General features: G+C 42.3%; 4 protein-coding genes, 1 long non-coding RNA gene, 2 other non-coding genes and 1 pseudogene across 10 annotated transcripts; 7 read left to right on the top strand and 1 right to left on the bottom strand.

The window, feature by feature from the left end:
- Window positions 1–43,066: 43,066 nt before the first annotated feature.
- On the top strand, window positions 43,067–71,522 carry GPNMB (glycoprotein nmb). 4 transcript variants are annotated; one of them, XM_054494853.2, is made up of 11 exons: window positions 43,067–43,342; window positions 49,715–49,867; window positions 50,574–50,717; window positions 53,314–53,487; window positions 56,440–56,598; window positions 56,908–57,225; window positions 62,959–63,057; window positions 64,329–64,431; window positions 66,366–66,574; window positions 69,934–70,027; window positions 70,478–71,522. In XM_054494853.2, exons 1-11 carry the CDS (start codon window positions 43,273–43,275, stop codon window positions 70,635–70,637), a joined length of 1,683 nt encoding a protein of 560 aa, XP_054350828.1. In that variant the 5' UTR covers window positions 43,067–43,272; the 3' UTR covers window positions 70,638–71,522. The 4 variants fall into 4 exon arrangements, with proteins under 4 accessions (XP_054350828.1, XP_054350827.1, XP_054350830.1 ...); XM_054494852.2 differs by having other exon boundaries at window positions 62,923–63,057; XM_054494855.2 differs by having other exon boundaries at window positions 43,069–43,342; window positions 70,467–71,522.
- Window positions 71,523–82,471: 10,949 nt separating this feature from the next.
- On the top strand, window positions 82,472–91,105 carry LOC134739933 (uncharacterized). The gene is made up of 2 exons (XR_010127102.1): window positions 82,472–82,546; window positions 90,002–91,105. It is a non-coding gene; the product is annotated as an uncharacterized LOC134739933 (long non-coding RNA).
- Window positions 91,106–92,841: 1,736 nt separating this feature from the next.
- Window positions 92,842–103,674, top strand: MALSU1 (mitochondrial assembly of ribosomal large subunit 1). Its single transcript, XM_054494851.2, has 4 exons — window positions 92,842–93,686; window positions 94,919–95,097; window positions 101,975–102,056; window positions 103,457–103,674. Exons 1-4 carry the CDS (start codon window positions 93,431–93,433, stop codon window positions 103,642–103,644), a joined length of 705 nt encoding a protein of 234 aa, XP_054350826.1. The 5' UTR covers window positions 92,842–93,430; the 3' UTR covers window positions 103,645–103,674.
- Window positions 103,675–104,306: 632 nt separating this feature from the next.
- On the bottom strand, window positions 104,307–260,176 carry IGF2BP3 (insulin like growth factor 2 mRNA binding protein 3). The gene is made up of 15 exons (XM_054494847.2): window positions 259,262–260,176; window positions 257,808–257,868; window positions 209,745–209,793; window positions 149,706–149,757; window positions 149,550–149,613; window positions 139,376–139,657; window positions 135,637–135,771; window positions 133,963–134,085; window positions 131,743–131,878; window positions 130,093–130,218; window positions 113,231–113,347; window positions 111,730–111,804; window positions 107,613–107,744; window positions 106,828–106,941; window positions 104,307–106,554 (listed from the first exon to the last, which is right to left on the bottom strand). The coding sequence occupies exons 1-15, from the start codon at window positions 259,434–259,436 to the stop codon at window positions 106,456–106,458; spliced, it is 1,740 nt and encodes a 579-aa protein (XP_054350822.1). The 5' UTR covers window positions 259,437–260,176; the 3' UTR covers window positions 104,307–106,455.
- LOC129041841 (small nucleolar RNA SNORD65) lies at window positions 184,522–184,592 on the top strand. Its single transcript, XR_008503974.1, has one exon. It is a non-coding gene; the product is annotated as a small nucleolar RNA SNORD65 (small nucleolar RNA).
- Window positions 240,146–240,210, top strand: LOC129041810 (U7 small nuclear RNA). The gene has a single exon (XR_008503950.1). It is a non-coding gene; the product is annotated as a U7 small nuclear RNA (small nuclear RNA).
- Window positions 260,177–269,945: 9,769 nt separating the features above from the next.
- LOC129040382 (neuronal regeneration-related protein-like) lies at window positions 269,946–271,328 on the top strand. The gene has a single exon (XM_054494845.2). The coding sequence runs from the start codon at window positions 270,100–270,102 to the stop codon at window positions 270,304–270,306; it is 207 nt and encodes a 68-aa protein (XP_054350820.1). The 5' UTR covers window positions 269,946–270,099; the 3' UTR covers window positions 270,307–271,328.
- Window positions 271,329–280,079: 8,751 nt separating this feature from the next.
- On the top strand, window positions 280,080–281,381 carry LOC129040381 (small ribosomal subunit protein uS5-like; annotated as a pseudogene).
- The last annotated feature ends 6,977 nt before the right edge of the window (window positions 281,382–288,358 follow it).

The following is a 288,358-nucleotide window of genomic DNA, read 5'->3' as shown; positions in this document are numbered from 1 at the left end:
CTCTATCTACCTACCACCTGTGGAAGCCAGATCTTGTCCCCAGCCTCCCTTGCAGCTACAGCACAGGCATGTGACCTACACGTTGCCAACCAGATACAATGGCAGATGGTGGATCTGGAAGCTGGTGGCCCAATGAAGGAGGCGAGCTGCAGAATCCATCCTGGCAACTGTGAGGGAAATGGGCCAGGCCCCTGCTGACCACGTGTGAACAGTGGCAAGAAAGAAGACTTGGACTTGGCTTAAGTTACTTTCAATTCACTTCACTTCCAAATCAGAAAGCAAGCCATAAAGAAGGACATGAGTTGGTGGACATGGCTCCCCATGGCTGCATTAGTTTATTATGAAATTGTACCCAAAGTCTTTAAGTACAGGAGCCCATGAGAAATGAGGAATCTTCTAGGGCAGAGATGTTCAGAACCAGGGCTCACTGCCTTTTATGCTATTTTGGTGGAGGGAGAGGAGAGAACCACATCAGCACTTAAGTGTCTCCTGCAGAGCCACTGTGTCATGTGATCCCAGGGGCACAATAATACTGTGGTCTGTGGAGCCCCTGGAAATTGTGCTAAGTGGCAACTCTGTTCTACCCTATCCTTATGCAAGGAAACTCTTGTTGCCCCAGTTACAGATGTCTGTGTTCTTCTTATTATGACATCGTTGACCTACTCAAGGCTTTAAGTACCACAGGCCTAGCCATGCCCACCGCAGAGGGCAGCTTCAGCCATCTCCAAGCTGGGAGGAGCAGCAGTACCTGCCGTACAGCTCATGTCCAAAGGTGGTGGGGTCAGCTCACGCCCAGGCCAGCAGCAGCAGTGGCACTTCCACCAGACCAGCTCTGTGAGGACGTGGGTGTTGTTCATTGTTGAGGTATAGTTTACAAGATCTAGTTCCTGGTTCTCCCGGAGAGTCTGTCTGAGAAATCAACATTCTCTAAACTGTTCCTTTTGGGTTATCTAGCAAAAGGCGAATTCCATTGTCGCATCTAAGAACCGCACCTGCTAGACCCTCTTTTATATATATATTTCTTGAATTATCTCCTTTTATGTTATTTTTCTCAGGTGAATAGACCCTCCTTCTTGAGGCACTCTCTTCTGTTGACTCCTGTGACTCTGCCCCCTCCTGGTTCTCTGTCCCCTCTTTGGACACTCCTTCCTGGCCTCTTTTGCCAAACCCTCCTCCCCTCCCTGGCCACTTTAAGACTGGAATCATTCAGGGCTCTGCCCGGGTGGTTTTCTCTTTATAATTCCTCCACAAGGACCCACTTTCACCCACTCACCTGAGTAAACTTCTCCTTCAAGTCTTAGCTCAAATATCACTTCAGAGAGGTTATCCCTTCAACTTCAATCTGAATGTGGTCCCCTGTTCCAGTCTCTGGACTCACTATTTTCCCTTACAGCATTTGTACTGAAGTGACCAATGCTAGTTGGCCCTGCGCGGGCAGCCTGGACACAGCATTGTGTTCTAGGAAACACACTTGAGTTCAAAGCCACTCTGATCTCTTAAAGAACTCTTTCTTTTACTTGCCCCTTCTCTCCTTCCTTCTCTTCCTCCATTCTCTTCACTAACTTTTAACACTTTATTGACTTCAGGGCCAAACACTTGGTCAGTTAGGGAAGCCACCTTGTTGAAGAGTAATGTGTCACAGTACTGCCAAGTGACCCCAGCCACAAGATGTGGGGAAGGGAGAGCATGTCTTTGCACTGCTGCTGAGTAGGATAGGATACTTGCTTACTTACGAACAAGGGTCTCTTCCTTCCCATGCTGAATGGAAGCAGGCTGGGGCACAGGTTGCCATCTTGGCCAGATGGATGCTGTGGGCTTGTCCCACAAGAGCCAATAGACTGGCAAAGTCAGAGGCAAGAAGGCAGGGCATGCTGGGCACAGTGGCTCATGCATGTAATTCCAGCACTTTGGAAGGCCGAGGTGGGTGGATCACCTGAAGTCCGGAGTTTGAGACCAGCCTGGTTAACATGGTGAAACCCCATCTCTACTAAAAATACAAAAATCAGCTGGGCTTGGTGGCAGGCACCTGTAATCCCAGCTACCCGGGAGGCTGAGTCAGGAGAATTGCTTGAACCAGGGAGGCAGAGGTTGTGGTGAGCCGAGATTGATGGAGCCATTGCACTCCAGCCTGGGCAACAAGAGCGAAACTCTGTCTCCAAAAAAAAAAAAAAAAAAGAAGAAGGCAGAGCGAGAGCGAGGCCATTCTCACCATGAGTTTCATTAAACTTGATTTGGCCACGATTGCCACAAATATGCTCTGTGTCTCTTCCAAACACAAGGATAGTATTTTTTTGATTATGTTGTAAGGAGAATCAAAGTCAACAAACCCATTCCATTCTGAGCTACAGAAGAGACAAGAGTACAGTTCCATCTCTTGCTTTTTGGGTAGGTTCTCGAGCAGAACTGGGTTTTTTAGAAATAATAGTCTCTTCCTATTCCTATCCCTACCAACACTCTCCACTAACAGTACTTTTTTTTTTTTTTTTTTCTGAGACAGAGTTTCACTCTTGTCACCCAGGCTGGAGTGCAATGGTACAATCTCAGCTCACTGCAACCTCTGCCTCCCAGGTTCAAGTGATTCTCCTGCCTCAGCCTCCCGAGTAGCTGGGATTATAGATGCGTGCACCACGTCCGACTAATTTTTGTATTTTTAGTAGAGACAGGGTTTCACCATGTTGGGCAGGCTGGTCTCGAACTCCTGACCTCAAGTGATCCACCTGCCTTGGCCTCCCAAAGTGCTGGGATTACAGATGTGAGCCACTGCGCCCGGCAACAGTGCCTATTTTTAAATTAAATTCCCCCCACAGACTCTGTTCTTTAAATAAACTTGACTGAGATATAATTTACATACAGTAAATTGTAATGTGTACAGTTTGGAGGAATTGGTGGATTGTGAAAGCCCCACCAACCTCAAGATCCAGGATATCCAGCTCCCAAAGTTTCCTCAGGACCCCTGCAGCCAAGGCTCCTTCCCTCCATCCCTGGGCAGTCACTGACCTGCCTTTCTGTTACTATAGATTAGATTGCATTTTCTAGAACTTTCATAAGAAAGGAATCATGTACCATGGAGTCTTTTGGCCTGGCTGCTTTCACTGGAAATAACTGTTTTGAAAGTCATTCATTTGGTTCTTTGTGTCAGTTGTTTGCTGTTTCTTTTTTATTGTTAGTAGTGCGCCATTTTATGGATTTACTCTAATCTGTTTATCCATCCATTTGCTGATGAGCCTGCGTTGTTCCAGTTTTTGGTACTTGTGAATAAAGCTGCTATAAACATTTGTGTGCAATTCTTTGTGTAGACGCTTACTCTTTTACAAACTTGCACCTAAGTGAAAAAAGACTTGTCCTTACAATTCTTCTGCTTTGCCCTGGACATCTTGGGTGCCCCACACAGGCCCTTCCTCTCCTCTTGTCCTTGCCCCGTGCCTCCCACCTAAGCAGAAACCCACTATTGGGGCTGGGAATCAGGGCTATGGTCTCACTAGCCTTCAGTAATAGGGAAAATGTCACTAGTATGCTGGCAAATACCAAGCTGGGCCTAAGTGCAGCCCCATTTGCTGTGGATGCCACCAACAGGGGGGCCTGGGTGAGAGCAGCACATTTTAAAGACCTCTTGCCCCATTTCCCTCGTTTTTCAGTATTTCTTACATCTTGAGGCTGTCCATGCCTTGCCTCCGACCTCCCACCAAAAATCCCTCTCCTCACCCAACCCTTGACTCCTTCACGCCCCACCCAGACTTGAATCAGTTCTTTTCCTCTCTCACTACTCACTCTCGTCTCTAGGCCTTCTCCCATTTCACCTCCCCACAACCATCAAGAACTTCAATTTACAGTGTAAGGCTCACCAGCCAGACCGGGCGCGGTGGCTCACACCTGTAATCCCAGCACTTTCGGAGGCGGAGGCGGGCGGATCACGAGGTCAGGAAATCGAGACCGTCCTGGCTAACACGGTGAAACCCCGTCTCTACTAAAAATACAAAAAATTAGCTGGGCATGGTGGCGGGATCATGCCACTGCACTCCAGCCTGGGTGACAGAGCAAGACTCTGTCTCAAAAAAAAAAAAAGACTCACCAGCCAAACAGATAGACCCGAACCCCTCTGCATCAGTTAGGCTTGGCTGAACGTAATAATGAGACCCAAAATAACAGAAGCTCAAGCTACAGAGTTTTTTTCTCTCTCCCATCATGGGTTCCATAGGTGAGTGGTCCAGAACCAGAACGATGGCAGCTTTTGAACACCAGAAACCCAGACTCCCTCTGTCTTCTGCTCTGCCATCTTTGCACATGACATCCATCCTTAAGGATGCCACCTGATCCACGATGACAGCTGAAGCTCCAGGCCCTTTTTACCATCCACCTTCCAGGAGGAGGGAGAAAGAGCACAAGGGTTAAAAGGACACACTCCAGCAGCTTGAAACTACCTTGCTGAAAGTCACTTCTGCCCTCTCACCTGGGAGAACTGACAGGGGCTACCTCAAGCTGCAAGATAGGCTGGGGACTGTGTGAAAAGGCAGTCTCTGAGCTGTGGGTATGGCTGCCCCAAAGAAAGTTAGCAAGAGAGGAGTGAACAATGGTGACTCTCAGCTTTCACCCCCACAGATGAAGGTAGAAGTTGGCATGGCAGGGCCTGTGTGAGCTCTCCCTTAGGAGAGCAGGAGGAAGAATGAGGCACTCCAAAGTCTGGTAATGTAATGCTGTGTCATTTATGCCCATGACATTTACGTGTTTATTTGTTTAATGTCTGTCTCCCCCTCCCCACACTGCTCAGCCATCAGCCGCATGAATCGCCAGTAAATCTGACCGCAGCTTGGCGTGAAGCCCAGCCCAAAGAAGACAATTAATACATAGTTTGTGGACTGAAGGGAGATTTCTCATTGAACAAAGTGAGCCTTTCTTTGTTGGTATGGACAATTCTCAGTCAAATAAATTTAGTGGGATCTAGGCTATAAAACTATCAGCTCTGGACAAATGTGACAAAATCTGAAAGATGAAAGAAGAAGCATATCTTTATTCCGATTTATTAAACTAAATAACACTGCTGATTGTCAGATCCACTACCAAGCACATGCTGATTGGAGCTCTAAACGTACGCTACTAATTCACTGCTATTTGGTGCAAAATTTATGTCCGTATTCTTTGAATCCCTTATTGTTGAGGTATAATTTATGAGCAGTAAAATACACCTATTTCCAATGGGGTTCAGCGAGTTTTGACAACCTGCGTAAACACTGCCACCCTCGAGATATAGGACAATTCCATCACCCAAGAAAGTTCTCTCTTGCCTCTTTGCAAGCAATCCCCCAGCCTCTGGTCCACAGCACTCGCTGGTCTGCTTTCTCTCGCTATAGATTAATGTTGCCTGTTCTAGAAGCTCACAGTTTGAGTCTGGCTTTTTTCACTCAGCGGAATGTTTTTGAGAGTCCTGCATGTTATTACCATGTATCCATAGTTCATTAATTTTTATTGTCGAGTAGTACTCCTATGTTTGGGTGCCATAGTTTGTTCATCTACTCACCTGTTGACAGGCCATTCCTACTTTTGGGTTCTTATTAATAAAGCTGCTATAAACATTTGCATACAGATTTGGTGTAGACATATGTTTTCTGTTCTCTCTAGTAAACTCTTAGAAGTGGAATGGCTGGGTCACATGGTCCGTGTATGCTTAACATTTAAGTTGCCAGATTCAGCAAAAAACAAAAACAGAACATTCAGTTAAATTTGAATTTCAGATAAACAACGTATAATTTTAGTATAAGTCCTATGCAATATTCGAGACACACTGACACTAGAAAATTATTCACTGTTTATCTGACATTCACAATTAACTGAACGTTCTGTATTTTATCCGGCAACCCTATTTTAATTACTCCAGCAAAATCACCAAGTTTGGTTACAGCCTGGCTCTATCATATTTATTGAGTAATGAAGGCTTGTAACCATAGTTTTAAACAACACAGAAAAGTACGTAATTAAAAGTGAACGCTCTGGTGATAGTTGCAAAAGCCTATGAACATACTGAAAAAATTCTGTACTGCACACTTCACGTGGGTGAATGCTATCGTATTCAAATATATCCCGACAAAGCTGCTTAAAAATAAAGAAGTGGGCCGGGCGCGGTGGCTCACGCTTGTAATCCCAGCACTTTGGGAGGCCGAGGCGGGCGGATCAAGAGGTCAGGAGATCGAGACCACGGTGAAACCCCGTCTCTACTAAAAATACAAAAATTAGCCGGGCGTGGTGGCGGGCGCCTGTAGTCCCAGCTACTCGGGAGGCTGAGGCAGGGGAATGGCGTGAACCCAGAGGCGGAGCTTGCAGTGAGCCGAGATCGCGCCACTGCACTCCAGCCTGGGCGACAGAAGGAGACTCCGTCTCAAATAGAAACAAAGAAAGAAAGAAAGAGAGAGAGAAGTGAGAGAGAGAGAGGATAGCTCTCTCTCTTCATAGCCTCTTCTCCCTTCCCATTTGAAATCCCCCTCCCAAGAGGCCATCCCTGTGGAGTCTGGTGGGCATTCATCCCTTTTCCTCGCAGCACGCTCAGGCTGCACGGGCAGTCTGCAGTTAACTGTCCATCACCGGTGCCCATTCTGCGGGCTCCCAGGTGAGACGCCGGAACTACATTTCCCAGAGTCCCTTTCATCCCATGGTTCCGGGTTCAAGTTGGCCTGCAAAAGGTTCCTGCTCAATATCTGCAAGAAGGAAGGAGAGAGGCCATTCTCCTCTGGAGGCTGCTCCCTCTAGGCATGTGGGAGACATGAGGTTCCAGCGGCCCGCCACAACCTTGTGTGAGATGGAGCACGGACCCTCCCTTTTTTTTAGAGGCCTGTGGACCCTGAGCATGGAAATAAATCTTAAGTTCCTTCAGAGGAAATTGCAGGCGTCTAGCTATCCCTGAGAAGTAAATAAATAACTTGTTAAGCAAGAAGGTGATAGTAGCCTAAAACAATAGCTAAAGAAGTTGGAGTCCCAGAGATGTTTGCTTTCCCTATAGAAATTAAAGATAGTATCTTCACATATGTCCCTGAGTTGTCCTTCAGAGGCTTGGACCCCCAACTGAAGACCCCCCCAAATGGATCAGGGGCATGGCAGGTAGACCCCAGTTAAGGGGGAAATGAAGACTAAACTTTATTGTCCTTTGTTCTAAGTTTTTTTCCTGAAGGGCTTGGAGAAAGTCACTCCCCCTAACCAGTTAACTCTACTGGCTTCACATTTTTAAACAAAGTTTCTCTTCCTTAGCCAATTGCAAACCAGAAGATGTTTAAATCTACCTATGACGTGTAAACCCCTTGCTTCAATATATCTCACCCTTTTCGGCCAAAACCAATGTGGAGCCTCCATGTATTGATTTATGATTTGCCTGTAGCTTCAGTTTTCCTGACATTTACCCCTGCCCTTAAAAACCTTACCTGCAAGCCATCAAGGAGTATAGAGACTTAAGCATAAGCTGACGATTTCCCTTGCTTGGCACCCTGCAGTAAATGCCTTCTTTTCTATCACTGCAAAAACCTCAGTGTTAGTATCTGGTTTTACTGCACTGGATGAGCAGGCCCCAGTTCACTTCTATAACCTGTGTGAACTTCTCACATTGGTCCTTCAGGCTGAGGTCACCAGCAGCAGCTTCCCTGACCTCCACTCTTTCAGCCTTTCCAATAACTCCCTACAGTAAAAGCCTCCTAAATGGAATACAGAGAGGCTTTTCTGATATCCTGATCCAACTGTGATACAGAGATCTACCTTGGTCGTTTTAACAGCTGAATAGTATCCCAGTGCCTAACTGCCTTATAATGAATTTAACTTCTCCCTTAATGATGGACACTTGGGTTTTTCTAGCAATTTACTAACACAATGTCAGGATGAACTTTCTTTCTTGCATGCACATACACACATACAAATTCTTTATTTGCCACCCTCAAGCACATGACTGCTGAATTGTGCTTTAAGGAACTTTCCATCACATCACGAACATGTCACGTTGTTAGGTTCCTGTGATCACTATGAGGAAGAGGAGGGGGAGGGGACCATGGAGGCTGTAATGTCTAGACTCTTTCTTCCCTGTCTTCAGTTCACCAAATGTAGTTTAAGTGTGGACAGAGGGGCTCTTTGAAGCGTCCTCTAAATTTTTAAAATTTTGTTTTTAGAGATAGGATCTTGTTTTGTTGCCCAAGCTGGTCTTGAACTCCTAGCATCAAGCAATCCTGCCATTTCATCCTCCGAAAGTGCTGGGTTTACAGGCATGAGCCACCACACCAGGCCTATATTTATTTATTTATTAGTTTTTTGAGATAGAGTCTCAGTCTGTCACCCAGGCTGGAGTACAGTGGCATAATCTCAGCTCACTGCAACCTCCATCTCCCAGATTCAAGCCATTCTCCTGCCTCAACCTCCCGAGTAGCTGGGACTATAGGCGTATGCCACCACGCCCAGCTAATTTTTGTACTCTTAGTAGAGACGGGGTTTTGCCATGTTGGCCAGGCTGGTCCTGAACGCCTGACCTCAAGTGATCCGCCTATCTTAGCCTCCTAAAGTGCTGAGATTACCGGCGTGAGGGATTACCGGTGTGAGCCACCGTGCCCTGCCCCTAAATTTATTTTTTAATTGTCAAATTGTTACCAGCAGTGAATCCATACGGGTCTGCAACAACCTCAGTTCTTGCCTCCTCAGAAGAAAGAATTCAACCAAGGGGGCATAAGGTAGAGTGAGAGACCAAGGCAAGTTTTACAGCAGGAGTGAAAGTTTATTAAAAAGTTTTATGGCGGGAATGAAAGAAAGTACACTTGGAAGAGGGCCAAGCGGACAACTTGAGTCAAGTGTGCTGTTTGACCTTTGACTTGGGGTTTTATATGTTGGTATGCTTCTGGGGGTTGCAGCTCTTCTCCCCTGATCCTTCTCTTGGGTTGGGCTGTCCGCATGCGTGGTGGTCGGCCAGCACCTGGGAGGGGAAGCATGCGCAGTATGTTTACTGAGGTTGTACGCATGCTCACTTGAGGCGTTCTTCCCTTACCAGCGCAGTGCTCCTAGAGGAAGCTAAACCAGTTAAGCTACGCTATTTTGCCTCTTAGTGGGCATGCTTGAGTCCACTCACCCAACTCCTGATATCTTATTCGTAAGTTGCTAATCACCAATTTCAGATGTTTCTATCTATTGGGAGACAACCTTTCCTTGGTGCTGCGACCAATTATTATTTTAGAGAGAGAGCTTAACAACGGCTTGACCATCACCTGATGGTCCCCTGACATTCCTGGTGGGGGCAGAGGGCCTCTCCTGCCCTGCTCATATCTGCCTAACTACTGTAACAAAATTTCTGTGGAAGCCCCATTGCCTTCTAATCTCCCTTGGTCACCTGGGGCAGGCGCAGCTCTCTCTTAGCTCTACCCCGTAGCCCCTGCTTCCACCATAACAGTTCACAAAGAATTGGCAAATCCCTTGAAATTTCCAATTTCCCTTCTTTTGCCATTTTCTGTAGGCTGCTATGATTCAAGCCAGAGAAAGCTGCTGCCTCAGCCCCCACCTCCATCGCCAGGGGGGTGAGTCCTCAGATATCTGCCTGGCTTCTTCAGCCCTCGCCTTGGCTCCTGGCTTTGTGCTGAATGGTCCTGCCTTCCCACAATGCCCTTATCTCACCAAATCTTCACCCTGAAGCCATGAATTGGAACTTCTAGCTGACTAAATGCAGTATCTCTCAGAAATCTGTCATGTGTCCTTTCTGCTCATGCCCAATTAAATAATTAGCATCACTTTACAAACTTCTCTGGGCTAGCCCTAGAGCTCAGCTCTAACACCACCCAGGTCTCCAGGTAAAGCCTCCTATCCTTGTTTTGTTGCTGATAAATAAGCTTTTTATTGATCTTGCAGAAAAATTATTTTTCTAATTTTTTTTCTCTTTTCCCTTCGTATCTTGAGTTGTGCCATGACAAAACACCACCAACCCCATTTTCCAACCCTTACATAGAGGTCATCTTCCCCCTTCTCCCTGTGTGCCCAGTGTGGTGTGAAAACACAGCCTGAAAATATTCTCTCCAGCTTCTTTCTGTCAGGTTCCCCACCCTTCTCCATTAGCATTCTTAATGCCACAGGGATTCCTTCCAGCCCACTTTGGAGTACAGTTTCCCTCAGGCCACAACATTTGCTGTTATTTTATGAATAAAACTTTATTTTACTGGCAGTTGGTAAGCTGAACGAACAAGTACTATTTATAAAATAAATACAGAACATAATACAACAGCCAGCATTGTTTCTTTTTTCTTTTTCTTTTTCTTTTTTTTTTTTTTTTGAGATGGAGTTTTGCTCTTGTTGCCCAGGCTGGAGTGCAATGGCACAATCTCGGCTCACTGCAACCTCTGCCTCCTGGGTTCAAACGATTCTCCTGCCTCAGCCTCCCAGGTAGCTGGGATTACAGGCAGGTGCCACCATGCCCAGCTAATTTTTTGTATTTTTGGTAGAGACAGGGTTTCTCCACGTTGGTCAGGCTGGTCTCGAACTGCCGACCTCAGGTGACCACCCACCTCGGCCTCCCAAAGTGCCGGGATTACAGGCATGAGCCACTGCGCCCTGCCCACTGCCAGCATTGTTTCTAAAGGGCATTACAAACGTTGCTCTATTGGCGTTAGTAAACATACTTGTTTTAAAGGCTCAATTTTATCAGAAGAAACGTAGAAACAGAAACTGTAATGGTGTAAAAGTCTCTACCCTATGAGTATTTGGTTTTCCCAAACGTAATTTTTTTTTCTAGATCTACATACATTAGCTATTCTTTATTCTTTGAAAATAGCACTTTAACTTAGTGTAACTACCTAATCCCCATTTACTCATGAGATTTAGAAGAGAGGAGCTCAGAAGGAAAAGTTATTCAACTTAAAACAAAATCTCTAAGTAAATGATGCTTGAAGCAGATGAAAAACCGGCTGACCTACTTCCATTACTTAAGAAGGTGGAATCAATATACAAGTGTTTGCTGATTTTATTCACTTTTTTGGTCAATTACATTTATGATATTCAGTGATGTCTGTTTACAATAATGTATGTGTGTGTGCATATATATATATATATATATATATATATATATATATATATATATATGCAGACCCTTTTAAAGAACAGGTTCGGTAATTCACCAAATCCCAGTATGGCCAACAGCTTCCTGGGTCTATGAGACCCAGGATCAAGTTTCTCCTTTGATGTGTCTCAGAGTGTGGCCCATCTAGTAGTATGTGAGATGACATTAGGAGGTACTTGAACACATTTTAAAATTTGTAATAGGTAAATATTTATGATAGATTAGGAAAAAACATAGCTAGCATATAGAATTCCTGATTTCATGGGTACTGTTGCCTAGGGTGAGATTAAAGTATAGCTAGTAGATTCAAAGATAAATATTAAGTGGAAAATATAAGGGGTAAACAGGTATGACAAAAACCATGGGGATGGTGCAAGAATGTCTGAAATTGAGAAGGCCCTGCTCTCCCTTTCATGCTGCCTAACACATCATGATTAAATAATGTGATGCCTCATCCTCATCCATCCTTCCTGCATGGTTTTTTATTTTTTGGTTTTTTTTTTTTTGGTTTTTTTTTTTTTTTTTTGGAGACAGAGTCTCTCTCTGTTCCCCAGGCTGGAGTTCAGTGGCTCAATCTTGGCTCACTGCGACCTCTGCCTCCTGAATTCAAGCAATTCACCTGCCTTAGCCTCCCGAGTAGCTGGGACTATAGGGGTACACCACCATGCCTGGCCAATTTTTGTATTTTTAGTAGAGACAGGGTTCCCATGTTGGCCAGGCCAGTCTGGAACTCCTGACCTCAGACGATCCACCCACCTTGGTCTCCCAAAGTGCTGAGATTACAGGCATGAGCCACTGTGCCTAGCCCATCCTTTGTGCTTTGTGTCAAATGGTCAGCCACAGGTATAGCAAGTTAACTTCGTGGCTGGCTCACTGTGCCCCGCTCTTTCCTGCAGAGCTGGAGCAGTGAGGCAGAATCCACCTGCTAGACTAATTGCACTGTGTTTGGGTATCAGAAAAGGCCATGGAGCATTTATCTGTCCAGTGGCCAGTGAGTTGATTTGGGTTTGTTTTGCTTTTAAAAAAGAAGAAGAGGGTGGTAATGATTTCCTCTCCAAGAGCCCTGAGCAGCTGACTTCAGGGTGTCACGGGGTCTTGCTGGCCTGGAAGCATTTCAACACCAGGCTCAGGTCCCTGCAGAGCAAATCCCATGACTCCAGTCACTGTTGTGCCAGAATTCTGTTGTGGGCAATTCAGTTTAAGTGAGCAAGTTTTGAAACATCTTTTTATGTTATAGGGATTTTATGGGAAGAGAGGCTTAATTCTGCAGGATTTGATTTATTTTAGTATTAATTTTTTATTATTTTTTCTAGAAAGGGTGTGAGATGACTTATGAAAATATGTACAGGCTGGGTGTGGTGGTTCACACCTGTAATCCCAGCACTTTGGGAGGTCAAGGTAGGCAGATCACTTGAGCTCAAGAGTTTGAGACCAGCCTGGGCAACATAATAGCTGGGCATGGCAGTGTGCGCCTGTAGTCCCAGCTACTCAGGAGGCTGAGGTGGGAGGATCACTTGAGCCCAGGAGGTGGAGGTTGCAGTGAGCCAATATCATACCACTGCCCTCCAGCCTGGGCGACAGAGCAAGACTCTATGCAAAAAAAAAAAAAGAAAAGAAAATATACAGAATAAAATAAAACTTTAGACAAATGGATGAGAAAACAGAGGCAAAAGGGAAATGAGGACAGGAAAGAGAAAATGGAGCCACAAAATGTGTGCTCTGCGGGCTCTATGCTTGCTAGCAGTGCTGGCAGAGTTTGTTCTTAGCTTCCTAATAGCAAGATAATGAAGGCAACAGTGAGCTGTGTGGCTCACAGTGTCCCTAATTTCTTTCTTTCTTTCTTTCTTTTTTTTTTTTTTTTTTGAGACAGAGTTCTGCTCTGTCACCCAGTCTGGAGTGCAGTGACACGATCTCAGCTCACTGCAGCCTCGACCTCCCAGATTCAAGTGATTCTTGTGCCTCAGCCACCCAGTATCTGGGACTACAGGCATGCGCCACCATGCCCGGCTAATTTTTGTATTTTCAGTAGAGACGGGGGTTTCACCATGTTGCCCAGTCTGGTCTCGAACTCCTGGCTTCAAGTTATCCACCCACCTTGGCCTCCCAAAGTGCTGGGATTACAGCCGTGAGCCACCGTGCCCAGCCGCTAGTACTTTTTTTCTGAAAAGAGAATACAACTGCTCAGGAGAAGGCTAAGCATTCTGTGTGCTGAGATCAGAGAGAAATTTCTCGGGTGCATGTAATGCCTTCAAAAGGATCCTCAGTGAATTCCTTTGGATGGACCACAGTGACTTTTCAGGGCTATTTCATATGATGTCCTCTTGCAGAATAGGGCGCTTCAGGCCAAAGTGAGCATGGGAAATCAGTTCTACAGGGAGCCAAGATGATGCCCTTTGGGGACACATCTCAGCTTGTTAGCTGAGTGGGTTTTGGAGGGCCCGATGGGTGGTCAGACCTATTATTGCTGAGCAAGCTCTGCAAACTCTTCAGCATCAGTGAGTTCAGGAAAGCATATTAATAACTGTTCTGGGCTTCAGTGCTGTGTGCTTAAAGGTGCTGAGCAAGAGGCAGGGTCAGGACTGGCTGCATGAATTGTGAGATCCAGGACAAAATGAAAATACAGGGTTCCTTGTTCAAAAATTAGGAATATCAAGATGGTGACAACAGAGCATTAAACCAACTGAAGCTCCCTTCTAAGAGTGGAACCCTGTGGGACTGCACAAGTCACACCTCTATGAAGCTGGCTCTAGGCAGGAGAGATGTCCTCATGAAAAGTCGAAGAACCTGGTGAGGACACAGCCTGAAGAGAAGGTCAAGCCAACCTGCATTCTGCTGAGCCCCAGACTGCAAACAGGTTCCTAAAGTCTATGTCTCTCAAATCCCAAACTCGGGTGTGGAAGAAATACTACTTTATTTCTCATAACAAGTTAATTTTTGGCTCCACACCTCACATTACAAGGCTGACAGAAAAGTAAATGAGTAAACAAACCCCCACCACCAATCACATCCTAAAGCCCAGTACCCCCTGCAGTTTTTGCATAGGAAGCTTTATTATTTGAGTTATTCAGGGTGTTTCCCCATAACGATCTCCTGCAAGAAATATTAGGGAGAACAGGGACAGTGGCATGTAGCCCCACTTGGTCTAACAGAGTGTTTTAATGAAAGCTGGAGGAGGAAGGTCAGTCTCTGGGTGACAGGCAGCCACTGGTGGGGGGATCCTGCCCCATTAGATGCTTCTCTGCCACCTCAGACCCGGGTGGGCCCAGCTCCACCTCCCAGGCTAGATGTAGCCAGGCCTCAAAGCTCAGGACGTTTACAGGAGGTCTAGAGCAGGAACCACCAAAGAATCAGAACTGTTCGTTCATTCAATGCATGTTTATTGAATACCAACTAGGTCAAGCACTGCTCTTGGGGCTAGGGAGACAGTCAAGAATAAAACAGACCCAAATCCCTGCTCTTGTGGAGCTCATACACTACTTATGGAAGACAATCTGTTTTTAAATGAGTCAACCATCTTGTATCTAGGAAAATAATAAGTGCTATGTTAAAAAATAAACGTGAAAGGAAATAGGTTATACTAGGTGTGGATATTGCTATTACCAATAAGGGTGTCAATGACGATCTCACTGAAAAGGGACATTTGGGCAGAATACGAAGAAGTCAGGAAGCGAACCAGGCAAATTCCTGGGGGAATGGTGGCTAGTGCACAGGCCCTGAGGTCAGAGAGCCTGGTGGGCTTGAAGCATAGCAGGAGACTGTGGGGACCTTGAGCAGAGTGGGGTTGGTGCTAGGGGGTAAAGTCAGGGAGGGAGCAGTGGCTGCAGCAGGACTTGTGGAAGGATTAAGTGGCTTATTAGAGATAGCGAGGAATGAAAATTGAAGTTTAATTTTGGACACTTGATATTTGAGATGTTATTATACATCCACATAAGTTAAGGTTAGGTTACCCATATGGAAAAAATGGACATCAATCAGAAGTTAACTCTAATTGAATCATAGAACTGCATGGAACTGAATACAAAAGCTAAAATTACTATTAAAATTCTTGGAAGAAAACAGATGAAAGTCTTTGTGACTTGGTGGAAGGCAAGGATCTCCTATATAGAACAAATAAAAGCATGGAATTTTCATACTAACTTGATGAATTGGACTTTATTAACATTTAAAACTCTTGCTCATTGAAAGATACCATTACGAAAACAAAGCGATGGGCCAGATGCGGTGGCTCACGCCTGTAATCTTCACACTTTGGGAAGCTGAGGTGGGTGGATCGCCTGAAGTCGGGAGTTCAAGACCAGCCTGGCCGACATAGTGAAACTAAAAATACAAAATTAGCTGGGCATGGTGGTGCACACCTGTAATCCCAGCTACTCGGGAGACTGAGGTGGGAGAATTGCTTGAACCCAGGAGACAGAGGTTGCAGTGAGCCAAGATCGCACCACTGCACTCCAGCCTGGGTGACAGAGTGAGACTCTGTCTCAAAACAAAAAACAAAAAACACAAACAAACAAAACAAGAAAACAGACAAATCAGAAAATGGGAGAAAATATTCACAACATAGAAAACTGTTACATCTTCATAGTAAGACAAATAACCCATTGTTTTTAAATGGGCCATCTATTTGAACAGACACTCACACAAGGATGTATAAAAATGGCCAATAAACACATGAAAAAATGCCAATATTATTTGTCATCAGGTGTCTGTACTTAAAACCACAATGTGATACCATTACCCATTGATAAAAATGGCTAAAATTTTAAAATTTAGCAGTACCAAGTGTTGATGAGGACGTGGAATAACTAGACATCTAACCATTGCTTGTGGAAATGGTACGGCTGCTTTGTAAAAGTTTGGTGGTTTTGTAAAAAGTTAACCATGCACCTACCTCCAGTAAGACCCAGCCATTCCACTAGGTATTTATCCAAGAGAAATGAAAATATATGTTCACACAAAGACTTGTACACAAATATTTATAGCAGATTTATTTGTAATAGCCAAAGTCGGGGCGAGGGTGTGGACCCATCAACAGGTGAATAGATTAATAATTAGATATACCCACACAATGCAATACTATTCAGCAATATGAAAGAGCAAAGTTCTAATACACACAACAACATGGATCAATCTCAAAATGATGCTGAGTGGAAGAAGCCAGGCACACAAGCATACATATGGCATGACTTCATTTGTGTAAATGAAAACCAGTCTACAGTGACAAAAAGATCATTGGTCCCTGGGGCTGGGAGACCCTGTGCAAAGTGACACAAAGAATCTTTTGGAGGTAATAGAGATGTTTTCTATTTTGATTGTGGTTGTGGTTTCATAGGTGTGCAAAATTATCAAAATGGATTGAATGTATGTTTACTGTATGTAAAATAATCCACAATGGAGTCGATGAGAAAAATAGCCAATTCTATAGGCCCCTTCATGACCTCTCCCAGACATGCTTTTACGCTTTTCACTCCAGACCTTTTGCTAATAGGCTAACGGGATCATAGACAAAGGTCTCCCTTTGGATCCAAAAAGGAGTATAATAAGCTGGACAATGGCTCTCAAGTGGCTGGAGTTTTTTGTTTTATTTTGAGTACATCTAGGAACATTCTACTATGAGATCTGAGAAGGTTGTATCCTAGCCTAGAACACAGCTGGAGGCAAAAGCTTGCACGCTAATGTCTTACTGAAATATACAATCCAAGAGAGGCAGGAGTGATAGAAAAGGAGAGATGGGCAGGGAAGGAGGGAGAACAAAGAGCAGGGGAGGGACTGCTGAGCTTGTCACAGCTTGCAACAAACACAGCAGGTTGCTCATTCTCACAGGACGTCTCAAGAGAGGCCAGAGAAACCTACTGCATTTGAAACAGTCTGTTGTTGGGGAGGAAAGGCGAGTGACTTATCTGCTGACTTCTTTCCATCTTCTCTCAAAATCCCCATAGGGCGTCAGCTTCCCAGTACTGCTCCACGTTGTGGAAGCCGAAGCCTCTGTCAGTGGGCTGTGCACATAGGCACTCCTTGGTCTGTGGTGGCCGAGTCTGTGGCCAGGGCTTTGCCACAGTGGGAGGAATGGGAGCTTTCACTGAGACCACTCAGACTGGGAGGGAAGGTCACTAGGGTCAGCAGGTCTGGGAGGACGCCAGGCTGGTCTGGTAGAGTTGGGTGCCTGCAGTCTGTGCATAGAAAGCTCCCTATATCTGGGTAAGTGTGGAGTTTCCAAAAAGGGTGATGGAACCAGAGGGACACTGCTGTGGTGGGGTTTCCAGACCCAGCGAGACTGACAAGAGTAGGTGCACTAATTGGAAACAACTTTACCCTCTTTTGAGTATTACCAATTCTACTGGGTTGAATAGTGGCCCCCCAAAATTCATCTTCGCCCAGAAGCCTGTGAATGGGACCTTATTTGGAAATACGCCCTTTGCAGAGGTAATCAAGTCAAGATGAGGTCAAACTGGATTAGGGTGGCCCCTAAATCCAATGACTGGTGGTGTTACAAGAAAAGAGAAATTTTGGCCAGGCACGGTGACTCACATCTGTAATCCAGCACTTTGGGAGGCTGAGGTGGGTGGCATCACCTGAGCTCAGGAGTTCGAGACCAGGCTGGCCAACATAGTGAAACCCCCTCTCTACTAAAAATATAAAAATTAGCTGGGCGAGATGGTATACACCTGTAGTCCCAACTCTTTGAGAGGCTGAGGCACAAAAATCACTTGAACCCGGGAGGCAGAGAGAAATTTGGACAGAGACAGAGACACAGACACCCAGGGGAGAAGGCCATGCGAAGCCGGAGGCAGAGATTGGAGGCATACGTATACAAGCCAAGGAACACTACAGATTTCCAGGAGCCACAAGAAGCTGGAAGAGGCAAGGAAGAATTCTTTGCTAGGGCCTTCAGAAGGAGTGTGGCCCCGCCAGTGACTTGATTTCAGACTTCAAGCCTCCTTGAAGTCTCCTTGAACTAGGAGAGAATAAATTCCTCTTGTTTTAATTCACCAATTTGTGGTACTTTGTTATAGCAGCCCTAGAAAAACAACACATCTCCCACTACCATTATTGTTGCATCCCCAGTGTGCTGGCTTACATCATTGGACGGAAGCCGGAGGACATCCCACAGGCTTCAGTCTGCAGACTCTAGGAGGAGATGTAAAAAACTAAAGATGGATCATCTTTGCTTTGGGGATTCTTGTTAACCGAGGAAAGAGGTCTAAGGCGAAGTAGAGCTAGGTTGAAATGTTCTCCCTTCCTAAGGGTTCTGGATCTGGGCTAGAGAGGAAAGCAAAGGAGAGACAGTGGAGAGACAGAACCCTGGATGCCAGGAGGGCCCCTGTCCAAAGTCAAAGACTCAGGGGGAGTCCTTGACTCAGGAACACCTGAATACCTTACCAGAAACCTGCAGCTCAGAGGATGCACTCTGTAAGAAATCAGGGAACATTGGGATGTGTGGATTACAGGACCCTGAGCAAATGACTAAGATCGAGCATTGCACCCTGGCCAGAGAATGTGGATACCCAGTAGGGCCAGGAATGTACAAACTCAGAGCCTCGGAGTGAGTGCACACCACCAGGTGGTTTAGCAGAGAGGGAGAAGGAGAAAACAGCCCACCCCACTCCCCCACCCCGCCCCCACTCCCACTCCTACCCTGAGAGCTTTGCCAGGCCTAGAGGCTTCTTCAAGAGTGGACAGAGAAGAAGGCCTGGGGTGAAGATTATTCAAGGGTAATTTGGATAATAGAAGTGTTCAGGCCGGGTGTAGTGGTACATGCCTGTAATCCCAGCACTTTGGGAGGCCAAGGCAGGTGGATCACTTGAGGACAGGAGTTCGAGACCAGCCTGGCCAACATGGTGAAACCCCATCTCTACTAAAAATACAAAAATTAACTGGGCATGGTGGTGCAACCCTGTAGTCCCAGCTACTCAGGAGGCTGAGGCAGAAGAATCGCTTGAACCCAGGAGGCAGAGGTTGCAGTGAGCCAAGATCTTGCCACTGCACTCCAACCTGGGTAACGAGTGAAACTCCGTCTCAAAAAAAAAAAAAAAGAAGTGTTCAGGGAAACCTTGGATGTGCTCAGGAAGTGGACTTCTTAAAGGGTGCTTTCCCTTGAAGAGGGAAGCATAAATTCTGCTCATGTCAGGCAAATATATGGGGAAAATTTTCTTCCTGTGAACAGTGAGTGCAAAGCTAGAAAAGATTCCCACACTTGCCCACTGGCCCCATCCTGCCCACGTCTGAGAACACAAGCTATTTTCAGAGCTCAGTAATACTATAAAGATTTTGTCAATAAGTAAACCAGAAACTCTAAACCTCTCAGCAACTTGTCAAAAGTATCAGCCAGCACTGGAACACCGCCCCCACCCCACCGCCACCCCCCATCCTGCAGAGAGCAGCTGGGAACAGCCATGGACAGGGAGGACCAGGAGAGCCCCTAACTGCAGTGCATTACAGCCTCTGAGCTTAGGGCCCATGGCTTTGTCAAGGGTCGTCAAAAATATTCATATTTAGAACCCTGGAAAAATATAGAGAGAAGAGACAACTGGATAGAGGCAATTAATAAATGTTTGCTGAATTATTCCAACTTCATCACTGTTACATTTAGTATTTACAAAAATTCCCTTCTATTTAAGGTGAGTGGTAGGTGGGATGGAAGGAGCCCTACCTGGAGGTAGGGGTGGACATCTCCAGAGGCCCAGGTCCTTCCCAGGAAGAGTTCCCAGGAAGATCTAACTGATGGACAATGGTTCTGTGCACAGGGTCCTACAGGGACCCTCACTGGGCAGTGATAGGAGGTGATACTGGCTCAGGAACCATGCCCTGTGGGGCTGTGGGCATTGAGTGCTCACTGGAGAGGGAAGAAACAGCAACGCTAAGCATAGCTCAGTTTTTTCTGGTCCACGATGGCCCCAAGTGAAAGAGACATTTCTGCTGATATATTTAGCCAAAAACATTGCTCACTAAAACTACCTATTCAGAAATTACTCAGACAGGCATTCCCTCTGATTTAGAGTCCATTAATTATTTTGTCTTCTGGAATGAGCCATCCAGCCTAGGGCAGTGTTATGGCTGAATGGTGTCTCCCCAGAATTCACATATTGAAGTCCTGCCCTGCAGTGCCGCAGAATGTGACTGGGTTTGAAGATAGGATCTTTAAAGAAGTGATTGAGGTGAAATGAGGGCATATGGGCAGGCTGTAACCCAGGGTGATTGGTGTCCTTATAAGAAGAGACTAGGACACAGGCATTTGTGTACATAGCAAGAAGGCGGCCATATGAAAGCTAACAAAAGAAGTCTCAGAGCAAACAAACCCGCCAACACCTTGATCTCAGACATCAGCCTCCAAAACTGTGAGAAGTAAATTTCTGTGATTCAGGGTTCCCAGTCTGTGCTACTTTGTTATGGCAGCCCTAGCAAACTAGTACAGGAAGCATCCTGGTGGCAAGAGATCACTTTGTTGGGAGCATCAGACATGCCTCCGGCAGGATCAGAAGTTGCACAGAGGCTTAGGGCTTGGGAGTAAATGATTTTTAGTTTTCAGTTTCCCTGCTCAGGTCTATTAGCGGAAATGAAAACATCTAGGATCACTTCTTAGGGCTCCCAAGGACCCTCTCCCGGAGGGACTTAACAGAACAGAACCCAGGAGAGAAGAGGCAAAGGACAGCCAGGGGGCATATTATTGCACACTCATGGAGCTCAGGAACAGTGCCACCTATGGCACTTCCTATTGATTGATATTTGAGAAGCCCAGGCTGCCCTTTGACCTGTTTTTGGTCCAGAGAAAATGGATGCAGCTAGGAAGCCTTGCTCAGTGTGCAGCTAAATTGAGGACACATTCCAAGATGCTTATTGGCCAGTGGCCAAGGCCCCTCAGCCAAACCCCACATGCCAAAAAAAGGAGACCATGACTCAAGTAGTGTGCCCAGAGCAACAGCTGGGCAGTTGTGTCTGGCTGTGAAATTCGAGTCCCAGGTCAGCACTGGCCAACAGGCTGCTGCACTTAGATGTTATAGCCAGGGAGGAACCAAGTCAAAGTACTGTTACTTGGTGAGGGGAGCAGGAGCCAGAGCCTGAGTTACTCAGAGAACATATCCCCACAGCCTCTTACCAGCCAGGGAACTGGAGAATTGGTGGAATCCACCCAGCCTCCAGACAGGAACAGCCTCTATCAGAGAGCTGACAATGTTCCAAGTTTACCCCCACCGACTCACCCCTAACCTCTGCAAAGAGAAGGTTTGGGACAATTAGTGGGTGGAGAGCCCAGTGACCCCCAGTTTTAGCTAGGGGTGGATCCCCTTCCCATAGAGTATCAGGGGCAACCAACCTCCTCCCCTAGAATCCTCAGAGGGCTGACTTCGGGAAGAAGGCAGCAGGGCCGGGTCAGTGATGAGGCTAATGTTGTCATGGAAGGAGAAGGAAGTTTTCTGAGCAGAGAGGACCCCACTGCGCAAAGTGTAGGAGCCAGGGACAGCTCCTCACAATGTGTATCAGGAAACCATCTCATTGCAACTGACCTACGACTGGCTCAGTGCATTCCAGGAGACCACCTCTCACACAGCCCAGCAGGACCACCAGCTCTTCTCTATCACTAAACATGGGGGCAGGGTCAGCCCCACCCTTAAACAGTGGGGAGCTTGTGGCTAAAAGGAACTGCCTCTTTGCCCATTTTGTCCCTCTGCCTCCTCCTCTGTCTGCTGGTGGGATGAGAATATCTTTCAGGATAATAATCTATAGGAGGTAACCAGTATTAGAAAGAGAGAGATTTGTTGATGTTGAAGCTACTCCAGTCTGAAGAATGGGAATATCTGTGTGGTCACCAGCCTTGGACACAAGGGCACAGCATGAAGCCAGCACTGGATGAGACAGAAGATGGGGATTAGAGGAGGATCGAAGGGAAGGGATTACAAGCATTTGATGGACACAGACTCTCTCTCTATGAATTTGCCTCTTCTGGACAGTTCATATAAATGGAGTCATACAGTGTGGGTCACAATATGTGCCTAGCTTCTTTCATCCAGAGTAATGTGTTCTTTTTGTTTTTTGTTTTTTTGGATTTGTTGTTTTTTTTTTTTTTGAGACGGAGTCTCACTCTGTCACTCAGGTTAAAGTGCAGTGGCACGATCTTGGCTCACTGCAACCTCCACCTCCCAGGTTCAAGTGATTCTTCTGCCTCAGCCTCCCAAGTAGCTGGGGCTACAGGCGCCCGCCACAACACTCGGCTAATTTTTGTATTTTTAGTAGAGACGGCGTTTCTACTAAAAACCCATGTTGGCCAGGCTAGTCTCGAACTCCTGACCTCAGGTGATCCACCCACCTTGGCCTCCCAAATTGTTGGGATTATAGGCATGAGCCACCATGCCTGGCCTCACTCAGGGTAATGTTTTCAAGGTCCACCCTTGAAGCTCTTCATTCCTTTCTATGACTGGAAAATAGTCCATGGTGTGGATATGCCACATTTTGTTTATCTGTTCATCCGTTGATAGACATTTTGGTTGTTTCTACCTTTTGGCTATTGTGTGTAGTGCTGCTATGAACATTCATGTACAAGATTTTGTTTAAACTCCTGTTTTCAATTTATGGGGGTATAGGAGTGGAACTGCTGGGGCATGTGGTAATTTTATGTTTCACTTCTTTTTTTCGAGACAGAATCTCATTCTGTCACCCATTCTGGAGTGCAGTGGCACAATCCTGGCTCACTGCAACCTCTGCCTCTCAGGTTCAAGCATTTCTCCTACCTCAGCTTCCCGAGTAGCTGGGATTACAGGCATGCACCACCATGCCCAGCTAATTTTTGTATTTTTGGTAGAGACAGGGTTTTGCCACGTTGGCCAGGATGGTCTCAAACTCCTGACCTCAGGTGATCCGCCTGCCTTGGCCTCACAAAGTGCTGGGATTACAGGCATGAGCCACCGCGCCCAGCCATGTTTCACTTCTTTAGGAACCACCAAACTGTTTTCTATGGCAGCAGCACCATTTTATATTCCCACCAGCAATGTATGAGGCTTCCAATTTCTCTACATCCTCGCCAACGCTTGTTATTTTCCATTTTAAAAAGTTGTGGCCACCCTAGTGGCATGGAGTGGTATCTCAGTATCTCGTGGTGGTTTTGATTTACATATCCCGATGAATAGTGACGTTGAGCATCTTTTGTGTGCTCTTTGGCCATTTGTATATCTTCTTTAGAAATGTGTATTCCAGTCACAGGTAACGTTTGAAGAGAGCATTTTGATTATATACCCTCAGACTAAAGACAAAAAAGAACTGTAAGCAGATATCAAACTCTATTGGCAAGTTGGTTTTTCATACAGGGTTGAAAATTCTGAAACTACTTTCTTTATATTCTAGGGTTAAGCAAACAAGTGATTTTTTGTTGTTGTTGTTGTTGTTGTTGTTTGTTTTTGTTTTTGTTTCTGAGATAGTGTCTCACTCTGTCACCCAGGCTGGAGTGCAGTGTTGCGATATCAGCTCACTGCAACCTCTGCATCCTGGGTTCAAGCAATTCTCATGCCTCAGCCTTGTAAGTAACTGGGACTACAGGCACATCCCACCATGCCCAACTGATTTTTGTATTTTTAGTAGAGGGCTTTGCCATGTTGGCCAGGCTGGTCTCAAATTCCTGGCCTTAAGCAATCCTCCTGCCTCGGCCTCCCAAAGTGCTGGCATTATAGGCATGAGCCACTGCACCCAGCCACGAACAAGTATTATATTGAGGATAATGAGAGCCAGGTTTCTCACTTTTGGGCAGTGGATTTACAAGGATGAAAAGGGGTAAGATTTGAATGAGTCCTGTGATATTAGATTGGAATTGAAGGTATTGGTGTGAATGCAAGATTTTGAATATAGATAGAAAAATAGAATTACATGTGGTGAAGATACACAGACACACACACAAAGGAAGGACCTACAAGTAATAACACCAATAGCCATGAGCACACCTAGCACCAAGGTCACAATTTCTAAATATCACACTGCACTGAGAATTAGGGCTCTTTGGGGAAATATCTGACTCTTCGGCTGGGCCAGGGAAAATCCAAGATAAGCCTGGATCATGACAAAAAATAAGGGCTCAGTAAATCTTGGGGCCATTTCAAAAGAATGCAGGAGCTAGCTCAAAGAGACCCCACTGGCCAAATATAGAACAATTAAAATAAATAATTACAGTAATAAATTTTACCTCATCAAATAAGATAAGAATCTATCAGTCTAAAGAAAAACAAACTTGGAGGACTAACACTATCTGATTTCAAGTTGTATTATAGGCAGGGCCCAGTGGCTCATGTCTATAATCCCAGCATTTTGGGAGGCTGAGGCAGGAGGATCGATTGTGGCCAAGAGTTTCAGACCAGCCAGGGCAACATAGCAAGACCCCATCTTTACAAAAAATATAATAATATAAATTATAATATAAAAATATAATAAAATAAATTTTAAAATAAAGATGTATTATAAACCTACAGTAATCAAGACAGTGTAGCATTGGCAAAAAGACAAATAGCTCAGTGGAACAAAATAGACTCCAGAAATAGATCTATACATGTATGGACAACTGATTTTTTTTTTTTTGAGATAGGGTCTGGCTCTGTTGCCCAGGCTAGAGTGCAGTGGTGCAATCTTGGCTCATTGCAACCTTCACCTCCTGGGTTCAAGCCAACCTCCCGCCTCAGCCTCCCAAGTAGCTGGGACTACAGACACATATCACTACACCCAGCTAATTTTTGTATTTTTGCTAAAGACAGGGTTTCTCCCTGTTGCCCAGGTTGGTCTCAAATTCCTGAGCTCAGGTGATCTGCCTGCCTCAGCCTCCCAAAGTGCTGGGATTACAGGCATGAGCACCATGCCTGGCCTGACAACTGATTTTTTTACTAAGGTGTGAAGACAGTTTAGTGAAGAAAGGATGGTCTTTCCAACAAATTGTGCTAGAACAACTGGATATTTATATGTATAAACTGAACTTCGAGCTACACCTCACATTATATATAAAATCAACTCAAAATCAATTATATTTTAAATGGCTCTATTGAGGTATAAGAGACAATAATTCACACACATTTAAAGTGTACAGTTATATCCACACCCATGAAGAATGGCATTGTCACTCAGATAAGGAAGACTGCAAGCACCAGTCAAGTTTCAGTTGCAGAGAACAGAATCCAATCGAGCTACACTAAGCAGTAGGAGACATTTTTGAGTATAAAATGAATTACAAGATCATTAAGAGGGCCAACAATATAGCTGCTAGACTCAGTATCCAGGAACAACCCTTGGAGACACATCATAAAGCTTGTCGCCAAGGGAACTGCTGTCCCTGCCACAATCAGCAAGCTGCCTCTGCTAAATTGGGAAGCCATCACTCCTTCCGCCAGCCTCAGAGCTGTACCACTTCTGGTGGGGTTTTCACTAACAAAACAGATGCATATGTTTTGCCTCTCTTCCTCATTAAATCAGTTCCAAATTCAAGTCTCACGTCTGATTGTCAAAAGCTAAATGACAGGCCAGGAGTGGTGGCTCACACCTGTAATCCCAGCACTTTGGGAGGCCAAGGCGGGTGGATCACCAGGGGTCAGGAGTTCGAGACCAGCCTGGCCAACATAGTGAAAGCCCCGTCTCTACTAAAAATACAAAAATTAGCTGGGCATGGTGGCAGGTGCCTGTAATCCCAGCTACTCGGGAGGCTGAGGCAGGAGAATCGCTTGAACCCAGGAGGCAGAGGTTGCAGTGAGCCGAGATAGTGCCATTGCACTCCAGCCTGGGAGACACGAGCGAAACTCTGTCTCAAAAAAAAAAAAAAAGAAAAAAAAAAGCTAAATGACATCTGGAACCCTGGCATCAAGGAAGTCTGGAAAATGTGTTTTTTTTCTGGCCTCTGCAATATTGAAAGGCATTCTTTTTGTTTGTTTGTTTGTTTGTTTTTTGAGACAGAGTCTAACTCTGTTGCCCAGGCTGGAGGGCAGTGGCACTATCTTGGCTCACTGCAACCTCCACCTCCCGAGTTCAAGCGATTCTCCAGCTTCAGCCTCCCGAATAGTTGGGATTACAGGCATGCACCACCATGTCTGGATAATTTTTGTATTTTTAGTAGAGACAGGGTTTCACTGTGTTGGCCAGGCTGGTCTTGAACGCCTGACGTCAGGTGATCTGCCCACCTCAGCCTCAAAAAGTGCTGAGATTACAGGCATGAGCCACCACGCTCAGCTGTGGAAGGCACTCTTAGAGGGTGGTTGGGATAGATGTTGAGCGAGTCAGTCCACAATATCCATCACACTGTGGATGGAATCGATTTGGGAGAGAAAATCAGGAGTTCAGTTTTGAACACTATAAATTTAAGGTGTCATTTCGATATATGACTAGAGCTGAGTAGTAGGCAGGCAAATAAAATGCAGTGTAATGTAGTGGTAAGAGCACAGATTCTGGAACCAGTCTGCTTGGTTTCATATCATAGCTACCTCATTTATTAGCTGTGTGACATCGAGCAAGTATCTTAACCTCCCCGTGCCTCAGTTTTAGCAGCTCTAAAATGACAATAATAATGTTATTTAATAACCATTTATTTCAGTATCTTCCCGAGTGGTGGTGTTATGAGAAATTAAATGAGTTAATATTTGTAAAGCATTTAAAACACTGCCTGGCACAAAATAACCAATGTATATGTGTTTGCTATGATAATAATAATAATAATTTTAATTAATAATGGTTTGCTTAATTATTATTATTTTAATTAATAACCTAGCAAATACACATACACAATACACAAATGCACGGCTTATTTTATTGCTGTTACTATTATCTATATATCTGAAGTTTAGGAAGAAAGACTAGGCTGGAGATACACATTTTTGGGGTCACCAGCACACAGCAGGCTTTTAAAGCCATGATACTGAATGAGCTCACCTAAAGAGTACATGTAGCTAGAGCAGAGAAGAGATTGGAGCACTGTGACATCCAGAGGTCAAGGAGGTGAGAAGGAACTAGCAAGGTGACTGAGCAGGAGGGACAAGGAGAAGTGGGTTCAAGAATCCAGGAAAAAGGATTGCAAGGAAAAGGGTGACCAGCAGTGCCTGATGGTGCTCTTAGTCGAAACAAGATGAAGCCCAAGAATGGACCATCAGATTTGACACAATAAGAAGGTCATGGTGACAAGAGCTGTCCAATGGGAAGGTGGGAAAGAAACCCTGATTGCAATGGTTTCAAAAGGGAATCAGGGAGAGGGCGTGAAGGCAGCAAGTGTGGCCATTCTTTTGAGGAGCTGCACTGCAAAGAGGAGCAGAGAGCTGGGAGAGTAGCTGATCAGCAAGAAAATGGAAACCTCAGTCCTACAACCACCAGGAACTGAATTCTGCTAACTGCCATATGCGTTTGGAACAAGACCCTGGGATCTAGAATGAACACAGCCCAGCTGACACCTTAATCACAGCCTGTGTGATGCTGAGCAAAGGACCCAGTTGAGCTGTGCTCAGACTTCTAACCCATGGAGATTATGAGATAATGAATTTGTGCATTTCCAAGCTGCTAAATTTATGGTAATCTGTTATGTAGCCCCAGGTAACTAATACAATGACTAAGTATAATGCAATATTAAGGAATTATTATTAACACGTAACTGTTGTAATTTGGAGTTATTAAAAATGCTCTTTTTTTAGTGATGCATATGAAAGTGCTAAGGAAGTATCTGTGATTTGTTTAAAAATAAAGATAAAGAAGGCCGGGTATGGTGGCTCACATCTGTAAATCCCAGCACTTTGGGAGGCAGGCAGATTACCTGAGGTCAGGAGTTTGAGACCATGTTGGGTTTCACCCAACATGGTGAAACCCCATCTCTAATAAAAATACAAAAAAAATTAGCTGGGTGTGGTGGTGCAGGCCTGTAGTTCCAACTACACAGGAGGCTGAGGCACAAGAATCACTTGAACCTGGGAGACAGAGGCTGCAGTGAGCCAAGATCGCACCACTGCACTCTAACCTGGACGACAGAGCGAGACTCCATCTCAAAATAAATAAATAAAGATAAAGAAATAAGTAGGGTCAAGTGTGGTGGCTCACGCCTGTAATCTCAGCACTTTGGGAGGCCGAGGTGGGTGGATTACCTGAGGTCAGGAGTTCAAGGCCAGCCTGGCCAACATGGTGAAACCCCGTCTCTATTAAAAATACAAAAATTAGCCAGGTATGGTGGCGCACACCTGTAATCCCAGCTACTCAGGAAGCTGAGGCAGGAGAATCGCTTGAACCCAGGAGGCAGAGGTTGCAGTGAGGCAAGATCATGCCATTGCACTCCAGCCTGGGCGACAGAGCGAGACTCTAGAGAGTGAGAGAGAGAAATAAAGAAAGAAAATATGAAGAAATATGGTAAAATGTTAATAATTATTAATCCAGGTGATGGATATACAGGAATCATTATACTGTTTTATGTCTGAAATTTTCATAATAAAATGTAAATATATACATAATGATGTGTGGGTGTGGGTGGGTGTGTGTGTTAGAGAGAGAAAAAGTGAGGGCCTAGTCTTAAGGCCCCTTTCTCCTCCTCCTCCTCCTCCTCCTCCTTCTTTATGTTGTTTCCTGATTGCCCTTTTAATCCACCTCCCTTACAGGGCTGTCCCCTTTTGGCCTGCTGTCTTTCTGAAGATTGTACCTTCAAGAGCATATTTTCGTAATCCCCTCCTCATAGAAGTTGTATTGAGCCTTTAATCTCCCGCCCTGTGTGTCATGGAATCCGGTGTGAGCTGACCCAGAAGGCCAGCCACCTCCTCTCAGTAGGTCTGGGTGAGCCCCTGGGGGCTGAAGTGTCATTGTACAATGGCCCTTATTCACAGCAGGGCTGCCTTTCAGGGGGCCTGGTGTGCTCTCCTGGTGCCAACCCCAGCTGTCTTTCTCACCATTCTGAGCTTTCCTCTGCCACCTTGGCCCAGGCCTTAATTCTTTCTCAGAAACCCAATTCCTTCGGCAGAAGCCACGTGTTCCGCTCAGGCCCCATCTGACAGCTGTGGCCCCTGGCCCAGCCCCATAGACGTTCAGTGTTCCCTTTCACAGGCCCTGGTGTGTTCCTGCCAGAAAAGTCCACTTCCTTTACGATTCTCTTTTTCATGGTGTCACTTTTTTTGGCCTTGTGCATCATGCCAATTCCTTGCACACTTGATGAAAGGATTCAGGGGCAGAGAACTTGAATCAATGGGGTCTTTTTATTTTTGAACATCAGTAAACAGCACAAATCAATTCAATGAGTTCAGCCCCCTCGGTTATTTTCGTGCTTACTGCAGTCTATGCCCGGCATTAAATCCCACTGAAAATGCCTCTTGTTATTGCTAGCTAATGAAGAATGTCACTCTTTTTTCTGGGTTTGAACACACTCCAAAACATTGGCCTGAAAGATCAGTTTAACATTGGAAAGCCCTGAATGTAAAATCTTTAACTTTCCCTCTTAAACAGTTCATTGACATTATTCTAATCATTTTCTTTCCTCTGCGTTTTATTGTACTCACTGGCAGTATTTTGATCTGTTTGGTAGTGCAAAATGCAGTCATTTATTTTCGAGACTTAGGAAGATATGCCAAAATCTTTCCCACTGATTAAGTTACAAATTACGTAATTAGAGATTAAAAGGTACAGTTAACCTGTTGACTTGTCATGGTTGTACTTCCATCAAAGTGGCCCCTTTTCACCTTTTTTGGTCATTCTCAATATCCAGGCCCAGAAAGGACAGTTCACAGCGTGTTTAGTGGCACTAGCAAAGAACGTAGACTGGCTGGGTGTGGTGATCACCCAGTGATCACACCCTTGATCCCAGAAGTTTGGGAGTCTAAAGTGGGAGGATCTCTTAAGCCCAGGAGTTTGAGGCCAGGCTGGACAAAAAAATTTTAAATAGTGAGACCCTGTCTCTACAAAAAGTGAGCTCTGATTAATATGCCACTGACCATTTTTAGTCAGAAATGTGGAGGGGCATGTTCTTTTTTAAAAAAAATGCATATATATATGCAGATCATATATATATATGCATATATATATGATCTGTGCTGCCATGAGGACCTCTCATCTTCTCTTTTGACATCTGCCTGCGACCCCCTGGTGTGCATCCTTACATTTCACGCTCCCCATCCCCAGGTGACAGACACCCAGGTTGCCTCCAATCATCCCCTGCAACGAACCAGGGAAAAGAAGGATTTCTTGGAAGATGGTACCAGGAAATCTTGCTACTATGTGGATAAAAATACAGCTGGATCCCCACCTAACACTCCATATGAAGTGAACTCTAGGTCAGGTCGATTAAAGATCAAAATATAGGGCATGGTGGCTCACACCTGTAATCCCAGCACTTTGGGAGGCCGAGGTGGGTGGATCACCTGAGCTCAGGAGTTCGAGACCAGCCTGGCCAATATAGTGAAACCCCGTCTCTACTAAAAATACAAAAATTAACTGGGCAAGGTGGCATACACCTGTAGTCCCAGCTTCTTGGGAGTCTGAGGCACCAGAATCACTTGAACCTGGGAGGCGGAGTTTGCAGTGAGCCGAGATCATGCCACTCCACTCCCACCTGAGTGACAGAACAAGACTCCATCTTAAAAAAAAAAAAAAAAAAAAAAAAAAAGACCAAAATATGAAACAATGAGATTACTAGAAGGAAATGTAGGTGAATGAATATCTCAGTGACCTAGGGAAAGAACCTCTCAGGAAAAACTTCAGATACATACAATTCCTTGAACATTTCTTCCATTCAGATTGGTTTTCCAGTTCTCTCTCACCTCTTGGTCAGCCCTTCTCAATTGCTGAGAGATTGTCTTTTGTTTAAGGATAAAAGTGGAAGAAAACCAAAACCCTGAAGGCTGCATTTTCTTTACCTTCAGTTTTGTGTCTGTTTTTTGTTTGTTTGTTTGTTTGTTTTTTCTAGATTTCTCCTTTGCCCAGAACAGAGGTCAGCAAACTATGGCTGTGAGGCAAATCCAGCCCACCGCATATTTTTGTACAGCATACTAAGAAAGTCTTTTACATCTTAATTGGTTAAGTCAGAGAAAACAAAATAAGAATAATATTTTGTGACACATTAACATTATGTGAAATACAACTCTCACTATTCATGTGTTTCATTGGAACACAGACTGTGGATGGCTGCTTTCTCACAACTGCAGAGTTAAGTAGTTATGACAGAGACCGTATGGCCCACAAAGCCAAAAATATTTTCTACCTGGCCCTTTGCAGAAAAAAAAAAATGCCAACCCCTGAACTCTTGTGTGCCCCTTGAGGATGGAGATCATATCCAATATTTGTCTTGTTTCCCTGACTGCTCAGCACAGGGCCTGGCAGGTAATCGGTGCTAATTCTACCACTTTGGACTACTTTTAGTTTCAAGTAACAGAATACCCTACCGAAAGGGTTTTAGTTCTCACATAACAAGAATTCTAGAGAGAAAACCGGCACTGCTTCAAGCTCAGTGACGTTGCATCAGGGACTTGGGTCAACGCCTTCTCCCCCTGCCCTAATGGTTTCAAGATGGCCATAGCACCCACCTCCTTGGATCATTTCCTCGTACAACCTTTGTTGAAAGACAGAACATGCACAGCAACATATGCAAATGACTTGACCTAGTAAACAAGTCAAGGAGGAAAATAATCCCTGGAGCCCCAAAGCAGACTTCCCCTCATGGCATTAGCCAGGAGTGGATCACATGCTCCCTCACGCTAGGGTCTGGACCCCTTCCCTTGAGAACTAGAGATTTCCACCCAAAACTCCAGCAGCATCGGGGAATGAGGAATCAAGAAATGTCTTTGGAGTCGGCAAAGAAAAGTATCTGCCCCAAGGCTGATTAATAGGGAGGCTGATTTCTGACTTTTGAAAGACAACCCAGAAATTAGAACTATTTTTTATGTGCAGAACCAAATTTAATTCCAACCTTTCCTAAGATGGGTAACTCATTTTAAAATAAGATAATTTCTTGGTGGGGCACAGTGGCTCATGTCTGTCATCCCAGCACTTTGGGAGGCCGAGGTGGGCTAATCACTTGAGGTCAGGAGTTCAATACCAGCCTGGCAAACATGGCAAAACCCCGTCTCCACTAAAAATACAAAAGTTAGTGTGGGATTACAGGCGTGGTGGCACACACCTGTAATCCCAGCTACTTGGGGGGGATGAGGCAGGAGAATCATTTGAACCGGTAAGGTAGAGGTTGCAGTGAGATTGCACCACTGCACTCCAGCCTGGGCAACAGAAAAAGATAATTTCTTCAAGTGATTTCACATGGTTTTCAAACCACAGAAGCACAAAAGTTAGCTGAGTAGCTTTTATAAGTTCTGGGTGGCCTTTTTGAATCAAATTCAATGTTCCACAGTCAGTACTCTTCTGCTGCTGGACAGTCATGTGGTGCAAGGCTGTAAGTTGAAGAGTGTCCCATAGGCCTTGTGCAGTAAAAGCTCTACTCTTCATCATAATGGTTGGCTCATCAGGACCATCAGAGTGATCTCTTGGCAATAGTTAAGCAATCAAAAGGAGCTATAGTAATGGCTTATAACCAAAGTACACAATCAGTGTCGAAAAGAAAGACAGGGATGTGAACACACAGGTTCCCAGGAGACGCGGAGACAGAACTTAGCATGGGATCCCAGCCCTGGTGAGTCAGAGCCCACGAGCATGCCCTGGCAGGTGGCCCGTTTGATTCTCCCGGCTCACAGGTTGCATGCTCTGCCTGTGACCCTCTGCCTACAAGACTCAGCAGATGAGCAAATGAAGGCCCAATCAAACAAGAACTAACAAGAAACGCAATATAACTTTTAAAATTAGAAATCTCGAAATGCATCCCACCACTTTGGGAGGCCGAGGTAGGTAGATCACTTGAGACCAGGAGTTTGAGACCAGCCTGGCCAACATGGTGAAACTCCATCTCTACTAAAAATGCAAAAATTAGCCAGGTGTGGTGGTGGGCGCATGTAAAACTCAGGAGACTGAGGCAGGAGAATCACTTGAACCCGGGAGGCAGAGGTTACGGTGAGCCGAGATCGTGGCACTGCACTTAAGCCTGGGCGACAGAGCTGTCGAGAGAAAGAAAGAAAGAGAAAGAGAAAGAAATAAAAAGTGCCAACTTTACAGAGAGCTCTGAGATGATGGTTTTTTACACCTTTTTAAAATTTCCTTGCTTTGCTTGTTACTTATCAGCGTTTCTCAACTTTTTTTCAGTCTGTGACTTTGGTGGGATCTGTCTCCCCACTCTTTGCCTGTCCTGCTCTGACCATCCCGTCTGACCCAGGTGTGAACACAGAGTCCATCCACACAGTCCTCCCCAAGAGGAACTTGGAGGAAGTAGGGGCCATGGTAAGAAGTTACAGATGTCCGTGGGGCAAATAAAATACTGTTTGCACAAAGGCAATTGCTTTGGCCAATCAAGTGCAAAGTCCTAACTTTGTAGATGTTTCCTAATGTGAGAAGACTGCAAAGAATTGCTCAAAAGAGCAACAAAAACACATCTCAACTTTAAAACATCAACTACTGCTATGAACCAGAGTCTATCCATATATCCGGAAATTTAAATATAACCAAGAGGGTGCTCTCTGCATCAGTCAAATGTTGCACCTTTTGTGACCTCTTGTTACCTGCTGCCCAACACACACACTCACTCACTCAAAAATCTTAATAGCATTTCCATTTTGTGGAGAATGGGTGGAAAGGAAGGGAGTCAAGAGAGCTGTGTCAGCTTCCAGCCATAGCCCTTTCCACCCTATCTGCAGGTTCCTGTAAAGAATGACAGTGGGAAGCCCTGATGCTGGGCCCTAAATCTAACTCTGCTCAGAGGTTAGGCTCTGGAACGTCATCCTGTTTCATTTTATACAGCTGTGCACACTCTTTACTGCATTGTATTTCTTTTGCCTCTATTTCCATATTTAGCCTTTAGTTAGAGGTTCTGAGCAAAACTTCCATTTCATTTGCAGTCATTCCATTGTAAAGAATTAGTGAAAATATACCATTTAGCTATAAATATTTGAGCTTTCGAATTCACATGATTAATAAAAGGAAAGTAAGTAAATGTGCAAGAAAGTTATTGTCCAGGCCCAGTGAACTAAGAAAGCTCTGAAGGTAGAGGGCAAGATGGAAAACCTCTGGAATGTAGCCTCTTATAAAAAAGGATCTGCTATAATAAGAAAGAGTGTGTTTTTTATATATCTTTTTTTAAGAGTGTGTTTTTATATAGGTGAGCTGAGGTATATATCTCATTACATTTATGTGAATATTCTCTATGAAAGCATGTTCTAAACATTTTTCAGAATTTTCCCATATAGACTAAAATCAGAGAACTTTGCTGCTGTTTATGTGCATGAAACTTTAATTTGTTTTATAAATTTCTTGTGAGAATAGGAATAGCCTCCCTTACTGACATAAGGTCTCCAAGCCTCAATCAATTCATAAGAATGTTTCAAAGCCTACTCTATGCCTGGCCCTGTGGTAAGTCTGTAGATATTTCTGTTTAAATCATATCATCTTTAATTTAATGAATGGAAAGTTATTGGAAGATGTGATGCACGAAAAGGAAGTAACATTAGGTATGTGGTGTTCTTGTCCAAAACACATAACCTGAATCTACATCATACAACTCCAAAATGAGGGGCACTCTATTAAAAACTAGCCTATGTTCTTCAAAAATATTAATGTCATGAAAGACAAAGTTAGGAATGTTCCAGATTAAAGGAGACGAAAGAGACACGACAACAATATGTAAAGCATGATCCTCGATTGGATCCCGAATTAGAGGGGGAATTACTATAAAGGATGTTATTGGGATAATTGGCAAAATTGGGGGATTAGATAGTAGTATTGTATTGATGTTAAATTTCATGATTTTGATAACTGCACTGTACTTACATTAAGAGAATGCCACTGATCTCTGGAAATAGCAGCTGAAGAAAATAAGAGTAAAGGAGTATGATGTCTGCAACTTATACTTCATTATAAAACTAGTAAGTATATATGCTTACTACACACATGTATGTAAATTAGATATCATGCAAATGTGGCAAAATTTTAACATTGGTAAATCTGGGTAAAGGATACATGACAGTTCTTGTACTATTCTTTTTTTTTTTTTCGAGACAGAGTTTCGCTCTGTCGCCCAGGCTGGAGTGCAGCAGTGAACCTCAGCCTCCCGGGCTCAAGTGATTCTCCTACCTCAGCCTCTTGAGTAGCTGGGATTACAGGCGCCCACCACCATGCCAACTAATTTTTGTATTTTTAGTAGAGACAGAGTTTTACCATGTTGGTCAGGCTGGTCTCAAACTACTGACCTCGTGATCCTCCCACCTCAACCTCCCAAAGTGCTGGGATTACAGGCATGAGCCACCACTCGTGGCCCTCTTATACTATTTTTGTAACTCTTCTGTATGTTTGAAATTATTTCAAAATAAAATTAAATTTTATAAAATTGTTGGTACATACACTACACTTGTCCTGAAATTAGTTGCCTTGTGAGATTTTACTCTTGGCTAACACTTAAACATTATCTTGAGCAAGGTACTGATGACTAGGTTGAGATCAAGAAGTTTTACAACCAAGTTTTGCAAGATTTATTTCTTTGAAATAAATCTTTGAAAAGAAAGCTGGAGACGGACAGTCGGGTGTTGGGAGCGGTCGTTAAATCAATTACGTGTAATGGGAACTCAGCCTCTACATTTCCACTTCTTTATTGCCACTCCTGGGAAATCGGTCAGAGAAAAAAATACAAGATGCACATGCAAACATCTTCCCTGTGATACTCACTTTCCATAAAAATCAGGAACAACCCTGTACCCTTGCCCACTGGAGCTTGTCACCCTTAGGACTGGCAGGCCTCAGCACTCTCCTGGGCCAGGGCTCCCACGCCTTTCCCCTCTGAGAGAGGCCCAAGCTGTGGCTCCTCCAGAAGCCTTTTGTGTCCCTCCAGAACTGTGCCGTCCAATACAGTAGCCGCTGGCACATGTGGCTGCGAGCTCCTGCGATGAGCTGGTCTGAACTGACATGTGCTGTCAGTGCAAAACCCACACTGGGTTTCAAAGACTTTGCACACACACAAAAAAAAATCTCAATAATTTCATATAGTGATTACATATTGAAATTACAATGTTTTAAATATATTGAATTAAATAAAGTACATTATTTAAATAATTTCTACTGCTGCTTTTTACTTTTTATTTAATGTGGCTACCAGGAAATTTCATATGATTCACATTTCACTTCCACTATGAAATAGTAAAAAAAAAAAAAAAATCATATACGTGGTTCACCTTATGTTTGTATTAAGCAGCCCTACCCAGATGCAGATGAAACTGCACAGCCCCTTCCTCACGCCCTGGCTGCACACCCTGTCATGCTCTGAGAGCATCTCCCCCTGCTTCTCCAGCTGGCTGCTGCCTCCTACAGCACTACAGGCTCCACAAAGCCAGGAGCCTTGTTCTCCTTGGTCCCTCAGTTTCCAGCATTGTGCCTGCCATAGCTGATCAAGGGTGTTGCTTAGCCAATTTAACTCCTCATTTAAGAACTAGGCCAGGCATGGTGGCTCACAGCTGTAATCCCAGGGCTTTGGGAGGCTGAGGCAGGAAGATTGCTTGAGGCTAGGAGTTTGAGACCAGCTTGGGCAAGATAGTGAGGCCTCCTCTCTACAAAAAAGAAAAACTTAGCAAGGCATGTTGGCCTACACCTATAGACCCAGCTGCTCGGGAGGCTTGAGCCCAGGAGCTGGAGGCTGCAGTGAGCCATGATCATGCCACTGCACTCCAACCTGGGCAACAGAGCGAGACCTTGTCTCTAAAGCAAAAACAAAATAAACCATACATGTATATATGGTTTTATAGTAACTAAGTCAAGTTATACTTCTTCCATAAAGACCTCTCTGTATCCTCCATCTCTCTGCACTCCTGTAGTTCTGTCTTTATGACTTAGTTTGACTGCCACATGATGTTTAGGATTCATTTTTAAATACTCCAGTAGATAATGTTACTGCAGAAGGTGGACAAAACAAGATTGGCCATATATTGATGATCACTGAAGTAGGTGAGGAGTACATGGAAGTTCCTTATGTTAGTCCATTTTTGTGTATGTTTGGAAATTCCTATAATAAAAAATGTAAATAATGTCTCATACTATGCCTACTTTGAGGGTTAATGTCTCATCTTCACAATGAGCGCCTATGCTCCTAAGATTGTTGTTCATGACTTGTAGATGATGGCTACTGCAGAAAAGAGGACCTACGTCAGTACTTGCTGAATTAAACTCTATCTTAGGTGCCAAAAATTCCATTGAGAAAAGCTGGATTTAGATGTGAGAATAAAGATACAAGGTGCTATTCTAGCTTTTGTTTCCTGGCCTTTATTCTACAGTCAACCTCCTTTTTGATTTCTGCTCTAGCTTCTTCTCTCATGGGCTTATGATTAATCTTCAGTGAATGCCTGCAGTGCCCCTGCTCCAGTGTTCTGAGACATTTCTGGATAGCCCATAGTTATCATAAAACTAAGAACCATCTGGGTGTGGTGGCACATGCATCTAATGCCAGCTATAAGGGAGGCTGTAGCAGAGGATCGCTTGAGCCCAGGACTCCCAGGAGTTCAAGGCCAGGCTGGGCAGGGTAGCAACATCCCATCTCTAAGTTAGTTAACTAACTGGAAGCCAAGTTTGCATTCAGATTTCTATGTTGGCCCCTCCCTTTTTTCTTAATCCATGGATCCCATTCTGCTTCTCTCAGTATGTCTCCCTGTTCTATGGGTACTAAAGGTAGAAAAGAAAAGAGTTCATTTGCCATTGCTTTCACATCTGCACAATAAGTGTTCATGTCTTACTTTCCTATATTGTAATTCAGAGAAAGTGGTCTAAAAACAATACTAGGACGAAATATTGTGATCATCCACATTTTTCTTTTTCTTTCTTTCTTTTTTTTTTTTGAGATGGAGTCTCGCTTTGTTTCCCAGGCTGGAGTTCAGTGGCTCAATCTCGGCTCACTGCAACCTCTGCCTCCCAGCTTCAAGCACTCCTGCCGCAGCCTCCCGAGTATCTGGGATTACAGGTGCCTGCCACCACACCCGGCTAATTTTTGTATTTTTAATAGAGATGGGGTTTCACCATGTTGGCCAGGCTGGTCTCAAACTCCTGAACTCCGATCTGCTCGCCTTCGCCTTCCAAAGTGCTGGGATTACAAGTGTGAGCCACTGCGCCTGGGCGTTATCCACATTTTTCTATACGTACTGCTCTTTGCCATTTCAAATGGAGCCAGTAATTCCATGAGAAGAGTCCTTTTTTAAAAAAATGTTTGTAGCCAGCACTCCAAGAAGAAAACCCCTTTGTCTGCATCCAGTGTCAAATTCCTCCAGGTGAAAAAACAGGCTAAAAACACAGTAGCCATTGTCATTGCAAAGGTGACTGAAAAGGATGCACTAACCTTTGTGATTCTTTTTTTTTTTTTTTTTTTTTTTTTTTTTTTGAGACAGAGTCTCACTTTGTCACCCAGGCTGGAGTGCAGTGGCTCTATCACAGCTTACTGCAGCCCCGACCTCTGGGCTCCATTGATTCTCCCACCTCAGCCTCCTGAGTAGCTGGGACTATAGGCATCCATTACTATGCCTGGCTAATTTTCTTTTTTGTAGAGATGGGGTCTCACTATGTTACCCAGGCTGGTCTTGAACTCCTGAACTTAAGCAATCCTCCCGCCTCCACCTCTCAAAGTGCTGAAATTACAGGGATGAGCCACCGCACCTGGCCTGTGATTCACTTTCTTTTCTTTTTCCAAAAAGCCAGGGAAACACATTTTGGTGGGAGAGTAATTTGAAAGTTTAGTAAACCTAGAAACAAGGGATTTTGATTACCCATTCATGTAGAGAATACCCAGACAGGAGAGACCGAAGAACTATACACAAAGCAGAAGTCTCTGAGTCATTGGCTAATGCTTAAATCTGAAAACCATGACTCTGATTATGACATGTTAAAACACCCACATTGGGACAGGGCAGTCACATGAGCTGTCTCTCTCTTTGAACTGATTCCTCTACCTGTAGTTTGTTCTTGCCTTTCTGTTCTGCCAAATATCAAAGCTTTGTTTCAACAAGTCTGCAACCTGTGAGAGGTACTTTCCATCACTGCTTCCATCACATGCTTTCTTTAAAAATAGAATTTGTTGAGCTGGTGCAGTGGTGTGCACCTGAAATCCCAGGGACTTGAGAGGCTGAAGAGGGGGAATTGCTTGAGCCCAGGAATTCGAGTCCAGCCTGGGCAACATAGTGAGACCTCATCTCTAAAAATAAAAATTTAAAAAAAATTGTTTTTACCATGTCGTCTGCTGTATAACCGTGCTAGACAGAATAATGGTCCCCAAAGACTTCCACATCCTAACCCCCAGGACCTGTAAATATGTTATACGGCAAGGAGCAGATGAAGGTTGCTAATCAGCCGGACTTAAGGCAAGGAGATGATTTCAGATTATCTAGGTGGGCTCAGTATAATCACGAGGGTCCTTGTGAGTGGGAGAGGGAGACGTGGGAATCAGTGCCAGAGGGCTGCCAGAGACAGAGGGGCCAACCAGCCAGGAAATGTGGGCAGCCCCTAGAAGTTGGAAAGGCAAGGAAATCAATTCTGCCCTAGAGCCGCCCTGCCAACACTGTGGTGTTAGTTCAATGAGGCCATTTCACACTTCGGCTTCCAGAAATGTAAGATCATAAATTTGTGTTGTTTTCAGACTCCAAGTTTCTGACCATGTGTTGGGAAAAAAGGATCTTAACTAATTTTTATGATCTTGCTTACAAACACCAGTTTGAATTGAGCAATTCCTAAAATTAAAGATGTTAATTCCTTTTTTTCTTTCCCTGAAAAACTAAGGAAAAACATTTTGGTAGGAGAGTAATTTCAAAGCTTAGTAAACCTGGAGACAGTTCAAATACCATTTTAAACTGAGCAGTTCCTAAAATTAAAGATGTGAATTCCTTGGCAGCCTGCCGGGATTCCTGGGTGTGGCTGCTGCCTGCCATTTCGAAGGTCTCCTTTCCGGTGGCTGCCTCAGTCCTCACAGCCCAAGTATCGCTCCTCAAGTCGGGACTGTGGCCACCAGGAGGAGTGTCAGAAGCCAAGAGAAGGCAATTTGGGGCATTTCTCAAAAGTTGACTATTCTGGCCGGGCGCGGTGGCTCACGCCTGTAATCCCAGCACTTTGGGAGGCCGAGGCGGGCGGATCACGAGGTCAGGAGATCGAGACCATCCTGGCTAACACGGTGAAACCCCGTCTCTACTAAAAATACAAAAAATTAGCCAGGCGAGGTGGCGGGCGCCTGTAGTCCCAGCTACGCGGGAGGCTGAGGCAGGAGAATGGCGTGAACCCCGGGGGGCGGAGCCTGCAGTGAGCCGAGATCGCGCCACTGCACTCCAGCCTGGGCGACAGCGCCTCAAAAAAAAAAAAAAAAAAAAAAAAAAAAAGTTGACTATTCTTTGCTTTCCTCCACATCATTTCCGAACAGAGTAATTGTATCTGTAATTCCAGATAATTGAGATGTTTCCCTTTTCATTTCTCAATTGCCTTAAGGCGAGTTGATTAGCAACCTTCATCCCCCAGCCATATAATATATTTACCAGACCTGGCAATTAGGATCTGAAGGGAACAATATCTTTCTTTCTTTTCTTTTCTTTTCTTTTCTTTCTTTCCTTCTTTCTTTCTTCCTTTCTTTTCTTTCTTTCTCTTTCTTCTCTTTCTTTCTTTCCTTCTTTCTTTTCTTTCTTTCTTAAGAGATGAGGTCTCACTATGTTGCCCAGGCTGGACTCAAACTCCTGGGCTTAAGCAATCTTCCCGCTTCAGCCTCTCAAGTCACTGGGACTTCAGGTACACATCACTACACCAGCTCAAAAAATTATTTCAACAAAATATTTCAAACTTTCTTTACAGTATAATTTTATCTTTCCAAAACGAACAAACAAGCTTGAGAATATTCTTTACCCAAAATGGCCCTGTCTCTGAGTCCTACATAGAGTTAACTACTTTATATATTGTCAACCACTGATTATCAAGAGACAGATTATCCAACTTGTAGTTCTTTGGAATCAAGATCTTTCTCTTGTTCTCTTATTCACCTCTGTCCAGCTGCCTACATTTTGACTCTTGTCCTATCAGTGCCTCTTCTCCTTGATGGTGCAGGGAAGGAAAAAAGACATAAAAGTTGATTTGCTCATTGTGTCTCCCTAAACAAAACAAAGGTTTTGTTACAGAAGAGTTTAAAACTTCCAATTTATTTAGAGACGAGGTGGCTAATCTGGCTAGAAATATGAGCCAGAACTGTGTCTGCAACAAAGGACAATAATATCTTTAAAAATGTTAATAGTAGCTTTTCCTTAAATTGAAAAGGTGTTTTTTTTTAAATTGTAAAAGTTATGTGTTTGTCATAAAAAGCAAATAGTGCTGTAGGCAGCTGAGGTGGGAAGATCACTTGAGGCCAGGAGTTCAAGACCAGCCTGGGCAGCATAGTGAGATTTTTGTCTCTACAAAAAATAAAAAGCAAATAAAAAATTAGCCGAGCGTGGTGGTGTGTGCCTGTAGTCCTACCTACTTGGAAGGCTGAGGTGGGAGGATCACTTGAGCCTAGGAGTTCAAGGCTGCAATGAGCTATAATCATGCCACTGCACTCTGGCCTGGGCAACAGAGTGAAAGCCTGTCTCTAAAAAAAAAAAAAAAAAAAAAAAAAAAAAAAAAAAAATAGTTTTTAAGTAATTTGAAAACCAAATAACTATCTACATTATTTGCTTTACATTACATGAAACTAATAAGTATTTCCATTATTCCTTTATTCATCAATATTTGAAAATTTTTTCAGTCATGAATAATGTGTTCCCTTCGTTGTTTTCCCCTTCATATTTGCTGCAAAGGCTGTAAAAGGCACTCTACAGAGTTGTGTGCTGCCTTAAGGATGGAAGTCAGCCACTCCTGCTGTGTGGATTTTAGTTTCATAGGCTATTTCCAGTCCTCCTTGACACACTGAACCATAAATCAATACCCCAAGTTTTACCATAACCTGCAACCAAGGTTTCTACTGCACTGAAAACGGCCATGTGAATGTGAGTTTGAGAAAGGTCACATATGGTAAAGTTTTCATGTTGCCACATTTTCTGCATATTCTGTAACCAGGAATGATTTGACTGTATAAATTTATGTTACAGACACACTTGTTTGTACATTTAATGCCTGCTTTCTATAATATGAAAAAATACGCAGAACGTTTTATGCAATTGGCCCTGAGTAATGCAACACGTAAATGCTTTGAGAGCAGTTACCAAAAATTATGCAGGTTATTACAAAAGTTATATGGAATTGCACAGATATTCTAAATGTGCTTTTGAGTAAATTTCTCAGCTACCAGAGGCCTGGGCAGCTGTTTCCAGCACATCCTGGCACAACATTCATGTTATCATCCACTTATGTATTCCACAATTTCAAATGATTGATGAGACACCTCCCCCATCTTTGCTTCCTCTTGGAGGAAAAAAATATATACAAGCAATCACGAGCACAGGAGGAGGTGGACAGCTACATCATAGGAAAGGATGCATAACTGTGAACTCTAAACATGAGCTGGGTGCCTGATGCAGTATAGGAACCACAGTAAGTTGATAATCAGTGAGGCTGGAGGATTGAAATTTTATTTGGTAAAGAATATTGAGCCAAGCGTGGTGGCTCACGCCTGTAATCCCAGCACTTTGGGAGGCCGAGGCGGGCAGATCACGAGGTCAGGAGTTTGAGACCAGCCTGGCCAACATAGTGAAACCTGCCTCTACTAAAAATACAAAAAATTAGCAGGGCATGGTGGTGGGCACCTGTAATCCCAGCTACTCGGGAGGCTGCGGCAGGAGAATGGCTTGAACCTGGGAGGTGGAAGTTGCAGTGAGCTGAGATCATGCCATTGCACTCCAGCCTGGGCGACAGTGTCAGACTCCATCTCAAAAAAAAAAAAAAAAAAAAATATTGAAATAGAGTCTATAGGAAAAAAATCTCCTTGAATCTAGTAAATGTGGAATCACAAAATTGAAATAATGTGCATCTGAAAAGTGAATAAATAGATGCCAAGAAGGAGTGAGTCATAAGCACATGAGTTGTAAGAGGTTGAACTTGAGAGACCAGATCAGGCAATGCCGCTTAATACCATCACATGATCCTCCCCGAGGCCCTGTATTTAATTAAAATAGAGAGGGAGGCACCACAGATGCCAGAAGAACACTGTTGCTCTTGGTGGATGGGCCCAGAGGAATTCAGCGTTAAACCTTGAGTGCCTGCGTCCGTGAGAATTCAGCATGGAATGTCTCTACTATTTCCTGGGATTTCTGCTCCTGGCTGCAAGATTGCCACTTGATGCCGCCAAACGTGAGTAACCCTTAATTTCTATGTTTAACCCATTCTCTGGCCATTGACTGAAATGATGGCTAATAATATCCTCTGAACTAGAGGTTGGACTGAAGTTCTTCAGGAAGCATTCATCTCTGGCTCACTCATCTCTTCTGCAAACTGTTGGGAAGGGTGAAACTATAGCAAAATGCCTCCAGCTCCATTCTTTGCTTTCGGCTCATGGGAAGTAAAAACTATGCAGCCTTTCTCTTGTGAAGCTTTTTTTCCATTGCAATTGCAACCCATTCTTGCCAGACAGTGGTTGGGGGAGGGTTGGACAGCCTCCGGCCACAGAACAAACCAACTCCACCAACTAACTAAACTATGTCCAGCTTCCATCCAAAAGGGTGGAGACCTCACATGAAATGGAGTCTCCAATCTGGAGACAAACATACGAAACTCCACAGCGCAGAAGCTATTGCTCCTCCTGCGGGGCTTCCTCACAGACCTGCAGGAGCTTGCTGGGAGAGGAGCTGAAGCCCAGGCTCTCTACCCTGGTCAGGCAGGAGAGGCCAGGGCATTTTTAACAATACTGATACCCACGCAATGAAACTGGAATCTTTGGGAGTAGGGTCAGAGGATCCTTGTTTTAAAAGTTCCTCTTGGGATCTGCCTACGCGGCCAGGATCCAGACCACTGAAGCAGTGTGCAGATTCGCGAGAAGAAGAGAGCTGAGCCGCTGTAACCCTGGGCCTGGGATTGCGGGGACGGGATGGGTGGGAAGCGGCCAGAGGCGCAGCGACTTCTGGTCAGAGCAGCAGAGGCCTGAGACGTGGGCCGCGCCCCGGCCCAGGAGACCCCGCGGCCGCGCCCTAACCCTGGGTCTCCCGACTGCGACTGCGACCCTGGAAAACGCCTGCGTTTTTGGAAAGGAAGTCCCATCACGGGGAGCTGACCCAGTGTCAGCGCGTAGCACGTGCCGGGCCCGCAGTGCGCCGCGCGTCCTCCTAGCAGCCCGCGGAGCCCGGCGCTGTGATGGTCCCGCTTCCCACACGAGGACACGGGCCGCAGAGTGGGCAAGGAACTCGCCCCAAGCCACACAGCGGGTAAGCTGAGGAGGCAGCCTTCCATCCCGACCTCTGTCCTTCCTGCCCGGGTTTGGGGTTGGACAGGCTCGGGCTCCCCGCCAGCCTAGGGGCTGGGTCTCCAGTGGCTTTGCTCCATTTCCTCATTTCCTTCAAAACGAGGAGTTTTCGTTTCCTCATTTGCAAAACTGGGTAATTGTGTTCTTGTGAGATCAGCTGCTTGGCGTGAGAGACATGCATGGTGGGGATTGTTCCTACGGAGGCAGACCTGCACCCACCCTCAGGATACCTCCCAGGACAGGCTCCTTTAAAGACGAAGGAACACAGAATGGACCCGATGGGGGACACCTGCCCTTATTCCAGCCTCTTTCACCAGTCCACTTCGCTCTGCTCAATAAAACAGATTAGCAGGAGGCCGAATCCGCGCTGTCAGCTCGAGAGGAGTCCTCAGCCTCTTGGGCAGTGTAACAAAACCCAGCCATTCACCAGGTTCACCTTGTTCTGGACTAAATATTCTGCCCAGAAAAAATAAGGGCAGGCAGAATGTAGCAGTGTATCAAGCACTAAAGATTTCCTGCCATTTTCCATTCGTAGCTCTGAAGGAAGGAGAAGGTGTGGACAAGGTAGCTGGAGGCAGCCCAGCCACAACCTCTCCGCTGGTGGACACAGCAAGGAGGCCAAAGTGTGGAGGGAGAGTCAGCTGCAGCACTGGGTGCGACCTCAAATATACCTTCACATTTATTGCCCCCAAAACCCACCCCCACAGGCTTTTCTTTTTCTTTTAAAATCTGCTTACTATTGGGTTGTTTTTTTTTTTTTTATCAATTTTTTTAGAGACAGGGTCTTACTCTTACCCAGGCTGGAGTGCAGTGGTGTGATCACAGCTCACTGCAGCCTCCAACTCCTGGGCTAAAGGTGATCTTCCACCTCAGCCTCCTGAGCAGCTGGGACCACAGGCACATGCCACCACACCCAGCTAATTTTTGTATTTTTTGTAGAAATGGGATCTTACTACGTTGCCCAGGCTGGCCTCAAACTTCTGAGCTCAATCCTCCCTTGGCCTCCCAGAATGCCAGGACTACAGGCGGGAGCCACCTTATCCGGATGGGTTTATTTTATTTTTTTAATTTTTGTAGAGACAGGGTTTTGCCATGTTGCCCAGGCTGGTCTGGAACTCCTGGGCTCAGGCAATCGCCCACCCTCAGCCTTCCAAAGTGTTGGGATTATAGGCATGAGCCATTGCATCCGGCCTTTATTTTTAAATTCAACTTTTTATTGTGAGGTATTTATAGATTCACATACTGTTGTAAGAAATAATACAGAGAGATCCCCATGCACCCTTTACCCAGTTTGCCCCAGTGGTACCATCATGCAAAACACGACATCACAGCCCAGATATTGACATTGATACAGTCAAAACACAGCAGAGCTCCATCACCAAAGTATTCTCATGGCTATAGATGTATAGCCAAATCTACTTCCCTCTTTCCAATCCTCACCCAGTCCCTGGCAACCACTAATCTGGTTTCCATTTTTATCATTTTGTCATTTCCAAAATCCTATACAAATGGAATTATCCAGTATGTAACCTTTTGAGATTTGCTTTTTTTTTAAACCCAACATAATTTCCTGGAACTTTATTGATTTATTGGAGTAACTGCATCAATAGTTTGTTCCTCTTTGTCACAGAGCAGTATTCCATGGTATGGATGTACCACAGCTTGCTTAACCATTCACCGGTTAAAGGACATCTGGGTTATTTCAGTTTGGGCTATTATGAATAAAGCTGCTATAAACATTCATGTGCAGATCTCTGTGAGAATATCAGTTTTGTTTCTCTGGGATGCATGCCAAAGGGTATAATTTCTTGGTTGTATGATAGTTGCATGTTTAGTTTTGCAAGAAACTAATAGAGTGGCTGTACCATTTTACATTTCCACTAGCAATGTGTGAGCAATCCAGTTTCTCTACATCCTTGCAAGCATTTGATGTTGTCACTGCTTTTTAGTTAAGTCTTACTGATAGGGATATAGTGATATTTCACTACTGGCTAATGATGTTGAATATCTTCTTGTGTGTTTATTTGCCACGAGATGAATGAAATGGTGAAATATCATTTCATTAATTTTTACCAATTTTTCTAATTGAATCCCGTAGTTTTCTTATAGTGAGTTTTGAAAATTCTTTATATATTCTAAATACTAGTCCTTTATTGGAAGTGTAGTTTACAGATAATTTCTCCCAGTCTGTAGCTTGCCTTTTCATCCTCTTTCATGTCATGTTTCAGAGAGCAAAGGTTTTTTATTTTAATGAGTTCCAATTTCCTGTTATGGGTTGTGTTCGTGTCAAGTCTAAGAATTCTTGCCTAGTCCTAGATCCTGAAGATTTCACCTATGCTTTTTGCTTTTTTACACCACCATATGTTGAAAAGGCTATCTTCCCTCCATTGGATTGTTTTTGCATCTTTGTCCAAAATCAAGGTGGGCACTGTAGTGCTTGCCCGTGGTCCTAGCTAATTGGAAGTCTGGGGCAGGTAGATCACTTAAGCCCAGGAGTTTGAGTCCAGCCTGAGCAACATAGTGAGACCCCCATCTCTTAAAAAAAAAATTAGTAGAGCATGCTTGTGTGGGTCTGTTTCTGGATTCTCTCTTCTATTCCATTGACCTATGTGCCTATCCCTTGTAACTCTCCTTTTAAGTTTGTACTTTTCCTTGACTTCTGACATTTAAAATCAGAAGAGAAATCTGCGTTTTGATTATGTTCCTGGAAACAATAACTTTCTTTCAAGATCTAAGGAAGAGGAAGACTTTCTGGAACAGTGGAAAGAACTTGTCCTGGGAATCAAAAGATGTGAATCTTGATTTCTACTAAAGATGACCCTAGGTGAATCATATCATTTCACTAGGCCTGAATTTCTTCATATATAAAATGAAGGGATTTGAACTAAATAATCTTAGTTCTTTTCATATGACTCAAGTGAAGTTCCAATTACAAATATTTATTGATAAACACAAATGTCCTCCCCTCACTTAATGTCTATTTCCAAATAGGAGCAATCTCATAGAATCACAGGACATTTGGATTTTGTCAGATGTGAAGGCCCAGAGAAGACACATGGCCCGAAGTCACACAGCCTGTTTAATAACAGAACCAAGGCTAGAAAACATGTTCAATGACTCCGACTTCGCTGCTCTTTCCCATTCTCTCTGACTCCTGGAGAAGAAGGGAACGTGTTGCTCCCTTCTCCTACCAGAGAAGAGGAATAGAAGAAATAGGTCAGAGACATGCATCCAATATGGCTTCTCTGAGCACCCACTCAATACCACACCTCATGGAGGATCTCTCCCAGGATTTAAGAGAATAACAAGACAGAGTTTCTCTCCTCCAAGAGTCTATAGCCAGGCCAAGACATAGAACCATAGAAATTAATGGGAGAACAATTTAAGACCGTTGGCTGAGGAATACAGATAATTGAGCTTTGGGCTGTAACAAAATAGGCTAAGACATTTATTATCTTAGTCAGTCCCGAGGTAAGCAAGACTAGAGCAACAGCTCAACAGTTTCATTGAAGACTCCATTTCTTTTCATCTTTCCACTCTGACACCCTTAATGTGTTAGCTGTTTCCTCAGATTTGTGTCCTCATAGTTAAATATGGCTGTCATAGCTCTGGGCATCACATCATTACACTACCATCTCCAAAATCAATTCTGAGGAGGAAAAAATTGAGTTTGTTCTCACATATCTCTTGTTATAAAGGAGGAAAACCTTTCTCAGAAGTTCCCAGAAGACTGCTTCTCAGCTTTCATTGGCCAGGATCAAATCATCTATCTGCTCCTGCCCAAATTGTAAGGAAAGCTAGGAAGTGATCCTCTGGAATTTTGAACTGTTAGAGTAGAAACTCTGCCAGCAAGGGGAAAAAAGGAGGAGGGGTGCAGGCAGGTAACAGCTTCTTGGAGGCAACCAACCAGTCTGCTACAATTCTCAAAAGAGAGAGACCATGTGACCACCAGACTGGTCAGGCAAGGCAAAAAGGCAGACACTAACTCAAGATTAGAAAGATTTTTAAAAGAACTGTAATATTACAAACCTAGAGCAACCACTCAGAACAAAATAAGTGAAAGAGGTATCACTAACAAGCTAGTTGTAGAGATAAAATGGAATCCAAATATAACTCCAAAGAGTATAGGAAAAGAAGGAAAAAATAACAAGTGGAACAAATAGAAAACAAATAACAAGGTAGTACACTTAAATTTCATCATATTGATCATTACGTTAAATGTGAATTATCTAAACACTGCAACTAAAAGGCAGAGATTGCCAGACTGGATTTTTAAACATCCAATTATATGCTTTCTATGAGAAATTCACTTCAAATATAAAAATGCACACAGGTTTAAAATGTAAGGATGAGTAGAAACATACATCAATCTAAACATTTTTTAAAGTATAAGAATGGAAAAAGATATACCAGTTAAACACTAAGCATTCATATCAAAGTATTCTTTAGAACAAGGGATATTACCCCGGATAAAGAACATCAATTCTTATTGAGAAAAGGATCAGTTCATCAAGAAGCTGTAACAATTCTAAATGTATAGTATGCATCTGACAACAAAGCTTCAAAATACATACAGCAAAAACTGGAAGAAGAAACAGGCAATTGGAAAAACCACAATATAGTTGGAGATTTCAAGATTTCTCTCTCAGTAATTGAAATAACAAGTAGAAAATAAGTAGGAGCACAGAAAACTCAAAAAACACTATCAACTAGATTGACATAAATGACATTTAAAAAGAAAACACTCTACCCAACAAATGTAGACTACACAAAGTATATGGAACATTCACTAAGACAGACCATTAAAAAGCTGTTTATCAGTAAACTTCCTGGTACTAGTACGGGTCGCTTGGAATCCTAAAGGCATTCCTGAGCCTGGCATTCCTTTAGCCAAGTGAGTAGTTCAGAATGGGAACAAAAATGCAAAAATCTGAAGATTATTGGCATCAGTGTTTTCCTAATAATATTGTATCGAATTTAAATATTCAGAGGATGTGTATTGAGAAGCCAAGTGATGGCTAAAAAATGTTCACTTTCAAAATTTTTCTTTGATTCATTTAAAGTTCATAAAGACATAGGGTCTGAATGCTTGTAATCAAGGTATTTCCAGGAGACTTCCTTTAAAAAACAAAGCACCCTCTGTTTACTTGATGCACTGAATATATTATGTATGTGCTTTTCAACAGTAAGAAATAAAAAGTTTCTTTAACCACTGTGAGGTGATTACTAAATGAAGAATGGAATTTGTTTTTCGAATATTGATACAGGATTTCATGATGTGCTGGGCAATGAAAGACCTTCTGCTTACATGAGGGAGCACAATCAGTTAAATGGCTGGTCTTCTGACGAAAATGACTGGAATGAAAAACTCTACCCAGTGTGGAAGAGGGGAGACATGAGGTGGAAAAACTCCTGGAAGGGTAAGTCTAAATATTCAACCCAAACACCTGCAATTTCCTACTTCAGTAAGTCTTATAGATGGTAAAGCCTTTTAGATCACACGGCTCACGTCATTTCCACGAATGACAGTGCTCTCATTACCAAGTGGGGAGGCACCTGGATTTGGCAATATTTTTAGCCCAACACTATCACTTCCTAAGCCACAAGTAATCTCCTTAGAAATTTCCACACTGGTAGCTCTTGGAATGCTTTTGAAGAGTGAGCAGATTTAGCTTTAAACCTATTTAACCAACCTGGGAATGATCATCTTCAGAAACCCAGTCACCCCAAAGCCATTTTTACTGTCTCAAAGGTGTGGCTTATCAGAAATGGAAAATCTTTCTTTTTAGATGAAAGAATGCATCCTTCAGCCATTGGTTTTGAGATTTAAAAATATAAACTTCTAAAACTTGTCTCCTTAACCCAACTGAGCTGATTTGTTTTATTATCGTAGGTAAATGTTCTTGCTGTGATTAGAGAATTCTTAACTGGTCTGATTTATTTTTTAATTTATCTTCTAGAGTGTTGTACTCTGAAAGCTAAAGTGAGGAATACAAAATATAAATTTAATATATTATAAAGAGGCATATGGGTCCTCTGGTCCTTATTAATAAAGTTACCTCTAAATGTTTATGAATGAAAGGAGAAAGATGCTGGATCATTGAGCCCCACTTTTTTATACCCTAGGAGGCTGTGTGCAGGCGGTCCTGACCAGTGACTCACCAGCCCTCGTGGGCTCAAATATAACATTTGTGGTGAACCTGGTATTCCCTAGATGCCAAAAGGAAGATGCCAATGGCAACATTGTCTATGAGAAGAACTGCAGAAATGGTAAGAACACAGTATTCTCCTAAACTACTGGAGACCTAGTTTCTAAACCTTAATGGTCACAGGTACTTCTGTAAGTGCCAGATGCTGCTGTCATCCCTTGCCACTGGACTCCATGAGCTGGATGACAGAGACAGTGAGTGTGTGGTGCTACCCAGTGCCTTCATCAACATCAATGTCAGCCAGACCTACTGCAGCAAACTGGTGGCTCTCCCCTGCTTGGAGCCCTCTTCAAAAGCCACATCACCACCTGCTTTTCCTTAGTGTCCAGTTGATTGGACAGAGAATACCTTGTTGAGTCTCAGATTTTGCTTTTATTACTTGGAACTCTTTTGGCTACTCAAAAAATAGCCAATTTGACAGAATTTTGCTGATCAGTCTAATTTCGGCTGACAAGGATTTCTTAAGCAAATGCTGTGTACCTGGTGCAAATGCTAAAATGTGTATATTTTGGTTTTGCTTTGCTCTTAGTGAAAGAAATAAGCTCTCTGTCTATGTTAAAGAGGACCAAAGGCACAAATACAGCAAGGGAAATTATCTTGTCAGAATGGTACATGCTCAAAAAAACGGAGCTAATGGCTGGATGCCATGGCTCACGCCTGTAATCCCAGCACTCTGAGAGGCCGAGGCAGGTGGATCACCTGAGGTCAGGAGTTCAAGACCATTCTGGCCAACATGGTGAAACCCCATCTCTACTAAAAATATAAAAATTAGCCAGGTGTGGTGAGACAGAGTCTCGCCCTGTCACCCAGGCTGGAGTGCAATGGTGCGATCTTGGTTCACTGCAACCTTTGCCTCCCAGGTTCAAATGATTCTCCTGCCTCAGCCTCCCACGTAGCTAGGATTACAGGCCCCCACCACCATGCTCAGCTAATTTTTGTATTTTTAGTAGAGACGGGGTTTCCCCATGTTGGCCAGGTTGGTCTCAAACATTTGACCTCGTGATCCGCCTGCCTCGGTCTCCCAAAGTGCTGGGAATACAGGCGTGAGCCACCGTGTCCAGTCAGCATTTGTCTTTCTATGCCTGGCTTATTGCACTTAACATCATGGCCTCCAGTTCCATCCATGTTGCTGCACATGATGGGATTTAATTCTTTTTATGACTGAGTAATATTCCATCACATTTTCTTTATCCATTTATCTATTGATGGATACTTCATTTGGTTCCATATCCTGACTATTTTGAATAGTGCTGCAACACAGGAATACATACATCTCTTTGATAAATTGATTTCCTTTCTTTTGGATATATTCCCAGCAGTGAGATTGCTGGCTCATATGGTAGCTCCATTTTTAGTTTTTTGAGGAGCCTCCATACTGTTTTCCATAGTGGTTGTACTAATTTACATTCCCACCAACAATGATATACTGTTGGCGATTTGTATGACTTTTTTGAGAAATGTCTATTCAGATCTTTCACCCATTTTTTGATTAATTTTTTATTGGTACATGATAATCATACACATTTCTGGGCTATGCATGATATTTTGATACATGCATACAATTTATGGTGATCAAATCAGGGTGATTGGGATAGCCATCACCTCAAACATTTATCATTTCCTTGTGTTGAGAACATTCCAAATCTTTCTCCTTTTTTTTTTCTTTTCTTTTTTGAGACAGAGTTTCACTCTGTCACCCAGGCTGGAGTGCAGTGGTGCAATCTTGGCTTACTGCAACCTCCGCCTCCCAGGTTCAAGCAATTCTCCTGCCTCGGCGTCCCAAGTAGCTGGGATTATAGGCGCATGCAACACGCCTGGCTAATTTTTGCATTTTTAGTAGAAATGGGGTTTCACCATGTTGGCCAGGCTGGTCTCGAACTCCTGACCTCAAGCGATCTGCCCACCTCGGCCTCCCAAAGTGCTGGGATTACAGGTGTGAGCCACTGCACCCAGCTCAAATCCTTCTTCTAGCTGTTTTGAAATCTACAACAAATTGTTGTTAACTATAGTCACCTAGATTCAACAATTTTAGCACTTTGTCATAACTGCTTCTTTCCATATATCTATAGCCATATGTAGATATAAGGATAGCTATATCTATCTATGTACATCTAGAGAGAGAAAGAGGGATTTAAAAAATCATTTAAAGCATCAAAAACAGCCAAGTATAATATACAAACCTTGATTGGGGTTTGTATATTATAATGGCATCAGGGCTATGTAGGAAAATGATCTTATTCTTAGACATGTGTACTGGAGTCTTTATGAATAAACAGTCATGATGTCAAGTGGGTCAGGAAAAAAACCTACAGATAGAGTGTGTCAAAATAAAAAGATAAAGCATCTCTGTTTGATTTGAATAGGATTGTGATTTGAAAACCCAGTAGGAAGAAAAATACATTAAATGATATCTCTACATTGGACTTTTCTGAATAATTGCTTTGTATAAAATCTTCATTGAAATATAGCAAATTCAGAAAAGTGCACAAGTCATAAGCGTACTATTGGATGAATTCTACATATTAAGTGTTTAGTTGTCTAACTACATTTAAACTAGTTACGAAAAAAATACGAAAAAGTGTTTAATTCAGTGATGCATGCACATTGGGTTTTCTGAGCCCAGATAACACTCATGGCTGGTTTCTATCTCTGTTTAGAGGCTGGTTTATCTGCTGATCCGTATGTTTACAACTGGACAGCATGGTCAGAGGACAGTGACGGGGAAAATGGCACTGGCCAAAGCCATCATAACGTCTTCCCCGATGGGAAACCTTTTCCTCACCACCCCGGATGGAGAAGATGGAATTTCGTCTACGTCTTCCACACACTTGGTTGGCTTTTACAAACCCCTAAGCTTCTTCTTTACCTTTCCTTAAAATTTCAACCTTCTCTTTTCTTACTCTATAATTGAGAATGATAACACAGAGAGTTAATAACAGTCACCCTGCTAACTTTCCTTAGCATGGGTGAACAGTGAGAGATAAAAATGAAATATTGGTTAACCTTGCCAAATCTCTAGGACACCGAAGAGTTAAAAAGAGAGAAAAACAAAAAGATTAAGCCCTTTTTCAAAAAATAAAACCACTTAATTTTTTTCTACCTAAAACCATAACAAGAAAAAATGCTAACACTTATTTATTTGAATGGCACATGGAGGCCGGGCATGTGGCTCACACTTGTAATCCCAGCACCTTGGAAGGCGGAGGCTGGTGGATCACCTGAGGTCAGGAGTTCAAGACCAGCCTGGCCAACATGGTGAAGCCCCGTCCCTACTAAAAATACAAAAATTAGCCTGGTGTGGTGGTGCACACCTGTAATCCCAGCTACTCAGGAGACTGAGGCAGGAGAATCACTTGAACCCGAGAGGTGGAGGTTGCAGCGAGAGGAGATTGAGCCATTGCACTCCAGCCTGGGCAACAGAGTGAGACTCCATCTTGAAAAACAAACAAACAAACAAAAAACAGAATGGCACATGGATGAGCATTCATTTATTGATTCTTTAGTTTTTTTATGTTCTCTAAAGAATTTTTAAGATTTAAAGAAGCATGTGCTATTTATTTGTAGGAAATCCTCAGAAAAGGTACAAATAAAAAATAAAAATTATCCATAATTAACGCCAGAGATTATCATTGTTAATTATTATGGTGTTTTCTTTGCTAGTATTTATTAAGATCATTATTAAGATCACATACACATTTTTGCTTACTATCATGAGCATTTGATGATATGATTTTTTAAATTTTTATACATTGTTTTAATGGCTGCACAATATTTCATTGTGTAGAAATAAAATAACTACTGTTCTGCTTTGACCTAGCCCATTCTGTCTTTTTTTAAATTACAAATGGTATTCATTTTGCTTTATTATTGGGGAAATGATTACTTTTAAAAGGAGCAAATTTAGCTTATTATTAATTAGGCTGCTAAATTCTTAGTTTAAAATGTCACTAGGTGCCACCTGGCACTGAGTATTTGAAAACTGCTACCAATCGAGCAGCCTCCAGATTACTAAATGTTTCATCTTTCATCACAGATTAGAGAGAGCTCCTCTTCCTTCAATTAACTTATTTACAAATCAGGACAAAATATTAACAATACATACCCATCGAACAGAGTATAAGTTATGTCAAATATTATGCTCATCTATATAAATCAATTGCCTTAAAGCTAACTTATTTTTCACTGCCATTACGACCCCATTAGCCAACTCACCAAACATTTTTTTGACTTGTCACTCTCATGACAGAATTCTGACATTTTGCATGGAGTCACTTATGTTCACTAACACTCCCGGACTCTTTAGCCTAGTAAACATTCCAATAACTTAACCAGATCAAATGTCTGTATTTAAAATCAACTTTCAGCCTAGAACTTGTTCTGTTTGTCTAACAAGACTGCCTTGAATTTCTGTCTTCCACTGAGGTCTCAGAGTTAACTGATATTCTCCCTCAGCTAAGTATGGTCTCACCTCTCAGAGCTGAAACTAACATTTTCCTCATGAATAACCCTGAGAGACATCCCTTCCCCTTATAACTTCTGATGGAACTACCCCTGCATCTCAAAGTGAACGAGGATTCCAAATCACACATCCCTCGAGAGACCAGTGTGTTTTTCTCACACGTTTGACGGTGTGATAAACGGGGTCTTGAAACACCCAGTCTCGAAAGCATTCAACCTAAGATACCCAGTCAGTGACAGGTCTAAACCAGGCCCCCTGGCAGGATTAGAAAAGTTCTTGATTTGGGAATGATAGTAAGAGGAGTTACAGAGTTTTAAAATTTGTTTAAATGTCCTTGACCCCTGAAGGAGAGGAATTACTTCCACCTGTTAGCTAGCAGCAGGGAGGGTTGGAGAAAGAAAAGGAATGACTCGGGGTGTCCTAGGAAAGTGCCTGTAGAACCACTCCATTCTGTTTTATGTCTGCCATCCTCTATTTCATCACTTACTGGATTTTTATTTTTATTTTTTTGAGACAGAGTCTCGCTCTGTTGCCAGGCTGGAGCACAGTGGCACGATCTCAGCTCACTGCAATCTCTGCTCCGGGTTCAAGCAATTTGTCTGCCCCAGCCTCCTGAGTAGCTTGGATTACAGGCTCACACCACCACACCTAGCTAATTTTTTGTATTTTAGTAGAGACGGGGTTTCACCATGTTGGCCAGGATGGTCTCCATCTGCTGACCTCGTGATCCGCCTGCCTCGGCCTCCCAAAGTGCTGGAATTACAGGCATGAGCTACCACGCCTAGCCACTTGCTGTATTTTTATATACAAATACTATTAGGAGATGGAGGATTCCAGTCCCCTTTTAAAAATCCACTTAATAATATAGCGGAAATAGTAACAAAAATAAGGTAGGTTATTTGATAAATAATTTTTTTAACTCTTCTGGACACCTCATCATTATATTAAATGTATTTTCTATGGGGAAAACATGTATTTCAAGTGCCAAATTACTTAGCACAAAAAGCATTTATTTGTAAACTAAGGGCTAACTGTATTATGCCAGTTAGCCCTTAGTTTAACAGCTAAGGCTGTTAAAAAAAATTAAACAGCTTTTTTTATTTTAACCAACTATATACAATTACATGTATATAACTGCGGGTTTGTTTTATAAGATTTTACATTAAAATGAGCACCATCTCCCTTTCTGAAGCAGCACCATAGGCCCATCCTATTTTCCCTCCTCAGAGCAATCTATAAATGGTGGTAGCTAGTCTTTAAGGAACAGCTTCCTATAATGATAATGTAATGCAGCCAATAACTAAAAATTTCCGTCCTCCCGAAGGTCAGTATTTCCAGAAATTGGGACGATGTTCAGTGAGAGTCTCTGTGAACACAGCCAATGTGACACTTGGGCCTCAACTCATGGAAGTGACTGTCTACAGAAGACATGGACGGGCATATGTTCCCATCGCACAAGTGAAAGATGTGTACGTGGTAACAGGTGAGTGGTGTGAACTCTAACTGAGGATGAGGCACTTCATTCTGTTGACGTCAATGGGTTAAAAAAGAGTTAAGGCCAAGTGTTCGGGGTTAGGTTATGATTCATCTGGCCCACCTAACCTTAATTAGTTGTAGTTCAACTGTTTTCCAGAATAGCTTAGGGAAACCCCAGAAAACTTGCATGTGAAAAGGAAAATAATGCTAAATTATCCCTCATTTTAATATTTCAACCTAAAAGCATCATCGAAGCCCTCCACTTACAATCAAGCAGTCATGCATTCTTTCTTTCTTTGGGGGGTGTATCTTTTAGATCAGATTCCTGTATTTGTGACTATGTCCCAGAAGAACGATCGAAATTCATCCGATGAAACCTTCCTCAAAGATCTCCCCATTCTGTTTGATGTCCTGATTCATGATCCTAGCCACTTCCTCAATTATTCTACCATTAACTACAAGTGGAGCTTCGGGGATAATACTGGCCTGTTTGTTTCCACCAGTCACACTGTGAATCACACGTATGTGCTCAATGGAACCTTCAGCCTTAACCTCACTGTGAAAGCTGCAGCACCAGGACCTTGTCCACCACCGCCACCACCACCCAGACCTCCAAAACCCACCCCTTCTTTAGGTAAGGTTTCGCAGTGATCTTTGAGGGGGACTCCTTAATGGCTAACAAAATATTCACGTAGGTCATATTATTAAATCCCTCCTTAAGGGGATATTGTAAGGACTCTGCGGTGATTCCATTTTCTACCTGTTGATTTTTTAAAGCAAAGTTATCACCATTTTACACCTATAGAACACAGAAGAAGGAAGAATGTATTTAAAGTCACTTTGCAAATAGAATTCAGTGACTTGTAGAAAGCTCTTTGACCCTCCTCATTTGCACTGGCCCCTGCTATGTGTACACACTCCCCCCTCTTCTGTCACATTTTTGTTTATCTCCCATTTTTTATGGCTATGAGAAGGCACACTGGCTCCTTATAAACAATCAGGCCATTTCTATGTTCCTTCCTCTCCCCCACTAATTTCTTTCCCTACCCTGCCCACACCCACCCAGTGTCCATGAAAACACAGCTGTACTTGAAAGCAATTTCCAAATGGTCCAAGAAAGAATGCAGCTTGAGAGTATGTCTGGGTTAGCAAGCTGCAGTGACTCCTGACATTAAAATTGTGCTGCATCGTATGTTTATTGTGGCACTATTCCCAATAGCAAAGACTTGGAATGAACCCAAATGTCCATCAATGATAGACTGGATTACGAAAATGTGGCACATATACACCATAGAATACTATGCAGTCATAAAAAAGGATGAGCTTTTGTCCTTTATAGGGACATGGATGAAGCTGGAAACCATCATTCTGAGCAAACTATCACAAGGACAGAAAACCAAACACCGCACGTTCTCATTTATAGGTGGGAATTGAACAATGAGAACACTTGGACACAGGGTGGGGAACATCCATACCAGGGCCTGTCAGGGGGTAGAGGGAGGAAGGCGGGATGGCATTAAGAGAAATACCTATTGTAAATGACGAGTTAATGGGTGCAGCACACCAACATGGCACATGTATACATATGTAACAAACCTGCACATTGTGCACATGTACCCTAGAACTTAAAGTATAATTTTAAAAAAAGAGTAAAATAAAAATAAAACTGTGCTGCATATAAGGCATGATTAATTCAATACCACCCTGTATTAATAGTCTGGGGACATTCAAGAAGTCCTTAAGAGGCCACTTTGGGTAGCACTGGCTTCCATCTGATTCCCCACGCTACCCCATGCCATCACCACCCTTTCCCCACTGGGCCAGTTGCACTCAGCACCCCAGGATCCCGGGGATAGCAATAGGCCGACATCCTCTCACTGGTCACAAGAGGGCGCCATGGACCAAGCCCACGACGGTCCATCATGACGTCTGGGGCTTCTTTTCTTGTTTTTACAAAATCCTGTTTGTTATAAATTATAAAGTTTTACAATAAGATGTTAGTAATAAAATGAGAACTTGTTAAATCAAGCATATCTAAGTCAAGACAACACAAGTTATCACTGATTTTGATTATCTCAAAAATGTTTTAAATTACAAAGTTTATGCATGTTCCTTAGTAAAAATTAAAACAATATAGATGTCTAGAGTAAAAAGCAAAAGTCCCCACTCATACTCTCCTCCCAAGAGTTAAACCCTGTTAATAATTGGGAAGATTTCTTTCCAGATCTTTTTCTATGCATTTATAAACATATACTATATATACACATAAGGTTTGTTGTTTTGGTTGTGTAAATGGGTTCATTTACACAAGAGGGCTATTCATATTGTTTTACAATTTGCTCTTTTTCTAATTTAACAAACATTATAGACATCTTTCCATTGTTAATACATATAAATCTATCTCACTTTATCCAGTGGCTGCATGGTGTTCCATAGAACGTATCTACTGTCATTTATTTCACCATTCTCTTTTTTTTTGAGACAGGGTCTTGCTCTAACACCCAGGCTGGAGTGCAGTGGCACAATCTCGGCTCACTGCAACCTCCACCGCCTGGACTCAAGTGATCCTCCTGCCTCAACCTCCCAAGTGGCTGGGGCTACAGGCATGCACAACCACACCCAGCTAATTTTTTTATTTTTTAGTAGAGATGGGGTTTCGCCATGTTGCCCAGGCTGGTCTCCAACTCCTGAGCACAGGTGATCTGTCCACCCCAGCCTTCCACAGTGCTGGGATTATAAGCGTGAGGCACCGTGCCCAGCCCACCATTCTCTTATTGATGGATGATTAGATTAATCCTAATTCCAACTACAATTATAACTGTATTGAACAACTTTAAATATACAGCTTCATTCTAGTAATCCTTTAGGAGAAGGAATTCTTTTATCTACAAGTATTAATGATCTTCTTTACAAATAAGGGGACCAGGTATAAAATTCAAAATAAATTACAGATGCCTTTAATATTTAAGTTCCAGAATGGTAAAAGACTTAATGTTAGGTTATTTAATGTTAGTCTACTTTGAATTGCATTTTTATTAAACTAGCTTGTTTTTCTTATAAACTATTTATATCATAGCATGTTTTAAAAATATATTTGAAGCCAGTGAAAAGCTATTTAAAATTTCTGTTGTAATTTCTCCCTAGTTAAGACCATAAGATATAAACTAGTGGGCCAGGCGTGGTGGCTCACATCTGTAATCCCAGCACTTTGGGAGGCCGAGGCAGGTGGATCACCTGAGGTCAGGAGTTCGAGACCAGCCTGGTCAACATGGTGAAACCCCGTCTCTACTGAATATATAAAAATTAGCCGGGTGTGGTGGAGAGTGTCTGTAATCCCAGCTACTTGGGAGGCTGAGGCAGAAGAATCACTTGAACCTGGGAGGTGGAGGTTGCAGTGAGCTGAGATTGCGCCATTGCACTCCAGCCTGGGCGACAAGAGAGAAACTCTGTTTCAAAAAAAAAAAAAAAAAAAGATATAAACTAGCAACCCCTACAAGTTAGTTAAGTTTTATTGCGAAGGAAAGCTGCCTGGCTTTATCTAAAGATGTTAGATCAATCATAATCAACCCCAAAATGCCTTAAACCAGCATCTCTCTTAGGGAGAGCGAGGAGGGACGTTTCTAAAAGGAGTCTCTTCTAGGGAGCATTTCCAGCTGTACAGGCCATATTAAAGGGCTTGGATGACCGAGTATTATATTATTGTTTGGCCAAAAAAATATGTTCTCTCTACTTTGGTAAGTGGCTTCTTAATAATGCACAGCCGAAAATAGAAATCAAATGCAAATGCAGGAGTGAGGCAGAAGCCAGTTGAAGAGGTGACCCAGGTAGGTGGGTTTAAATCCGAGGGCAGATGCATGTGTGCTATTTTTAAGTCACAGAATTCTCTTCCCTTAGCTAACAGTGCTATTATTTGTTTTTCAGACTTGTGAACAAATCTGAAAAAAAAAAAAAAACAAACAAAAAAACCTTTTGTAAGATCGATGCTAATTACTGTAATACTCTCTCTCTCTATAAAATAACATCATATCATAGAGAACTTTCCCAGAGGATCAAGAGCTCTCACACCACTCTCTGGGCAACAGGGACATAAATACTGAATTAAGGATGAAGTTGACCTTCTTTCTCATCTGTCTTTTAAGGTGTGCGTTTCTCTCCATTAGCCCTTGAATCATACCTTGACTTTATAGACACAATGTTTGCGAAGCTCCATATGCTTTTTTATTTTTTTATTTTTTTGGAGACAGAGTCTTGCTCTGTTGCCCAGGCTGGAGTGCAGTAGTGCAGTCTCAGCTCACTGCAACCTCTGCCTTCCTGGTTCAAGTAATTCTCCTGCTTCAGCCTCCCTAGTAGCCAGGACTACAGACATGCGAACCACCATGCCCAGATAATTTTTCTTTATTTTTAATGGAGACTAGGTTCCACCATGTTGCCCAGGTTGGTCTCGAACTCCTGACCTCAAGTGATCCACCTACCTCAGCCTCCCAAAGTGCTGGGATTACAGGTGTGAGCCACCATGCTCGGCCTCCATATGCATTTTAAAAGCATTCTATCTAAGGTAGAACCACTGACTTTTATTATTTGGTCATTTTTTAAGAAAATAAGCTTTACTTCATTTTTAGCACTAAAGTATATGCAGAACAAGAGAAGTTTTATTTTTAAATATGCAGGGTTGTGATTCCATTCTCTAACTTGACAACTAAATTCTGCCTGTCAAGAGCTTTCAAAAGAAGAAATTTTATGGTTTTCTGGAGAAGAGCTACTGAACTCGAATGCCCTGCACAAACAATCCTATTGCTATAGAGTAGATCATTTGAATCTCAGGACAGACAGTACGACTGTCTTGTCATTTCCAGAGGACTAATATGAAACTCAAGGGACATTCCCAAGAGGCTGCCACAGCCCTTCCTGCTGGTAAACCACTGCATTCGATCTAACACAGTGTCCGGGCCTTTCTGGGCTTTACCTGAGCAGCATTTCCCAAAGTGTGTGCCATGGAGCAGTCATTTCTGGACCTGTTCTGAGAACTGCTCTGAGAAGCCTGCTCTGGGCACAGGAAAATCACAGGGATGTTCACCCGCTGACGGTTCTGAGAAGCCCTGGAGAAATCTCCCAGCCGGCTTCACTCACATGTCACTAAGTTAGAGATGCAGCTCTTATGAGGCTTTGATGTCCTTCCCCAAGACTGAGTCTACTTCACATGTCTTTTGAAATTAAAAAGAAGATTGTATTTTCAGTATCGTTATTTTCTTTCTAGACTTTTTATCTTGCTAAAGGAGCAGCAATGTCTTAATTAGAGCCTGTTAAATTGTAACTAATAGGGCATTAGATTCTTTGCTCTAATTATATTCAAGGCTTATTTTTCAAAAATGTCTTGTATTCCCTCCTTTCCTTCCTCACATCTCTGCTCATCACAGTAAGACTTTTAGAATTTAAGCTTTGGAGCTGTGAGACATCCAAACAGGGAGAGAATGATCTTTTCCCATATTACTGGAAGAAAGAAACTGTGATTTATTAAGTATTCCCTCTGCAGCAGTGATGAGCAGCAGGTTTTCTATACTTTATCTCATTTAAGTTTCATAGTTCAGCCTCCAGAGGACAGCAAGTATTGTTCTTATTTTACAGATGAGCAAATAGAGGCAAAAACAGATTAAATGATGTGCCTATGGTCTCAAGTAGCTAAAAACAAGGGGAGCTGGAATTTGGGCCCAGAATACCTGCTTCCAAAATTAAAATATAACTTCATCTACTATGGCCAGGTTCATTTCTTCATGACCATTGTATCACACATTTTAATACAGTTTCAACCTTTTTTTTTTGAGACGGAGTCTCGCTCTGTCGCCCAGGCGGGAGTGCAGTGGCGCCATCTCAGCTCACTGCAAGCTCCGCCTCCCAGGTTCACGCCATTCTCCTGCCTCAGCCTCCCGAGTAGCTGGGACTACAGGCACCTGCCACCATGGCTGGCTAATTTTTTGTATTTTTTAGTAGAGGCGGGGTTTCACCGTGTTAGTCAGGATGGGCTCGATCTCCTGACCTCATGATCTGCCCCCTCGGCCTCCCAAAGTGCTGGGATTACAGGCGTGAGCCACCGCACCCGGCCAGTTTCAACCTCTTATTTGCTTCTTGTGTTCACACAAAATGTGGGATTATGCTTCCTTACATAATTTAGCAATTATAATCTCTTATAGCTCTCACATCTGTGTAAAAATTATGACACATTTAGTTCAAATTTCTATAACAATTTCCTAATATAGCATTCCTGATATTTTTCTAGAAAGCAAATGGCAAATGTTTAGATTTTTTATTATATCACATGTATCTTTTATGTTCGTAGCAACTACTCTAAAATCTTATGATTCAAACACCCCAGGACCTGCTGGTGACAACCCCCTGGAGCTGAGTAAGATTCCTGATGAAAACTGCCAGATTAACAGATATGGCCACTTTCAAGCCACCATCACAATTGTAGGTAAGGCTGAAGATGAAGACCAGTGAGGAAGGATGCTAGACTCCACCTAGGGTCACCCACTCTCTTTGCTAACTCTGAAGGGGTAGAGGTAGGTGGTAAGGGCACCCCTCTGCTTGTCTAAGATGACACCACACATGCAAGAGCAAAGACCCTACTCATTTCTGGATTCCCACCTGCCTCCCCGGCCTTCCTTCCACATCCTGGTGGAAATAAACCTTCTGTGAAGGCCACATGCTAATGAGCCTGCCCTGGGCCTGTATCCCGCCTCTGCAGCCCAGCCATCTGAATGGGGTATGTAGGGTAAAAGAAGGCTAGCATCGAGTTCCTACAATTTCCACTGTCCTCCCCTAGTTAATTTTCACAAAGTCAGACTTGTATGTGAAAAGGGGAAAGAGCAGGCCACCACACATGGCTGTGCATTTGGGCACAGCCCTAAGGCATACAACAGAGAAGACAGAGGGGAACTGAAGCCCAACCTGTGCTCACCGGTTCTGGGAGTGAGGATGGAGGTGGAAGCCCAAGCAGTGTCCCCTGAGTCCAAGCCACTTGAGAAGCTGGCCAAGGCCTGAGCCTGGGGCTGCGTCTGCTCAGGATTACCTTTTCCTGAAACACCTTCCAAGATGGAGTGCTACTTTCTGATGCACACAAAGCCTCTAGAAACAAAAATCTAGGTTGGACTGAAAAACAGTTCAGTTTTACTTTGGAAATGCTGCATGGATATGTATCCTAAGCTATGGGGATAGATTGCCAGATCTGATGTGTTTCTGTATGGCAAGAGGGCTGTCTTCCTTTTTTAATTTTTTTCACTTTCTGATGTATTAAGTGCTGTACCTTAGTCCATTCTGTCTTCTATAACAGAATTCCATAGACTGGGTGGCTTATAAACCAACCGCAGGAATTTATTTCTCGTAGTTCTAGAGGCTGGGAAGTCCAAGTTCAAGGTACCAGCGCATTCGGTGGCTGGTGAGGGCTCACTTCCTGGTTCATAGATGGCAGATGGCAGTCTTCTTGCTGTGTCCTCATGTGGTGGAAGAGGCAAAAGGGCTCTCTGGGGTCACTTTCATAAGGGCATCAATCCCACACATGAAGGCTTCACCCTCATGACCTAACCACCTCCCAAAGGCCCCGGCTCCTAATGCTATCACCTTGGGAGTTTCAACATATGAATTTCGGAGGAACACAAACATTCAATCTATACCAGAGTGACTGTTTGGCTTTGTTTAATTTCTGTTGTATTTCGATGTGTTTTTCTCTGGCGGTTATTTTGTTAGAGGGAATCTTAGAGGTTAACATCATCCAGATGACAGACGTCCTGATGCCGGTGCCATGGCCTGACAGCTCCCTAATAGACTTTGTCGTGACCTGCCAAGGGAGGTGAGTATATTATCTCTGACAGAGGCATGGGTCAAGTGAGGACCTCAAGTCTGAACAAAGGCATTGACCACCAGTTACCCCTTTTAAGTTGATTTGAATTCCTATTTACTGGTAACCCTAGACATGAAGGGCCCTAGGAGGTGCTATCAAGCACACACATGTTTTGCTACAGTTGAGCAATTGAGAAACCTTTAACAATTAAGTGGGATAATAATTATGATAACTGTTGGAACACTTAACTGAATTTTTTAACACCTTATACCTGTTCTCATATTGAATCCTCACAACAATCCTATGAGCCTCCCCATTTTACAGATGAGGCAACTGAGGCCACCAGTGATCACAAAACTTGCCTACCAATGGAATGCTGGTAGCCAGCAGAGAGCAGCTCACAGGAGTGCTCTTAAGCTCCCAGGAAGTTGTCTATGCTAACATTAATAGCAACACCTGATAATCCTCTCTCTTTAGAATTTACAAAGCTCTTTCCAATGCATTATATAATTTGGTTTCCTATGATTTGGTCATGACCATATGTAATAAACTAAATATAAATGAATGAATATATAAATACTATATCGATTAACTAAATATACATTAGCAAATCATTTGCATATAATATATAAATTACCTGATTAAAATATATATGTGTGTAAATACATAAATTAATCAGGAGAATGAGGTGGTATGAAGATGTGGCCTTATTTGGTAGAGAAGAGCTAAGAAGCTCTCCACCCTGGGGAGAGGACCAGAATGAGGGTGAGGGTGGCAGAAAATAGAGTGAAAGCTGACCCAGGGAGTGAAGCTGCTGCGAGAGGCCTGGCTGGTGAGAAGAGGGACTGTCCCCATCCCAGGCCCCACCCCATGAGCCCAGCATCAGAGCCTGGTCTCTCCGTCCAAGAAGGCTGCCATGAGACAGTGGTCAGGACAGCAATGGCAGGTAGCCCAGCATCAAGGACAGATGAGTCAAACCTCTTCTGTTCAAGTCCCAGCTCCACCCCTGTCTGCTTGTATGACCTGGACTCGTTAATCTCTCTCCCTGAGCTGGTTCATCATCTGTTAAACTGGGGTAATGTTACTTTCTTCAAAAAGCTATTGAGAGAGGCCGGGCGCTGTGGCTCATGCCTGTAATTTCAGCCCTTTGGGAGGCCGAGGCGGTTGATCACCTGAGGTCAGGAGTTCGAGACCAGCCTGGCCAACATGGTGAAACCCCATCTCTACTAAAAATACAAAAATTAGCCAGGAGTGGTGGCAGGTGCCTATAACCCCAGCTACTCAGGAGGCTGAAGCAGGAAAATCTCTTGAACCCAGGAGGCGGAAGTTGCAGTGAGCCGAGATCATGCCATTGCACTCCAGCCTGGGCAACAAGAGCAAAACTCTGTCTCAAAAAAAAAAGCTATTGAGAAGAATAAGCAAGATCATGTTATATAGCTAAAACTCACTCAGAACAAAGGTCTCTGAGGAAAGATAAATAAATAAATAAAACTCAGTGCCAGGCACATAATAAGTCCTGCAAAAACAGCTGATGCTGTTGCTGTTACACTTCTACAGGAACCTAGGCAGGGCCAACTATGGCATTTAATAATATGTCTGCCTAACACCCAAGCTATCTGTATCTTCGAACATTCTAGGGATGTAGAAGGAATGTAGAGGGAGTGAGCTGGGCTTCACGTGGTTTCCGTCAGCCCCTTCCCCTGGGGGAGATCTTTTTTTTCTCCTCCACCCCAGGGCCTCACTTTCCTGAGGATGCTCAGCACACAGGCTTGCTTAAGAGCAAATTATAAGACTAACAATTCGGCATCTTATAGTTTGAGTAACAGTGAGGTGGAATTCAATTTCGTAGAAATGTAATGACTTTCCCTTTGTAAAATGGATCTGACCTTCCTCTCTCCCCCTCTCTGTGCCCTGTGCGTCCTCGCCCACCTCCGCTGTTACAGCATCCCCACGGAGGTCTGTACCATCATTTCCGACCCCACATGCGAGATCACCCAGAACACAGTCTGCAGCCCTGTGGATGTGGATGAGATGTGTCTGCTGACAGTGAGACGAACCTTCAATGGGTCTGGGACATACTGTGTGAACCTCACCCTGGGGGATGACACAAGCCTGGCTCTCACGAGCACCCTGATTTCTGTTCCTGACACAGGTGAGGTTTGTTTTATGGCCATATGAGCATTTCATACTGCAGGTAAAGTGTGTATCCCATACTAAAGCTATTTAGGCCTTTGTTTTCAATGTTTAATTTTATTTCAGTACAAAATTCATTGAACTCTTATTAATAAGGATCTGAGGACTGGCATTACAATCCAACAGCAAATCTACTTAGGGAAGTGATGAGACATCTGGTGAAATAGTGGCCAAAGAAAAGCCTTTTGATGAAAAAAATCAGCTGTGATCATGCACCAGTAACAATGGGATATGATCACTGCACGCTTGAATAGATTTGTATTTCAAGGAGAAAGTGTAAAGGCCAATATCAAAAAATAGCAATGTTCTCCAATGAAACAACAACAAAGGAGAGGCTGATATAACATTTTCATGAAAATCCACCTGAGCAAAGATATGAAGCCTGGAAGAAAAATGAGACACAAGCTGTTCTCCTTGGTCCCTTCTAACTTACCATGCATCCTCTCTTTCCCTTCCCAAACTCCACCAAGCATTGCAGAACACAGTAACAAACCAACTTATTATTCCTCACATCTTCACCAGAAAAACTACTCTCTTCCCTCTGAATGCTTGGAAAGGTACAATGTTAACAAAGAAGACAAAGGAATTTCATTTAGAAATTTGCATTTACTGGTGGCATCCAACTTCCCCCAACCTCCATATTAGGGCTCTACCCTAATGGCCCTAGCTGACTGTCACTGGTAATCAACTTTGTTGTAAGATATTACTTGTGGCTTAGAAGAAGTGCTACGTGGTAGGATGAAAGGGAAAGACTAAGTTGTGTACATATTACAGCAGCAGTCCCCAACCTTTCTGACATCAGGGACCTGTTTTGTGGAAGACAGTTTTTCCATGTAACGGGGATGGTGGGGGATGGTTTAGGGATGAAACTGTTCTACCTCAGATCATCAGGCATTAGTTAGAGTCTCATAAGGAGCATGCAGCCTAGCTCCCTCACATGTGCAGTTCACAGTAAGGTTTGCACTCCTATGAGAATGTAATGTTGCCACTGAGTTGACAGGAGGCAGAGCTTGGGAGATAATGCTCAGTTGTTTGCTGCTCACCTCCTGCTGTGTGGCCCAGTTCCTAACAGACTGAGGACCCGTACTGGTACTGGCCGTCGGTCTGGGGGTGGGGGACCGCTGCATTAAAGCACTTACTTCACTCCTTAATTTGAGTATTGTCAGGTACAATCTAATAGCTCATTCACTTATAACTCCTTTGAACTTGAAGCCTATCTCATAAGGTAATATGTTCTTAAACATATATTTCCAGCCACAAAAACAAACAAACAAAAACATATATTTCCAGCCGGGCGTGGTGGCTCACGCCTGTAATCCCAGCACTTTGGGAGGCCAAGGTGGGCAGATCACTTGAGATCAGGAGTTCCAGACCAGCCTGGCCAACATAGTGAAACCCCATCTCTACTAAAAATACAAAAATTAGCCAGGCATGGTGGTGGGCGCCTGTAGTCCCAGCTACTCGGGAGGCTGAGGTAGGAGAATAATTTGAACCCGGGAGGCAGAGGTTGCAGTGAGCTGAGATGAAGACACTGCACTCCAGCCTGGCCAACAGAGTGAGACTCCATCTCAAACAAACAAACACAACAAAAAAACTAAAAAAAAATTTCCTCATTAATAATATAAAGGGCAGTTTTAATCCCATTAAAAGAAGAGATTTAATCCCATTAAAAGAAAATAATCCTACATCTAATTATTTGTGTGAGGGCTTATTGTTGGTGATATCCTACCTGCAGATTTAAAAGCAAAACCAACGATACAAGGGTACCCTGCTTCCTGCCCGGGAAGGTGTATCAGGGCCTGGGTGGAGAGCCGGGGAGGGTGGGAACTGGAGAAGGGAGCCAAAACCTCTGCATCCAAGTGGCCATGGACTTTAAAGTCATCATCAGAAGCTGCTAATGTTATTCCTCCAGTGCTGCCACAGCTCAAAGGTTGTTTAGAATTACCTTTGGAGTCTTAATTCATTCTATTACGCTTCCTCTTCACTGGCAAACCACTGATCTCTTATGTGAATTAGATGTTTCAGACATTTGCTTTCCTTTAATTCTTCTTGTAGTGAGTGATAACTTTAGGTGGGACCTGAGTCATTTTCAAAAGCCAAATAAAGAAAGCTCAGAATGCCAGGCACAGTGGAACATACCTGTAGTCCCAGCTACTCAGGAGGCTGGGGTGGGAGGATCCCTTGAGCCCAGAAGTCCAGCCTGGGCAGCACAGCAAAACCCTGTCTGAAAGAGAGAGAGAGAGAGAGAAAGAGACAGAGAGAGAAAGAGAGAGAGAAAGAGAAAGAGAGAGAAAAAGAGAGAGAGTGCGAAAGAGAAAATGAGAGCTCAGAAGGAAAGGTTTTAATTCAGTGGGGATTATAGCTTAATAGCTTGGGTTTCAAAGGCAGAATTTCAGAAATAGATCATTCTTCAAAGGCAAACCTATACACTTTTAGCTGAAGTGAGTTTTATGTATCGATTCAATGGATATTCATGAAGCACCTGCAATTCTTTCAACAAATATCCCTAAGCATCTACTCCATGCTCAGCACAGTTCTAGGCAGAAGATACAGTTCTAGATAGAGTAGAAACCAAGACAACGAAGTCCCTGCTTCTGTGAGCAGTGACAGATATTACATGGAAAACTTTAAAGGTGGTGATTTTTTTTTTTTTTTTTTTTTGAGGCAGGGTCTTGCTCTGTCACCCAGGCTGCAGTGCAATAGGGTAATCATGGCTCACAGCAGCCTCAACCTCCCGGGCTCAAGCAATCCTCGACTTCTGCCTCCTGAGTAGCTGGCACCACAGGCATGCGCCACCATGCCAGGCTAATTTTTTAATTTTTTGTAGAGATGGGGTCTCACTATGTTGCCTCTGCCTCCCAAAGTGCTGGTATTACAGGCATGAGCCGGGGAAGGGCACTCCTGTAAGGGGGCACAGAGGTCTGAAAGAGCACGGGGAGTATGGCCAATTTTCAGGATTTTTAGCACAGCTAGAAGTAAGTGGTGAGAGAGGAAGCTGGAGGCACGGCCGCCTGATCACAGGAGCCGTTCCCCACGGTGGCGCTACTGGGTCACCCAAGACCTGAGCAGGTGTCTCCAGGACGTGACATCTCTCCCCCGAGCCCTTACCACAGTGTTCCAGACATGCTGACTCATTCTCTAAATAGAAGATAAGCTGACCCAAAGACTATGTATTATTTAATAGAAAAGATTACTGAAAGCCCAGAGGGAGCCATATATCTTCTGTGATGCTCCCTTCCTCATTTATTTAATGGCATTATAAGCGGCATGTCCTCTAGGTGGAAGACATAACTAATATGCTCTTGCTTCTGTTTTAAGACCCAGCCTCCCCTTTAAGGATGGCAAATAGTGCCCTGATCTCCGCTGGCTGCTTGGCCATATTTGTCACTGTGATCTCCCTGTTGGTGTACAAGTAAGTTTTTGGTTCCTACGCTTTATATCACTACAGTGTACTGTCAAAAGTGAATATATCTCTGTATAAATAGGCATTTTCCCCTTTTTTGCTTTTAAACATTTTGTGTGGGGGAGGAAAATATTCCATTGAATGGTGAATACCAAACTGGCCTGTTAATCTTGCTGTGGTTTGTTTTTAATCCTAAAAAATGCTACCAGATCTCAGTAACTTTACAAAATTATATCAACTTAATTTTAACATGATAATCTCAAATTATAGTAAGCAGGCACATTTCTTGCATGAACAAGAGTAAATAAATGTACTTTCATAAGACATCAGTGTCTTGCAAACTGTCGCTCATGTTAAATGGAATGAATCCTTTTATACCTGGCATGAAAAAGATTGTAGAAAGTAGTATATTTCAACTGAAGATCTTTTAAAAATAACTAACCAACAGATTGTTTTCAGAAAACATAAGGAATACAAACCAATAGAAAATAGTCCTGGCAATGTGGTCAGAAGCAAAGGCCTGAGTGTCTTTCTCAACCGTGCAAAAGCCGTGTTCTTCCCGGGAAACCAGGAAAAGGATCCGCTACTCAAAAACCAAGAATTTAAAGGAGTTTCTTAAATTTCGACCTTGTTTCTGAAGCTCACTTTTCAGTGCCATTGATGTGAGATGTGCTGGAGTGGCTATTAACCCTTTTTTTCCTAAAGATTATTGTAAAATAGATATTGTGGTTTGGGGAAGTTGAATTTTTTATAGGTTAAATGTCATTTTAGAGATGGGGAGAGGGATTATACTGCAGGCAGCTTCAGCCATATTGTGAAACTGATAAAAGCAACTTAGCAAGTCTTCCTTTCATTATTTGTTATGTTTCACTTATAAAGTCTTAGGTAACTAGTAGGATAGAAACACTGTGTCCCAAGAGTAAGGAGAGAAACTACTATTGATTAGAGCCTAACCCAGGTTAACTGCAAGGAGAGGCAGGGTACTTTCAGCTTTCCATGTAACTATATGCATAAAACCAATGTAGTCCAGTTTCTAAGATCATGTTCCAAGCTAACTGAATCTCACTTCAATACACACTCATGAGCTCCTGATGGAACAATAACAGGCCCAAGCCTTTGGTATGATGTGCACACTTGTTAGACTCACAAAAAACACTACTCTCATGAATGGGTGGGAGTATTTTGGTGACAACCTGCTTTGCTTGGCTGAGTGAAGAAATGATATTCATATATTCATTTAGTCCATGGACATTTAGTTAGTGCTTTTTATATACCAGGCATGATGCTGAGTGACACTCTTGTGTATATTTCCAAATTTTTGTACAATCGCTGCACATATTTGAAATCATACATTATGACTTTCCAAAGGATGGGGTCCCTGGTTTTTCATGGCAACTTGATCAGTAAGGATTTCACTCTGTTTGTAACTAAAACCATCTACTATATGTTAGACATGACATTCTTTTTCTCTCCTTCCTGAAAAATAAAGTGTGGGAAGACACAAGACCTGGTATTGTAATTATTTTTCTGATTCATCATTTGCTTTTCAATTTCACTTACAGTTGTTTCTTTTTTTTAGATGAGGGTCTCCCTATATTGTCCAAGCTGGTCTCAGACTCCTGGCCTCAAAGGATCCTCCTGCCTCAGCATCCCAAAGTGCTGAGATTATAGGAGTGAGCCACTGTACCCAGCCTCAATTTCATTTATAGTTTTTGACAAGTAAAAAGTTGTTTAACAATGTCTCACAGAGCATTGATAATCTCATAAATATTTTTTACCTAACTACATGTATATATATAGGGCTGAGCACAGTGGCTCACGCCTATAATCCCAGCACTTTGGGAGGCTGAGGCAGGCAGATTGCTTAAGTCAGCAGTTTGAGACCAGCCTGGGCAACATGATGAAACCCCGTCTCTACAAAAAATACAAAAATTAGCCGGGCCTGATGGTACATGCCTGTAGTCCCAGCTACTCAGGAGGCTGAGGTGGGACGATCAGTTGAGCCCAGGAGGTCGAGGCTGCAGTGAGCCGAGATGGTGCCACTGCACTCCAGCCTAGGGAACAGAGCCAGATTCTGTCTCAAAAAAAAAAAAAGATATATATATATGTGTGTGTGTGTATATATATAGATATCTGAAAGATATCTATATATATACACACAATCACATCATATGTGAAACTTCAAATAAAAGTTTAATGTGTAAATGTATATAATCAGATCAATCTAAAATAAGAGATTTTCATTAAGCAATTGTCCTGGACTCTTTGAGTAATCAGTATCATATTAAAAATAAAGGCAGGGGGTGGAATTCTAGGTCACAGTTTAGTAAACTTTTTCCATAAAGGGCTGGGTACTTAAATCTCTTAGGCTTTACGGGCCACACAGTCTCGATCGCAACTACTCAACTCTCTCATTGTAGTGTGAAAACAACCACAGACATTACGTAAATAAAAGAGCCTGGCTGTGTTCCAGCAAAAATGTATTTACAAAAACAGGTGGTAGGCCAGAGTTGGCCCATGGGACATAGTTTGCCTGTTTTACACTAATAGAGACAAAATAGACATAGCAACAAAATGCAATTTGAGAATCTACATTGGATCCTAGCTTGAGGAAAAAACAGCGATGAAAGATATTCCTGGGACAACTGGGGAAACTTGAGTATACATTGGATACCAGATGATATTATAGAATTGTTAATTTTCTTAAGGAATGGTAAAGGTATTGTGGGGATTAACATTTAGTCTAGGTTCTTCATTTCCTGGATGACCTAGAGGCCAAAAAAAAATACAGCTATTTGTTCTAAAATCGCTTCCAAAGAGTGTAAAATTTGCAGAACAAGAACTGAGATTTCTCCCCATTTACACGATGACTGTAGGGCCATGGTTCTCAACCAGGGGTGATTTTGCCCCCTAGAGGACATTTGGCAATGTTTGGAGACATTTGTGGTTGTCACAACTAGGGTGGGATACAACTGGCATCCCGTGGTTAGAGGCCAGTAATGTTGCCCAACATCCTACGATCTACAAGACAACCACCACAACAAAGAATTATCTGGCCCATGGAGGGCGCAGTGGATCCTGCCTGTAATCCCAGCACTCTGGAAGGCCGAGGAAGGTGAATCACCTGAGCTTAGAAGTTCGAGACCAGCCTGGTCAACACAGCAAAAACCCCGTCTGTACTAAAAATACAAAAATTAGTCAGGTGTGGTGGTGCACGCCGGTAATCCCAGCTACTCAGGAGGCTAAGGCATGAGAATCACTTGAACCCAGGAGGCAGAGGTTGCAGTGAGCTGAGATCGCACCACTGCATTCCAGCCTGGGAGACAGAGGGAGACTCCATCTCAAAAACAAAAAAAAACCAACAACAAAAAAACACAAACAATTATCTGGCCCTGAATGTAGAACCACCCTGCTTTGTAGTGACTACCGAAGCTCTGGGCATGGACATGAAGACGGAAGACTTTATTTGAATCCAGCCCTGCCACTGAAGTCTGAGTAACTCTGGGCAAGTTGTTTGCCCCTTCCTGAGCCTCTCGTTTCTCAGTCTCCTCATCTGTAAAGTGGGTATGTCTGCCCTCCTTGGCTACTTCACAGGGCTGCGGCACATCCATCTGCCTGAATGAGTGGGCATGGAAGCACCCTGTTTATGGCATCGTGGTATGTACTCCATGTGAGGCCTGAGGACGGAAGCAGTGTGGAGAGGCTGTATCATCTTTATAATGACTAGGAGGCCAAGACATTAGTACCTAAAGCAGAAAAGTAATTTCAAATTGCAGCAGAATCACCTGAAGTTTGGTTAAAACACATAATGCTGGGCCCACCCCCAGAGCTTCGAATTCACTTTTCTGGGGTGAGGCCCCTTAAGGCTTTCTAACAAGTTTCCAGATAATCCTGCTACTGCTGGGTGGAAGGAACTAACTTTGAGAAATTTGGTCTTGAAATCCGCTCTTCCCTTCCCTTATCAACAGGCGGTAGCAGAGAGCAGCAAACAGACAGTCATTAGTTGAGGAAGCAGGTCAAAATCCTCATCAAACCTCCCTCAGTTTCAATCTAACAAGTGGCAGAAGAGAGGGCTGAAATAGTGAATTATTTAGATTTATATTATCCCTATGACCCCAGCAACAAGTCATTTAACTTGTGCTGAATCACAATTTGTGAAACGGGGGAAACAACCTAAAAGATAGTGAGATGACTTGATTAATGTTTGTTGAGAGTTAGAACTTCCAAAGAAAATTGAAATGTGTAGGTAATAAATTATTCTGGGAATTTCTTATTCTTGGGACTTTTTCTAAATGTCTGCATTTTAAACACTTCTGACTCATTTATAGACATTGGTTGCCCTCATTGAATTTTCAATTGTTTAATAGTTTACAGGGCAATACGTTCAATGCACTCATTACATTCAGAATGTATAGCAACTTCAAACCAGAGTGACAGTGTAAGGGCAGATGAGAAGATGGTCATCCAGGGGTGATGGTGACCACATTCTGATGGGGCTTTTGGTGGGGGAAAATCCTTTAAGGTTTTTTAAAGAATGGTTCCAAAGCTGCCGGAATAGTTACCTTAAAAAATCAGAGTTCAGGCCGGGCGCAGTGGCTCACACCTGTAATCCCAGCACTTTGGGAGGCCAAGGTGGGCAGGTAACCTGAGGTCAGGAGTTCAAGACCAGCCTGACCAACATGGTGAAACCCCGTCTCTACTAAAATTACAAAAATTAGCTGGGTTTGGTGGCAGGTGGCTGTCACCCCAGCTACTCGGGAGACTTGAGAATCGCTTGAGCCCAGGAGAAGGAGGTTGCAATGAGCTGAGAGTGCACCATTGCATTCCAGCCTGGGTAACGGAGTGAGGCCCTGTCTCAAAAATAAATAAATAAATAAATAAATAAATAAATAAATAAATAAAATCAGAGTTCAGCTCCCAGGAATCACCCCTTGCAGACTGATTTCAATTACTCAGCTATCATTTACTAGGCACCAGTATGTCCCAAGCTCTTGTCTAGGAGAGGACTCAATAGTGACAAAAGACACAAGGACTCTGTTCTCATAGAGCTTGGATTCCAGACTAATGTAACATGTCACCACACAAGTGACACTGCAGGGAGAGCGCTAAGCTCTGACCCGGAGTCCCCCATCTTGGTCAACCCCACTGGCCTCAGCTTAATCTGCACGGACAATTCCTCTGCTGCTTAGAACTGAACAGCCATTCCTATTGTCCTTGAAATTCTGGAGTAAATTTTTTCTTTGGAGCTGTCCCATAGGCATTTTGGAATTTGGGTGCCTTAGTGGTATGTTAGTATTTAACCAATTTTCATTCTATGTATAACTTTCTCATAAATGTCATGTCATCTCACTAATCAAAATGTTTCTCCAGTTTACAATGTAATTGCCATTATTAATTTCACTGTATGGGTTTGTTGTTTTATTTTGGTTTTGAGACAGGGTCTCACTCTGTCACTCAGGCTGGAGTACAGCGGTACGATCTCAGCTCACTACAACTTCCGCCTCCTGGGCTCAAGCGATTCTCCCACCTCAGCACCCCAGAGTAGCTAGGACCACAGGTGTGCACCACCACACCAGACTAATTTTTGTATTTTTAGTAGAGATGGGATTTTGCCATGTTGGCCAGGCTGGTCTCAGACTCCTCAGCTTAAGTGATCCACCTGCCTCAGCCTCCCAAAGTGCTGGGATTACAGGGATGAGCCACCATGCCTGATCCATTGTACAGGTTTTGATACAAATTAAGTATCAAGATTTGGGTTTATTGAGTCCTTAATTTTAAAATGTTTATTTTTTATTTTATTTTTTGAGACAGGGTTTCGGTCTTGTCACCTAGGCTGGAGTGCAATGGCACAATCTCGGCTCACTGCAACCTCTGCCTCCTGGGTTCAAGTGATTCTCCTGCGTCAGCCTCCTGACTAGCTGGGATTACAGGTGCCTGCCACCACACCCAGCTAATTTTTGTATTTTTGGTAGAGGCGGGGTTCCACCATGTTGGCCAGGATGGTCTTGAACTCCTGACTTCAAGTGATCCACCTGCCTCGGCCTCCCAAAGTGTTGGGATTACAGGCATGAGCCACCACGCCCAGCTAAAATGTTTATTAAAATAAATTCCCTTAGAGCAAAAAAAGATTAGCTACTGATGAGAATGTGGCAGAAGGATTTTGTGGCTGTGGATATGGTTTCAAAATTTGATTTTTGGAATTGAGTAGAGGAAGATAACTAGCACTTACATTGAGAGACCTGAGCCGCAGCAAGATGTCTTAGCTAGGTGACCTGAAACCAGTCATTCTCCCTTTTCTCTACTGCAGCCTCCTCATCTGCAAATTGGAGGCAAGAAGGTGGAGAGGGAAATTAAACTGGATGAATTCTAAAGTCTCTCCAGTTTCTAATGTTCTACTGTGCAATATGGGGAGGATAATATTACCCAGTTTCCTTATAGAGATGTCAGGAGGATTATATTCTAAATCAAGGGTTGGCAAACTGCAGTTTACCGGCCAAAGCCAGCCCTCTCCCTATTTTTGTATGGCATACAAGCTAAATATAGTTTTCATATTTTTTAATGGTTTGGGGAAAAAATCAAAAGAAGGATACCGTTTTGTGACATAAAAATGACATAAAATTCAAATTTTGGTGTCCATAAATGAAGTGTTATTGGAACACAGCCATGTCCATTCATTACATAATATCTCAGCTCTGCTTCTGCATTGCAACAGCAGAGCTGAGTAGTGTGACAGAGACTGCATGGCCTGGGAGCCCTAAAAATATTTACTATCTGGCTCTTTACAGAATGAGTTTGCTCATCTGTGTTCTAAAGCATGCTGGACTCCACTTAGAACTGAATTGGGCAAACAAGATTTATTCAGAGAACTTCAATTATGTGAGACATAATTTCCTTTCTTTTTAGATTTCTTTAAAAAAAATTTTTTTTTAGGGGTTTCACCACATTGCCCAGGCTGCTCTTGAACTCCTGGGCTCAAGTGATCCATCCACTTTGGCCCTCCCAAAGTGCTGGGATTACAGGTGTGAGCCACTGCACCAGGCCAATTTTCATAATAGAGCACTTCGATCTCTTACCCTCAATTTCATGTCACATTCATTATTCTGAAGTGATGACAAATGTTGTATTATGTGCCATAGTAAGCTAAGTGTACATTGCTAATGAATTGCCATCCTGGGATGTCATAAAAGACCTTTCTGAAGAAAAAAAATTCTAAGAATCCTCTCAAGAGCTTATACAAATAGGAGAATCATAACACGAGGAAGCAAGTGATTTGGGGAGAATTTCACACATCCCCAGAAGCACCAACCATAAAGAAAAAGATTGATATATCTGATTATGTCATCATTTAAAAGTATACAAAGGGCCAGGCGCTGTGGCTCACACCTGTAATCCCAGCACTTTGGCAGGCCAAGGCGGGCAGATTGCCTGAGCTCAGGAGTTCGAGACCAGCCTGGCCAACATGGTGAAACCCTGTCTCTACTAAAATACCAAAAATTAGCCAGGTGTGGTGGTGCACGCCTGTAGTCCCAGCTAGTTGGGAGGCTGAGGCAGGAGAATGGTGTGAACCCGGGAGGCAGAGCTGGCAGTGAGCTGAGATCACGCCACTGCCCTCCAGCCTGGGCGACAGAGTGAGACTCCATCTCAAAAAAGAATAATAATAATAAATAAATAAAATAAAAGTATATGAAAAAGACATTACAAACTTCTTGTTTGAAGAAAAGAACCACAGAATTCTCATTCACTGCTGGTGGAAATGCAACACGGAACCACCACTTTGGAACAGTTCAGCAGTTTTTTATAAGGTTAAATATACACATACCATAACTCCTAGGTATTTGCCCAAGAGAAATAAGATATACGTTCATACAATGACTTGTACTCAAATGTTCACAATAGTGTTATTTCTAATAGCCACAAACTAGAAACAATCTTGAGTTTCCACCAACCGGAGAATAGATAAATAAATTGTGGTATATCCATGTGCTGAAATACAGTCATGCATTGCATAAGGACATTATATATATGCAACAGGGGTCCCATAAGATTATAATGGAACTGAAAAATTCCTATTGCCTAGTATTTACAATATTATACTTTGTATCATTTCTTTTAGAGTGTAGAGTGTATCATCTATTTTATAAGTAAAGTCCTTCTACTTATTAAAAAGAAAAAGTTAACTGTACACCAGCCTCAGGCAGGTCCTTCAGGAGGTATTTCAGAAGAAGGCATTGTTATTAAAACAGATGACAGTCCCATGGGTGTTATTGCCCCTGAAGACCACCCACTGGGACAAGATGTGGAGGTGGAAGACAGTGATACTGATGATCCTGACCCTGTGTAGGCCTAGGCTAATGTGTGTGTTTGTGTCTTAGTTTTTAATAAAAAGTATATTAAGGTCCCTTGGCATTGTGTTTTGTTTTTGTTTTTGAAATGCAGTCTCTGTTGCCCAGGCTGGAGCGCTGTGGCATGATCTTGGCTCACTGCAACCTCCACTTCCCAGGTTCAAGTGATTCTCCTGCCTCAGCCTCCCAAGTAACTGGGACTACAGGCATGGGCACCACACTCAGCTAATCTTTGTATTTTTAGTAGAGATGAGGTTTTGCCATGTTGGCCAGGCTGGTCTCAAACTCCTGGCCTAAAGTGATCTGCCCACCACGGCCTCCCAAAGTGCTGGGATTATAAGCGTGAGCACTGTGCCCAGCCACTTGATGTTGTTTTTAAGAAGTTTAAAAAGAAAAAAAAATAAAAATTTTTAAGTAGAAAAAAAACTTACAGAATAAGAATAGAATTTTATAATATTGTAATATTATTTTACAATACTTACAATATCGTAATAATGTTATTATTACAAGAGTCAAAAAGGGCCAGTTGTGGTGGCTCATGCCTATAATCCCAGCACTTTCGGAGGCTGAGACGGGCAGATTGTTTGAGCCCAGGAATTTGAGACAAACCTGGGCAACATGGTGAGACCACATCTGTACAAAAAATACAAAAATTAGCCAGGCATTGGTGACATGTGCTGTAGTCCCAGCTACTCAGGAGGCTGAGGTGGGAGGATTGATTGAGCCAAGGATGGAGAGGCTGTGTTGAGCTGTGATCACACCACTGCACTCCAGCCTGGACAACAGAGTGAGACTCTGTCTCAAAAAAAAAAGAAAAAAAAAAACTGTTAAGAACTGTTCTTTGGGAGGCCAAGGCAGTGGATCACGAGGTGAGGATTTCCAGACCAGCCTGGCCACGTTGGTGAAACCCCATCTCTACTAAAAATACAAAAATGAGTCACGTGTGGTGGTGGGCACCTGTAATCCCAGCTACTCGGAGGCTGAGGCAGAGAACTGATTGAACTCAGGAGGCAGAGGTTGCAGGGGGCCAGGCTCATGCCTGTAATCCCAGCACTCTGGAAGGCCGAGGCAGGTGGATCACCTGAGGTCAGGAGTTCGAAACAAGCCTGACCAACATGGTGAAATCCCGTCTCTACTAAAAATACAAAAATTAGCTGGGTGTGGTTGTGGACACCTGTAATCCCAGCTACTCGGGAGGCTGAGACAGGAGAATCACTTGAACCCGGGAGGGGAGTTTGCGGTGAGCCGAGATCATGCCACTGCACTCCAGCCTGGGTAACAGAGCGGGACTCTGTCTCAAAAAAAAAAAAAAGAACTGTTAGGGAAATGCAAACTACCATACAATGAGACATCATTTCACACCCACCAGATAGCCAAAGATGAAAAAATTATCTGACAAAATCAAGTGTTGAAAGAAAGTGCAACTTTGCTGTTGGGATTTTAAATGGAAACAATGGCTCTGGAAAACAATCTGGCATCACCTGGTGAAACTGAAGATGCACATGCCTAGGATCCAGCAATCTCACTCCTAGGTAGGTAATGCCCCAGAGAAACCCTTGCACATGTGTTCCAGGGGACACACATAAGAATACTCAGAGCAGTAGGAGGAATAACACAAATTCCATCAACAGCAGAATGGGTAAATCAGTTGTGATATGCAATGGAATATGTTTTGTTTTGTTTTGTTTTGAGACAGAGTCTCACTCTGTCACCCAGGGTAGAGTGCAGTGGCGCCATCTCAGCTCACTGCAGCCTCCACCTCCCGGGTTCAAGTGATTCTCCTGCCTCAGCCTCCCAAGTAGCTGGGACTACAGGCATGTACCACCACGCCTGGCTAATTTTTGTATTTTTAGTAGAGATGGGGTTTTACCATGTTGGCCAGGCTGGTCTCGAACTCCTGACCTCAAGTAATCTGCCTGCCTCAGCTCCCAAAGTGCTGGGATTACAGGCACCCGGGTGATATGCAATGGAATATGAAGCCATATTCTAGTAAAAATGAATGAGATGACAGCTATAAGCACCAGGAGAGAAGACACTCACCAACATAATGTACACAGAAAAAAGCAAGTTGCAAAAGAATGCATACAACGTGACACAATTTATATAAAGTTTTCAAACTCCAGGCTGGAGTGCAGTGGTATGATCTTGACTCACTGCAATCTCTGCCTCCTGGGTTCAAGTGATTCTCATGCCTCAGCCTCTAGAGCAGCTGGGATTACAGGTGCCCATCACGACACCCAGCTAATTTTTGTATTTTTAGTAGAGACGGAGTTTCACCACATTGATTACGCTGGTTTTGAACTCCTGACCTCAAGTGATCCACCCACCTCGGCCTCCCAAACTGCTGGGATTACAGGCATGAGCCACCGTGCCTGGCCTCTGTAACATTTTATTTCTAAAGGACAAAGTAATTAACATAAAATAAAAATTCGCTGGGCTGAATTTTTAATAATTTTTTAAAAGAACAAGTTAATGACTATCTTTTCATTCCTTGTGAGTCTGAACAACCTAATATGAATAAAATGTAAACAATTCCATTGAAGGCCGAGCACAGTGGCTCATGCCCATAATCCCTGCACTTTGGGCAGCCTAGGTGGGTGGATCACCTGAGGTCAGGAGTTCGAGACCAACCTGGCCAACATAGTGAAACCCCATCTTCACTAAAAATACAAAAATTAGCCTGGTGTGGCGGCACACGCCTGTAGTCCCAGCTACTCAGGAGGCTGAGGCAGGAGAATCGCTTGAACCTAAGAGGCAGAGGTTGCAGTGAGCCGAGATCGCACGACAAAGTGAGACTTCTCAAAAAAAAAAACAAAAGAAAGAAAAAAAACAGTTCCATTCAAGACTGTCTAGAGCTTCTTGGCCTTTTCCTGTAAAATCTACCTTCCAACTTAATGACGTTATTTCTGGTTGGTGACTGTTGGTGGCTGACTCAGAAAATTTACTTGGCCTCATCTTTAAAATGAGAAGACTGGACTTCTGCAACCCTGAAACCTCCTAACAAGAGGCAGCCAAGAACATTTCGCACTCATGGGCTCCTCGGAGGGCTACAGCAGCAAGCTTTGCTTTGGCAACAGAAGGCTGCTTCAGCAGGTGAGCTGTGTTTCAAAGCTCCCAGCTGCTGCCTTCCTTCATTTTAATGCTATATGAAAATAGCTGCTAACCCATTGGTCCTGGGCCCCATAGATATCAAACATGTCCTGAGGGGACACTTGGCTCAAAAGCCAGTGACATTTTGATTCCACTCCCAGCCTGAGTCTTCCCTAAGCAACTCATAAGGTTATGAGGAGAAAAATGCAAATATGTTCACCAATACCATTTCATCCCCTGAGGACTGGGTTAAAAATGCTCTTAAATCAAACTTGTCCAATCCATGGCCCACGGGCCACACGTGACCCAGGACAGCTTTGAATGCACGCCAACACAAATTTGTAAACTTTCTTAAAACATTTGACTTTTTTTGCGATTTTTTTAAAACTCATCAGCGATCATTACTGTTAGTGTATTTTATGTGTGGCCCAAGACAATTCTTTTTCGAATGTGGCCCAGGAAGTCAAAAGATTGGACACCCCTGTCTTAAATGATGGACTCTATAAGACCTTTAGGTAATAAGTCCTTGCATGTTGTGTTTTTCTTAACAAACAAAATCTCTTTTCTCGACATTCTTCCATAAGGCTATCAATCCAGATCTGGATTATATAGTAATGAAGCAGGAGAACAGGGAATTAGGGTAACCAAGGGTTAAGATATAAGCAAAAGACCACCAGGTGCAGCCAGTTCTAGGCAAGATTAGGCAGCAAACAGGCCACATCCTTACTCCTGTGATGAGACAGAAGTTTCCACTTCGGCCTCTGATTAAGCACGGACGAATCTCCATTTTAGCCTGTGATTGGTCACAGGCCAATCCTTCATAGAGTGTAACCAATTGGAGCCCTCTAATGGGCACCTAGGGGTGTTACCAAATACTTTTAGCTTAATAAAAACCCTTGAAGACCATCGTAACGGGAACTCTTCGGCCACTTGCTCTAGCCTGCTTCTGTTGTGTGAGTTGTACTTTTGCTCCAATAAGTCTGTGCTTTCCTGACTTTGTTGTTTTGTCTTTTGTTGCTTTGTGTGTTTTGTTCAACTCTGTCCAAGACACCAAGAACCTGGACCATTCACAGTCAAGACCTTCCATCCAGTAAAAGTAACGTTCTCTAAATGGTTTTCCCAACTCCCTCTCTCTCCACCCCCCTCCTTCCCCTCTCTCCCCCCACTCCTTCCCCTCCCCCTCCCCCTCCCCCCTCCCCCTCCTTCCCCTCCCCCTCCTCCCCCTCCCCCTCCCCCCTCCCCCTCCTTCCCCTCCCCCCTCCTTCCCCTCCCCTCCCCCTCCTTCCCCTCCCCCTCCTTCCCCTCCCCCTCCTTCCCCTCCCCCCTCCTTCCCCTCCCCCTCCCTCCTCCTTCCCCTCCCCCTCCCTCCTCCTTCCCCTCCCCCTCCCTCCTCCTTCCCCTCCCCCTCCCTCCTCCTTCCCCTCCCTCCTTCCTCTCTCCACCCCCCCTTCCGTCTCCTGATCATTGCTTTCAAGGCCATCTTTTTGTTGTTGTTGTTTTTAGAGAGAGAATCTCACTCTGTCGCCCAGACTGGAGTGCAGTGGCATGATCTCGGTTCACTGCAACCTCTGCCTCCCGGGTTCAAGTGATTCTCCTGCCTCAGCCTCTGAAGTAGCTGGGACTACAGGCACGCGCCACCACACCTGGCTAATTTTTATTTTTAAAAAGTATTTATTTTTAGTAGAGATGGGGTTTCGCCATGTTGCCCAGGCTAGTCTCGAACTCTTGAGCTCAGGCAATCTGCCCACCTTAGCCTCCTGAAGTGCTAGGATTATAGGCATGAGCCACCGTGCCCGGCCTCCAGGCCATCTTTTTTATTTTTATTTTTGAGACAGAGTCTCTCTCTGTCGCCCAGCCTGGAGTGCAATGGCGCGATCTCAGCTCACCGCAACCTCCGCCTCCCAGGTTCAAGTGATTCTCCTGTCTCAGCTCCCCGGGTAGCTGGAATTACAGGCGCACACTACCACGCCCGGCTACTTTTTGTATTTTTTTTAGTAGAGATGGGGTTTCACCATGTTAGCCAGGCTGCTCTTGAACCCCTGACCTAAGGTGATATGCCCACCTCGGACTTCCAAAGTGTTGGGATTACAGGCATGAAGCCACCGTGCCCTGCCAAGGCCATCTTTTAAAAGGTAACTTTGGAGGCCGGGCACGGTGGCTCACGCCTGTAATCTCAGCACTTTGGAAGACCGAGGCGGGCAGATCACGAGGTCAAATGTTCGAGGCCAGCCTGGCCAACATGGTGAAACCCCGTCTCTACTAAAAATACAAAAATTAGCTGGGCATGGTGGCGTGCGCCTGTAATCCCAGCTACTAATGAGGCTGAGGCAGGAGAATGGCGTGAACCTGGGAGGTGGATGTTGCAGTGAGCTGAGATCGTGCCACTGCACTCCAGCCTGGGCAACAGAGCGAGACCCCATCTCAAAAAAAAAAAAAAACCCCACACTTAAACCCTGTTGCTACTGGAGGATCTACTTTTGATGTGGTAACCTAGCAGAGAAGAGCAGAACCAGTGGCAAAACAATGGAGAGGTCAAGTCACATTTGTGTTCTAGCAAGGCAAAAGCCTCTGCATTGGCTTTTTTTTTTTTTTTTTTGAGACGGAGTCTCGCTTTTTGCCCAGGCTGGAGTGCAGTGGCACGATCGCAGCTCACTGCAAGCTCCGCCTCCCGGGTTCACGTCATTCTCCTGCCTCAGCCTCCTGAGTAGCTGGGACTACAGGCATCTGCCACCAGGCCCGGCTAATTTTTTGTAGTTTTAGTAGAGATGGGGTTTCACTGTGTTAGCCAGGATGGTCTTGATCTCCTCACCTCGTGATCCGCCCACCTCGGCCTCCCAAAGTGCTGGGATTACAGGCGTGAGCCACCGCACCCGGCCTGCACTGGCTTTTTAGTCAGCTGAAAACGTATTTTCTGGAATGTTTTCCCACCGTCATTACTTGTACAGCCTAGAGCCTGAACACTTCTGGGAACACAAATTCTAGACAGAGAAAATTTGAGGAAGGGAGTTGTCCTTGAAAGAAAACACTGGCTTAGAATTCTTCTCAATTGAGGATTTTAAGTACAGGATGGCCTTGAATTGAACGTCTTACAGTCAGTGCAGGCCACTCTGATTCGCTCCAAACTTGGAGGTCTCATTCACAGCAGTCTCTTGGTGGGGCACATTGCAAAAATGTTACAACAGCGGTTGTTGCTATAACATCCCCCCAGAGACTGTTTGGGTCTTAATTAGATCATAAGATATTATTTCCAAACTCTAAATAGAGAACAAATAGCTTTCCTCCACATCCTTGCCAACTTTCATCTTTTTGATATTAGACATTCTAACAGGATGAGGGGCCGTCCCATTGTGTGGTTGTGGGTTTTTTTTCCTAATTGACATAGTGTTCTGTCATTTTCCCCCCAATTGTTATTGTAGTTCTAATTTGCGTTTCCCTAATGATTAGTGATGCTGAGCAGTTTTGCATGAACCTGTTGGCCATTTGTATGTCCTTTGCCCATTTTAAAAATCAGGTTTTGTTGCTATTGAGTTGCATGAGTTCCTTAAAGTGTTAATATACAAAACATTTACCAGATGTGTGGTGTGCAAATATTTTTCCTACTCTGTGGAGTATCTTTTCACTTTGTTAATTATTTTGCTGTACAAAAGCTTTTTAGTTTTATACAACGCCATTTGCCTATTTTTGCTTTTGTTGTTTGAGCATTCAAGGTCATAGCCAAAAAAGAAGAAGAAGAAAAAAATCCTTGACTAGATCAGTGTTGTAGAGCAAGCTTATCCAACTTGTGGCCCACAGGTCACATGCGGCCCAGGATGGCTTTGAATGACGTTCAACACAAATATGTAAATGTTCTTAAAACATTACGAGATTTTTTAGGCCAGGCTTGGTGGCTCGTGTACTTTGGGAGGCCGAGGTAGGCAGATCACCTGAGGTCAGGAGTTTGAGACCAGTCTGGCCAACATGGCGAAACCCTGTGTCTACTAAAATACAAAAATTAGCCAGGTGTGGTGGTGCATGCATGTAGTCCCAAATAGTTGGTAGGGGTGAGATCACGCCACTGCACTCCAGCCTGGGCAACAGAGCAAGACTGTCTCAAAACAAATAAAAAAAACCTGAGGTTTCTTTTTTTTTTTTTTTCCTAGCTCATCAGCTATCATTGGTGTTAGTGTGTTGTATGTGTGGCCCAAGACAATTGTTCTTCCAATGTGGCCCTGAGAAGCCAAAAGATTGGACACCTTGTTGTAAGAGCTTTTCCACTAGGTTTTCTTCTAGCAGTTTTACAGTTTCAGGTCTTACTTTTTAAGTCTTTAACCTCTTTTAAGATTTTTTTTCCAAGGTATAAGATAAGGGAGCTGTAATTCTGATATTGTCACCTTGTTCCTAACAGTAGTAGCAGCTGTAAGCGCCAAATAATAACATAGCCCGACAGAAATGGAGTGTCCTGGCCGGGTGCAGTGGCTCACACCTGTAATCCCAGCACTTTGGGAGGCCGAGGTGGGTGGATCACGTGGTCAGGATTTTGAGACCAGCCTGGCCAAGATGGTGAAACCCCGTTTCTACTAAAAATACAAAAATTAGCCAGGCATGGTGGCAGGTGCCTGCAATCCCACCCTCTTGGGAGGCGGAGGCAGGAGAATCACTTGAACTTGGGAGGCGGAGGTTGCAGTGAGCCGAGATCACGCCACGGCATTCCAGCCTGGGCGACAGAGCAAGACTCTTTCTTGAAAGGAAAAAAAGGAACAGGAAAGAAAGGAAAAGGAAAGAAAAGAAAGAAAAAGGAAAGAAAGGAAAAGAAAGGCGTGTCCTTGGAAGCCACTCACGCCTCACTAGGACTCAGGCTCGGACCTTTTCCCAGGGAGCTAAGGCAGCCTCTTGATATTTTAATAAGGCTGAATATGGATCAGCCTGTAGTGTTCCTGAACTCATTAGCTACACTTCTTAGCATTTGTTTGCAGTTTCGATTTGTGACACCACCAGGCAGATAGGAGAATTGATTGGCTGCAACTGTTAGGGAATGAATGTCTATTGTTAGATGCTTTCCTGAGGTGTGACCAAAAAGCTTGGAGTAGTAAAAGTCCAGGGCCAAAGTTCCAGCTTGACCTGCTCTGTGAGGTGTTCCCTCACCCCCCTAGGTGGAATTAATCACTCTCACCTGCCTTCCCAGACCTTGGGGCTCCCTACTGTGGTGGAAGTGTTCCTTTAAGGGACTTGCCCCTAAACCACAAGCTCCCCAAAACGCACTGGCAGAGGAGGCAGGCTTTGTTTCTTTCACCCAGCCCTCCAGAGTTCAGCAGCCAGAGGGTCCCCTCACCTGTTAATCACAATGACTCAAATCTCACAATAATTCCAAAATGGAAGAACCTCATAAAACTGGGATAAGAAAATGAAAAGCAGAAGTTTTACTGGATTGTCAGCAGAGCTGATCAAAAGAAATCAGAGGCCCTTTAGAAATCAGGTTTTGGCAGAAAGAAAACAACCCAAGGTCTTGTCTTATGACATAGTGGGGAGTGAGGCTGTATCGCACCTGTGAATCAATATTTAATATCACAGTTCAGCTCTGGGGACAAAACACTTCACAGGCTGTGGTAGATATGGCAGTAAAAACCCATGGGCTTCTCCAGGGGTTGATACCGTCACTGGTATTCCCCTGGCCTGGAACATCACCCCACAGCACCTCCAAAGTTACATCCCTTTAGGGGTTTCCATTCCCCCCAAGTCCATTGTGAAAGGGGCCCCCTGAAGTTGGCTAATTTGGGGCCCTGTAGTCCACTGTCCTTACCTCTGCCTCAAGACCCAGGTCTGTTCAAATAGCACCTCCCTGCAGAGACTTTTCCAGCTCTGGGGGAGAATTGCTGCTGTATACTACAGCATGTGGGCTCTCCTCTTTCAAACACAATTACATGGTATTGATGACATTTAATCATTATCTCTCCTACTCTCTGGGAGCTCCCTGGGTACAGATACTATGTTTTGTTTTTTATTTATTTATTTGTTTATTTTGAGACAGAGTTTTGCTCTTGTTGCCCAGGCTGGAATGCAATGGTGCGATCTCAGCTCACTGCAACCTCCGCCTCCTGGGTTCAAGTGTTTCTCCTGCCTCAACCTCTTGAGTAGCTGGGATCACAGGCACCCGCCACCATGCCTGGCTAATTTTTTGTATTTTTAGTATTGGCCAGGCTGGTCTCGAACTCCTGACCTCAAGTGATCCACCCACCTCGGCCTCCCAAGGTGCTGGGATTATAGGCGTGAGCCACCATGCCCAGCTGAGACAATGTTTTATTCACCTTTCCTCTCTCTGGCCTTAGTCCAGCGCCTGGCACAGAATGTTCACTTGAACCTTGGTGAGGCTCCTTGGGAGGGTGAATCACAAGTCTACGCAGAGTGCCCCACAACCTGCAAAGCCCACCTACCAACATCGGGGTGACAAGAGGGGACCCCAATATCAATTCCTGAGGCTGTGGGAAAAACAGTCTGGCTCTGTGACAGGGCCCAGTAATCCAAGGGGCCAATGTGAGTGTTTAGAGGCACAGCTTCAGAACAAACAACGGTTGTGAAAGCTGAGGAAACAATGCTGCAAGGGATGGGAGTCACAGCCTGCACTTTGGTTCCACAAATAGACTGGACAAATGGTGGAGGAGGGGCCTCCTCACATGGGAACCTCCTATGGGAGAGGCTGCAAGCAGTGCTCTGGGATGCTCGCAAACCACAGGCTTGGTGCCCTGAGAAGCCAACAGCTCATCTCATCGCAGGCCTCGGTGCCCACCCCAGGCTGCACTCCCTGCCCTTACAAGCCTGGAAGACATGCCTGGCAAACCCACACAGAACATCTGAGTGCACAGACAATACGAACCCCACAGCCCCAGGAGAGTTTGGGGTGCAGAGAGCTAGTACCTTACTCCTAGGTTTATAAAATACAAAGTCCCTGTTTGTCTTCTCTTGAGAAGGATTTTGTCCTCCTTCCAATGAGGATATTTACAAAGTGGGGGACAAAATAATTTTAAAAATATAAATATACAAATCCATAGTATTTATAACATAAGACAGGTCATTTTAATCCTGGCCCTTCCTTCTGCAAGGTCTCCGGAGGGCAGAACCAGTACAAAGGCAGTGGAAATCCAGGAAAAAGGATTAAGTTTACATGAGGTGGGAATATTCACCAACAGCTACAGCTGCCTGGTGGTGGAATGAGCTGTCCTATGATGATGGGAAGGGTAAGCTGAGGCTGTAGGGTGAGCAGTGATTCCAACATTTTAGTTATAATGAACTTTTGTCATAAGATGTATGGCTCTTTAAATGTCTGTTATTGAGCTGGGCATAGTGCCTGTAATCTCAGTGATTTGGGAGGCCAAGGCAGGAGGATTCCTTGAGGACAGGAGTTTGAGACCAGCCTGGGCATATGGTGGCATATGCCTGTAGTCCCAGCTGCTCAGGAGGCTGAGGCAGGAGAATCACTTGAGCCCAGGAGTTCAAAGTTAAGTGAGCTATGATCATGTCACTGCCCTCCAGCCTGGGTGACAAAGAGATCCTGTCTCAAAAAAAAAAATTCATTCAGTACATGCATGACAAAGAGCTACTTGAAACTAAGCCACACTTTTAAATTTTTATTGAATTGCAATACCATCTACACCTATTTGCTGTGAGGGACATGTTTATTTGGCTCAAAGACAATGTTTGATGCACATGTGGATTTGAGGGTCCTCTGCTGTCAAAAGGGGGCTCATGGTCCACTGCTTAAGAAACATAGATGCATAATAAATTCATGCATGGAGTAAGCAGAGGTCGGAGTGATAAGCTTCCCAGTATCAAAACTATATAAATGTAGTCATTTATACACTATGTGCCAGTCCCGTAATGTGTGATGTTAAGGGCCCGATGGTCCAGTATGGGCACATCAGGAAGCTTGCGCAATCTCTCTCTAGTTTAGCCCTTGGGCCTTTGGCCCAACCTGCTCTGTACTTCTCTCTGAAGCAAGATCCTGAGGTCTGTGTGGTGTCATCTCCCAAAGTAGACCCCTACCTTCTCCCCAGCCCCTGGGGCTAGCTGCAGAGAAAATGTTTGTGACTGCAGCTTCTCACCTTCCCATGAAGCCCCAGGACACAAATTTGGGAACCTTTTGGCTCTGCTGCTAACACAGCAAACAGGAGGCTCCCAAATTACCACACCAGGGATGTAATTAGGGTCTGTAATCAGGAAGTCCTTGTACTAATGGAGTGTAGTTAATTTATAATTCCTGACTCTCAGGAAGTTGCTTTTGGCTTCAGTCCTCTGGCTCAGTACCCCAAAGGTAGTGATTATCAAACCACCCCCACTTCTGATTCTGCCTTTACTAAGTAACCAAGGTCTGAAAACAATGTCCAAGCCCATGAGTAGATGGCAGTTTTGGGGGAAAGAGGGGCATTTTGCATTTCTGAGAACCTCTCTAATTTTCCTCAGGTAGGAAATATGACCTGTAAAAATGGATTTTGGTAATTAACATTAAGGACATGCATAGTGCTGGCAAACCTTGTCTCTGAAATCACAGATGATGAGAAACTGTTGTTTGGAATCATTTCAGTGAGAATGGAACGTCCCGGTCTTGCCTGAAGACTCCGCATGGAGGTCATTTCACATCATTCCACACAAAGACACAGCTTCAGCATCGATCCTCCCCGAGGGCCAGCACTCCACATTTATCTTAACTTTTATAGTTCTAAGGAACAAGGACCCTGAGTCTGTTTCTCAGCCCTGCTGCTAATCAGAATGCGATGTTCCTAATGAAGCCTAAAATAATGTTTTTAAAAGGACATGATTCTCCCCAGACCACACGACTCTTGTGAGTGACTGACCAATGACATCTCCAGCCCCTGTGAACATTCTCCTGTCTCCTGAACATGATTACTGAGAAAAATTCCTAAACTTTCCTTGCTTCAGGACAGCACCCAATCCACAGCTGACACCACTTCCTCTGATCTCTCCTTAGACTCACTGAGCATAAGCACGAGCCCTAAACAAAGCCCCTTCTAGTCCCTCTTCCTGAGCTGCTCCTCTGTCCTCCATAGCATGCAGTCTCCCTTGCTACAGCAAGTTAATAAAACTAACTTTGGGCCAGGTGCGGTGGCTCACACCTGTAATCCCAGCACTTTGGGAGGCCGAGGTGGGAGGATCACGAGGTCAGGAGTTCGAGCCTAGCCTGGCCAACATGGTGAAACCCCGTCTCTATTAAAAATACAAAAAAATTAGCCAGGCGTGGTGGTGCATGCCTATAATCTTAGCTACTCAGGAGGCTGAGACAGAAGAATTGCTTGAACCCAGGAGGCAGAGGTTGCAGTGAGCTGAGATTGCACCACTGCACTCCAGCCTGGGTGACAGAGCGAGACTCTGTCTCAGGAAAAAAAAAAACAAAAAAACTTTGACCACATGTGTATTCCTGGTTGTCTTTTTCTGATGGGCTTTATCATAATAACTGGGTTCAAGCCATTTCCTCTCCATGAGGTCAATTTGTAAACAGATACTAATTTCCATATGATTACTACATGCCAAGCACTATGGTATATAATTTGCGCTGCATATTTTATTCAATTTTTCGAGAATCTGTGAAGAAGGTATCATTCCCTCATTTTACAGAGGAGGAAACTAAGGCTCAATAGTACACTGCTAATAAACAAGAGGTGGAATTAAATCTAAGTCTTTTCTAGTGGGGTATCATTCAATCAAACATAAATGTTAAAGACATTTATGAACAAAGGGATGAGGGGTTTCTGAGGGACCATCTGAGAGAGTAGGGGGAGATATCTTAATGCTTAAGGTATGTCTTACAGAGTGAATCTGAGTTTGTCATATGAAAAAATGGGAAAAGGGTGCTCTAAAAAGAGTAGTGGCCAAGTGCGGTGGCTCACACCTGTAATTCCAACACTTTGGGAGGCTGAGGCGGGTGGATCACTTGAGGTCAGGAGTTTGAGACCAGCCTGGCCAACATGGCGAAACCCCATCTCTACTAAAAATACAAAAATTAGTTGGGGGTGGTGGCACGTGCCTGTAATCCCAGCTATTCGGGAGGCCGAGGCAGGAGAATTGCTTGAACCCTGGAGGCAAAGGTTATGGTGAGCCGAGATGGTGCCACTGCACTCCAGTCTGGGTGACAGAGTGAGACTCCATCTCAAAAAAAAAGTATATGCAAAGCTTGGCATTGAAAGGATATGGTGAGGTTGCCAGGCATGGTGGCTTGTACCTGTACTCACAGCTACAGTGGGGTAGATTGCTTAAGGCCAGGAGTTTGAAACCAGCCTGGGCAACATAGTGAGATCCTGTCTTTAAGAAAATTAAAAACAAAAATTAGCTGGCCATGGTTCCACATGCCTGTAGTCCTAGCTAATTGGGAGGCTAAGGCAGGAGCACCGCTTGAGCCCAGGAGTTTGAGGATGTAGTTAGCTATGATTGTGTGACTGTACTCCAGTCTGGGTGACAAGAGTAAGACCCCATCTCTTTTAAAATAAAAAATAAAAAAGGGTATGGTGAGTTTGAAAAATAGCAAAAAGCAGATGAAGCAAAAATGATTCTAGTTGATAGAAGGGCAGTATGGAGGATGAAGAGTAGAAACAGACTGGAGACAGGAAAGCCAGGTAGGAGGCAGTCTCTGTAATTAGGCAAGAACTAATGAGGGTTTGGACTAAGGAAGAAACTGGAAATGAAGACAAGAAGCTGGACTCACAGAAACATTTTGGAGGTAACATAAGCAGGATTTTGACAACAGATTCATTGGTTGTATGAAGATCTTGGACTGAATGAAGTCCAGGGTTTGGGAGATTTGAAGGGATAATGACCCATTAAATGAGCTGGCAAATACAGGTGGTAAAGCAGGTCTGGGATGTTCAGAGAAGGGTGGGAACACGGAATGGATGCCAAAAGCTGGGAGAAAAGCCAAGTTCATGCCTATGGAAAAATGGAATTGAGGATGGGGCTAAAATTGGACAAAGGAAACTTTAATGTTTTTCTTTTCAAAAATAACTTGAAGTGATTGTACATATCTGGTGTGATATACACAAATGCTTAATTTCCGTATTTTAAAAAAATTTCCCAAAATTAGTGCTTGGAATTATTTAAAATAATGTAGCAAACATTTTTGGAGTGCCTGCTATGTGTCTGGCACTGTTTCAGGCATTTGAAATATTTGCGCTCTATGAAGCCTTCCTTTCAGCAGTTAGCAGGCCTGGAGTTCAGAAGCCAGAAACTGGCTTCTGATTCTGACGCGGTTAAGTGTATGACCTGGGCAAGTTGCTTCCCTACCTCGCCTCATGCCTCCCAACCCCCCAATCCCCCACCCGCGCCAGGGATCCATCGCAGTTCTCAAGTCCTGTGACTTAATACCGCAGCTGGCACCTCAGAATTCCTTATTCTTACAGAGCTGGTCCCCACAGTGCCGCCCCTGGGCGTAAACTCCTCCATACAGGGAGTGTAGATGATGGGCTGACCTAAGAACGGTTTCCAAATGGTCTTTTACACCTCTGCCTCCCACCGCACTTTAGCCCAGGATAACAGATTTTCCTCGTGCGATTTCAAATTTGCAAGGGAATCTTGAATATTTTTTAGTAATGAGAGAGGGTAGATTATATGTCCTAATCCCAGCCTAATCAGATTAACAGCAACTTCTGGACATTCAGTACCAGGAACTGTTTTAGGTGCTGTGGAGAGGAGTTAAAAATGAAACAAAAATTATTGCCTTCATGAGGCTTACATTAGTGGACAGAGTCCAAAAAAAAAAAGTGACAACGTAATGCGCCACTGCGACACAAAGCAAAGCAAGGTGGGCAAGCAACATCAGTTCTTTATTCCCGCACGCCCTAATCCCCAAGTTAGCTCTTCCGGGTCACTGCCGTCTTCACGGGCTCCAGACTCCGCCCATGGCCCGTCCTTCAGGCCTTGACTCCGCCCACGCATCGACGTAGAATTTCCCGGCCGGGCTCCGTGAAGTGCCACCCACCCGCGACGGCGACGCGAGGCTGCTGCTATGGGGCCGGGCGGCCGTGTGGCGCGGCTGCTCGCGCCACTAATGTGGCGCAGGGCGGTTTCCTCGATGGCGGGGTCCGCGGTTGGGGCCGAGCCCGGGCTTCGGCTGCTGGCCGTGCAGCGGCTTCCCGTAGGAGCAGCGTTCTGCCGGGCTTGCCAGACCCCAAACTTTGTCCGCGGCCTGCACAGCGAGCCTGGGCTGGAGGAGCTGGCGGAGGGGACGGTCAACGAGGGACGCCCAGAATCGGACGCGGCAGGTACGGGCGTGGGGGAGAACGAAGGCGACCCTCTCCGGGCAGTCTGGAGTCAGGTCCCAGCCAAGGTGGCTCTGGGTTCCCCTCTTTGTGCATTTCTCTTGGAGTCACAAAACTTCTGCACATCCAGAGCTGGAAGGGACTTCAGAGGTTGTTGGCGCCAACCTTCCCGTTTCACAGTGAAGAAACTGAGGGCAAGAGATGAACTGCAAAATCCCGGCCTCCCGGACGGCCACCTCCCACCCTTGGCATCACAGTCTCACCGTCCTCACTTCCTTTTACGCTCTTCCTAGGATCCTGGGAAATGGGTTTGTGGGGACTGTTGGGGCTTGAGGATTCTGAGGAGCCAGGGTCTGGGTGCGAAGGGGTGCGTAGGAAGCGCCAAGTAGGAGATGGATCCAAGTTAATATCCTCTAGTTATTGCTGATGTTTTTAGAAACTTAAGAATGGTAAACAGATCACATCTAAGAATGTAGAGTATGAGAGGGAGAGGCCTTAGTGGGCTTAGCTACTAGGTCCTTTGGAGTCGGCTTTAGAACTTGGGCGAGCTTTAAATTTACAGCCTGTAATACTCCAAGCTGAAGATCAGAATATCTAAATCTTTACGGGAAAAAAAATTAGATTTTCACAGGTAACAGTTGTTAATAAACCAGTGGTTTTATATGAAAACTTGAAGGTTCAAAATAATAATTACTTAAAAATGTAGCTCTTTCAGTGACTGATCGTAGGCCACAGTAATTCTGCTAGGCCTCAGTTTCTTCATCTCTCAGTTGAAGGTTGTGGACCAGATACTACCTAAGAGCCCTTCCAGCTCACAATTCTGTGACCCGTTATGACTGAGATTCAATTTAATATGCTCCAGGATATCACCTGCTACCCAACTTGTGGTGCTGTTTTTCTTTGTACAGCATTTCTGTGATTGTGGTGTATTGCTCCTTTTAAGTATTAGTCAATAGAAAGTCATTTGTCACTGATGTCTGGTTCTACTTGAGTATGGTTAATAGCGAAGGATGTATAGTGGCTCTGCGTAATCTGAGCACCCTGACCATAAAACTTGAGCGCTGCTATGATACTACTGCCCAGGTTCAGCTTCCAGGAGGCCTTTGCCCTGCTATCTGTAAAAACACTTTGGATCTAAACACCCTCATGGAGGAACAGTCAGCTGCCGGCATCTGGGTGCATACAGGTCTATCTGCTTGGCCGTCCTGATACAAACAACTATTTGTGCATTTCAGATCATACTGGTCCCAAGTTTGACATCGATATGATGGTTTCACTTCTGAGGCAAGAAAATGCAAGAGACATTTGTGTGATCCAGGTTCCTCCAGAAATGAGATATACAGATTACTTTGTGATTGGTAGCGGAACTTCTACCCGACACTTACATGCCATGGCCTTCTACATTGTGAAAATGGTAGGATGCTTTCTTTTCTCTTTTGGACCATCAACTGAGTGGAATAGTGACAGTGCATCAGGCCAAGGAGCAACACTTAGAGAGTAAACCCATCATAAAAAGTTACAGAAGAAGCCCAAATTTTCAGAATTTGCATGAATTCATGTTATGTTCTTTGATAGTGAAAGATATGGGAGCAAATATCTAGCCCTATTGAGTTAGGATAGTTCTAATTCTTTTCTCTTGTGACCGCAAGGAAGATTTTTTTTTTCTTCTTTTTTTTTTTAATTGAGATGGAGTTTTGCTCTTGTTGCCCAGGCTGGAGTGCAATGGCGCCATCTCGGCTCACTGCAACCTCCGCCTCCCGGGTTCAAGCGATTCTCCTGCCTCATCCTCCCGAGTAGCTGGGATTACAGGCATGCGCCACCACGCCCGGGTAATTTTGTATTTTTAGTAGAGATGGGTTTCTCCATGTTGATCAGGCTGGTCTCAAACTCCTGACCTCAGGGTATCCTCCTGCCTCAGCCTCCTAAAGTGCTAGGATTACTGGCATGAGCCATCACACTTGGCCGGAAGATAATATTTTATAACCTGAGGCAAGCTAGAAGACAGTATAACCAGAGGGATTTCTAGAGGCACTATCCATTGCGGTAGCCACTAGATACATGTGCCTATTTAATTATAAATTAAAATATAAATTCAGCCGGGCGTGGTGGCTTAAACCTGTAATCCCAGCACTTTGAGAGGCCAAGGTGGGTGGATCACAAGGTCAAAAGATCAAGACCGTCCTGGCCAACATGGTGAAATGCCGTCTCTACTAAAAATACAAAAATTAGCTGGGCATGGTGGCGTGTCCCTGTAATTCCAGCTACTCGGGGGGCTGAGGCAGAAGAATCAATTGAACCCGGGAGGCAGAGGTTGCAGTGAGCCGAGATCGTGCCACTGCACACCCGCCTGGTGACAGAGCCAGACTCTGTCTCAAAAATAAATAAATAAAATAAGATATAAATTCAGTTCTGCAGTTGTATGAGCTGTATTTCAAATGCTCAATAGCCACGTGTGGCTAATGGCTACCATATGGGACGGCCATAAAGCATTTTCATAATTGTAAAACGTTCTGTTGGACAGTGCTGGCCTGGAGTTTCATTCAAAGATTTGAGCATGCCCAGTGTTCCCAAGCACTGTACGGGGTATTGGGAAGGTAAGAACAAAAAAGATGTAGTCCTTGCCCTTACAGGTCTCGTTGAGGAAAGAAAGCGGGATTGTTTTCCAGTTGCACTGAATTTGAATCAGAATGAGGAAGAAAGTGTACTTGGAAGCCCCTTGCTGACTCTGGTACCATTCCACAGGGCCATCATGCCTTTCTTAGTCTTAGTCTGTTGAGAACTGGCCATAGGGGAGGCAGTGAAGACCACAAGAGTAGCCGAGATTGTATAGAGAAGGGTTGTAAAATAGAAAAAGGTGGGGCCTGTACACAAAACCCTGGTACAACATGACAGAGCAGAAGAAGAAGCCAAAAACGGGGTAATTGGAGAGATAGGAAGAGAACTAGGAAAGCATAAAGAAGAGAGATAAAGACAGCATACCAGGGTCTCTGTCACATGTAACAGTGGGATGAAGTAAGAAGACTTAGTGACCATTGGACTTGCAGATGTAAAAAGAATGGGAAGTTTTACAGAGAAGTTTCTGTGAAAGAATTAAAGAAATAGAAATTGCCTTTACAAAGATTTTAGATGAGGAGAGAAATGCAAAGGCAAGAAAGTTTTGTTGTTTGTGGTAAAATATATATAACGTAAAATCTACTGTTTAATCTTTTTTTCTTTTTTGAGACAGAGTCTCGCTCTGTCACCCAGGCTGGAGTGCAGTGGCTCGATCTCAGCTCACTGCAACCTCCGCCTCCCGGGTTCAAGTGATTCTCCGGCCTAAGCCTCCTGAGTAGGTGGGATTATAGGCACCCACCACCACACTTGGCTGATTTTTCTATTTTTAATAGCGATGGGGTTTCACCATGTTGGTCAGGCTGGTCTCAAACTCCTGACCACCTCGGCCTCCCAAAGTGCTGGGATTACAGGCATGAGCCACTGTGCCCAGCCCATTTAATAATTTTAAAATATGTTGTTCAGTAGCTTTAAGTACCTTCACATTGATGTGCAATCATTACCACCATCCATCTCCAGAACTTTTTTCATTTTTCAAAACCGAAACTCTGAACTCATTAAACAATAACTCCCCATTTCTCCTTCCCTAGGCAGCTACCATTTTACTGCCTGTCTCTATGAATTTGACTACTTTTCAGTATCTCATAAAAGTAGAATCATAGATTTGTGCCCGACTTATCTGACTTAGCATAATGTCTTCAAGGTTCATCCATGTAGTAGCATGTGCCAGAATTTCCTTCTTTCTTAAGGCTGAATAATACTCTATGTTACGTATATACCACATTTTGTTTATCCCTTTATTCTTTGATGGACACTTAGATTGCCTCCACCTTTTGGCTATTGTGAATAATGCTGGTATAAATATGGGTATAGAAATACTGTTCATGAGGCTGGGTGCAGTGGCTCATGCCTGTAATCCCAGCATTTTGAGAGGCCAAGGTGGGCGGATTGCTTGAGCTCAGAAGTTTGAAACCAGCCTGGGCAACATGGTGAAACCCCATCTCTACAAAAAAGACAAAAAATAAAATAAAAAATTGGCCAGGCTTGGTGGTGTGTGCCTGTAGTCCCAGCTACTCAGAATGCTAAGGTGGAGGATTGCTTGAGCCCAGGAGCTTGAGGCTGTAGTGAGCTGAGATTGTACCACTGCACTCCACCCTGGGTGACAGAGCAAGACGCTGTCTCAAAAAAAACAAAAAAACAAAAAACAAACCAAAAAAAGGCTGGGTTCACACTTGTAATCCCAGCACTTTGGGAGGCCAAGGTGGGTAGTTCACCTGAGGTTAGGAGTTCAAGACCAGCCTGGCCAAAATGGTGAAACCCTGTCTCTATTAAAAATACAGTAATTAGCTGGGTGTGGTGGAGGGTGCCTGTAATCCCAGCTACTTGGGAGGCTGAGGCACGAGAATCGCTTGAACCTGGGAGGTGGAGGTTGCAGTGAGCCGAGATTGTGCCGCTGCTCTCCAGCCTGGGCAACAAGAGTGAAACTCAGTCTCAAAAAAAAAAAAAATTGTTTATGTCCTTGCTTTTAATGCTTTGGGGTATGTGCAAAGAAATGGGATTGCTGGATCATATAGTGATTCTGTTTTTAATTTTTTTTTTTCTGTTCACCAGCCTAGCACAAAGCTGAATGTTTTTAATTTTTTGAGGAGCTCCTGTATTCTTTCACAGTGGCTACACCACTTTACATTTCCTCTAGCAGTGCAGAGTTTCCAGTCTTCACATCCTCATCAACACTTTTCTGGTTTTGGTAATAGCCATCCTAATGGGCATGAAGTGATATCTCATTGTGGTTTTTATTTGTATTTCCCTAAGGATTAGCATATTTTCTTTTGCTTATTGGCCATTTGTATATATTCTTTGAAGAAAAGTCCTTTGCTTTTTTGTTTGTTTTAAAGAGACAGTGTCTCACTTTGTTACCCAGGCTTCAGTGCAGTGGTGTGGTCATAGCTCACTGCAGCCTGGAACTTCTGGGCTCGAGTGATCCTCTCACCTCAGCCTCCCAAGTTGCTAGGACTAGAGGAGTAGGAGTAGTCAAATTCATAGAGACAGAAGGTAGAATGGTAGGAGTTACTCCACAATGCCCAGCTAATTTATTTTTTGTAGAGACAGGGTCTCACTATATTGCCCAGACTCTTTGCCCATTTTAAAATCAGGTTGTTTGTTGTTTTGTTGTTGAGTTGTAGGAGCTCTCTATATATTCTGGATATTAATCCCTTATCAAATATGTGATTTGCAGATGTTTTCTGCCATTCTGTGGGTTGCCTTTTTACTCTTTTTAGAGTGTCCTTTGATGCACGGAAGTATTTAATTTTGATGAAGTCCAATTTATTTTTTCTTCTGTTGCCTGTGTCTTTGGTATTATATCCAATAAATAATTGCCAAAGCAGTATCATGTTTTCCCTGTTTTCTTCTAAGAGTTTTATAGTTTTAGATCTCCTGTTTAGATATTTAACCCATTTCGAGTTAGTTTTTGTAAGTGGTAAGGTTTTCCATGTGGACATTTCCTCAGCAGCATTTGTTGGAAGGACTGTCCTTTGTGCATTGAATGGTCTTGGCTCCCTTGTTGAAAATCATTTGACCATATGCACAGGGGTTTATTTCTGGGCTCTGTATTCTGTTTCATCAGTCTGCATGTCTGTCTTTTTGCCAGTTTCAGACTGTTTTGTTTACTATAGCTTTGTTCTAAGTTTTGAAATCAAGAAATATGAGACTCCAACTTTGTTCTTTTACAAGATTGTTTTGGCTATTTGGGGTTCCTTGAGAGTCCATATAATTTTTTTTTTTTTGAGATGGAGTTTTGCTCTTGTTGCCCAGGCTGTAGTACAGTGGCACAATCTCAGCTCACAGATTCAAGCAATTCTCCTGCCTCAGCCTCCCAAGTAGCTGAGGTTACAGGTGCCTGCCACCATGCCCAGCTAATTTTTTGTATTTTCAGTAGAGATGAGGTTTCATCATTATGGCTAGGCTGGTCTTAAACTCCTAACCTCAGGTGATCCACCCACCTTGGCCTTCCAAAGTGCTGGGATTACAGGTGTGAACCACCGTGCCCGGCCCCACATAAATTTTAGGTTGGATTTTTCTGTTTCTTCAAAAAATACTGTGATCTTGATATAGATTGCACTGAATCTGTAGACTGCATTGGGTAGTATTGGCATCTTTACAACATTGTCTTCCCATCCATGAATATGAAGTATCTTTCCATTTACTGGCATCTTTAAGTTCTTTCAGCAGTGTTTTGTAGTCTTCAGTGTACAAGTCTTTTGCTCCTGTGGTTAAGATTATTCTGCTAGGCTGGTCACGGTGGCTCATGTCTGTAATCCCAGCACTTTGGGAGGCTGAGGCAGGCAGATCACCTGAGATCGGGAGTTCGAGACCAGCCTCACCAACATGGAGAAACCCCGTCTCTACTAAAAATACAAAATTAGCCGGGCGTGGTGGTGCACACCTGTAATCCCGGCTACTTGGGAGGCTGAGGCAGGAGAATCGCTTGAACTCGGGAGGTGGAGGTTGCTGTGAGCCGAGATCGCGCCATTGTACTCCAGCCTGGGCAACAAGAGCGAAACTCAAAACAAGAACGTCTCAATTAAAAAAAAAAAAGGATTATTCTGCTATTGTAAATGGAATTTTAAAAACTTTGTTTTCAGGTTGCTCATTGTTAGTGTATAGAAATACGATGGATTTTTGTGTGCTGAATTTGTTTAGTAGCCCTAACTGGGTTTTTTTTTTGTGGAATCTTTGGGGTTTTCTACATATGAAGTTGTATTGTCTTCAGAGATAATTTTACTTCTTCCTTTCCAATTTGGATACCTTTTTTTTTTATTGACGAATTGCTCTGACTAGAACTTCCAATACTGTGTTGAATAGAAGTAGCAAAAGCAGGCATACTTAGTCTTGTTCCTCATCTTACAGGAAAGCTTTCAGTCTCACCATTGAATATATTAGCTGTGTGCTTTTCTTACATGGCTTTTATGATGTTGAGGTAATTTCCTTTTATGCCTACTTTGTTGAGTGCTTTATTGTGAAAGGGTATTGAATTTTGTCAAATGCCTTTTCTGTGTCAGTTCAGATTATCATATAGATTTTTTCTTCATTCTGTTAATGTGGTGTTATTGCATTGATCTGTTTTTATATGTTGAACCACCTTGCATTCCAGGAATAAATCCCACTTGGTCGTGGTCTATAACCCTTTTAATATGGTGCTGAGTTTGGTTTGCTAGTATTTTTGTTGAGGATTTTTGCATCAAATGTTCATCAGGGGTATTAGTCTTATGGAATGAGTTAGGAAGTGTTCCCTGCTCTTCAGTTTTTTGGGGAGAATTTGAGTATTGCATTCTTGTTTAAATATTTGGTAAAACTCATCAGGGAAGCCATCTGGTCTAGGACTTTTGTTGGGGGATTTTTGATTACTGATCCAGTCCCCATACTAGTTATGGTCTATTGAAACTTTATATTTCTTCATGATTCAGCCGGTAGGTTGTGTTTCTAGAAATTTTGCTATTTCGTCTAGGTTACCCAGTTGTTTGGTGTACAGTTGCTCATAGTACTCTTACAATCCCATTTCTCTAAAATCAGTAGTGTCACTTCTTTCATTTCAGATTTTAGTTGTCTTTTTTCTTAGTCATTCTAAGAACCAAATCCTAGTTTCATTGATTTTGTCTTTTTCCTGCCCTAATTATCGTTTCCTTTGATTTGGGGATGATGTATATGAGATGTCCTTTGTCTTTTGTAACAGTTTTTACTTAATTGCCATCTTGTTTGATATTAGTGTATCTGTTTTAACAAAAGAACTGAACACACTTATAGGATGATGGGGTCCCATTAACATGTCATGAAGGCAGATGAGGTGAAATCAGTGGCACTGAAACAACCTGGCTTTATAAATAGAAGGTGGTATCTGCAGTCCCTAAAGGTGAAGGGAAGCTGGGATGAACACAAGTGATGGATGTAGGTGGGTACCAAATGCTGACTGAGCTTAGCTTTTTTCAGCCTCAGAGGCACCTTGGTGAATGAATGGGGTGACCCTCTCAGAAGGGCTGGGGCAGGAGAATTCGGGAGAGAGGTGAAGGTAAGATTTAGAGGGAGAAATAGTTTCCCTAAGTTATTCATCACAGGGCAAAGTATAGCAATGAGAAATGAGTAAGATTAAAAAAACAACAACAACAAAAAAAAAACCAGACCTTCAGCAAGAACAGGCTTCCCCCCTCCCCTCTCCCTTTAATAAACTACCTGGCTTTTTGCAGTACAAACACCTGAAATGTAAACGTGACCCTCATGTTAAGATAGAAGGGAAGGACACTGATGACTGGCTGTGCGTGGATTTTGGTAAGTTATTCTGGCGTATTTTACAGGTAACTGTTGGTACTATGCTAATCTTGAATTGTTTTCAGTTGCAAAAGGATTGAGATCAAATTGATGAATGTATTTCCAGGTAAGATTTTTGAAGTGTGTTTAAGGTAACAAAAGTTTTTTTAGTTATAATCCAGGTGGTCTTATTCACATGTAGAATTTTCACCTAACCAAACCAAAGTACCCTAGATAATGCGCTCCTGGAAGAAGATATATACTACATGGTGTGTATCTACTAGCCACACAGATCAGGAAAGTGGTGGACAACAGGATAACACAGTAGAGGCGGGAGAGATTCCTTAGTGGTAGAGGAAGGTTTGGGGGCTGCAGTGCGTAAATGAGATGAGGATGAGGTTATTCCAGGCACAAGAAAGGACAAGAGCAGAGGAGTAGAATTTTGAAAAGATCTAACAACTTTGGGTATTAATGTGTACATAGTTTTAAAGCACCTCCTAACAAGATAATATTTACAAAGGGGAAAACGTAACTATATGTCAAGAACTGAGGAACCTGAGATTTTATTCTGCTTGTAAGCTAATACGTTGTCCCGCCAGTTTTCATGGATACTGGTAGAAGACTATTAGAGGGTTAGAGACAAGAACAGTTTATTACTCAACAGCAGTAGCCAGCATCCATTTTGTACTGGTTTCCTGAGCTCTGGATTCCATAGGGCAACACGGGCTAGATGACACCAGCACACACAGTTGTAAAACTGCAACTCAGATGAGGGTATCTAGGTTATTTTATAACTGGCAGGAAGCAGGCCTACGTTTGCTCTGATGGTTTCTCACTTTTGTCGCTATTAACGTTTTGGACCAGGTAATTTTGCACGTCGGGGAGGGGTGTCTCTTGTGCATGGTAGGATGTTTAGCAGTATCCTCCTTTCTCCAATTGTGACAATCAAAAATGACTCTAAACATTACCATTATTACCTAATTGAGAAATGCTGCTGTAAGCAAAGCTGCCCTTTGCCCTGGAGGGAGGCAGTATCTTTCTGTTAAGAATATTCACGATACAAACATTCTTGGATAGTCAAAACAAAAGGCAGTCAGTGTTTTTGCACAAAAGATGTGCAGAAGTGTGTTACCCATGGAGAATTGTCACTGAAGAGAATCCTGACACCTTTAGTCTCTTCGATAAAGTTACTATCACCAGCAATGTTATATATTGACATATGCCTCCTATAGGTACACTGAGAAAGGCATAGCATCACTTCTGTGGTATTTTTGCCGGGATGGGGTCCACAGTGATGCTAATCTGGGAACCACACTTGAGAACCACTGCTGTATTCCTAGAGTTAGCCAGTGTGTGTTGTAAGGTAAGAATAAAAGCAAATTAACTATTCCTTCATTGTATCTCTTATCTGTCCCTGATAGGCAGCATGGTGATTCATTTGATGCTTCCGGAAACCAGAGAAATCTATGAATTAGAGAAATTATGGACTCTACGTTCTTATGATGACCAGTTAGCTCAAATAGCACCTGAGACAGTACCTGAAGACTTCATTCTTGGAATAGAAGATGATACTTCATCTGTGACTCCAGTGGAGTTAAAATGCGAATAAAATATTTTATGCACTGCGTTAGTCATTTCAGATTTGGATTGAGTCACTTATTGGAAAATGCAGCTCCTAAAGCCCGTCTCCTTGGTTAGGCTGCTCTTAGGACAAGGCTTGTGTACCTCATGGGCACTCCTGCTAACTGGCATGCAGAGACTGTAGGTAAGTGAGCTAATACCTGCAACCAAAAATCAGTACACTCTACCACCAAAACTTATGACATGCTGCCTTTATCCCTGGAAATGTCATCAGAATTTCCTGGAGGTAGCACTGGCTCCTGTGCTTGAGTTCTCTGCTCAGATTTTTAATTTAGCTTAAATGTAAATCTTAACCCTGTTTAATGGAATGGCAAAAATTTTAAAAAATAATATAAAACATAGCCCACTGGTCCTATTTTTATATATTTTCTTTGCAGTGATAATATTCTTCTAGGAGGACTTCTGTAACCCTTCCAGAATACTCCAGTAACAGAAGAAAGTAAACGAAGTGTTAGGAAAAACTCTGAAAGCTCTAGTTCTTAGTTCATATGCAAGAGTATTATCAAGGTTCACATTAAGTACCATGGCTGGACATGGTATAACAGAAATCTGCCTAGAGTTTGAAAAACTCAAATTCAGAACATTCACATTCAATTGAAAACCAAAAATAAAACATATTACACAACAAGATGCACCTAAATGATGAAAAAATTTATTCTGCGTCAAGGTATCTGGAAAATGAAGCTGCATTTGGGGCACATTATACATGAGGAATGATCCATATATGGTGAGTACAAAACTCAATTATAGAATTATTTCTTAGCTAGTACCAGATACTCCAAATTACAAATGCTTAAGTAAAAGTAAAATATGATTTGCCATACTAAAAGGCTAGAAGTGAAATATGACAGAATTTAAACCAGCAGATATAAATGCAGCACCTATGTGTATATTTTTAAAAAATCAAATATTGGGGAAAAAAATCAAATATTGAGAAAAGCTCTGGCCTTAAACACATCTTACCTGAAATCCAACCAGAAAGCCAGTCCATGATTTTAGCAATTTTCATTCATTGTATGAAAAAAAAATTATGAATGCTAGGAGAATCCAGTGACAAAAAGGGCACTTTTTTGGTTAAAACTACAAAAGAAACTTGTTTTCTGAGAACATTAAGGAAAACACTTTAAATCATTTTCAAAATGTCTAATTGATATGATCTTCAGAAAAACATCTAGTCTGTATAGAAATTCATCTTGAAATAAGAATGAGGCAGAAGTTATTTTTTTAAAGGGTTATATATGTAAGTCCTTTAGATCAGTGTAACATGACTGTGATCATCTTACAAACAAAACTCAAAATCAATTCAGAGAGCAGCGTGGCCTTGGAGACCACCCACACCCAACACAACTGTACATACTGGGCTTTGCTGTCAAGGAGTGAGCAAATGAGTTCAGTATCAAAGGTCATATGTTTTCACAGTCATTCAAATTATATCCCAAAAACTTTTCTTGTATTCTCTCTTTTGACTTTTTTTTCAAAGAACTGATTGCACAGTATACAGAAATCCTGTTATACTTTACTACTTAAGGTGGAGTCTAATTTATTTTTTTTTTAATTTATCAGTGCTTAAAAATCTTCAAAATAGCTTAGTGAGGCTCATGACAGTGCTGGCCCCATGGAAATGTAGCCTTTTGTTGCCTTTAAACACTGTCACACCATCTATGACTGTCCCATTGGTCTGAAGTGTACTGGCAAACTAAGCATCCTGTAAGACAAGCTAAAGCTTGCTTTTTGCCGGTCAGTTGAAAATCCTGCATCTCTTCATTGATGCACTTTCTTTAGGTATTGATAGTCAAAAGCACAAAGCATTTATTATGCATTCAATCATGTAGCTAAACAAAAAACTGAAGTCTCCTGAAGCTATTTAAACCAGCCGTTCCAAAATCTCCTGCGACCACTTTGTTAGTACCATCAAAAACTTTCCCAACTATAAATGAAAGAATAAATGGTAGTGCTGCTCTCCAGATATTAGGCACTGCTCCGTATCTTTGAACATTTGATTTAACTAATAACTGTGTCAAAAGCCTCAAAAAACCCTGAAATTAATTTTCCAGCTTTACTGTCACCAGCCAGAAGTAAAATTCTTAATTTGCCTGTTAGCTGATTGCTGTTAAATTTTAAATTTATTTTTTAAAAAACGGTTGGACTTCTATCATTATAAAGTATATAAAATTTTCAAAAAAAGGAACAATTTTGCTTTTCATTGTATTACTGAATACCTGAGGTAGTTGAGTAAAAATGCACGTTTAATACCCCTGCCAACATCATTCAGCACTTCCCTTAGGTTACTCATGTTAGTGTTAGGTAAAAATAAAACTGAGAACAGTTTTTCTATGCTAATGGCTTAACATTTAAGTTCCTGTGATAATTATGCTGATCCAATTTTAACAATTGGATTTAGGAGCAATCTATTTGATGAATTTAGTGAAAGCATCATTAAGCCAATTTCTGGCATTATGGGGGAATATTAAGAAGAATTAGAATATCTGTTATACTGTGAGACTACAACAAAGGGAAGTGCAGAGCTCTTCTCTTTCCCTCCCTCCCCCACCCTTTTTTTGTTTGTTTGTTTTAAAGCTGGGTGTCATACATTTCAGAGAGCATAAAGTATACATTCTCACAGAGACAGGAGTTCAAAAGTTGCCTGGTCCTCAGAAACAACTGGCTAGGTAAAAACTTGTGCATGTGATTCTGGATAGGGGGTCAGCGCCCGTCTGTTGGTTAAGCAATCTGTCTTTGGTTTGGCATCTGCCTCTGTGGTGGGCTGTTTCCTGAGCCTTTACTTCCGTCTTGACTGAGGTGGTCCACTTTGCAGAGCCTTCTGTTGTTGGTGCTGCTTTACCTGAGTCAGAATTTCCTGAATTTTTCTCTGGGCAACCTAGAAAAGGACAGAGCTTTGAAATTCCACTTGATCAAAAGCTACTAAAAGTTATTGTACTCCTTCATTTCAACAATTTCAAATAGAAATCCATTTGATGATTAAAAATACATACTAGTCAGTTTGCTAGTAGTCTCTGAAATCACTTGCTAAAAGGGAGATGAAAAGTCTTAAGCATCAAACAACCTTAACTAATTCTATCAGGTAGGAGCACCTGTGGGAGAATTGCTTCCATGTGAGAAAGATACAAAGCTTATTTTAGAGCCCACTTGCCTGGCAAGCATAGAAGTGACCAGTTATTTTGACAACCACTTGGTCATTCTCATCAGGTGTCTGGTCACGAGGGACAACAACTTCTGCACTTGACAAATTCTGAAGTTCATTCACCTGAAAGATAAATATAAATCACATTAAAGGGCAGTTTAAAAAACTTACTTCCTAAGCACTTACTGTGCGCCAGACACTGAGCTATGTATGGCTTTACAAATTTCATTTAATCCAGTGGTAATTCCATGAGGTTATTAGAATTATCCCCACTTCAAGATGATTAAGGCTCATCCGAAGAAATTGATTTGTCCAGTTATACAAGTGAATGGCAAAACCAGATTCAAATCTTGAGTCTGATTCCAAAGTGTATGTACTCAATCACTTCAAAATTATAAATAGCTTTGAAACCCACTTACAAGTTATATGTATTAGAGACTAGAAACAGTTTGCTTTTTTTCCATTACAGATGTAACGAGCTGTAGATGAAATTTTTAAAATTCCTGTTAAGTGTCTGTTCAATAAAAAGCTAAAGTTTTATCAGGAGAACGTTAAATGCCCTTTATAAATATAGGACAATCCTCTCACACAAAGTGATCTGAAAGAGATGCATTACGTTCACTAATAGCTGGCACCAACACTCAGACAGGAAACAAAAGGCAATCTTCTCCAAACCTTGGTCAAGATGGTCCTGCTTTTTATAAATTAGCCAAAATTCGGGGACTTGGAACTCCTAAGTACCTTTCAACGCTTTCCCTTTCATACCACTGCACAGGTTTTGCTGAAGTACTTGCCGTTTTGCCTCCTTTTCCAATAACTCTGCCAGCAGCAAAGGATGGCACTCTGATATGAGCTTCAAGTTTCACCTCTTCTTTAGGACTAACAAAGTTTTCTTCTTTAATTTTTCCATAAATTCTTCCCTGAGCCTACAGATGAAAACACATCCTATTAGTGTCATTCATGTATGAAATGGAAAAGGTCAGTTAACTTGAAAGATGGCCCAAATCCAAGTGGGATAGCCCTTTGCAGTGATACATCTACGTTTCATAGATTGTTGAAAATAACACAGAAGAGAGCAGTTAGAAGCCCTAAAAGGTTGGCAATAACTACTGCCCATCACAGTAGAGGCAACTGAGTGCTTGGTGAAAGAAGGATAAGCCATATTCTTCTGAAGAAAACAGTTAAATGCAATTAATAACCTAATAAAAATAAATTTTTGTGGGCAAATGGCCATTTGTACTAAAATCGTGATATTGGTAAAACTTCTCATGTTGGCCATGAGACATTAATTGCATTTTATTGCATTTTTCCTTTTTTTTGGAGACAGGGTCTTTCTTCTGTTGTCCAGGCTGGAGTGCAATGGTGCAATCATAGCTCACTGCAGCTTCAACCTCCTGGGCTCAAGCGATCTTCCTACCTCAGCCTCCTGAGTGCAGCTGGGACTACAGGCATGCAACACCACACCTGACTTTTTTTTTTTTTTTTTCAGACGGAGTCTTACTTTGTTGCCCAGGCTGGAGTGCAGTGGCACGATCTTGGGTCACTGTAACCCCTGCCTCCCAGGTTCAAGTGATTCTCCTGCCTCAGCCTCCTGAGTAGCTGGGACTACAGGCACTGGCCACCACACCTGGCTAATTATTTTTGCATTTTTAGTAGGCATGGGGTTTCACCATGTTGGTCAGGCTGGTCTCGAACTCCTGACCTCAAGTGATCTGCCCACCTCAGCCTTCCAAAGTGCTAGAATTACAGGTGTGAGCCGCTGTGCCACTAATTTTTATAGAGATGGGGGTCTTGCTATGTTGCCAGGCTCATCACAAACTCCTGGGCTCAAGAGTCCTGCCTTGGCCTCCCAAAGTGTTGGTATTACCAGTGCAAGCCACCACACCCGGTCACATTTTTTTTTTTGAGCAAAAGAGACAGAACTGCAGAGTCAGCTATGGCAAGCTCACTAAAAGTCAAGCTCATGTCTACATGGGCCAGTTAGAAACCTGCTGAGAAAAATGTTTTCAATTTAAATGTGTTTCATACTCTTAGAAAGGTGGTTTTTCCTTTGAATATTTTGAAGAGGCTACAACATCAAGATAAGACACTTTTTTCTTTTTTGAGACAGTCTCTCACCCTGTCATCCAGGCTGGAGTGCAATGGCGTGATTTCGGCTTACTGCAACCTCCAACCCCCCGGGTTCAAGCGATTCTCCTGCCTCAGCCTCCCGAACTAGCTGGGATTACAGGTGCCTGCCACCACACCCAGCTAATTTTTTGTTGTTATTTTAGTTGAGACGGGGATTCACCATGTTGGCCAGGCTGGTCTTGAACTCCTGACCTCAGGTGATCCACCCACCTTGGCCTCCCAAAGTGTTGGGATTACGGGCGTGAGCCACTCACTGTGCCCTGCTTTTTTTTTTTTTTTTTTTTTTTTTTAAAGAGACAGAGTCTTTTTCTCTGTGGTGCGATCTCAGCACACTGCAACCTCTGCCTCCTGGGTTCAAGTGACTCTCCTGCCTCAGCCTCCTAAGTAGGTGGGATTACAGGCACCCACCGCCATGCCCGGCTAATCTTTGTATTTTTAGTAGAGATGGAGTTTTGCCATGTTGGCCAGGCTGGTCTCGAACTCCTGGACTCAAGTGATCTACCCACCTAGGCCTCTCAAAGTGCTGGGATAGCAGGCGTGGGCCACCGCGCCTGGCCAAGACACTTCTGATATTTAGAGTCAATACATCCTATCACCTACTGCATGCAACTATATAAACAACCTATTATATATAAACAACCTATTACATACAACCATTAGTCAGCAAAGGAGAAAGGAGCCCGAGAGTTGGTTTGACAAGCTGCCAGGGTAAAACACAAAAAACAATAGTACCCAACACGTGTTCACTGATTCAGAAAGCTGAGCTCATTTTAGGGCACTAAAGACAAAACCAAATTCATCTCGATACCCTATATTCCATTGATCCTTAATGCCTCAAGCCAATGATGTAGATATTACTATTAACACAGTCAAAAAGACACTAGGGATACACAGTCCTCCAAAACTGAAGCTCTTGAATTTGTAAGAAAAAATACGGGGTAGGAGGTTTACCATTGCTTAGATCTCTAAAATAAAACATTTATTTAGCATTGTCACCAATCACATAAATGAAATTTAACTACTATGGCTTAAGTGTTACATTTAAGTTAACTATAAAACATGAGTTTTATTAGAGAATACAGGGAAAGAACTTTGAAGTTCCTATCATACAAGCATCGTAGGAATTGCTGGACAGTAATTCCACTTATAATACTAAAAGCTCGGCACCAAGGAAAGACATGTTTGTATTTATCTTTTAAGATTTCAAACTAAAAGTGACCCTAAAGGTTTGGGATAGGAAGCAGTTTTCAACAATTCTGAGTTAAGATTTGAACTCCTGGATCACAAGGCTGCTGTGAAGGAATTTCTTCGCATGATTTTCTTTCTTCACCTAACCACCTACATCTCAAAGCACCTCCTTCGTTTCCCATTCTTCCCATAAATGAAGTGAAGGCAGCTTTGGGTTTTTAGTGAAAAAATGGCCCAGAGAAAACAGAAGTCAAAGAGATTTTTTTGTTTGTTTGATTTAAGGGAGACAGGTGGGGTGGGGAGAGAACTGTATGCACTGTTACTAGTTACTGTTAACACTTTAAGGCTAAGAAAACTAAGGCTTGGCCAGGAGCAGAGTGGCTCATGCCTGTAATCCCAGCACTTTGGGAGGCCAAGGTGGGCGGATCACTTGAGGTCAGGAGTTTGAGACCAGCGTGGCCAACATGGTGAAACCCCATCTCTACTAAAAATAAATTGGCTGGGTGTGGCGGCACATGCCTGTAATCCCAGCTACTCGGGAGGCTGAGGCAGGATAATCGCTGGAACCCAGGAGGTGCAGTTTGCAGTAAGCTGAGATCACGCCACTGCAGTCCAGCCTAGGCGACAGAGTGAGACTCTGTCTCAAAAAAAAGAAAAAAAAAAAAAAAACTACAGCTTAAGGTTAAATAGTTGTCTTCTTACATAGCCACTCAATGTTCTAAAATAAGACACCCATACTAAATTTTATGGGAGAAATCATACACTAAAAGGAATATATTTATGAATTTGGCATGGTCTTAGTCTGATTCATCCATAGTCTGTTGAATACCCCCAGCACGCTAATTTTGTGCTGCCCATGTGTTAGGCACTTTTCTAAACATTTCATATATTGTGTAAACCTTAAACTACCTTAGGATGTAGGTGCTCTTATCCCTGGTTTTACAGAAAAAGGTTAAGTAACTTGCCCAATGTCATACAAGGCAAATGGCAGAGCTAGGATTTGAACTAGCAGCCTGGCTGCCAAGTCTCTGCTCTACCACCTCTCAGTGGACATTGAAAGGCACACTGCAGCCCCAAAGACCTCAAATCCCAATAAACGTGCAATGGTTCATACCAGGACAAATGCTACAAGAGCTCCTGCCATTCCTATCTCTAAGATCCCAGGGATTAGAGAGATTTGTAGTCTATGGGCAGGATCTAACAGAGATAATCCAAGGGTAAGGAAAAAGGGGGCATTTTAATTCAAGTGTAGGCAATCTCAGGGACAGGAGGGAAAACACCTGAAAACAAATTTCCAAGGCATATTAACCTGGCAGGTTTGTAAATTTTAAGGTCTCACCTTAGCATAGGATTACAAGCCATTGAGCAAAATTAACCTTTGAGAGACAGGTAAACCCAGCAACCAGTACAGAACTCTCAAAATTAAAGACTTTTGGTTAATTTTGAAATATAATTTTGAGTGTGATTCTACTCTGCTCTTAGAATTTCCATTGACTCTTTCTGAGATTTAGACATATTTAAGGGAGACGCCAGGTTATGGACTACCTGTGCATTTGTTACCTGTGGACATAGCACATACTCTAGAGCACATACCTTGAACTGAGCCTCCGGTGGTCCAGTGATAATCACCATCCTCACTTTAGCATCTGGTGCTTCCGCTGGAGCAATCTGTAACAGACCCAACAACAAGTTATGATACTTTCAGGTATCACTGATAGGCATCTTGGGCCAACCAGCCTAACAGTTGTGTGTGACTGGCTGAAATGCAGAATTAAAGCCTTCGTGAAGGAAATTAGGGAGAGGCAGCAATTCCTGTGGGTTCACCATTTAGGCCTCCCTCCTGCATATACTATATACTTATTCTGTGCCGGGCCCTAATGGAGACCTCCACGTGCTGTCTCTTAGCTAATCCTCACCACATCCTGATGAAGTATTACCTCACTTCACAAATGCGGAAATGGAAGGCTGGAGAAGTTGAGTTATCTGGACCATGATCACACAGCTAACAGAGCTAGAGGGAGAGCTGAGTCTGCCTCCGTTGCCTGTGTTCACTACACCACAGTGGTGCTCAAAGTACGGTCTTTGGCCCACTTGCATCAGAGCTCCTTGGGCTTCCTGTGTATGCAACACACTCTAGGAGTCTCTGTACCCTAAGTTTCAAGGATACTGCACACCACATGCCTTTGTTTGTCTGAGGCAGGGTCTTACTCTGTGGCCTAGGCTGGAGTGCAGTGGTGTGATCATAGCTCACTGCAGCCTCAACCACCCAAGCTCAAGTGTTCCTCCCACCTCAGCCTCCCAACTAGCTGGGACTTACAGGTGCGTGCCACCATGCCTGGCTAATTAAATTTTTTTTTTTTTTTGTAGAGATGGGGTCTCACCACGTTGCACAGTCTGGTCTTCAACTCCTGGGGTCAAGCAATTTGCCTGCTTTGGCCTCCCAAAGTGCTGGGATTACAGGTGTGAGCCACCGCACCTGGCCAACCTTTATTTTCCTTAAATAAGGCATCAAAATACAGAATCTTCAGAACACACAGTTATCTATTATGGCAGACACCATTAGTTATCCTCTGGTTTGTTAACTTCTGTAGTTACAAAATGTTTAGCTGACTGTGCATAGCCTGTATTTTGTCCCTTCAACTTCGTCTGGCCAAGTTCTAGGCAATGGAATATAAGTAGAAATATCCCATAGTAGCTAACAAGAAACTTCCGTAGGAGAAAAGCTCTTTATTGTGTTCTCCTCTCCTACTGGCTAGGCAACAGACCTGATTCTTGGGGCACTGAATGGTGTCAATCTGGAACCATGAGGGACCAAGGCTGTACCTGGGGAAGGTGGCTTGGAAGGAACTTAGGTCCAAGGACTTGGTGGGGGCAGAGCCAACACCCAGCCCGGATGTTCACCTCCAAACTGTGTTTTCTGCACAGAGAAGTTAGCCTCCTTGGTGTAAGCCACTGTTGTTTGGGGTTTTCTTCATATCCTTATGTAACCCTAATAGTGTCTTCTACATTCGATTCAAATTATAAAGTGGCAAGAAGATTCATATTTCTGTAACTTACTTAAAGAACCAGAGAACCACAGCTGGTAGAACAGTACCTTAATTGAAGCTCCAGCAAAGCGAGAAAGCTGCTTGATGTGCTGGCCCTGCTTGCCGATGATGGCACCGACTGATAGAGCTGGGATAAACAGATGAACAGTCTCTGTTTCTGATTGCTGTTAGAAAAGAAAGCCAGGACACGCATGTTTATTTGCTACAAATCAGGCTTTTGTTAACATTAGCTTTAGGATGGACACCTTCTCATGCAGCAGGAATACCAGGAAAGTTTAAGGAAAAGCTACCATAAGAAGTTGATAAGAGCTTACCTAATAGGTCAAGAAGATCTCATACAGTCATCCTGAAAACAGTGGTATTTAAAATTTCACTTTTCTCTACTGTTGCCTTAAACTTTAAAATGTCACTGAGTTATGAATTTAAAAGATATGTAGATGTTGCAAAGTTTAATCATATTAGAATAGCGGGACATGCTTGCTTTAAAAATTAAGTAAGATCCCCCTACCACTCTCAAGGTAGATTCTTAACAAGTAAATGAAATTCTGGGCTACATATCAAACACAACAGAACTCAAGGATGCCAGCTCCACACCTTATCTATGTAGGTTTCACTCCTTAAACACATACATAGTGAAGTGTTTAAGAGAAAAGCTGAATTTTGTACATATGACTAAATTGTATGAAACCTTAACACTGTCATTCAATAGTTATCACATCCAAGCATAGGACAGGATTAGGAGACAGCTAATTCACTTTAGTGGTAAGATGCCATAAGATGCTTTCCCACAGAATTCCTTATTCCTTCCATCTGTGCCTTCCCTTTGCTTTTTTTTTTTTTGAGATGGAATCTCACTCTTGTTGCCCAGATTAGAGTGCAATGGCACGATCTTGGCTCACTGCAACCTCCGCCTCCTGGGTTCAAGCTACTCTCCTGCCTCAGCTTCCCAAGGAGCTGAGATTACAGGCACTTGTCACCACACCCGGTTAATGTTTGTTTGTTTGTTTGTTTTGTATTTTTAGTAGAGATAGGGTTTCACCATGTTGGCCAGGCTGGTCTTGAACTCCTGACCTCAAATGATCCACCCGCCTTGGCCTCTCAAAGTGCTGGGATTACAGGCGTGAGCCACTGTGCCCAGCCCCCTTTGCATTTTATACATGAAGAAATTAGAAAATATTTTGTAGGCTAACTCCTGAAAGGTCATTCATAAATGGATTTTATCTATGCACCTCATTCCTTCACTACTTCCCACTTCAAGCCAGTTGTGCCCTTCCTGAGTCTCTTTTCAAATAGTCCTTGCAGGGATAAAGGACACATTTACTCAAGAGTTCACAGCGACTGGGCTCCTAAAAAGGCCAATTCAAGGTTCAAGGTTCAAGGTTCAGCAATGTTACCAGCCAACTAACAGTTCTAAAGTATAGAAGCAGTGCACATAATTTATGCATTTTCCACTTTGTTTACCTTCTAACGATAAGAAAAACACTTCCAAGGATAAGCTAGTTCCAAGACACATATTACAAGAAATAGTTATTGAAATGAGCCACAACTGAAGAAGCCAGTAATATGCTTTTGTTAAAAAAAAAAAAAAAAAAAAAAAAAAAAGCCAGGCACAGTAGTTCCTGCCTGTAATCCCAGCACTTTGGGAGGCCAAGGTGGGTGGACTGCTTGAGCCCAGGAGTTTGAGACCAGCCTGGGCAACATGGCAAAACCCCATCTCTTCAAAAATTACAAAAATTAGCCAGGTATGGTAGCGCTTGCCTGTGGTCCCAGATACTCAGGGGAGGCTGAGATCGGAGGATCACTTGAGCCCAGGTGGTTCAGGATGCAGTGAGCTGAGATCACACCACTGCTCTCCAACCTGGGTGAGAGTGAAACTCTGTCTCAAAAAAAAAAAAAAGAAAAAACAAAAAAGGAAAGAAAGAAAAAAACCCAGTATGTATACCCAATCAGCGAATGTTTCTAGAAATATTAGAAGATATTTTGTCTTACACAACTTAGACATGAACTACTTGATAAACACTTTCATGGGATTCTCTTGAATCTTAGATTCCTATTGCATAATACTATAAATTCAGCTCCCAAGTACTCAAGTTAACCCATCAATACTGTAGTATGTATACACACAGCCATAGACAGCTCCTAATTTCTAATTTTTTAACCTAAACACTTTTCTGAAATTATTTTCTTTTTTTGAGACAGAGTCTTGCTCTGTTGCCCAGGCTGGAGGGCAGTGGCACGATCTTGGCTCACTGCAACCTCTGCCTCCCAGGTTCAAGCGACTCTCCTGCCTCAGCCTCCTGAGTAGCTGGGATTACAGGTGTGTACCACCATGCCTGGCTAATTTTTGTATTTTTAGTAGAGACAGGGTTTCAACATGTTGGTCAGCCTGGTTTCAAACTACTGACATGGTGATCTGCCCACCTCGGCCTCCCAAAGTGCTGGGATTACAGGCGTGAGCCACCGCGCCCGTCCTGAAATTCTTAAAAAGTCTCAAACAACCGCAGAGCAACAGTTTTGCTTTCAAAAATCTCAGGAACTAGGTAGAATCTTTAAAATTTTAAGCCGTTTTCAAAAATCAGCCAAAGAAAACAGTAACACTGGGCTCTGACAGCTTTACTAGATGTAGAAACCAATTTGTGCCATTTAATGTAGGACTACCAAATGACATCACTCTTCCCACATGGAGATCACTAGTGGCACTAATGGTTCCACCTTTTTCCTGTGAGCCCAGAGCAGAGGCAAAGAGCAGAGCACTAAGCACCATAAATCCATGGAGAGATACTGATCACCAACGGCAGAACCCCACATCAGACACACAGGCCGTGCCACTCGCTTGTCCCCCAATGCAGACTTACCAGGAGGCCATTCCATAGGTCACAGTTTACTCACCCTGTTTGGTAGGAATTTTAATCGTGTTTATTTAAATCTGAGAGTCTCTTTGTCTCTCTAGACTCCTACCTATGACACAGGTGAAAAATCAATCCCACTCCAAAGTAGCTGGGCTGTATCCTTTCTGCTACCTCATTTGTTTACATTTTTTAAGAAAAATCTCAACTACTATCATCTTAAATCTTTAAAGGAAAAATTCAGTTAATTGTTTACCTTTTTTTTTTTTTTTTTGAGACAGAGTCTTGCTCTGTCTCCCAGGCTGGAGTGCAGTGGCACAATCTTGGCTCACTGCAACCTCCACCTCCTGGGTTCAAGCAATTCTTCTGCTTCAGCCTCCTGAGTAGCTGGGATTACAGGCGTGTGCCACCATGCCCAGCTAACTTTTGTCTTTTTAGTAATATTGGGTTTCACCATATTGGTCAGGCTGGTCTCCAACTCCTGACCTCAGGTGATCCACTACGCCTGGCCCTTAACTAAACAACTTTAAGCCTTTGGTTTCCTCTGAAGAAAATATTTTTAACAAAAACACTCCAGAAATAACAAAAGGGCTGGTTCTTTGAATATAAGGAATAACTTTTGCCTATTTTCCAATAAAATTGAAATAGGAAAGGATACCTAGACAAGAGAAAAATTAAAGTACAACAGTATGCTAACAAATCTGGAAATATCAAGAATTCGTCTAGGAATTACCAAGGTTAATCACAAAAACTTATACATGACCAAGTAATTTAGACCTCTACAATCAACTACCTACCTAACCTAAAGTTAGTGCTACACCCAAACAGCTTCAGTACTTAGTTCTTTCAAGCCAAATGCTCAAGAAGAATGACAGAAGCCCAGTGAAAAGACAGACATGGAAAAACAGAAAGGTCAGGCAGACATATTCTGTGAGTAAAAAAAAATGTAGTAAAAATTTAAAACAAGAGCCGGGCGCGGTGGCTCACACCTGTAATTCCAGCACTTTGGGAGGCCGAGGCAGGCGGATCACGAGGTCAGGAGATTGAGACCATCCTGGCTAACATGGTGAAACCCCATCTCTACTAAAAAAATACAAAAATTAGCTGGGCATGGTGGTGTGCGCCTGTAGTCCCAGCTACTCGGGAGGCTGAGGCAGGAGAATGGGGTGAACCCGGAAGGCGGAACTTGCAGTGAGCAGAGATCGTGCCATTGCACTCCAGCCTGGGCGACAGAGCGAGACTCCGTCTCAAAAAAAAAAAAAAAAAAATTTAAAACAATAAATGGATACAATAAATAACATCCTAATTTGCTTTTTTACCTTAACTTGGATATCTTATATTACTCAAATGTCCCTACTGCATTTTGACAAGAGTATTCCCTCAAATAGATATACCACAGCTGATTTCTCTCACCTACAGTGTGTGTGCATAGTTTCCAACTTCAATGTTTCAATAAAATCTTTGTACATAAAATTTGTGCCCTGTTTGAATACCTCTATTGCAACATGTTCTTAGAAGTAGAACGGCTGAGTCAAAAGGGCCTGAACATTTAAAATTGGTAAATATTATTAAATTCCCATACAAAAAGGTCCCTGCTCAGTCTATGGAATTCCAGTTATTCCATTCCAGTAGGACTCCAGTTAATACATTTATGATACCTTTGAATACTGCCTTTGTTTTCACATAAGAGTAGTGGAGATGGGTAAAAAGCATGCTGAGATAAAAATTCAGGTTGAGGCAAAAATAACTCTGACAAGGGTAAGTGTATGCAGCAGCCATGTGGCAAGATCAGTTTGGGTCTCCTCTGTGTGAGGTGCTGTGCATGACCTCATTTGTACCCCACAACAGATCCAATTTCTAGAAACTAACAACATTCTCATTTTAGAATTGAAAAAACTGAGCCAGAGAGGTTAAGTTATTTGCCTGAAGTCACACACCACCTGGTGGAGCCAGGATTCAAACCTGGGTTTCTCCATCTCCTAAGCCGGATTTATAAACCAGTATGAAGCTCTCAATGGGTACAGATATGCTTTAAAATATAGCCAGAGCTGCCAGGCACGGTGGCTCACGCCTGTAATCCCAGCACTTTGGGAGGGCCAAGGTGGGCAGATCACAAGGTCAGGAGTTCGAGACCAGCCTGGCCAACATAGTGAAACCCCATCTCTACTGAAAATACAAAAAATAAGCCAGGCATGGTGGCAAGCACCTGTAATCTCAGCTACTCGAGAGGCTGAGGCAGAAGAATTGCTTGAACCTGGGAGGCGGAGGCTGCAGTGAGCAGAGATCACACCATTGCACTCCAGCCCGGGTGACAGTACAAGACTCTGTCTCAAAAAAATAAAATAAAATAATATATAATATTTATATAATATATATTTATATAATATTTATATTATATGTATATTTCTCTAGAGCTGTCAAAAATATACATGAAAGCTGTAAAGAAAAGTGCCCATTAGAACTGTCACTCAAGGGGCTGCCTTCCCCTGTCCTCTCACAAGTCCCTTGATTGGCCTTGGTATGACTTCCTGTGAGTCAAAAGAAATTTCTGTAGCGTAGTTGGCAAAAGCTTAAACCTTTGATCATCAAAATGCTAAAAAGGGCATCCAGAGACAGTCTGTTATTTTTATTTTGAAAAATAGGGGTGGACTGAAGATTAAGAACTGAAAGCAAGCAATGTTGGCCGGGCTGGTCTTGAACTCCCGACCTCAGGTGATCCGCCCGCCTTGGCCTCCCAGAGTGCTGGAATTCTTTATAGCGGTGTGAAAACGGACTAATATATACTAGACATACGGTCTAGAATCATACATCGCTTTTTCTTGGTTTTTTTTTTTTTTTTTTTTTGAGATGGAGCCTTGCTCTTTTGCCCAGGCTGGAGTGCAGTGGCACAATCTCAGCTCACTGCAACTGCAACCTCCGCCTTCCAAGTTCAAGCTATTCTCCTGCCTCAGCCTCCCGGATAGCTGGAATTACAGGTGCACGCCACCATGCCCGGCTAATTTTTGTATTTTTTAGTAGAGATGGGTTTTCACCATGTTGGCCAGGCTGGTCTCGAACGCCTGACCTCAAGTGATCCGCCCACCTCAGCCTCCCAAAGTGTTGGGATTACAGGCATGAGCCACTGCGCCAGGCTGCTTTAGTTTTCATAAAAGTGAAAGGCATGATTTATACTCAAATGATTTCTTCCTTTCTTTAATAAATTTATTGACCATAAAATACATGTACTACCATGATGATTTGGTACCATGATGATCTGGAACTGCCTGTCAAATTTTAAAAGTTTGTGCTCTTTGACTCAGAAGTTCTATTACATAAATTCTTAGAAGTGTTTGTACCAAGGCACAGAAGTTTATGTTTAAAGATTTGATTGCATCATTACATGAATTAGTGAAAAATGGAAAACTGAACTTTCTGAAAATCTTTATAAAGCACCTTCAGATATAACAAAATAACTGTCAGGTGAAGATAAAGGAATTGAAACTTTTAAGTTTTAAGTTGCAAAGTATCTTAAACGTGCATAAGATGGGTGTGTACAGATGAGACAGAGTGAGACTCTGTCTCAAAAACAAAAAAAGAACTACCCAAGAATGGGTAATTTATAAAGAAAAGGAGTTTAGACTCATGCCTGTAATCCTAACACTTTGGGAGGCCAAGGTGGGTGGATCACCTGAGGTCAGGAGTTTGAGACCAACCTGGGCAAGAGGGTGAAACCCCGTCTCTACTGAAAATACAAAAATTAGCTGGGCATGGTGGCGTGTGCCTGTAGTCCCAGCTACTTGGGAGGTTGAGGCAGGAGAACTGCTTGAACCTGGGAGGCAGAGGTTGCAGTGAGCTGAGATTGTGCCACTGCACTCCAGCCTGGGTGACAGAGCGTAACTGTCTCAGAAAAAAGAAAAAGGAGTTTAATTGACTCAGTTGGCTGGGGAGGCCTCAAAAAACTTACAATTGTGGCGGAAGACAAACGGGAAACAAGGCACGTCTTACTTGGCGGCAGGAGGGAGAGAGAGAGAGAGTAAGGGATGGGGCAAGTGTCACACTTTTAAACCCTTAGATTTCATGAGAACTCACTATTACAAGAACAGCAAGGGGGAAATCCACCCCCATGATCCAATCACCTCCCACTGACAAGTGGGAATTACAATTCAAGATGAGATTTGGGTGGGGACACAGCCAAACCATATCAACTAGTTTCCTACAAATGAAAATCACTTAAACTCTATTGTCTCTTCCTTTATATCTTCAACCCCCATCATGTACCTCTTATTTATGTAAGAGTTAACCCAAAATTCAATTCATCATCTCTAATCACCCACCCATCTCTAATCATTTGTTTCTTCAGCACCTGTATAAACAGATGTACTAAATTTGTACCATATTGTTTACAACTTGGCAAAGTTCTCTGGCATACTCCATGTTTTCTAGGATAATGTAACACACTGCAAGTATTAATATAGCTGTTAGCTAAATGAAATCTCCCTTGTGGCTATTCAGCATTTTTAGAACACATACATCAGAAGAGGACTTGCCTTCCTACTAAACTATTATGTGGAGATTTGTGTTAGGGGCCTGTCCTGCACGGCTTGGCCAGATCACTTCTGTTTCTCTTCACCAACAAAGAACACAAAATAAAATTATTTCATTCTTCACTATTTAAGTCAGAACAACAGCATCTCTCTTTGGAAGATACTATATAACTCACAGCCCCCAGTGTGTCACACAATTACCATGTGTCATTTATTCCTTTATGGCCTTTTTTATTTTATAACTGGATAGACCGATTGAATTAATGCCAACACTGACTATAAACTGTGCTCGATGTTAGCATTACTTCATCATTCTGGTCCTTGTATCAAGACCATTAAGTTAATCTTGACCATTTTTAAAAAAATTAAGGGTGGGATCTAAATATTTTATCTCACTAAGAATGTCCATATTATGTTCTTCTAAACAATATACTTGGGGGAAGCTGGTGGTGATAAAGACCTTTTCAATGGTCAAACTAAACCTAATGTGTAACTTTCCCAGATTTACCCCACAGTGTTTCATCATGACTGTGTAATTGTTTGTTTCCTGGGCTTTGTTCCAAAAAGAATTTTATGCTGCTTATAAAATACACATAATCTGGAAAGATAAAACAAGGAGGTGAAGAAATAAGAGCATAGGGACCTAAACACTCAAGATAAGATGAAGCCAAAAATGCTGTTATACAAATCTGGCTTTAAGCTTCCTTGCAGCTAATTTTTTAAAAAGTTAAGTTGCATGATTTCCCATGACTATGAGAGAAAAGCTATTCATTTACTTATTAAAAAATGACTATTCCTGGTACTGGTTTCAGAGAGCAATTCCTAAATATCCCCAGAGAACACTAATGTAGCAGCATCCTCCTCAGAGTGAAAGCCTGGCCCGAACATGTATGTGTCTTAGCCTGGAACACGTCCAAGGCTGCTGTTGTGAGAAACAAAAACAAAGTTATCTTTCTGACATAGTGATGAAGGGCTGTCCATGTTCTTGTTTTGCTGATGAGAAATAACAAACCCAAAATGAAGATTAAGCATAAACTTAAGAGAAATGTTGTGTGAAGCTTTAGAAAAGGAATGGTGGCCAGTAGATAAGGGTCAAAAGGACCAAAATGTAACAGAAAAAAAGGGCACATACATGAAGAATCAATGTGTAGACTTTAAAATGTCCTATCCTGGAATGAAAACAGAAGCAACAGAACTTGTCAAATAGAAGCAGCAGAGTTAGAAGCAAACTAAGTGTTTTTCCACACCAGGAGATGCTGCCCTAGAATGACAGACAATGATGTGTGCTGTTGGCAATCATGTCTTAAAGAAAAGTTGACTCATCAGATGTCTGAGGCTTGGTGAAGACATTTCTGAACGTCGTCCAATTCCCTTTGCTCCAATTTCCTATCCACGAAACAACTTCTTAACCAAAGATTACTTTTCAAGAAAATTTTCCTCTGGGAATATAAGGCAGCTCACATAAATATGCTGTCAACTTTTGCCAATCATTAAATTGGCTCTCTGGTACACTTCATTCTTATATGGGATTCAGAATAAGCCATGAGCCGGGCGCCGTGGTTCACGCCTGTAATCCCAGCACTTTGGAAGGCTGAGGCGGGCGGATCCCTTGAGGTCAGGAGTTCGAGACCAGCTGGGCTGATATGATGAAACCCCATCTCTACTAAAACTACAAAAATTAGCTGGGCACGTGCCTGTAATTCCAGCTACTCAGGAGGTTGAGGCAGGAGAATCACTTGAATCTGGGAGGTGGAGGTTCCAGTGAGCCAAGATCATAACACTGCACTCCAGCCTGGGCAACAGAGCGAGACTCTGTCTCAAAAAATAAAAAAGAAAAGAAATCGAGACTAGAATAAGCCTATGCTAGAACAAGGCTGTGTCAGGATTTGGACACCCCAAATTTGCAGATAATTTAAATTTTTACTTGCAAAACTCAGCAGGCAGAGCAAAAGTTATAAGCCTTTTTCACCTGAATTTAAGTCTATGAGACCTAGGTTGGAAAAGGCCCATTAGCATTTACCCAGTCTTGTTACACATTCCTTCCATTTAAGTTAAGGTCTAGTTGCATTGTCTGAACCTTTTCTTGGATACATTCTTTGGGATTGAAGGATGTTCACAGGACATAAGCTGCTTCCCAATGGATTTCTGCCAGATGCCTATCGGCAAAACTTCCTTTGGACTTCTTGGCAGACTCTGAACTATGGCTTGAAATAACAGAAAAACAAAGCTGCTCAACTGAAAGTTTGCATAACTGGTGAAGTCTGCCAATGAGTAATTCCTAAGCATCTATCGTGAAGACATACAAGTATGAGCAAACAGTAAGGTTAAGTGTATTTACTTTGTGGGGGACAAAATCTAAGACATCACAAAGGCATGGAGACATGCATGTCAGCCAACACGATCAGCCTCCAGGAACCTGGAAGGATGCCAGGGTTTCCCTTTGGCTTGTAAAATAGATACTCCTGGGTTTTTTTTGTTGTTGTTGTTTTTAAATGGATTTTGGTCTGGAACTGAAACTAAGTTTACTCAACTCCATGACCTGAACAAAATATTGAAGTCTTTAACATAAAAAAAAAAAAAAAAAAAAAAGGCAAAGAAAGTTTTTCGCCATAACTAGATAACCAAGGCTTCTCAGAAATAATAAATGTGCATAGTGAGTTACTTACTTAGAAATTGTTTACCAACAAAAGAGTTGCACCCACCGTGAGAAATCTTCAGTAGGAAGACTAAGAGACTCCCTGAAACAGTCATCTGATTTAAAAAATTCCTTCCAACTCATAATTTTTTTTTTTTTGGACAAGGTCTCACTCTGTCACCCAGGCTAGAGTGCAGTGGCTCAATCATGGATCACTGCAGCCTTGACCTCCCTGGGCTCAGGTGATCTTCCTACTTTAGCCTCCCACATAGCTGGGATAGGCAAAGGCCACCACCCCTGGCTAATCTAAAAAAGTTTTCTTTTTTTGTAGAGACAGAGTTCTCCCTATGTTGCCCAGCCTGATCTCAAGCAATCCTCTCACCTTGGCCTCCCAAAGTGCTGGGATTACAGGCATAAGCCACTGCGCCTGGCCCTTTGTTTCTTAAAGAGTACCCTAAGCCTAAAAAAGTGCTCATCTCTCTTGCCTCTTTCATAAGCAGAAAGCTAGCCATTTTAAGGTTACACTATCATTTTGGAGACTTCTGAGAAGACTCCAAAGAGGCTATCAGAACTGAAGCCAGCAGCCCTTGGGATTACTTCTGCCAACCCAACTGCATGCTGCCAAGACCATCCAGCTAAGGCGACACGCACTATGCCAATTCCAGCTCTTGCTCTGCTTCACTAGCTGCCAATTCCTTCTTCCCTACTGTTTGAGCATTTCTGAAAGGCGCGTTTCCTGTCATTTATAAACTCGAAGTTTGCCAGTTAAGTACTGCATGAGCCAGCTGCTAGGCAGGAACTAGAGACTTTTTGTCTGTTGGAAGAACCAACTCTTTGGCTCTGGGGAGACTCAACCTGGCAAGTTCTGGGAAGAACAGAATATTGTGGGGGAACTAGTAGGCAAAGTTCTAGAATGGAACACAGGCAAGGGATTTATCCAAAGAAGAGATGCATCATTTCTACTTTCATGCTACAAAGCAGGAATGAGAAAACATGAGTAGAGAAATGAAACAATTCTAAAAGAAAAAGGAAGTAGTATATATTAAAAAAAAAAAAAACAGATTCTTTGAAACATTTAGCCATCCAAACCTACTTCTTGACAGGCAATATACATTTAAAATAAAAGCAGAAGTTCACTGTTAACCTACAAGACATCAAGGATAAACACGATCTTAGTACGTAATCTGTGATAGCTTCAAAGGAACAGCAAGCTTCTCATCAGCAAGTATAGATACCAGAATGCAGTTCAGGAACAGTTTAAAAGTGCTGAGAGCAAATGCCTGTCGATCTTTAACTTTCTAACCCAGTTTTTTGTTTTTTTTTTTTTTTAAATAACATCATAGACCCTCACAAACATAAAACAGTATGTTCTTTTTTTTTTCTTTTTTTTCTGAGACAGAGTCTTGCTTAGTCACCCAGGCGGGAGTGCAGTGGCATGATCTCGGCTCATCGCAACCTCCACCTCCTCGGCTCATCGCAACACCTGGTTGTTATCATTGCTTCTTTTTGGCTTCACTTTTCTTGCTAAAGAATAGGCCGGCTGCAGTGGCTCACGTCTGTAATCCCAGCACTTTGGGAGGCCGAGGTGGGCGGATCACTTGAGGTCAGGAATTCGAGACCAGCCTGGCAAACATGGTAAAACGCTGTCTCTACTAAAAATACAAAAATTAACCAGGCATGGTGCTGCACGCTTGTAATCCCAGCTACTCGGGAGGCTGAGGTACGAGAATCACTTGAACCCAAGATGCGGAGTTTGCAGTGAACCGAGATTGCGCCACCACACTCCACCCTGGGTGACAGAGCAAGGCTCTTGTCTCCAAAAGAAAAAAAAAAAAAAGAAGCAGTGATAAGCAAAGAAACTGGTAAAGCTTTGGGAAATTTACTGCCTTTAAAAACAATAGTTTATTTGTATTTCAAAAAGTGGTGACCACTAGGTACACAAAATAGTTAAGTATTAGTGATTTCCGTTTAGAAAAAGAACAAAGTCTGAAAATAGTGAAGGCAAAGCTATTCCAACTGAGTACTTGCAACCACCCCCCACGCCCTGCAACTTGAAGTTATATACTCAAACAACACTTGTTAAAGAATTGTTCGCGTGAACATTAAGCCAGAAGATTGCCTAGCAGCTGTTTGAAAGTAGAATTTACTCTAATTGTATCCAGGGACAATATGATTTTCTGAATAATGGTGTTTTCTCTTTATTTAGATGAAAATAACCACAGGAATGGGAATCTGGAATATGGAATTTTCTCTTCCAAAATTTAGATTCTGCTTTTTGAGAGAACTTAAAAGCTTGCTTCCTCTCTTCCAGGCTCTAGGAGGCTCCTTTACCAGGCAATAGTGCCAAATCCAGTGAAGCAGACAAATAGCTGTCCCCAACATGTATTTTCCTTTAGTAACAGACCCTGTGTTTAATGGGCACATTGCTGCCCCCACACAGGGATTGTCTCCCAGCTTCTCTTGCAGCTAGACACAGCCAGTGGTATGTTCTGGCCAACATGAGGCAAACAGAAGTATGAAAAGCTATCCTCAGGCAGTGTCCTTAAATAAGGATGCTGCCAATTTTGATCCTTTATCCTTTTTTCAGTTTGAAATGAGGTCTCACCATGTTGCCCAGGCTGGACTGAAATTCCTGGGCTCAAGCAATCCTCCCACCTCAGCCTCCCCAGTAGCTGGGACTACAGGTGTCTGTCACCACAACCAACAATCCTTTATCCTTCTTGTTGGCTGGAAACAGACCCAATAGTTGGAGCCTGAGCAGTTATCCTGGGCCAGGGAATGGCACACAAGGCAGATAAAAGCACCAGTCCTGAAGGATATGGTGGAACCACTTCCAGCCTTGGATCGTCTACCCTTGAACTCTTCTCATGAAAAAGGGAAACTAATTTAAGTCATTTTTTTTTTCTTGTAACAATACACACCCAAACCTAATCCTGATACATGAAGTATGCCAAAATAGAGTTAGAAAGGTAAAAACAGACATATGGCAACATCCCACAGAGGTTTTTGGCATGATATTTCCTACGAGTTGGGATGGCAGGTGGTCCAGAGAGAAAGAGGTGAGTTTTTTTTCACTCTTCAAAGCATAGAACAAGGTAGAAAAAGGGATATACGCAACTAGTATGTATTTGTGCTTATCCTGAACTTTTTCTCCCTTGCAATTGGTACTGATAGAAAATGTTCTTTTCAACATAGAAGCGCCCCTCCAAAGACGAGTAAACATTCTTTGTAGAACAGAAGTTCTTAGCTGGTCGTGATGGTGTGTGCCTGTAGTCCCAGCTACTTGGGAGTCGGAGGTGGGAGGATCACTTGCACCCAGGAGTTCAAGTCCAGCCTGGGCAACATAGTGAGTCCCCATCTATTGAAAAGAACAGTTCTTGACAATAAACGGGTAGCAAAAAACTCCTGATGACCTTTATGAAACTACGCATTTCTGAGCTTCCACCTGCTCCCACTGAGATTTTTATTTATTTAAGTGGGACATAAGTTCTTAACTAATTAAACAGTTGTTGTTAGCCTTGGCTACACATTGGAGTCATCTAGGGAGCTTTCAAAATTGATACCTTTGCCTCACCCCTACCCCTGGGGATTTTAATTCAAATTGTCTGGGGTAGTTATAATTTAATTACGGGAAAAACATTTTTTTCCCCTTAAGGCAGGGAATAATTAATGCTGAACTTTACAGATTGTCAATCAATGTAAAATAAGAAATAAAAACAGTAATATATGATTTAGGGAAATATATGATTTGGGTAAATGATTTAGGAAAATATTCAGTTATAAAGTTGAGAACTCCATTGTATCACTGCCTGGAATACATGTAGAATAAAATATCCACTGGAATTCTGCAAAGAACACAGATTGTTAAGACTGTCCATGTTGTATTCCTTTAAGAATGAGAATTTCCTTTGCCTGTCCTTGAAACCACCAGACTGTTACATGTTTTCAGCTCTTGCCCTGTGGCAGTGTTTTTACTGTTGGCAGCTTCTGCAACTTCTGTTCTCGTTTGCTCCTTCTAATTGCACCTATTTGATTTAGCTTAAATGACAGGAGAAGCAAGATGATCTATTCCAGTGACATCTTCCTTACATTTACTCTTGGCTCAACTTTTATTTAAGTAAACATCACTGACCTCCTCCTCCCATTCTTAAAACAAAACTGCCACTGATTTAAGTCATTCAGACATTTAAGACTGTAGAAGTGCTGGAGAAATATAAGTTCTTAATATGATCTCACTTCTCTCAAAGCATTCTTAATTTTTCTAACATAGGAACCTGATACACAGAACTATACCTTAAGTCAGAAAAATGACTAAATCCAGAGAATATGCAGTCTTATCTATATATTTTAAAAATAGTTACCTACAAGTTCACTTTAGGAATTTTGGCTACTGAAGCATCCACGTAAGTGTAAAAGACTGATGTCCAAGAATGTTCTATTCTGTGACCACTTGTAATGTGAAAAGCTTTGTTGATTGGAACATGTCACCAGTATGGAGAGAAAAAAAGAGTTAAAGGGACACCTCAGTTTACAAACTGGGAATGAAACAGAGAGGTTAAGTAACCCACCCAGAGAGAAAGCTAATTTAGGGGAACCAGCAGAAATGTGGGTTAGATGCGAGCTTTCCTAGCACAGAGTTACTTCACATGATCAGCTCATTGTACCTTTTAGTAAGTGTCATTTTATACAGAAGTATTGGGGACACACCTGCCCTAAACCAATCCTATGACACACACATAAACTAGTGGACATGTTCAAAGTTAAGTCCCTAGATGTACTCTCAGATTCCTATTTTAGGCTCATTCTCCCCTATTCCTCCTTAACCCTTTCATATTATTTAATTCTATAGAAACTAGAAATGTGTGACCTTAAAGTCTTTAGACACAATTCTTATAGTTCAGTTTTTTTTTATTATACAGGTGAGAAAACAAATCCAGAGCCAAGGAGTCTGACCTTCAGTGACACAAAATTGTGTCAGAGGCAGTGGGCCAGACCTGGGCTCTGACTCCAGGGTTCTTTCCACCAGTCCCCTTTAGCATCAAGGTACAAACATGCCAGCCACTTCAGGGGGCGCGTAAGGAATCTATGCACACTTCACTTGTAGCTGAAATTTTGATGGCTATCCTTCTGTCTGTTACATGATTTCCAGGCCAAAACATACTAGAAATGGCAGGTGAATTGCAGGGGAGACAAGATGCTGCTGACAGTAAAGGCAGAAACACACACGGCAAGAGGGCAACTGCTTAGAACCCCTATCAGTTTGGTGGGTTCAAGGATAGGAAAAGGTAATTTTTATTTTTAAAGGGATAAAAGGGGGACAATCTGAGCCATCTGTATTTTCTGTACAATTTCAATGTCATTTTACTCTACATATTTATTCTAAGTAGTAATACAATGGAATCACCAACCTATTCCACCTGGACACTTCCCTAAATTGGTGTAAGAGGTATCACTCAAAATATTAAGTAAGTGAGCCAAACAAAAAGGGAGAGATGTCAAAACAAATTCATGAAGATCCTAGAATGTCACATGGATACCTCCAATTATTGATAATGCAACTGAATTATTAACTACTTTCAAAATAATTTATTCCATCAGGTGTCTGCTGTGCTGCGATTATTTTCATACCATCACTAGTCTCCTATTTCTGACCTCAAGGAAACTGCTATTCTTAAGAAGCAAGTATAAAATATTTCTTTTTTTTTTTTTCCTTCCCCAGATGGAGTTTCACTCTGTCGCCCAGGCTGGAGTGCAATGGTGCAATCTCGGCTCACTACAACCTCTGCCTCCTGGGTTCAAGCGATTCTCCTGCCTCAGCCTCTCAAGTAGCTGGGATTACAGGCACCTGCCACCACTCCGGCTAATTTTTTGTATTTTTAGTAGAGATGGGGTTTCACCATGTTGGCCAGGCTAGTCTTGAACTCCTCAACTCGGGTGATCCTCCCGCCTCGGCCTCCCAAAGTGCTGGGATTGCAGGTGTGAGCCATGGCACTTGACCTAAGATTTATTTCTTATATAACCTACCTCTTTACAAAATAAACAGCTGCTTAATGTATGCACGCGCACACACAATATAATTGTGCACAAAACTATCTTATCTCTTTGGTTTAAAAAAGTACACTCAACATAGAAAACACAGATAGTCACTCCTGACCTTTCAAAGCCATTGACTTCAGGTGACAAAGATGAAAGAAGCCTTTAGAAAATCTTTTCCTTTAGTATTTAATAATTACTGGCCAGGTAATAGCTCACGCCTGTAACCCCAGCATTTTGAGAGGCCGAGGCAGGCAAACCACTGGAGGCCAGGAGTTCGAGATCAGCCTGAACAACATGGCGAAACCCTGTCTCTACTAAAAATACAAACAAGTAGCCGGGTGTGGTGTGGCACACACCTGTAATCCCAGTTACTCAGGAGGCTGAGGCATGAGAATCATTTGAACCCGGGAGGTGAAGGTTGCAGTGAGTCAATATTGTACCACTGCATTCCAGCCTGGGCGAAAGAGTGGGACTGTGTCTCCAAAAAATTTTAAATAACCACCATGGCACATGTATACCTATGTAACAGACCTGCACATTCTGCACACGTATCCCAGAACTTAGAATAAAAAAAAAGAAAAAAGAAAAAAAAATTTTTTTTAAATAAGAAAAACAATTACTAAGTTTCTTCCCCTGCCACCTCAAAGTCCCAAACTTTTCTTGTGATATTTGAAAACACATGTTGACAACCCTGCTATCCAAAAACTGAAAAATAATCCCATGTCTACTCCACAAAGGGCCAAATAAGAAGGCTCCATTAGCGAGAACTGGAGAGCATATGTTGGCATCTAAACAGATGATCACGCAGGGACTAGGTTTACATTAAGATTTTGCCTAATCACAAAGAAAGCCAAGGCCAGTTATCTTACCTCAAACTGCGGGTAGGGAGGAGTCATGGCTGAAGGGGGCCCTGAGGTGGGAGGTGGCATCCCTGAAGTGGGTGGGAACAGACCCAAGGCGTTCAGATTTAATCCAGGAATTAAATGTGCTTGAAGCTGCAACAGTAAAAAGGCCCCTTAATTTGACAATTAAAAGAATCAAGGGAAAGTGAGCATTTTTAAGTGACAATATTCAAACTGATCTCTTGTCTAATAAAGAAATGATTGTATAACTCAAAACAGATGTTCCATGGGACTTTACTTGAGTACATCATTTACATCTGTTTATATCCCTTGGTATTTTAAAATCTGTGTGCTGGTTTGTCCCTTCCTTGGTCCACAGCTGCATTAAGATATCTCAAGGGAAGCTTTCCTTTCCCTTATGACTAGCCCACAGGACTTAGACAAAACTGTATTCTGCATGCTGTGGGCAAACTAAATATAGACTAAAAGTCATGTATCAGAGTTGAAGAGGTAATCAAGTAAGACTGGGTCATTGAAAAGCAAACCAGCTATTAAGAGATCCTTACTCGTTGGGTAAAACTTAGGAACCATGGGTCGGCCTCAAAGTTGAGCCCTCTGGAAATCAGGACCCATCCCCATGTAACTACTGCAAGTAAACGTATCATTGGAATGGATATAGGAGCCAGAAAGGGGATTTTAATTTGTTTCATTTTATAAAGGTTGAGGATGTAATGTAGACGGTGGAAGGGAGATTTGAGTGTACTTGAAAATCTTTTTAAAAGGCCTAAGGGGGTTAGATTTATTCCCAGTTGATTCCAGAACATCTGGAGCCAAGCAGTGAGAATTGAAGCAGGTTGGCAAGAAGTCACGTGGGGTGTAAAATGGCTAGCATTCTAGGCTCTTCTCACAAACGCAGTATTTGCACATTTCCCTCATCTCAGGTTTTGTGTTTCAGATGACTGGCCCAATTGAAAAAAAATTATTTTTTAAAGTCATTTACTTTAAAATTTAAGACAGGCTTTTGAAATGTTCCATTTTCAGCACCATTTCACTGATTAAGGAATGTCAGCAATTTGCTTTAATAGCCTCAGATGCACTACACAGATTGTTTTATCAACTGAAATTCTTGTATCTCCAAGGTTTATACGGGTAACCAAGTTTCAAACCTGTAATCTTAACATTAACTTTTATATGCATTATATCTATTGTAATCCTAATAAGAATGAAAGGTAGGCGGCAGTCCCATTTTACAGATGAGTAAACTGAGGCTCAGAGAGACTGAGTAAATCATCTAAGAGTATAGAGTTGCAGCTCATAAACGGTTCAGCTGTGATTCAAATCCAGTTCATGTAACATTTCTTCTATATTAAACTCTCTCAAATTAACACTGTAAGAGAGGTACTATATTAACCTTCGTAGGTAGACACTAACCTTACTTCAGAGAGAAGGAAGCTAAGGCTCAAAGACTAAATAATTTGCTAAAGTCACAGGGACAGCAAAGCTTAATGTCAAAGCCAGTATCTTCCCTACTATCCCAGGATACTTGCTGAGGTGCTAAAAATCAACTAGAACTACTTCTAGTGATAATGCCACAAAAGAATTCAATATTAATGCAGTTAAAAACATTGTTTTAACTATTTGTTAAAATAAAGACATGCCCTTCATAACAAAACTAACATTCATAGAAGCAATATCATTTTCATAAGACTCCCTGATTTTCTTCATGATCTCCTCCTCAGCTTTGGCACATGTCTCAACATTGCCTTTAACTGTAATGGTGCGTTCTGGATTATACAGCGTCAATTCCTGCAATCTGCAGAATGAAAAAGAAGGGAAAGAAAAAGAATGAAAATTGGAGGAAGACAGCTAATAATTCAGCCACAGACAGCAATTAAAAACAAACTGTGGAGCCTGGTAATATGTAAAAGTGGGTGGTAAAACATGATGGGAAATGAGTAAGCCCCAAAAGACGTAAATCCAAAACTGTAAAGCTGCAAAAGAGAAGAAAATACTTGCCCTCCCATTTTCTCAGCTAAAGATTACTGGGTACATATAGTTCAATCAAACCCACATTTTAAATAAAGCTTACTTCTCAACCGCTTAAAGTTGAACTATTTTCACAATTGAACAGTGAATTGAAAAATGACTGGAAAGATGTATAGTTTTTGAGGAAACCAAATCCCCTAAGTACATAACCTTTCGTAAGTATGTTCCTAGTCTGTATTAACCAATTCTAGGCATAATTGGCATTCTCGTGCAATTGCATTTTCTGGGTCACCAAGCAAGGAGAAAGCATGGAAATATTCCAGAAACACAAGCCAGAATTCATGTGTCTAAACTTAGTTTTTACCAGTTTTTTTAGAATTTAGATTGAAGTAGGCTGGAGGAATATCAATCCATCTTGACTAAAATTTAAAATGGTTCACCGATGGCCATTTAGATAACAAAAACGTTAGATAGTGGCAGCAATATTCAGAAACTCCCTGCAGGACCTGGGTCCTGCTGAACCTTCAAAAGTCACTGAAAATCATACCTGAAAACACCTAAGCCTACGCTGGTCAACAGCCTTGAGAGGAAAAGCAATGGGAGACATGTGCCATCGATAACAGAACTAAGTACATAAATTGAGAGGATATGGATTATTGGTACAAATCTCCTTCATCTTCCTGAAGTTCTCATTTTCACTACTAGTAAAATGTCACAGGCTAACCTTGAGCCAGATGAATGAGAAGTTATTCCTTAACATTTTCCTCAAACTTGTTGAAAATGTAAACATTTCTATAATGAAGACTATTTCTCTTAGATTACTTTAAAAAGAAGTCTATAATTCTAATTCAGTCTCGACCTGGCCCTGCCCAGCATTTTGTATTACAGTTTTAAAAATAGCTGCTTCTAGAATAACTTTTAAGATTTTTTTCTTTTAAAACTCTCCCCTTTCTGGGGGTAAATTTAAGACAAAGTAGTATTACTTATTGTATTTACCACTTTGTGGGGTTTTTCTCCCCCTTTCTTTACAACCAAACAGAAGTTTCTGGCTTCCTTACTACCTCCTTTGAAAATTCCTTGTGCACACTGTGCAGTCTTTCCCCTACTACTCTTCCTCAGTTCATCAATCTTTTCCCACCTTTTTGAGTACTCTGATTGAAACTAAGAATGGCCACCCTCAGAAAAACCTTTCCACGTAATTTCAGAGCATCCACAGATTCTAAGTGTGGTAGCCTGCCTCCAAGGTGATTCCCGTCACCCAGTTATGTGTAGTCCCACACATACATACCGAATAGGGCTGACTTGTGTAAACAACATTAGAAAAATGATAGAGTATAACTTCTGAGGCTATGTCATAAAAGACATTGCAGTTTCCATCTTGACAGCTGCCATGTCTTGAGAACACTCAAGCAGCTCTGTGGAGAAGCCCATGTGGGAGGAACTGAAGCCTTCTGCCAACAGCCAGCATCAACTTGTCAGCAGCATTGTGAGACCCCAAGCCAGAACCACCCAGCTAAGCTGCTCCTGCATTCCTAACCCACAAAAACTAGCTGAGCAATTAATGTTCACATTGTGTTAAGCTGTCAAATGTTGGGATAATGCATTACACGACAATGGATAATAAACTGGGTTATATATTCCAACTTTGGAAATAAATGTCATAAAACATAGTTAAGACTGCATTTAGAAAACATGAATGTAAAGCATTTGGTTCCTCCTGCCAGAAGCAGATAATGCTTTCAATACGGGTCAGAAACCTAACAGGCAGCAAGCTATATTTGAGAAACCATGTGTAAGTACGGCAACATAGGCTAGCTGAAGCAGCTATAAAGTGGGAAGCTAAGCCCAATACACAACATGCAGCTTACAGTGTTGGAAAGTTTTCTTATTCAAAAGCAAAGGAGCACTCACGGAGATATCGTGATTTTAGTGTCTGTGTCTTGCTCAATTTTTTTAAGATTTCTTCCTTCTTTACCAATAAGACGGCCAACAAAGTTATTATGAGCTAAAATCTTCAAGGGGATCTCTTCTGTGCTGTAAATAGAAAAGTGGTCATAAAATTAGAATAAGTAAACCTATTCTTGGGTAGAAAGACAATATTCACTCATCAAACATTTACTTCCCACCTACCATCTGGGAAGCACTGTGTTAGGTACAGCTTAAAACTTGCTGACAATTGGCCAGCATTCTAGCAATGCATGAATAGAAGGGGAGAAAAAATACAGAACTTAACTTCTAAAATAGTTCTTATTTTATTCACTTCAGGAAATATCTTCAGTGATGGAGTCTCTTACTCAAAACCATATTCCTAAACCCCTACTACCAAAACACAACGTACAAATAAAAAACAGTACCATCCAGTACAAATATACACCTGGAGATATGTGCATAATTTATAGAAGGAAACAGAAGAAGCAACAGTGGTTACACTTTGGAGTAAGGGCATAAGAACAGGAAGGGGAGCTTTCACTTTTCATTTTGTAGCTTTCTGAATTTCCCAGTCATATATATATATAAAACTGTTTAAAATGTCATTGCAGTTAATAGATGGTGTGCTTTTCCTTTTTCTTTTTTTCTTTTTTTTTTTTTTTTTTGAGACAGAGTCTCCCTCTGGTGCCAGGCTGGAGTGCAGTGGCGCGATCTCGGCTCACTGCAACCTCCGCCTTCCGGGTTCAAGCCATTCTCCTGCCTCAGCCTCCCAAGTGGCTAGGACTACAGGCACATGCCACCACGCCCAGCTAATTCTTGTATTTTTAGTAGAGACGGGGTTTCACCATGTTGGCCAGGATGGTCTTGATCTCTTGACTTCATGATCCACCCGCCTCGGCCTCCCAAAGTACTGGGATTACAGGCATGAGCCGCCGCACTGGGCCTATTTTTCTCTATACTAAAATAATTCCTTTTTAAAATTTTTACTTTAATAATTACATTCTTATAATATGGCACCCACATATAATATTACTAAAACATATTTAAAGTTCTCTACAAATTAAGGTTGGTAATGAGGTCCCCACACTAACTCCAGTGCCTTACTCTGGATTCTACTTTCAGCACAGCGCTGTTCTGTACGCTAACGTGGCACAGAACCCAACCTTCACTCAAAGTTCCTGTGGAAGAAATAGTTAGAGTTCCCGCCTGCATTACCCAGATAAATCTCCAGTTTGCCTCAGAAGAGACTTAGGCACTTCCCCACCTCCACACTCCCTGCTGCTCCAAGGTGGGGCCAGGCAGAGGACAAGAACAGAGCTCCAATGAGCTCTGAATAAAGGATGAGTCAAGATTTGGGGCTCCTGTCTTGGGTTAATACAGGATACCTCCTGGTCCTAGGTTCCCCAAGTTGCCTTCTTCTGTAGCCGCACTTCTCTTCCCCGTTATCACCACTCGCCTATGTTCAAATGTGAATGAAAATATTTAAATATTAAAAGACATACAATTCACGACCAAATCAACAGTGTCAACCACTGTAGCTCATCAGGATATCATTTCCATTTGTTTGTTGGCAATTCCCAAGAATTGTGTCAGAGATATCAAAAATACAAGAGCACAAATATCAACCTCTGTCACAGGACAATCTTCTTTACTCACAATTTTATATCTTGAGCTTCCTTATGCATAATCTCCAGAATAGACTTACAAGCCGCAGAGGTGCCTTCAGGAGTAGAGAGGATAGTAATCGACTTCTCAGCAGCCCCTGCATTTTCTTTACGGTGGACATCGATTCTGATAGTGGGCGCAAGCAGAGAGGAAAACGAGAGCAGTTAAGCGTGTATTCACAGTGGAGTCTGTAATTACCAACTGCAAAGTCATAGGGCTTCAGGGCAAAGCAGATGACTCACTTCCCTCAAGAGCATAAACTTTCAATAAACTGTCAACATTAATGCCTTAAGAGGCAAATTTTAATTCTAGGAACACTCCCCTTTCTCTTTCCTCAATCCAACCAAGCAGTGACATCTTTTCATTCTACCCAAGCTGTTTGTGCTTACAGCTTCCTTTCAGATGCCACAGAACAAATGTCTCATGACAAAGAGCCTGGATTCAATCTGCTCTAAAACAAATAGGAACTGGAGGGCATGCCAAGAGAGGAGTTGGAATCCCATAAGCCAAGTTGAACTGCTTATTCTGCACAGTATATCATTCTTCATTCATTGGATGAGCAGATTTCACCAATCTGCTTCCCCTTTGCAAGGTTCTTCCCACATTTTGCCTCCTTGATAGAGGAAAGTCTGCAACGAACAGTGATAGGAATGGAACCTGGACAGATGGCAATTCTACTTCAAGAAAAGCAAGTGGCCAATAAACTCAAAATGATGTTTAATTTCACTAGTAATTATATGTCTGCCAGTTAAAAGAATGTCATTTTCTTCGAGACTTGCAAAAATTGAGATAGAAAAAATTAAATATGGGCAAGATGACGGGTAACAAGGCACACTCAACACTTTTGGTAGAGTATAGAGCAAACTGGTCAGCAAAATGCTGAGCACCTTGTGACTCAAGAACTGTACTTCTTGTAACATCTACTCCTGGTAACATCTACAGATACAGTCTCATTCATGGGCCAAGAGTGATGTTTCTTACCCTTGGCACTACTGACTTTTTGGGCCAGATTCTTTGTTGTGGGTGGGGTGTCTTGTGCATTGTAGGAAATTTACTAATATCCCTGGCCTCTACTAGATGCCAGTAGCATGCCTCTCTCTCAACTCTAACAGCCAAAAATGTCTCCAGACATTGCCAAATATCTACGGGGGTTGGGGCAAAGAGATGATCATTTGTGGTTGAGAACCACTGGCATGGGAAAGTTCCGTTTCTAACAGATAGAAAATTAGAATTATCTAATTGCAGGAAGAGATGGTTAAATGCAGGAAGAGATGGTTAAATAACAGTATATTTATATCATACAGATGGTTTTGAAAATGTGGTAAAATTACAGGTACCAACATAGTAAAAAGTCCTTAAGTGAAATAATGCAATTCACATCATGACATGATTTCTTTTTTAAAGTCACCCATGTTAGTAGATATAGGCAACAAATCCTACAGAGACACATCCCCAACTTACCAATAGCTACCCAAGTGAGACGAATGGTAACTTTTTAATTTACATATTTATATGTTTTGAATTAAATATAAAATAAGCCTGCCATTATTTAAAAAGTACAAGAAAGAAAATTAGCTACTCAAAAATATGTGTTTTTGGGAAAATTAAGTATTTATTGAGTTCCTTTGGCCACGCAAACACTTAAAGAGCTAAATAACTCATGGCCATGAGAGTGACCACTTGATCATGCCAATAAAATCAAGATTTGGTTTTCATTTTCCTAAATGTTTGGTTGAAATCTGAAGATTTACCTCAAGAGTAAAAGATAAAACTAAAAATAAGGGCATGAAACAAATTAAGGGCTACCTAAAAATAACTAATAAAAAAATAGTGTCTTAGATAACAGTCCCAATCTTAGGAGTCATCTTCCCAGCTGCTGTTTCAATCCCCAGTCACTTTCAGGGATGCTTGTCTTCCAGCAACACATTAGCATCTCTCTTTGCAGTTTATTTTCACCCTTTCACTGTGCTAAGTATTACTAAGCTCCGATCCCCTGAGAGAAGGGAATGTGGCTTTGGAGATTAGAGTGGCCCTCTGAGACCGTTCCAGAAACAGGGGTTCTGATAATGACTAATTTCAATGTCAGGAGTTAATTAAATCCACTGGTAGAGCTCTGCAAATGAATCATCGGATGTAACAAAAATTGCTTCCCTTCCCCATCCCCATCTTCCTGCCTTAAGTAAAACAAACAGTTCAATTTAAGTCACAGCTCTTTCATCTGACAGGGAAATGAGTAGCTCGAAAAGGAACAATTCTAATCTGCTACATGACAAGGAAGGGAAGCCATATAATGAATTTCTGCAGGTAATGGTGGATCAAGGGAAGCAAGAAGCCCTTAAATTTTAAGATTAAAGCCAGGCCGACTGACTAGGTTATGGTCCAGTTGTCTTTCCCACTCCTACATGATGAGGTCAGGGTGATTAATTTTGCATTCAGGTAACCAGCACCCAACATCTCCTGCTTCAAAGCAGGGGAAGGCAGGATCAGATGCCACTGCAGGGAGCAGGTAGGTATGGACCACCACTCAGTACAGTTCTTTTTGGTTCTGCATGAGAAATGGGTCAGCTAGTCCAATGCAGGCATGGTGCCTATGATGAATATGCATGTCCTCTTAGGCCTGCTGGAACAAATACATAAAGTATACACTGCAGTGTAGTTCTAACTTTTAGAGAAAGATTAAGCTTATTTTGTTGGATCACATTAAAAAAAAAAAAAGAATTCTCCTTTCTAAATTTAAAAGGCAAAATAATCTTGTCATTTCTGTAGCTGGCCCAAGGCTTGCACAATGGTATTTTTGGATACAACCTCTTTTTCCCAGCACACTCACAGGTTCTTCAGGAAATATGGTAGTAACAGGCCCAGAGATGTGCCTTGTAGCACATTACAGAGCTAGGTATGGGGGGAAGAGTTTGTCACCAAGCTTCTTGGGGTCAAAAAATATCCACATACTGTACAACAGTATGGTTTCTAAAGCAAAACAACAGATAATGCATGAGAATTGAGAAGTATCTTAGATACACATGAAAGGCTTCAAACATGATTCACATATAGTCATTTTAGTCATTTGACAAATAAAAGATCCTTCTATGTAGCAGGGCCCTGACCTTGGCCCTGGGGCTACAGTAGTAAATAAAAACAAATAGTTCCTGCTTTCTGCTCCTGATAATTAGCTCCAACATTTGAATGGGAATATTCCAATCCCTTAAACCCCACCAATTAAAACCATCAAAAAATATCCAGAAGAAAAAGCCATTCTAATTACATGGCTTGATCACAGGAAAAATTTGGACAAATAAGATGAGCGATTCTTTATTCGAGCGAGGCAAGACTGAAAAACCATCTCTGTATTGAAGCCACAAATAAAATGGACTGGACCCAGAAAATACTTCCAAAAGCAATGAGGGCAGGTGGGGGGTAAGGGGTGGGACAGAGAACAACCTAGAAGCTGCCTTTCTGTCTTCCAGAGCCTCCCCAATCAGAAGAGGATTAGGTATCATTTGTTTTCCATTCATGTGTGAAAATCTGACGTTCCCTTTGAGACTGAGGATTAGCTCCAGATTTATATGAAATGAACACCAAGATATTGCAAGATTTTTACACATTCCCAAGTACTGTACAAGGAGGCCTCATGGCTGTGTTCAGAAGGGCACCAAGTACCAGAACGACACACTGTTACTAAGATTCCAAGGGGAATTCTCATGAACACCCACCACACACACAGCATACTCACTTAGACTGGGTCTGTTTGGTGATGTTCCGAATGGTGGCACCTTCTTTTCCTATGATGGCTCCAACAAACTGGGTGGGAACCAGCAGGCGCAGAGGCAAATCACATGGTTTCTGCTTGGACACAGATCCTGGAGACCCCTGCCTTGATGAGCCCCTCTGCCCAAGCCCCCGGCGACCTCGGGGCTGCTGCAAGGGGTTTTGCTGGGCGGCCATTTCATCAGGGATATAGGCTACTTTCAAGGTGAAATTCTCTAACTGAAATCCATTCAGTTTGTCTAGTGCTCTGAAAGTTGAAAAGGGGCAGGGGTGGGAAAAGGAATCAGTCTATATGACACATCTTTTAGCAAAGCAACACCCATCTCTTCTACTCAGCATTACTAGCTCTAAACTTCTGAGTGAAGCCCCAGCACAAGCAGCAAACCCGCAACACACATAATCCTCCCCTCCCCGACCCCGCATCACCACCACCCACACACATTTTCCTTTGAGACAGGCACAGTGGGGAAAAAGGCCACAAGTTTCCAAAGGGAACTTATGTGCCATCTCCTAATGAAATATAGAAAAACAAAAAACATTTTGTCAAACTGTTGGTTAAGTTTAACCCATAAGGTTATTAACGGTTTAGGAATAGCTAAGCAGCAAGAGAGAAGCAAGTGGGCTTCTTGCCTTGGCTAACGTTTCCAAATCACTGTGGAAGGGACATCGGAAATATATACCTCCTTCACTTCACCATCTAAAATATGAAGTATTTAAAACCATTTTAAGAACCAGTGGACAAATATCTCTAAACCATTCACAAGAGACTATCCTGAGTATTAAATTCTACCAATCACACTCAGTACCTATTATGAGCCAGTCCCTGACTGTGTGGTTTATGATCTGATTTGGGGCAAAGAGGCAGGGATGGTGATAAACCAAAAAAAGAGTGTGCCCATTCTACCACACTATTTGGGGGAGAGTTTCTCTCTTTTTCTTTTTTTTTTTTTTTTTGAGACAGAGTCTTGCTCTGTCACCCAGGCTGGAGCGCAGTGGAGCCATCTTGGCTCACTGCAACCTCTGCCTCCGGGGTTCAAGCGATTCTTGTGCCTCAGCTTCCCAAGTAGCTGGGATTATAGGCGTGCACCATCACGCTTGGCTAATTTTTGTATTTTTAGTAGAGATGGGGTTTAACCAGGTTGGCCAGGCTGGTTTTGAACTCCTGACCTCAAGTGATCTGCTGCATTGGCCTCCCAAAGTGCTGGGATTACAGGCATGAGCTATTGTATCCAGCCTCTTTTTCATTCTTGATCTTTATTTTAACATGCAAGGAAAAGTGCCCAAATCTTGAGCATAAATCTCAGTGAATTTTCACAAGGTGAATGCACACATCCAGATCCAGAACTAGAACACAACAGGGCCCCAGAAGCCCCACCAGTACCTGCTTCCGATAGTCACTGCCCCCCTACCCCTTGCAGACTTCTAATACCATAGATTAATTCTGCCTATTTAAAAATTTTATGTAAGTATATATGAGTATACATGATATGTATTCTCTCATATCTGGAAACTTTTAATTTATTGTAATATTCATCCAAATTGTTGTGTTCTATTTTCTGGGGTTTTTTGTTTTGTTTTGTATTCATTTTTTGTGTGTGTGTTCTGTTTTCAGAACGGAAAATAATAAACTAGTAGAGAGGATATAGCCCAGATTTCATAAACATACACCTAACAATACATCCCTTTCTAACTCCCCAATGCACAATAAAATGAAAAACAAAAAGAAAGAAGTCTCCACACTTCCCAGTGTCACTCAGGTTCTTTGCTCAGATTCTGTTCCAATGGCCCTGAGTTCACCCCAGGTGGGAAAGAAAAACAGGCATAAAATGGTCTCTTTCTAGTTGCTTGGTGTGGTCGTTTCCGGCTTATACACTGCTTTATTTGCAAATCTACTCTCAATTCTTGACTTAAATAGAAAAAAGGGGGTGGAGTGGGAGACAGTTCTAGCACCAAAAAAGTCACTGAGGGCTAGGACCTGGAAGGCAGACCTGGGCAAGCAGACAGAGGGCTCGCTGACATTCTCCGGCCCAGAATGATTCTTGGTCTATCACTGTCCTACCTTCTCTGGCACATGAATGAACTCTTATTGTAAAAGATCAGTCATGCAGAAAAGTAGCAAGAGGTTGCTCTGGCACCATCACCAACCCTCCAAGGCCCTTCCCAGAACTGCTGCTCACTGCAGTACTTCTACAAATGGACCAGTCCTTTCTATATGTTTACAAACACATGTATTCATGTTCGGTTCCTTCGTTAAAAGCATAATTGGGGTTGCGATGTACACTGCTCTGTGGCTTATTTCTAAATACAATGTCTTAGGATATTTCCATGTGATTTCTATGTCAGAGGGCATTCTTTTCATAAGCTTCAGAGGATGATAGCTGACACATGCCACACTTATTTTGCCAATGCCTTGATGACAGAACCTTAAGTTAACGCTGTACTTTCCTCCAGTTCCCTGTTTTTCTTAATGGAATGTGGATTAAGGGACCTAAAATATTTTGGTTATTTCTAAAGGAAGACAACAGCTGATATATTTTAATATTTATGGTGTATATTTGTTATAAAAAGTTGGAGTTGCAGAAGAGTCAACCAACTACAGATTCTTTCGAAACAGCTTTAATTTTTTTTTTTTGAAATGGACTTTCGTTCTTGTTGTCCAGGCTGGAGCGCAGTGGTGCAATCTTGGCTCACTGCAACCTCTACCTCCTGGGTTCAAGCAATTCTCCTGCCTCGGCCTCCTGAGTAGCTGGGATTACAGGCGCATGCCACCACCCTCAGCTAATTTTTGTATTTTTAGTAGAGATGGGTTTTGCTATGTTGGCCAGGCTGGTCTCGAACCCTTGACCTCAGGTGATCCACTCACTTCAGCCTCCCAAAGTGCTGGGATTACAGGCATGAGCCACCACACCTGGCCTTAAATGTTTTTAAAGTCGGGAATAAACAGATCACTGAAAGTTCTTTCAAAAAATCAGGAAACTTGAACCCACTGAAGGCATCAATTACATCTAGGCATAAAAGGTAGTCTAGGCTTTTTCATTATAAATGGCGTATTGCCAGCTTCAGAAGAGAGTAAGTATATTTTGACGAGTAAATTAAGTCATTAATGTTACAAAAATGGTAGATAACTTTCTTCTTGTGTGAGATAGAAATATACAGATATCATTCTCCCTGGGGTAAAAGGTACACACGTCAGTTATCAGATGCTTCTATATTTTAGAACCATCTAAATATTCTAGAACCATCACAAGAAACAACTTTATAACTTGGCAAAAACTAACTTCTAACTTTTATTGTGCTGCTTTAAAAAGATTTTTCTTTGTGGGGAAAAGAAAAGATTCTCTCACTGAAGAGGTCAGGTGGCCCGGGGCTCTAGTCCCCAGTGTACCTTCTGGGCCCCAATGGCTCCAAACTCAGGCTGTTCCAAGCAGAATGCAGATAGCCATTACTGTGTGTACCTGACTGTCTAATTGCCATCTAAGCAGAGTTCCTAACCCCTCAAACCACAGTGCTCCATCCACACTCAGACACAGCTGAAAAGGTACAAGAGGAACCTAACATGCAGAATGGTGTCTTTCTCATGATTGCAGCTCCTAAATTACTGAATTTAAGTCAACTACTAGAATCTTTCTAGGCACAAAGTTTGTTATTCAGCTATGTCATATGGTGATCTGCTGAGTTCACGGGGAAAAAAAATTTTAGTATTTTCACCAAACCCACCGTAGATGCAAGACATGAGATGAACGACTGTCATAATTATTTGACACATAATGTATTCAGTTAAACAGAACTTAAAGATGTTTATCCAACATGTATATTACTCAGGATCCTGGTTTTGTCTTTTTTTTTTTTTTTTTTTTGAGACAGAGTCTCACTTTTTTGCCCAGGCTGGAGCGCAATGACGCGATCTCGGCTCACTGCTGCAACCTCCACCTCCTTGGTTTGAGCAATTCTTCTTCCTCCTCCCAAGTAGCTGGGATTACAGGTGTGTACCACCACACCCAGCTAATTTTGTAATTTTTTCTTTTTAACTAGAGACGGGGTTTCACCATGTTGGTCAGGCTGGTCTCGAACTTCTGACCTCAAGTGATCCATCCGCCTTAGCCTCCCAAAGTGCTTGGATTACAAGCGTGAGCCACAGCGCCAGACCAGGATCCTGTCATCATTACTTAACTCTTTGCTCTTGGTGCTATTTTAAAGGGTCGCTGAGAAGATGCTGAGTAATTTTGCCAGTTGGTAGAATTTAAATGTATTGATAAGAAGTTTACTGGGGCCAGGTGCAGTGGCTTATGCCTGTAATCCCAACACTTTGGGAGACCAAGGTGGGTGGATCACTTGAGGTCAGGAGTTCAAGACCAGCTTGGACAATATGACAAAACTCTGTCTCTACTAAAAGTACAAAAATTAGCCAGGCATGGTGGCATGAGCCTATAATTCCAGCTACATGGGAGGCTGAGGCATGAGAATTGCTTGAATCTGGGAGGCAGAGGTTGCAGTGAGCCAAGACTGCCCCACTGCACCCCAGCCTAGGTGATGGAATGAGACTTTGTCTCCAAAAAAAAAAAAAAAAAAATTGTTCATTGGGGTAGATCACAATTTAGAGCTGAATGGGCCTCAATAGAGACAATAAGTAGTTCAACTTGAGGAAGAGGGGGAAAGAGAAGAAAAAAGGAGAAGAAATGAGACCCAGACAAGTTAAACATACCCAAGAGTCCACACATACAGATCTGAATAGTGGAAAAAGAATACGGACTAGAGACCAGAATTCTAGTCCAGCTTGAACATTAAATAACCACGTTATCCTCCAAAGGTCATTTTCCTGTTTGGCATTAGCCATCTCCCTATAAAACTAAAAGATTAGATTTATGGTCCCTTTCAGCTCTAAAATTTCATGCCTGGCTGGGTGCAGGAGCTCACACCTCTAATTCTAGCACTCTGGGAGGCCAAAGAGGGAGGATCACTTGAGCCCCGCAGTTTGAGATCAGCCTGGGCAACACAGTGAGACACTGCCTCTACAAAAAAAAAAAAATTAGCTGGGTGTAGTGGCACATGCCTGTAGTCCCAGCTACTTGGGAGGCTGAGGTGGGAGGACTGCTTGAGCCCAGGAGGTTGAGGCTACATTAAGCCATGATTGTGCCACTGCACTCCCAAGTCTGCCTGGGCAACAGAATGAGAACCTGTCTCAAAAAATAATAATAAAATAAAATAAATAAAATTCCATGTCTAAAAATCTCTTCTTTTTTATTCCCAGATGTCACCCTGTATATAATACAGGGTCCTCACAAAATGAGGTTTAACCCATTATTGAAAAGTCATAAATTCAATTATCTCCTTGTATCAAGAATAAGAGGTTGACAATTCAGCAATCATTATTGAAGGCCTGGGTAATATGATTTTAAGGATGTACCTTAATGAAATAAATATGGATGAAGCCCAAATGTAAGGCTTCATGACTAAATTGGTTCTAAAAACAAAACAAAACGGTATGGGCAAATACCCTAGATGATGCACAACAGAAGACCGGATAGGAAACTGTGGTGAGGATCCAACACTATGCAGAGATTAGAATCAGTATAAATACACTGAATGAAAAACCCACAAAACTCTGCAGAATGATCTTTGTAATTCTGAAAGTTATAATGCATGGGACAAAGTCTACAAAACTCTATGGCAAATTTAACAGTGGTTATCCCTGAATGGCAAAAAATCCCTTTGTCTCACTGCTTTATTTCTTTTTCCAAAATAAATCTTTTATTTACATAATTGTTAAAGTTTAAATGGGAATTTTCTTACCTTTAGCCACTGGCCAAGTTGCTTCAAATACTTCTAAACATAACCATATTTACCTTATACAGATCTTCACAATGATACAAAGATAGTTTCTTTCTTTTTTTTTTGAGATGGAGTTTTGCTCTTGTCGCCCAGGCTGGAGTGCAATGGCACGATCTTGGCTCACTGCAACCTCCACCTCCCAGGTTCAAGCAATTCTCCTGCCTCAGAATGATAGTTTCAAAGTATGAATAAACATTACTATTCCCTAAAAAAAATAAACATCAGAATAACCCCAAACAAAATAAAGTATAAGAACTCAATGTCTACACATTTTCTAGGGGGTTATTTCTTTGTCACACATGACAAATCATCTCATGAGTAATGTCTGTCCTTGACTGGCTTATCTCAACATCTCTGGAAGAGGGAAGGAAATAGGTGAGCCTCTCTTGCTCTAAGGAACAAGAAAAGGTGCATTCACTAAACACATACTTCCATTTTTAATGAAACTAATGAAATTTAAACTTGTCAAATTTTTATTTTAATAATTCAAGACTTAAGCCTAAAATGAACACATGTATTAATATTTTCTAAAATATGTGTGCTATTAACCTTTGATTTATTTTAGCCACAAGGTGGCAGGAATTTCCACGTTAAATTCTGTCTTAAAGACATAGCCATATTTGAGGACTCCTCTTAAGTGACATTCATAGAGCTTTAAGTAACAGAGGCAGCTACAACCACGTTAAAACTAGCGCCCTGGCTCCTCAGCATCAGTGACCAGCCATCACTGGAAATGAAGTATACCAAACAATAACAGGGGGGCAGAAGCAGCAATCAAACATGTTGGAAAAATATATAATAGCTGCTAACTTTTGAGCTCTACCTTATAGGTATTATGAAACATGTTTTGGAGGCATTATCTTAGTTTTTCTCAGTAGCCTCATCAGCTAAAGACTACAGTTATTCCCATTTTAGAAATGGGGCTGAACCATAACAGATTAACTTGACCAAAGTCAGCTAGAAAAGTGGTGGCACACAGTCTATTCCATGCAACTGGGCTCTGGAATTGAACTCTTAACCTCCAAGCTCACTCATACTTTCACAAGTACATCAAGGTCACATAGCCTTCCAAACAACAGATGTTACAAAGAGAAAATTGAGAATTATCAGCATAGCCCTTTCACCTAAAGAATGAGCTTTGGGTGGCCTACCAAGGAAGGCATGGAGAAATGACACCAGGTTGGTTTAGGCAGCAGGCTGTCATGTTTGGAGCCCATGGAGCAGGCCTACAGGGTTCACTGGAAGTCCAGGCTCAAGCCACTTCAAACTGCTCCAAGCAGCCCAGAACCAGTGGGTTAAACTATAAATACATACATATATGCACAAATATTTGTTTCTCTTTAATCTTCACTTTGTAGCTGAGAAAACCAAAGCTCAGAAGTCAAGGTTACTAAGTCAGGGCTACCTGACTTTGGTGTTTACGCTTTCTCTACTACACCCAATGCCTCTCAAATAAAATTAATTCTCCTCACAGAATGAAAACATATTCCATATCCCTTTTAGAAGCTTATTAGAAAACTCTGATAACAATTTTTTTTACCACTGTAACACAAAACTGAGTTTTCCACTCCTTAGATTAACTTTTTAAAATACCTCATTGCTTTCTAATTCTCTCAATCTTTGAATTCTTGCAGAGGGAGTGAGAACAATATTCTTTATAAGGCCACTTGACAGGCAGGAACTAAAATTAGGCAGTCCCTCTCCAAATATTCTTATTGGCAACTTTTGGTCAGTATTTAGTATTTAATAAATGTTAACTGACTGAATATTAGAACAAAGGATATGAAGACTACTTCCCTAATCAAAATGCCTAATTTATTAAGTTAACTAATTACTAAATTACACAATTCTTAACAGCCTTTTCCTTCCTCCTTGGGATCAACGGAAGCCTACCAATCTCTTAACAACTACGCTAAAGAATTTTGAGAACACCAGTGTGTCTACAATTCAGTTTGCTGTCGTGGTTGGGATTCTTTTCAGCAATAATTCTGCCTTGACTAGCCAATCTACCTTTCCTGTGCTTGCAGTCTTAATGCTTTGTTTTTTTTTTGTTTTTAAAGGAGGAAGGCTAAATGTCAATTACTTTATCCTTAACAAAGTTCAACTTATGCCTCTTCAAAGCTATATAGCTTATGTCTCCAACTTATGTTCTCCCATTCAACTAATTAACTATTAAATAAGCATTTTGTTTCCCTTTAGCTAATTTAAGTTTTCAAATAAGGCCACAACAACAGGCCTCTGACAATCTCCAAATATCCTTGGGTTTATCACATCATCCCACATTTTCCAACAGGGACTTGGCTCTACCAAGTATTCAGTATAAATCTTTGTAAAGTAAAACATGGCCGGGTGCAGCGGCTCATGCCTGTAATCCTAGCATTTTGGGAGGCTGAGGCGGGCAGATCACTTAAGCCCAGGAGTTCAAGACCAGCCTGGGCAACATGGTGAAACCCCATGTCTACAAAAAAATACAAACAAAAGACTGCCAGTCTCATAACCCAGCCTCAAAATAAATAAAAATTAAAACAATATGGAGCCTCTGCTTTCTCACTGCCCTCACTTTTATCGCCCACTCTACTGCGGGTATAAAAGGTAAAATTTTCCTGGTCTTCTTACATGATACAACTAAAGAACAAAATTAGTCAAAAAAAGAAGAGAAAGAAAAATCAATTTGTTTTATGACTCATACCACAATTTCCATAATGTCTGAGACCTTATATAAATTGCCAAAAAATTTTACATGAACGAAGGATACAAACAGAAGAAATAAAGAATGTGTTTAAACATATTAAAAGCCTCCAGTCTCACTTATGGGAAAAGTGAAAACACGAGATATCACTTTCACATACTAGACTGGCAAAGTTTAATCAAGTCCTGTGTTAGGGAGAATTGGAGAAAGACTCCCCCACAATGCTGATGGAAATTTAAACTAGCTCAAGCTCTACAATACAATTTAAAGTGCAGTTCTACTTCTGGGAATTTATCATATAGATACATGCTTACATACACACGACATGCAAAAACAGATTCACTACAATATTGTTCATAACTGCAAGAGACTGGAAACAACCTAAACATCCAAATTGCGATTAATCAAAGTCATGCCATATCTGTACAATCAAATACTATGTAACTATAAAAAATATATTTATATACAGAAAACATTCAAATATTATGGTATCATTTGTGTAAAAGGAGGAATACGTACATGTAGCATTTGTTTTCCACATGGTTATCTCCCAAGAGATGAGGTAGTTAGGGAATAATACTGGGAGGAAGATTTGTACTATGTGCATCTTCAAATCTTTCATATTTTGAACCATGTGAGTGTTATTGATTTTACAAATAAAGTTCCATTTACCTTAAACACATTTCCATCTTCTTCTCAGTCTTATCTTTCCTTTCATAGTCCCTCTCGAGTGAGTACTGCCTTTAGTAACCTAGCTGAGCTCCTACTCTTGCAGCTCGTTTTACTTTTCCCCTTCAGGGCTCAGAGTCAGCCAGTGTGGTCTTTTCTTTCACCTTTCTGACACAGAGGACAGTCAGCCTGCTCCTGCCAGTATGGTATCTGGAGATAGGTAGTTCAGGCTTCCATAGTCAGCTAACACCCAGTGCTGTGCTACTGAGCACTTTGTATGCCATTCTTTCATGTTCATATTCTGAGCAGATCTGTTAAAGGCCATATTTGTGGGACCCCCATTTCTCTCTCTAGTGCTCAGTTTATTAGATCTTTTCCAGCCTATAGAATTATCTTTTCCTAAGGGGAGATTGTTTGATCTGTAAAGTATTGCCTGTTTACTGCACTGAAATATATTTTTTTCCATAAATCTAAGAGCAAATTACATTGATCCAACGTCTGCACGCTCCTAAATGACAATGGTAATCAGGTAATCAGTGAGTAAGAAGACTTAACATTTAACATTGCTGTTTAACACATGATCCAACTTACCAGCTTCAGATAAAATAGCAATAATATATGTGTCATACAAGAGGGAGAGACAGGGAGAGACTTTGTTATTTGGCAACAATACCAAGGCCCAGAGCTTCTGCAAATAGGGTGTGATTCCGTTTCATACTAGACCACTCTATTATTGGCATTAAAGATATATTGAAAATGTAGTACAAGTTTAACCCATGTAGATTTTTACTAGACATTCAAACTTAAGAAAGGCACGATTACAGGGTCAAATTTTGTAAAATAAAGTTTCTCTCTGCCACCCATCAGCCCTTCTCAATTGAGAAATCCGCAAAATATGTTACTGTACTTAACTTAGTTATTATATATAGATTAAAAGCTTCAAGCTGCTTACTGTCTAGCTTGGTCCTTACTGGAATAGGTTACATTTACAACTGCAGTTTCCGAGTCAGTGTTCACTAGAGGAAGAGAAAAATGAAGAGAATAAAAGTTAGTTTTCTTTCTACTTCCTTCCTTTTACAAATTTGAAAGCAATTCAGAAGACATGTACCTTGCTCACAGCTCTCCACCACTCCATACTGGACTAGTAAACTATCCAGCACCTATCAGGAGGGGGAGAGAAAATTATAAATTTTGAGTTTCCCAAGTTATTATCACGGGCAGGAATATGTCTTAAAATCACTAAGTAATTGTGATGGAAAAAAGCCAAAAAATTATCTGGGGCTTTGGACTGCAGAACTAAGGGATGGATACCACAAATATCACACTCAGACTTGTCTCTTCTGCCCTCTCCTAGATCCCTGACATTAATCTCATTTCCTATGGCTAACCAAGAACTGGCTCAGCAAAGTATGCAAAGCCACAGCCGCCTGGTTCCTGAGGCTGAAGGAGAAGGAGCATATATTTCTCATACATACACAAACACATCATCATACTTTCTCCTTGTATACAAAGTCACTAGACAAGGGACCAAGTTAAAAACTAAAGTTTAACAGGGCACGGTGGCTCGCACCTGTAATCCTAGTACTTTGGGAGGCCAAGATGGGAGCAGTGCTTGAGGCCAGGAGTTCGAGACCAGCCTGGTCAACATAGTGAGACCCCCCCATCTCTAAAAAATAAAATAAAATAAAAAGAGAAAAAAAAACTAAAGTTTTATCTATAAGATGTTCTTTTCCAAAGGACTTCTTTTACAGCTCTAATGGTTCTTACAAAACAGACTGCTCAAGGCAGGCTAGAAAAATGAAGACAGCACAGTGCATACTCTACCTGGAGTCGAATTTAAAGCCCAACATAAATACATAGACAGCAAAAGTGTGAAATGAAGCAAACATTTCTAAGTCTACACGGGGTTGGGAAATGTACAATTTGAAGCTGTCTATGTTTTTACCATCTTTCCTGTAGCTGTATTATTATACTATGCATGTTATCCAAATGGAGAGGCTGTTAGAACAGTAACTATAAGTTTATTATAATATCAACTGCAGATGAGTATGTCTCATCAATATAAACCAAATTCAAGTGTCTTTAGCTTCTAAGAGCTATAGCAAAACAAAATAAGTTTCCGTAAATTATAGCAAACTACTTACTCATCAGTTTAACTACAACTTTTCTTCTTTATTTATTTATTTATTTATTTATGAGACAGGGTCTTGCTATGTCACCCAGGCTGGAGTGCAGCGGCATGATCACAGCTCACTGCAGCCTCAACCTTCTGAGTTTAAGTGATCTTCTCACCTCAGCCATCCAAGCAGCTGGCACTACAGGTGCATGCAGCCACCCTCAGCTAATTTTTAAAATTTTTTGTAGAGATGACGTCTTACTGTGTTGCCCAGGCTGGTCTCAAACTCCTGAGCTCAAGGGATCCTCCTGCCTTGACCTCCCAAAGTGCCAGGATTACAGACGTGAGCCACTTAGCCCTAGCCTAACTGCAAAGTTAAAAAGGCGGTTCCTTGAAAATGTTTTTCAGGCTCCAGGAAATAGAAAACAAATTTTATAGTAATTTACTACTAAACTTAAGCAATTTCTTCTAAAGGAAGGTTTATCTTATGTGGTATATTTTAGGCTTTTGTCTACTGTTTCCAGTTGGAAACACATAACAAGGTTTGTCTGGGGTGAGCTTTTGTTTTTAGTTTTGGGACAGGGTCTCACGGTCACCTATGCTGGAGTGCAGTGGCACGACCATAGCTCACTGTAGCCTCAACCACTGGGCTCAAGCAACCCTCCCACCCCAGCTTTCTGAGTAGCCGGCACTACAGGTGCATGCCACCACACCTGGCTAATTTTTAAGTTTTTCGTAGAGATGGGGGTCTCGTTATGTTGCCCAGGCTGGTCTCAAACTCCCAGATTCAAGGGATCGTCCCAGCTGGGCCTCCCCAAGTGCTGAGATTACAGGTGTGACCCAGCGCCTGGCCTGGTTTTTCTTTTAAATAAGGTTAACACCTATTTATGAGTGAAATGCCGTTTCATTTATTTTTATTTGGTAAATTTCCTTTGCATGAGGTAAATTTAATTTTTATTTGGTAAATTTCTTTCGCATGAGGTATACACACAGAAGCACATTAATCTTTGTCTCTGATTATAGCTATTCTTAAATCACAAAAAGACATTCAAATATTTCATGAGTGAAGTGAATACTTCACAGGAGGAAATCCTGGTATATCTTATAGGAAGGGTACTCTGTAAAAGTGCTTGTCTGTTTTATAGGTGAATTTGCCATGTGATGTTGATCACAGACACATTTTATAAACGCCAAAAATTAAGAAACCTCTCACATTGCCATTCAAAGATAAAATATACAACACATAATTCCTTAAATTAAAAACAAGGGTGGCCGGGCACAGTGGCTCATGCCTGTAATCCCAGCACTTTGGGAAGCCATGGCAGGTGGATCACCTGAGGTCAGGAGTTCGAGACCAGCCTGGCCAACATGGCAAAACTTTGTCTCTATTAAAAATACAAAAATATTGGCAGGGCGTGGTGGCTCACGCCTGTAATCCCAGCACTTTGGGAGGCCAAGGCGGGTGGATCACAAGGTGAGGAGTTCGAGAGCAGCCTCATCAACATGGTGAAGCCCCGTCTCTACTAAAAATAGAAAAATTAGTTGGGCACGGTGGTGCGTGCTTGTAGTCCCAGCTACTCAGGAGGCTGAGGCAGGAGAACTGCTTGAACCCAGGAGGCAGAGGTTGCAGTGGGCTGAGATCGTGCCACTGCACTTTAGCCTGGGCAACAGAGCAAGACTCCATCTAAAAAAAAAAAGAAAAAACAAAAAGTTAGCTGGGAGTGGTGGCGGGTGCCTGTAATACCAGCTACTCGGGAGGCCAGGGCAGGAGAATTACTTGAACCTGGGAGGTGGAGATTGCAGTGAGCTGAGAGCACGCCACTGCATTCCAGCCTGGGAAACAGAGCAAGACTTTGCATACAAAAAAAAAAAAAAAAGGCGGGGGAGGGTGCGGTGGGCAACCTACTTATTTTCTAAACAAAAATGAAATTTTTTCAATACGAAAAATGTTTTACTTCATACTTAAGTCAGATTTCTAACAAATTCATTCCAACTTCAGTAATGAAGTCAAGAGGAAAAGTATGTCTACCATTAAAATTTAGCTTTTAAATGAAAGCCACATTAATAATAGTAGAACTTTATAGCAACTTGGATGGAGGCAGGGGTAGCGGAGGGGTTCAGGGACTAGGAGGTAGTTGACAGTTTAATATGTTATTTAAAATTTAGCTTTTAGGACCAGACACGGTGGCTCACGCCTGTAATCCAGCACTTTGGGAGGCCGAGGCAGGTGGATCACTAGAGGTCAGGAGTTTGAGACCAGCCTGGCCAACATGGTGAAACCCCATCCCTACTAAAAATACAAAAATTAGCTGGGTGTGGTGGCGCATGCCTGTAATCCCAGCTACCCAGGAGGCTAAGGCAGGAGAATTGCTTGAACCTGGGAGGTGGAGGTGGCAGTGAGCAGAGATTGCACCACTGCACTCCAGCCTGGGCAAAAGAGCAAGACTCTGTCTCAAAATAAAATTTAGTTTTTAAATGAAAGCCACACTAATAGTAGAGCTTTATAGCAACTTGGATGGAGGCAGGGGTAGAGGAGGGGTTCAGGGAGTAGGAGGTAGTTGCCAATTTAATAAGTTTAATTAAATAAACATCCTTCTTAATTCTTCTGAAAAGCAATTTGTTCAGTAATTAAGTATATTAGTCTCCACACAGATTACCTTATGCCACCTTAACTTTTATTACTCTTAGAGATAACACTACAAAAGTTAAACACCTGTGATCTATAAACAATACCAACTATAATGTCAAGGCAACAAATGTTCTTCAAAAGCTACAGTGCCAAATGATAAATATTTATATACACACACATATGAATGATACAGGTAAATTTTTTAACTTAAAAAAAAATCAGGGGACAATCCTTTGGTGCTCTTCCTTTCCCAGTTAGGCCTCGTAGAATGGCTTCTACGAAGAAGGGTTGTGAGAAGAAGGGCCGCTCTGCTACCAACAAGGTGGTGACCTGAGAATGCGTCATCATTTACAAGGGTATCCATGGAGTAGGCTTCAAGAAGACTGCCCCTGGGCATTCAAAGAGATCTGGAAATTTGCTATGAAGGAGACATGTTCACTGACATGAGGCTCAACAAAGTTGTCTGGGCCAAAGGAATAAGGAATGTCCTATACCATAATCTGTGAGCAGCTGTCCAGGAAATGTAATGAAAATGAAGATTCACCAAACGAGCTCTATATTTTGATTACCTGTGTACCTGTTACCACTTTCAAAAATCTATAGTCAGTCAATGCGGATGAGAACTAGCCACTGATCATCAAATATGTTAAAGTTATAAAACCACACACACACACACACGCACACACAAGAAGAAATATACATTAAAATTTTCACTGTATATATTCAAAACAAAATTGCTTGTATAGTTAAACATTCTATTCCTTAGATAAATGCTACTGGTTGTCAACTTTCGTGTAAGTCTTTTTTTTTTTTTTTTTTAGACAGAGTCTCACTCTATCACCCAGGCTGGAGTACAATGGTGCAATCTTGGCTCACTGCAACCTCTGCCTCCCAGGTTCAAGCGATTCTCCTGCCTCAGCCTCCCAAGTAGCTGTGATTACAGGCACAGGCCACTACACCCAGCTAATTTTCGTATTTTTAGTAGAGACGGGGTTTCATCATGTTGCCCAGGCTGGTCTCGAACTCCTGACCTCAAGTGATCCACCCGCCTTGGTCTCCCATAGTGATGGGATTACAGGTGTGAGCCACCACACCTGGCCATATAAAGTCTTTAGAAAGGTTAACTAGAAACTACAATCCTGTGCACTTTTTTTAAATGGTGAGTTTTATTGTCTGTAAATAATACTTCAACAAGCATGGCTTTAAAACAAACTAAAAAAGAAAAAAAAAAAAACCACAAACAAAAAAACCCCTCTAATCCTTAGAAGAAATAGGTGCAGAATCAATCTTGGTACCTAGCTGTGAACAAATTTAACAACACAACTTGGGAGATTTTACATAGCCCCATAGATGGATTTCAGTGGATCTTTGATGTCTTACTCAAAGTTTCATGTACAAGGCTTGGAAGTAATGACAACAGAATAGGGAAAGGGCTGTCAATAGCCTAATAAGATTCCCCAATCTCAAAAGGATTTCCAACCCCCAAACGACTTGAACTGTACTATAGTAATCCCATCAATCTTAAGGCAGGCCATTATTTGAATATGCTCTTTTATATCAAGGGCTACCAAATGGTATCATGCCCCTCCAGCCCACTGAACTCTCAAAGAATAAATACAACTTACACTTGATAAGTTCTGACATTCTGCTTTTTTTTTTTTTTTTTTTTTTAAAGACTGAGTCTTACTGGAGGTGCAGTGATATGATCTTGGCTCACTGCAACCTCCGCCTCCCAGGCTCAAGCCATTCTTGTGCCTCAGCTTCCTGAGTAGCTGGGATTACATGCATGTGCCACCACGCCTGGCTACTTTTTGTATTATAGTAGAGACAAAGTTTTGCCATGTTGGCCAGGCTAGTCCTGAACTCCTGAGCTCAAGTGATCTTCCTGCCTCAGCCTCCCAAAGTGCTGGGATTACAAGTGTGAGCCACAGTGTCCGGCCGCATTTTGCTTAATTCTGCATTAAACAGGAAGATAAGACAGTGTTCCTGTTACCTGTCACGTAAGCTACTTATGTACCTGTTTTTGTCTCCTAGATTCTTGTCCCCTCTCAGTACTGCTAATCCTTCTATGTCAGCCACAAATATTTCTTTTAAACAGTCTTATTTAAAGGCAAAAAAAAAAAAAAAAAAAAAAAAACCACGAAAAAAACCAAAAAGCTTTCCACTCTATATTTCCAACACTTTCACAAGTTCCCATACCTAAATAAAATCTTAAACCAGACAGGAAACATTTCTCTATGCTTAGTTAAGTTTAAATTCCAACGACAGGGGAGGGAGAAAGGGGTATAAATGCAAAGTAAAGCCTCATAGAAAATGTCTTTCTAGAATTCCCCCCTATTATGTATTTAGGACGTGAAATCCTCAAATGTTCAGCCTTTTTTAAAAAAAAAAGTTCATCCACGGCTGGGCGCGGTGGCTCACGCCTGTAATCCCAGCACTTTGGATGGCCGAGGTGGGTGGATCACTTGAGGTCAGGAGTTCGAGACCAACCAGCCCAACATGGTGAAACCCCATCTCTACTAAATATACAAAAATTAGCTGGGCATGGTGGCATGCACCTGTAGTCCCAGCTACTCGGGAGGCTGAGGCAGAAGAATCCTTGAACCCGGGAGGCAGAGGCTGCAGTGAGCTGAGATTGCACCACTGCACTCCAGCCTGGGCAACAGACAGAGACTCCATCTATTTAAAACAACAACAACAACAAAAAAAAACAAAAACAAAGTTCATTCAAATGTATAAACAGTACATAAAGAATCACATGAAAAATGCAAAGATTATCACTTCCTGAATGTAGTGGTACAAAATTAAGATCACTCATAATAGTGTGAAGTAGAAACAACCCAAATGAATGCTTACTGACTGATGAATGGAAACAAAATGTGGTATATTTGTACAATGGAATATTATTCAACCATAAAAGGGAGGTACTTATACATGCTGCAACAGACAGATCTTGAAAGTATTATGGTTACCTTGTTAGTATAGCGAAGAAAGAAAGAAAGAGAGAGAGAGAGAAAGAAAGAAAGAAAGAAAAGAAGGCATTATGCGAAGTGAAAAAAGACAGTCACAAAAAACTACTTATTATATGATTTCGTTTGTATGAAATGTCCAGAATAGGGAACTCTACGATAGACAGAAAGTAGATTAGTGGTTTCTATGGGCTGAGGAAAGTGAAAGTGGAGGGCGACAGTTAAATGTTTCTTTTTTGAGGTGATGAAAGTGTCCTAAAAATGTGGTGATGGTTGCACATATCTATTAACATACTAGGCCGGGCGTGGTGGCTCACAACTGTAATCCCAGCACTTTGGGAGGCCAAAGCGGGCGGATCACCTGAGGTCAGGAGTTTGAGACCAGCCCGACCAACATGGAGAAACCTTGCACCTACTAAAAATACAAAATTAGCCGGGCGTGGTCACGCATGCCTGTAATCCCAGCTACTCGGGACACTGAGGCAGGAGAATCACTTGAATCCAGGAGGCAGAGGTTGTGGTGAGCTGAGATGGCACCATTGCACTCTAGCCTGGGCCACGACAGCAAAACTTCGTCTCAAAAAAAAGAAAAAAAAAAAAAACTTAAAAAAAATTGAATTGTACACTTTAAATGGTGAATTGCATAGTATGTCAATTATATCTCAATAAAGCTGTTAAAAAAAATACTACAAGCAACTTTACCAGGTAACGGCCTAGTTTTGCCTTTTAAACTCTGAAGTATTATTGATCACTTCTTGGCCTTTTGGCCAAGCATCATCCACAGAACCTGCCTAGTCTGGTTCAGCTTTGTGTGACAAAATGGTGATTTGTTCTTCAGTTGCCATGGATCCCCAGGTTACAAGTTCTGTAACCTGAGCCTGTCCAGATGAACCACGCATGCAACCACAAGCAGAACCTAAGTGCCTAGACTGAGACAGGACCAAATTAAGAAGTGGACACCACATGACATGATCCATGATCCAATCAGATTGAGCCCTGGTATCACCTCCTGGTATGATCCAGTCAGATCACACCTCCTGGCATCACATCACTGTAAGATTCAATCAGATCATACCTCATTACCCTCTGTCTATAAAATATGTCCCAGCCCCCAGCTAGGGGAGACAGATTTGAACCTGACTGTCTCCTTGCTTGACAGTCTTACCACGAACTTTTCTCTTTACAAAAGAACCTATGCTTTGGTGTTTGGCTTTCCATTGCACATGGACAAACAGAACCAGTTTGGTTCAGTAACAGTATCATTGAAATACAGAATAAACTGCAAGAAATTTGATTCACTTTGACATTATGTATACACTCACTAAACTATCACCATCATGACAAGTTTCTTCATGCCTCTCTTCAATCTAGTAGCCTAGTTTATTGACACATACAGAGATCACTGCAATAAAGACAGTTTAAAAAACTGTTTTTGACGTGCAATGTGATCAGATTTTCTCAGCCACACACCAGATATATCCCCACCTCCCTCACAAAACTGGCTGTATTTAGCTGATACCACTATGGGCGTGAGGTAGATAATTTATGTTCTACAGATAAGCCTTCTGTTGACTGCTTATTCTTCATACCCACTGCTCAAGTCCCATCACTCCTGGGCTATCTGAACAGAGTCTGATTAGCATGCTTGCCTGTAGCCTAACACTCCATGACTATATCCTCCTGCCAGCAGTTACTACCGTTCTGTGGTTTCAAATTGCCAGTATAACTTGTCCAAACTTCAACACGGCATAAGAGGTTGTCAGTTACCTGGTGCTACTTCTCTTTTCCATATATCCAATGTACTTCCCACACCTATGCTCTAGTCACGCCCCCAAAACTGGGTAAAGTGCCTCTCTCGTCATCTCCCTAATACCCATTCTTGGAAATGAAAGCAATGTCACTTTATAATCTCTTTCCTGATCTTTATTTTCCCACTAGACTAGTGATTATTAACCATAGTGATGTGATTGTCAGGTGTGTCACAGTAATCTAGTTTTCAGAGTCACACTGACTTCCATGCTTAAGCTGGCAGGTAATTTATAATACATACCATCTTAGATTCCAAATCTTTTTTATTTGACTGTTACATTTGCCTTATGTATTTCAGAAGACGGAACAACAATGTCAGGCATTATAGTCTGTGCACCAGTCTATATCCTGAAAGTCTCTCTGGAAATGGGTTACTCCTTCAATGTGACTCTAAAACAGAGCTGCCCTATCCCACAAACCTCATAAGGGAAGGGGCCACGTCTTACCTTTGAACCCAGTGCTCAGGATCTGTGATGAACAATAAAAGGTTAAAAAGCAGTCACACTATTTTTTTGTTCTGCAGGGCAAAGGAAGCTAGTTCTAGTTTTTTTGTTTTGTTTTGTTTTGTTTTGTTTAAGACAGAGTCTCGCTCTGTCGCCCAGGCTGGTGTGCAGCAGTGTGATCTCAGCTCACTGCAACCTCCACTTCCTGGGCTCAAGCCATTCTCCCACCTCAGCCTCCCGAGAAGCTGGGATTACAGACGTGTGCCACCAGGCCCAGCTAATTTTTTGTATTTTTTAGTAGAGACAGAGTTTTGCCATGTTGGCCAGGCTGGTCTCGAACTCCTGACCTCAAGTGATGTGCCCACCTCGGCCTCCCAAAATGCTGGGATTACAGGCGTGAGTCACCGTGCCCAGCCAGTTCTAGGTGTCTTTAAAAGTCCATAATAATATAAGCAAACAGGTATTTGTCAGGAATTTATACAAAAGATATAGAAGTGGAACAAGCATTACAAAAATCACAGTGAGATTAAAGTATTAATAAAATGCAAAGCGGGATATTTAATGCTCACTTGCCCCAACAAACAACTTGCCAACATACACACACACACACACACACACCCCCTTCCAAGCACCAAAGCCAATGTCAGTCATTGGGGAGGGGTTTCTAGAAAGGAGTCACCTTGACTACTACTCACTGCAACAAGAGAGGCAACAAGTCTCCACAGAATCACCCTTAGAGCTAGGGATATGGAGATGAAGGGAACATCCTTCAAACAGCTCAACACATTTTATACAAACAGGAACTACTTATCTGTTATGGGCAAGATCATCTCAGGAACTGTTCTTTTACATCTATTTGTGAGAAATGGCTATATTACAAAATGAACAACAATCTGTATTGCAGGTTCCAAATAATCATTTCCAGTTAAATATTGATATATAATTCTAAAACAAAATAAAGAAATATCCACCTTAATGTATATTTCTCTAAAATGTTAGCATCGTAATTACTTGGATAACACTCAAACCATTCCTCACACTGGTGTGAAAATGACTGTTAAGTTAAGAAAGCCAGCACCACAGACCAGACCATTAATAAGATTGTAAACCATGCTGCATATCCCCTTTATCATTGAAAAGCCCCAGAGGGAAGCTCAGCCTCCATCATACCACAAGGAGCAAAGCCTCCCAACTTCCTAGCCACTTTCAATGTTCACAAGTTAGATCCTCTAACATGGGGAGGAGATGATGCTTTAGGACTCCTAGGAGTCATGTGATCAGAGCCTCTGAGAGAGAACAGTCCAAGTTACAATCCGGCCACGCTGAAGTCACAGTGGAAAAACCGAATCCAGAGCTTAAGAGGCTTACATTATGTTTCTCTTTGGCAGTGCTGAGCTAGACTGATTTTTATTTTTAATTTATTTTTTATTTCAATAGGTTTTTGGAGAATGGGTGGTATTCGGTTACATGAATTAAGTTTTTGTTTTTTTTTTTTCTTTTTTTGAGATGGAGTCTCACTCTGTCACCCAGGCTGGAGTGCAGTGGCACGATCTCGGCTCACCGCAACCTCCGCCACCCGGGGTTCAAGCGATTCTTCTGCCTCAGCCTCCCAAGTAGCTGAGACTACAGGCACGTGCCACCATCCCCGGCTGATTTTTGTATTTTTAGTAGAGGCGGGGTTTCACTATGTTGGCCAGGCTGGCCTCAAACTCCTGACCTCGTGATCTGCCCGCCTTGGCCTCCCAAAGTGCTGGGATTACAGGTGTGAGCCACTGTGTCCGGCTTACATGAATAAGTTCTTTAGTGGTGATTTCTGAGATTTTGGTGCACCCATCACCCAGGTAGTGTACACTGTACCCAACGTGTACTCTTTTATACCTCACCCTCCTCCCACCCTTTCCCCCGAGTAACCAAAGTCCATTGTATCATTCTTATGCCTTCACATCCTCATAGCTTAGCTCCCACTTATGAGTGAGAGCATACGGCATTTGGTTTTTCCATTCCTGAGTTACTTCACTTAGAATAATACGGAACTAGACTGATTTTAAAAGCCGAGCAGAACAAGTCACACCCTACTATAAACTCTAAGCGATCCCTAATGAGTGCCCTGAAGGCCCTGGGTTCCACTCATCCTTTAAGGCCATTCTCCTCTCTCCAACCACACCAGCCTTCGTTCAGTCATGAATCAGGGCTGCTAACTTTTGAGTGCTTTCTGGCAGCAGTATTGTCCCAAATGCTTTATCTACTTTAACTCAAATCCATACAATCCCATGAGGCAACATTATTCCATGTTATAGATGGGTAAACTGCAGCACAGAAAAGTTCACAGTGTCAGAACTTGGACAGATAAATGCTGGAGAAATGATTCAAACTCCAGCTCACAGATTCCAGAGCCCATACTCTTAATCACTTGGTCTAATAAGTTGCCTCATTTCCCTATGCAATTTAAATAAAATATAAATACACAGATGGAAACCAGTTCAATCCTTACTCGGCCATCACCTGCACTGGAAAATCAAATCTGTCCATTGGCAGGTTAAGAGCTTTATTAACTCCCATGTATCCCTAGCTCACGTTCCAAGTACTAAATACTATACTTCCATACATCTCAGTCAGAAGAAGGTATTAGCCAGCATTAACTTGTGCCACATTTTACTTACAGAAATGCTCATAAAAACATTCAAAATAGTTCAACGTTAGGTGGTTTTTGAACCACCTGCTTTCAAAACAGGGACTTCCCTCCACCCCTAGAAGAAACCACTGTCACTTTGGTGGGGTCTCTCCAGGTGTTTTTAGAAGTGTGCGTGTCACATGAAAAGACGCTCTGCACCATTAGTCATTAGGGAAATGTAAATCAAAACCACAAGGAGATACCACTTCACCTCCATTAGAATGGCTATAATTTTTTTAAAAAGAAGGAAAATATGACTCAAGGGGCATCATAAAAAGAAAAACAAAGGAAAATAATGAGTGTTGACATGGATGTGGAAAAATCAAAACCCTCATACATTGCTGGATAAAATGGTGCAGCTGCTATGAAAAACAGTACAGCAGTTCCTCAAAAAAAAATTAAAAATAGACCTACCATATGATCCAGCAATTCCACTTCTGGGTATTGACATGGTTTGAACACTGTGTCTTCTTCGAATCTCACGCTGAAACGCAATCCCCAGTGCTGGGGATGTGGCCAGGTGGGAGGTGTTAGGGGTCAGGGGGCAGACCCTTCATAAATGGCTTGGTGCCATCCTTGAGGTAACTAGTGAGTTATTGCTCTGTGAGTTCACATGAGATCTGGTTGTTTTAAAAGAGGCTGGAACTTCCTTTTCTCTCTTGCTCCCTCTCATGCCATGTGACATGCCCACTCCCCTCTACCTTTCACCATGAGTAAACGCTTTCTGGGCCTCGCCAGAAGCTGAGCAGATACTGGAGCCATGCTTGTATAGCCTGAGGAACTGTGAGCCAAATAAACCTATTTTCTTTACAAAGTACCCAGCCTCAGGTATTCCTTTACAGCAACACAGATGGACTAACCGAGTATACATCCAAAAGAACTGAACACAGGGACTCAAAGAAGTACTTCTACACCCATGTTCATGGGAGCATTATTCACAACAGCAATAATTGAAAGGTGAAAGCAATCCAAGCATCCTCTGACTAATGAATGGATAAAACAAAACAAGGTACATATAAACAGTCATCCCTCGGTATCTGTGAGGGATTGGTTTCAGCAACCCCCTACCTTGGATACCAAAATTCGTAGATGCTCAAGTCCCTTATAAAAAAAATAGTATAGTAGAGGCTGGGGATGGTGGCTCATACCCATAATCCCAGCGCTTTGGGAGGCCAAGTTATCACTTGAAGCAAGGGATTATTTGAGGCCAAGAGTTTGAGACCAGCCTGGGCAACATAGGAAGACCCCATCTCTAAAAAAATAAAAATAATTAGCCAGATGTGGTGGTGAGTGCCTGTACTCCTAGCTACTCAGGAGGCTGAGGTGGTAGGACTGCTTGAACCCAGAGTTAGGAGGATGCAGTGAGCTATCATGACGCCACTGCACTCCACCCTGGGTGACAGAGTGAGACTCTGTCTCCAATAATGATGATGATGATGATAAATAAGTAAAAGTATAAAAAGAAAATGATTTGATATTGGGGGAAATTCACCCTCAATATTTCACATAGGTTCTTTTCTATATTCCCTAAGTGTCGGCCGGTCTGAGAAATAAAGGGACAGAGTACAAAAGAGAGAAATTTTAAAGCTAGGTGTCTGGGGGAGACATCACATGTCGGCAGGTTCTATGATAAACGTCCATGAAATCTTCACCATTTATGTTCTTCTGCCAAGGGTTCAGCCGGTCCCCCCATTCGGGGTCCCTGACTTCCCGCAACAATTTTATATTATGTGAATTTCTCAATTTTTAAAAAGGTATGTGTATATGCTCATATATTCACATATATACCCAAAAAGCAGTATTTGTTGAGTTTTAAATTTTCACACTAGAGTGTCAAATACTGTTTTAAACATTTTACATAATCCATCTTATTTATGCCTCAGAATGTAGCAATTATCCCCATTTCATATAGGAATAAACTGAGGTCAATTTTAAGTAACTTGCTTAAGTATGACATTCCTCATCTTGCTACCCTCCCCCACCACCCCAATCTGTCATCTTGGTGATCCATCCGTGTTGGTAAATGCAAACCTCTGGAACTGCCACGTGGAATTTCAATAGCTGGGAGTCCCAGCTATTGATCTGCTATCTTTCTTTCATTCCACCCCCTTCAGGCATAGGGTCCCCTAACATGCCACACAGTCTGGGGGAGTCAAGCAAAGAACTAGGACAGCACTGACTGCCCAGGCCCCCTTCTAGGCTTTTCGCCTCTAAAACAAAATGCTAAGGCTAGAGAATCCTAGAAGCAAACACCAGTTTTAGTAACTAGCTTACTCCTTTAGCAGAAAGGCAGGAATACCACTGCAAACAGCTACAAATTACTAGAGAAAAAGGGAAAGACAGCAGTTCAGAACAAAGCCTGATTACAACTCCAACATAATTCTGGTAAAATCACAGAATAAGAAGTGAATTTTCTAAATGAGGTGATAAATGTCCAAGATTGTATGATCTCCAAAAGCAGTAGCAGACCATCCCAGATGCTGGCATTTTACCCACTACCCCTATTTAAAGCTTATTTTAAAAGTAAGAATAAAAGCAACTGGAGGAGGAGAAGAGGTAGATTCCAAAGTCAATAATGATAGGAATGTTTCCTACAAGAATTAGTCCTTGAGGTGTGCAGCAGTTATCCTTCTGGTTCTATGGGGCCTTATAATAAAATTCCTAGACTAGTTCAATAAAGAGAAAAAAGAAAACTCAGAATCTCTCACTACCGACTTATGCTATAGAATTGAATTTAGCATGAGCAGTTCTCAACATCCCATCAATAGGTGCAGTTAAGAATACCAGACTACATGAAAACACATGATTTGGTAAAACTGACTTTAAAATACACAAATATTTTTGGGAAAACACAGCAGCTCCACTTGCAAAAGGGCAAAGGAATCACAGCTAACAGATGCTAATATCAACATACAGCACTAACAAGGGATCACTGGAAGAAGTCTTAAACTCTGCTGGGAGGAGTGTTACTTGAGATATTTCTCAAAATAAATTTAGCAATTAAAAAAAGCCTTGAGGCCAGGCGCGGTGGCTCACGCCTGTAATCCCAGCACTTTGAGAGGCCAAGGCAGGTGGATCACCTGAGGTCCGGAGTTCGAGACCAGCCTGGGCAACATGGTGAAACCCTATCTCTACTGAAAATACAAAAATTAGCCGGGCATGGTGGCGGGCACCTGTAATCCCAGCTACTCGGGTGGCTGAGGCAGGAGAATGGCTTGAACCTGGAAGGCAAAACTTGCAGTGAGCCAAGATCACACCATTGTACTTTAGCCTGGGCAACAGAGTAAGGCTCCATCTCCCAAAAGAAAAAAAAAAAAAAAGAAAAAGAAAAAGCCTTGAGGCTGGGCACGGTGGCTCACACCTATAATCCCAACACTCTGGGAGGCCGAGGCAGGCAGATTGCTTGAGTCCAGCAATTCAAGAGCATTTTGGGCAACATGGCAAGACCCATATAAAAAATTACCTGGGAATGGTGGTGCATGCCTGTAGTCCCAGCTACACAAGAGGCTGAGGCAGGAGGATGGCTTGGCCCAGAAGGTGGAGGCTGCAATGAGCCAAGATCAGCCTGGGCAACACAGCGAAACCCTGTCTCAAAGACCAAAATTAACTAACTAACTAAATAAATAAAAAAGCCTTGGAAGATTGCTAATCTTTGACCTGCTAATTTTATTTCTGTTCAACTGTCACTAAAGAAATCAGCAGGAATGTGGGTGTAAATTTATCCACAGATGTGTTCACAAATTTGGTAATTGTTAAACATGAGGAATGGTTAAGCAAATTACCAATTACACATAGAACAGAAAAAACATCCATTATAAACTTAAGGAGTCCAATTACATAATGTTTATGACAAAATTTTTTTAAAAACTGTGCTAAAAAGAAAAGAACAAAAAAATAAAACCTTTGTGCTTCAAAGAACACTATCAAGAAAGTGCAAAGACATAGATAATGTGAGAAAATATTTGCAAATCATATATCTGATAAGGGACTTATATCTAGACTATACAAAGAACTCTTATAACTCAACACTAAAAGGCCTAATAACCGATTTTTTTATGCATAGAGGAAGTGAATAGACATTTCCTCAAAGAAGATATACAGATGACTAATAAGCACATGAAACAATGCTCGACCTCATTAGTCAGTAGGGTAACAGAAATCAAACTAAAGTGACTTATCGCTTCACACCCACTAGAATGGCTATAATTGAAAAGACAAATAATAACAAGTGTTTAGGCAAAGGATATAGGGAAACTGGAACCCTCAGACATTGTTGGTGGGAATGTAAAATGGTGCAGCCTCTTTGGAAAACTGGTTGTTCTTCAAAAAGTTACCATATGATCTAGCAATTCCATTCCTGGGTATACACCCAAAAGAACTGAAAATCTATGTTTACACAAAAACATGTACACCAGTGTTCAGAGCAGCATCATTCAATGGAAACAACCTAAATGTCCATCAACTGATGGATGGATAAACAGTAAGTGGTATATTCACACAATAATTATTACCCAGCCATAAAAAGGAATGAAGTACCTACTAAAATCTGGCTGCACCTTGAAAATATTATGCTAAGTGAAGGAAGCCAGACATAAAAGGCCACATAGTCTATGATTCATTTTACATTAAATGTCCACAACAGGCAAATCTAGAGGCTCAGAAAGTAGATTAGTGGTTTCTAGGGCCTGGGAGGAGACTGGAAGATAGGACGGGCAAGTGACTGTTAATGGCTATAGGGTTACTTTTGGGAGTAATTAAAATGTCTTAAGATTACTGGTGATACTTCCAAACCTTTAGAATATACTAAAAACCACTGAATTGTATGCTTCAGAAAGGTGAATTTTATGACATCAAATTTAGTTTGATTTTTAAAAAAATTTAAAAATGTTTAAAACAGGATATAAAATTATACATGCAAGACCCAACCATGTTGAAAAATGCCTATCACTAAACTGAACTATTAGTCATGGAATAATGTTGCCATTGGGAGAAAGACTTTTTCTTTTCACTTTTCAAGTTTTCTACAAGGAGTATATAATTTTAGAATCAGGAAGAAAATGAAAACAAATATCAAATCTGAATTATATTGGCCTTTAGATGGTTTTCAAAAAAAAAAAAAAAAATGCCAGGAAAATAGACATTTCTCTTCTTGGTGTTTTTTTTTTTTTTTTTTTTTTTTGAGACAGAGTCTCGCTCTGTCTCCCAGGCTGGAGTGCAGTGGTGTGATCTTGACTCACTGTAACCTCTGCCTCCCAGGTTCAAGCAATCCTCCTGCTTCAGCCTCCTAAGTAGCTGGGATTACAGGCATGCACCATCATGCCAGGCTAATTTTTGCTTTTTTTTTTTTTTTTTTTTTTTTTGAGACGGAGTCTCGCTCTGTCGCCAGGCTGGAGTGCAGTGGCATGATCTTGGCTTACTGCCACCTCCGCCTCCCTGGTTCAAGCCATTCTCCTGCCTCAGCCTCCCGAGTAGCTGGGACTACAGGTGTACGCCACCATGCCCAGCTAATTTTTGTATTTTTAGTAGAGACGGGGTTTCACCATGTTGGCCAGGATGGTCTCAATCTCTTGACCTCATGATTCACCCACCATGACCTCCCAAAATGCTGGGATTACAGGTGTGAGCCACCGTGCCCGGCCTTCTCTTCTATTCGTAAGGCTCCCCCGGGAGAGTACTGGAGAAACACAATTGAATGAGCAGAGCCAAATGTATGAATTATTTGGAGACCAGGAAGAGGAAAAAAAGATGCTTACCACACCAACTGATTGTGGCATATTGAACACACTGCTAGGACAAGGTCAGAGTTCTATGGAAGAGAGCGGATTAGTGGAGTCCCTCCCTCCATTAGCATTTGTTTCCTATGATGGACATGTGTTTCATAATAAGTTCAGCTGCTTTTGAACAATGGGTGGACAAATTATCAGTGTTACAAATGTCCTTGAAATTTTCTCCTTCTGAAATTTATTGGTGGGGTGGAGCAGGTAGTTCTACAAGGCAAACCAAGGTTTCCCCACACCCAGTGTTGCTCTGTCTCAGCTAGTGTGTATTCAAGATAAAGGCATTTTTTGATCCCAGCCATGTTCTCTTATATCTGCTGTAGTTAAAAAACTGCTTAAGTCCATGAGTACTGCTTTTGGTCCAAAATTCTATTAATCCAACTTTTCACTCAGATCCTACCCCTCAGATGTGATCCCACTTCATGTTGTTTAGAAAAGATTTGGGTACCAATTTGGATAGCACCTACTACGAATGAACTGGGACTAGAAGCAGGCATTCTCAAGTAATTTTAAAGGTTTTAATGAGTAACAGGGGTCCATTAATAATCAAGGAGAAGTTATGGTTAGCAGAAGACAGTTTAGTTAACTGCAAATCTTTTAGGAAATCAATTCTATAAAACAGTAAATTGCCCTCACAGAAGCTCTATTCACCAACCAAGTTCACCTGGAGTTTAAAGATATTACAAAACAAAATCTCAATTTTCTAGTCTTCAAACTGTTCCTCCCCATGTGCCTGCTTCTATCCTCAACAGCAGGATTCCCAGAGTTGTGTCTGCAACTCACCACTCCCAGTCCATACTTGGTTTGGAACCTATATGCTCTTATAGCTTGTATTTGGTCCCTACGAAATATACATCCATGCATTGGCTATACACGGGACAATTCCATGCATCTCTTATTGTTAACAAGTGAAGTCTTACACAGGTGCACTTGAGAGGTCAAGCCTTGGTCAGCTAACTGGTGAGGGGTCGGAGGATGCAGAGAATTTGAATGTCAACTTCTAAGATGGGTTGGGAAAGTCGTAACTTGGTAATGTCTTTAAATATAAAAAGGCTATTTCAAAATTAATGTTCAGCCATGAATACAAAAGAATACCCACTGCACTGTGAATTTTGAGGTAAAAACCTTGGAGACTGCCCCCTATGCCTCTTTTTTTTTTTTTTGAGATGGAGTCTCGCTCTGTCACCCAGGCTGGAGAGCAGCCTGCCTTCTCCTGCCTCAGCCTCCCGAGTACTGGGACTACAAGCGCCTGCCACCACGCCCAGCTAATTTTTTGTATTTTTTAGTAGAGACGGGGTTTCACTGTGCTAGCCAGGATGGTCTCGATCTCCTGACCTCGTGATCCACCTGCTTCGGCCTCCCAAAGTGCTGGGATTACAGGCATGAGCCACCGTGCCCGGCCTACTGCCCACCATGCCTCTTGGCCGATGAGTGGCATCCATGGAATTTAATATGGTTCAAGACTGTCATATATTACTCTCATCCACTTCCAAATGATTCCCTACTAACTACCCTTAAACTAGAACACACTATGTCTTCTTACTTCTAGGACACAATCCCTGATCACCCCAGTCTTGATTAACTCCCTGTACTGGGATGAATAGCGCCCTTTAAAAATTCACCAGTACCTGTGAATATAGCTCTAATCCAATGACTAATACCCTTTTAAGAGGGAAATCTGGACAGACACACACAGGGAGAACACAACGTGACTACAAAGGCAGAGACTGGGATGATGCAGCTACAAGCCAAGGAACAGCAAAGATTGGGCACAGCCACCAGAGGCTAAGAGGAAGCTTGCCAGCACCCGATGGCAGACTTCTGGTTTCCAGAACTTCGTTTTAAGCTTCCCAGTTTGTGGAAATTAGTTAAAGCAGCCCTGATAAATTAATACACCTCTCTCCCATCCTCCATAGTAAGCACCCACCTCCAACCTAACCCAGGAACTTGTCTTTACTTTGGAAGGCCATTCACTTGTCCATGTCTAAATTAGACTCAACTTCACGGCTGTATCTAGAACAGGCCCTAGCACAGAGCTATAGACTTTGGGACTCCAACATAGCAATGGAGAAATCCCTCCTCCCAGCAGTCTCTATATCCACACAGTAATCAGCCACCAAAAACACTGGATTCTTCACACACATTATTCCACTTAGTCATCTGAACAACCTTTAAAGGCAGATATTAACCCTGTTTTCAAGATGCAAAAACTGAGTTTCAAAGAGGAACGGCCACATGCCCAGCGGGACAGGAAATACGTGAAGAGTCAGGATTTGAACCCACACTATGTGACTCTAAAGTCAGTGCTCAATAGGCTACACCCGTTTCTCAAAAAGTCACCACCTTGTATGGAAAATGATTCTTCAAAAGCTCTTCATACCAGCAAGCACAGAAGTTGATAAATTTTGAAGCTGGTTGACAGGTACATGAGGATTTATTATACACCCTCTACTTATATATGCTTACATGTTCACTAAAGTGATGGCTGATTTTAAAATTTTAAGTTAAATTTTAATTTTTTTTTTTTTTAGATGGAGTCTCACTGTTGTCACCCAGGCTGGAGTGCAGTGGCATGACCTCATCTCACTGCAACCTCCATCTCCCAGGTTCAAGCAATTCTCCTGCCTCAGCCTCCTGAGTAGCTGGAATTACAGGCACGTACTACCACGCTCAGCTAATTTTTGCATTTTTAGTAGAGACGGGGTTTTGCCATGTTGGCAGGGCTGGTCTCGAACTCCAGACCTCAAATGATCCACCCACCTCAGCCTCCCAAAGTGCTGGGATTACAGGCTTAAGCCAATGCACCCGGCCTTAAAACTTAATTTTTAATGTCAAAGTCCAAAGTTTAAAATTAACAATAATCACTGGGCAAAGATGTAACATTTGCACTGTTCATTAAAACATCACTATGTGACCTGGTGCAGTGGCTCACACCTATAATCCCAGCACCTTGGGAGGCCGAGGTGGGAGAATCATTCGAGCTCAGGAGACTAGCCTGGGCAACATAGGAAGACCCCATCTTTACAAAAAATAAATTAGCCAGGTGTGGTGACACACCCCTGTGGTCCCAGCTATTCAGGAGGCTGAGGTGGGAGGATCACTTGAGCCCAGGAGGTTGAGGCTGCAGTGAGCCGTGGTTGCAGCACTGTACTCCTGCCTGGGCAACAAAGACCCTGTTTTAAAAAAACAAAAAACAAAAAACTTCACTATGTAATGGGCACTACACAGGTTATTATCTCTGAATACAACAAAACAGGTTGGCAGAATAGCAACTCCTGCATCTTTCAGAAAACACTGTAGTTTGAGTAAAATGAAATTTGATCTTACCAGGTTTATTTTTTTTCCAAGATAAAGTTTCCTAGGATTCCAACTGTATCGTAAGAGAAATATTCTCTCATTGTTTAACGTATTTTATAGACAGAAGCAGTAAAATTGCTAAAAACAAATTCAAGCACTGCATCTGTTAAAATTTTAATCATGACCAAAAGTTCAGCTAAATACAAATTCACTTATATCACAATTAGTGCATCATCTGCCATCTCAATAACTACCCTCCTACCATTAATTTTTATCCAATTACTATACGCCTTATGGTAAAACAAAAATGGCCTTGCCCATCAGTAACACCTCAGACAAGTAAGTATAAAGATCAAAATTCTAGAACCCCATAACAAACTCAATACTTAAGCAAGGCTGGGTGTGGTAGCTCATGTCTGTAAATCCCAGTGCTTTGAGAGGCCAACGCAGAGGTGGAGGGGTAAGGGAGGGTAGAGATTTGCTGGAGCCTAGGAGTTTGAGACCATCCCGGGCAATACAGAAAAACCTAGCTCTACCAAAAAAAAAAAAAAAAAAAAAATCAATCAGCTAGGTGCAGTGGCTTGCACCTACAGATGCAGCTTCTTGGGAGGCTGAGGCAGGAGGATCATTTGAGCCCAGGAAATAGAGGTGGCCGTGAGCTATGATGGCACCATTGCACTCCAGCCTGGGTGACAGAGCAAGACTCTGTCTCAAAACAAACAAACACACCTAAGCAAAGCCATGTGTGGAAACAATATAACTACATAGATTATTTTGATAAACTAGTCTTTAATACTAATTATTCAAATACAGTGAATAGTGATGGAAGTGTAGCAAAAATCAGGACACGCAGGCTGATGGATTTAGATGTTTACATGGAGGCTAACCAGCAAGTATATGAGTAACTTTTACAACTCAATAATAAAGACAAATAATCCATTAACAGATTGGAAAAATGTCTACTCAGATTATTTGTCTAAGAAGATATACTACAAATGCTCAATAAACACATGAAAAGATGCTTGATATCATTAGTCATCAGGGAAATGCAAACGAAAACCACAAGAGGATACCATTTTACACTCAGTAGGCTATAATCAAAAAGTCAGATCATACCAAGTGTTTGCAAAGAAAATGAAGAGATTAGAACTATCTTATACCGCTGGCAAGAATGTAAAATGGTGCAGCCACTTTGGATAACAGTCTGGCAATTTCTCAAAATGTTAAACATGAAGTTACTATGTGACTCTGCAATTGAACTCCTAGAAACATACCCAAGAAAAATGAAAACACATGTTCACACAAGAAATCGTACATTAATGTACATAGAAGCATTACTATAGCCAAAAAGTGGAAACAACCAAAATGTCCATGGACTGACGAACAGATAAACAACGTGGTATAATTATGCAGTGGAGTATTACTCAGCAATAAAAAGAATGAAGTCTGGAGCCGGGCACGGTGGCTCACAGCTGTAATCTCGGCACTTTGGGAGGCCAAGGCGGGCGGATCATGAGGTCAGGAGATCAAGACCATCCTGGCTAACACGGTAAGACCATCCTGGCTAACACGGTAAGACCCTGTCTCTATTAAAAATACAAAAACTTAAGTCGCGCGTGGTGGTGGGCACCTGTAGTCCCAGCTACTCGGGAGGCTGGGCAGGACAATGGCATGAACCCGGGAGGAAGAGGTTGCAGTGAGCTGAGATCGTGCCACTGCACTCCAGCCTGGGCAACAAAGCAAGACTCCATCTCAAAAAAAAATAAAAATAAAAAATAAAGTCTGGATACAGGCAACAACATCGAAGAACCTTGTAAACACTTTCCTAAGTGAAAGAAGCCAGACACAAAAGACCACATATTATATGACTGCATTTATATGAAATGCCCAGAATAGGGAAATACAGAAAGATTAACAGATGCTTAGGACTAAGTGGGGTGGGGTGATGGGGGTTCAGTAGGGGGAAAGAACAGGAGAGCAATATCTAAAGGGTGCAGAATTTTAGGTGATAAAAATATTCTAAAATTAATTGTGGTAGTATGTATTTGTGAATACATTAAAAAACACTGAATTGTACACTTTAAATGGGTGAATTGTATGGTATATAAATTGTCTCAAAGCAGCTTAACAAAGCCCTATTTATGAGACTGGAAACAATTTATACAACCCAAACAAAAAATATATTAGTCTTTTCCAATTATGCAGCCCTTTAAAAAGAATGGCCATAAATGGATCTTTATATAACACCTGGTAGGCACTGGGCGAGGTGGCTCATACCTGTAATCCCAGCAGTTTGGGAGGCAGAGGCAGGCAGGTTACTTGAACCCAGGAGTTCAAGACCAGCCTGGGCAACATGGCAAAACCCCGTCTCTACAAAAAATACAAAAATTAGCTGGGTGTGGTGGTGCGTGCCTGTGGTTCTACCTACTCAGGAGGCTGAGGTGGGAGGATCACTCGAGCCTCAGAGGCAAAGGTTGTAGTGAGCCAAGATCATAACACTGTACTCCAGCCTGAGTGACAGAGTGAGACTCTATCTCAAAACAAAACAAAAAAATCCTACCTGGTAGGTTAGGTGTATTAAATGAATTTTCAGCTTACAATATTTTCAACTTATAATGGCATTATCAGGACCACAACCCCATTATAAGTTGATAAGCCATCTGTAAAATCAAACATTAATGCCTTTCTTATAGAAATTAAATTTTGGCAGTAACCAAATAGTATCTGGGAGTTTCTCTTTATAGAAGTGTTTCAATTAATAAATGAAAGAATAATAGAATTGGAAAATGACCTTTTTGCCTCCCTTTATGAAATAATGGAGCTCTCAAATCTATGGCTGCTAACATTACAAAAAGAGAAAACCAAGTATGTACTTCCTGACAGAAGTCTGTACTACCATCTATGAAGTATTCTTGCTTAAAGAGAAAGAGGGGAAGTGGAAGGGAGGGAGAAAGAAAGTGAATCTGAATATGCCCAGATCTACTGTGGTTCTCAATCTTGGCAGCACAGTACAATCACCTGAGGAGCTAAAAATACTGATGCCTGGATCCTAAGACTAGAAATTCAAATTAGTATGAGACATAGCCTGGACATTAGAATTTTTAAAATTTAAGGTTGAGATCACTGCTCTAAATCTAACCACCAATTCACAAGAATCCAGAAGACGGAGGAACATGTACTGTACTTCAAGGATGAAGTCAGCCAACCTAAACATGAAAGGATAAAAGAGTTTCTTCAACCAATGGGGTAGGGGGTGGGGGAAGATAAAAAAAGGAATGGGAACTTAAAAGTCAAGAGACTTAAATCGACTAACTGCAAAATATAAACCTCATTTGGATTCCCCCTACCGCCCATCTATTTTTTGGTTTTTTTTTTTAGAAAGAGAGACAGGGTCTCACCACATTGCCCAAAGCTGGTCTCAAATGTCTGGGATGAAGCAGTTGTCTTGCCTCAGCTTCCCAAAGTGCTGGGATTACAGGCGTGAGCCACCACGTCCAGCCTATTTGGATCCTAATACAATTTTTCAAATGTGAACCAACTAAGATATTTGAACAGACTTCATGGTTTATGAGAATTTTTTATATGTGACAGTATTGATTTTTTTAAGCTCATGTCTTTTAGAGATACATGCTGAAATAATTTCTAATGAAATTACTTATCTAAGATGTGTTTCAAATTATCTGATAGAGAAAGGTGGGATAGATACAGAGAAAATGAGATTGGCCTTAAGCTGATAATTGAAGTCAGGGGATAGGTACATGGGGAGATTTATTATACTATTCTCTCTACATTTGTAAATGCTTAAAAATTATCCATTTCATAAAGTTTTTAAAATGTGAAATATTGGCCAGGCATGCTGGCTCACACCTCTAATCCCAGCCCTTTGGGAGGCCAAGGCGGATGGAGTGCCTAAGCCATTCTCCAATAAAAGGAACCAAAACTCCTTAGACAAATAGCTATTTCAAGGAATGAAGCAGGAATTCTACAAGATAATCCTGAAATATCTTGTAGTGCCAGAAAGTACGTACTCAAAAAGGAAAAACCAATCGCAACCAACCAACAAAAAACCACCACACACAGAAACACACAATGATGGAGTGACCAAAGGGACACAGAAGCCCCCAACAGCCAAAGCTGGAACATCAGAACAGCAAAATAGTTGAATACTGTTTTGTACTCTATAGCCCAGAGTACAAAATAAATATCCACAAGCCAAATGACTGAACAAATAGGGAAGATTGAACAGATCTCCAAGGAGAGAAATTCCAAATAATTTATGTAGACGGTCCACCCTCAAGGACATAGAGCGTAATTCTCCACTCCTTAAGTGTGGGCTGTGCAAAGTATTGGCAGGGAGGGGTGGTGGTGCAAACTAACAGATACTATTTCATCCAGGTGATCAAGGTTAACATCAGTGGGCTGGGCATGGTGGCTCACACCCATAATCCCAGCACTTTGGAGGCCAAGGCAGGTGGATCACCTGAGGTCAGGAGTTCGAGACCAGCCCGGCCAATATGGTGAAATCCCATCTCTCCTAAAAATACAAAAATTAAACAGGCATGGTGGCAAGCACCTGTAATCCCAGCTACTGGGGAGGCTGAGGCAGGAGAATTGCTTGAACCTGGGAGGTGGAGGTTGCAGTGAGCCGAGATCACGTCACTGCACTCCTGCCTGGCGACACAGCAAGACTCTGTCAAAAAAAAAAAAAAAAAAGAAAGAAAAAGGAAGGAAGGAAGGTAGGTGGGTAGGTAGGTAGGTTGGTTAACATCAACATCAGTGGTAAGTCATATTGATTGTATGTGCCCTTGATATAATGAGAATGACATTTTATCTGAAGTCTTCCTCCTACAAAGTCCATAAACCCAGTCTAATAACGGGAAAAACTTCACACAAGTTCCAACTGAGGGTCATTCGACAAAATACCTGATCAATATTCCTGAAAACTGTCCAGATCATCAATAAGGAGAGTTTAAGAAACTGTCACAGTCAGTCAAGAGGAGCCTAAGGAAACATGACAATGAAATAGTGTCCCAGACAGGATCATGGAACAGATAAAGGATATTAGGTAAGAACTAAGGAAATCTGAGTAACAATATGGAATTTCGTTTACTATAAACCATGAAATAATAATTTGGTTCTTTAATTGTGACAAATGTGCCATACTCAAGTATTATGTTAATAACAGAGAAGACTGGGTCTAGGGTGTGTGGGAACTCTACACTATCTGTACTACTTCCCTGTAAACCTATGGCTATTCTACAATTTGTTTCAAATTATCTGATTTAAATTATCTGATTTTAAAAAAGGAACAAAGCACTGATAACCTGCTACAATACCCATGAACACTGAGAGCATTATACTAAGCAAAAGAAGCCACTTGGTATGTGAATATCTCAATAAAGTTATTATAAACACACACACATACTCACACAATGAGATACTACACACCTATGGCAAGGATGCAGAGCCATTTTAGAATGGCTAAAATTAAACCACCAAGTGTTGTCAAGGACTGGACCTGCTGGTGAGAACATAAAGTGGCACAACTACTGTGGAAAAGTTTATATATATATATATATATATATATATTTTTTTTTTTTTTTTTTTGAGATGGAGTCTCGCTTTGTTGTCCAGGCTGGATGAACTGCAGTGGTGTGATCTCGGCTCACTGCAAGCTCCACCTCCCGGGTTCACGCTATTCTCCTGCCTCAGCCTCCCGAGTAGCTGAGACTACAGGTGCCCAACACCACGCCTGGCTAATTTTTTGTTTTAGTAGAGACAGGGTTTCACCGTGTTAGCCAGGATGGTCTCAATCTCCTGACCTCAAGATCCGCCTACCTCAGCCTCCCAGCGTGCTGGGATTACAGGCTTGAGCCACTGTGCCTGGCGTAGAATTTTTTAAAAACATTAAATATATGATCCAGTTACTCCACCCCTGTGTATTTACCTGAGATAAATGAATATACCAGGAAGAAAAACTTTCTCCTTTATCAACTTAGGTTCAGTAACTGAGGGCCTACGTATTCAACTGACAACGCACAGATGAACAGGAGAAAAAAACCAAAACTTTTTCATATGCATATGGAAGTGCACAAAAGCAGTACTCTAAACAGCTAAAAAAAAGGGAATTTACAAGCTCAATTAACTGAGGAAAAAGGATACGGGAGAAAAGGCTTCTATGGGAAGATAAATGGGTTTCAAGGGGAACACAGATAAATTTTGTGGTAATATTTGTTTATGCAGACGAGAGTGGTCTTCTCCATCTTTTTTTTTTTTAGGCCAAGAACATTCCCCGAGAGAGGGGATTTTTAGCAGCCTCATTCCCAGAAGTTTCTGCCTTTAGTTGAAGTAAGGAATTTCTGATTAGGCTTCTTTCTGCATCTGTTGAATCTCAAATGTCTTTAGTTTAAAATAATTTTCATACTATCTCTGGGGGTCACAAGTGGGTCCTCACAAAAGCAAACATCCATATAGAGACCTACACATAAATGTTCATAGCACCTTTACCTGCAGTAGTTAAAAACTGGAAACAGCCCAAATGTTCATCAACAAGTAAACAAGTAAATTGCAGTATATCTACACAACAAACCACTACTCAGTTATGAAAGGGAATAAGCTGTTGACTCACACATCACAGGTAAATCTTAATGGTTTCACATGTGTATATATAGGTTAAAACTTATCAAAATGTGCACTTTAAAGATGTGTTTATGTCCATCATACTTCAATAAAGCTGTTTTTTAAAAAGACATACTAATTCGACGATTTAAGTTGTTATAAATCAGAACAAAAGTGAGAATTATTCTCTTTGTCTCAATTAAAAAAAGAAGGGAATAATCCTCACTTTTGTTCTGATTTATAACAACTTAAATCGTCGAATTAGTATGTCTTTTTAAAAAACAGCTTTATTGAAGTATGATGGACATAAACACATCTTTAAAGTCAGAGTCTCACTCTGTCACCCAGGCTGGAGTGCAGTGGCACTATCTCGGCTCACTGCAACCTCCATCTCCCAGGTTCAAGTGATTCTCCTGCCTCAGCCTCCTGAGTAGGTGGGATTACAGGCACACACCACTACACCCGCCTAATTTTTGTATTTTTTAGTAGAGAAGGGGTTTCACCATATTGGCCAGGCTGGTCTCAAACTCGTGACCTGGTGATCCGCCCACCTCGGCCTCCCAAAGTGCTGGGATTTACACGGGTGAGCCACCATATCCCACTAACTCCCAATGTTTAATGTGTAAAAAGGCTTAAGGTTTAAGTGAGAAAAAAGCAGGAAATTACATGCAATATATTCAGTACTTTTTTTTTTTTTAAATTACAAGACTACACAGATGGGAAAAAGAAATTGGATGATAAATCTTTAATCAACACATTGTAACTGTTTGCCCAAAAAGTGTGAAGAATATCAGACATATACAGTTGGAGAAAAGAAGCCATGAATAGAACTGAGAGTCAAAAATAAATGGTCAGGCTGGGTGTGGTAGCTCATGCTCATAATACCAGCACTTTGGGAGACCAAGTCAGGAGGATGCCTTGAGGTCAAGAGTTCAAGACCAGCCTGGGCAACATAGCGAGAACCCTTCTGTTAAAAAAAAAAAAAAAAAAAAAATTAGCTGGGCATGGTGGTATGCATTTGTAGTCCCAGCTACTTGGGAGACTGGGAGGTCAAGGCTGCAGTGAGCCGTGATTGAGCCAGTACACTCCAGCCTGGGCAACAGAGTGAGACCCTGTCTCTAAAATACACACACACACACACACCCCTTTGACTATTGGTCAAAGATAGGCAAATATGCCAAGTGAAATAATGATGCTAGTTTTTGCAGACAAAATTGGCTAATATTTTGAATTATGTTAGCATGAAGTATGCTGGGGAGGATATGGAAAAACAATGTCTTGTCCATTACTGGGGGAAAGTATAAAGCAACATAGAATTTCTATAAAAGTTTTGTTAATATCAAATAGCCTAAAAATTCACTCTGATCTAATTCAATTTGTGTGTATACCTGCATAGAAGTATGAAAGGTAATATGCCAAGATATTTTTGAACTTTACTTTCCAAATTTTATTCAATGAGCCTGTATTACTTATAATGGGGGAAGACGTATATTTAAGTCATTCTTTAACTGAGGCTTCTGAAAAGAAAAAAAAATCAGTTTGAAACCAAAATACCAACTGAACAAGCGTAGATCTGTCCCTTGACTGACCAAGACAAGAATACAGATGAAGCCACTGAGCTACAGGAAAGCAAAGAGTGCCGCTAGATTAGGGTAAACCACGAGAGCTCTGTTAGGAGTAGCTGGTAGGAAGATTCAGACAGCAGGGCAACCCCACTCCAGGACCTCCCACTCTGGCACATGAATGAAATCCCTCACATGCCAGCTAGAATTAAATACAAAACCTGTAACAGCACAACCACCTTTACCCCCTTTTCTCCCTCTTCATAGCTTGTGTATAGGCAGCACAGGAATGCCAAGACCACAACTGTACAGCACACAACTTTCATTTTTGAAAAGACAGCTAAAAACTTTACTGCTGTTTTTGTCACCTTGGATTTACTGTTGCTTTTTTTTTTTTTTTTTTTTTGAGACAGAGTCTCGCTCTGTTGCCCAGGAGGCTGGAGTGCAGTGGCATGATCTCGGCTCAGTGCAACGTCCGCCTCCTGGGTTCAAGCAATTCTCCTGCCTCAGCCTCCCGAGTGGCTGGGATCACAGGCACCCGCCACCACACCAGCTAATTTTTTGTACTTTTAGTAGAGACGGGGTTTAGCCATGTTAGCCAGGGTAGTCTTGAACCCCTGGCCTCAAGTGATCTGCCCGTCTTGGCCTCCCAAAGTGCTGGGATTACAGGCGTGAGCCACCGCGCCCGGCTTTTTTTTTTTTTTTTTTTAAGACAGATTCTTACTCTGTCACCCAGGCTAGAGTGCAGTGGCACGACCTTGGCTCACTGCAACCTCCACCCCTTGGGTTCAAGCGATTCTTGTGCCTCAGCCTCCTGAGTAGCTGGGATTACAGGCGTGTGCCACCACACCCAGCTAATTTTTATATTTTTAGTAGAGACAGGGTTTAGCCACATTCGCCAAGCTGGTCTCAAATTTCTGACCTCAAATGATCTGCCTGCCTCAGCCTCCCAAAGTGCTGGGATTACAGGTGTGAGCCACCGTGCCCGGCCTTGTCATTGCCTTTTAAAATCTCAGTTGTATGGTTACTGACATAGCCGCAACCCATCCATGACACTCTCGCTTTCCAGGGGTGCAAGGACAGCTTTAACAGCTGTAATGGGTTTAGACACTCAGACTATCTGATCTATTCCTGGAAGCCAGTGCTGATTAATTTTTAACTTCTTTGGAACTGAGCCCCAAACAAAACATGAAACTGGGACTTATATTACAATGACTAAGGTACTACAGACATCTACTTAGAATCAAGTATCACCAAAAAAAGGCAGAATAACCTGAGAAACATTTCATCCAAAAGATTGCAAATGAAAAAGTCTTTTTAAAATGATAAAAAGCACTGATCATTGTCTGTAGACAGGCTCAGTACACACCCTAGTTGAATAATTTGTAACACAGAAGGTAGAATGGCAAGATCAAAATGAGTAAGAACTTGAGGCAAGGAGAAGGAATGTTTCTGTTTTTACAAGTGAATGTTCATGAACCACTACTTTTAGGCCTTACTCTTCAATGCATTTAGTTCAAGAAACAATAAGTAAATTGCTAAACATCTGAAACAAAACTGAAAATCAAACAACCCAGCACGTCTCATTAATAGCTCTTCTAGGATATTAATGACATAAAAGATAATGCACCCAGATTAAAACGCACAATACTGGTGTCACCTGCTACACACCCTAACCAACATAGCTAACCTACAGAAAGTATTTAAGGTAAGTAGTAAAGAAGGAGAGACTGCTCTTCTCTACATTCATGAATGTTGTAAACTGATGGCCAGTACTGCCCACAGTATGGCAGATGTGGCCAAAATGAGGGCAGATCCATCAGTCCCTTCCTCACTAACCCTGATGAACCAAGACTTCCTCAAGCTTAGCTAAGCCTCAAATGAGAAAGGCAACACTTTCTGCGAACATGTCACAGTGCTGGATAGCACAAAGGCTGACCTCAAGAAAAGGCTGATTCAGTAAGTAGTGCTGTCACAAATGGAAAACCATTTGGAGGAAAAAAAAAAAAAAAAAAGACAAGGACAGCTAATCATCATATACACACACACACACACACACACACACACACACATATATATATATGCACATATATATACACACACACAAATATATACACACACACACAAACATACAACTATTAATGATAGTTACCTCTGAATGGTAGGATTTTAAGCCCTTTTTTCTGTTTTCTAAAGTGAACACAAACACTTCTTTTTGTTTGTTTTTGGAGACAGGGTCTTGCTGCTCTGTCATCCAGGCCACAGTATGATGGCATGATCACGGCTCACTGCAGCCTCAATCTCCCAGGCTCAAGGGATACTCCCACTTCAGCCTCCCAAGTAGCTGGGACTACAGACGTGGGCCACCACGCCTGGCAAATTATTGTACTTTTTTTAAGAGATGGGGTTTTATCATGTTGCCCAGGCTGATCTTGAACTCTTGGGCTCAAGAAATCTTCCCACCTTGGCCTCCCAAAGTGCTGTGATTACAGGCATGAGCCGCTGTGCCAACAACATTTCTAATTTAAAAAATTAAAGTGAGTGGCATATAACTCCCAGTTGCTATAAAGGTGGCCACTGGTCAATTTCTTAGGAGTTCCTAGAGGACACTCTGATATCTGACTTCCTTGGGGGACACTCAGCAAGTCTCATTAGCTTCCTTGGAATTAACCCACCTTTGCTTCTGTGATCAAGAGAACTTGCTTTCATCCAACTCAAGATGTCTTCTGCCCGCTGGAGTGGCCTTCCAGAAGGACCCTTTCCCTGCAGAACTGTGCTATCGCCTCACCAATGATCACTCAGAATGGTCCTTCACGGTAGTACCAGGCAACGTGGTTAAATCAGACACCTCGTTCACAAAAGCCTCCCTCCCACACATACCTTGTAACATGTAAATCAATAATAAGTTATTATTAATAACTAAAAGCTAGTTCAATCGTAACCGATGATCATCTCATGAGTAAGGAATATGGGCATGTGATCTTCTATTCACTGAACAAATGTCAACTAATGTCAAGGACAGCTAAGATTCCACCCTGCAATAAGCACAGTTTAGGCCTGTAGTGAGTACTATGCTCAATTCTGAACCCTACTCTAAGGGACTCGGAAACCGTGCCCCCAAAGGGAAACAGGCTGAGAGGGGTCAGTGGAGGGGAATCTGGGAGGGACAGATGAGTGGCCTAGAGAGTTTCTCAGATGATGGACCATTTGAATGTGCTCTCTTCACACATTGGGAGAATTTTTATATTCTCAAAGGAGCTAAAATAAACATGGAAGTTGAAATGAACAGGCTCTTAAAAGATCATCTAGCCCAAGGGGGGCAATCATGTTCATTTTGCATGCCAACTGCAAACAACTGGTTGTGATTATCCACAGCCTGTGTGAGAAGGATTCTGCGGCCTAATCTAGGATCAGTGAGAAGAGTCTCTCCTTGAGAGTCCCTCCTGCTGCAGAAGAAAGGAGGCTGAACAAGTACTGTAGATTCCCAGCAGTGACCTTCACCAATGGACTGGATACTTAAGAGGCCAGTCAAGTTATAAGGGGGGTACACAAATCCATAATGCTTTCAAGACTTTCTGATAAGGCAAATAAACAGTAATTCCTACACTTGTGTATACCATAATCTTTCAGACAGGTATATGGGTTGTGTGATTAAAAAAAAATTATTAGTGTTATAGGTTTCTAAAGGTAATCTAGTTCACACAACAAGGTCTTTCAGCTACTGACACACCTGCACGACTTAAAAAATCTGCTTCCCAAAATGATAAAGCTATTTATAATCAACAAGACTTTTTAACATATCTACTTTGGGAGGCCAAGGCAAGCTAAGTGTATGAGCCCAGGAGTTTGAGACCGGCCGGAACAACATGGCGAAACCCTGTCTCTATAAAAAATATAAAATTTAGCCAGGTGTGGTGGCGCGTACCTGTAGTCCCAGCTACTCGGGAAGCTGAGGTAGCAGGATTGCTTCAGCCTGGAAGGTCAAGGCTGTAGTGAGCTGTGATCATGCCACTGCACTCCAGCCTGGGTGACAGAGGGAGACCCTGTCTCCCCTGCCCCCACCCTCCCCTAAAACAACAACAAACCATGAGAGAAAAATAAAGCCAGGAAAAATTAAGATTGAAAATAAATTGGTATGAAGTTAGTGGTGAAGTTAAATATTTTAAAAATACATAGTAGAGGTGACCCTTAAACTCAGTAGCAGACAACACCAAGGCAAACACAGTCAGTGAGAAATTATGCAGGCTCCATCATGCGCTACAAAGCTGTCTCTGGTAGCCAAGGGAAGCATATAAGCAAAGGTCCTTTTTTTAAACATTAATTAAACAGCACGTCAGAATAGAATTCCTACCATACAGAAACAAAGCTGTGACAAAAGAAAGGTTTGCTCGTGTTTAGTTAAGCAAGAAAGAAATTAACACGATGAAGCCATGTCCTTTATGGGAAAGATACCATGCAAATTATCTGAAGTCAGAAATATTTGTTCAGCTGGGCAACTTCAAGTAGTGGTAAACAATACTGGAATACTGGAAGTGCACAGAACATGCTCAGAATTGATGGGCATCAGATTTGCTGAGAAAGGAGAACATGGAGTAATGATGGGTGTAAGCTCAGAGGAGCTTAGCATTAATCCACCCTAATGAGGCTGGCATCTGGGGGCACAGCCTGCTCAATTTCACAGCCATAAGGAGCAGCCCTCACTGATGCTTCTGACTTCTTTGTGACTCATTTTTTCAACACTGAAGTCTGAGGTTTTCCTTAAAATTTTTTTAATAAGAAATTAAACTTCCCCCAAAATAGAAAGCTGAATATTATGATCAACTACTATTAGAAAGCCTAACCAAAACAACCTGAACTATTTAAAACAAGTAACCAGATCAAGATAAAACACCCGCAATATACTTTCCAAAACATCTGATCCCTGCTAGTGAAGGGCCAACATAGCTGGCACCAAGATTTCCATTTGCTGCCACCAAAAAATAAAAAAAAAACACAAACAAAAAAATGAAAACTTTTTTTAAGAACTTCGGTGATTTCTGCCATCAATAAAACTCAATGACCTCGGGCCAAGTGCAATGGCTGACACCTATAATCCCAGCACTTTGGGAGGCTGAGGCGGGAGGACAGCTTGAGCCCAGGAGTTTGAGACCAGCCTGGGCAATATGGTGAGACTCCATCTCTACCGGCCCCCGCCAAAGAAAAAGAAAAAAATTAACTGAAAAACCAACAGGCCAGGCACAGTGGCTCACGTCTATAATCCCAGAATTTTGGGAGGCTGAGGCAGTCGAATCACTTGAGGTCAGGAGTTCGTGACCAGCCTGGCCAACATGGTAAAACTCTGTCTACTAAAAATACAACAATTAGCTGGGCGCGGTGGCAGGTGCCTGTAATCCCAGCTACTCGAGAGGCTGAGGCAGGAGAACTGCTTGAACCTGGGAGGCAGAGGTTGCAGTGAGCCGAGATCACATCACTGCACTCCACCCTGGGCAACAGAGCAAGACTCCATCTCAAAAAAAGAAGAAAATAACAAAAATACAAACCTCAATGACCCGAGACAACAAATTTATATCCTATTTTCTTATACCCACCCCGCTACCCCACCCCTACACAAAAAAATCCAGTGAGCTTTTTTTTTTTTTTTTAACCCAATAACCCATTACAGAGTTGAAAAAATTCCCAACCAATACACTTTCAGTGAGGGAATACTGACCAGCAAGTCCATGCCAGCCATTGTTCTGAGTCTTTGATAACATGGGAGAACAGAGCCCTACCCACCTTAGCTCTGGTGGGAGAAATAGACACAAGTCAGAAGACAATTAAATATAAAGTGCTGGCTTGGGGGTAGGAGCAGGGAAGGGTGCACACCTATAGCCCCAGCACTTTGGGAGGCAAAGGAGGGAGGATCGCTTTAGCCCAGGAGTTTGATGCAGCAGTCAGCTATGATCTCACCACTGCACTGGGCAACAGAGAAGACTCTGACTTCTGAAATATGTACTTCACACACACACACACACACACACACAATGCTAAGTCAAATAATGAAATCACCCAAAATAGCTGGAATTACTGGCAGATTGTGTAGCAATAAACCTAGTTTTCTGAAGAACAAAAAAATACATGAGAGAATGCAAGCCTACATGCAAAGTGCTACCATAGTGTTAAGTATGGGAGAAATACAGGAGAGATGTCTAATCCAAGTGTGGTAGGAATGATGTCTAAATTGAGGGCTAAATAATTGGTGAGAATCAAGAAAGATGGAAAGGATCCAGAACAAAATAAGACTGTTGGGGGGGAAAGAAAAAGAGCAAATGGATTCTTGGCAAAGAAAACATATGCAAAAAGTCCTGAAGCTAAGAGAAGGATGGGGTTGAGGAAGTAAAGCACTTCACAGTACTGGAGCACACAGCATGTGAATTTCAGCCAAAGGACAAATGCCTCCAAGAAAAGTTAATTCACAGTGCAGCAGGGCGAGGCACTTGTCATATTTGCTGGTTCTCACATTGACCCTGAAAGGACTTTTTTTTGTTAATCCCATTTTCACAGATGGGAAAGGGACTCTGTATGGTTGTCACTTTTATCCAAAGTCTCATAGCCAGTAAGAAGCTGCCCTCAAAGTCCCTACCCCGTCTTTCCATTCGACCATTCTGGGTTTCAGACCCAGAAACCCCATACCTCTGCCTTATATTTTAATGAAAAGTATGTCTCCAAGTTTATGTGGAGAATAACCAAGACCTCAGAAACATTTAGTGAAAATCAGAGTTAGGAGAAATCTGTTTTTTTGCGAGTCCAGAGAAGCTGACTTGGATAAGACATCAAAGTTGTCTTCTGCAGCAAATTCTCCTCTGGCACATAGTAGGCACTCTGACACATTCAAAAAGGCTTCTAAGAAGAGGCAGAAGCAAGGACAGGGAAGGAGCTCAGCTCCACAGTTCAGGGAGGGTGACACAATGGCCTAAGGCCCAGGAGAGCACCGTGTTGTCAACTGTCAGTGTCAAGCCTGAGACAGGAGCCATGAACTAGCACCATCTCGGCTCTGATATTGAACTGCAGCCGTCTCCTCTAAGGTCTCAAACTGGCCTTACACCAACACATGCCTCCTTCTAGCACCTAACTGGCCATACACCATGCCTCCTTCAACACCTAACTGGCCTTACACCAACACATGCCTCCTTCTATCTTGTCATCTCATAATAGGAATGCTGCATCCCCTACATGAAATGACAAAATGTATTCTGCATAGAAATCCCTCTAGGTACTGAAGAACTTTATCTTAATGTATTTCACCACTGAGTATTTAGAGTCCCCACTCTCGAGGTTGTGGTCCTATTACCATTTATTTGACACTTGAGTGCTGACTACACTGGTGGTAAATTGAATAATGGTCCCAAATATATCTACCTCCTAATGCTTAAAACCTATGAGTGTTACCTTATACGGCAAAAGGGACTTTGCAGGTATAATTAAGTATCTTGAGGTGGAGATATTATATGGGATTACCTGGGTGAGCCTTACGTAATCACGGATCCTTACAAAAGGGGTGAGAGAGGAGGGAAAGTCAGAGAGAAGGCAATGTGAGGACACAAGCAGAGGCTGAAGTGGTACACTTTGAAAGAGGAAACCATTAGGTATATCTCCAAATGCTATCCCTCTCCCCTCCCCCCACCCCACAACAGTCCCTGGAGTGTGATGTTCCCCTTCCTGTGTCCATGTGTTCTCACTGTTCAATTCCTACCTATGAGTGAGAACATGCAGTGTTTGTTTTTTTGTCCTTGCGATAGTTTGCTCAGAATGATGGTTTCCAGTTTCATCCATGTCCCTACAAAGGACATGAACTCATCATTTTTTATGGCTGCATAGTATTCCATGGTGTATATGTGCCACATTTTCTTAATCCAGTCTATTGTTGTTGGACATTTGGGTTGGTTCCAAGTCTTTGCTATTGTGAATAGTGCCGCAATAAACATACGTGTGCATGTGTCTTTATAGCAGCATGATTTATAATCCTTTGGGTATATATCCAGTAATGGGATGGCTGGGTCAAATGGTATTTCTAGTTCTAGATCCCTGAGGAATTGCCACACTGACATCCACAATGGTTGAACTAGTTTACAGTCCCACCAACAGTGTAAAAGTGTTCCTATTTCTCCACATCCTCTCCAGCACTTGTTTCCTGACTTTTTAATGATTGCCATTCTAACTGGTGTGAGATGGTATCTCATTGTGGTTTTGATTTGCATTTCTCTGATGGCCAGTGATGATGAGTTTTTCATGTTTTTTGGCGGCATAAATGTCTTCTTTTGAGAAGTGTCTGTTCATATCCTTCGCCCACTTTTCAATGGGGTTGTTTGTTTTTTTCTTGTAAATTTGTTGGAGTTCATTGTAGATTCTGGATATTAGCCCTTTGTCAGATGAGTAGGTTGCGAACATTTTCTCCCATTTTGTAGGTTGCCTGTTCACTCTGATGGTAGTTTCTTTTGCTGTGCAGAAGCTCTTTAGTTTAATTAGATCCCATTTGTCAATTTTGGCTTTTGTTGCCATTGCTTTTGGTGTTTTAGACAGGAAGTCCTTGCCCATGCCTATGTCCTGAATGGTATTGCCTAGGTTTTCTTCTACGGTTTTTATGGTTTTAGGTCTAACATTTAAGTCTTTAATCCATCTTGAATTAATTTTTGTATAAGGTGTAAGGAAGGGATCCAGTTTCAGCTTTCTACATATGGCTAGCCAATTTTCCCAGCACCATTTATTAAATAGGGAATCCTTTCCCCATTGCTTGTTTTTGTCAGGTTTGTCAAAGATCAGATGGTTGTAGATACGCGGCATTATTTCTGAGGGCTCTGTTCTGTTCCACTGATCTATATCTCTGTTTTGGTACCAAATGCTAAATGACGAGTTAATGGGTGCAGCACACCAACATGGCACATGTATGCATATGTAACAAACCTGAACATTCTGCACATGTACCCTAAAACTTAAAGTATAATAATAATAAAATTAAATTAAATTTAAAAAAAAAAAGAAAAAGAAAGAGGAAACCATGAAAGCCAAGGACTACAGCCAGGCACTAGAACCAAGGAAGCAAACGGATTCTCCCGTAAGACTTCCAGAGGGAGCCAGTTCTCATGACAACCTTGACTTTAACCCACAGAGACTGATTTCAGACTCCTGGCTTCTAGAACAAAAATTAATTTCTGTTGCTTTAAACCACCAAGTTTGTGATTAATTTGTTACAGCAGCATAGGAAACTAATATACCTATTCTTATTTTACGTTAGCATGTACATTTTCTATACCATCACTCATATTGAATTGCTCTAAAATAATCCACCTCTCCTCCACCTAAAAAATGTGAAGCAATATTGATCAGTAAAACAAAAGCAGAATGTTGACTATCATTAAGGTCGGTAGATGGGGGGTTCAGTATACTATTTTCTCAATGTGTGTACGTTTGAAAACTCCCAAAGTACAGGGTTTAAAAAGTCACTTTAAAATTCCTAAGAAAGGAATCACATTTCTACACCATCTCCCACTGAGCCATATGAGCCAGTTTTTTTTTCCCCAACATTGGAACAAGTTGTCATATCTTTAGTTCAATGCCACACCAGGTCCTTGGCTAGTGGATAAGGGATACATGTTATAAAAAGTTTGCATCCTTAAACATGTTCTCAGTACATCTAAGAGGCACACAGGAGCTGAGCAACTAAAGAAACATTTGTGTTTCCAATATCTTGTTTCTCCAGGATAGTAAATCATGCATTAAAACAATGTGCAAAAGTTCTCCAAAGTATTATATTACTTTTTGCTGATCATAAATAGGCAAATGCATCTAAGATGATCTGATTTCTAATGCAATTCAATTCTGTGAAAGTCTAAAACAAAATATTAGGTTGGTACAAAAGTAATTGGAGTTTTTGCCATTAAAAGTAGTATCTCTAAGCTATATAATAAGCAGGTGGTTTTGGACTTAGAGAGCCACAGCTCCTGCTCCTCCAGGGTAACATTTTGAGGACAATGCTATCAGAAGTTCTTCATAGCCTAAGTATTGTCTGCCACACCAACATTACAACCAAAAGGGGCCATTCTGACTAAGGCTGACCCAGCCTCAGAAAGCAAAGTACGTGATAAAATCACATCCTTCAATCTGGCTGTACTTGTTCCACTCACTGAAAATTAAGAAATACCTAGATGCCCAAGAATTTCCATTTCACACAAGAACAACTTCAAAAGCCATCTCATGACTGTGTGCATGGATCCAACCATAAATACCTACACAAGCACACACCAAAGCCAACCATATGCATCGCGGCGTAATGACTGTGTGTAAAATGAGTCAGCTGGAAGAGCAGAAGTATTTAAGATGCTGTCAAAACCCTACTTTTCTGAGATGGAGCCTCGCTCTGTGGCCTAAGCTGGAGTGCAGAGGCATGATCTTGGCCCACTGCAGTATCCACCTCCTGGGTTCAAGTAATTCACGTGCCTCAGCCTCCCGAGTAGCTGGGATTACAAGCACGTGCCACCACACAACGCTAATTTTTGTATTTTTAGTAGAGACGGGGGTTTCACCATGTTGCCCAGGTTGGTCTCGAATTCCTGACCTCAAGTGACCCACCTGCCTCAGCCTCCCAAAGTGCTGGAATTACAGGCGTGAGCCACCGCACCCAGCCCAAAACCCTGATTGTTAAACCACGATTGAAGAAATGTTCTCCATTTAAAAATTGTAACTTTTCTGCTGATAGAGAGTAACCAAAAGTAAGGACACCAACCATATTTAAGATTCAGTCACTGTGGCCGAGTAGTAGGACCCCTTCCCAGCAGTACTTGCCTTCACACAGACCCACCAGAGGAACAATTGCGAGCCCCCTGCTGAGGGGGTTCACCATCAGCATCACCAGCATGAACTGCCAGGAGTCTGATAATCCAGGATCCTTCCTGCCTTGTATTAGGAATTGTCTTCCATCATTCAAACTCACAGTACAAAAAATACAGCAGGAAGTCTTCTGAAATTAAGGTTTGAAAAGTCACTGCTATGCCAGGCATGGTGGCTCACACCTGTAATTTCAGCACTTCGGGAGGCCAAGGCAGGTGGATCACCTGAGGTCAGGAGTTCGAGACCAGCCTGGCCATTATGGTGAAACCCTGTCTCTACTAAAAATACAAAAATTAGCTGGGCTTGGTGGCAGTCACCTGTAATCCCAGCTACTCGACAGGCTGAGGCAGGAGAATGGCTTGAATCCAGGAGGTAAAGGTTGCAGTGAGCCAAGATTGCGCCACTGCACTCCAGCCTGGGTGACAGAACGAGACTCGTCTCCAAAAAAAAGTCACTGCTTCCCTAGGGATTGGCATGAAGCAAAATGCAGTCTAGGCCGGGCACGGTGGCTGAAGCCTGTAAAGCCTATAATCCCAGCAATTTGGTTGGCCAAGACAGGTGGATCACCTGACGTCTTGAGGTCAGGAATTCAAGACCAGCCTGGCCAACATGGCAAAACCCCATCTCTACTAAAATTACGAAAATTAGCCAGGCATGGTGGCGTGTCCCTGAAGTCCCAGCTACTCGGGAGGCCGAGGCATGAGAATCGCTTGAACCCAGGAGGCAGAGGCTGCAGTCAGCCGAGATTGCACCACTGCACTCCAGCCTGGGCGAAAGAACAAGACTCTGTCTCAAAAACAAAAACAAACACAAACAAACAAAAAAACGCAGTCTAAGTCCAAAACCACCTGCTTAATACATAGCTCAGAGATATTTTTAGACTTTTAGAGTTGAGTTGTATTAGAAATCAGATCATCTAAGATGGATTTACCCGTATGTGATCAGCAAAAGTAACATATACTTTGCAGAACTTTTGCACACTTGTATTGCATGACTTCCTATCCATAAGTATATAAAGCTAAGAAGAAATAAACAACTTGAGTTATGCCTGTTAAACTACTTTGGAAATTTTATCATGGATAAAAAGAGACTGCTGATGGTAAAGGCAGTTAAGTTCATTTCCATCATTAAATGATAATTTTTATAGAAAGTGATACTTTTGCAAAACAAAGGAGATGATGGGAGTAAAACATTTGAGCATTTGGCCAGGAAGAGGGGAACTTACACCTTCCATGGGAAAGTTTTAGGAACATTATTTTAGGAACATACTGTCATTTTGGGTGACTGTGGGAAGAGAAAGAGTGAGATGAAGATAGAGACCATATCATGACAAGACAAACTTATAAGTGGAGATTAAGCATTTACAAATTTTTATAGCAGACTGACAAGAATTTTATGTCTGTTGAATCTAATAATAAAAATCAGCTTGTCTTTTGGCTGACTTTAAGCTTTCATTGTAATAATTTATTTCCATTGTATTTTACAAAAAAGTCAGTAATCAATTAGAAATTTAAAAATAACTGGTCCTTCAACACAGCTGAGGAAGGAATGATTTAGAACAGTAATTCTCAATGGAGAAACCTTCACCCCTTAAGGAAGTGGTTTTAGAAATCTGTGGATCTTTTGGGATTAGGAAAAGGGTCCTTCACTAATATTTGATAGGCACAGACCAGGTATGTCACACATCCTGAAGTGTGCAGTACAGCTTCACACAATAAAGAGAGGTGGCCTCATGTCCTGCAAAGCCTTTGAAGGTCCTTGATATTCAGATACAGGGGAAACCCATTTAACTGACCCTATAACCTGACAAAATATTTATTGCTCAGTTTTCATATATACTGTATCTTCCAAAACTGTATCATGTAAATCAAGATACTATTATATTTTGGTCTGCTTATCACTAGAGAAAACCACTAAACTGAGAGCACACAACTTTACATTGCCTGCATATTATTCCTGTCTCAACACCAGTATTGGTCCACTGAGGATTATTCTACATATGGTACAAGCACTTGGCTATTTCATTACGCCTAAACTCTGATCATGCCTAAGTATTTATGTGCTAAATTTTTTTTTGTATAAATAATTTTTATGTCTCCTTTCTGGTATTACTAGGACGTTATATTGATTTTTAAATTATAGATATATATAAGTGGGTTATATTTTCTGTGAATTTCACTTCAGGATTGTAATTGGGACATTACATAAGAGGAAATTATAGATCTCAATAAAAACACTGATTAAATTGGTGCTAAAAGTCATAAATGCGTAAGTGAACTTGCAGTAGATATTAGAAGACATCCTTATTTCTGCGTTTGAGATGACAGAAGTATATACAGTTTAGATACAGCAGCAGCTTAAAAAGGAGGTTCTGCCTAGTTTAAATCCTAATTCAGCCAATGGTAGCTGCAAGACCTTGGCAAGTTTTTCCATTTCCCAATTACTTTGTTGTTTTTAAAAATAAGAATAGCACTATTCCCTTCTATAACTAGGGTTGGCTCTAAGAATATAACAAGAAGAGAATCCATCTAGAGAGGTACTTGGCCAGGCACGGTGGCTCACAACTGTAATCCCAACACTTTGGGAGGTCAAGGGAGGAGGATCGCTTAAGCTCAGGAGTTTGAGACCAGCCTGGGCAATGTAGTAAGACCCTGTTTGTAAAAAAAAAAAAAAAAAAATTTTTTCTTTTTAATTAATGGGGCACAGCGGCATGTGCCTGTAGTCCTAGCTACCTGGGAGGCCGAGGCAGGAGGATTGCCTGAGCCCAGGAGGAGTTTAAGGCTGCAGTGAGTCGTGATCGTGCCACCTCACTCCAGCCTGGGTGACAGAGTCTTGAAAAAATCAAATGGAAAAAAAAAAAGAGGTTCGCATATTGTTCTGCTCATAATCAGCACAACGCACATGTGTGATATTAAGTTAATCTAAAACCCAAAGGCAGAGTACTAAAGAGAAGGAAATGAGCTAAGAATATGAGAGTAGGCATAAAAATGAGTGAAAGACAGACAAATCAAATATAGGCCTTCTTTTAAAAAGAAATCTGAAATATCAGTCATTACCATTAGCCAGAGTAAGCTAATTAAACAATTTCAATCTTTGTATATATACCTGGACACATGTGAGAGTCTAGGAGTAGTGGACACAAAACAAGAAAAAAATCCAGCAAGATGAACACAGACATCCCTATCTGGGTTGATAGTCAAGCTTTGAAAAGCATCATACACCCTCAATTCAACCAACACTTAACTTACTAAGCACCACCTTTGTCTACCAGATTGGAATAAAAAATTGAGGAAAGGTATCTGTGAATATATACAATAGACATCTAGGCAAGATCGCAGTAAATTACAGCCTTTCTCATCCCCACATGGAAAGTAATACTGAATAGTAATTACGCAATAGTAATATTGTGTTTTGAGTAAGACAAAGTAGGCCATTCAGGAAATCAAAATACAGCGAGTGGGGGGTGGGGGTGGGGATGGCCTTAGTACTGAGAAAACTCTTGCTTTTCTGGCTGCTGATAATAAAATTAGAAACAGCATTAATAGTGCCCTGTCATTCCCAATTGGTTTACTGTTCTAAAACCCTACCAGGAGACTTTGCCCTCCCCAGTCTTAACCTTGTATATTTTGTTCATTAAAACTGGAGGTAGAAAGTTAGGAAAAGAGCAACAGGTGAAGGTTTTTATATACTTAAATTTAAAATGATGAGCACTGCACACACATCTCTAGTGCTGAGTCACATGGAAAAACTGAATACGCATTTCTTTTAAGAGGGTAAAGTCCTGTTCAGTCTTAATTCAACCAAAGGTTATCTACAAGAATAAATTTAAAAGCAAATTACTTATGAGTAGTTACTCTGTTCTTGAGAAATAAAAAATTCAAATTCACCTCTTTTGAAATTTAAAAGGCACCAAAAAACAATATTCAAAGAAACAACTTAAACTTTAGTTCCAGGTTCTAGATCCAGACAAATTTCAATAAGCACACCTTGTTTCTCCCACTGAAAGCAGTTAAAAAATCTGGACAGAAAGTATCAAACAATAATTTTAAGACTCAAAGTAAAGATAGCAGACAGACTAGGAACTCTATAGTACTACATGAGCTGAAGTGATTTGCTTCTTTTTTTCGCTCTGCTATGCCCCAGCCTAGACTCAGCAGCAAAAAACTTGCAAGTTGTTAGTGGATACAGACAGATCTTAGGAGAAACCTTGTAGTTTAGGCTGGAGAAGCAAGAAAGGGGAACCGGGCCGCACAGCAGAAGGTGAGAGAAGTGAACAGGCCTAACTGCCTGAGCCCCGCCTCCTGTCAGATCAGCAATGGCGGCGTTAGATTCTCATGCAAGTGCGTACCCTATTGTGAACTGCGCACACGAGGGATCTAGGTTGCATACTCCTTATGAGATTCTAACCAATGCCTGATGATTTGAGGTAGAACAGTTTCTATCCCGAAACCACTCCCCTTCCCCGACCATGGAAAAATTGTCTTCTACGAAACCAGTCCCTGGTGCCAAAAAGGTTGGGGATCACTGATCTAAAACTCCGATGGAGGGAAGAAGCTATAGCTCCAAGGGGATGGGTTGAACCTGTTTGCTTCTTTTCCTTCTGTTTGCCTCTCGTTAGCCCTGGACATGTATACAGTTACAGGAAGTGCACAACCACGCAAGGTATCTAAGGCCCTTGCTTTTCTGACTGGAGAATCAAAAAGGGAAGCCTCAGGGAAACAAAGTACTAATCAAATTGTGTCCGGAATTGGTTCCTTCCGGTGGGTTCTGCGTCTCGCTGACTTCAAGAATGAAGCCACGGACTCCCGCGGTGAGTGTTACAGTTCTTAAAGATGGTGTGTCTGGAGTTTGTTCCTTCAGATGTTCAGATGTGTCCACAGTTTCTTCCTTCCAGTGGGTTCGTGGTCTTGCTGACTTCAGGAGTGAAGCCGCAGACCTTCGCAGTGAGTGTTACAGCTCTTAAAGGTAGTGTGGACCCAAAGAGTGAGCAGCAGCAAGATTTACTGTGAAGAGAAAAAGAACAAAGCTTCCACAGTGTGGAAGGGGACCCTGGCAGGTTGCCACTGCTGGCTTGAGTGGCCAACTTTTATTACCTTATTTGGTCCCACCCCCATCCTGCTGATTGGTCCATTTTACAGAGTGCTGATTGGTCCATTTACAAAACCTTTAGCTAGACACAGAGCACTGATTGGTGCATTTTTACAGAGTGCTGATTGGTGCATTTACAAACCTTTAGCTAGACACTGAGTGCTGACTGGGGTGTTTACAATCCTTTAGCTAGACAGAAAAGTTCTCCAAGTCCCCACCTGACCCAGAAGCCCAGCCAGCTTCACCTCTCAAAATCATGGAGACAGAGAAGCTCATTCAGCTTCAACATCATGAAGTTATTAGAAATCAATAAAACAGATAAACCTCTGCAAGGCTGATGACGATTTTAAGAGCGAGAACACAAAACTTACTAGTATCAGAACTAAAAAGTGGAGATATCACTAGAGACCCCACAGACATTAAAGGATAAGGGAATACTACAAAGCTTTATGCAACTTGTCCATGATGATGTAAAGTTATTAAAAACAAAAAGAAAAAAAGAAACAACTTGGATGAAATTGACCAATTCTTTGAACACTACAAACGACCCAAGATGAAATAACCTGAAGAACACTATAATTACTGAAGATATTGAATTTGAGCATAAGGAAAAAAAAAAAAAAAGGGCTGGGCGTGGTGGTTCACGCCTGTAATCCCAGCACTTTGGGAGGCCGAGGCAAATGGATCACCTCAGGTCAGGAGTTCGAGACCAGCCTGACCAACATGGAGAAACCCCATCTCTACTAAAAATGCAAAAATTAGATGGGCATGGTGGCGCATGTCTGTAATCCCAGCTACTTGGGAGGCCGAGGCAGGAGAATCACTTGAACCAGGAGGCAGAGGTTGTGGTGAGCCAAGATTGGGCCCTTGCACTCCAGCCTGGGCAATAAAAGCAAAACTCCGTCTCAAAAAAAGAAAAAAAAAACTTCTGAGAGAAATTGTTCAAGTGGTTTCACAGGTGAATTCTATCAAATACTTAAAGAAATAACACCAATTCAGCACAATCACTTCCAGAAAACATAAGCATGTTTTCCCAACACATTTTAAGGCTGTGTTACCCTGATAACAAAATCAATGGCAACACAAAAAACATCAAACTACAGATCGATATCCTTCATGAGTAGAGACACAGTAAGTCCTCAACAAAAATGTTAGCAAATTAAACCAAGCAATATCTTAAAAGAATAAAATACCACAATAAAGTGGAGTTTATCATAGGAATGCAGGGTTGGTTCAACATTTGTGGGGGGGAACGGTCAATGTAATTCATTTACAGCCTAAAAACTACATGATAATATCAATTCATGCAGAAAAAGCATTTGAAAAAATCCAACATTCACTCATCATATAGATTGTCAACAAACTAGAAACAGAAGGCAATGTCTTCAACCTGATAAAGAGTATCTACAAAAAACCCACAGCTAACATTTTATGTGATGATAAAAGACAATGTTTTCTCACAAAAATTGAGGAAGGGTAAGGATGTCGGACTCTCATTGGAGGTCCTAGACAGTACATTACAGCAATAAAAGAAAAGGCATACAGACTATAAAGGAATAAAACTATGCCCATTTGAATACATAATTGTCTAAGTAGAAAATCCCAAGCAATCTATTAAAAAATAAAAACCAAACTTTCAGAATTAGTAAGTTTAGCAATGTCAAAGGATATAAGGTCAACACACAAAAATTTAAAATATTTCTACATACTAAAAACAAGTGGAAGTCAAAACTTAAAAAATAATATTCGCCTACTATTTAGAAAAAACAAAAACAAAATAACAAGTGTTGGAGTGGATGTGGACAAGTTAGAACACACTTGGGCACTGTTGGTAGAAATGTAAAACGGTACAGCTGCTATGGAAAACAGTAATGGCAATTCCTGAAATAATGAAAAACATAATTGCTATAACATCTTTTTCACTGGTTTATTTAAGGAGAGGAAAAGAAGAACTGCTATAACATCCAGCAATCCCACTTCTAGGTACATACCCAAAAGAATTGAAAGCAGAGTCTCAAAGAGATATTTGTTCACCTACATTCACGGTGGCATTGATCACAATAGCCAAAAGGTAGAAGCAACCCATATGCCCATGGACAGAAGAATAAGCAAAAGGTAGAATACACAGACAAAGGAATACTACACTTAGCTTTCAAAAGAAAATTCTGACACATACTACAACAGTGGTCCCCAACTATTTTCGCACCAGGGACTGGTTTCATGGAAGACAATTTTTCCACGGACAGACAGTGGGGATGGGGGGATGGCTTCAGGATGAAACTGTTCCACCTCAGATCATCAGGCATTAGATTCTCCTAAGGAGTGAGCAACCTAGATCCCTCAACGTGTGCAGTTCACAATAGGGTATGCATTCCTATGAGAATCTAATGCTGTCACTGATCTGTCAGGAGGCGAAGCTTAGGCAGTAATGCTTGCTCACTTGCCACTCACCTCCTGTGGTACAGCCCAGTTCCTAACAGGCCACAGACGGTACCAGTCTGAGGCCTGGGGGTTAGGGACCCCTGTGCTACAACATGGGTGAACAGCAAACTAAGTGAAATAAGCCAGTCATAAAAAGACAACTTAGTAAAGTTGATAATTATTCCAAAAGGGTTTTTTTGTTGTTAACTTATTGCAATCCCAATAAACATCCCAGCAGAATTTTTGTATATAGACTTGCTGGTTCCAAAATACATGTGGAAAAGCAAAGTAACGACAATGGCCACAATTCTGAAAAACAATAAAGTTGAAGGAATAATACTATTCAATTTTAAGACTTATAAAGACACAGTAACCAAGAAAGTGTAGTAGCAAAGGGACAGACACATAAATCAATGGGATAAGAGTCCAGACACAGACCCACACGAATATGGTCAATTGATTTGTAACAAAAGTGTGAGGGCAATTCAATGGAAAAGGAACAATATTTTCAATTTATGGTGTTAGAATGAGACATTTACATGCAAAAAATAAAACCACAGCCTGTGAAGCATACATTACATAAAAATTAACTCAAAATGCACCATGGCTTGAGACAACAGGAGAAAACCTTCACAACTTTGATTTAGGCAAAAAGTTTTTAGACAGGACACCAAAAATACTATTCATAAAATGAGATTGGCAGAAATGAATACACTGAACCTTCATTAAAATTTAAAACTTTTGGCCAGGTGCGATGGCTCAAGCCTCTAATCCCCGCACTTTGGGAGGCCAAGATGGGTTGATCACCTGAGGTCAGGAGTTTGAGACTAGCCTGGCCAACATGGTGAAACCCCATCACTACTAAAAATACAAAAATTAGCCAGGCATGTTGGTGGGCACCTGTAATCCCAGCTACTCAGGAGGCTGAGACACAAGAATCGCTTGAACCCAGGAGGCAGAGGTTGCAGTGAGCCGAGATCGCACCATTGCACTCCAGCCTGGGTGACAGAACGACACTCCATCTTAAAAAATTTTTTTAAATAAAGATACAAAAGAAAAGAAAATAGCCAGGTGTGGTGGTACGCACCTGTAGTCCCAGCTACCGGGGAGGCTGAGATGGGAGAATCACCTGAGCCTGGGAAGTCAAGGCTGCAGTGAGCTGTGATTGCACCACTGCACTCCAGCCTGGGTGATAGGAGTGAAGATTCTGTCTCAATCAACTGATAAAGGGCATGATGACCTTTAAGATGATCATATCCAGAAAAATGACAGAAGCACAGGACAGAAGTCCAGGCAGCATAGCACAAAAGACATGGGGTAAACATGGAGGGAGCAGGGTGGGGTCAGAAATGCTTGCCTCATACACCATTCATATATACCGGTTATAGAGAACTCTGGTATTCCCCCCGCACACCCATCACCAGATTACTTCTAATGATGTAAAGTCTGGCCCATCCCAGAGCAGCCATGCATGAAGAACTCTACTGTCTACAGTTCTTTAAACAGAGAACTTTACTAATAACTTCCCCAAGGAAATTCATTCATCACTCATAACCATACATTACTTCCAGACCTGGGGAGGATCCAGTTTCTATTGGCTTCACTGTCAAGCTTTTCAGAGGCATGTTGAAACCAAATGATAATAACTAGAAGAAACAAGAACAACCCTTTGGGAGGAAGTTTTCTGTTAGAGCAACCTGACTGAGAGCAGACACTAACACTTTCCAGCTGCATGATCCTGGACAAGCTACTTCACCTCTCTGTACCACCATTGCCTTATCTGTAAAGTGGGGACATGGGACTGCTGTGAAGATTAAAACATGTTAATTCAGTGCCCGGCACATAAGTGCTTAGTAAGTGTCAGCTACTTATTGGCCAAGTGCTCAAAGTCAGGCCACTGAGAAGAAGAAAGGCACCTACAGAGAACACAGTTTATCTGCTATTTATTTAGAACTCCAAGCTGTCTGCTATAAAGGCAACCTTTAAACTGGTTATTTCTAATATTTAACATCTCTGACTCCCATTACTTCTTCTTGCTCAGTTCATGGATAATCTCATTGTCACTGTTTCTACAGATGTTTTCTTCTGTTGAGTTAAAGCACCTCATGGTGTTAGCTTTAGGTTGCCAATTACACTTAAAATGCTTCTCAGCCAGGCACATTGACTCATGCCTGTAATCCTAGCACTTTGGGAGGCCAAAGTGGGTGGATCACTTGAGGTCAGGAGTTTGAGACCAGCCTGGTCAACATGGTGAAACCCTGTCTCTACTAAAAATACAAAAATTATGCGGGCGTGGTGGCACACACCTGTAATCCCAGCTACTCAGGAGGCTGAGGCGGAGAATGGCTTGAACCCAGGAGGTGGAGACTAGTGAGCAGAGATCACGCCACTGCACTCCAGCCTGGGCAACAACTGTGAAATGCTGTCTCAAAAGATAAGTAAATAAAATGCTTCTCAAATTTCTATTTGACATTAAGTCCTGTATCCATATGGACCAAGTAGCACCTAACACAGCACCAAAAACAATCAGCAGTTGGACAGATGAATGACAGTTCCTGCCTTTTTTTTTTTTTTTTTCCCCCAAATACTTTAAGGTTTAGGGTACATGTGCACAATGTGCAGGTTAGTTACATAGGTATACATGTGCCATGCTGGTGTGCTGCACCCATTAACTTGCCATTTAGCATTAGGTATATCTCCTAATGCTATCCCTCCCCCCTTCCCCCACCCCACAACAGTCCCCAGAATGTGATGTTCCCCTTCCTGTGTCCATGTGTTCTCATTGTTCAATTCCCATCTATGAATGAGAACACGCGGTGTTTGGTTTTTTGTCCTTGCGATAGTTTACTGAGAATGATGATTTCCAATTTCATCCATGTCCCTACAAAGGACATGAACTCATCATTTTTTATGGCTGCATAGTATTCCATAGTGTATATGTGCCACATTTTCTTAATCCAGTCTATTGTTGTTGGACATTTGGGTTGGTTCCAAGTCTTTGCTATTGTGAATAGTGCTGCAATAAACATACGTGTGCATGTGTCTTTATAGCAGCATGATTTATAGCCCTTTGGGTATATACCCAGTAATGGGATGGCTGGGTCAAATGGAATTTCTAGTTCTAGATCCCTGAGGAAGCGCCACACTGACATCCACAATGGTTGAACTAGTTTACAGTCCCACCAACAGTGTAAAAGTGTTCCTATTTCTCCACATCCTCTCCAGCACCTGTTGTTTCCTGACATTTTAATGAATGCCATTCTAACTGGTGTGAGATGGTATCTCATTGTGGTTTTGATTTGCATTTCTCTGATGGCCAGTGATGATGAGCATTTTTTCATGTTTTTTGGCGGCATAAATGTCTTCTTTTGAGAAGTGTCTGTTCATATCCTTCGCCCACTTTTCAACGGGGTTGTTTGTTTTTTTCTTGTAAATTTGTTGGAGTTCATTGTAGATTCTGGATATTAGCCCTTTGTCAGATGAGTAGGTTGCGAACATTTTCTCCCATTTTGTAGGTTGCCTGTTCACTCTGATGGTAGTTTCTTTTGCTGTGCAGAAGCTCTTTAGTTTAATTAGATCCCATTTGTCAATTTTGGCTTTTGTTGCCATTACTTTTGGTGTTTTAGACATGAAGTCCTTGCCCATGCCTATGTCCTGAATGGTAATGCCTAGGTTTTCTTCTAGGGTTTTTACGGTTTTAGGTCTAACGTTTAAGTCTTTAATCCATCTTGAATTAATTTTTGTATAAGGTGTAAGGAAGGGATCCAGTTTCAGTCTTCTACATATGGCTAGCTAGTTTTCCCAGCACCATTTATTAAATAGGGAATCCTTTCCCCATTGCTTGTTTTTGTCAAGTTTGTCAAAGATCAGATGGTTGTAGATATGCAGCGTTATTTCTGTGGGCTCTGTTCTGTTCCATTGATCTATATCTCTGTTTTGGTATCAGTACCATGCTGTTTTGGTTACTGTAGCCTTGTAGTATAGTTTGAAGTCAGGTAGCGTGATGCTTCCAGCTTTGTTCTTTTGGCTTAGGACTGACTTGGTGATGCGGTCTCTTTTTTGGTTCCATATGAACTTTAAAGTAGTTTTTTCCAATTCTGTGAAGAAAGTCATTGGTAGCTTGATGGGGATTAATTACCTTGGGCAGTATGGCCATTTTCACGATATTGATTCTTCCTGCCCATGAGCATGGAATGTTCTTCCATTTGTTTGTATCCTCTTTTATTTCATTTAGCAGTGGTTTATAGTTCTCCTTGAAGAGGTCCTTCACGTCCCTTGTAAGTTGGATTCCTAAGCATTTTATTCTCTTTGAAGCAATTGTGAATGGGAGTTCACTCATGATTTGGCTCTCTGTTTGTCTGTTATTGGTGTATAGGAATGCTTGTGATTTTTGTACACTGATTTTGTATCCTGAGACTTTGCTGAAGTTGCTTATCAGCTTAAGGAGATTTTGGGCTGAGACAATGGGGTTTTCTAGATATACAATCATGTCATCTGCAAACAGGGACAATTTGATTTCCTCTTTTCCTAATTGAATACCCTTTATTTCCTTCTCCTGCCTGATTGCCCTGGCCAGAACTTCCAACACTATGTTGAATAGGAGTGCTGAGAGAGGGCATCCCTGTCTTGTGCCAGTTTTCAAAGGGAACGCTTCCAGTTTTTGCCCATTCAGTATGATATTGGCTGTGGGTTTGTCATAGATAGCTCTTATTATTTTGAGATATGTCCCATCAGTACCTAATTTATTGAGAGTTTTTAGCATGAAGGGTTGTTGAATTTTGTCAAAGGACTTTTCTGCATCTGTTGCGATAATCATGTGGTTTTTGTCTTTGGTTCTGTTTATATGCTGGATTACATTTATTGATTTGCGTATATTGAACCAGCCTTGCATCCCAGGGATGAAGCCCACTTGATCATGGTGGATAAGCTTTTTGATGTGCTGCTGGATTCGGTTTGCCAGTATTTTATTGAGAATTTTTGCATCAATGTTCATCAAGGATACTGGTCTAAAATTCTCTTTTTTGGTTGTGTCTCTGCCCAGCTTTGGTATCAGGATGATGCTGGCCTCATAAAATGAGTTAGGGAGGATTCCCTCTTTTTCTATTGATTGGAATAGTTTCAGAAGGAATGGTACCAGTTCCTCCTTGTACCTCTGGTAGAATTCGGCTGTGAATCCATCTGGTCCTGGACTCGTTTTGGTTGGTAAGCTATTGATTATTGCCACAATTTCAGATCCTGTTATTGGTCTATTCAGAGATTCAACTTCTTCCTGGTTTAGTCTTGGGAGGGTGTATGTGTCGAGGAATTTATCCATTTCTTCTAGATTTTCTAGTTTACTTACGTAGAGGTGTTTGTAGTATTCTCTGATGGTAGTTTGTATTTCTGTGGGATTGGTGGTGATATCCCCTTTATCATTTTTTATTGCATCTATTTGATTCTTCTCTCTTTTTTTCTTTATTAGTCTTGCCAGCAGTCTATCAATTTTGTTGATCCTTTCAAAAAACTAGCTCCTGGATTCATTAATTTTTTGAAGGGCTTTTTGGTCTCTATTTCCTTCAGTTCTGCTCCGATTTTAGTTATTTCTTGCCTTCTGCTAGCTTTTGAATGTGTTTGCTCTTGCTTTTCTAGTTCTTTTAATTGTGATGTCAGGGTGTCAATTTTGGATCTTTCCTGCTTTCTCTTGTGGGCATTTAGTGCTATAAATTTCCCTCTACACACTGCTTTGAATGTGTCCCAGAGATTCTGGTACGTTGTGTCTTTGTTCTCATTGGTTTTAAAGAACATCTTTATTTCTGCCTTCATTTTTTTATGTACCCAGTAGTGATTCAGGAGCAGATTGTTCAGTTTCCATGTAGTTGAGCGGTTTTGAGTGAGTTTCTTAATCCTGAGTTCTAGTTTGATTGCACTGTGGTCTGAGAGACAGTTTGTTATCATTTCTGTTCTTTTACATTTGCTGAGGAGAGCTTTACTTCCAACTATGTGGTCAATTTTGGAATAGGTGTCGTGTGGTGCTGAAAAAAATGTATATTCTGTTGATTTGGGGTAGACAGTTCTGTAGATGTCTATTAGGTCTGCTTGGTGCAGAGCTGAGTTCAATTCCTGGGTATCCTTGTTAACTTGCTGTCTCGTTGATCTGTCTAATGTTGACAGTGGGGTGTTAAAGTCTCCCATTATTATTGTGTGGGAGTCTAAGTCTCTTTGGAGGTCACTCAGGACTTGCTTTATGAATCTGGGTGCTCCTGTATTGGATGCATATATATTTAGGATAGTTAGCTCTTCTTGTTGAACTGATCCCGTTACCATTATGTAATGGCCTTCTTTGTCTCTTTTGATCTTTGTTGGTTTAAAGTCTGTTTTATCAGAGACTAGGATTGCAACCCCTGCCTTTTTTTGTTTTCCATTTGCTTGGTAGATCTTCCTCCATCCTTTTATTTTGAGCCTATGTGTGTCTCTGCACATGAGATGAGTTTCCTGAATACAGCACACTGATGGGTCTTGACTCTTTATCCAATTTGCCAGTCTGTGTCTTTTAATTGGAGCATTTAGTCCATTTACATTTAAAGTTAATATTGTTATGTGTGAATTTGATCCTGTCATTATGATGTTAGCTGGTTATTTTGCTCCTTAGTTGATGCAGTTTCTTCCTAGTCTCCATGGTCTTTACATTTTGGCATGATTTTGCAGCGGCTGGTACCGGTTGTGCCTTTCCATGTTTAGTGCTTCCTTCAGGAGCTCTTTTAGGGCAGTCCTGGTGGTGACAAAATCTCTCAGCCTTTGCTTGTCTGTAAAGTATTTTATTTCTCCTTCACTTATGAAGCTTAGTTTGGCTGGATATGAAATTCTGGGTTGAAATTCTTTTCTTTAAGAATGTTGAATATTGGCCCCCACTCTCTTCTGGTTTGTAGAGTTTCTGCCAAGAGATCCGCTGTTATTCTGATGGGCTTCCCTTTGATGGTAACCCGACCTTTCTCTCTGGCTGCCCTTAACATTTTTTCCTTCATTTCAACTTTGGTGAATTATGTGTCTTGGAGTTGCTCTTCTCGAGGAGTATCTTTGTGGTGTTCTCTGTATTTCCTGAATCTGAATGTTGGTCTGCCTTGCTAGATTGGGGAAGTTCTCCTGGATAATATCCTGCAGAGTGTTTTCCAACTTGGTTCCATTCTCCCCGTCACTTTCAGGTACACCAATCAGACGCAGATTTGGTCTTTTCACATAGTCCCATATTTCTTGGAGGCTTTGTTCGTTTCTTTTTATTCTTTTTTCTCTAAACTTCCCTTCTCGCTTCCTTTCATTCATTTTGTCTTCCATCACTGACACCCTTTCTTCCAGTTGATCGCATCAGCTCCTGAGGCTTCTGCATTCTTCACATAGTTCTCGAGCCTTGGCTTTCAGCTCCATCAGCTCCTTTAAGCACTTCTCTGTATTGGTTATTCTAGTTATACATTCATCTAAAGTTTTTTCAAAGTTTTCAACTTCTTTGCCTTTGGTTTGAATTTCCTCCTGTAGCTCGGAGTAGTTTGATCATCTGAAGCCTTCTTCTCTCAACTCGTCAAAGTCATTCTCCGTCCAGCTTTGTTCCGTTGCTGGTGAGGAACTGCGTTCTTTTGGAGGAGGAGAGGCGCTCTGCTATTTAGAGTTTCCAGTTTTTCTGCTCTGTTTTTTCCCCATCTTTGTGGTTTTAACTACTTTTGTCTTTGATGATGGTGTTGTACAGATGGGTTTTTGGTGTGGATGTCCTTTCTGTTTGTTAGTTTTCCTTCCAACAGACAGGACCCTCAGCTACAGGTCTGTTGGAGTTTGCTAGAGGTCCACTCCAGACCCTGTTTGCCTGGGTATCAGCAGCCGTGTCTGCAGAACCGTGGATTTTCGTGATCTGCGAATGCTGCTGTCTGATCGTTCCTCTGGAAGTTTTGTCTCAGAGGAGTACCCAGCCGTGTGAGGTGTCAGTCTGCCCCTACTGGGGGGTGCCTCCCAGTTAGGCTGCTCGGGGGTCAGGGGTCAGGGACCCACTTGAGGAGGCAGTCTGCCCGGTCTCAGATCTCCAGCTGCATGCTGGGAGAACCACTGCTCTCCTCAAAGCTGTCAGACAGGGACATTTAAGTCTGCAGAGGTTACTGCTGTCTTTTTGTTTGTCTGTGCCCTACCCCCAGAGGTGGAGCCTACAGAGGCAGGCAGGTCTCCTTGAGCTGTGGTGGGCTCCACCCAGTTCAAGCTTCCAGGCTGCTTTGTTTACCTAAGCGAGCCTAGGCAATGACAGGCGCCCCTCCCCCAGCCTCACTGCCACCTTGCAGTTTGATCTCAGACTGCTGTGCTAGAAATCAGCGAGACTCCGTGGGCGTAGGACCCTCCGAGCCAGGTGCGGGTTATAATCTCCTGATGCGCCATTTCCTAAGCCCATCAGAAAAGTGCAGTATTCGGGTGGGAGTGGCCCGATTTTCCAGGTGCCGTCTGTCACCCCTTTCCTTGACCAGGAAAGGGAACTCCCTGACCCCTTGGGCTTCCCGAGTGAGGCAATGCCTCGCCCTGCTTCGGGTGGCGCACGGTGCACTGCACCCACTGTCCTGCGCCCACTGTCTGGCACTCCCTAGTGAGATGAACCCGGTACCTCAGATGGAAATGCAGAAATCACCCGTCTTCTGCGTCGCTGACGCTGGGAACTGTAGACCGGAGCTGTTCCTATTCGGCCATCTTGGCTCCTCCTCCCACTTCCAGTTCCTGCCTTTAAAGATGCCAGCATCCAGCAGGGATGTCACCTAATTCACTCCGTGGTCCCTGCCTACTCTCTTCCCCAGGAGGTCATCTACCTCCCCACAAACCTCAAGACAGCTTTCCACTTCTCAGCACACGTTCATCCACAGCTTACAGTGGGGTGTCTCTGAGCTATTTTATATTAACTATGGTATTGTTTTGTTTTTCCTCCAGACTAGATAACATGGCATCACTACTTTTCCATTTACTTATTTCTTCACTACTTTCCCACTTATTTCTTTTTTTTTTTTTTTAGTAGAGTCTCGCCTGTCGCCCAGGAGTACAGTGGCACAATTTCAGCTCACTGCAATGTCTGCATCCTAGGCTCAAGCAATTTTTGTGCCTCAGCCTCCTGAGTAGCTAAGATTACAGGCATGCGCTACCATGCCTGGCTAATTTTTGTATTTATAGTAGAGATAGGGTTTTGCCATGTTGGCCAGGCTGGTCTCGAACTCCTGGCCTCAAGTGATTTGCCTGCCTCAGCCTCCCAAAGTACTGGGATTACAGGCCTGAGCCACCATACCAGGCCTACTTATTTCTTCTAAATAAGGAATACTTAGTTTCCCTTCTTTGACCAGAGCCTCACTTAATACTCATCTTCCCAGATCAATGAAGTCCAGGAAAAAAAACAAATATGCAAGTGTTGAAGTAAAACCAAGAAACGTTCTGAATTTTCTAGCAAGACTGTGATTTTAAAGTATGTATTCCCCATAAGTACCTGTCAGATCACGTATTCAAATCTTTGCTCAGAAAACAGTCATTACAGTCATGAGTGATGTGGGGGCCCCACCAGTATGGAGAACCTGGCGATGCAGGTGACTAACTGTAGCACAGGCTGTTTCCCCACACAGTAAACATAGGGAAATATTGTTTCACCTTCCTCATCAGCCCCCAAAATGACAACCTTCCTTGCCCTTTCCTCTAGGACCACTTCATTTACCTAATGTCTTCCTTTACATAAGGTTTTATGCTTCACTTCAGGGAAGGTACGCCCAGCTTTGGGCATTTTTTGAGTACTTACTAGGAGTTTTGATTCTTTTGATTGGAGAGTAGTTTCAAGAAAATAACATTAGGAGAAACTGAGAAATCCTTTCCTTAAGACTCTGGCCTGTTTTTTTTGTTTTTTTTTTGTTTTTGAGACAGAGTCTCGCTTTGTCACCCAGGCTGGAGTGCAGTGGTGCGATCTTGGCTCACTGCACAACCTCTGCCTCCTGGGTTCAAGAGGTTCTCCTGACTCAACCTTCCTAGTAGCTGGGATTACAAGCCTGTGCCACCACGCCTGGCTAATTTCTGTATTTTTAGTAAAGATGGGGTTTCTCCATGTTGGCCAGGCTGGTCTCTATCTCCTGACCTCAAGTGACCCACCTGCCTTGGCCTCCCAAAGTGCTGGGATTACAGGCGTGAGTCACTGCAACTGGCCCTACTTACTGTGTATTTTCTACATACAAAAAGACATTCCTGCCGGGCGCGGTGGCTCACGCCTGTAATCCCAGCACTTTGGGAGGCTGAGATAAACAGATCACTTGAGGTCAGGAGTTCGAGACCAGCCTGGTCAACATGGTGTAACCACATCTCTACTAAAAATACAAAACTCAGCCGGGTGTGGTGGCAGGCACCTGTAATCCCAGCTACTCAGGAGGCTAAGGCAGAAGAATTGCTTGAACCCAGGAGGCGGAGGTTGCAGTGAGCCGAGGTCGCATCACTGCACTCCAGCCTCAGTGAAAGAGCAAGACTCCGTCTCAAAAACAAAACAACAACAACAACAACAAAACATTCCTTAAATTTAGAAAATGGAGCCCACTTGAGAAACTGGGTAGGCAAAAGAAAAAAATATCTAAAGGTGTTTAACATCAAGTACTCCACTAAGGCTTTCTCCCAAAGCCCTACCCTTATCCATTTAAGGAAGGGCTCTCAAATCCTCCTCCTAATGTACACCTCCCTTGTGGCATCTGAACATCCACATCGTTGTCTGCTGGGACTGTTTCTGTGGAGGAACCCTTCCAGTCTGGTCACACTGAGTCTACTCTTCAGGTACCTCAGGCAAAACAGTGATGGATGGATGAGAAACCATTTTCCCTTATTTCTCTGCTATATTCCATATATTTGGGAGAAAACAAACCTACCTAATTCTCTAGCAGTGAGTCCTTCAGAAAGTCTGTAATCCCAGCACTTTGGGAGGCCAAGGCGGGCAGATCACAAGGTCAAGAGATCAAGACCATCCTGGCTAACACTGTGAAACCCCGTCTCTACTAAAAATACAAAAAATTAGCTGGGCGTGGTGGCGCACACCTGTAGTCCCAGCTACTCGGGAGGCTGAAGCAGGAGAATCACTTGAACCTGGGAGGAGGAGGTTGCAGTCAGCCAAGATTGCACCATTCCACTCCAGCCCGGGCAACGAGAGCAAAACTCCATCTCAAAAAAACAAACAAACAAACAAACAAAAAAACATACAAAGTGACCCTTCTCAAAAAGGAAATAGTGTTCCCTCAAGTCTTTAAGGAAAGAAACACCTAACAACAGCAGCCCATCTTATTCCTAATGAACTCTCAATAAAATTGTTTTTGTTGATCAATATGTAAATAATCATTAAATTTTTAAAGGGAGTCAAAGGTGAAGAATTCCAAAGTCTAGTTCTAAGCATCTTACAATTCAGTATGTGCTCTTGCTTAATTAACTTTATCTTGCGTGCCCGTATTTGCCCATTTGAAAACAGAGATAATCCACTAACTTGACACTACCTCAAAGGACAATGAGGAGAGTAAAGTGAAATACAAAAATTAAGAAAAGTTAGATATGGCAAATACCCAGAATAAGGGAAAATGCAATAAACTAAAAGCTAAATTCTCTAAATTTGAAGAGATTATGAATGAATTAAAAGGAAACTCTGCCCATAGCCGATATGCTAGTACTCTAATAATTTACTTAAACTTGGTTTCTACCATTTGGCTATTTCACAGAAAGCTACATTATACCAGATGTAGCTCCTGAACAAAAAAAATCATATTAAATTACATTTTAAATCATATTTAATATGGCTCATCTTAAAATAAGGGGATCAAACTAGTAATCTTGCTATTACAACACTTGAGGACCTATCCCCCAAGCTACTGAATTCCCTAAATAAATGTTAATCTAAAACAGGAACATGTAAAAAGTTTAATCTTATAACCCACCGTTTCCATCTATAAAGTATATTTTAGTGCATTATATAACTTGCAATATATTCAGCATATACCAAAAACCAACCCCTTCCTACAAAGCTTAATCTCAATAATACTGTTTTGAAGATAAATATTCTCAGCACAAATCACCTGTGACCAACTGAGAAACCTTGGAGAATCAGACTTAGATCAACTTCCCACCAAACTAACCTTTTAACCAAACTTTGCATTTTGATGGGGGTTATGATTTAGTGACTCATCAAATGTCATTTTAGAAGACTAGTCTAAAACACACAAAACTAGTTACTCTTGATTTTTTTTATATTAGAAATACATAAAAGCTAAGCAGTTTCTCTGCACCACCCTCTCCAAGGTGGGTTTTAAGAACTTTCAGGTTCCATTGTCTGAAGAGTCAAAAGACATTTTCTTTTATCCCTTCAACTACTGGTGTCTCAAATTCTCACCATGACATCATTATTATGCTTTGGAAATTGCTGACACAGGCTATTCAATTGTCCTAAATAGTTTGTGCTTATGCATATTACACAATCAGTGCAGTGCCACCATCTGAGCAAAAGGAAGCAGAATAACATTTTAAAGTAAAAGCACAAAATAGCAGGTATTTGTCTTTTTAAAACTTTGCCAAGATAGGAACTTCATATTTAAATACAATTGGCAAACTCATCAGAAAGAACTGAAATCAACAAAATCCTGTTGGGAAGGGAATGAATGAGAAAGATTACCCAGTTACCCAAGAATATATTTCAATTTTTGGTTTCTTATCCCAAAGAGCAGATTTTTAAAAGATATACTGTGCCCTTATGAAGAAAAACCCATACCAAGGCACGGGTCATAAGAGAAGAATTTTATGTTCTAGCATACCCAAGAGTTGAGGAAAGGAGAAAAAGCTTTGAAAAAACTAACAGCAATAGGCTTCCATACTTAGATCTGAATTTTAAATATAGAAATTCTTACCTCCCACTGTAAATGAGGCGGGATATTTCGTATCTGAAGTTTCCGAATCCTGCAGAAGAATTAAAATGTTTTTTAAAAGAAAAAAAACATAAAAGCAAAACAATAATAGCCAACATGGAAGTTTAGAAACTACTTAAAATATTAACTCTATATTAATTACAAACCAATATCTATTAAGAAAATACAGCCCAAGAAGGAAAAGCAAAGAAGCAAAGTCAAAAAATGCATAGAGACCATTTGGAGATCCGGCATTTATTGGACTGTTATGACGTATTTTAAAAGCCACTAAAATTGGCAGATAGAATGTTTAAAACACACTTATCTGATGACTACATTCTAAGTTCAAATCCTTTAGCTTCAAATTAGGCATCCCAGGACACAAACAAGGCCTTAGTCCAGGTGATCTTACTCTGACCGTCACAGCTAAGGAGTCCATGGATAAAATTCAGGGAAATAAAAATGAGGTGTGGGTGGGAGGAAATTACACATTTATCTTCACTATCCCCTAAATGAAATTTAACACGTCCTTCAATTATGAATGCTGACACTAAACCACAGAATTACAGTACTTGTAATTTTGACATCAATATAAATCAGATATTTTCATACCACATTAGACTGTTGGAGATCTTTATCATCTATACTCATTACTGTGAAACTTAGATGTGTTGCTAGAACTTGTTGCTTATTATATTAAGCACCTATCACTAAGTTTTAACATTCTGCTAACTACATTTCAAAATAATTGGTTTCCTTTATAATCCTACATATTTTATGCATTTTAAAACATCCTGAGGCCAGGCACAGTGGCTCATGCCTGTAATCCCAGCACTTTGGGTGGCCGAGGCAGGTGGATCACTTGAGGTCTGGAGTTCAGGACCAGACTGGCCAACATGGTGAAACCCCTTCTCTACTAAAATTACAAAAAATTAGCTGGGCATGGTGGCAGGTGCCTATAGTCCCAGCTACTCCAGAGGCTGAGGCAGGAGAATCGCTTGAACCTGGGAGGCGGAGGTTGCGGTGAGCCAAGATTGCATCACGGCACTGCATCCTGGGCGACAGAGCGAGACTCCATCTCAAAAAAATAAAAAATAAGACATACTGAAACGTAAGAAGAGATCCATAGGTTTCAGACTGCTAAAGGAGTGCACAGTACAGAAAATGTTAAGAATCAGCACCTTAGTTCAAATGCCTCCCTACACATGTATATATGTATGTATAACGGAAGGAAGAGGGCGACACATATAACACAACTGCATGTTAACTATATGAGACTATACCAAAGAAGTCACACGCCAGTCACCTCCTTTGAAGGAGGAAGAATTTATAGTCAACTAGCTATTAAAAACAAAATAAAACAAAAACTAGCAATTGAGCTTGACATTTCAAGTGAAATAAATTACTTAACTTCCAAAATTAGAACTACGGGACAGGCCTGTGGCTCATGCCTGTAATCCCAGCACTTTAGGAGGATCACTTGAGCCCAGGAGTTCCAGACCAGCCTGGTCAACATAGCCAAACCCCATCTCTACAAAAATCTTTAAAAAAATTTTTTTAAACTAGCTGGGCATGGTGTTGCATGCTTGTAGTACCAGCTACTCAGGAGACTGAGATGGAAGGATTGCTTGAGACCAGGAGTTCAAAGCTACAGTGAACTGTGACTGCACCACTGCAATCCAGCTTGGGCAACAGAGTGACACCCTGTCTCGAGAAGAAAAAAGAAAAATAAAAAATAGAAAAAAACAAAGAACTATAGTGAACTTCTCTTTCCAGGTCAAATAATCCACAATTTTGAAGCATCTGAGGAAAACACCAGTTTAGTCTAGATTCATAACCTAGTTTAGTCCTTTGCCTCTTCCTTTTTCCCAAAAGGGTGAGAACAAACAAATACCACAGCTGCCATTGATCACTTCGAGAACATCAAAGAAAACGCAGATTAACTAAACTCAGGTACATCCTGTCTACAATCATAAAATAGAGGAGGGAAGGAAGAGAAGCACTTTTACATTATTTTCATGACAAAGTAAAAGCACAGTCAACAGGGTAAAATATACCAAAGAGATAAAAGAGAATGCCAGTTTAAGAGAAAAAAAAAAAAACCCAAACTATAGCTAGTATAGGTTTACAGACAAAATGCTGGTTTGGGATTTGTTTCAAAATAACTCATGTGGTAATAACTGTTAAAGCTTCAGGACAGGTAACTCTCTGCTTTTATGTAAGTTTTATATTTTCTTTTTCTGTTTTGTGTGTGTGACAGGAGTCTCGCTCTGTCGCCCATGCTGGAATTCAGTGGCACAATCTCAGCTCACTGCAGCCTCCGCCTCCCAGGTTCAGGCAATTCTCCCACCTCAGCCTCCTGCGTAGCTGGGATTGCAAGCATGCGCCATCACACCCAACTGATTATTGTATTTTTAGTAGAGATGGGGTTTCACCATGTTGACCAGGCTGGTCTCAAACTCCTAACCTCAAGTGATCCGCCCGCCTCGGCCTCCCAGAGTGCTGGGATTGCAGGCGTGAGCCACTGTGCCTGGCAGTATTTTCTATAAAAGGTTTAAAATATATACCCTAATAAAAAGATTTATAATTCATAGATTTCACAACTGTTATATGTTGCTTCAGTTAAAAGAAAAGTTGCGGCCGGACACAGTGGCTCACACCTGTGATCCTAGCACTTTGGGAGGCTGAGGTGGGCGGATCCCCTGAGGTCAGAAGTTCGAGACCAGCCTGACCAACATGGAGAAACCCCCATCTCTACTAAAAATACAAAATTAGCTGGGCATGGTGGCACATGCCTGTAATCCCGGCTACTCGGGAGGCTGAGGCAGGAGAATTGCTTGAACCCGGGAGGCAGAGTTTGCGGTGAGCCAAGATTGTGCCACTGCACTCCACCCTGGGTGACGGAGCGAGACTCCATCGCAAAAAAAAAAAAAAAAGGTGCTCACACTGTATTTACCTGACTAATGAAGGTATGATTTACTACATATATGCAAGTACTAATCTGGTTTTTTGTTTGTTTTTGTTCTGTTTTGAGATGGAGTCTCACTCTGTCGCCCAGGCTGGAGTGCAGTGGTGCGGTCTTAGCTCACTGCAACCTCCGCCTCCCGGGCTCAAGGGATTCTCCTGCCTCTTCCTCCTGAGTAGCTAGGACTACAGGTGCATACCACCACATCCGGCTAGTTTTTTATAGAGATGGTCTCGCTATGTTGTCCAGGTTCAACTTGAACTCCTGGGCTCAGGCAGTCCTTCTATCTTGACCTCCCCAAAGTGCTGGGATTACAGGCGTGAGCCACCATGCCTGGCCCTATTCTGTTTTAATCAAGTATCTAACACATTAAGGATTAGCAGCAGTGTTAAGAAACTAAGTATTCACCTCCACTGGCCTCATTTTGGAGGGTGTATATATTACCAAAAAATTTTCCCAAAAGTACACATGTAAATATACATAGAGAGTTCAGGTTAGTTAGCACGTGATCATACATATTACAAAAATAAATATCCACTTCACAAAGAGGATACTATCTTTTGTTTATTAAGAGTAATCCAGGCGGTACACAGTGGCTCATGCCTGTAATCCCAGCCCTTTGGGGGGCCAAGGTGGGAGTGCTTAAGGCCAGGAGTAAAATTAGCCTGGCGTGGTGGCACACGCCTGTAGTCCTAGATACTCAGGATGCTGAGGTGGGAGAATCACATGAGCCCAGGAGTTTAAAGTTTCAATGAGCTATAATCACGCCACTGTACTCCAGCCTGGGCAACGGATTGAGACCCTGTCTCACACACACACACAAAGCAATCCGTTTGCCATGTTTTCCCAAAGACTTTTTAAGAATCTCATACTCAAGGATCCCACAGATTTTCTACCCACTCTTCAAAATGTACATCCAACACCCATTTAATTATTGGAAGTTTAGATGTTACTCCAGAATAATTATTTCCCTTAAATGGTTTTCTCGTTTCCCTTACCTGATACTCTTAAGTTTAATTTTAGACAAACATCAGAGTTATTTTTATGCAGTGTTTTGCTTTGTTTTTCAGATGAGAGTCTCGCTCTCTCACCCAGGCTGGAGTACAGTAGCGCAATCTCGGCTCACTGCAATCTCTGCCTCCCAGGTTCAAGCAATACTCCTGCCTCAGCCTTCCTAGTAGGTGGGATTATTAGATGCCCAATAACTTTAGTGAAGATGGAGTTTCACCATGTTGGCCAGGCTGGTCTCAAACACCTGATCTCAAGTGATCCGCCCACCTCAGCCTCCCGAAGTGCTGGGATTGCAGGCGTGAGCCGCTGCGCCCGGACCTGCAGTTAGTGTTTGATATCTAGAATTGTTCTTTCCCATTTGCTCAGTAACTAATCTTAAACTGTGTGACGTTTACCTCTGGCTCCTAACCCTGTGCTCTGCTCTTACCAGTACAAGAGCCAAAAGTCTCAACATTAACAGGAATGAACCAAAGGCATGAATTGTAATCATCCAGCACAGATAAAAACAAATTTCTGGCATGGAAAGAACTGGAGAAAAATCTATCTCAGTCAGCTATACAATTAAAATACTCTACTGCTTCTATGGTCATATTCCATCTGAGATTTGAGAATTAGTTTATATTTGGGTTTGATTCTAAATACTTACAAGTCAAGAAAAGGTATTAATATTTTAATAGAGTGTTTCTATCATACTGATTACCAAAGTCATTAAAGTTCAATTTAACTATCAGCAAATAAATTAGTGTTTCACCATCTCCTAAAACATACATAAATACATAGGATGCACACTCCATAACAACAGGGACTAATTAGGTTATCTTGTTTGTTGCTGCATTCAGAGCCTGAACAGTGCTTGGCATCTGACAAGCATTCAACTGATAGTTAAAATGTTACACTCTAGCCTAGGCGACAGAGTAAGACTCCATCTCAAAAAAAAAAAAAAAAAAAAAAAAAAATTTCAACACAATTTGAGGGTTCCGAACCAGAGGGGAAATAGGGTAAATTTTAGTTCTCAGGCTAATAGATTAAAAATTTAAAGGCCAGGTGCAGTGGCTCAAGCCGGTAATCCCAGCACTTTGGGAAGCTGAGGTGGGGGGATCATGAGGTCAGGAGTTCAAGACCAGCTTGGCCAACATGGCGAAACCCCGTCTCTACTAAAAATACAAAAATTAGCTGGGCGCAGTGGCAGGCACCTGTAATCTCAGCTACTCGGGAGGCTGAGGCAGGAGAATCGCTTGAACCCAGGAGGCAGACATTGCAGTGAGCCGAGATCGCACTACTGCACTCTAGCCTGGGCGACAAAGCAAGACTCCGTCTCAAAAATAAATAAATAAATAAAGATTTTAAAAACTGCCCACTCTGCTAGAAATATTAGTTACTATGAAAATTCAATCATTATTTATTAAAAGCATGTTTAATTACAAAAGAAAGAGTCAATGGTAGGCCCGGCAGGGTAGCTCATGCCTGTAAACCCAGCACTTTGGGAGAACTGCCTGAAACCAGGAGTTCCAGACCACCTTGGGCAACAAAATAAGACCCCCCCACACCGGCCCTGCCTATCTATAAAAAAATCAAAATTACAATTAATTTTTAAGAGGCAATAGAGCAGCTCATGTAGACTCTGAAGGGCATCTTCAAGATCTTTAGTAATCGATGAAACTGATTTGATTTTATAGAAATGTTCAAATTGTCACCAATTAGAGAAAGTGAGCCTCCAAATACCCATCACCTATTTCAATTAACGAGTATGATAATCTGATCTTGTTTATTCTATACCCACACCTGTACCAAGTCCCCCTTACATAGCTACTCCAGTAAACAACAATGAAAAATAAGGAGCTTTATTTCAACATAACCACAACAGCATTATTGCTCCTAGAAGTGATTAGCAAAAATTCCTCGTTATTAGATATCCACTAAGTGTTTATTTCCAATTGCTAATAACTATCTTTTTACATGAGGTTTGTTCGTATCAAGATGCCAACAAGATATATACATGCATACAGTCGATATGCTGATATATAATCTTAGGTCTATTTAATACAAAAGTTTCCCCTCACTGTTTTCTTCACATTTATGTAGTGGTCCAAAGTCATAAAATCCTACATGATTACTCATTCTGGATTTTACTCACTGCATCCCCCTTTGTATCATTTTAATAATTGTTTACTATATAGAATTAGATATATAATAATGTATTTTTTCTAAGAGATAGGATCTTGCTCTATTGCCCAGACTGGAGAGCAGTAGTACAATCACCTCACTGCAGACTCAAACCCCTGGGACTCAAGTAATCCTACCATCACAGCCTTCTGAGTAGCTGGGACCACAGGCATATGCTACCACGCCCAGCTAAATTTTTTGTAGAGATGGGGTCTCGCTACATTCCCCAGGCTGGTCTGGAACTCCTGGCCTCAAGCAATCCTCCTGCCTTGGCCTCAATAATGTATAATTTGTTTATATACATAAGACATCTATGAACCCACCTCCAATAATTAGAAGATAATTGAAGATAATTGCATGCTTCTCCCCCAACCTTCCTCCTCCCAGAATATAATTATCACCCCTAATTTTTTATTCTCATGCTTTGATTTACAACAGTTATCTGTTAAAACTGACTTTTTTAGCCGGGCATAGTGGTGTATGCCTGTAGTCCCAGCTACTCAGGAGGCTGAGGCAGGAGGATCAACTGAGCTCTAGGGAGGTTGAGGCTGCAGTGAGTGGTGGTGGTACCACTGCACTCCAGCCTGGGCAACAAGGTGAGATCCTATCTCAAAAAACAAACAAAAAAACCCTGACTTTTAAAAAGTAGACAAAATGGTGCCAGCAGTCCTTAAAAACGACCAAAATTGGCTGGGTGCAGTGGCTCGCGCCTGTAATCCCAGCACTTTGGGAGGCCAAGGCGGATCACCTGAGGTCAGGAGTTCAAGACCAGCCTGGCCAACATCATGAAAACCCATCTGTACTGAAAATAGAAAAATTAGCCAGGCATGGTGGAACAGGCCTGCAGTCCCAGCTAATTTGGGAGGCTGAGGCAGGAGAATCGCTTGAACTCAAGAGGTTGCAGCAAGCTGAGACCGTGCCATTGCACTCCAGCCTGGGCAGTAAGAGCAAAACTCTGTCTCAAAAAAAAAAAAAAAAAAAAAAGGCCAAAATTGCCAGAAATGGTCAGGGGAAAAAATTTAATGAGCAAAACTTAATACTATCTAGTCAGTACTCAAATTTTCCTGCTTAAAAAATGTCTTTCTTAACAACTGGTATGTTCAAATCAGTATTCAGATAAGATCTATATGTGGCATTTGCTTGGTTATGACTCTAGTCTTATAACCTAAATGTTGCCCTTTTTCTTGCAACTTATTTGGATAAAAAAACCAAAAACCTAAAATGCTGTCATTTGTCCTTGAGTTTCTCACTACCTGGAGTTTGCTAGTGACACTCCTGTAATAGTGTTTAATACATTCCTCTGTTCCCTATAAAGTTGTAGTTAGATCCAAAGGCTCAACTTGGTTTCTCTTGTTTCGTATTTGAGAGAGGCAATATTCCATAGGGAGTGTTCTGTACTTCCATGGGAGTTGTTACCTCTGATATCTTTCTATGATGTTGGCAGCTACTAGTGATCACTGCCTAAATCCACTATTTCATTCAAGGTTGAAAACCATGATTTTCTCATTCTATCATGCCTTCTGTGTTTTTTTAGCCAGAGTTATTCCATAAAGAACAAGTGTCCCTCATCAAATATTTGGATGCTCTGAAGCATACTAAGTATAGTAAAGACAGGATAAATACTTTATTCTTTCCCTTCTGCAGCAGATGGTTTTGTGCTCCTTATCACATCACCTGACTCATCGCTGTGGTGGACAATCAATCCCACACACATTTCAGTTGTCTCACTTCTTTCCACCCAAAAGCACACACCTTACACAAGGCTGCTTCTTTATCTCAGGGCTTTCTCCAAAGCCTCTAGAGTACAGGAGCAGCCCAGAAACATTGGACGGAGAAAATCCTTAAGAAGAACTTGCATAAATATAGGTATATGAGGGTGTGGGCAGAGAGTTCCAATTTTTCAGATAGATAAACCTGGGAGGCATTCTGTGAATTTCTTGGAGGTCCTGTTTCCCTATAGGAAACTCAATAAAGTATCTATCATTGGCTTTTCCTAACTCCCCAATTCATTCTCCCTCTTCCCTCACTTCTTCTTGAAATCATCTCCAAAATAAACCAACTTTGGCACATCCCTGTTTCAATCTCTGCTTTAGGAGTCCAGGCTGGACACAGTGGCTCACATCTGTAATCCCAGCACTTCGGGAGACCAAGGTGGAAGGATCGCTTGATGCCAGGGCAACATAGTGAGACCTCATCTCTACAAAAAAATTTAAAACTAAAAAATTTTTCTGGGTGTGATGGCTCATGCCTATAATCCCAGCACTTTGGGAGGCGGAGGTGGGCGGATCACCTGAGGTCCAGAGTTCAAGAACAGCCTGGCCAGCATGGCGAATCCCCATCTCTACTAAAAACAGAAAAATTAGGCCAGGCACAGTGGCTCACGCCTGTAATCCCAGCACCTCAGGAGGCTGAGGAGGGTGGCTCATGAGGTCAGGAGTTCAAGACCAGCCTGGCCAAGATGGTGAAATCCCATCTCTACTAAAAATATAAAAAATTAGCTGGGCATGGTGGTGGGCATCTGTAATCCCGGCTACTCAGGAGGCTGAGGCAGAGAATTGCTTGAACCCAGGAGGCGGAGGTTGTAGTGAGCTGAGATCGCACCACTGCACTCCAGCCTGGGTGACAGGGAGAGACACCATCTCAAAAAAAAAAAAATAATAATAATAATAATTAACCGGCTGTGGTGGTACGCACCTGTAATCCCAGCTACTTAGGAGGCTGAAGCAGGAGGATCACTTGAACACAGGAGGTGGAGGCTGCAGTAAGCCAAGATCATGCCACTGCACTCCAGCCTTAAGAGACAGAGTGAGATTCCGTCTCAAAGAAAAAGAAAAAAAAAAAAAAAAAAAAAAGGCCAGAAGCAGTGGCTCATGCCTGTAATCCCAGCACTTTGGGAGGCCAAGGCAGGCGGATCACGAGGTCAGGAGATCGAGACCATCCTGGCTAACACGGTAAAACCCCATCTCTACTAAAAAGTACAAAAAATTAGCCGAGCATGGTGGCACGCGCCTGTAATCCCAGCTACTCAGGAGGCTGAGGCAGGAGAATCGCTTGAACTCGGGAGGCAGAGGTTGCAGTGAGCTGAGATCGCACCACTGCACTCCAGCCTGGGCAACAGAGAGAGACTCCGTCTCAAAAAAAAAAAAAAAAAAAAAAAAAAGTATTGGCTTATCTTTGATGCTGTATAAAAGAAAAAAAATATATATATATATATATATATTTAAAAGTTAATGGGCATGGTGGTACATACCTGTAGTCCCAGCTACTTGGGAGGCTGAGATGGGAAAACCGCTCGGGCCCAAGAAGTTGAGAGGCTATAGTAAGCTATGACTATGCTACTGCACTCCAGCCTGGGCAACAGAGCAAGCCTCTTTTTCCTTTTTTCTTTTTTTTTTTAGGAAAAAAAAAAAAGGAGTCCAAAGATATTATCTCAAATTTTTCAGAATAACGTGTTAGGGACCTGACATTGCCCAAAGACAACCAAATATTTCATTCCTTCAGTATCATTATCAATTCAGAGTCATACATATTTTGCTTGTATCAATCTTTTTTGATGCTCAAATTGTCCCATCTTTGGCCAGCAAAACGGCCTCTTCACATTAGCTCCTTCATCTTTTGATGTGACTCCAATATTTGTGAGCACGTCTGCTTTCTGTTATGATGTGATATTCTAGGTTTAGCTTGTATGTTTCTCGCCCCCATCTATAATCAGCCTTATCAGCATGGATTCTTGATCCCTTTTAGTCAGAAAAAGTACAAAGAGACTACAATCTGTTCACTAGAGGCACTCATTAGATTGGTCATTGCTTCCAAGCCAGAGCTAGAAAATACACTTGGAAAGAAAATAAACCATGGGTTCATATTGATTATTTCCAACTCAGATTTTGGATGACTGGAATTTCACAGAAAGTCTCTTATATTTGCATATTTTCTTCCACTAAAAAATCTGACAAAAGATAGAAATAAGAACAAAAAAAAGTGCTTTATGTTTATTATCTCATTTAACCCTCAGAGCTGGCATTTTACAGATGAGGAAACAAAGGCAGAAGTAATTTAATTTGTCTGAATACACACACAGCTACTATGTGGCAGGGTCAGGATATATATTTGAGCATTCTGGCCCCAGATTCTATCCTCCTAACCATACTCTATTCGGTCTTACTGATTTCACTTATAATCCAACCAACAGCATAACCATATCAAATAACTTCAGAAAAAAGTACAGATTGCACATGAAATTCAAAAGATAAAAATATATACTAATCCTAAGCAATATTTTCCCTTTACACCTTAGCTTTAAACCACAATAACTTACATATGGCAACTCAATATTGAAATTAAGTGGACAAGTTTACATATTAATACCAAGAAAGAAGGAAGAGAGGAAAGGCAACTATGAGGAAAACACAACTACTCAGTTGTCTCAAGGTATTACAAAGATTATATACACAGGCACTTCAGGTACTTCTGAAGCTAGTCATATCAAGTCAAGTCCCAATGCAAGACACAAAACTGTATTAGACCTGCAACCTTTCATCCAAATTACCTGTAAGTCCTGGATGCACCTTTCTCTTATTCCTCTGGAAAAGGCTCTGTCTCAGCCCCTGCCTTCTACCAACGCTTACATACAAATCAAGTGGGAATCACTGCTTCCCTACTTTATAAGACAGATACTGATATAATGCTGCTAACACCAGCTGATGACAGAAGGAGAAAACCAAGTCTAACTTGTAACATGTTCTTCTTTGCCTTTCTCTTTTTTTTTTGAGATGGAATCTCGCCGTCACCCAGGCTGGAGTACAGTGGCGCGATCTCGGCTCACTGTAACCACCACTTCCCGGGTTCAAGCGATTCTCCTGCCTCAGCTTCCCCAGTAGCTGGGATTACAGGCGCGCGCCACCATGCCCAGTTAATTTTTTGTATTTTTAGTGGAGACGGGGTTTCACCATGCTGGCCAGGCTGACCTCGAACTCTTGACCTCGTGATCTGCCCGCCTTGGCCTCCCAAAGTGCTGGGATTACAGGCGGGAGCCACCGCGCCCAGCTGCCTTATTTCTTATGCAAAAAAACTGGAACACAAGGTTCAGATTTGGACTGGTATTTTCAAGTAAAAAGCCAAGCCTTGTGGCTCAAAGCAGTCTAGTGTGGGCTTTCCAACCCGCCACTTGGTGGCACTCTGTACCGGCTGCAAATTTTCATTCCAGCTGTGCCGAACTAAACCTATGTCCAAAGAGGACTTCGTTCAGCCTGGCTAATTTCAATATGGCTATATTGTAATTACACCTATTCTTTCTTGGTTTATACAGTTAAGAATTAGCTCTTTAAAAGGCCAACCTCAATTTTCAAGAAGTTTAACACTGTACTCCAAGTAAATACTTGGGAAAATGATCAGTCTTACATTCCTGGTCTAAGTGTCAACTGGCATAACTCTGCCTCATTGCTGACTTGGCAGTGTCTTATCCTCTAACTCAAGAATTATCTTTCTTACATCATTTCCTTAGGTAAAGTTGTAACATGCTCAAAGGCCTAGCTGTCTGTAAATAGGGAGAACTAGGAAGAACTTAGAGGTCCAGGAAAAAGGGATTCAATTACAATACACAGAATGAAATCTCATGGAGATATTATAAATATGAAAGAATATTTAATGAAGACATGCGCTTATGACACTGCTCACTGAAAAAAGTGCATCACTAAAAGAGAACATGGAATATGATCTCATTTTAAAATATGTGTTTTTATCACAAGAATATTCCAACCGGAACAAAATGTACGTATCTGTACATACACACATACACATGAACATTAACAGAAGTAAGGAAGAGAGAGCATTAAGATACTGACCATGATGAGCCCTGGCTGGTAGAATCATCTGCAGTTTTCCATTTCTTCTAGCTTTTGTGTTTTATAAAATGAACTTTACTAGTTGTTGAGGGAAAAATAAGCTATTGTTTCTAGCCAGCAGCATAATATCAGAATGAACCAAGAGGAAAACAATTCTAGATTCCAACAGTTCTAACTAGCTCTGTGACATCCGTTCTCTCTCCCCCTATAAAATTCCTATAGATTTTATAGTTTAGCAGAAGAAACTAGATACTTAGGTCAGTCTTAAATAAGTACCTGTAAAAGTGCAAAGGAGGAAACATAACTTAGGAGTAACACAGGTAGACCCAGGTCAAAAATCCCTATGAAAGATGGAATTGCATCTAGTGGATTGACAGAGGGTCACAGGTACTCTAAAGAAAAGCATACTTCCTGCAACAGTTAAAAAGAATGCCAGATTCTAATGAACTGAACAGGAGGAAGGAAGAGGGAAAAAAAAAAGATTACAAGGTCCCCTACACTGTAAAAGAGATGTACTTCAAGTATGGTCTGAGAACCGCCTGTGTTAGAATCACCACAAGGGACTAACTAAAATGCAGATTCCAGGGCGCCAAAACAGACTTAAATCATAATTTCTGGAGGTGGGGCAGGGGAACTTGGCCCCTCCCCCGCCAACCCACACACACACATTCTCTCTCTCTCTCTCTCTTATGGATTGGTGGCCACTGTGGTATAGTTAACAGGGCGAGTCTCAAAGGCAAAATTACTTGTTTTGTTCACTGTTGCACATTCCATTGGTTAACAGATTGCTTAGCTCATCTCAGGCAATTATTCAATATTAGTTAAACAATGAGCAAGGGCACAAAGTCTCTTAACATCACAGTTCTAAGTGAGAATCTAAACATGGTTTTTTCCATCATCCCCAGCTCCCAGATCTCCATGGTAACAGCTATGTTTTAGTCCCGTTAACTAAAACAGAGGTATATTTTATCTTTTACATTTGCACACGTTATCTCCATCTATATAGAACAGAGTCTGACAGCCAGACGTGCATGGATGAAAACTTGACTGACGCCATGAGTATGCACTGGAAGAGACCAAAAAAGACTGAATGTTTTTCTACATACTCTCTTACTACTATTGTTTGCTTGCATTTACACACTGCCATGTCTTTCTTTTAGAAGATTACATGTTCCTTGAAGAAACATAGTCAAAGTTTTTATACTTCCTTAGGACATGTGCAAGTTAGGAAAACCTAACACTGTTCGAAAGACAATTGATATAGGCACACATCATCACACTGGGCCTTTGTTTTACTTCTTAATGTGACTACTAGAAGGGCACACACATCTTAATGTAGAATGTCAAACAAACAAACAAACAAAACAGGGCACAAACTAAACCTTGATCCCTAAATAACCAAAGATTTTTATAGTCTTCATACTGAGATTTTAACTAAGTAAATGTGCTTCATTTTTAAATTTTTTTTCTTTTTTTTTTTTTTTTGTGGAGAGAGGGTCTTGCTCTGTTGCTCAGACTGGAGTGCAAACGGCACGATATCTGCTCATTGCAGCCTCAACCTCCGAGGTTCATGAGATCCTCCTGCCTCAGCCCCTCAAGCAGCTGGGACTACAGGCATGCGCTACCGCACCTGGCTAATTTTTGTATTTTTCATAGAGCTGCGGTTTCACCATGTTGCCCAGACTGGTCTTGAACTCCTGGGCTCAAGCAATCCACTTGCCTCGGCCTACCAAACTGCTAGGAATACAGGCATGAGCCACTGCGCCCCAGCCTATAAATGTGCCTTTAAACTAAAAAGTCACCACCAGTATTACAACCACAGAAACACATGCAGTTGAACAGTTACTATTTAAATAAAAGCCTCATTGCCTGTATGACCTAAAAGCATAGCTCTTTCAAAAGTCTTAATATTAACACAATATAGTAAATTGTACATATCTTCCTTAAAAATTAGAGTAGTAACAAGGGAATAAAGAACTTGGATATAAAACCTCTAATATGCTTGAGTAGCATTGAAAATTAATGATTCCCATATTTTTCCATAGCTAAAACTAGTTTTATAAATATCATTACATTTTTTTCCAACAAGATATTTTTAAACAGTGATTTTAGAAACCGTACATCTTAAGCTGCTCTGTCCAATAAAGAAGCCACTAGCCACATGTGTCTAACTACTTGAAATGTGGCTAGTCCGAATTGAATTGTTCTGTAAGGATAAAATACATACAGATGTTGAAGATTCAATACCAAAAAAAGCAAAATTCTCAACACTTTATTATACTGTTACATTTCAGATACATTAGGTTGTATATAATTTTTTTCTTTTTTTTTTGAGACAGGGTTTTTGCTCTCTTGCCCAAACTGTAGTGGCACGACCATAGCTCACTGCAGCCTTAACCTCTTGGGCTCAAGCAATTCTCCCCCCTCAGCCTCCCAGTCAGCTAGGATACAGGCACACATCACCACACTGGGCCTTTGTTTTACCTAATGTGGCTACTAAAAGGTTAAAATCATATATATTTAGTTCATGTATTTCTATTGAACAGAGCTTACCTAAAACTAATTGATTAAATTTAATTTGTTTGTCAAGGGAATTTGAAGAACAATCAAGAAAAAGTTTTAGGCCGGGCACAGTGGCTTATGCCTATAAACCCAGCACTTTGGGAGGCCGAGGCAGGAGGATCATCTGAGGTCAAGAGTTCAAGACCAGTCTGGCCAACATGGCAAAACCCCATCTCTGCTAAAAATACAAAAATTAGCCAGGCATCATGGTGGCGTGTGCCTGTAATCCCAGCTACTTGGGAGGCTGGGGCAGGAGAATCGCTTAAACCTGGAAGGCAGAGGTTACAGTGAGACAAGATTGTGCCACTGCACTCCAGCCTGGGTGACAGAGTGAGACTGTCTGGAAAAATTAAAATTAAAAAAAAAAAAAAAGTTTTATATGGAATACTTATTTTCCATATAAAAGTAACCATCACTAAAACTGTACCTGAAAGAAGAGGTGTTTTAAGATTACTAAACTTTTTAAACCACTGTATTTTGAATACGGGGTATGTCTACATTAACAGTTTTTATTTTGTATTACTGCTAAGTGGATGTGGTTCTTAGACAAGGCAGATCCCTGGGTTTGTTTTTGTTCGTGGGAAAGTTGCAGTTGATCATTATCAAATTATACCACCTTCTCATCAACTTTAGAAACTATAATAATCTCACCACCCCAAAGCTTGAAGACTGTTTCCCAGAGGTAGAGTTATACAGCCAGACTTGTTTATATTTTCATTTTTAATGTTTTCTACAAGTAGGCAAAGAAAATAAGCAAATAATTGTGTTCAAGAAACTCAGTATGAGAATTCTCAGTTTCACGCACTCTGAGAACTCCAATGTATCAAGAAAACAAAAGGTTGACAAGTTTGATCTAAATATTTCTGCCTGACATTCCTCATCCTAGGTAACTCAACCCTTTCTTTTCTCCCAAGATATAATTTCACTAGGCTTTGTAGATAACCCTTCTCCTAGCAGAAAGCATAATGCAAATGCAATGCTACGTTTCCAGTCTCCAATAGCAGCAAATTGTTCCTGCTTACTAAGCTCTTTTTCCTTCTAGTGAGATAGAACAGGTATGTTTACCACACTTAAGGACAAACAAGTTAAAAAAAAAAAAAACTTTCACTTAGGTACAACATGCTTCCCCAACTACATCAATATTTTCCCAAATTTGAACTCAGTCACATTAATCCATCATTTCCTTGAATGAATAAAACCTTGGCCAAAGTATTAAAATTTTCCCGTTTCTCACCTATGACATATTTGCCAATTAAACACAAAAATCCTGAAAATCGGCCAGGTGTGGTGGCTCCTGCTTGTAATCCCAGCACTTTGGGAGGCCGAGGCAGGTGGATCACGAGGTCAGGAGATGAGACCATCCTGGTTAACATGGTGAAACCCCATGTCTACTAAAAGTACAAAAATTAGCCAGGTGTGGTGGCGGGCACGTGTAGTCCCAGCTACTCAGGAGGCTGAGGCAGGAGAATCGCTTGAACCCGGGAGGCGGAGGTTGCAGTGAACCAAGATCGCGCCATCGCACTCCAGCCCGGGCGACAGAGCAAGACTGTCTCAAAAAAAAAAAAAAAAAAATCCTGAAAATGATGAAGTCTCTAGACCTATCACGTCCTCCAAGAACAGAATTACACATAAAAATACACCACAAAAATACCGTCAGCAACATCCAGACCTGGGAAACTCTCCAGCACAAACATCTAAGGTTTTTTTGTTTTTTTTTTCTTCTTTGAGACGGAGTCTCGCTCTGTCGCCCAAGCTGGAGGGCAGGGGCATGATCTCACAGCTCACCACAACCTCCGCCTCCTGGGTTCAAGTGATTCTCCTGCTTCAGCCTCCCGAGTAGCTGGGATTGCAGGTGCCCACCACCACGCCCAGCTAATTTTTTTGTATTTTTAGTAAAGACGAGGTTTCACCATGTTGGCCAAGATGGTCTCGATCTCCTGACCTCGTGATCCACCCGCCTCGGCCTCCCAAAGTGCTGGGATTACAGGCGTGAGCCACCGCGCCTGGCCTTTTTGTCTTTGTTTTTTGAGACAGTCTCGCTCTGTAGCCCAGGCTGGAGGGCAGTGGTGCGATCTCAGGTCACTGCAACCTCCACTTCCCAGGTTCAACCGATTCTTGTGCCTCAGCTTCCCGAGTCATTGGAATTACAGGCGTGTGCCACCATGCCTGGCTAATATTGTATGTTTAGTAGAGACGGGGTTTTACCATGTTGGCCAGGCTGGTCTGGAATTCCTGACCTCAAGTGATCCACCCGCCTCGGCCTCCCAAAGTACTGGGATCATAGGCATGAGCCACATGCCCGGCCAACATCTAAATTTTTTAACAAATAAATTTCAAAGTGAAAAAAGGAGGGGGGCATCCTTGACATTAAGTAAAACAAACTTAAGACCTATCAACCAATCATAATGGAAGAAACTTATTTAAATCCCAATTCAAATACAATGGAAAAAACTAATCAGGAAAATTGGAATATTTAATACCAGTGAGTTAGTGTCATGTTTTTTAATATGTAATGATATTGTCTATGCTTTTTAAAAGTCTGTCTTTTAGAGATACATGCTGAAGAATTAGGAATGTAAAAAGCTTGCTGTCTTCAATTTCTTTTGAAATAATTTGGGGAGGTGTGGCATTGAGGCACAGAGATGAATCAAAGCCAGTCATCATTTGGTGATTCTTGAAGCTAGGTGATCAGTATAGGAGGATTTATTATACCATTATGTCCACTGTGGTACTTTTAACATTTCCACTGTTTTTCCCTACTCTCTTAAATCTAGAAGTCACCATCTACACGAATGTTAAATTCCATTAAAATCAAACTCTGAGCTTGTTAGTACCAAGAAGAAGGAAGTTTTAAGAGAAAAATATAATTTAACTTTACATGACTATCTGGTAGTAAAGAGATGTTAAATATTTTCCATGCACATAACCTGAGATGACATTAGCATTTTCTATACCACAAAAAAACTAGAATTTTCTAAGATTGTTACATTAGACAGTGTTAAATGTCCTTCCTTTGCCTAGGAAAGTACATTTGGATTTATTTTGCTGCAATAACTATAGTATAACTTCAAATATAGGATATTGGCCGGGCCCAGTGGCTCATGCCTGTAATCCCAGCACTTTGGGAGGTCGAGGTGGGTGGATTACCTGAGGTCAGGAGTTCAAGACCAGCCTGGCCAACCGGGTGAAACCCTGTCTCTACTAAAAATACAAAAATTAGCCAGACGTGGTGGTGGTGTGCACCTGTAGTCCCAGCTATTTAGGAGGCTGAGGCAGGAGAATTGCTTGAACCCCAGAGGCAGACGCTGCAGTGAGCAGAGATCGTGCAACTGCACTCCAGCCTGGCAGACAGAGCCAGACCCTGTCTCAAAAAAAAAAAAAAAAAAAAAAAAAGCAAATATAGGATGCTTTTCAAACTTTGTTCTATAACTTAATGTATATTAATAAAATTATCGGCCAGGTGTGGTGGCTCATGCCTGTAATCTCAGCACTTTGGGAGGCTGAGGTGGGTGGATCACCTAAGGTCAGGAGTTCGAGACCAGTCTGGCCCACATGGTGAAACCCCCGTCTCTACTAAAAACACCAAAACTAGCCAGGCATGGTGGCAGGCACCTGTAATCCCAGCTACTCGGGGGGCTGAGGCGGGAGAATTACTTAAACCCGGGAGGCGGAGGTTGCAGTGAGCCGAGATGGCACCATCGCATTCTAGCCTGGGGGACAAGAGCGAGACTTCGTTTCAAAAATAAATAAATAAATAAATAAAACTATCTGGACTGTCCACTTAAATGAAATCCTTTGTTACATTAAGACAATTCTGCACAATTCACATTTATGCCAATTCTGATAGAAGCAGAAGAGCTGCTGTACATGAAAAGTTACATCTTCTAGCCAGCAAAACAAAGTCATTAACATACAGGAAGCTTAATCATTTCCAGATTATTTCTGCCACAACTGCAATTTAACAACAAACTTTAAGATTTCACCAATATTCAGAACCAAAGTAAAAAACTATTCAGTGACTCCTTATGGGTAAAGCCATACCAAGCACTTGAAATACATTTCCACTGTACCCTTACACCAAACAAGTGAGGTCAATTTAAGACTCCCATTTTACAGATTAAGGAAACAGCCTCAAAGGATTATTTTAACCAAAGTCAAAAAGCAAGTCAACGAAAAGCCAAATTCAAACTCATACCTCCAATGTCCATGCTACGTCTACCTTTATCTTAGATGTATACTATTTGGCTTCTGTGTAAATAAAACTCACTTATACAGATATTCAGGAAAATTGTTCAATATAATAACAACATGAATCCCAATCTCCTGGAGGAAACACTAGAAATTATCGAACTTACTTTCAAATTTTAATTTTTTTGAGACGGAGTCTCACTCTTGCCCAGGCTTAAGTGCAGTGCCACGATCTCAGCTCACTGCAACCTCCGCCTCCCAGGTTCAAGTGATTCTCCTGTCTCAGTCTCCCAAGTAGCTGAGATTACAGGCACCCACCACCATGCCTGGCTAATTTTTGTATTTTTCGTAGAGATGAGGTTTCTCCATGTTAGCCAGGCTGGTCTTGAATTCCTGAGCTTAAGTAATCCGCCCCCCTTGGCCTTCCCACAGTGCTGGAATTACAGGCGTGAACCACCAAGCCACTACACTGGGCCATATACAAATTTTATAAAGGAGACTCAAGGTCACATCAACATAGATCATTTCAAGGCAAATATCCAACCTCAGCCACCATCTAAGGTAAATAAGGCAAATAAGTACACTAACTGACAATAAAAGATCCAATGCATATGATGTTTCAAGAAGTTCCCTTTGACCAGCCTGGGCAACATAGCGAGACCGACTCTATTTTTAAAAAAATTGTTTAATTCCTTTCTACTGGGAAGTCATTTCAAGGACCCCACATGCTTATAATGGTTGTTAGGCTGATAAAATAATCTTTAAAAATTTAGTTAAATAAATTCAGTTATAATAACCCTAGTTGTGGTCCTTTAAAACTTCAGTAACTATGTCACACTTCCAGTTAAATTACATTCTCAGAAAAGATGACAGATTTCCCGTAGTAATAATGGTAAAATCTACTTAATAAACTCATAAGACTGAGATGCTAAAAAAATTCAATGATTCTACTTTCCACCATTATAGTTGTTAAAAATGTTACATATTTCTCAATTTCAATTTAAAAAGTTACATGTTTAGGCCAGACATGGTGGCTGACACCTGTAATCCTAACATTTTGGGAGGCTGAAGTAGAATCACTTCAGTCCAGGAGCTAAAGACCAGCCTGGGCAACAAAGTGAGACCTCATCTCAACAAAAATTTTTAAAACTAGCTGGGCACAGTGACATGTAGCTGTAGTCCCAGCTACTCAGAGGGCTGAGGCAAGAGAATCCCTTAAGCCCAGGAGTTTTGAGGCTGCAATGAGCTATGATACCACCACTGCACTCCAGGCTGGGGACAGAGACCTTGCCTCAAAATAAAAAATAAAAAGTGACATGTTTGGCCGGGCACGGTGGCTCACGCCTGTAATCGCAGCACTTTGGGACGCCGAGGTGGGAAGATCACGAAGTCAGGAGATCAAGACCATCCTGGCGAACACGGTGAAACCCTGTCTCTACTAAAAATACCAAAAATTAGCTGGGCGTGGTGGCACGTGCCTGTAGTCCCAGCTACTCGGGAGGCTGAGGCAGGAGAATCACTGGAACCCAGGAGGCAGAAGTTGCAGTGAGCCGAGATCATGCCACTGCACTCCAGCCTGGACAACAGAGCAGAAATTTAGTTATTTCAAAAAAAAAAAAAAAAAAAAATTAGCTGGCACAGTGGCGCGTGCCCTTAATCCCAGTTACTGCAGAGGCCAAGACAGGAGAATCATTTAACCCAGGAGGCAGAGGTTGCAGTGAGCCGAGATCGTGCCAATGCACTCCAGCCTGGGCAACAGAGAGAGATTCCGTTTCAAAACAAAGCTTTATAATTTGAAAAACCATCATAAACTAAATCTGTTATTAACAATCTGTATAGGGTAATTACATTTTAGTGGGATGGGCCTTAACACCTTGTAAAAATGTTGAAATCAGTGTTTTGGAAATGCATAAGCTTTAAGAATGTGTTACACAGACAAGTACTTTAACAACTGCCTGAAACAGACTAGTAGAAACAAGTGCAAACATAAGCTATCTGGACAGACTGTCTATTGGGGGAGCAGCACACCAGGACTCCAACAACCCCTAACCACCAGCCACCTGTCCACATATCAGGTCATTTTTATTTTTACACAGGCTCTACTAGGGCTAGAGAAGGACCTAAGTCAAAGTTTTAGCTTTTTTCTAAGAGGTCCCACATCATGTACATACACAAATTTAAGCCTACTCTACTGATGATTAACCCTCGAACATAAGAATACAATATCAGTTGCAAGCATTTGGGATTCTGAATCCCTTCTCTATAGATTTATCTATCAGACATCATTTAAATAGTTATTTACCCCTATGTTTACAACTTTAGGTATCCTGGGACTTGGGAAGGCTTTAAATACATAAATAACTTAAAAATTAGTTGCAGAATCCTACAAGCAGAAAACAATAGGAAATAATGAAGTATTTTTTTGGTCTACCATTTCAAGAGCCTATGTATTCAGAGTCATGACAGTTATGAGACTGAATAAATAGCATCAAAACCACCAGATCTGATTTACTTCTAACAAGACACACATCTTAAGGTGGGAGGATCGCTTGAGGCCAGGAGTTCAAGACCAGCCTGGGCAATATAGTGAGATCACATCTCTACAAAAAAATAAAGACACATATGTTAAGACCAGGCACAGTGGTTCACACCTGTAATCCCAGCACTTTGGGAGGCCGAGGTGGGCGGATCATGAGGTCAAGAGATCGAGACCATCCTGGCCAACATGGTGAAACCCCATCTCTATTAAAAATACAAAAATTAGCTGGGCTTGGTGGTGCACGCCTGTAGTCCCAGCTACTTGGGAGGCTGAGGCAGGAGAATCGCTTGAACCCGGGAGGCAGAGGCTGCAGTGAGCTGAGATCACGCCACTGCACTCCAGCCTGGGGACAAGAGTGAGACTCCATCTCTTAAAAAAAAAAAAGACACACATGTTAAAATTCTGTAGATTTAGGAAAAAAAAAAAGACTTGCAGAACCTTAACTGCTCCCACCTCTACCAGAAATTGCAAATTACCTAATCAGAGAGTGTGAAAACTCAAGTCCAGCTAAGCATTTAAAGTGACTGCCAATTATGACAGTGGTTAAAAATATTATACTTCTATCCTTCACATAAATCTGTTATTAAATTGAATAAGATTACTATAAAATGTTAATTTTTCTGGCTGGGCAGGGTGGCTCACGCTTGTAATCCCAGCACTTTGGGAGGCAGAGGCGGGCAGATCACCTGAGGTCAGGAGTTCGAGACCAACCTGGCCAACAAGGAGAAACCCCATCTCTACTAAAAATACAAAAAAATTAGCCGGGCGTGGTGGCACATGCCTGTAATCCCAGCTACTTGGGAGGCTGAGGCATGAGAATCACTTGAACCTGGGAGGCAGAGGCTGCAGTGAGCCAAGATCGTGCCATTGCACTCCAGCCTGGGCAACGAGAGTGAAACTCTGCCTCAAGAAAATTTTTTTAAAAAGTTAATTTTTCTCTTTCGAAATTGTAAGTTAATGCTTTTCTGTCTCCCTAGCACCTGGGCATAATGGTTGTCATTGGCAGGGCTCAAAACATAAGTTGAAAGAAAATGAAACTTCAAATAAGCAATGGAAATCAAACTGCAAACATCAACAACATTAAAATGTAATCCCTTTAAGGCAGATTTATCAGTTGTGTACGGATTAATGTCATCTTAGGTTTTATGCAAGGTCAATAATATAGAATAACATTCCATTTTTGTTTTGTTTTTTTTTAGATGGAGTCTTGCTCTGTCGCCCAGGCTGGAGTACAGTAGCCTGATCTGAGTTCAGTGCAACCACCGTCGCCCGGGTTCAAGCAATTAACCTGCCTCAGCCTCCCGAGTAGCTGGGATTACGGGCGCCCACTACCATGCCCGGCTAATTTTTGTATTTTCAGTAGAGACAGGGTTTCGCCATGTTGGGCAGGCTGGTCTCCAACTCCTGACCTCAGGTGACCCACCCACCTCGGCCTCCCAAAGGGCTGGGATTACAGGCTTGAGCTACCAAGCCCAGTCTGTTTTCTTCATTTTTAAAATAACAAGAAATAACATATTATAATCAGACTTTGCATAGACCAATCTCTAGATTTTAAGGAGTTACAGTTTCAATTTTAATTTATAAATATTCATTTTAGATGTTTTGATGTTATTTTACTAAACTGTCCATCTAGTCCTTTGATAAATTCAGAGATTTATGGTGGCAGTATGTAAACCAAATTAAAATGTACCATAAAACCAGGTAACTAGAATTTTATGTTTAATCAAACCATTTGGAAGCAGTTTAGTGAAATTTCAGTATCTTAAATTATACTGTCATTAAACTTATTTTGAAAAAGTTAAATATTAATACTGAAACACAAATCGACCACAACCAAAAGTAAAACATATCAATCAGATCTACATATTTAAACATAACAGTGATTTTTTGTTTTGTTTTGTTTTGTTTTTGAGACTGTGTCTTGCTCTGTCACCCAGGCTGGTGACACTGCACCCAGTGCAGTGGTGTGATCTCGGCTCACTGCAAACTCCGCCCTCCCAGGTTCAAGCGATTCTCCTGCCTCAGCCTCCCGAGTAGCTGGGATTACAGGCATGCACCACCACTCCCAGCTACTTTTGTATTTTTAGTAGAGACAGGGTTTCTTCATGTTGATCAGGCTGGTCTCGAACTCCCGACCTCAGGGTGATTCACCTGCCTTGGCCTCCCAAAGTGCTGGGATTACAGGCATGAGCCATCGCACCTGGCCTATTTTTGTATATTTTAGTAGAGACGGGGTTTCGCCATACTGACCAGCCTGGCCAACATTGGGAAACCCCATCTCCACTGAAAACACAAAAATTAGCCAGGTGTGGTGGCATGCACCTGTAATCCCAGCTACTTGGGATGAGAGGCTGAGGCAGGGGAATCTCTTGAACCTGGAAGGCAGAGGTTGCAGTGAGCTGAGATCACACCACTGCACACTCCAGCCTGGGCTACAGAGTGAGATTCTATCTCAAAAATAATAATAATAATAATAAGCAAAAATAAAAAATAAAATATACAAGATTTTCTGGGCTGGGCGCAGTGGCTCACGCCTATAATCTCAGCACTTTGGGAGGCCAACGAGGGTGGATCACGAGGTCAGGAGATTGAGACCATCCTGGCTAACACGGTGAAACCCTGTCTCTACTAAAAATACAGAAAATTAGCCAAGCATGGTGGTACACGCCTGTAATCCCAGCTCCTCGGGAGGCTGAGGCAGGAGAATCGCTTGAACCCAGGATGCAGTGAGCCGAGATCATGCCATGCACTCCTGCCTGGGAAACAGAGGGAGATTTTGTCTCAAAAAAAAAAAAAAAAACACCATTAGAATTAAATTTAGAGCACTGAACAAGTTCCAGTTAATACAATGTGTCATGCATATGCTATTTAAAAAGACTGCTCTGAGGTTTTCAGAGGTTTGGGGGTTTTGTTCTTTTTTTATTTTTGGTTAAACATTGCACAACACATTTCTCCTTTCCATCATAGTTGGGGTAAACCACATGCTGGAGTTTCCTGAAAATCAGAAAAATCTTTAACAAGTCCTAATAATGAAACCTAGGATATTATTAATATCCTATTAATGACAAGATGTTTAAATAGGTTTTAATGTATTATTGGCCCACATATGGGTGAATATACTTTACTCCTAAATCAAATCCACTACTTTAATAGTATTTAACATATCACATTACTGCAATTATTCCCTATCCCACCTTCCAAAGAACCTTTAAAATTGCTTTTTAGGTCAGGTGCGGGGGCTCACACCTGTAATCCCAGCAGTTTGGGAGGCCAAAGCAAATGGATCACTTGAGGCCAGGAGTTCAAGACCATCCTGGCCATCATGGTGAAACCCCCATCTCTACTAAAAAATACGAAAGTTAGCTGAGCATGGTAGTAGGTGCTGGTAATCCCAGCTACTTGGGAGGCTGAGGCATGAGAATCGCTTGAACCTGGGAGGTGGAAGTTGCGGTGGGCTCAGATTGCAACACTGCACTCCAGCCTAGGTGACAGAGCAAGACTCCGTCTCAAAAAAAAAAAAAAAAAAAAAAAACCGCTTTTTAAAACAGTGAGGTAGTTGGGTTCAGTGGCTCATGCCGGTAATCCCAGCAATCTGAGGCCGAAGCAGGAGGAACACCTGAAGCCAGGAGTTGGAGACCAGTTTGAGCAACACAGAGTTCCCATCTCTACTAAAAATTTAAAAAGAAAGCAATTAACCAGGTGTGGTCTCAGCTCCTCAGGAGGCTAAGGTGGAAGGATCACTTCCGTCCAGAATTTAGAGGCTGCACTGAGCTATGATTATACCACTGCATTCCAGCCTAGGCGGCAGAGTGAGACCCTGTCTCTAGAAAACAACAATAAATAAAACAAAACAGTAAGGTATGGTGCTAAGTCGTATTTTTTCTAAAAAAGCATACATTCACAGATGCTCACATATACATGTAAATTTTCCCTAAAGGAACACAACAAACTGTACAGTAGTTGCATTTGAGGAAGGAGAAAAATAAATTATCATTTAAATTTTGCCATGTGCACTATTTTTCTAAAACCTTCCAAGCTTTTTAATTAATTTAGAAAAAACTACTTTTATTTAGTTCCTGTGGGTGTTTTGTATACAGTATAACTAAGTATTACTTAGTTCCTATGGGTGTTTTGTATACAGTATAGAGTATTACTTAGTATAACTAAGTAAAACTGCTTTTACTTAGTTCCTGTGGGTGTTTTGTACACAGAAAATAGCTTAAGATTCCATTAGATTTGTTTCGGTATGTACATTATTCATCAGGAGACCTAAGAATAAATAGGAACACTGAAGAAGTGTGTAACAATGCTTTACCAATATTGTTATAGATAGCACATCAAAATGCCAGAGACTGGGGAAAAATGCATGATCATGAGCTAAAGTTAGACTGGTACGGAAAAAATAACCTGCAGGTGATTAACAATTACCATAAGTGACGTATACAACATACAATAGTTATGTTTAAGTAGAGGGCAGTATCTGAATTTAAGGAAATGCATCATATATATGAACAATGACCTTATTTTCACTAGTTGTAAGATATCCCCAGAAAAGTAGTAGATTTATTACATTTAGGTAGATAAGTCTATAATAAGTATAAAGCTGCTCATCTAAAATGAAGCACAAAAGAAAAAATAAAATAAAGCACAAGCACAGATTTCATCTTTGAAATTAGATGATCATAATCTTTGGACATTAGATGGTCATAATCATCTTTCCCTCTGTGCTGAATCATCGCCTTCAGAATACCACCACGTTAATACACTTGCCTTTACAAAACCTAGCTTCCATAGTCTGAGCAACAAAATAACAGCTGTAACACGTTATAATCTATGCAATAAGATTCCATATTGCATAGCAGTCTAATTGCATAGGAGTCTAATATTAATATAAACAAAGTAAATTGGGGAAAGTAAAGTTTATTCCAAATAATAAATATAGATGCCCAGCGTGGTGGCTCATACCTGTAATCCCAGCACTTTGGGAGACCAAGGTGGGTGGATTACCTGAAGTCAGGAGTTTGAGACCAGCCTGGCCAACATGGTGAAACCTCGTCTCTACTAAAAATACAAAAACTTAGCCAGGCATGGTGGCGGGCACCTGTAATCCCAGCTATTCGGGAGGCAGAAGAATCACTTGAGCCCAGGAGGCAGAGGTGGCAGTGAGCCGAGATCGCACCACTGCACTGCTGCCTGGGCAACAGAGCAAGACTCCATCTTGAACAAAATAAAAAACAAATAATAAATGTAGAAAAAATAAACAGAAGTAGAAAGCCACCATTTGACAGCCACTATAGTAGCAGTGACAGTTGCTGACAAGAATCATCAATGGGTGCTAAAATTAGTGAAATTATTGAGAGACAGAATCTTTACACTGTATCAAAATATCTCCCCACGAAGTTCTTATTACAAAAGAAAAAAATAGTAACTTTACCCTGAAAAAGCCTGGCAGACACTACTTAACCAATTGGTCAAAGTTACCACCACTACTGAAACAAAAATCAACAAACACCATGTGCCTCTAGATGAGGTACACTGAAAGCAATATCCCTTCTGAGGAATTCCATCAAAAATGCCTCACCTGGTGCCGGGCACAGTGGCTCACGCCTGTAATCCTAGCACTTTGGGAGGCTGAGACAGGAGGATCACTTGAGGTCAGGAGTTCAAGACCAGCCTGCCCAACACGGTGAAACCTCGTCTCTACTAAAAATACAAAAAATTAGTCAAGTGCAGTGGCGGGCACCTGTCATCCCAGCTACTTGGGAGGCTGAGGGAGAATTGCTTGAACCCGGGAGGCAGAGGATGCAGTGAGCCGAGATCGCGCCACTGCACTCCAGCCTGGTCGACAGAGTGAGACTCTGACACACACACACACACACACACACACACAAAGCCTCACCTGATGCTAACCATGGGAGACATCAGATAAACCCATATTGAGGGGCATTCCACAAAATAAACAAACAAAAAACTAGCTTATACTCCTCAAAAACAGGAAAGTCATTAAATCAAATGAAGGATTACTCGGGAGGCTGAGGAATGAGAATTGCTTGAACCTGGGTGTGGAGGTTGCAGCGAGCCGAGATCCCACCACTGCACTCCAGCCTAGACAACAGAGCAAGACTCTGTCTCGGAAAAAAACAACAACAACAACAAAATAAGACCAAGGAACTGTCCCAGATTAAAAGAGACCAAACAGGCTGGGCATAGGGACTCACACCAGCAATCTCAGCACTTGGGGAGGCTGGAATTTGGCAGGCAGATCTACCTGAGCTCAGGAGTTCGAGACCAGCTGGGCAAAACAGTGAGATCCTGTTTCTACAAATAAAATTTAAAAATTAGCCAGGCATGATGGTGTGTGCCTGTAGTCTTGTCTACTCAGGAGACTGAGGTGGGAGGATCCCTTAAGGCCAGGAGTTCGAGTTGCAGTGAGCCATGGTCATAGCACTGCTCTCCAGCCTGAGTGACAGAGCAAGACTGGCTAAAAAATAAAAACAAAAAAAGACAAGAACCCATCCAGTGATAAAAGTCAGCCAGTTATTTTCTACATTTAACTAATATTTACCCAGGGCAAGGAAAGCTGTCTGAAACATGTCAGAGGCTGGACTCTCCATTTGGTCATCCTTAAAAATACAGTGAGTGACCACAAGGTTCCAGCCTCAAAATGTAAACTGTCAAAAGAAGTGTTGATGGGGTCCTGAAATCATTATTAGATTTTTTAAAGTTTTGGGAATAACAGAAGGAAACAAATGCTATTCATTTCCTTAGGCATGACCTGGTGTCAACATGTAGGGTTCACTTCAGTTTGAAGAACTTAAGTGTATCAGTAGATGCCCAGATGTCCAAATTCATTTCATCCTCCTCATATGTATTTGTTTTCAGCAGTCCTTAACTATTTATTCGAAATACTTATCTTTTCAAAAATACATTTTAGAGACAGGGTCTCACTCTGTTGCTCAGGCTGGAGGGCGTAGCACAATCACAGCTCACTGCAGCTCACTGAGCTCAAGCAATCTTCCCACCTCAGCCTCCCAAGTAGCTGGGACTGACTACAGGCATGCACCATCACACTCAGCTAATTTTTTATTTTTTGTAGAGATGAGGGTCTCACTATGTTGCCCAGGCTGGTTTTTTTTTTTTTTTTTTTTTTTGAGGCAGAGTCTCGTTCTATCACCCAGGCTGGAGTGCAGTGACCTGATCTCGGTTCAGTGCAGCCTCTACCTCCTGCGTTCAAACGATTCTCATGCCTCAGCCTCCTGAGGAGCTGGGACCACAGGCCACAACACCACACCTGGCTAATTTTTTTTGTATTTTTAGTAGAGATGGGGTTTCACCATGTTGGTCAAGCTGGTCTCGATCTCCTGACCTCAAGTGATCTGCCCGCCTTGGCCTCCCAAAGTGCTGGAATTACAGGCGTGAGCCACTGCATCCAGCTACCCAGCCTGGTCCTGAACTCCTGGGCTCAAGCAATCCTCCAGGCTGCAGTTTCCCAAAGCGCTGGGATTACAAGCGTGAGACATCACACCTGGCAATATTTTATCTTTCATACACTTAGATTTTTCTTCTTTTTGTTTAGAATTTGACATTTTTTCATTTGCTTCTCTTCCTATACCGATTTATTATCTTTTTTTTTTTTTTCTTCCAAACTGACTTCCCTATGGAGGCTAAGATGCCATGGAATTGCATAAAATCCTCACTTGCTCTTGTTATGATGTAAATACATATTCACCAGAATACCTGATACAGGCCAGGCGTGGTGGCTCACGCCTGTAATCCCAGCACTTTGGGAAACAGAGGCAGGCAGATCACGAGGTCAAGAGATCGAGACCATCCTGGCTAACACGGTGAAACCCCGTCTCTACTAAAAATACAAAAATTTAGCCGGGCGTGGTGGTGGGCGTCTGTAGTTCCAGCTACTCGGGAGGCTGAGGCAGGAAAATGGCATGAAACCGGGAGGCAGAGCTTGCAGTGAGCCAAGATAGCACCACTGCACTCCAGCCTGGGACACAGCGAGACTCCGTCTAAAAAAATACCTGATACAATTTTTTTTTTTTTTTGAGAGAGTCTCACTCTGTCGCCCTGGCTGGAATGCAGTGGCGCAATCTTGAGTCACTGCAAACCTCCGCCTCCCAGGCTCAAGAGATTCTCGTGCCTCAGCCTCCTGAGTAGCTGGGACCACAGGTATACACTACCACAACCGGCTCATTTTTTGTATTTTTAGTAGAGATGGGGGTGGTTTAACTCTATTGGCCAGGCTGGTCTCGAACTCCCGACCTCAAGTGATCCATGTGGCCACCTCAGCCTCCCAAAGTTCATGTGAAAGGCATGAGCCATCACACCCAGCCACCTGATCTAACTTCAAACCACACATTAGAGTGGAGCAGCCATTCTCAAAGTATGGTATAAGGAATCCCTGACACACTTTCAGGAGGCCCAAGAAGTTAAGACTATTTTCCTAATAACACTAAGATGTTATTTGCCTTTTCTGCTGTGTTGTATTTGCACTGGTAGAGCAAAGGCAATGATGAGTAAAGCTGCTGGTCCTTAGCATGAAGCAACGCAGTGGCACTGAACTGTACTAGTAGTCACTGTATTCTTCTCTGGCATTTGCAGCGAAAAATTATGCAAACTGTTTAAAAATATCCTAATCTCAATCCTTCAGTATACATCCTTTTATGATCCGTATGAAGAAAAGGGAAGTATGCATAAAGCACTTCTGCTACCTATCCTGGTTGTCTGCTCAAAAAGCACTGTGCAGTTGTTTGAGTTGCAAGACGAACCAGTCAAGCACCGTTTCTACCTGAAAAACTACAAGCAAAATGTAGTTACTTAAAAGCTTGAGTATCTGGCAGATATTTTCTCAAAAAGGAATAAAATGAGTCTGTCACTTCAGGTAAAACGATTTTCCTGAAGTATCTGTTGCCAAATGTCTAAATTTGAGCTTTTAAGTAAAAATTAGTATTTTGAAAAACTTCTATTACCAATGAGCTTTGACAGCCTCCCAATCCTCGTGGATAAACATCCTTTCCGAGTATAAGAGAATTAATGGATTCTTTTTTTGTAACAAGTACAAAAAAAATTCACTGATATGATTTCAGATTCCACATTGAAACTAGACTTTAAAAAAACTACCACTTGGTGTTACAGCTCTTTTAGAATTTGTCCAGCAGGTGGTTTTCCGGTCTTTACCAATAAGCCTCCACCCCCGCACCTCTGCAAAAAAGCTACCACTTGTAGCTGGGTGCAGTGACTCACGCCTATAATCCCAACACTTTGGGGAGGCCAAGGCACAAGGATCACTTGAAGCCCAGGAGTTCAAGACCAGTCTGCACAACATAGTGAGATCCTGTCTCAATTTAAATTTAAAAAGGAATTTTTTTTTAACTACCACTTGTCATATTTTGATGTAGTACCAAAGAATAGCTGTAATTATTTACTCCTTCCTTTTCTAACTACATATCCATATGTGGCTGGATTTTCTTCATATACTTCAATCAAAACAATACATGACAACAAACTGAATGCAGTAGTAGTTACCAGTTCCCAGTTGCCTCTTAGGCCAAAGAAACTTACAAAAATGAAAAACAGTTCTCTTTTATAAGAGTGTTTTAGGGCCGGATGCAGTGGCTCATACCTCTAATCCCAGTAGTTTGGGAGGCTGAGGTGGGCGGATCACTTGAGGTCAGGGGTTTGAGAACAGCCTGGAAAACATGGTGAAACCTGGTCTCTACTAAAAATACAAAAACTAGTCAGGCGTGGTGGCGCATGCCTGTAGTCCCAGCTACTCAGGAGGCTGAGGCAGGAGAATCGCTTGAACCCAGAAGCAGAGGCTGCAGTGAGCTGAGATTGCATCACTGCACTCCAGCCTGGGCGACAGAGCAAGACTCTGTCTCAAAAAAAGAGTTTTTTATTTAAAATTTTATGTTAACATGTAATGGTTTTTTTTTTTTTATAAAACCTCTATCATTCCAGGAGGCTGAGGCAGGAGAATTGCTTGAACCCAGGAGGTGGAGGTTGCAGTGAGACGAGATTGCACCATTGAACTCCACCTTGAGCAACAATAGCTAACCTCCATCTCAAAAACAAAACAAAACAAACCTCTATCATTCCTTATAACTGCTACAAAATACACCACAGAATATATCGTTAGGGCTGGGCACAGTGGCTCACGCCTGTAATCACAACACCTTGGGAGGCTGAGGCAAGCAGATGATTTGAGGTTAGGAGCTCGAGACCAGCCTGGCCAACGTGGTGAAACCCTGTCCTACTAAAAATACAAAAATTAGCCTGGTATGGTGGCAGGCACCTATAATCTCAGCTACTCAGGAGGCCAAGGCAGGAGAATCACTTGAACACGGGAGGCAGAGGCTGCAGTGAGCCAAGATTACACCACTGCACTCCAGCCTGGGCGACAGAGCAAGAAAAAAAAAAAAAGGAATATATGGTTAGAATAGGGTATGTTTTCTTTTTTCCTTTTTTGTTTTGTTTTGTTTTTTGAGATGGAGTCTCCCCCTGTCGCCAAGGCTGGAGCACAGTGGCGTGATATCAGCTCACTGCAAGACCCGCCTCCTGGGTCCACGCCATTCTCTTGCCTCAGCCTCCTGAGTGGCTGGGACTACAGGCGCCCACCACCACACCCAGCTAATTTTTTGTGTTTTTAGTAGGGATGGGGTTTCACCATGTTAGCCAGGATGGTCTCAATCTCCTAACCTCGTGATCCGCCTGCCTCGGCCTCCCCAAGTGCTGGAATTACAGGCGTGAGCCACCACACCTGGCCAGAATAGGGTATGTTTTCTTTTGATGGCCATTTAGGTTATTTCCTATTTTTAACTATTAAACAATATGGAAAAAACACGTCTTTTTGCCAAGTATGTCTTTGTAATAGAATACTACAAGTGAAATTGCTGTTATGGAGAAAGGCATTAAACATGCCTCAAAGTTACAAATAGTTGAACATTATTTTAAAGTGCTTATTCTTTCCCTTTAAACATGGGTTCCACCAGGCGTGGTGGCTCATGCCTGTAATCCTAACACTCTGGGAGGCTGAGACGGGTGAATCACGAGGTCAGGAGTTCAAGACCAGCCTGGCCAACATGGTGAAACCCGATCTCTATTAAAAATACAAAAAATTAGCTGGGCAAGTGGCGGGCACCTGTAATCCCAGCTACTTGGGAGGCTGAGGCAGGAGAATCGCTTGAACCTGGGAGGTGGAGGTTGCAGTGAGCCAAGATCGTGCCATTGCACTCCAGCCCGGGCAACAGTGCGAGACTCATGTCAAAAAAAAAAAAAGGGGGGGGCGGGGGGTGGGGCCGGGCGCAGTGGCTCACATCTATAATCCCAGCACTTTGGGAGGCCGAGGCAGGCAGATAACGAGGTCAGGAGATCGAGACCATCCTGGCCAACATGGTGAAACCCCATCTCTACTAAAAATACAAAAATTAGCTGGGCATGGTGGCACACACCTGTAGTCCCAGCTACTCTGGAGGCTGAGGCACGAGAATCCCTTACCCAGTAGGCGGAGGTTGTAGCAAGCAGAAGATTGCAGTGAGCCGAGATCGCGCCACTGCACTTCAGCCTGGGTGACACAGCGAGACTCTGTCTCAAACAAACAAACAAACAAACAAAAAACAAATAAACATGGGTTCTTGCTGTGTTACCCAGGATGGTCTCCCAAAGTGCTGGAATTACAAGCATGAGCCAAGCACCTCGGCCTTAAAGCACTTTTAAACAAGAAGAAAAAAGGAAGGACTCTCAGTATTGTCTTCCTTTACAAAAATTCCCCTTCTACAACTCAAAGATAGGTAATTGCAAAATGTCCCAAATGGTAAAATTAGAGCTAGAGATCTTTTTTTGCTCGAAAAGTAGACAATAGTGTTAGTTTCAGATTATCTGTATGATACTGTTAAAATGTGACGTGTAATATAGTATAACCTAAGAATTCTGTGTTTTACAGACTCCCACCTACTAGAGACCCTTTCTACCAATTCCTGCTTGGCGATTTGGATGGAGCTCTTTTACAATATTGTACAATATTGCTGATTAAAACTGTGCTTACAGATTACACAGAGCCATGAGGACTGGGTTGTTTTCCATGACACTTAGTTGAAAGGTATTCTCATTTTAAGTTCTAACAGATACTGCCAAATAGTGTGCCAAGAAGTCTTTGCCAATTTACTCTTTAGCTATATGAGTGGCCATGCCTCCACAACCTTGCCAACACCAGATACAGCCAATCTTATTCATTTTTCTCCAACCTCATAGGCAGAAAATGTCATTATAGTTGGCACTTCCCTAATAACTAGTTAGACTAGGGTGTTTTTTTGTTGTTGTTCTTTGAAATAGGATCTCACTCTATCGCCCAGCTTGGAATGCAGTGGTGCAAACCTGGGCTCAAGCCATCCCCCCGCCTCAGCCCCCCAGTTAGCTGGGACTACAGGCACGCACCACCATGCCTGGCTAATTTTTGTTATTTTTTGCAGGGACGTGGTTTCGCCATGTTGCCCCGGCTGGTCTCAAACTCCTGAGCTCAAGCGATTCATCCACCTCGGTCTCCCCAAGTGCTGGGATTACAGGCATGAACCACCATGCCCCGCCTAGATTGGGTATCCTTTTGTACACAGATTGACTTTTAGCTATGCCCTTCTGAACTGCCACTTCTCATCCTTCGTTTTTAAACTGTTTCTACCTCTTTGGAATTAGGAATTCATCTCCTGGTCTATTATTTCCTTTAAGTATGATCTCTCCTAAGATAATTCCATAACTAAACACATTTTAGGGATTCTAAGATCCATGCACCTAGATATAAAGCACCAATTATTAACTTATTCACAGTGCATAACCTGTATTTTACAAAGAAATGTGAAACACTTCTATGTCTCTGTATATATGAAACATAAACCATAAACCACGGGGTCATACAGGAATAGACACATCCATCCCTCATTTTCCACTGCCACATGGTAAATACACAAACTTATTAGTGAGACAATATCACTTTAGTACCAGATAATCCAAGAAGTCCTTTACAGACATTATCATTTAATTCCCAACAACTCTCTGCAATAGGTCTTATTACCCTCATTTACAGATTTTAAAAACAGAAATCTCAGAGTTTAATCAGTTTGCACAAGATCACAGGGCTAAGCAAAGATTCCTACTGAGGCCTGTGTAGCTCCAAGCAAGATGCCACTGGCCCACCCTACCAGTGTGCTGTACTGCCGTCCCCAACTTTAGGTAGTAGTACGTGCACACAGAAGTGTCTATCACATTTTTCTCCAAAGGTTCATTACATCACTTGGGATGTCTTTAACAAAAATCATATAATACCAGAAGCTTTAACCAGCACCATTGATTGTCTTGCCATAGCTAACCTCAAAAAAATAACATGGGCTCAGTCAACCTTATTATAAGATTCCTAGTTCTGTATCACAATTTGCCTTAATTACCCTGTCAGAGGATACCCTAAGAACAGCTGAACAGCTGTGAACTCCATGAAATGTTGTGGGAGCATAGCCAGTCCCATGCTTATGAAGTACTGAAGAGGCAAAAAAAAGTTCAATGGGGTCTCTGGTGAGCATTTTCCAAAATTAACCTAGGCATCAGCTTCCATGATAATCCCAAATCAGCATTTGCTAAATGGCATGAACTAAACTACTTAGCTCCTAAAGTTAAACACATGAAGAACGAGAATAATGTAGTCACTCCATCACGCACACAGGCTGCTCTAGCTGCCCTCTCCGCTCAGCCTCAATCACCATCCTGCCTCACACTCCAGCCTCTTTAATCTCAAATAGCTTGTAGTTCCCACACACACCCCAGGATGTTCCACACTTACATGACGTGGCTCCTGCTGTCCCTTCTGCCTCTTCCCTCCTGGGTGTACACGGTTATTAGCCTCTGCCTATTTTCACATCCCTCTCTGAATGTATTTCTCACTGGTAACAACCAGGCTAAGCCTAATAATGCCCCCTCCTCCTATGTTTCTGGGGCATCTCACATATACCCTATGACATATTCACTTCTCTTTACTTGGAGAGATTTTAACCCACCTTTAGGATCACTGCCACAGTGAGCCACCATTACTGTTGAAAAATAAAGACTGTCACCCAGGAAATCAGACAGAACAAAGTGAAAGTCACTGTACTCCATGTCTTTCTTCAGGACAAGGGTCTTACTACTTTTTTTTTTTTTTTTGGAGACGGAGTCTCCCTCTGTTGCCCAGACTGGAGTGCAGTGGCATGATCTCGACTCACTGCAAGCTCCGCCTCCCGGGTTCACGCCATTCTCCTGCCTCAGCCTCCTGAGTAGCTGGGACTACAGGCGCCCGCCACAACGCCCGGCTAATTTTTTGTATTTTTAGTAGAGACGGGGTTTCACTGTATTAGCCAGGATAGTCTCAATCTCCTGATCTCGTGATCCACCGGCCTCGGACTCCGAAAGGGCTGGGATTACAGGCATAAGCCACTGCGCCCGGCCGGGTCTTACTCTTCTTTCTAGCCCCTGAAACCTAGCATAGAATCAACTATGAGCACAGGCACTTAATCTATGCTTGTTAAACTAAAAATTTACATAAGATATTAAGTCATTTCAGAAACTCAAAAAATGCAAAAATAGGTAAACTCGCATACAAGAAATACAGAAACTAAAAATTTCAACTGCACTTAACTCTCCAAAGAAAAAGCAAGAGCTTCTCCATTTTTTGCAAAACCAGCTGGGAAAAAAAAAAAAAAAGACCTCTGGGGAGAGCTCAGTCACTTTTCAACCAGCATTTTTTTGTTGTTGTTTTTTAACCACTATTACCACAGGTTCTCTTAACTAGATTCTCTCATTATCTGCCCTGCTAGGACCAAAAGCTGAGTAGCACCTTCTTTTGGAAGCTAATTCTTAATCAAATTCCTCCTCAAAATGTGGACCTTCTTGAAGTTTCCTCCGCAAGAAACTACTGCTAGTTTCTGAAGTAGGATGCAAAATTTAAGGTGCTAAGTACGGGAGAGCATGAGTCCTAGACATCTTAGCTATAAGGTATCAGAACTTCATTTTTACAGCTTTTTACTTAATTTTTACATACAAGGGGCACAAATGAAATGGGCAAAGACTTGTCAGAGTTAGCACATCCATGGTAGAAGAGTGTGTTCCTACAATTATATAGTCCTCCATGTTTGATGAGACAGTTCTTACTCAAATGGTCTCACTGCACACTTCATTGAAAGAAGCTCTTTGCTGGCAAACTTATAACTAATCATGTCAAACATAAGAAATTTAGTTTTGAGGCCAGGTGCAGTGAGTGGCTCACACTCGTAATCCCAGCACTTTGGGAGGCCGCGGCGAGGGGATCATGAGGTCAAGAGATGGAGACCATCCTGGCCAACCAACATGGTGAACCCCGTCTCTACTAAAAATACAAAAATTAGCTGGGCGTAGTGGCACACGCCCGTAGTCGCAGCTACTCGGGAGGCTGAGGCAGGAGAATCCCTTGAACCCGGGAGGCAGAGGTTGCAATGAGCCAAGATCACGCCACTGCACTCCAGCCCAGTCGACAGAGCAAGACTCCGTCTCAAAAAACGAAAACAAAAAGAAGAAATTTAGTTTTAGGTTTTTCAGAGAGCTTTCAAATTTAAATGTCCACATCTTTTGACATAACAATTCCCAGTTTAAGAATTTACGTTATAAAAATTCTCAACCTGGATGCGGTGACTCACTCAGATACTCCCAGCACTTTGGGAGGCTAAGGCAGGAGGATCACTTGAGGTCAGGAGTTCGAGACCAGCCTGGCCAACATGGCAAAACTCCGTCTCTACCAAAAAATACAAAAATTAGCCGGGCATGGTGCCACACACCTGTAATCCCAGCTGCTCAGGAGGCTGAAGCATGAGAATCCCTTGAACCCGGCAGGCGGAGGTTTCAGTGAGCAGAGATCGCACCACTGCACTCGAGCCTGGGCGAGACCAAGACCCTGTCTCAAAAAAAAAAAAAAATTAAAAACTTCTCAACAAGAAGTCTGATGGCATACACGTAGGTACACTTGAATAAAGTTACTATGAAAAGGATGGCTAAATTATTGCACACCTATGCTGAACAATGCATCTGTTGGTTAAAAAAGAGAACTATTTGTATCTACATTGAAGATTCTTCAGGATACATTATTTAGTAAAAGCACAAATTATAAACAGTATGATTTCATTATTATATTCAAAGATGTTTGTGGACACATGCATAGAGCTTCTAGAAAATATATTCAGCAACCAGTGTAAGCAAGCCCTGAGAACTACTAGAGAGAGGATTGAAAAACATTTTTCACATTTTATGTATTTTGAATTAATCTGAATGTGCACACATGTAAAAATTATCAACCTGTTTAATATTTATACAATCTGTTGTATCTATGTTGTATCTGAACAAAAAAGGTAATACATGCTCATTGTAAATTAAAAACACACCACCCACAGATTATTACTTGAGTCCACATCCCAAAAGAGAACAAAGATCTTCCATGTTTCTGTTATCACCATCAAATCTATTTACATCCATCCAGCTTCCCCATCTGAATCTCAAGAAGAAAAATACAACGGCTTCCACTGGAATGACTACTGGGTGACACTGTATTCATCCTTTACACACATTGTCCAACAGGATCCTATGAAGCATCATTTCCGTTCTAACCTCCCAAGACCTCAAATTCCTCATCCTCAAGCTACATCATGCATTTAGTAAGTGGAGCTGGAAATCAAGCCCAGATCTAGACCTCATATCCCACAAAACAAGCCCAGATCTAGACCTCATATCCCACATCCTCCTGGCTTTTCCCTTCAGTTCAACAAGGACACATATGGCAAGCAACCAGTCTCCCCATCGAGAGGTTTCAGCACAGTTTCTCCTTCCTACTCTCCTGTTCCTCAGCAATATCTCACATTCAAGACATTTTTTTCTGCAAGTCAGGGTCATACCAAACTTGATAACAAGCTGAGACAGACAGACACCGTGGACTCCACTCCAGATACCTCTACCTCTTGCAATCTAAGAACACATCCCCAGGAACCACAATCAGCCTCCTGAGACAAAGCCGTGACATCTACCTCTCCATGCCCTCTGCCCTAACCTCGTATCTCCTTAGGCCCCTCTCCAACTTCTCCGCAATCCACTTATATTAACATGAAGCTACTAAAAAACAAATTGAAACAAAAAAAGTCTCATTTTTCTGTCTTAAAACAGGATATCCATGTTTTTATTCTATAATAAGCCCTGGGGCGCAGACTACCTGTATACTAGAGTCTTTTTCCTAAAGAAAGAAGATAAATCAACCCTTCAAAAAAGCCAAACAAGATTTCTGTACTTAGAGAAGGCAAGAAATAGGACATCTCTGCTCTGACTTGCCACTGCCAACATGATTGGGCTCCTGTGCAAGCTACTTTGAGGATTTGGACAACTTAAATGGGAAGGATGATGTCAGGCAGAGTTGCAGCACCTGGCAATGGGTTCCCGTGATTATCTGGAGGACCTCGGGCAGGTTGCTTTTCCCAGGGTTCTATGGAGAATCCTTTGGTAAAGCATCTATTGTGCTATCTCATTTTTATTAGTTTTCCTTTCTTTTAATATTTAAATACATCCTGGAAGTAGTACTCTATTGATCAAAGGACTTGCATAGACAGCAGAAAAGTCTCGAAAGGAGTTATTCAGAACAAGTCCCCTATCTCAAAATCAACTGATCTAACATATCACCCAGTTTTTGATTAATAGTTTTGGTCACTATTGTGACCAAAGACAGGATTCATAATTGGGGAAGCATGCTACTTTACCAAGGCCCAGATTTTTTTAAATGTAAAAATGAGGGAATTTAGCTCCTCCCAAAAGATTTCTTGTATTTCTTTTAGCAAAAGTTTTATGAACAAAATGGAAGGAATACTTAATTTATGCTAGTGTCCTAAAATAACCAGATAAAGGTATTTTAAACCTGGCTCATGATATCCATGAATGTTTTGGCCAACAGTTTCAACCTCTGCTTGTCAAATCACGCATTTAGACCACCATATAGAAGAACTGGACTTGGGGCCAGGTGCGGTGACTCACGCCTGTAATTCCAGCACTTTGGGAGGCCGAGGTGGGCAAATCACAAGGTCAGGAGTTCAAGACCAGCCTGGCCAACATGGTGAAACCCCATCTCTACTAAAAATACAAAAATTAGCCGGGTGTGGTGGTGTGCGCCTGTAATCTCAGTTACTAGGGAGGCTGAGGCAGGAGAATCACTTGAACCTGGGAGGAGGAGGTTGCAGTGAGCTGAGATCGTACCATTGCACTTCAGCCTGGGCAACAGAGTGAGATTCTGACTCAAAAAGAAGAAGAAGAAGAACTGGACTTGGTCTACACTCTTTTGGAACCTAAGATAGGTTCAGACAATTTCCCCAATGTTATGTTAATAAGAAAGCAGAATGAATTTGTAAGAAAGTGAAGGCCGGGCACAGTAGTTCACGTCTGTAATCCCAGCACTTTGGGAGGCCGAAGTGGGAGGACTGCTTGAGCCAAGGAGTTCAAGACTAACGTGAGTAACACAGCAAGACATCGTCTCTACTAAAAATTAAAAAAAAAATTAGCCAGGTGAGGAGGCATGTGCCTGTAGTCTACACCTGTGATCATTGCACTCCAGCCTGGGCAACAGTGCAAGACCCTGTCTCAAAAAAAAAAAAAAGTGAGTTCACACTCACCAGAAATGTTAAAAAAGTGCAAGAGTAGATCAACTGGCCAGGAGCAGTGGCTCACATCTGTAGTCCCAGCACTTTGGGAGGCTGAGGTGGGCAGATTACCTGAAGTCATGAGTTCGAGACCAGCCTGGCTAACATGGTGAAACCCTGTCTCTACTAAATATACAAAAAAATCAGCCAGGCGTGGTGGCAGGTGCCTGTAATCCCAGCTACTCAGGAGGCTGAAGCAGGAGAATCACTTGAACTCAGGAGGCAGAGGTTGCAAGTGAGCCAAGATCACCACTGCACTCCAGCCTGGGCGACAAGAGTGAAACTCCATCTCAAAAAAAGAGTAGATCAGTCGTCATTTGTCACAAATAAGCCTTGTCCATTGAGTCAGAGGATCTACTAAGGAGATTCTTCCATCTCCAACAGATACATAAGTACTCAGATACTTCTAGAAACTAAGAAAATGCCAGGCACAGTGGCTCACGCCTGTAATCCCAGCACTTTGGGAGGCCGAGACAGGCGGATCACCTGAGGTCAGGGGTTCAAGACCATTCTGGCCAACATGGTGAAACCCTGCCTCTACCAAAAACTACAAAAATCAACTGGGCATGGTGGTGCGCACCTGTAGTCTCAGCTACTTGGGAGGCTGTGGCAGGAGGATCTCTTGAATCCGGGAGGCGGAGGCTGCAGTGAGCCAAGATCGCACCAGCCTGGCAACAGAGCAAGACCCTATCTCAAAAAAATAAATAAAAAAGTAAGAAAATGAACAAAAATTGAGTAAATGAATTCTGAAAGAAAGGTTATATCCCAGGTTGCTCCAAAATTTGTAAATCGTTCTCCTTCTATTTACAGCAGAGCTAGAAGGCCGAGATTTAACACCACCCCCACTCACTTATTCATCCATCTACATCACTCTCAGTGGTATTCTACACAGCTGATTACACCCTCCTTCTCCACAGGCTTTCTTCATTTATCTCCCAGAAACAGTTTGCCCTGCTTGCTTTCTTCTCCTTTACTGTCCTTCCTCACCCTCCTTTGCTGGTCTTTCCTTCATCCTACAGCCATAGGCTCAGTCCCTTGATGATCATGTCCAATTCCATGGTTTCAAATGCCACAAGCTAATGAAGTCCCCAAATGTCACTTCTATGTCCTATCTCCCCGAGCTCCAAATTGATATATCTGCCTACTAACCTTCTTCACTTAAATTTCTAGTAAGTATTAGAAACACCATATCAAAACCAAAGTTCCTGTTTTCTACCCAAGAATCTGCTCCTCTCCCAATATTCTCCATTTTGGTAAATGGCACCATCTTCCACCCAGTTGCTCTGGCCAAAAAATCTTGTCATTCTTCACTTTTCTGATATTCCTCAGCTAATCCATCAGCAAATCCTGTTGGCTGTTCCTTACAGCTATACAGAGAATAGCCACTACTCATTACACCTCCAAAGCTAGTAACATCATCTCCTGCCAGAATATTACAACTGTGCTAAATGCAATTTTCAGGTATTTTCTGTTGCAAGCATTTTGAAACCACTACTCTACCCTTCCTTCAATTTGTGGAAGATGACATACAAAGATAGCCACCATCAATTCCTCTCTCTTGGTACATGCATGCCACTCTACCAACTAAAGATGGAGTCTATTTCCATATCTCCCCTGAATCTGAGCTGCCCTGATGACTTGCCCTAATCAATAGAATGTGACAGAAGTAATGTGCCAATTCTGAACCCAGCCTTTAAGAAGACTAGCAGCTTCCATTTTCACTTAGGGTAAGATCAGTCAACTCTGCTAGGAAAAAAAAAACCTCCAGCTTCTTCTGAACAATAAGATATCATTTGGAGAAAGGTTACAAGGACGGCCAGTTACATCAGCAAAGTTTCCCTGGTCCTTTTAGCCCAGTTTAGTAATGGACCTGAGTGACACATGTGGATCAGAAACCACCGCCTAACAGCACAGAATGAGAAAGAATAAATTGTTCTGAGCCACTAAGTTTTGGGGTGGTTTGTTCATGCAGCAATAGATAACTGATACACCATGACCACAATAGGATCAGCTCCCTTAACAACTAATGATAATGCAATAATGCCAGACATTCTAAAGACAGGCTCCTTTCAAGCTTATAGTTCAATAGATTCCTCTAAGAATATTTCTTTTTTTTTTTTTTTTTTTTTTTTGAGACGGAGTCTTGCTCTGTAACCCAGGCTGGAGTGCAGTAGCGCGATCTCGGCTCACTGCAAGCTCCGCCTCCCAGGTTCACGCCATTCTCCTGCCTCAGCCTCCCGAGTAGCTGGGACTACAGGCGCCCGCCACCAAGCCCAGCTAATTTTTCTGTATTTTTAGTAGAGACGGGGTTTCACCGTGTTAGCCAGGATGGTCTCGATTTCCTGACCTCGTGATCCGCCTGCCTTGGCCTCCCAAAGTGCTGGGATTACAGGCGTGAGCCACCTCGCCTGGCCCAAGAGTATTTCTACAATAACTTTAAACTATTTCCTAATCAAGTTATATGGTCTCAGGATAATTCTCTAAAATATCTATAGTTTATGTACTATGTAGTCCCCTTCAGGGCAATAACATTCACAAAATATGTCAATATTTATAACTGTGTTTATTTACCAATACTGAATACTTGCCAAACAGCAATTTCAGACCATGATAAATTACACCCTTAATTTTAATGGAACACTCAAAACTATGTATGCTTGCCACCAGCCTTCAAGCAAAATTCTGGCAGTCCAAGCCAATTTGTAACATCAGATTTATGGAGCTGAGATCTTAACTAAGAATACCAATCCTACCCCTTGGTCATTGCTACCACACTGCCACCTCCTGTCTTATGACTCTGGAAGCTTGAATCAGAGGCAACAGTCGATAAAGGAAACTCAGCTAAGAATAGCACAGCTAACCATCTCGTCTTTCCGCCTCTCCTTCCTCCCAGACCAAACCAACCACCAGAGTTACTGAATGGATAACTCACACCTTCCAAAAATTCGTTATTGCTAGAAAAGTTGCTGCCTGGATGCTGCTAAAAACAAGTATAATGGAGTCACTTCAAATACATGAAGGTAGTTTGACAGCTTCACTTTAATACAAAATCCCAATCCTATAACCACACATTAACTTGTGTCGCTCATAATAGTTTCAAAGCATGGCAAAGATCATTTCCCCCTTGCTGACTGCATGAAAGAGGTACACAGGCAAAAACAACAGAGCTACAGAGAAAAATTTAAGTCAAGCTCCTTACAGGAAAAACCCCAGATCTCTGTAATTCCAAAAGATAGTTTTAAGCCTTAGCTGATAACCTATTTATTTTGAGCACAATGGCAAAACCTCAAAACAAAATACTATATACTCCTTGTAGTTTATCATAACGGCATCTGGCCTGAAAAGAGAATGTAACTGATCACACAAATCAAAAGGAAAGCCAGAAACAGAAGCCAAGATTCTCGATTTCCACTGCCTCCAGGCACACGTCATGTTTCCATAACATCTTCCTCAGGGTTACTGTGGACAGCCATACAGCAGAAGCTACTTATCAACATGCATCTAATTTTTTTAAACTCTTATTAAAACCAAAATAAGAAATCTTTCAAGATCTCTGAATTTGTTTTGAGAAAATATGGAATTAGGAAAAAAAATCTTTTCAGCTACAACCACTTAGGCAATCCCATGCTGATCTTAAACTGAGCACTCCAAAGATAACCTAGTTTATAATTATTTAACCAGCCAAAAAAGTTTCCTAACATTCAGAACCTCAAGTCTCTGCATGTGTGAGAAACTTTCCCGAATCACAAGATTCACCAAGCCACACACTGATAAGGAAGGAGTACCACTGCTATTCATACCTGTTTAAACGTTCTACGTTAAAAACAGCTTTTGTTGTCCTAAGACTTTGAAGTCGGAGGCAGCATTGAAGGGTCATGTGCCCTGGCTAATGGGCACGTTGCTGGTCATGACACTAGCCTATTCTATCCTTAACACCTATTAAAATGCAACACTAGCTTTTAAATAGCCACTTAAAGTAAGATTTAAAACCCCGATGACTTTTATAAGTTCTATCCAATTTACATTTTAAACACAAGACTAATATGGAAATAAGTTCTTTCTTTTTTGCATTCCCCCCACTTTTACTGTGATAAATACATATAAAATTTACCATCTTAATCACTTTTAAGAATACAATTCAATGGTGTTAAATACATTCATAGTGTTGGGCAACTATCACTGTTTTCTTTTTTTAAGGAAACAAACAAAAAAGAACGTTTGAGCTTAGGCACCACAGTCTGTTTTAAAAGATCTTACTCTAAATTAGCCAGGCATGGTGGCGCATGCCTGTAATGCCAGCTACTAGGACGGCTGAGGCAGAAGGATCGCTTGAACCTGGGAGGCAGAGGTTGCAGTGAGCCGAGATCGTGCCACTGCACTCCAGCCTGGGCAACACAGCGAGACTCCATCTCAAAAAAAAAAAATCCTACCCTGAAAGGAAGAAAAAAATAAAGGATCCTGCCTAGAAAAATATTAACTATAATATCCTATTATTTTTTCTCCTTTCTTCAAATGTATTTTTTGCTACACATAATCCTAAACAATGCCAACAGCTAAATCATGAGGAAGTTTAATAAAAATATGCTTAGGTTCTTCATCACATAGGAGGCAGCAACAACAAAAAAAAGGTTAGGTTCTAAAAAACTGAACATATGAAAAACTATTTTCATAATTTAAAAAAGTAATGGAAATTGAACTAAAACCACCATCCTCTCAGTTCCCCAGTGTCAGCAATTTTCCTCTTCCCTCTCCCATGCCCAACAGCCCACAACACAACAAAAAAGGACATCAGTGCTATTTACATAATCACATAGGGGCACAAACAAGGCCCCACAGGATACCAGCAGCTCTTCCAACCAAACTCAGCTACATTTCCAAGTACCAACTATTTTCCACACCCACCCTTACCTCCAAGGTGGAGGGAAAAAACTTGAGCCTATACTTCAGAGTCAAAGTCTTCATGTTCTGTATCTTTTGTATTTAGAATAGAAAGTGCAACACTATCACAGATATCCAATGCAATCTTCTCTTTAGTCCAGCTGCAGGAGACTTCAATGTCTGTAAAGTAACTGCTATAATCTTCCCCAACTGAGGGGTATCTGAATGCAGAAAAGCCACATTCCTTCCACATTCCCTTGAGACCTCAGTAATTGGGAGCTAAGCTTGGTCTGAACCAAATTCAACCTTACTCCTTCCTGAAAGGGTCCCCCCCAAGCTCCACTGGAAGTCAAAGCCAGGCCAGCCTGCCAAGCCTCCAATCACCTCCTGGGCCTGCTCCCCTGTTTAGTTAGCGCAAGCCCATTCATCCATCTCAGCGTGCATTCTCCATGTCAGGTTCCTGACATGCCTTGTATATCAAGTATAAAGGTCACTGCTGCACATGTGGGTGTGCCTGCCTCAGATGCCCACATGATGATGGGATGGAATGAAATGACTGCTAAGCAGAAAGAACTCCACCCTAAAGTTCAGCAGGCTTGGCAAGGATTGGTTTGTGGCATTCAACTATCAGAGCAACCCCCATCAGTCAGTACAACCTCTTGACCTTCCCTTAGGTGCTGGGTATGTGGTCACCCTGATGCCTTCTCTGCCCGCTTCCAGAGCCCATGAAAATGGTGGAACAGTCCAGATATGGGAAACTGCATCACAGCTCCAAGAGTCAGTTAAAATAATTGTAATATAGATTTCCAGAAGCAGAGAAAAAAGGTTTTTTGTTTTTTTTTTTGAGGTAGAGTTTCACGCTCTTGTTCAGGCTGGAGTGAAGTGGCACAATGGCTCACTGCAACCTCCACCTCCCCAGTTCAAGCAATTCTCCTACACCCGCTACCACGCCCAGCTAATTTTTGTATTTTTAGTAGAGATGGGGTTTCACCATGTTGACCAGGCTGGTCTCGAACTCCTGACCTCAGGCGATCCACCCACCTTGGCCTCCCAAAGTGCTGGGATTACAGGCGTGAGCCACTGCGCCCAGCCAAAGGCTCTACTTTTAAGACATTTCAACACAAGCAAGGAACATGATTGTTCTATCGGTAAAAAAAATCTCCAATGTTCTCATCCCTGTTTACTTTGTTAGTAAGATAGTACTATATCATTTAAAATCCTGAGCATGTTAATGAACTTGAAAATTTAATCTACATTGTTAATAAACTGAAGATAGATGGATAAATACTTGCTGTCACTGGTGACACCTTATGTGCTTTCCTAAAGAGGAACTCCTGTTTATTATAAAGTAACAAGTAACTAAGTATATATATGCTTTTGGACTAAGCAAAAGCTTTTAAGAATAAAACAGGCAGTTGTTACCAGGTAATGTTTTAAAATTAATCCCCTACACCTGGGGAGAAATTCCCATCAGTTAGCAAAAGAAAAGCAGCAGGGGAAGGCACAGTAATCTGTATTTACATGTAGCTCAATGAATTGTAAAAATCCAAAACATTTCATTTTTAAATTTAGAAACTCTCTCAAATGTTAAAATGCCAGTCCTTGAGGCACAACCATTTGCTTATTTATTCAACATTTTAACAAAATTAAGACATACTGACCAAACATAATAACAATTAGAATTTGTAAAATGGGCTTATGTTTTTTTCCTAACCAATTCAGGCTATGGCTTTAAGCTTCTTTTTAGGGGAATATGACTTCTCCCTCGATTTTCAATTCTTGTTAAACTAAGCTCAATTTATATGAAAATAATGTGACCCCTACCAAAATTCCCAACTACAACTAAATCTATCCGGTCACTCAAATCCCTTTCAATTATCTTAATGAAATTTAAGTATGAGAACAAGAAAAATCCAAACCAACTCATCCTTAAAAACAAGATTTATGAAAATGCTTTGCCTGGGAAGAGAGCTGAAATCTACACAGGCATACAGATGAGATGTTTTGTAGCCATCTATTTCTGCACAGCACCAGAGAAATGCATAGCAAACCCTCCTGCTCTCCAGCACACACTCTCTCAACAATATCTAACCAGATACACGCAGCCCTGATTTAAATTAACTTTCAGCTTATTGTTTGGCTCAGGTTGGGAGTTGGGGGGTTGGGAGAGGGGCAGGCAGAAACCCTAACCCCACCTTGCAAAATCCAGAAAGGCTTAGAGGCCCACCCCGGTGCGACTGGGAGGGAGCAGTGCCTTTCCAATTGCAGTTAGAGCCGGAACCTATGGTGTGAGTTGGCTGAAGGTTTTAAAAAACAAAACAAAACAAAAAAATAGAGCCGGAATCCGGCCTGCTCTAGCGAAAGGAAAGGAGTCTCCACTGCTCCATAAGGCTTCATAAGAAAAAGAAAAAGGGAAAAAGCCATCTCCAAAATGCTTCAGAGGCTAAAACAGTCTGCAAACATTCTGTAAAGCGACATACTACACACATGATCTCGGAGACGAGAAATCCCCCTCCTTAAGTAGTACAAATCTTCCTGTCTTCATCTTTTGGTGGTTGTAAGCAAAAATGTACCCAGGAGGAGTGGGGTGGAAAGCGGGGAGACAAAGGTGCTGATTGCAGGAACCTGTAGAACTTTGGAGTGACTCAAAGGCACTTCTGGGCCAAAGAGGCCCCAGCGTTTACGCACGCGTTCCAATACCCCTGGCGAGCTCACAGGGCAGAGGCAAATTCCTCTCCAGTCGGCCGCGCCCACGGCCTCCCAACCCCGGACAGAGAAGGAAAGGAGGGACCCCCGCGTGTCCGCAGCTGCTTTCGCCTCTCCTGCTCCTGGAGGGGTGGGGGAATCATCCGCTGCTTCCCAAGCCCTGCAGACCCCCCAAACTGCTTGTTGGGACCCATTTCCCGTGGGAGCAATTTGACCCGCTCGGACCGAGGACATTCAGCTGTGAGCTTTCGAGAGATTTTGTAACCAATAACCATAATCCCGCGGCAGAGGCCACAGAAAAGCTTTCAATTCCTACCCAGCATCATCAACACACACACCCCCGCCATAAACTTAAAAGCAAGGGGAAAAGACCGGAACACCACGCCACACGGCAGCTGGGTAAGCACCAGAGGACAAGAAGTTCTCAGCTGAGTCTCTCCACCCAATAACGGAGTGAGAACAGAAGCGGGGGAAACAGAAGCAGCAGCTCACCTTTGCCTTTTTGGGACCGAGTGCTCAACTTCTATGGGTTTCCCGTGCAGTTCTATTTTACCTGCGGACACACAAGAAGTGAGACGGTCGGCCGAGTTCAGCGGCTCTCCCTGCCCGAAAGACCCGCACAGCCCAAGCGGCGACACAAATGGCCTCCTGAGGCCCCCGAAGGGCCCCCGAGGCCCGGACGCGGCTCCAGGCGGAGAGAGAAGCCGACCCCCTCGAGCGGCGTGGGCATTTAACTCGCAAATGGTTGGGGAGCAGGGTCCGCTGGCGGGCCCACTACTTGGTTATCAGTCCAGTCCCCAAGCCTCCCCCACCCACCCCTGGGGGCCACCAACACTACGAGGCCCGCAAGAGGGACGCGGCCCACCACCCTCTCACCGCCCTGGACACGCTCCACAGGGCAGACTCGGGGCAGGGGGCTCCCCTGGCTTTCTTCAGGAGGGGGCGCCGTGGCCCTACCCTCTGCTTCAGCCCAGACCTGCAGGGAACACAGCGGTGGGCTTCGGGAAGACAGAGAGTGGCGGGAAAGGGTCGGGGACGGCAGGGGAGACCGAACGGGAGAACTGGCAGAGGCGCAGCTCGGCACAGGCTGAACCAGGCGCGAAGGGCGGCGAGGCGCCCGCACCACGTCTGAGTTGATTAAAAGGGAAGCCGAAAGGCACGGGGCTCCCATGGGGACCCCAACGCAGCCTTCCCCCTGGGAGTCCTGCTCCGCCCGGCACCGTCCCTCGCCCTGGCGGAGCCATACCCGGAGGCCGCAGCCCCGCGCCAGGGCCCGGAGAGCGGCGGGCGGCCGGTGCGTGGCGGCGACTCCCTTCCAAGCGACCAGCCGCCCCCGCCCACCTGCCCCTATCGCTCGTCGGACCAGGGGAGGTGGAACGGGGAAACCGGGCACACACTCTCTCCTCCCGCAGGGTGGGGAGGAAGCGCGGGGCCGCCTGTGCGAGGCACCAGCCCCGCGGTCTCACTCGGCAGCAGGGTCGAGGCCACTTTCCGTTCTCCACGGCCGGGGGTTTCAGGGCGCAGCACAGACAGCGCCGTAAATAACGACCGAGGAAAGCAGGAAGGAACGAGGCACAGGCGGGCATTCTAGCTCGGCCCCCGAGGCCCAGCGTGCCGGGGCCTGGAGCACGCGCCTGGGCCCGGGCGGGGCGCTGGGGGAGCGCGCCTCCCCCAGCCCCGCGCCCCCCTTAGCCAGCGCCGGGGCTTTCTTGACAGCGCGTCCGCCCTCACCCAGCAAACCCCGGCCGGGGAAGCAGAGCCGCGGGCCGGAGTGGGAGCCGTAGCTGAGGAGAGCCCCGGCCCCCACGCGCGTGGGTGTGGGCGCTCAGGCCTCACCCCCGCTCCCCCAGCGCGCCGGGCCTGGGGCCCGCGGAGCCACCCGGTGGGTCTGGGCGGGCGGTGCAGGGCTGGGGCGAGAGCCCGGGTGGGGCCAGGCCCGGGCCCACCTGAAAGCGCCTCGATGGCCTTGAGGGCCCAGCTCTCGTCCGGGCAGTCCACGAACGCGTAGCCAGTCTTCACCAGGAAGGGTCCCGACACCGGGATCTTGGCGTCCTTGAAGATACTTTCTAGGTCCGAGGGGGCGGCGTTCTCGCTGAGGTTTCCGATATACAGTTTGTTCATTGTGAAGAGTGGTTGTTTAAAAAAAAATAACGAGAAAAACGAAAAATTAAAACCACCCACGGTGATGGATGGATCCAGCTGGTTTTGTTCCCCTCGTCTTCTCGCCTTTAAAATACACAAACACAGTAAGAACCAAGCACAAGAACGAGGAGCGAAAAATCAGATCCGAGGCTTGTTTTTTCCTTGTCTAGATATGTTTTAAAAGAGAAAGAAAAGAAAAAGCCTAGCTACAACCCAAACGCATCCACCAGTCTTCCTAAGTCTTAGGAGGAGGCGGGATTAGCAAGAGAAAGGAGGAGGAGGAGGGGAAAAAACTACTTTTTGTCTCTTCCTTCCCAACCCCTTTGGCTTCGGCCAGCGGACTGTGAAAATATCACACTACGTGAGGCAGGCGCCGCCTCCCCATAAAAAACCCAGAAGGGTGACTGGCAGGAGGGAGGGGAGAGGAGGAGGAGGAGTAGGAGGGAGGAAGGCGCAGGAGGCGGAAAAAATCCGCTCCGAGTGTCCGGCTTTTTGAATGAGCCACGTGTTCAAACTACAAATCAACGTCTCACGTGAGGAATCCCAGAGCCTCAATTAGAGTGGGTTTCGGAGAAAAAAAAAAAGCGAGCGAGAGGAAGAGGGGGAGGGGAAACGAGATTGGGAGAGGGACTCTGAGAAGGGGGAGGAGGAAGAAGGAAAATGCTAAAGGAACCGCAGCCGGCACCAAGCGGGGCGCTGACGGTCACAACTCGAGTTTGTAAAGGGTTATCTGGTCTGGGCGGATCCTGGAAGGGAGGGCTGGAATATTGATTTTTTTTTTTTTAAATGAGGAAATGGGTAGAGGTACTAACAGGCAGTTCCTCAGCTCTAGTTACGGTAGTTTTAATCATTCGATTTTTCAAAATAGGTTATTAACAACAAAGCCAGAGTCACAATCACGAACTCGCCTGGTGGCTTTAATGGCATTAGAAGTGTAACCCCAGCAAAGCCGCAGGCACGTTTCTAAGGCTGGCAGGGACGGAAATGCTGCGAGGAGGGGTGGGGGAGTGGGTGAGGGGGGAAGGGGGTGGGGGCAAGACAGGCGGGCGACGCGCCCCACCCTGTGCGCTCTTCTCGGGCCCCGGGCACCGCGCGAGTAGGGGCGGCCCGGGCCCGGGGTGGTGGGGGATGGGATCCCGCAGCGTCCTGGGCGGGTGTCTGGGCGACACCTCCTCCGCCTCCGCCTGCGCTCGCGGTGGCTCTCGGCTTCGCGTTTGCCATTGGTTGCGCGATTCAGAAAAGGCTCCAGGATAAATGAGGCCGGGGGCGGGCTTGGCCACTGGTGGGGGAGGGGAGTGCAGGGGCGGAGGTTTCTGGCTAGGGGCTGGGGTCGTCGGGGGCCTGGGCCGCTGGAGGAGAAAAGTCAAAGTGGGAAAAGTCGGTAAAGGGAAACCCTCTCTTCCTGTAGTTTTTAAAGGGGGAGGAGTGGAGTAGGCTGGTACTTTTATTTAAGTAATTTTAGTTGGAGAACTTGAGACTTAAAACTGGAAGACCGTCCTGCATTACCCCTAGGTGGTATTCGCATTTGAAAAATTGTTCCAGTCTCTTTCTGCCTCTTTTCTGCCTGGATTTGGCCATGAGAGCCATACATAATTTTCTCTATATCTAATGAGTACAATGGTGGTTGTCGGGGGAGGATTTGGGCCCGGTGGAGCCTTTGTGGGCCAACAAAATGTGAACTGGAGACGAGTAATACGGAAACGAAGGCAGTGCTGGGGTTCTAGTGGAAATCTCCAACTGTCGTTTAAAGATTGTGTACTCCACTCAGAGGTTTCATTTGCACCAGATACTTGTGTGTTTTTAACAGGTATATTTTTAACAGGTATTCTATGGAAAAGATAGAAAATTCTAATTTTTTAAGTGAAAGAAATTCTATATAACATGAAAATATAGACAAGAATCTTTAATGACTTGGTACTCTTACTGGTAGAAAAAAGGTATCCTGAATAGAGGAAATATTATGATTTACACTGGAAACATCTTCGGTAATTAATTGATACAAGCTTGCTTCTCTGTCAAAACCGTTGTTAGCATCCTAAAATGTGTATTTTTCATTGAAAAGATGAATAGTAGACTTAAACATGGGAATTGTTGCATGATATAAAGAGTATTTACATTTTGTCTTTTAAAGGGAACTTACTTTGTAATTTTGTGTTAAGGAACCGGAAGGTGTCAGATCATCCATTTTAAATGCAACTGTTCTTTCTTACAGGTTTTTCTTTCCTGCCAAGCGAATCCAACATTTTAAACGTAAACACACTTTCACAATAATTTCATTCACGTTTAATTTAATGAAATGTTGTTACTTTATAAAAGAGGGGGACAGACGTGTTTTTGTGTTACATTATTTGGAACTGAATTAAGAGCTCAGCCTTGAAAGAACGTTTTGGTAAAATTTCTCTTTAAGTTTATGGTTAGGTTGAACTTTTTAAAAGCATTTTTTTTCTTTTTTCTTAAAGAACTTTAGTTCTAAAGAAGAAATGTATTCTTTCTTTTGGCCTCTGTGGTATGCAAAATGTAAATATCAAAAATTATGGATTTATTTTAAATGTACCTGTTGTAGAACAAAAGCCATTTGGAGAAATGTTCTTCATTCGTTCATTTGGTAATATTTGCACTTCTCAATACCACTGTAAATTTTACAACCTGTTGATCATTTAACACTTTTAGTAATTTTTCATAAAAACAGATTGTGTGTGTTCAGCTTGCTTCCAAAATCAATTGAACTATGGCTTCTGGGTTGACTGTATTTGCTCTTATTAAAACTGAGACCTAAGGAAATGTCTACTTCTAAAGCATGGAATAAATTGTTTATTTTCCATAAATACTGGTCCATGCTTGTCTGGCACTATCAAACAAATCTAACAGCTGGAATTTAAAACAAGTGTGTGTTTTGATGAAATATGTTCCTGGGACTTCTGTTAACCTAATCTGTGTATTATTGTAACAAACTGGATAGTCCATCTAGGACCTTAAAAACATACATGAGTAATATAAGCTCAGACATCAAAGAGAGAGGTGGATACAGTCCACTCCACTTCCAGTCTTCCAAGCATTTAAGGGCTGAGTCAAAAGATCTTACGTAGTTGTCTTGCACTAGCACTTCAAGTACAAAGATACCTTTGGTGAATTTTCAAGAATGAATATAAAATCAATTTAACTTCCAGTTTTTTTTTTTTAATGAATCTCACACAAATTAACTGGTTATAGGCTACTTCAGCTTCTTCCTGAAGCAGTTGTAGCTCCTAATTCATGTGAACTCCACGAAGAAAGAACTCCCACCATTGTATGTGCTCTGGGATGCGGCTGAGTCTTTCCAATTGCAGTCTGTTTACTCTTTGGACAGCTGCATCTCCTCCTTATCTGCTGAACTGAGGACTGTACAAATGTTTCTTGTGGGTCAGTGTAATATTAAAGAATAGCTATGTTTAGAAGGCCAGTTACCGTTGCTGTACCCACACGTCAGGGGCAAAGGCTGAGTGGGCAGATGGGGGGAAGGGGCTGCCACCCCTCCTCACGCCCAGCTTGGGACCAGCCTGGAGTCTCAAGCCGAAACCCCTCACGCGGGTGGGCACACAATGCCCGGCGTGTCGCCTGGGCCTCCTCGGAGGTGTTTTAACAGGGTCTTGCGCTTTTGAACGGCCCTCCTGGACTCTGATCTGTTTAAACTAGAGGCGTTAATAAGTGATAACCTGGATCTGCCCTCCCTGGAAGCTGCCTTCATATATCTTATTGTTTAAAATAAATAAAAATGGTGCCCCGGGAGAGAAGATGGGGTTGTTTCCTTTTTCCTCTGGCTCTGCCCCGAGAAAGAGGGCGGGATCCTCACAGCTCACACTGGGGAGGGTCTTTCGTCGGCCGCCGGCTCGCCTCGGAGGGCCTGGACCACTGGACCGCCCTTCCCCGGGGCCCTGCCGCGGGACCGCGGGCTTCTGGCTCCTCCTGGGGCTGCGTCCGTATGCGCGGAGCGTGTGGCCGGGGCCCTCGCCGCGCCACCCCACCTGAGTCCGCCCGCCAGCGCGGGGACGCACCGGGCAGCGTTGGGTTTGGCGACCCTCCCGCACCTCTGGTCTCAGTTGCGTGTGTGCACGAGGGGTTCCGTAGGGCTCAGGGATGCTTGGTACCCACGGGGAAGAATCCCTCGCCGAACCCTGCGGGTCTGCGGGGCAGGCCGCGAGACTGGCGCGCAAAAGCGGCTCCAAGGCGGGGCTCCCGCGCTCCCCGGGGCCGGCTTGTCGAGTCCAAGTTGAGCAACCGGCGTCGAGAGAGACACCGCCCCTGCTGCGGGCGGGGGCCTCTCCTCGCTTCCGATTGGCTGACGGGGGGAACCTATCGCCGTCGGCCGCCTCCGCCAGAGCGGTTTGCTGGTTTCCATTCATTGGCCCCGGAGCCGCCCCTGGATTTCCATCTTTTGTGGCGCGAAAATAACCCTTTGCTCCCTCGTTGGTTTTGTCGAGGTTGAGGGGTGGGACTGTGTTCCCCTCTGCTTGCTCTCGTTTTTCCTGCCCTTTAACAGCTCGCCCCCAGCCCCAACCCCAAGGAGGAAAGAGGGAGGTAACGCTGAGGAAGGGTGGAAAGCAGTTCTGCGTCCGTGGGTGGAGCCCGCCCCTTGGCTGACCGCATGGTGCCCGCACGGTCCCCTCCCTTCCCCCAGCGTCCAGCGCCCGGAGGTTCTGGATTTGCGCCATGCTCAGCAGCTGGAGTCACATCTTCGTTTCCCTGCCCATTTCCAACATCTTAGAGTTTATACGTCCTTTTTTACTTAAAACGACTACAACCAACCATGTTCTCAGGTACCAGAACTTTTCTGGGCTTCTAGAGAAATCGACTCGCCCTGCCCCCTCCCTTCCTAAACCCCTTTGTGGTCCACAGGGTTGTTTTAAGCAAAATCAAACAACCCCTCCAAAAAAAGCAAACGAAAAATTCCGGGTAAAATCAACTATGCTGAGACCACGTTTTCGTTGAAGCTGCCCTAAGACCAGTGAAGCTGAGACCGACCTTCAAGGATTAACGATTTCTGTAGCTGAAATGTTCTAATTTCACTGACGTTTGGTGGAGACGGTGAGAAAAAATAAATATGAATTTGACTTGGAAAAGCACAAAACAAACGAAATAATAATATTTAATTTGATTAACTGAAAAGGCAAACAGCCTCAGTGGTGTATTCTAGGTACTGGTGTCTTTGGTGAGTTTGTAATTATATAAATAAATTGCTGTTGGTTTCATCAAAAATACAGATCAGAACTCTGGCCATGACAAAAAAAGAAGGAAGTATAAATTTGTTTGGTATATCTAATTTTATAACAGACTTTACCAACCTTTCATTATCTGGAGAAAAGGAAATGTACCAGTTAAGAATATAAGTTAATTTGTTTGCAGATAATTGTTCATTTTTTGTCTTGACAAAATACTCTATTTGGTTAAAAACGGTAAAATGATAATTCAGTAAATATTTAAAACTTTGAGAGAATTGGTTTAAATCAGGGAGTTCAAAGATTTTCTCTGTGTTGTTTACTCTTAGTGATGTTACATCTTCCTCTGAGTGCTTTTGAAAAAATTATTAGTTCTGTGTTAGTCTCTAAAAACTAAAGTAACATAAATTGTCATGTACCAAAATTTTAAAACAAATTTTAACAACTGAATTGGTTAGTAAAGAAAAACTACTTTAAAATAGAAGTAATCATTAAACATATTTTATTTACATTTGCATATTTCAACTACATTTCACTAATGTGGTTGATAGTATTTTTGAACTTGTCATGTAAAATTATTCATCAGAAACATTAGAATAACTTAGAAATGGTTTGAGTTGAGTAAATTAATTAAAACTTAAGGACTGAATTTGTAGTATGCTAAAGATTATAGAGTTAATAATTTAGATAATCCTTTATCACCTAAGAAATTTAAATTGTGAAGATATGATTATTTGTGAAATGATTCTAGGTTGCAATTTATATATTCAATTATTTATATTCAATTTTTATATTTTGGAAATGATACAGTAGAAAACTATTGAGGAATTTATTAGAGAAAATTGTAATTGTAAAAAAAAAAGTCAAAATTAATCATTTAGACAAGCCAAGACTCTAAAACCTGGGATATTTTTTAATGTTTTCTCAAAATCAAAGATTTATACAATCAATATTTTAAAAAAAAAAACTGTTCTGTTTGAGAGAAACTCATTTTTTAAATTTTCAACTACTAAGTCAGGAATTGGAATTTTTATCTGGTAAACATTATGCATAGTTGTTAAAGTAGTAGATAAGCATGAGTACTTTGATTGGAATTATATCCTGTATTAATACTACTTCACTTAGGTGAAAACTTTAAAATACTCATTCTTCTGGAGAGGGGGTGGGAAGGATGAGACCTTCAATAAAGACTCTTTGGTGATTAGTGTGTACATATGTATTTGCAGACCAGCCATAGAAAACAGAGGGTAGGCATTTGTTTCATAGGGGGAGGGGTCTGGGGAAACTGGAAAGATTTGGGTATTTAATCTTGTTTCTTGGTTGCAACTCATTTATCCTGCAGGTTTCCTTGCTCAGTGTGGAAGGAAGAGGGTAGAAAGAGAATGTATTAACTAATGGTGTAAAATGGGAAAGTAATCCATGCATGAAATCCCACTGGAAAGAACAGTAAGAACCTACTCTCCCCACTAAAATAATCTGAAAACAAAGCACATGCTGAGGTTATAGCTAGTTTTCAGCACTCTCTAACACCTATATTTAAAAGACACATGCTAGGTTGCTGTGTTCATATTTGGACCCTTTGTTTTCTTGACCATTTCTATTCCAGAAACTAATTCCAAAGATCTCAGGAATTAAAGATTCTTTAATACAACAGCAGATCTCATGACATATATTTATATACACATTAACTCTTTCTAGGCAGTCTTTAAGGTAAATTGATGAATGCCTCATGCTATCTATAAATGTAAAGTTAATTTTTAGATGTACTAAGGCAGAATAAATTTTACAATTCCTTACTTGCAAGATGATAATAGATCATAACCATTTCCATTTGGATTGATTAAAATTCATTCCTTCTTTATTTTAGTTTACGTTTTGGTCCTAAGCTGCTCTCTAGCATGATGATCCTAGCTTTAAAGAGGGAAACAGCAGACTAAGTGAGGGGTTTTTGTTTTTTGGTTCTATTTCAAAAATCTCAACTGAAGTTCATAAACAATCTGAGAGCATAAGATAAAGCAGAGAAAAACAAAACTTAATCATCTTTCTCAAAATCTACACTATAAAAAAATTTGTCCTGAAATTCATGTCTAATATACTTCTATTGAAACATTGACTTCTTTTTTTTTATATAGAGGACGGTTTAAATATAAACACATGTATATTCTTAATCTGTGTATATTCTTAATCCCCAATGTGATTGTTGGCACTAAGACACTGGGGATTAAGAATACACAGAGAGAGAGAGATAACTTTTCTTGCTTTTTCTCAACTGACTTAAATTTAGTGATCAATTATTTCTAAGTTGACAGTACTAGTGCCTTCTTAAAGGCAAAATTTTGTTTGAACTGAGGTTTAATTTAATACCAATAATTGGACCTGATTGATAATTTCCAATTCTTGATTGATTTTGTTTTGGCGGGTGGGGGAGGGGTCTTGTGTCATTCATTGAAGCAGTTTTTCTGTTTTTTTAATTATTTTTTATTTGTAGGGTAAACTATTCATATATTATTTGTAACTTAAAATCTTTTTCCTAGCACTTTCTAAGACTTGAAGAATAATTTAAAAGTAACTAAATCTTACTTGTAAGGTTTGAATAAAGACTTTTTAAATTGTGTACAATTTAATATAAATAAATATGAAATATTTTGTGTTTTAATCATCCATTAAGCTGAAATAACTGCATGGTCCCTTTTTTATAAGTAGCCTAAATCTAATCCAGCTATTACAAATCTAATTCATAAAAAAGATACCAACGAAGTAACAATTCATAAAAGCCAAAAACAATCAGTTTTTGTTATAACAGAAATAGATACTGTTTCTGTCATCTGGTGAACATTTTGTTATTAGACAATTAAGTACAGAATGACATTACCATGTTTTGTTTTCGTTTGTTCAAAATTGCCTAGAATTTTGTCCCTTGACTCTGTTACCATATATCTGATGGTAATTTCTTTGCTTTTGTATTTCTTTGCTACCAAGATTCAAATAATATCTTTGCTTTTCATTTAAATAAATAACTATCTATAAAAAGCCAAATAGAAAATAAACTAAAGCATCAAAAGTTGTAGTGTAGTACACTGTAAGTGCTTATTTCTGCAACCATAGTGATATATTCAAATTTTATTTTAATCCCAAGTCAATATAGTGACTTTTTAAAAGAGATTAAATTGAATTTTGTTTTAAATATTAATTAAGCAAAAAAAAAGTCGAGTAGATGTTTTAATTCAATGAAATAGACAATAGGGCGAAAGGTAACATTACTCTGTTCTCTCAACAACAACAACAGATCTTCCAGTTGAGGGCAGTTTTGTCGGATATGGAATGCACTCAGTGTGTGCACTTGGACATGTGAATATATGCACATATTTCTGCTGAGAAGCCCTTTAGAGAGATTAGTGAAGGAGCAAAGCAAGATAGAACTTGTGTTCAAATTCTGAGGTTGCAGGTTAAAACAAGCAAGGCAAGCACTACTTTTAAAGTGTTTTCTTAACCATCAGAATACTTCAGTATGATGTCTTTAAAGCTAGGGAGATAACACTAACAAAACAGTATAGATTGAACTGAAATTATGATGCTACTAGTATATCACCATTAGAACTTACATCATATAAATGTGTTTTCCATTTTATGTCTTTCTATAACTCATTTTCTATTTAAAATATATGCAGTTAGTATTATACATATAAAACATCCATCAACATTATTAAAACATGAACGTAACCAGTTTAAAAATTGGTAGAAGTAATACGGGTCACATATTTTGAAGTTAAATTTATCTTGAAAATATGAAGTTATCACAAATCCTTTCTGTTGGATTGTTCTACCACTTCTATTTGTGTACATTATCCATAATAGATACATTAATCAAAATAAGCAGTGTTATTTGAGAAAATGTCTCTATAAAAAAAAGAGCCAAAGATAGATACTAGTCTGTTCTTGTCGTGAAAACAATAGTTTTTGAAACTTAAGGAGAGAAAACTCAGATTTAAGTGAAGTGTGGGTCCTGTTATTTACTGTCTTTATTGGGGGTTAGGAGAGCTGAGATTAAACTGTAATGTTGCTTCAGGAATGACTACCAACAAAGTTTTAAGTTGCTATAAATGAAGAATGTTCTTTCAATCAAATGATAGCCCCTTCCTGTTATTCTTTAAAATAATTATTTCCTTGTTTATTAAATATCCTTAAATTATTTCATTGCAAAGTGAGGGGGAGTCATATTGTATTAGGATAACCAAACATTTTAACACTTTGAGCCTCTAAATGGATGAAGAATGCCCATTGCTTTTTAAACAAACCAAAACAAAAACAAAAACAAAAAAAGTTTATCTTTGTTACAATAAGTGATGCATTTATCTTCTTTCTTTACCTGTGGCAATGTTCTGCTAACACAGTAATAAGCTGAGTTACTCTCTGGATGTGACAATTAATAGAAATAAATATATTACAGTGAAGCACAGATAGGATATATAAGCAAAAAAAATTAAATTATCAGATTTATGGAACTCTGGATTAAGCTAAAATTTAGAGTATCTTCTTACAACCAAATCCAGTGATCAAGCTTATAGTCCTTAAAACCTGTAACAAAGTAAAAACTTGAAAGTATTGTTAATATGCAGTTATTACTAATTATGATAAAAATCTATTTGTGGTTTCGTTTAATGTAACTTTATATAATATAAAATACAATTATTTTGTTTTTAAAGATTTTTTCCCATGTTTCTTTCGAGTAAATTCAAAAACTTGAAAGTTAAACTGAGCCGGGCACAGTGACTCATGCCTGTAATCCCAGCACTTTGGGAGGCTGAGGCAGGTGGATCACAAGGTCAGGAGATCAAGACCAGCCTGGCCAATATGGTGATACCCCGTCTCTACTAAAAATACAAAAATCAGCTGGGTGTGGTGGCACGCACCTGTAGTCCCAGCTACTTGGGAGGCTGAGGCAGGAGAATTGCTTGAACCTGGGAAGCAGAGGTTGCAGTGAGCCATGTTCATGCCACTACACTCCAGCCTGGGCAACAGAGCGAGACTCCATCTCCAAAAAAAAAAAAAAAGAAAGTTAAACTGAAGACTGTTAAAGTTGTTTTATAAAAATCAGCTATCTGTGGATTAAAACATGGTCCTTTTCTAACTTTTCCATGAAAGCTTGGAATATAACCTATTAAAAGCTAACTGACAGCCAGGCGCGGTGGCTCACGCCTGTAATCCCAACACTTTGGGAGGCCGAGGCAGTCGGATCGCCTGAGGTCAGGAGTTCGAGACCAGCCTGGCCAACATGTTGAAACCCCATCTCGCCCTCCCCCTCAAGCTGTTTTTCTAGCATGTTGCCCTTTTTCAACCACATTTGTGTTTCAGGTGTAGAGAGGAGAGTGAACAGGGAGCGGGGCTTTTGTCTGTTGGTCTCCCTGGACTGAAGAGAGGGAGAATAGAAGCCCAAGACTAAGATTCTCAAAATGGTTTATTACCCAAAACTCTTTGTCTGGGTCAGTCAAGAACCATTTCCAAACAAGGACATGGAGGGAAGGCTTCCTAAGGGAAGACTTCCTGTCCCAAAGGAAGTGAACCACAAGAAGAACGATGAGACAAACGCTGCCTCCTTGACTCCACTGGGCAGCAGTGAACTCCGCTCCCCAAGAATCAGTTACCTCCACTTTTTTTAATCATAACACCTCCATTTGTATTACATACGGTGTATGGGTATTGATGAGGTCATGGTACCATATATGGGATTTTTTTCCTGTGTAAATCATCAAGTATAAGAGGAAACTATGGGACTCTGAGCCTTGCTTTAGAGAATTTACAGTGGACAAATAGGTATCATCAAACCAGTTTTTAATCATTCTGACCCAAGTGAAAATGCTCAGAATTTCACACTGTGAATCCACGTTTACAGCCCTTACAGGTGGGCCTTCAGGCCTGGTTCGCTACAACAATGTCTTCCACAACTCAAACTCCCACCGCGTTCTCACAACCGGTCCACTCCTGCCTTTTCACTCACACAGCTCCCGACTGCTTCTTGCAGAGGCTGAGAGTTCCCCCTTTTTTTTCGTTTAGATGTAACAAACCTAGTAGTTTATGTTCATCAATTGTCTGTATATCTCTATATTTTATCCATGTACTCTTTTGATGTATAGAAGTAGTTTGAAACTCATTGTTTCCTTGTGGTAAGTGACCGAGATGCTGCCACAGGACCTGAGACACTGATGAATGGTGCTATTTTGGACTTTCAACATGCTCCTTGGCGAGGTAGCTCTGATGGGGTTATTTTTTATTGCCATGTTCTAAGAAGGTGTTGGTACTCTGTTTACCTGAATGTTGTTCTCTAGACTGGATTGACTTGTTTTCCTTGTGTCTTCAGTGTGGCTTTCTTCCTCAGTGTTGTGGGTTAAGCGAATGCTACCAGAGTGTGAGAGACGATTGTCTCGTTGGCTGGCACTCACGGACATGCAGTCACGGCAGCGGGAGAAATCACAAAACTGTAATTTACTTACCAAATCTCTTCCTTTCTATAGCCTCCCCTGCCTGACTTAGAGAAAGAAAAGCAATAATTTTACAGGCATTTTGAGGTGTCTCTTTGGGTTCTTTCTGTTTGAAAGGATATTTGTGGAAAAAAAGAGCAAAACCTTTTTAAATAAATTCCCCCTGAAAAAAACTCAAAACACTGGCATCTGAGTAGGAATATGAAAATGACACCTTTTCCAAATATTACATTGGAAAACAATGTCTTTACAAAATCATAATACTTTTTTAAAAGGCAGAGCATTCTTTTTTTGGCAATTTTAAGCAAGGTGTAGATTTACATTTTTGTCCTTGCTCCCAACGAAATGGATAAACAGAAAATACCATCTACTCATGGAATATTGTGTTATCCAGTCTGAAAGCCCACCTTAATTTTTATCTAACTGTCTTTTAGCTCTTCTTTTGATAGGGCAGGCCTTGTTCTGAACTGTTTCACTTCTGACTGTTAAACACCGACGACGCATGCACTGCACTTTTTCGTTTTCTTCTTGCTCCCCCATTGGCCTGAGTTTCTTGTGCATTCCTCCCCTCCCTCCTTTGTTAGAATAGGTATATCAGCTGTGTAAATAGAGCAAGAAAACAGTATTCTGCATCTGTGGCATTTATGTAGAGTTGCAGTTGTGTACTGCTGAAAATGCAGGCTTTTGTAACAGTGTGATCTTTACTCATGCACTCATGAAAAGTACCCAATGTATTTTAGCTATTTTAGTAGTATTTGTTCAATAAATATGCAAACTGTAAGGTTAAAAAAAAAAAAAAAGAACTCCGTCTCTACTGAAAATACAAAAATTAGCTGGGCGTGGTGGCACGCACCTGTAGTCCCAGCTACTTAGGAGGCTGAGGCAGGAGAATTGCTTGAACCTGGGAAGCGGAGGTTGCAGTGAGCCGAGATCACACCACTGCAAAAAGCTCATAAAACAAGTTTTGCTGATTTTTTTAAAAAAAATCTTACAGGTAATGTAAGGACATTGGAGATTTTGATTGTATATGTATGTAGCTGATTAGAGGTTGGGTATTCAAACAAATTCATTTTGAAAACAATACATTTGAAGAAAATTGCCACTTTGGCATTATCAAAGTGATTCTGCAATGTAAAATGAAGTAATAGACTCCGGATTTTGAATCCTGCTATGGACATACCGATATAAATATGCAAATATAGTCTTGTTTTCAAAAGCCAGGCTAGAGTGCATGCTAAGTCAAGAAATCAGACTCTGTGACATAAAGGGAAGTCAAAGTGTTTAAAGCACTTGTAACTGGAAAAGAACGCATAACTGGAAGGTATCTTCCGGTTACATCTACTATAGTAAATAGTACATCCATTATAGTAAATAGTAGGTTACAATTTCGCTAAAATACAATTTTGGTAGTTAAGATTTTATCTTTGGAAGTGTATGCTTTTAGCACTTTTTATTTAATAAAAAGAGAGATTGAGGCAATGTGTGTTACAGCCTAGTACTAGAAGACTCAAAGTGGGAAGATACAATATTTAGCCCTTTTGTTTGTTTGTTTCTGAGACAGAGCGTCCCTCCATAGCCCATGCTGGGATGCAGTGACTTGAACACAGCTCACTGCAGCCTTGAACTACTTGACTTAATCAATCCTCCCACTTCAGCCTCCTGAGTAGCTGGGACTACAAGGCACGCACCACCATGCCCAGCTAACCTTTTTTTTTTTTTTTTTTTAATACAGTGTCTCATTATATTGCTCAGGCTGGTCTTGAACTCCTAGGCTCAAACGATCCTCTTGCCTCAGCCTCCCAAAGTGCTGGGATTACAGGTGTGAGTCACTATACCTGGCCCTATTTATATATATTCCAAATTCTTAGATACTTTGGATAAGGAAATTTGGTGTTTGTTTTCTGTTTAATAACTAGGGGATTGTACATTCTCTTTTACATGACTTTCAATTGAACTTGTTTCATAAAGATGTTTCTATAATTTGAAGGCGCAGGTGCGGTGGCTCACACCGGTAATCCCAACACTTTGGGAGGCTGAGGCAGGCGGATCGCGAGGTCAGGAGATCGAGATCATCCTGGCTAACACAGGTGAAACCCCGTCTCTACTAAAAATATAAAAAATTAGCCAGGCATAGTGGTGGGCGCCTGTGGTCCCAGCTACTCCAGAGGCTGAGGCAGGAGAATGGCGTGAACCCAGTAGGCGGAGCTTGCAGTGAGCTGAGATCGCGCCACTGCACTCCAGCCTGGGCGACAGAGTGAGACTCTGTCTCCAAAAATATATATAATGATAATAATAATTTGAAGACTAGACAGATTATTAGGGATCTACTAGATACCCATTTTACCTTTGAGGCCAAAGAAGGTCAATGCAGGCAGACACACAGCTAGTTTGGTGGCAGGACCAAGATGTGTTTATCACCGAAGGACATCATAGAACAACGCAAGGGAGAAGTAGTAATAGTATGTTTTTCCTATTTTTGGTGACAAGAAAACAGACCCAAGGTGAGGTTTACCCAGACACAAAATCATTACCTTTTTAAATAAAACGCCTACATTTATGCTTATCAGGGGTTCTGCATGTTATGGAAAGCTTAAGGTTGAAAGTCTTGATGGTGGAGGAGACCTTGAAAAAAATCACCTGCTTCACCTCAGTAACTTCAGTCAGGATCTCATTTAAACTGTTGCAAACAGGTAAAATCAGTTCACTAAAAGGCTGCTAGGGAAGAAATCCCATGATTTATTTAGCCCGTGATCTCTCCTGTCTCTCACAAGCTTGATTCAAGGCCCAGCTATATCAGAATCACTAGGTGACGAGGAATCTGCTTTCTTTTTTTTTCTTAGACAAGATCTCACTATGTTTCCAGGCTGGTCTCAAACTCCTGGCCTCGGGTAGTCCTCCTGCCTTGGCCTCCCAAAGTGCTGGAATTACAGTCCTGAGCCTCCGTGCCTGGCCAAGAAATCTGCTTTAACAGTCATCTCACACATTCCTAGTGGTAAGGTAAATTCTTCCTTATATCAAACTTGAAAAATGTTATGCTCTGGTTTTCTCCAAATTACCAATTGACAGGGTTGAATTTTATTTTATTTTTGCTTCAGTGAAATATCGGAGGCTGGGCGTGGTTCCTCATGCCTGTAGTCCCAGCATTTTGAGAGGCCAAGACAGGAGGATCACTTGAGCTCAGGAGTTGGAGACCAGCCTGGCCAACATGGTGAAACCCCATCTCTACCAAAGTACAAAAATTAGCTGGGCATGGTGCTGCGCATCTGTAGTCCCAGCTACTCAGGAGGCTGAGGTAGGAGGATCGCGTGAGCCCGGGAGTTTGAGGCTGCAGTGAGCTGAGATTGAGCCACTGTGCTCCAGCCTGGCGGACAGAGCAAGACCCTGTCTCAAAAAAAAAAAAGGAAAAAGGGCACATGTCATCAGGACTTCCTGGGGCTGGGACTTCACAGGCAGCAGGCATCCTTAAATTTCAAAAATGTATTTTAAAAAAGGGGGAAAAAAGAAAAATACCAGGGGGTGGAGGGACTGTGTATTACTATTTAATATTTCTTACCTAAGTTCACATGAAGCACAAGGGTCTGATTCTAACAGAAGGAAATCTTTTATGAAAATGTATTGTTGGCCGGGCACGGTGGCCCACGCCTGTAATCCCAGCACTTTGGGAGGCCAAGGCGGGCGGATCACCTGAGGTCAGGAGTTCAAGACCAGCCTGGCCACAACGGGTGAAACCCCGTCTCTACTAACAGTACAAAAATTAGCCGGGCGTCGTGGCAGGCGCCTGTAATCCCAGCTACTCAGGAGGCTGAGGCAGGAGAATCGCTTGAACCCAGGAGGCGGGGATTGCAGTGAGCTGAGATGGTGCCACTGCACTCCAGCCTGGATGACAAGAGCAAGACTCCGTTTCAAAAAAAAAAAAAGAAAGAAAGAAAATGTATTGTTTTACTTGGATTGTTGAGACAAATTTCTTATATTTGTCCAGGATGTCGGCTTGTGTTAATGACTGGCATTAATAAGGGATTCCTTTACAGGGGATAGTTTTTTCTTTTCTTTCCTTTTCTTTTTTTTTCTGCTTTCCCCACAAACTATTACTTGGGACTCCCCCAACTCCTATCTCCTAAGGAGTTGAAGAACCACTGAGGGAATTGCAAGCCCAAGCTCTCACCCCTAACTAGATACATGAACTGAAAAGTAAGATGGTCACAGTCCTTGGCTGTGCCTTTGAATTAGAAGCTGCTTTTCAATAACTTCATTTACCTGTCAATCAGTTTGTCTTCCTTCCTAAACTGTGGATGCTGCCCTGGTGCCTGTTTTGTGTGTGCGTAGCTGATGTTGCTGTGGCCCCGGGTCAGTTTTCTTCACCTCCCGGGCCTTTGTTTCCACAGCTGTAAAAAGAGTTAAACTACTTCTACCACCCTTTATCTTTTTCATCCCATGAGAGCACTGAGTAGTTTTCAACAGGTATTTGTGGAATTTAGTTTTCAACTGGTATTTGTGGAATTTAGTTTTCAGAAAAAGGACTAAGACTGGGAATATCGATAAAATGATTGGACCAGTTTAGAAAGTTCTATAAAATGCGAGAGAGAAAGGGATGATTGCTTGACACTGGAAAATAATGCAGGGAGGGATATTTTGTGTCCATATAACCAGGATCAGAGACAGAGAGAAGGAAAGAAAAATTTATTCAAATAACACAGCTAGGTAACAGTTTGTGGGGAAAGCAGAAAAAAAAAAATCTATTCCCTTTACAGGAATCCCTTACTGGCCGGGCGCAGTGGCTCACGCCTCTAATCTCAGCACTTTGGGAGGCTGAGGTGGATGGATCATTTGAGGTGAGGAGTTTGAGACCAGCTTGGCCAACATGGCAAAACTTTGTCTCTAATAAAACAAAAAAAAAAAAAAAGAAAAAAAAATACAAAAATTGGCCAGGAGTGGCCGGGCTCGGTGGCTCACGCCTATGATCCCAGCACTTTGGGAGGCCAAGGAGGGCAAATCACGAGGTCAGGAGATCGAGACAAGCCTGGCTAACATGGTGAAACCCCATCTCTACTAAAAATACAAAAAATTAGCCGGGTGTGGTGGCGGACGCCTGTAGTCCCACCTACTCGGGAGGCTGAGGCGGGAGAATGGTATGAACCCGGGAGGTGGAGCTGGCAGTGAGCCGAGATCACGCCACTGCCCTCTAGCCTGGGCGACAGAGCGAGACTCCATCTCAAAAAAAAAAAAAAAATTAGCCCGACATGGTAGTGAGCGCCTGTAATCCCAGCTAATTGGGAGGCTGAGGCAGGAGAATCTCTTGAACCCAGGAGACAGAGGTTGCAGTGAGCCAAGACTGGGGCCACTGCACTCCAGCCTGGGTGACAGAGCGAGACTCTGTCTAAAAAAAAAAAAATGGCCAGGCATGGTGACTCACGCCTATAATCCCAGCACTTTGGGAGGCCGAGGCGGACAGATCACTTGAGGTTGGGAGCTCAAGACCAGCCTGGCCAACATGGCAAAACCTCATCTCTACTAAAATACAAAAAGTTAGCTGGGTGTGGTGGTGCGCACCTGTAATCCCAGGTACTTGGGAGGCTGAGGCAGGAGAATCACTTGAACCCGGGAGGTGGAGGCTGCAGTGAGCTGAGATTGTGCCACTGTACTCCAGCCTGGCAACACAGAGGTTGCAATGAACCGACACGGTGCCACTGCACTCCAGCCTGGGTGACAGAGTGAGACTCTCTCAAAAAAAAAGAAAAGAAAATATCATTTACTCCTCTGATTTCAAATTTTTTTTTTTGAGATGGAGTCTTGCTCTGTTGCCCAGGCTGGAGTGCAGTGGAGCAATCTTGGCTCACTGCAACTTCCATCTCCTGAGTTCAAGGGATTCTCCTGCCTCTGCGTCCCAAGTAGCTGGGACTACAGGCGCATGCCACCACGCCCGGCTTATTTGTGTATTTTTAGTAGGCGGTAGGGGGGAGGTTTCACTATGTTGGCCAGGCTGGTCTCGATCTCCTGACCTCATGATCTTCCCGCCTCGGCCTCCCAAAGTGCTGGGATTACAGGCATAAGCCCTACGCCCAACCTAGATTTCAGAATTTTAAAGTGTGAATTTGATATAGCACTTTGTTTATTGCAAAATATTTATCATTTAAAAAGATTTTCACACTTGTCTCTTCTATTGGAGTCTAAACTGATTAGCAAGGTCTGATTTATCTTTGTATATAAGTAAACTACAAGAAGGCAGAGTTTTTTTGGTTTATGTTGTTCACTGCCACTTTCCCAATACCTTAAATTGTACTTGGCCCATAGTAAATACTCAGTAAATATTTGTCGAATGAATGTATGATACTGTCTAACATCCAGCCTTCCATGCTGCAAGTCGTCAGTACACATTGTTGAGCATACAAATGTTGGAGTTTTTTTGTGCAAATACATTCTCCACCCCACCCCTTAAAAGGCATATGGTGACCTCGTTTGAAACAACAGCAACAACAAAAACCCAGTTAACTTTGGGATTGAGAATATAGACCAATTTTTCAGAACTAAAATATCTTGAAGCTTTATGGTTTCAGTTATCTAAGGGTGATGAAAAGCTTGGTCATAATTCAGTATCAGTACATCCATGTCAGATACAGCATTATGAACTTTTATTACTTCATATATGGACTACCCTTTAAGAAATAATAGAGGCCTGGCACAGTGGCTCACGCCTGTAATCCCAGCACTTTGGGAGGCCGAGGCGGGTGGATCACCTGAGGTCAGGAGTTCGAGACCAGCCTGGCCAACATGGCAAAACCCTGTCTCTACTAAAAATACAAAACTTAGCCAGGTGTGGTGGTGGGTGCCTGTAATCTCAGCTACTTGGGAGGCTGAGGCAGGGAGAATTCCTTGAACTCGGGAGTCGCAGGTTGCAGTGAGCCAAGATTGTGCCGCTGCACTCCAGTCTGGGTGACAGATGGAGGCTCTGTCTCAAAAAAAAAAAAAAAAAAAAAAAAAAGAAATAATAATAGCAGAACTTTATTTAAAGGAGATTTTGAGGCTTACTATGGATGATTATTTTCACTTTTGGCAACATATACTGAGTTAAGGCTGGGCGCCGTGCCTCACGCCTATAATCCCAGCACGGTGAGAGACCGAGGCAGGCAAATCATCTGAGGTCAGGAGTTTGAGACCAGCCTGGCCAATACGGTGAAACTCTGTCTCTACTAAAAATACAAAAATTAGCTGGGTGTGGTGGCACAAACCTGTAATCCCAGCTACTTGGGAGTCTGAGACAAGAGAATCCCTTCAACCCAGGAGGCGGAAATTGAGCCGAGATCATGCTATTGCACTGTAGCCTGGGTGACAGAGTGAGACTCCGTCTCAAAAAATATATATATATTTATATACATGTAATATGCATATATTTATATACACGTAATATGTATATATTTATATGTGTATTTATATACATATACATATTAACACAAATATATGTATATACATATACATATTAACACAAATATATGTATATACATATATGTATGTTATACATATTATATATACATATACGTATATGTATATTTATTATACATATTATGTATATACATATTATTAACGTGGTTTTTACGATGTCCTATTTGAAGAGAAGAAATGGCAAAATTGGCCTGAAAAAAAAACAATCTGTAATCTAAACTCCTTGAACAGTAATTCTCAGGTTGAAAAGTAGAGTTCGGCTGGGCGCCGTGGCTCCTGTAATCCCAGCACTTTGGGAGGCCGAGGTGGGTGGATCACCTGAGGTCAGGAGTTCCAGGCCAGCCTGACCAACATTGGAGAAACCCCGTCTCTACTAAAAATACAAAATTAGCTGGGCATGGTGGCGTGCGCCTGTAATCCCAGCTACTCGGGAGGCTGAGGCAGGAGAATCACTTGAACCCAGGAGGCGGAGGTTGCCGTGAGCTGAGATCATGCCATTGCACTCCAGGCCGGGCAACAAGAACAAAACTCCCTCTTTTTTTTTTTTTTTTTTTTTTTTTTTTTTTTTTTTTTTTTTTTTTTTTTGGAGACGGAGTCTCACTCTGGCCCCCAGGCTGGAGTGCAGTGGCACGATCTCGGCTCACTGCAAGCTCTGCCTCCCGGGTTCACGCCATTCTCCTGCCTCAGCCTGCCCAGTAGCTGGGACTACAGGCGCCCGCTACCACATCCTGCTAATTTTTTTGTATTTTTAGTACAGATGGGGTTTCACTGCGTTAGCCAGGTTGGTCTCAATCTCCTGACCTCGTGATCCGCCTGCCTCGGCCTCCCAAAGTGCCGGTGCCGGGATTACAGGCGTGATCTCATTTAATTATTAAATGAAATTCTAGGAAGTTACAGTAAATTTATTTCACCTTCTATTTTAAAAGAGCTATAATTCCAGATAGCAAAATATATGTTTTGGTTATTATGGGATACTTTTGTTTGTTTGTTTTTAGATGGGGGCTGGCTGTGTTGCCCAGGCTGCCCTCAAATTCCTGGGCTTAAGCAATCCTTCCACTTCAGCCTCCTGAGTAGCTGGGATTACAGAGACACACCACCACATCAGGCTGGGATCCTTCATTCTTACATTTATTTCATGATGGGTTACATGAAATAGTTAACACTATTCAAAATGTAGTGAAATGTCATAAGGTTTCATTGTGTTGTTAGCTAATTAGCTAACAACAACAAAAGATTTATATAATCCCTAGATTGTAAAAATTGTGACTATAGCATATATATTTTTCTGTAAAGACACGAATGTGCTGCTTCTCCGAGAAAACACCAAATGGCGGACGACGCCAGTGCAGCGGGCGGGGGCGGGCGAGCGCGGGCGGGCGGGGTGGTGTGGGCGCCGGAGGCCCCGGGGGCCCTGGGAAGGGGAACCGATGTGACTTCCGCTGAGGGTTTCGGCAGTGGCATCCGGGTCCGGGGTCACGGCTGTGGATGGGTCCGGGGTCACGGCCGTGGATGGGGCCGGAGCCGGGGCCGGGGTCACGGCCGTGGATGGGGCAGGGGCCAAGACCGCGGAGTTCGCAGAGGCAAGGCCGAGGATAAGGAGCGGATGCCCGTCACCAAGCTGGGCGGCCTGGCCAAGGACATGAAGATCAAGTCCCTGGAGGAGATTTATCTCTTCTCCCTGCCCATCAAGGAATCTGAGATTATTGACTTTTTCCTGGGGGCCTCTCTCAAGGACGAGGTTTTGAAGATTATGCTGGTGCGGAAGCAGACCCGCGCGGGCCAGCACACCAGGTTCAATGCGTTTGTTGCCATCAGGGACTACAATGGCCACGTTGGTCGGGTTGAAGTGCTCCAAGGAGGTGGCCGCCGCCATCCGCGGGGCCATCATCCTGACCAAGCTCTCCATTGTCACCGTGCGCAGAGGCTACTGGGGGAACAAGATCGGCAAGCTCCACACCGTCCCTTGCAAGGTGACAGGCCGCTGCGGCTCTGTGCTGGTGCGCCTCATCCCCGCACCCAGGGGCACTGGCATCGTCTCAGCGCCTGTGCCCAAGAAGCTGCTCATGATGGCTGGTATCTATGACTGCTACACCTCAGCCAGGGGCTGCACTGCCACCCCGAGCAACTTCGCCAAGGCCACCTTGGATGCTGTCTCTAAGATCTACAGCTACCTGATCCCCTGAAGGACCTCTGGAAGGAGACTGTATTCACCAAGTCTCCCTATCAGGAATTCACTGACCACCTCGCCAAGACCCACACCAGAGTCGCCGTGCAGAGGACCCAGGCTCCAGCTGTGACTACAACATAGGGTTTTTATACAAGAAAAATAAAGTGAATTAAGCCTGTTACTGTGAAAAAAAAAAAAAAAAAAAAGACATGAATGTTCTGGGTATGATTCGAACTGGATTTGTTTCAAGCCTACAAGTCTCTCTGATAAGTGTCATCAAAAAACACTGGGTGAAATAATGTTTACTTACTTATTTATTCAACACATATTTATACCCCAAAGGGAGTCTTGTGGAGGATAGAGATGGATGTATACTGTGGGTCCTTGCCTGCCCCTTGAGAGGCAGCCTATAAATGCGATTCATGTTATTCTTAAAAGTGTGGAAAAGTACCCAAACTGCTCTTAGCTTTCTTCCTCCTCCTCCTCCTCCTTCCTCTTCCTCCTCCTCCTCCTACTTCTTCCCCTCCCTCCCTGGCTCCCTCCCTCCCTCTCTCCCTCCCTCCCTCCCTTCCTTCCTGGCTAATCAAGTGAAGCAGTGGGAGTGGAGGAGGAACAAAGAAATCTATAACTGGTTGTGATCAATTAGTTGTAAACACCACTGCACTCAGACCGGCCCTTAGTTTTCTTTAATGTCTCATTTTAAAGCTTTTGTTTAGGAATGTATCTAAATGTTTTTTTTTTTTTCTTTTTGAGACAGAGTCTTGCTCTTGTCACCCAGGCTGGAGTGCAGTGGCACGATCTCGGCTCACTGCAGCCTCTGCCTCCCGGGTTCAAGCGATTCTCCTGCCTCAGCCTCCAGAGTACTTGGGATTGTAGGCGCCTGCCACCAAACTTGGCTAATTTTTGTATTTTTAGTAGAGATGGGGTTTCTCCATGTTGGCCAGGCTAGTCTTGAACTCCTGACCTCAGGTGGTCCGCCCACTTCGGCCTCCCAAAATGTTGAGATTACAGGCATCAGCCACCATGCCCAGCCAGGAACACCTTTTAGAATCTGATGGGACCACTTAACTTTCCTTAGAAAAAATACACACAAGGCCGGGGGCAGTGGTTCACGCCTGTAATCCCAGCACTTTGGGAGGCTGAGGCGGGTGGATCACTTGGGATCAGGAGCTTGAGACCAGCCTGGCCAACATGGAGAAACTCCATCTGTACTAAAAATACAAAAATTAGCCAGGTGTGGTGGCAGGCGCCCACAATCCCAGGTACTCTGGAGGCTGAGGCAGGAGAATCGCTTGAACCTGGGAGGCAGAGGTTGCAGTGAGCCGAGATCGTGCCACTGCACTCTAGCCTAGACAACAAAGTGAGACCCTGTCTCAAAAAAGAAAGGAAAAAAAAAAACCCACAAATGCAAGCACATCAAGTTCTGAATATATGTTCAAAGGGTTATGATCTCTCTTAAAGTTTATCCACTACCTCCTAGCCATGGACCCTAGGTTAAAACCCATTTCCTTAAACTAGGTACTCTAAAGAATATCTTATTTTAGAGGGATACAATCATTAGATAGAAAGTTGGATTAGACAATTTTAAGACATTACTCAACCTAGAGATAGCTACATTACTAAAAAGAAAAAAAAGCAGAAAGATTGACTATGTTTTTTTTGTTTTGTTTTGTTTGTTTTTGAGACAGAGTCTTGCTCTGTTGCCCAGCCTGGAGTGCAGTGATGTGATCTCAGCTCACCTCAACCTCTGCCTCCTGGGTTCACGCAGTTCTTCTGCCTCAGCCACCGTGAGTAGCTGGGATTACAGGGGCGTACCACCATGCCTGGCTAATTTGTTTGTTGTAGAGATGGGTTTCACCATGTTGGCCAGGCTGGTCTCAAACTCCTGACCTCAGGTGTTTCACCCGCCTTGGCCTCCCAGAGTGCTGGGATTTCAGGCATAAACCACCGCACCCAGCCCAGTAAATAACTTTTAGCAATCTTCCCACACCTTAAAATTAACTCTAATTGCATTTTACTGTGGAAATTTTAGAGCGTTTTCTAAATCTCTCTATAGACTAAAGGCCATAGAACAAAAATTGTTTCACTAAAGGCCATAGAACGAAAATTGTTTCACTAAAGGCCGTAGAATGAAAATTGTTTCACTAAATAAAATTTTGGTTATGGCCAGGTGCGGTGGCTCACTCCTATAATCCCAGCACTTTGGGAGTCCGAGGCGGACGGATCACAAGGTCAGGAGTTCAAGACCAGCCTGGCCAATATGGTGAAACCCTGTCTCTACTAAAAATACAACAGTTAGCCGGGCGTGGTGGTGGGCGCCTGTAGTCCCAGCTACTGGGGAGGCTGAGGCAGGAGAATCACTTGAACCTGGGAGGCAGAGATTGCAGTGAGCTGAGATCATGCCACTACACTCCAGCCTGGGTGACAGAGCAAGACTCCATCTCAAAAAATAGTAAATAAATAAAAATAAAAATTTGGTTAGCACTTTGTTTTCTCATGACACACGTCTGTCATCTAAAAGTACAGTAGGCTGGGTGCAGTGGCTCACACCTATAATCCTAACACTCTGGGAGGCCAAAACGGGAGGATGGCTTGAAATCAGGACCAGTCTGGGCGACACAGAAAGACCCCGTCACTACAAAAAATTGAACAATTAGCTGAGAGTGGTGGCAGCACCTGTAGTCCCAGCAACTCCGAAGGCTGAAGAAGGGGGATGGATTGAGCCCAGGAGTTAGAGGCTGCAGTGTTTTGTTTTGTTTTTGTTTTGAGACGGGATCTTGCTCTGTCACCCAGGCTGGAGTGCAATGGCACCATCTCGGCTCACTGCAGCATCCAACTCCTGGGTTCAAGCAATTCTCCCACCTCAGCCTCCCGAGTAGCTGGGATTACAGAGGTGCACTACCATGCCCGGCTAACTTTTGTATTTTTAGTAGAAACAGGGTTTCACCATGTTGGCCAGGCTGGTCTCAAACTCCTGACCTCAGGTGATCCACCCACCTCGGCCTCCCAAAGTGCTTGCATTACAGGTGTGAGCCACCATGCTCGGCCGAGGCTGCAGTGTTATGATCACACCACTGCATGCCAGCCTGGGCAACAGCGCGAGACCTTGTCTCCCAATAAATAAATAGAGTAAGCCTTAGTTTACGGAGGGCTTAATTTAGTTAACTTTTACTTAAAATAGAATTTAACATTCTTTTTTTACACCAATTCAGTCTGTCTTGAAAGTCAATTCATAGAATTGACTTAAATATACTTGGTACTAAAGAAGTTCTAAGAATAACTTATATGGAAAGATTTCTGCTTTGTAGCTGTCAAAGTAGATTACAAATTAATGTATCCTTTATTGGACTTGTGCTACAGAAAAAAATGATGTAAACCCTGTGTACATTTAATCAAAACATTACAATATTACTCTCAGAGTGGTGGATTTTTTGTGTTCAAAGGAAGATTTCGTTTTAAAAAAAGTCAATTTTATGTGTATTAACTAAACCTCAATAAATCTGATTTTAAAGAGGCGCAAAGCTGGGTCCAGTGGCTCATGCCTGTAATCTCAGCACTTTGGAAGGCCAAGGCAGATGCATCACTTGAGTCCAGGAGTTTGAGACCAGCCTGGGCAACGTGGCGAAACCCTGACTCTACAAAAAATATACGAAAATGAGCTGGGCATGGTGGCACACGTCTATAGTCCCAGCTACTTGGGAGACTGAGGCAGGAGGATCAATTAAGCCTGAGAAGTGAAGGCTGCAGTGGGCAGAGATCCCACCACTATACTCCAGCCTGGGCAGAGAAAGACACAGTGTCAAAAAAAGAAAAAAAGGAGGGGGATAGCCAGGCGCAGTGGCTCACGCCTGTAATCCCAGGACTTTGGGAGGCCGAGGCCAGTGGATCACCTGAAGTCAGGAGTTCAAGTCAAGCCTGGACAACATGGTGAAACCCCGTCTCTACAAAAATACAAAAATTAGCTGGGCGTGGTGGTGTGTGCCTATAATCCCAGCTACTTGGGAGGCTGAGGCAGGAGAATTGCTTGAACCCAGGAGGCGGAGGCTGCGGTGAGCCAAGATCGCACCACTGCACTCCAGCCTGGGCGACAGAGCAAGTCTCTTCTCAAAAGAAAAAAAAAAAGGGGGGGGGAGGGGGATAGAAGAATGGCTAACAAATGATTGTATAATTCCCTACGATTGAAAATGAAATTATTTTTCAAATCATGTTTTAAAAATGGCTGGGTGTGGTGGCTCACGCTTGTAATCCCAGCACTTTGAGAGGCTGAGGCTGAAGGATCACCTAAGTTCAGGAGTTCAAGACCAGCCTGGCCAATATGGTGAAACCCCATCTCTACTAAAAATACAAAAATTAGCCGGACGTGGTGGCATGTGCCTGTAATTCCAGCCACTCAGGAGGCTGAGGTGGGAGAATCACTTGAACCTGGAAGGCAGAGGCTGCAGTCAGCCGAGATTACACCACTGTACTCCAGCCTGGGCAACAGAGCGAGACTCTGTCTCAAAAAAAGAATTTAAAAAGAAAAACCCCAGATCATGGCTTGTATTTAGTTATCATGTCTTTTCAGTCTCCTTTAATCTGAAATATTCCTGTCTTTAACTTTTATAATATTGAAATTTTTTAAGCTCCCAAGTCAGTTATTTTATAGACTGCTTCTCATTTGGGGGGTATCTGATTTTTTCTGATTATAGCAGTGATTATACTTATTTTTGGTGAAATATCACCAATGTCTTTAGTGCATCAGGAAGCACATGATATCCATTATTCCCATTACTGATGATATTAACTTTAATCACATGGTTTGATATGCCAGGTTTCTCCAGTGTAAAATTACAAAGTTTTTTTGTTTGGTTTTTGTTTTTGTTTTTGTTTTTTTTGGAGATGGAGTCTGGCTCTGTCACCCAGGTTGGAGTGCAGTGGCGCGATCTTGGCTTACTGCAACCCATCTCCCAGGTTCAAGCAATTCTCCTGCCTCAGCCTCCCAAGTAGCTGGGACTACAGGGGCATGCTGCCATGCCTGGCTAATTTTCTTTTTATATTTTTAGTAGAGACAGGGTTTCTCTGTGTTGCCCAGGCTGGTTTCGAACTCCTGAACTCAGGCAATCTGCCTGCCTCAGCCTCTCAAAGTGCTAGGATTACAGGCGTGAGCCATCGCGCCCAGCCCAAAGTTTTTTCTTATTTGTAATAAATAGCTTGTGAAGATATATTTTCAGATTATATAAATTCCTTGTTATTCCTGCATTTTTTTTTTTTTTTTTTTTTGAGACGGAGTCTCACTCTCGCCCAGGTTGGAGTGCAGTTGCATGATCTTGGCTCACTGCAACCTCTACCTCCCAGGTTCAAGCGATTCTCTTGCCTCAGCCTCCCAAGTAGTTGGGACTATAGGCATCTGCCACCACACCCGGCTAATTTTTTATTTTTAGTAGAGACGGGGTTTCACCATGTTGGCTAGGCTGGTCTTGAACTCCTGACCTCAGGTGATCCACTGGCCTTGGCCTCCCAAAGTGCTGGGATTAAAGACATGAGCCACCATGCCCAGCCTATTCCTGAAATATTTATGTACTAGTTTTAGTACCCATCAGAGTCTTGCCTTATCAACTATTATTATCATGGTTGCCAAATAACATATAGTTTTTTTACATTTATATATTAACCCACCTATAATTTGTATTGTAATATTGTATGAGGCAAGAGTCTAAATCTATTTTCTTCCAAATAGCCATATACTATCCTTTATTGATCTATCATTTTCCCATAAAAATAAAATGCTACCTTTATCATTTAAGTATGTACGTTTTCTTTCCTTTTTTGAGACAGGGTCTCATTCTGTCAGCTAGGCTGGAGTGCAGTGGCACAACCACGGCTCACTGCAGCCTGGATCTCCCAGGCTCAACTTACACCTCAGCCTCCTAAGTAGCTAGGACTACAGGTATGCACCACCAAACCCAGGTAATTTTTAATTTTTTGTAGAGATGGGGATCTCAGTATGTTGTCCAGGCTAGTCTTGAACTCCTGGGCTCAAGTGATCCTCCTGCGTCAGCCTCCCAAAGTGCTGGGATTACAGGCATGAGCCACCACGCCCAGCCCATGTAGGTTTTCATAGGTACTTGGATCTAGTCTGGACTCTATTCCTGATTGTTTATTCATTTCTAAGTACATTCTTCCATGTGACCTTTGGTACTATTTCACTGAACTCCCCGCCCCCAGCCCCAAATCTTGTAGGGACTACTATAAACTGTTTAATAAGAACTTTCCCCTTCTGTGTGGGAATTTGGCCTTTCATTAAATTTCTAGTTGTTTCTCTGGCACCCTGATAAGGCTAGTATGTCAACTGTGTTACAACATTGCTTGTGGTGAAAATGATTTGACTGGTAAATTGCGTCTTCACTAGGAGAAACTAAAGTATCCAATGGAGACACTACATCTTAAGTGCAATGACATAAGAGGCATATGTCTCAGGAAGCTTGGAAGCTATGCCTGTGGGTAATGGGTCATAAAACTTTTAAAACCAGGTGTCTCGTGTACTTGCGTGATGTGGATCTCACATCTCAGACCTAAGTTGTATTGCTGTGTGAACTGCTACAAGGATCCCTGTGGAATGCCTGGCACTGCCCTACTTGTTGCTTCCTATCCTGTATTTTTCTAAGTGAATATGCCAAATGTGGACTAATGGTTTTCTAAGTCTGAATGTTTAACTTAAGACACCCTGGTGAACATAGCATTCTCACTGTAACTCCGTGAAGTGCACAATAATATACATTTGAAGGTAAGGATTGAAATATTTATAGTACTAGGTTTTCCCATTCAGTAATATGAATTCAGGATACATACATAAAAGACAACAAATGTTTTTCATTTTCTTCATTTGAGCTTTGCACTTTAATAACAAATTAAATAATTTATTAAAAAATAGTATAAACTCTAAATTACCTTAAGAACAACCAAAGCATACAAATCGTACTTTAAAATGTTAAATTTTGGCCAGGCACGGTGGCTCATGCCTGTAATCCCAGCACTTTGGGAGGCCGAGGCGGGCGGATCACGAGGTCAGGAGATCGAGACCATCCTGGCTAACACCGTGAAACCCCGTCTCTACTAAAAATACAAAAAAATTAGCTGGGCTTGGTGGCGGGCGCCTGTAGTCCCAGCTACTCGGGAGGCTGAGGCAGGAGAATGGCGTGAACCTGGGAGGCGGAGCTTGCAGTGAGCCAAGATCGCGCCACTGCACTCCAGCCGAGGCGACTGAGCGAGACTCCATCTCCAAAAACAAAAACAGAAACAAACACAAAAAACAAAAACAAAAAAAAGTTGTTTTATTAAAAGTGTGATTACAAATATATGTGTATGCCTTTACAAAGGTTTGAAACTTTGCCTACATTCATTGTTGAAGGAAATGCTAAATTTCAGCTGGAAGTTTGTGAAAATAATGTATCAATAGCTTTGTTAGAGTATTTGAAAATAAATCCAGCTGGGCACTGTGGCTCACATCTGTAATCCCAGCAATTTGGGAAGCTGAGGTGGGTGGATCACGAGGTCAAGAGATCGAGACCATCCTGGCCAAATGGTGAAACCCCATCTCTACTAAAAATACAAAAAAAGTAGCTGGGCGTGGTAGCACGCGCCTGTAGTCCCAAG

Source organism: Pongo pygmaeus, chromosome 6, assembly GCF_028885625.2.
Source record: "Pongo pygmaeus isolate AG05252 chromosome 6, NHGRI_mPonPyg2-v2.0_pri, whole genome shotgun sequence".
Classification (NCBI taxonomy): Eukaryota; Metazoa; Chordata; class Mammalia; order Primates; family Hominidae; genus Pongo; species Pongo pygmaeus.
Note: the sequence above shows the minus strand (reverse complement) of the source record. Positions and strands in the feature narration are given on the sequence as shown.

Coding starts and splice junctions, on each gene's coding strand:
- LOC129040382 (XM_054494845.2), top strand. CDS start 270,100: ATGGTTTATTACCCAAAACTCTTTGTCTGGGTCAGTCAAGAACCATTT.
- IGF2BP3 (XM_054494847.2), bottom strand. CDS start 259,436: ATGAACAAACTGTATATCGGAAACCTCAGCGAGAACGCCGCCCCCTCG. Junction 257,869..259,261: donor GGCCATCGAGGCGCTTTCAG/GTGGGCCCGGGC, acceptor GTGTGTCCGCAG/GTAAAATAGAACTGCACGGG. Junction 111,805..113,230: donor TTGCTGGAGCTTCAATTAAG/GTACTGTTCTAC, acceptor GGTCTGTTACAG/ATTGCTCCAGCGGAAGCACC.
- GPNMB (XM_054494852.2), top strand. CDS start 43,273: ATGGAATGTCTCTACTATTTCCTGGGATTTCTGCTCCTGGCTGCAAGA. Junction 43,343..49,714: donor GCCACTTGATGCCGCCAAAC/GTGAGTAACCCT, acceptor ATATTGATACAG/GATTTCATGATGTGCTGGGC. Junction 50,718..53,313: donor TGAGAAGAACTGCAGAAATG/GTAAGAACACAG, acceptor ATCTCTGTTTAG/AGGCTGGTTTATCTGCTGAT.
- MALSU1 (XM_054494851.2), top strand. CDS start 93,431: ATGGGGCCGGGCGGCCGTGTGGCGCGGCTGCTCGCGCCACTAATGTGG. Junction 95,098..101,974: donor CCTTCTACATTGTGAAAATG/GTAGGATGCTTT, acceptor GGCTTTTTGCAG/TACAAACACCTGAAATGTAA. Junction 102,057..103,456: donor CTGGCTGTGCGTGGATTTTG/GTAAGTTATTCT, acceptor TGTCCCTGATAG/GCAGCATGGTGATTCATTTG.